Source organism: Malania oleifera, chromosome 7 (genome assembly GCF_029873635.1).
Source record: "Malania oleifera isolate guangnan ecotype guangnan chromosome 7, ASM2987363v1, whole genome shotgun sequence".
Taxonomy (NCBI): domain Eukaryota; kingdom Viridiplantae; phylum Streptophyta; class Magnoliopsida; order Santalales; family Ximeniaceae; genus Malania; species Malania oleifera.
Window position 1 is genome coordinate 62780310 of NC_080423.1, and position 288329 is coordinate 63068638.

At 36.3% G+C, this 288329-nt stretch overlaps 1 protein-coding gene and 1 non-coding gene across 4 annotated transcripts; one reads left to right on the plus strand and one right to left on the minus strand.

Annotated features, from left to right (window-relative positions):
- Window positions 1-19095: 19095 nt before the first annotated feature.
- On the minus strand, window positions 19096-19203 carry LOC131161147 (small nucleolar RNA R71). The gene has a single exon (XR_009138305.1). It is a non-coding gene; the product is annotated as a small nucleolar RNA R71 (small nucleolar RNA).
- A 57940-nt stretch (window positions 19204-77143) lies between these two features.
- LOC131160052 (187-kDa microtubule-associated protein AIR9) lies at window positions 77144-212340 on the plus strand. 3 transcript variants are annotated; one of them, XM_058115356.1, is made up of 38 exons: window positions 77144-77392; window positions 77484-78918; window positions 79939-80010; window positions 87988-88053; window positions 88231-88302; window positions 88404-88469; window positions 88565-88627; window positions 88720-88785; window positions 91970-92069; window positions 94829-94930; window positions 96218-96447; window positions 96552-96666; window positions 105663-105783; window positions 105993-106168; window positions 107576-107711; window positions 124191-124291; window positions 124416-124463; window positions 129351-129535; window positions 129639-129756; window positions 135707-135834; window positions 139920-140088; window positions 140281-140399; window positions 141039-141207; window positions 144430-144514; window positions 144611-144684; window positions 144769-144888; window positions 153682-153877; window positions 157360-157481; window positions 157865-158072; window positions 159795-159868; window positions 159976-160114; window positions 160910-161091; window positions 191133-191288; window positions 203473-203604; window positions 207558-207616; window positions 210294-210326; window positions 210481-210612; window positions 212000-212340. In XM_058115356.1, the coding sequence occupies exons 2-38, from the start codon at window positions 77956-77958 to the stop codon at window positions 212174-212176; spliced, it is 5274 nt and encodes a 1757-aa protein (XP_057971339.1). In that variant the 5' UTR covers window positions 77144-77392; window positions 77484-77955; the 3' UTR covers window positions 212177-212340. The 3 variants fall into 3 exon arrangements, with proteins under 3 accessions (XP_057971339.1, XP_057971342.1, XP_057971343.1); XM_058115359.1 differs by having other exon boundaries at window positions 77187-77392; window positions 77553-78918; XM_058115360.1 differs by having other exon boundaries at window positions 77187-77392; window positions 77955-78918.
- The last annotated feature ends 75989 nt before the right edge of the window (window positions 212341-288329 follow it).

The window sequence follows — 288329 nt, forward strand, 5'->3', positions numbered from 1 at the left end:
ACTCACACATTAATGATCTCATGGATAAAATAAATGAGATGTCCCAAGTCCTAGTAAAGTTGCAAGTAAATGGTGAAAGTAAGAAGGATTTAGAATTGAGTAAAGTTAAAAGTAAAATTGAGGATAAAGACAAAATCATCTGCAATTTCACAAAAGGAAAATAAAATTTTGAAAAGCTTATTAGAACACGAAGTCATTAGATAAAGAAAGAATTGGATACAATGGAACTAAAAGTAAGAAGAAAAAGAATGTCTATGTGGGATACTTTGTAAAAGAATCAAAATATTATGTCAGCACATCTTCCACAAATGCTTATGAATATACTACTTGCTTCTTGTGTAAGAAAAAGGGACATATATAGTTTGAATGTCCATTTAAAAGGAAAAATGTCAAAATCAAAAAAGTATGGAGAGTCAAAACTAGAAATAAACCTGAAATAAAGAGACCTAAGAAGGTTTTGGTACAAAAAGGTAACACTTTGAACCCTTCTTGTAGGTATGCTTTAGGACCACTCCATCAAAAGACAAATGGTACTTGGACAGTGAGTGTTCAAGATATATGACTAGAGACAAATCAAAATTTACTGCACTAATGCAAAAAGATGGTGGATATGTCACCTTCAACAACAATGCTAAAGGTAAAATTATCGGTATCGGAAAAGTAGGTAAAGATCCCTCATTAGCCATTGATGATGTTTTACTAGTAGATGGGTTAAAACACAATTTACTTAGTATTAGTCAATTAAGTGATAAAGCCCTTGATGTAATTTTTAAACAAGACAAATGCGTAGTTGAAAATAGAGAAAATCATGATATCTTATTCACAGCAAATAGAGTTCATAATGTGTATTGTATAAACTTTGAAAATCTAAAATCTCAAGAAATCAAATGCTTAACAGCCATAAATGAAGCTAACTGGTTGTGGCATAAAAGACTAGGACATGCTAATATGGACCTGTTATCTAAATTAACTGAAAAGAACTCCGTCAAAGGTTTACCTAGCACAAAGTTCGTAAAAGAAAAAATTTTCAACGCTTGCCAACTTGGAAAGCAAACTAAGGCTAGTTTCATAAAGAAGAAACACATCTCCACTATTAGGCCCTTAGAACTTATCCACTTAGAATTATTTGGCCCAACTAGAACACATAGTTTAGGATGAAAGCAATATGCTTTCGTCATCGTTGATGACTACTCTAGGTTTACCTGGGTACTCTTCTTAGCCTCCAAAGATGAAGCCTACAAGATGTTAATTAACTTGTTCAAAAGACTCCAAACTGAAAAGGGGTATTGAGTTCTAAATATCAGAAGTGATCAAGGATGAGAATTTAAAAATAAATAAGTTGATAAATTTTGAAATGAACATGGATTAAATCACAATTTTTTAGTACCTCGAACTCCGCAACAAAATGGAGTTGTTGAAATAAAAAATAGGTCTCTTCAAGAAATGGATAGGACCATGCTTAATGAGCATAAATTACCTAAGTATTTTTGGGCTAAAGCGGTAAATATCATATGTTATGTGATGAATAGAGTTTCCATAAGATCAAGCGTAGATAAGAATCCTTATGAACTACAGAAAGGAAGATGGCCTAACATATCTTACTTTCATGTATTTGGATGTAAGTGTTTTGTACTAAATGATAAAGTAGACTTAGGAAAATTTGATGCAAAATCAGACGAAGGAATTTTCCTAGATTGTGCATTAGATAGTAAAAGATTTAGAATCTACAACAAAAGAACTCTCATTATCATAGAATCAATACATGTAGCCTTTGATGAGGCAAGTCAATTCAATACAACAATTGATATTGAGCAAGTTGAAACAATACAAAAACTAGAAGACTTAGAAATTAAAGAAATAAAAATGAGAACAATAAATCAACCTCAGTTGATGGACCTACAGATAAATCTGAACTACCTAAAGAATGGAATTTTGTAAGAAATCACCCAACAAACCAAATCATTGGTGAACCTTCACGTGGTGTGTCCACTGGATCCTCATTGAAAAATCTGTGTAATCATTACGCGTTTCTATCTCAAGAGGAACTCAAGAATATAGAAGAATCTTTAAGTGATGATTCTTGGATAGTAGCTATGCAAGAAGAATTAAATCAGTTTGAAAGAAACAAAGTATGGAATTTAGTCCCTAAACCCACCGATCATTCAGTAATTGGAACCAAATGGGTATTTAGGAATAAAAAGGATGAAAACGGTATAGTAGTATGTAATAAAGGTAGACTTGTAGCTCAAGGATATAATCAATTAGAAGGAATAGACTATGATGAGACCTTTGCTCCCGTAGCTAGAATGGAAGCCATAAAAATGTTATTAGCCTATGCATCACACAAAGAATTTAAACTATATCAAATGGATGTGAAAAGTGCATTCTTAAATGGATTTATAAATGAAGAAGTCTATGCCTCACAATCTCTAGGTTTTGAGGATATTCATAATCCTGATCATGCGTTTAGATTAACAAAAGCACTATATGGACTAAAACAAGCTCCTAAAGCTTGGTATGAGAGGTTGAGTGGATTTCTATAGGATAAAGGATTTTCTAGAGGTAAATTGGACAGTGCACTGTTTATTAAATCTAACAATGAAGATATGCTTATTATTCAAATCTATATGGATGATATCATCTTTGGTGCTACAAAAAAAGATCTAGGTAAAGACTTTGCACAGTGTATGCAAGATGAATTTGAAATGGGTATGATGAGAGAATTAACTTACTTTCTAGGACTTCAAATTAAGCAAGCTAAAAATGGAACCTTCATAAATCAATCAAAACATATAAAGGATATGCTTAAGAAGTTTGACATGGAATGTAGCAAATCAATAAGAACCCTAATGAGTACGTCTATAAGTTTTGACAAGGATGAAAAAGGAAAACCAGTAGATATGAAGTATTACAGAGGCGTGACAGGAAGTCTACTATATTTAACAGCTAGTGGACCGGACATAATGTTTAGTGTATGCATGTGTGCTCGATTTCGGGCAACCCTTAAGGAATCTCACCAAATAGCCGTCAAAATAATCTTAAGATATTTAATAGGTACTATTGACTTGGGTCTATGGTATCCTAAAGACACGGACCTTGAAATGATTAGCTATTTGGATGCAAATTGTGCTGGATGTAAAATTGATAGAAAAAGTACAAGTGGTACTTGTCACTTTCTAGGATGATCTCTTGTGTCTTGGTTCTCCAAGAAACAAAATTCAGTAGCCTTGTCTACTGTTGAAGCTGAGTATGTGGTAGCAGGTAGCTGTTGTGCACAATCTCTCTACATGAAGCAACAATTAAAAGATTTTAAATTGAAATACTTAGCTATACCTATAAAGTGTGATAATACCAGCGCCATTCATATCTCTAAAAATCCCATATCATTTTCAAGAACCAAGCATATACACATAAAACATCATTTCTTAAGAGATCATGTGCAAAAAGAAGACATTATTTTGGAGTTTGTGAATACAAGTGACCAATGGGCAAATATTTTTACCAAACCTCTTCCATAAGATAGATTTATATCTATAAGAAGAGAACTAGGATTGTTAAATAGAAGAGAATTTGTTTAAAGAAGATATTAAATGAGTAGTAAAGTAGAATTTGAAAGGCAAGTGAGGTCAAGCGACTGAAACATAAGGCATAGTCGACTGAACCCTTTCTGACTTTGTTAGTGTTTCAGGATTAGTAAAGTCAGGCGACTAACCCTCTGAGCCTTAGTCGACTGACCTGCTATTGTCTGGGCAAATTTAAATGCACTAAAATTGTCAAGTGACTGACCCTCAATATCAGTCGACTGACTGGCGATGTTTTAAATACTTCAAGTGCGTGAAACCCTAAATTTTTAAAACCCCAGGCACGTGACCCTGTTTCTCTCTTATCCTCCACATGTTCTCCTTTGATCCCAAAAGCCTCTATCACACAAAATCCTCCGTTTAAACTTTGAAGAACATCTCTCTACATTATTCTCCCATAATCTCTTGGGGTTTCACCGTTTATTTTCTTCAAAATGCCAAGAACAAAACAAACGGCAAATAGTAGTTCTACTTTGGGAAAGGAAGACAACAATATCGAGCAATGGTGTCGCCCCGAACCCGGAAATGGGACCCGGGGGTGAGAATGTAACCTAACATGTCCCTGTATCAGATAAAACATCCAAAGATACAGTACATTGGATGAGGGTCCGACCCCGTGGGGTTCCCAGGCACCCTAAATGCATCCAATCACAATCATATACGCAGTGGAAAAAGATCATTCTATAACAACATATACAATACCATACCAGAGTCTATACAAGAGCAGAACATGGCTGTATCAAAACGTACAAACGGGTGCCCAAATACATCTCAAAATGGCAACCCACCAAAAATACAGTCCTAGCACTTACCCAAGCGCTAAACGCAGTACACCAGCCACTACGCCCCCAACACTAGGACGTTAGTTTCAGTTACTCAAAGGACCTGTAAAAATGTACGTACAGTAGGGGTGAGACACCTCTCAGTAAGGAAGAACACAGGTTATATCGGTGTGTGGCATTTGAGTGTTATCATGATACAATATGCACGCAGTTAAATGCATTCCAGTACTAATTTCCACAGTGCATACACGCACCCATACACATACACATGATCAGTAATCCAGGTTTCATCACACCCTTCGGCCTGAAGTCGGCCCGCGACATACGGCGTTGGCCCGTAGCCAACCCGCAAACACAGCGCCACCGGCACATGGCTAGTCCCCAACTCCCATGGCATCGTACTGGCGCATAACTGGTGGATCCACACCCTTCGGATATAGAGCCCTCAAATATAGAGCCAGACACTCTTGCCCACATAGCAGGCGGTAAAATACACGCCCTTGAATATAGAGCCGGACACTCTCAGTACCTAGAACAATTTCGGAACCGCGTTCCTACTAGCATTCCAACATATCACACACACATGCATGCTCATATAACCAAACAAACCACACCCATTTGGTAATCTAAATCATGGTTTTCCAAACAAATACGATTTAAAACAAGTCAAGGCACGGCCATCCCAATATCACAATATAAATCAACATATACCCTCAGTTTTTAACAAAACCAGGGATGCAGCCCGTCGCCCCCTTTTCCCAAAACTGTAATCAAGAAAAACCCATAGTTTTCCTTGTTAGATTCCCCCCAAATGAGTAGCCAAAACACACACAGGACCGTGAACCACAGTTTCACCAAGTCCAATTTCAAAAATAACCAATCTAAACATAGTTCCTCTTACCTTTTCCCCGAATAACAAATCTCGAACTCCAAGGCCCCTAAACAGTTAACCGAGTTCCAAAACCTACAAATCACTGTATAGAATATACTCACGACATTGTTACCTAAAAAACTACCGGATCAGAAATGAAAACTGAGCCTTACCTCGATTTTTTTCCAAAACCCAAAAATCTCTGAAACGAGATTCCAATCCATAGAAGTTATAGAGAATCCTTCCACGATCCACGTGGTAACTTCAAATTTCTGAATCCATCAATGATCAGTGAAGAAATCTAAAGAGAGAGAGAGTAGGGAGAGTTCTAGAGAGAGAGAGAGATATGATTGAAGTTTCTTAGCTTGGAAGTAAAGAATATTCTATTTATAGCCCTTTTGACCTGACCCAATTCGTTGACGAAATGATGTTCTCGTCGACAAATCTTCCACTGCTTTCGTCGACGAATCGGTGGCCTCGTCGACGAATCTGAGATCACCAATTTTTTTGAAACTCTTCGGCTTCTCCTCGTCGACAAGTCTTTGAATTTCATCGACAAGAAGAACAAAGGCTTCGTCGACGAAATCTGGCTTCATTGACGAAATATGCCAAATTCCTAATTTTCCCCTCTCTTATTTATTTAAACCCATTTATCACGGTTTGGGTTCTTACAAATGGCTTGTAACTCCTCATGCAAAGTTGCTATACAGAGAGCATATTCGTTCAACTAATCCTATTCTCAGCAAGGTTATGGACACAACGTTCTTTGACGAAGAATTTACCAACATTTTATCCATGTTTAAAAATGTAGGATGGAAGAAGTTTATTACTTATCAAGCCAAAGGACCCTATCCAAACTTAGTTAAGATTTTCTATGCTAATATAGTTAAAGGAGAAATGGCAATCACTACCCAAATCATGGGAAAATCTATTGCTCTCACTCAATAGACATTGGCAATGATTCTTAATATTCGATAAGGTGAATTTGAATGTCCAGCATTTGGACAATCTTGGATCATGGAACAAGGTTTCACCCCTGAAGAATTTTGGCCACTAATCATGACTAAGGAACCAATCTATTTTGATCATCCTCCACTGTATAAGCAACTAAACCTTCAGGCATAGATCCTACAGAAGCTAATCACATACAGCATCTTGCCTTAAGTTAGTTCTCACAACTACATGACATATTTGGATTGTTTTTTCATGTGGTGCTTACTTAAAGAAAAAAAGCTTGATTTACCAAGTTTGATTCTCAAATGAATGATCTCTCGCACAGATCCCGTCGAGTAATTCTTCCTTATGGAGGGATTATGAACCTCATATTTTCTCATCTCAATATAACCTCTTCATCTAACCTATTCATCAAGCATACGCATAATGATCTTTTCACCTCTACTACACTTAAGCAAATGGGTTATGAAAAACTGGATCAAGGTTGGTTTCCTAGTTTAATCGTAGATGCCTACACGCTCAGGAACAACACCAACCAGTTCCGAAACTAGAACAGCACCTTACTCCTACAACTGATGATGCACCATCTTGGTTTTTAACATACCATTAGCAATTCACCAATTTTAGTGGTGAAATGAGAGTTGGCTTTCGAACTCTTCAGGACAACTTTGCTGCTCTTTAGGTTAACTATTCTTCACTAGATCAACAATTGGGTCGTATTGAACAGCATATAGCTAGTTCTTCACAAGGAAAAGATCCTATGGAGATAAGTGAAGAAGACACTGAAGAAGAAGGAGATGATGAAGAAGAAGATGAAAATGATGAAGAAGAGGAAGAAGGAACTAAAGATGATGATACAGCTGCAGATGCTTAGATATTTTTTAAAATTTGTATTTTAGACATTTATTTTGTAATTCTTGTATGTTTCTCATGTTGCTTTTGGACTCCTTGATTATAACATGTTGCTTTTGTGATGATAACTGCTCTATGTTTTGCATAATATGTGTTTATTGTCACACCTCTCTTTTTGATAGTTGTTAAAACAGGGAGAATTTTTTTTAGCAAAACTGTGCATTAAATTTGAAAAAAAATCTGAAACATGGCATATAAATCTGACTATAACTTGATAAATACTGGCCCAACAATACATTGCAAAATCTGAGCATTGATCATGCTAACTGAGCATGATATTGACATTGATCTTTGACACATACACTGACTCAATATGTATTCATGATACATGAATATTGTTAAGTTGATGCTTATTGTAAAGGGGAACCTTTTAAGGCTTACTCATTTTTTGCTCCTTGTTTGTCATCATCAAAAAGGGGGAGATTGTTGGCCGTACAGGGCTTAGAATTTTGTTTTGATGATAACAAATCAAATGAACTTAACATATTTGGTTAAGTAAAGTTTCAGTTGACTCAAGTGTTTTTAAGATCAAGATCAAGTGACTCAAGTGATCAATATCAAGTGCTTGTCAAGTCTGTTAAAAGCTCGAACTTAATGCTGCAAGATCTTATAAAGCTAAAGACTGTTGAAGCTTGAAGACAAGCTAAACATGAAGAATGGAAGCTATACATGAAGACTTAGTGATTAGAAAGTCATAGTCCTTAAGAAGTCTTTTGTAAGTACTTCGCAAAATTCAATATAAAAGGTTGAAGCTCTTAGGAAACATTATTGACTTAGAGACCAGTTTCTGAAAACCCCAGAAAATGTTTTTAAATTAGTTTCATTTAAGTTTTTCAAAATCAAAGGGATAAAATGTTGAAATCAAAATTTTTGGAAACTCAAAATAGTTATAAGTTTAGGTGACTAATGGTGGTTGATCAGTTGATGGACTCAACACTGGAATTTTGAAATAAATCTGAACTATAAAAATCAGGCGACTGACCTTACAAGTTGACTAACTCAGTACTGACTTCTAAAATATACTGAACTATAAAAGCTTAGGCGACTGACCATTCAAGATCAGGCGACCGACACTACACTAACTTTCAAAATTTGTTGTTCTATAAATGATCAGGCGACTGAACTCGATAGTCTAAGTTGATTGGCCTTTGGTTTTTCAAATTTAAAACAGCAAGAGAAAGTTTCCAAAACTAATTACTTGGTCCTCAAATTTTGTAAAAACTTAGGAAACACTGCAAGAAACTAGGGGAATAAGAAAATTAATTTTTTTCTATCTATAAATACATGTTAAACCTGAAGATTAAAAACATCAACAAGCACCTATTGATCAAATTCCCATACTTTCAAAGAGTTCTTGCTAAATACTTTGCTGAAGGCTATTGCTAAGTACTTGCTGAATTAAAGCTTACGATTCTTGTACTCTAACTAAGTTTTACAATCTAAGAAAGAACCCTGGTGATACTTACTTCGAGCTTCATATTTCTATATTGATTTTGATTGAAGTATATTGTTTTTAAACTATACTAATCTACTCTTGTTGAGAGTTTTTCTGTACACAAGATTGTTTCTTGTTTTCTCTTGTTGTTTTTGACAATTCAGTGTTGTTGAATCGTTGGCTAACAAGAAGGGGTATTCTTGTTAGAGAGGGATCTCCACCTAATATGGAGAGGTTGTAACTTGGCCTTGAAGAAAGTTGGAATGGAAAATCCTCACAACAGTTGCTTGAGGCAAGGACGTAGGCTACTAACCGAACCTTGTAAAAATCCCGTGTCTTTCTCCACTTCCCTAAATCCCTTTAAATTCTGCAAAGATATTAAATGCGTGTATGATATTTATATTTTTCTAAACCTTTGGGAGTGCTGAAATCTTGATTACGAAGCATATTTAAATTTAGCATACATTAGCTAGTTGGTTGGTTTGATAAATTCATCAGAAATCTAATTTTGAATATTAAAACAGCTGCAAGGTATTTTTAAATTAAAATACCTCTTGGGAGTCCACCTTACTTTTTAGCCGTTAATTTTTCCTGAACAGTTTTTCCTGATATGGCTCCCTCTTGGATCGCCTTATGACCTATGCTCTTCATATGGGCATATCTCCCGACTTTATGAGCATTGTTCATTAAGTGGGCCACTTTGGTAAGCCATTTTGGTGAGTCGTGCTCGCTCCTGGGTTGCCTCATGAGTTGTTCTCATCAAGTGAGCATGTCTTCGGCAATGGTGTTCATCATATAGGCCAATTCTTCAGGCCTCCTGAGCTATGCCTATTAGTTAGGTCACTTTACTGAGCAATGTTTAAAATAGCCAAGCAACTATTCGGATAGAATAATCTGAACAACCCTTTTGTCAAAAACCTGAGCAATTCCTTGGTTGGATTTCTCAATCTGAGCAACTCGTAATCCGAGCAGCTCTTACACCCAGCACCTTCTTGGTTAGACTTCATAATCCAAGCAACTCTTAATCCGAGCGACTCCTTGTTGGATTTCTTAATTCGAACAGCTTTTTATCTAAATTGCTCTATGGTTGGATTTCTTAATCCGAGCAGCACAAGATCCAAGCAACTTCTTGGCTAGATTTCTTAATCCAAGCAGCTTTTAAAATGAGCAGCTTCTTCATTGGACATCTTAATTCGAGCAACCCTTTTAATCCAAGTAGCTCTTTAATTGGAGCAGCTCTTAATCTAAGCAGCTTCTTTGATGGATTTTTTTGTGACAATAATAATATAGATTTTATATATCTATCTAGATAGAACAAAAGAGTCACTATAAAATCTTTAGTCCAAATTAATGGATTGTTGAAAATAATGGATGACGTTTGAAAGTTGTTTTTTAACTTTTAGTTTACTAAATTATAACACAAATTATCTATACAGCAAAAAAAAAAATCCTAATCTGTTTTAAATCAACCCACTTTTTGATTGGGTTGTGAAAAAAAAAAAAAAAAGCCAAGATACTTTGTGATTTCTTACACTTTTATAAAACGGATCATGGATTATGTATCAATCCAATCTTACTTAATAATAATTTATTTTTTTTATTTTATAATATAATATTAAATAAATTTGTATATGTATACAAAACAAATATTTACTTTACAGAAAGGTCTTGAATGTTGTACTAAAATTGTAATCCATAAAAATTCTATATGATTTTGAGAAAGCCACTATGGTGAAATCGGTAGACATGCTGCTCTTAGGAGGCAGTGCTAGAGCATCTCAGTTCGAGTCCGAGTGGCAGCATAGCATCTTCTAAAATAAACGAGATACACTAGGTCCATTAATGAATTCTATTCTTGATTTCCATTTCAAACTCTTTATTGTTTTACTTAAAATTAATATTTTTCATGATATTTTCCACTTTAGAACATATATTAACTCATATCTCTTTTTCAATCATTTTAATTGTAATTACAATTCATTTGATAATTTTATTCGTCGATGAAAGTAGCCTCTTCGCTGGACTTCTTAATTCAAGCAGCTCTTTAATCTGAGTAGCTCTTAAATCGAGTAGCATCTTTGTTGGTTTTCTTAATCCAAGTAGCTCTTTGATCTGAGCAGCTTTTAATTCGAGCAGCTTCTTCGTTAGACTTCTTAATCCAAGCAGCTCTTTAATCCAAGCAACCTCTTCGTTGGACTTCTTAATATAAGCAGCTTTTTAATCAGAGCAGCTCTTAAACCGAGTAGCCTCTTGGTTGAATTTTTTAATTCGAGCAGCTCTTGGTTTGGATTTCATGATTCGAGCAGCTCTTTGGTTGGATTTCATAGGCCTCATGAGCTATGCTCATTAGTTAGGCTATTTCTTCAGGCCTCATGAGCAGTGCTCATCTGTTTGGGCTATAGGCCTTATGAGCTTTGCTCATCAATTAGATCGTTTCTTCATACCTTATGAGTTGTTCTCATCTGTTGGGTTGTTTCTTTATGTCGAATGAGCTTTGTTCGTCTATTGGGTTGGTTCTTCATCTCTCATGAGTTGTGCACATCTTTTCGGCTCTCTCTTTGGGCCTCATGAGTTTTGATCATCAGTTGGGCCATTTCTTCAGGCCTTATGACCTTTGCTCATCAATAGGGTCGTTTCTTCAGGCCTCATGAGCTTTGCTCACCAGTTGGATTGTTTCTTCTGGCCTTATGAGTTTTGCTTATCAATTTGATCATTTCTTTAGGCCTCATGAGTTTTTCTCATAAGTCGGGTCATTTCTTCTAGCCTCGTGAGTTTTTCTTATTAGTTGGGCAAGTATTTAGGCCTCGTGAGTTGTGCTCATCAATTGGGTCATTCTGCTGGGCACTCAATATTTGTTTTGCCTTATGAGTTGTGCTCATCAAATAAGTTGGTCTTTGAGCCTCATAAGCGGTGCTTATTTGTTGGGCCCTTTCTTTTCAGGTCGGTTCAGCTCCTTTTTGTGGTCATAACATCTTCTAGGTTAATATACTTTTGAACTCATGCCATTAGCACTCTCATATTGACTAGGGGTTTATTTCCTAGTGAATTCAATAAAACCCTTGGCTAGAGAGCCATTGTCAAGGCTATTACCGCTACTCCATGATCTAGGTTTTGAATCTCTAGGATTGCATTGACGAAACGGTGCACAAATTTATTTAATGTTTCTCTTTTTCCTTGAACAAGGCTTATCAAATGAGCCAAGGTCTTTGCTATCCTTCAGCTGTTGATGAAGTGTCTAGTGAACTGCTACTCCATTCCAAAAAAAATCAAATAGAACCGGGCTTCAAGGTATGATACCATGCCTTGGCATTTTTTTGACTTTAGTGTAAACCCAAAAGGGGGTGAATTGGATATTTAAAATTTTTCTACCGATGTCAACTATCTAGCAACAGTATTTCACGAACCTAGAGTCAATCTGGAGCATATATAAAATAAACCGGAGATGCAACTAAAATTAATTTACACCAGATAAATTAAACAAGCAAACATAATACAGTAGAGAAGATAAAGTAAAGATGACACCATATGTGTTATTGAGGTTCGGCAAATGTGCCTACGTCCCCCTCTCTAGCTCGCAAGCTCGAGGATTCCACTAAAACTCACTTGCGAGTGGAGCGACATCGAATACAACACCCTTTCCTTACTAGGGAAGGGAAACCTCAGGTCAAATTAACAGGGCTGACACCAACCTTTACAAACAATCCTTACGGGCTAGATCAACACCCCCTCAGGCCACGCTTGGAATATAATAGATAAGCAATACAAATTTTGTGTACAATATCAATGCTTCTCCAATAAACAAGTATGTACCAATACAATCAATGCACTTCAATATGATAGGATTTATAAGCTCAATGAAGTTTAATATAACTACTCTCAAGATAATTTCAATATATCTAGTAATATGTGAGAGTGTGTTATGGATGAACCTTTCAGTCAAGATATGTATGTATGTACCAATCACAAGTTGCAAACTCATAGATCTCAAAAGCACAAGCAAATATCTCAAAAATAATTTTTCAAATAAGTATGAGAGATATTTGGATATAGCTTGTTAAAAATGTTTTTCACAATATCACAATACAAGCCCTTGAATCTTGCAACAAGAATGCAAGACTCACGAGCCCTAAAGAGTTTTCCCAAAGAAGACTTATGAATAAAATCATAAGGGAAGACTCAAGCTTACTCTCAATAAAAATCAATCTCAATCAAAGAATATGAGAGTGTAAACTTATAGTAACTTTATAGATGATCTCAAGATACTCTCACCAAAGGAATTTTTCAAAAGGAATGTGTAAGAGTAGAGTTTTTAAGTTTGTACGGTAAAGAAAATGGCTCAAGAAATTTTAGAGAATTTTTTGTTAATCAAAGTCTTAATCTCATGCTAATTTTTCCAAATGAAATGGTATATACAGATTTTTACAAAAATATAACCATTGAGGACTCATTTGGTATTTTTGAAAAAGTTTAATTAAGTTTTAACCCCAATTACCGCGGTTATTTTTTGGCAACCTGAGAGGTTCAGTTGCCCAGCACCAAGGGTCAGTCACTTGAACACTCACATCAGCCCATAGCCATTTTTCCCATTCGGTTTACCGTGGCCAAAGGCCGGTCGGCTGAAGCCAAGTCAAAAAACCAAACCTTCGTAGGTTCGGTCTCCCAGTCTAGGATTCGGTCTATCATGCTTAAAAATTTAGTCACCCGGGGCGATTTTGAACTATAAGTTCGGGCGGCTGAGGCAGCAAAAAGTGTTAGTATTCAAGGTTGGTCGACTGTGGACAGTACGTTCAATTCTGAATCGGTCGCCCAAGCCTTAGTTAGCGTGTTGACTTTCTACTAGATTAGTCAACCAAGGCATTTTTAACACCCTATGTTCGGTCGGCCGAAGCCCTTTCAAAGCTCAATTTAGGTCCTAATTTTTTATTAGAATTAACCCCTATAAGCATAGTTATAACTTTTGAGTCAAAGGGGATTTTCCATGAAGTGCTTGTGGGGACCTAAAGTTAATCCATGGTCATTGAGCTAATCAAACCTATCATGCATATTATGCATTAACTATTACAGAGCATATTACAAACCCAAATAAATTAAACAACAAATACAAATGAAATTATTTGGTCTTCATTTCCTTCGCTTCTCCAAACGCCGCCATATGAAGTGAGCATTGATTTCTTTATGGCTTTGTCTAAATCTTTGCCATTTCCTACTAAGAATGGTTTGAGTTCTTTATGACCTTGTTTGAATCTTTGCCATTTTGTGCTAAGAATGGTCTTGCACACAAACTCAAGGCACAGGTAAGATACAAAGATATTTTTCATTGTCAAAACAGGATATGACCTATAAGGTCAACATTATCCCCCTTTTTGATGATGACAAATACTTTAAGAAAAAATGCGTATTACCATGAAAGGCTCCCCCTAAGAATATGCATAAAGGAATTTATAATAAAGCTCAAGCATATGAGGAAAGGAAGACACAAATAATTAATCATGCAATCAAATTCTTTACCCAACTTTGCCTACTTCCCCACCTTTTGGCATCAACAAAAGGGCTAAGGTAGAAGAGTTATAAGCTTATAAGCATGCAATGGATATTAGTCATTCAAATACAAGATATAGTTTTGGGAAGATTTTTAGAAATTTCGACAACATGTCGTTTGAAAGTAGAGCATTTCCCTAAAAAAAATATGTATATCAATGACCTAATTGATTTCAACAAATAATTTAAAATATTTGCATCAATCAACTCAAGCAGTCCAGTATGAATCAAAACAGTTTATATAATAAGTACATTACTTCCAACATCCAAAAGATAGTATAGTCATGAAGTGCAAAATGGATAATAAAATTGATCTCACAAAGTATAAAGTATATTTATAATTGAATTATTTATCATTTCAGAGTCGTAGTTTTCTAAGTTAAGTAGGTCCCCCTCATTATGCACTCAATCATACTTCTAGGTGGCACCTCTATTATGCGTTAGACCTAATTTACGCCTAATCTATATAAATCTATCCTCCTGAAGAGGTTTTGTGAATATGTCAGCCCACTGTTCATTAGTGCACACGAACTCAGGTGTCATATCCCCCTTTTGCACATGATCACGGATAAATTGATGTCTAATTTCAATGTGTTTGGTTCGTGAATGTGAGATGGGATTCTTTGAGATATTGATTGCACTAGGGTTATCACATTTGATTGAAATAGTGTCATAGTGCAAGCCAAAATCCAAAAGTTGTTACTTCATATAAAGCGTTTGAGCACAACAACTTCTAGCGGCAATATATTCAGCTTTGGTTGTGGATAAGGCAATTGAATTTTGTTTCTTGGAGAACCAAGAAACCAGAGATTGTCCTAGGTAATGACAAGTGCTGCTAGTGCTCTTTCAATCTACTTTACTATCGGTAAAGTCAGCATCCGTGTAACTAACAATCTCAAATGAAGTACGCTTAGAGTACCACAATCCTAATTCAATAATCCCAACAAGGTACCTAAGTATCCTTTTAACTGCTAACAAATGAGACTCCTTAGGTGCAGCCTGAAATGTAGCACACATACAAACACTAAACATAACATCAAGCCTTCTAGCTATAAGATACAAGAGACTACCAATCATGCCATGAAAAAGTTTGACATCAATAAGAACACCTTACTCATCTATGTCAAGTTTAGTGGAAGAGCTCAAAGGAGTTCCTAGAATTTTACCATCTTCCATATTAAATTTTTTCAGCAAGTTCCTAATATATTTTTATTGGCATATGAAAGTCCCATGTTTGGCTTGTTTAATCTGGAGTCCTAGGAAGAAGCTTAGTTCACCCATCATGCTCATTTCAAATTCGTTTTGCATGCATTTGGCAAACTCATTGCACAATTCATCATTTGTAGCTCCAAAGATAATATCATCAACATATATTTGTATAAGGAGCATGTGATCATTTTTAGATTTAATGAAAAGTGTAGTGTCAATTTTGTCTTTGGTAAATCCATTTTCTAGAAGAAAACCACTAAACCTCTCATACTAAGCTCTAGGAGTTTGTTTCAATCCATACAAGGCCTTAGACAATCGAAATACATGATTTGGATATTTATGGTTTTCAAATCCTGGTGGTTATTCTACATAGACCTCTTCATTTATATGGCCAATTAAGAAAGCGCTTTTAACATCCATCTAATATAATTTAAAATCCTTAAAAGTAGCATATGCAAGTAACATACGAATGGCTTCCATCCTAGCCACGGGAGCATAAGTTTCCTCGAAGTCTATTCCTTCCTCTTGATTATACCCCTGGGCTACTAACCTAGCTTTTTTTCTCGTTACTACACCATTTTCATCCTTTTTGTTTCTAAAAACCCATTTGGTTCCAATAATAGTGTGATCGTCAGGCCAAGGAACTAGGGTCTAGACTTTACTTCTTTCAAACGTATTTAGCTCTTCCTGCATAGATAGTACTCATGATTCATCCTCTATAGCTTCCTTAATATTTTTAGGTTCTTCTTGAGAAAAAAATGCAAATTGACTAACCAAGTTTCTTAAGGAAGAAAGTGCGGCAACACCACATGAGGGTTCACCTATCATTTGTTCTAAAGGATGGTCCCCAATAAATTTCCAGTCTCTAGGTAGTTCCTGAACCTCATTTTCAACTTTATTATCTTCAATTGATTTATCAATAATATCTGAATTCGTATCTATATTATTTTCAATGGAGAGCTTCTCTAATCCTGTTCTAATTTCAATATCATCTTCCTCAACCCTTTTAGAAAAAGGATTATACTCATCAAAGACTACACGGATGGACTCAATAACAGTCAATGTTCTTTTATTAAATACCTGTAAGTCGTGCTGTTAAGTGAATAACCTAGAAAAATTCCTTCATCTGATTTCGAGTCAAACTTTCCTAGGTGCTCGTTAGTTGATTAGGCGCTTAAACTGAGTAATTAGGCATCTTAATCCGGTCATTAGGACTTACATTTTTAATTAAATGTCTAATTACTCCCAATATTTTAAAAAAGTGCCCTATTTATAATTTTTGAGTTTTATTGAACAATTTATGAATTTTGGGCAATTTTTTCTCGTAGGAAAATTCCTAGGAGCCAAAACCAGCATCAGTTCGTAAATTGCACATAAGTTTCCCGTCCGAGCTCCGATCGAGACGATTCAAATTTTTGGAGAAAGATAAGAAGATTATCTACAACTTACATATTTTTATTTTTGAGATAAATAGGCTTTAAGAGAGTCAAAATGGACCATGTTTGAAGAGATAAAAATGAGAAGAAAAAAAAAAGAATATATATATATCTTACCTTATGTGACCCGGCCATGCAGGCTGGGTCGAGTCAACTTGCTGGACCTGGGATGCGGGTCATAGGGAAGCCCCCCCCCCCCCCCCCACCCTCCCCCTTCTATTTATTGTTTTTTTTCTCCCATGTTTATGTTGCACCCCAGTGCACCCTCTCTCCGTATCCTTCCCTGAACTCTGCCCTGCTCCTCTCTTCTCCCCTACCTTTCTCCTTTCTGTTTTCCTTTTTTCCCAGCCAACCGGTCGTGAGCCACCAGCCACCATGAAGCCTAGCCCGAGTTTCTACAACCACAAACGCACGACCGCAGCACCACCAGAGACCAGATAGCCACCACCCTAGAGGTTTCTTCTAGGCCAGACCAACGTCCAACAGCGGCCAAGCGAACCAACCATCTTCTGCAGACCATCCGAGCACCAACCATAGTCGGCCACACCAGTAACAACTCCTCTGCCTCTCAGCCATACCACCAGCAACAACTGCCAAGAGCAACCATACAGCCTCTTGTACATCACCCGAAGCCACCAGCTCCACTCCAATTGCGTAGCAGCTGCACACGGGCTATCTCTTCCTCTCTCTCTTGTTTAATTTTTTTCTTTTTATGGTTGTTTCAATGCATTATTTAGTTTAATATTAGATTGAGTATTTTTATTCACTTTATTATTTGAGTAGTTAATGTTGGGTTTACATATTAATTTTTACGTTGTTATTTCAGTGATTTATTAGGTTAATTTAATTTCTTATCTTTTAGTTTGTTATTTTAAATGCTTCAAGATTGAAATAATTAGTCGTTTTAATTTGTTGTCTTTCGTTTTATTGATGCAAGGAGCCACCGTGGAATTAATTTGACCTGAAAATTGTGGATTGTAAGCATGAGTGGCTAAGTTGGGTAACTCGGGTTGTGGGTCAATGTCGTTTGTTTTCCATGGTTTGTTAATTCTCTTATGATATTATTAATAAACTTTTTATTTGGTTAAAACCGAAAATTGAAGGCATCGTTGATAAATTGCTGGCTTTTATTTCTTGTTTTGTTGTTGACGTTGGGCACATCAAAACCTTGATTTAATCTAGGATTTCCATCAACTAATTTTTACATGAAATTCGATTGACGCTTAATGAGAGTTTTTATTTTCTTTCGTTCAAATGTGGCAAATTTAGTCGAGCTTTAGTAATAAAATTTCATCTTATTAATGTCTTGATTGGATTAACAAGAAGAGGAGTAAGGCCTAGGGAATTAGTAAACAGTGGAAGCAAACAGACGTTGAACCCGTAACCCGAGTGTTTGGTAAATTGTTTCAGTTAATCTGTTTAGTTTGGTTGTGTTAGTAGGTTTATATTTTAGGAAATTCGATAAAAGTTCAGTCACATTGTAGCATTTTTTCTCAAATACCTCCCATTTTATTTACTATTTTCAAAATCATAAAAGACTAAAAAGATTTTCAAACCATATTCTATAGCAACAGGATTTCACTAAAAATTCAGAAATACTTTGATACTCAGTGGTCCTTATGGAATACGATCCTAGACTTATCCTTGATACAAATTGACCCTTCTGCACTTGGAAGCACAACTCAGAACGAGTCAAGTTTTTGGTGCCGTTGTCGGGGACCAATTGGTGTCATCGAAGTGTTTCTCATATTTCAAAGAGGGTGTTTATAGACCTATGAACGTCTTCACATCCTGGGTGATATCTACTTCCTCTCTTTTGACCTGTTTGCTTTTCTTTTTATTTTATTGCGTTTATACTGAGTTTTTATGTCTGGCTGGGCTAGAAATAACACATTTAGACTGGTTAGGACAGACTCATCCATCTAATCATCGAGTGCTCCTATTTCACTTGAATCACTTGAATCATCATTTGACACTCATAGCATCATGGCTGAGAATGAACATCATGATAGGGAGAACCCTAATCGGACCATCAGAGAGTATTTGCAACATGTTAGGTCCAGCACCCCATCTACATTATTCTACCTTTGAATGCAAATGCTTTTAATTTTAAACCTAGGATGATTCCATTGTTACCTCTTTTTCATGGCATTGAATCTGAAAACCCATATTTGCATATCAAAGAGTTTGAAGAAGTGTGCTCCACATTCATGGATCGAACATGCACGGAAGAGATAATAAGACTGAAATTGTTTCCATTTTCTTTAAAAGGCGAGGCAAAAACTTGGTTGAATTCCTTAAGACCAAGATCCATTGGGACTTGGCAAGAAATGCAAACTGAGTTTTAAAATAACTTTTTTCCCATGCAAAGAACTAATGCTTTGAAAAGAAAAATCATGAATTTTTTCCAAAAGGATGTGGAAACATTTTATTAGTGTTGGGAATGTTTCAAAGACCTATTAAATGCATGTCCTCACCATGGGTATGATAATTGGAGGGTCATCAATTCTTTTTATGAGGGGTTGCAACCAAAGATGATGCAATTTGTAAAAACAATGTGCAATGGTGAGTTTTTTAATAAAGGGCTCGAAGAAGCTTTTGACTATATTTATTATTTGGCTGAAAACGCCCAATCTTGGGATGTCTCTTATGTGTATGATAGATCTGAAAAGTAAAAATGTATTAGTGGGTGTGGTAAGTATCAATTGAAAGAAGTTGATGATTTGAATGTTAGGCTTGCATTGATGTCCAAAAGGTTAGATTCCATTGAGCTTAAGAAGGTAAATGAAATGCATGTTTTACCATCATCTTCTAAAAAATGCAGTATATGTGAGGATCCAGGGCATGTGACTGATGCATGTCCAATTATTCCTGCTTTTAAGGAAGTTTTTCTTGATCAATCTAACCCTGTGTATATGTTTTCTGAGATTTCTTCTAAACCTTATTCTGATACTTACAATGTAGGTTCGAGAAGTCATCCAAATTTCAGCTGGAAAAATGACCAAGTGGGGCCATCTCCGTAGGGACAAAGTCAATACGTTCCTTATGCAGCAGCTAGCCAAGGCTCGGGACCCTCTTACTTTGCAAATCAGGCTCCTCCAATGCAAAGAAGGGAAATGGAAGATCTCATATAGTAGTTAACTGTTAGCTTGCAATAGTTCATGGCAAGCCAAAATGTGATCAACTCTCAAATTTCTCAATCCATCAATGAGATAGGCACTGATTTGACTACTCAAATGATTGCAATGCTGAAGCAAACGTCAATGATTGCAATGCTAAAGCAAATTTCAGCAGTAGTAAGGTGACTGGTGCACTAGATGAAGAAGTTGAGCAGAATGGTGAGAGTTTAACCTTCAAGGAACCAGGTACAAATTTTATTGTTGATTCTTCTGAAGAACCAAAGGTAACTGTTCTGAAAACTTTTCCTCAAAGACCGGTTCTTAAAGAAGTAAATTTCCTTGAAACTATACTGGATAAGGATCCTTTCTTATTAAAATAAGAAAGACAATTTGAAAATGTGTTGTCTAATATTGTGGAGAGTATTGATTTATTCAAAGATCACTTCTGTGTAGATAAAAAAACTAACTCATTGTGGCGACTCAAATTTAGAGACTCGCCAGTTCAATTTATAAATCTACACCCACCAGAAGAAATTCCTCCCGAGCCTCCTCCAGACACACTGTGATGTTTTTCTTACCTTTGTTTTCATTTTATTTCATTCTGTCTTATTTTTAGTTTATTGATAGGTACATTTTCCTTTAGTTTCAGTTTTTCTTTGTCTTACTTCTCCACCTAGGTACGCTTCTACTTCCCTCATTATCATCTTTTCCATCTCCTTTATGCTTTCACATTGAGGACAATATTGCATTTTAGTTCGGGGGGAGAGCATTTGCATGTGATATTGTGTGTCTTCATGTGAAAGAGTTTTAATGTGATATTTGCAACTGTTATGGAGCTCAAAGCGTGCTAAATTCCTCATTTGTGAATGTTACATGCCATTTTTTTTTTCTTTTTTTTTTTTTTTAGGATATGAAACATGTAGGATGTAGTGCAATCAAAAGTTCAAATCAAAAGAGATTTTTATCCAGTTCACTTAGTTTGATCGAAGGGAAGGAGGTTGAAAGTCTTGCTACACACACTACATAGGTTAGAAAACTTAGAACGACAACCTTAGACCATTTTTGGCCGATATACACTTCAATTGTTTGGGACTCTAATGAACCATATACTAATGGCTAAAAATAAGTTTGTAGCAAATGAAAATAAGAAACAAGCCAGGAATTGATTGCAAAAAATAAAAAATTAAAAAAAATCAAAAAAAAAAAGAAAAAAGAAAAGGAGGGAAGCAATTGTGTATTGGAAAGAGCTACCTATTACCGGGGTCCTAACTAAATAAGAAGCGGGTACCTTTTAAAGCGTAGTAGCGTGAAAGCCACCATTGTACATTTATGCACTAGAAACGGCTACCTACTACCGGGGTCCAAACTAATCAAGAAAGTGACTGTCTTTAAAGTGTAATAGTGTGAAAGCCGCCAATATAATGGTTTTGAATTAGAGTAAGACCATGCGGTTGTCTTAAACTAATTGTTGTGATTAAAACCGTTAATTTCTATTGGTAGTCAATCTTGGAATTCTGATCCTTTCTTGTACACATGAGCTATGTTACACTCCATTACCTTGGTTGAGTTACCAGATGGTGTATAAATTTTTTAGTTGACACTTAACTTGGGTTAATCTATGTCCTATGTTCCTAAACTCAGTAAACATATTTTCATGGCATGTAATTTTCATAAGTATTGTAATTTTAGTTGCCACTCCCTTGGCTTGAATGCATTCACGTTATTTACTAGAGACTAGCAAAACGTTAGTTGGGGGGTGCAATTACGCACTTAAACTACATAATTAAGCATCTTAATCTGGTCATTAGGGCTTATATTTTTAATTAAATGCCTAATTACTCCCAATATTTTAACAAAGTGCCCTATTTATAATTTTTGAGTTTTATGGAACAATTTATGAATTTTTGGCAATTTTGTATAGTAAGAAAATTCTTGGGAGCCAAAACTGGCATCAGTTCGTAAATTGCACATAACTTTCCCGCCCAAGCTCCGATCAAGATGATTTGAAATTATGGATAAAGATGAGAAGATTATCTACAACTTCTGTATTTTGAATTTTGAGAGAAACGGGCTCTAGGAGAGTCAAAACAGACCATGTTCGCAGAGATAAAAATGAGAAGAAAAAAAAAAACAATATATATATATATCTCACCCGATGTGACCCGGCCATGTAGGTCGGGTCGGGTCAACTTGCTGGACTTAGGATGTGGGTCATAAGGAAGCCCCCCTCCCCTTTCTATTTATTGTTTTTTTTCTCCCCTATTCGTGTTGTGCCCCAACACACCCTCTCTCCCTATCCTTCCCTAAACTCGGCCCTGCTCCTCTCTTCTCCCCTACCTTTCTCCTTTCTGTCTTCCTTTTTCCCAGCCAACTGGCCGTGAGCCACTAACCACCGTGAAGCCTAGCTAGAGTTGTTGCAACCACAGACACACGACCATAGCACCACCAGAGACCAGACAGCCACTACCCGAGAGGTTTCTTCCAGGCCAGACCAACTTCCAGCAGTGGCCAAGCGAACCAGCCATCTTCTGCAGACCATCCAAGCACCAGCCACAGCCAACCACACTAGCTGCATCACCTCTTCCTCTTGGCCATACCTCCAGCTTCCAAGAGCAACCAGACAGCCTCCTGCAGATCACCTGAATCCACCAACTCCACTCCAACTGCATAGCAACCGCAAACGGGCTCTCTCTTCCTTTCTCTCTTGTTTAATATTTTTTTTTTATGGTTGTTTCAATACATTATTTAGGTTAATATTAGATTGAGTGTTTTTCTTCACTTTATTATTTGAGTAGTTAATGGTGGGTTTAAATATTAATTTTTACGTTGTTATTTCAGTGATTTATTAGGTTAATTTAATTTCTTATCTTTCAGTTTGTTATCTTGAATGCTTCAATATTGAAATAATTAGTTGTTTTAATTGTTGTCTTTCGTTTTATTGATGCAATGAGCCACCGTGGAATTAAATTGACCCGAAAATTATGGATTGCAAGCATGAGTGGCTAAGTTCAGTAACTCGGGTTGTGGGTCAATGTCGTTTGTTTTCCATGGTTTGTTAATTCTCCTATGATATTATTGATAAAATTTTATTTGGTTAAAACCGAAAATTGAAGCATCGTTGATAAATCACTAGCTCTTATTTCTTATTTTGTTGTTGATGTTAGGCACCTCAAAACCTTGATTCAATTTAGGATTTTCATCAACTAATTTTTACATGAAATTCGGTTGACACTTAATGAGAGTTTTTATTTTCTCCCGTTCGGATGTTGCAAATTTACTCGAGATTTAGTAATAAAATTTCATCTCATTAATGCCTTGATTGGATTAACAAGAAGAGGAGTAAGGCCTAGGTAATTAGTAAACGGTGAAAGCAAACAGACGTTGAACTCGTAACCCAGGTGTTTGGTGAATTGTTTCAGTTAATCTGTTTAGTTTGGTTGCATTAGTAGGTTTATATTTTTGGAAATTCGATAAAGGTTTAGCCACATTTTAGCATTTTTCTCAAATACCTCCCATTTTGTTTACTGTTTTCAAAATCATAAAGGAGTAAAAATATTTTCAAACCACATTTTACAGCAACAGGATTTCACTAAATTTTCAGAAATACTTTGATACTCAGTGGTCCCTGTGGAATACGATCCTGGACTCATTCTTTATACAACTTGACACTTCTACACTTCGAGGACAACTCAAAACGAGTCATTATCCCTAAGCAAAAAGCATTTACAACCAAAGACATGAAAGTAAGAGATGTTTGGTCTATGGCCATTCCATAATTCATTGGGAGTTTTATTAAGAGAGGGTCTAATTAAGACTCCGTTCATTATGTAGCAAGCAGTGCACACTGCTTCGGCCCATAAATATTTGGTTAATTTATGTTCATTAAGCATTGTTCTACCTATTTCTTGCAAGGACTTATTCTCTCTTTCAACAACATTGTTTTGCTGTGGGGTCCTAGGTGCAGAGAAATTATGAGATATACCCTCTAGGTCACAATAATTCTCTATGCCTTCATTTTTAAATTTTGATCCCCTATCACTTCTAATGTGTGTTATTTTGTACCTCTGTTTCATTTTGTATTCTTCTACAAATTCTAATAAATTGCTCACATGATTCATCTTTATGTGTAAGAAATAGTACCCATGAAAACCTAGAATAGTCATCTACAATTACAAATGCATATAATTTTCCTCCTAGACTCTGAACTTGATTAGAACCAAATAAGTCTAAGTACAGCATTTCAAGTGGCCTAGTAGTAGATATGATTTTCTTTGTCCTAAAACTTGATCTCGTTTGCTTACCCATTTGACATGCATCACAAATTTTATTTTTCATAAAAGGTGTTTTTGGTAAGCCTTTAACAAGATCCTTTTTCACAACTTTTGATGGATCCATGCTAGCATGCCCTAGACACCTATGCCACAAACAACTTGCTTCATTTATAGCGGAAAAACATGTTACATGTTGTGAAGCTAAGTTATCAAAACTAGTGGTGTAAACATTTTCGTGACAATCAGCAATAAAATTTTGTTATCAAATTTATTTTCAACAATGCATTTGTCGTTTTCAAAGGACACTCTATAACCTTTATCACGCAATTGACTTATACTTAGTGAGCTATGTTTTAAACCATCAACTAATAAGACATTATCAATGACAAGGGATGGTTCCTTACCAACCTTACCTACTCTGATGATTCTGCCCTTTGCGTTGTCCCCAAAAGTCACGAACCCTCCTTCCTTGGGAGCAATGGACGCGAACTTGGCCTTGTCCCCAGTCATATGTCATAAACAGCCGCTATCTATGTACCACTTATCCTTAGATGAGGACAACCTTAAGCACACCTAAAAAAATATTTAAGTAACTGATGCTGGTCTCCAAATTTTGTTGGGTCCAAAGGGGTTAGTGCTTGACTCTCCATACTTTCTTAATTTCACATTTCTATTTCTAAATGGAAAATCAAATTGAATATGACCATTCTGTTTGCATTTAAAACATGTCATTTGCCTAAATGATTCTTTTGGTGGAATGTGGGTTTTTGATTTACGAGTAAAATGTCCCATATAAAGATAATTTCGTCTTACGTTTTCAATTCCATTAAAGTTGAGACCTTCTTTATCAAGCGAATTTATTTGGGCCCAAAGAAGTTTTTCAAAATTGTTTTGGCCCTTTATAAATTTATAAATAATTTTGGAGCTATCCTCCAATTTTCTTTCAAGCTCAACAATTTTCATATCCTTTTCTTTAAGAGATGCGGCATGGGACTTTCTTCCAATTTCAAAAAGTTTTAACCAATTTTCACATTTTTTTTTCAAAGCATCATTTTCCTTGGTCATCTTATTTAGCAATTTAGAGACACGAATATATTAATACCGCAGTTCTTTATATGTAGGCATGCTATCAGAATCGGAATCATCATCAAAATAGTAAGAGGATAAAGAACAAGATGATTGTACCTCGTCATTGTGTGCCATCAAGCACAAGTTAGCAACCTCAGAGTCACTAGAGTGTGTGTCTGAATCACTGTTATTATGTTTGTCCCATGATGTGCTAGCTTTCATTGCTTTCTTCTTTTTCCTTGATTCCTTTTTCCACAATGGGCAGTCTACTTTGATATGCCCGACTTTGTTACAGTTATAACATGTGGGAGAATTTGATTTTTATTTTCTTTTGATTGACTCTCCCTTTTCAGATGCTGAGCCCCGGAACCTTCTAGATGGTTTGCTATTTTTTCTAAAGAACCTATTAAATTTCTTGGTAAGCATAGCCATATCTTCTCCTAATTCTAGTTCACTACATTCACTAGAGGTGTTAGTAGATGCCTTTAATGCAATTACCTTCTTTACTCTATTTTGCTCATTCAATCTCTCATTAATAGTCATCTCGTATGTGATAAGTGGCCCTATTAATTCATCTAGAGTCATTGCCTTTAAGTCTCTACCCTCAGCTATAGCAGTAGCCTTTGCTTCCCAAACAGATGGCAATCCCCTAAGAATTTTCCTAATCATTTCATATGTGGGATATGTTTTGCCTAATGCATGTAATGAGCTAGTGATATGAGTGAAACGAGGGTACATTCTCTGTATGGATTCACTAGTGTTCATATTGAATGCCTCATACTCACTAGTCAACATGTCAATTCTACTATCCTTAACATCTCTAGTGCCCTTATAAGTTATCTCTAATTTATCCCATATTTTCCTAGCTGTTGTGTATGCCATAACCCTATTGAATTCATTTGCATCAAGTGCACAGTATAAATTATTCATAAGCTGTTGCATTTACATTTATTGCTTGTATGTCATCATCAGTGTATTCATCCTCAGCCTTAGGTACTCTAACCTCCTCTACAGTTTTCATGGGAATATAATTTCCTCTAAAGACCACTCTCCACAACTTCCAATCAATGTTTTGAAGGTAAATGTGCATCCTTTGTTTCCATAAAGTGTAGTTCACATCACTAAAAACAGGAGGACGTGTGTGTCCCTCAGCAAAAAGAGTTACACTAACATGAGCCATTATAATCTTTTTTGTAGAATAATGATTAAATCTAAGCAACCTGACTCTGATACCAATTTTCGACTTTAGTATAAACCCAAGAGGGGGGTGATTTAGATATTTAAAATTTTTCTACCTAGGTCAACTATCTAGCAACAGTATTTCACAAACCTAGAGTCAATCTCGAGCATATATAAAATAAACCAATAGATGCAACTGAAATTAATTTACACTAGACAAACTAAACAAGCAAGCACAATACAGTAGAGCATATAAAGTAAAGATGACACCAGATGTGTTATCGAGGTTCGACAAATATGCCTACATCCCCGTCTCTCGCTCGCAAGCTTGAAGATTCCACTAAAACTCACTTGCGGGTGGAGCGACACCGAATACAACACCCTTTCCTTACTAGGCAAGGGGAACCCCAAGTTAGATTAAAAGGGTTGACCCCAACCTTTACAAACAATCCTTACGAGCTAGATCAACACCCCCTCAGGCCACGCCAAGAAAACAATAGATAAGCAATACAAATTTTGTGTACAATATCAATGCTTCTCCAATAAGCAAGTATGTACCAATACAAGCAATGCACTTCAATATGATAGGATTTATAAGCTCAATGAAGTTTAATATAACTACTCTCAAGATAATGTCAATATATCTAGTAATATGTGAGAGTGTGTTATATGAATGAACCTTTGAGTCAAGATATGTATGTATATACCAATCACAAGTCACAAACTCAAAGATCTCAAAAGCACAAGCAAATATCTCAAAAATAATTTTTCAAATAAGTATGAGAGATATTTGGATTTAGCTTGTTAAAAATGTTTTTAACAATATCACAATACAAGCCCTTGAATATTGCAACAAGAATGGAAGACTCACAACCCCTAGAAAGTTTTCCCAAAGAAAACTTATGAATAAAATCACAAGGGAAGACTCAAGCTTACTCTCGATAAAAATCAATCTCATTCAAAGAATATGAGAGTGTAAGCTTATAGTAACAGTATGGATTATCTCAAGATACTCTCAACAAAGGAATTTTTCAATAGGAACATGTACGAATGGAGTTTTTAAGTTTGTATGGAAAAAAAAAAATGGCTTAAGAAATTTCAGAGAATTTTTTATTAATCAAAGTCTTAATCTCATGCAATTTTTTTCCAAATGAAAGGGTATATATAGCTTTTGACAAAAATATAACCATCGGGGACTCATTTGGTATTTTCAAAAATGTTTAATAGAGTTTTAACCCCAATTACTATAGTTATTTTTTGGCAACCCGAGAGGTTCGTTCACTCAGCCCCAAGGGTCGGTTGCTCGAACACTCCAATCAGCTCAGAGCCATTTTTTCCATTCGGTTTACCGTGGCCAAAGGTTGGTCGGCTAAAGCCAAGGCGAAAAACCAAACCTTCGTAGGTTCGGTTGCCCAGTCTAGGATTCCGTCTGTCATGCTTAACAATTTGGTCGCCCGGGGTAATTTTTAACTATAAGTTCGGGTGGGCGGGGCTGGTAAAAAGTGGTAGTATTCAGGTTCGGTCGACCGTGGACAGTACGTTCAATTCTGGACTGGTCACCCGAGCCTTAATTAGCGTGTTGACTTTCTACCAGATCAGTCGACGGAGGCACTTTTATCGCCCTATGTTTGGTTGGCCGAAGCCCTTTCAAAGCTTAATTTAGGTCCTAATTTTTTATTAGAATTCACCTGTAATGACCCGAAAAATAATGATATTTAAATATTAAAGAGAGAGGGAAATGGAAACAGAAACAGAAGGGGGCAGCAAGTTTCATCGACGACATTGCATTTTGGATGGAATAACCTAGAAATTTTACACAGGGCCTTGTCAATGAACACAAGGAGTTCGTCGACGAGCTCATAAGTAGGCCTCATCGACGAAGCCACGCCTCGTCAACAAGAAAATACCAAGAAGGGTTTTTGGGATAGTCTAAAATTCATCGACAAGGGAGGAAGTTCGTCGACAAAATTATTAAAGGACTCACCGACGAGGTGACGTGTCTCATCGACAAATTCGGCTCTATAAATAGTGAAAACCCGATTTTAGATGAAATTTAGCGCACAAAATCCTATTTTCTCTCTTTCTACATCCCTCTCTCCTTCTCTCTTTGATTTCAGGCCTTTTTCTCGCTGGATCAAAGATCTGAAGCCACCACGATGCTCCTGGCGAAGTTCTCTGCAACTTTGCGGGAGCTGATCGTTGGTGGAGTTGGCTTGGATTTCGTCTTAGTCTTAGGTAAGGCATTTTATTCAGTATTTGTCTTTCCCTTAGTTATAAGAAATACAATACACGAAGAAATACTAATGTTTTGTGCTGGGGGAATTGATTTTCAGGGTGTTAAGCGGAGAACTCTGCCGGTATAGGGCCAGAATTTAGTAGGGGCTTTTCAGAGTTAAGGTAAGGGAAATATGTTATGCTAGGGTTTTTAGAATATTAACAGAGTTTTCATAGATACATACATACCAGTTATTATGCAGTTTCTACAAGAACGAATGTTTTAATGTTGTGTGGCCTGAGTAGATATTTACCTGATGTAAAATTTATACAGTACTTCAGCATATCATGTTATATAGCATGTATATACAGTTATTCACAGATGATTAACAGACAGATTTATATAGATTTTATTTAGTTCAGTATATCATAGTTTTTACAGAATGCTATGTTTTCCTGAATAACATAACACAGTTTATAAAGATAGATTATACAGTTATAGCATCAAGATGCTACAGTTACTCAAATTTTACAGTACAAAATTATAGCGTTATGGTTATTTTGGAAACATAATGAAAATAGCAAAGGTATATATATAGATGTACTTATATAGTATCAGATCCCTGTGGAGTTATTACAGACAGATATCGTTTACAGAGCACGGTACTGTCTCTATATACAGATAGAGTGCAACCACATATCTCAGATAGTGTGTGGGTACCGTCTAACCGTGCTCGAAGAGGATGCAACTCCCCAGTACACTGGGTAGAGGGGGCCGATTAGACGAGGTAGCAACCAGTCCTGCGCTTAGGAGTGGATGCAGTTTGGCCGGGCTGAGGTAGTGTAAAGTATGATGACTTACCGGGAGGGCCGACTAGGTTAAGTCCCGCCTACGGGCCGCACAACCCTATCATGAGGGGTCAAATCATGACATACAGAGTCCTAGAGAAAGAACACAGTTATATATATGTATACAGTTTTATAGTTTTTATTGTATGTAGTATGTTATAGAAGTATGAATGATAGAAAGCTCAGATGATACAAATGTTTTAAGCTTTTAAACATGTGTTTTATAGATTTGGCAAATCATGCAGTTTTAAATATTGTTATTATAATTTTATGAATCGGTCGCCACACACTAGTAATAGCATATTTCCACTTACTGAGCGTCGACTCACCCCATTACTTTAACACTTTTCAGGTGAGCCAACTAGGCGAGCGGATCAGGCTCACGGATAGAGATCACTTGGTCACCTTAGTTATAGGGTAATTTTTGTGTAAGGTTTTGTATTTTGGGTAGTTGACACTGGAGAGAGAGAGAGAGAGAGAGAGAGAGAGAGAGAGAGAGAGAGAGAGAGAGAAAGATGTATTATGCAGCTATGGTTGAAATTACTGAATTCTGGTATTGTATATACATGTATATGTGGTTATGTGATTTATGTTTTTTCGCTGCATAGGGGTGTCCATTACATGCAGGTATTGGAGTAATTTATTATTATAAAAAAAATGGTTAAAATTTTGAGGATATTACATCACCCCTATTGGCATAGTTATAACTTTTGACTGAAAGGGGATTTTCCATGAAGTGCTTGTGGGGACCTTAAGTCAATCTATGGTTATTAAGCTTATTAAATCTATCATGCATGTGTTGCATTAATTATTACAGACCATATTATAGACTCAAATGAATTAAACAACAAATAAAAATGAAATTATTTGGTCTTCATTTCCTTCATTTCTCCAAATGCCACCATATGATGTGAGCATTGAGTTCTTTATGGCCTTGTTTGAATCTTTGCCATTTTGTGCTAAGAATGGTTTGAGTTCTTTATGTCCTTGTCTGAATCTTTGCCATTTCATGCTAAGAATGATCTGGCACACAAACTTAGGGCATAGGTAAGATAGAAAGATATTTTTCATTATCAAAATGGGATATGACCTATAAGGTCAACACGTTACTTTTTAAAGTGGCTGCAAAGGCTTGGCACATGATTGCATTTGGTGCGCCTTGTAGTTGCATTACACTTTAAAGCTGTCCAAACGATCAACAAAGTGGTACAAGCCATTGTATCCTCCCACAGTCGGCATTTTAAATTTGCTAGGCAAGGGAACGTTCATTACCTCTTTAGAGAAAGGTGGATATGAATCTTTGATTAAGGACTCCCCAAAGGATAGGTTACTGTGAGCTTCCCCCATCATCTTCTCCAACTAATCAATCCTTTTGAATTTTTCTTCTAGCTCGTGTGGTCGTTGTTCATTAATTCCCACGCTATTCGCACCTTCAACCTTCTTTGTTAGGTCAAAAGCCTCATCAACAACCTCCTATGGGATTACATCTTTTCTATGTGACTCAGGATCTACCTGGTTCAAGTGGGGAATAAGTTCCTTGTGATACTTTTTTTCTTGCAGGATCATAGTGAGCATGTCCTCCATCCTTTTCCGGAACGCAAGGAACTTACCTCTCGTCATGCCGGATTTTTTGCCTAGTGCGGAATGCATGGATTGGGGCAATTGTTCACCTATGACAAGTTTTGACTTTGAATTATTCAATGTAGCCATGATTAAGGATTGAAAAATAAAACCTCTCAAGAGTTCCCACAAATGGCGCCAGCTGTTGCTGCCTGAAAGTTGAACGATCTTCGAAAATGCTCCTTGATCACAACCACCAGAAAAAGAGAAAGTGAGGACAGCTTGGAGAACCCGGGGTGTACTCCGGGAGATTACTATGATGCCTAAGTAAGGGACTATTGAGAGGTTTGATTTGCAACAGTAGAAAGCGTGAGAATGAATGAGATGTCTTACCTCTTCTCCAAGTCCCCTTTTTATAGTGGTGGAGGACCTTCATTGATCCAGTATTAATGAGCGCATAATTGTACTTATAGGAGTTACACAAGCTTTATGGGCATTTATGTAGGGGTTTTGAATATGCTTTCATAACCATCCCTCTCATCAATGTGTGTAATTGAATTTATCCTTTGGTTATGGAAGGTGGTTTAATGGTGGAATCGAAACCATTCCTCTTTATAAATGAGGATATCTTAGGGTATATCAATATGCATGTTCAATAATAATTTTATTTTTGATAAAATATAATGAACAATGTTATTCATTTTCTTCTTCTTCTTCTTCTTCTTCTTCTTCTTCTTCTTCTTCTTCTTCTAAAGTTTATTGGAAGCCATCATGAACTACCAAAAAAAAAAATCTAACCCATCACCTATCATATACCCCTTCTCATCCCCTCTCAATATTTAAACTCAAAACTTCCAATTCAAAAAATAAATAAATAAATAAAAATATATTCATTGGGATGACCGATGTGTATATGAACTACCCTTTGCTATAATTATTATTTTTATTAAATAAGACAGGAAAAAAGAACATCAAATATTTTCTTAGCATAAATTCAACTTTCAACAAATTATTTTTGCTTGGTTATTTCAACAAATGGTTTTGTGTCAATAAATAATATTAAAACAAAAAAATGTACTACATCATTGGTTAGAGAGATCTCAAAGCAAGTGAAAAGGAAGTGGTGGTGGTTATGAGAGAGCTAGTTCACAAACTAGATGGGCAAGTTGTGATCTTGACACAAAATGCCTTGGTCTTGTTGACATAACAAATAGGTATCACCGGAAAGTTATGTTACCTTAAATGAGACAAGAATAAGATGAATGGGAGAAGTGGATCACAATCACTAAAACACCATCCTAGTGTCGATACCACTAAACTCACCTAAATGACAGCTAAGTTGGAGGTCTGAGAGTCTGTATAGTTTGAAGAAATCAAATGTGAAATCATGATGGTAACAACCATACAATTCAAGAAATGCATATAAGCTACTCTTCTTATATTGGCCTAACATGGCTTTCGAATCTCATTTTGATGATAACAAATGAAGGTTGATTTAACATGTTCTGTTAAGTGATGATGTTTCAACAATGCTTAATTGACAAAGTTTCAAAAGATCAAAACAATTGCAAGTTCAAGATCACCAAGGACCATAAATCCACACTTATCTTCAAAGTGATCCAAAGGAAGCTCAAGTGGACCAAAATGATTCAAAGCATTTGGAAACCTAAAGTTGACTCAAGCTCAAATTCTAAAAGGACTCAAAGTAAAAACTCATATGAAGATTTCAAAACTTAGAGTGTTTAAGGCTTTAGGATGAATTATGTAAGTACTTCATAATGAATATCATGTGGAAATGTTTTGAAACTCATTAGGGTTTGTCTTGGACTTAGAGACCTTGTTTTAAAACCCTGGAAAATGTTTTTATAAAGTAACAAAGCAAGAGAGCCAAGTTATTTTGCAAAAAAATCCTAAAAAACAAAAAAGTTGTCTGTTCAGGCAACTGAAGTGTAAGCTCAAGCACCTGAAGATTTTCCCTAGGCTACTGAAGAATAACTCCAGACGCCTAAAGAATTTCTTGATGAATTTCTGAAAAGGCAGTGTCCCCTCAAGTGACTAACCCTTGTCACCTCAAGCGCCTGACCCTGTTTTCAGTTAAAAATTTTCGATTTTAAAGAACTTCATGTTACTGACCCCGAGACATCAGGCACTTGAACACTGTTAACGACTATATTTTTTAAAAGTTATAAAATTCAAAATTAAGTTTTTTGTGCCCCAAATTTTGTAAAAACTTGGGAAATACTCCAAGTAAACTTAGGCAACAAGAATTAACCTTTTTGAGCCTATAGATACATGTTTCATGAATCAAACACATACCAAGCAATTGAAAAACTGCTTTCAAGCTAAAAGCTCTATTATTCTCTCAAAGCTCTCTCTTGCTCACTCTTGCAAACTGAGAATTACTAAAATTCTGAAGTGCTGATCATTCTTCTCTGAGCTCTACAATCTGAATTACTTATTTCCATCTAGAGAAGTATTCCGGTGAAATTATTCTTGAGCTTAAATACTATTTCTTTTGATATTTGTTATTGAAGTATATAGTGATTTCAATTATACTAACCAGCTCTATCTGAGAGCATTCTTTGTACAAAAGAAATTTGTTTCTTATTTCTTGTTTCTTGTTTCTTGATGGTTGAGGTGATTGGATCGTTGTAACCGAGCATGGAGTATTACTTAGAGAGGGGGCTCCATCCTAAAGGAGGGTTGTAATCGGTTTGTTCCACCCAGAAAGGAACGAGTTAGTGGAATCCTTAGGTGGTCTTGCCTAAGGCGAGGATGTAGGGTAGGGATAAGCCAAACCTCGTAAAAAATCTTGGTCTCACTCTCTCTACCCTTAAATTTCAGCATATACAAATCGTATTTCAAAGTGCAGGCTTGCTAAAAAACTAAGATTGAGAAAACAATTTAATTTCAGAAAGTATGTTTGGTTAATCTTTTGCAGAAACCTTAAAGGGAGTACGTTGATTAACCGCTTGTGGAAATCTTGATTAAATAGAGCGCTTAAAAATATATTCATACAAGGCTACAAACTGAAATTTTGTAAAACTATTGACCTAATTGGTCGCACCCAGTCTTGATCATGACAAATACTCTTGGTACTGATGGTTGTACTAAGGCTTGCATGCAGATTCACTGTGCACATGTATTTGGACTGAAAGACATACCATGATGGCATGCGGTGTTCATGCCAATCAATGAAGAAGTTCTATGTTGTACTTGTAATTATTTTTCACTTTCTTCATTCTGGGATGTAATATTATTATGGACTTTACACTCCTATAGCTTGTAATAATTTGCATCATGCATGATGTGTAGGTATGCTCAAATTGACCCTAGTTAGACTTTAGGTACCTACACAGACCATAGAAAGACCTTAGGAATTACCTTTCACTCGACCGACACCGAATTTTTTCTGTGTCCTAAAGAAGACCTAGACTGACCTTAGGACTCCCTATAATTTATAAAAATATGTCCTTTCTTCTTAAATATATATGCTCATATGAATAGGGTTAAGGTATAAGGGACTTAGAATCGAAGTGTATGTAAAATACATGTTTGGTAGACCGAACTTAAAAGCATAATTTCTCACGGTCGACCGAACCAGCCTGAGTCAACAATTTAACCATGGCTCGATCGACCAAACTAGACCAATTCAATTATGCTGCTTAACCAAACTTTCCATGGCCAACACTTTGACCTTTCGGTTGACTGACCAGGAAAGTACTTCAACGTCCTGGTTAACCGAAGGTCCTCAGGAGATGCCACAACGATCTGGTCGGCCGAATTTCTAAGTTCAAAGTGTCGCGGTCGACCGAACCACGCAAAAATGGAAAAATTTCCTTGGAACCCTTAGTTCGGTCGACCGAACTCTCAGTTCAAATTTCTCTCGGTCGACCAAACTTGGTCACCTAGTCAACCGAACCTCAAGTCCGATCGACCGATGCTCTTAGGTTGGAAAAATTTTTTACCGCAGTTAAATTTTTTAAATAGGGTTAATTATGCAAAAACATTTTAAAATTATATTAATAGTACCCTTGGTGTCCCCAACGGTCATAATTTTGCCTATGCCTACATATATCTCTTCATTTGCAAAATTAAGGCAAGATTAGCAAGACCATTAAGGCCAAAATTCTCTCAAATTTAAAAATCATTTTATAGCCTATACTACTCTCATACACTTCAAAACTTCATTTTCCTTGATCATTCAAGTGTTGTGAGTATTTCTAAAGTGCTTGTGTCTAATCTAGCTTGCTCATACTCTCATTTGCTACATTGTTTGATTGATTTTATTTGAGAGTATACCGTTAAGTTCTTCCACTAATTTTATTTGATAAATCTTGTGTGGGAAGACTTGGAAGGTTGTGATTCTTGCATTGTCATTACAAGACAACTAGACCTATATTTTTTGTGTGCAAAATCATTTTCAAAACTTGTATTCAAGCACTCCTTATGCTTGGATCATTGAGAATATCTTGTTATGTTTGTTTGAATCAACTATCTAGCATATTTGAAACCTTGATCGGATTTTGTGATATTCACATACTGTGTTTCAAATTTTGCTTTGGTATACACTCTAGATCTGGACTGATAATCTATACTTATTTGAGTGTTCACACATTAGAGCACTGAGCATATTTACATATCATACGTGCTTGCAATATTGCTTGAGCTATACTGGTGTACATATGTACTTGTGAAGAAGCATATTTCTATGTACAAAAATTTCACATCATTTGTTGTATTCCAAGTGTGGGTCTGAAGAGGGAGACTAGCCCTGTTGAATAGTCCTGGACAGGCTTAGACCCGGTTAGAAAAGTTAGGTGCGTCATCCTGGTAAGGCGTGTTGGTTGAGGTCAGCCCCTTGAATTGACCTGATTGTATTCGGTGCCGCTCCACCCGTTAAGTGAGCCATAGTGGAATCCTTGTGCTAGTGTAGTCAAGGCAGGGACGTAGGCAATTTGGCCGAACCTCGATAACATATTGCGCATATTGTTTACTTTTCTGCACTTTACTTTTACTGCATGTGTATGTTTATTTGTTGATTGCATAAACTGACCCTAGGTTATGTAATACTATTGTTAAACTGATTGACCTAGGCAATAATTTTTAAATTTCCAATTCACCCCCCTCTTAAGGTTGCACCAAAACTAACAAAAATTCTGAAATAAGAAAGTGTTGCAAGCTTTCAAATTTTGGTTGAGTATTGTGATTGGTTGATTGATCATTGTTTGGTTTGTGATTGGTATTTGGCTTGTGTTTAGATTGCTGTTGATTTAAAATTAAGTCATTCTTATGTGTTTGTTTAAGTTTCCAAAAGTTTAAAAATTTGTAATAACACTTAAAAGAATTTTTATAAACCCAATTCACCCCCCCTCTTGGGATAACACCTCGACTTTCAATTGGTATCAGAGCCAAGTTATAGAAAATCCTAATTAAAAGCTATATAAAGGTCTAAATAGCACACTTAGATGTTTCCCCTTTTGCTAAAGGCCAATCCTCTACTAGACCGCCTATCTTTTATGGTTTAAACTATACATTTTGGAAACAAAGAATGAGGATATATATTCAAACCATGGATTGGAAAGCATGGAAGGTTGTCACACATGGTGACTACATTCCTACTAAACTCATAGATGGTAAAGAAGTCCCTAAAGAAGAAAGAGACTCGACTGACAACGATTATAAAATGATGCAAGTAAACTCTAGTGCCATGAATGTACTATATTGTGCTTTAGACGTTAAAGAATTTAATAAGGTCATGGCATGTAAGTCAACCAAAGAAATTTGGGACAAGTTAGAAGTAACCTATGAAGAAACTATAGATGTTAGAGATAGTAGAATCGACATGCTCACAATCAAGTGTGAGGCTTTTAAGCTGAACTCAGATGAAACCATCACTAGTATGTATACTAGGTTCACTCACATAATAAACTCCCTTAATGCCTTAGGGAAAAATAACTCAACTTATGAAATGATCCGAAAAATCCTTAGAAGACTACCACCAATTTGGGAACCTAAGGTCACTGCCATTACGGAAGGAAGAAACTTGAAAAGCACCTCCCTAGATAAATTAATTGGTTCTCTACTCACATATGAGATGGCAATGAATGAAAGAAATTCAGGGAATAATAATAAAAACAAGAAATCAATAGCCCTTAAGGCTAATAAAGAAAGTTCTAGTGATGAGGATGAAGACAATGAATTAAATGATGAAGAATTAGCCTTTATCACTAAAAGACTTGGAAAATTTTTCAGGAAGAAAAAAAAATTCCCTTGAAAGTTTAAAGTATAAAAAACAAACAAAGAAGAAACAAACACAAAGCAAACTAAGACCAATCCACCGACATGTTTTGAGTGTAAGAAGGTTGGACATTTTAAACCCAATTGTCCACAGCTGAAGAAGGACAAGAAGAAGAAAAAGAAGGCAATGAAAGTTACGTGGGATGACACAAGCCCAAACGAATTGGAGGATGACTCAAGTGAACAAGAAGTTGTAAACACTTGCTTTATGGCACACAATGTTGAGGTAAATTCTTATTATAGTTCATCAGAAGAATCTAGTAGAGAATCTAGTAATAATTCATGTGAAAGTATGCCTTCTTACAAAGAAATCCAAGCTGAACTATTCAACTTACACTATAGGTTCATCAAAGTATCTAAAAGAAACATAGCCTTAAAAGAACAAAATGAAAATCTTAAGAATCAACTAGGAAGTTTTAAATCGGCTGAAAAAGTAAAGGATTCTCAAATTGATAATCTAATGAATAAAATTAACAATATGTCTCAAGAATTAGTAAAACTACAAGTAAATGATGAAAGCAAGAAAGACCTAGACATAAGTGATCTTAAAAGCAAAATTGAAGATAAAGATAAAATCATTTACAATTTTACTAGAAGAAAAGAAAATTTTGAAAAGATGGTTGGTCAACAAAGGATGATAAGTAATAAAGAATGAATAGGCTACAATGGAATAGAAAACAAAAAGAAGAAAAAATTATTTATGGGATATTTTGTAAAAGAAGCTCAATACTATGCAAGTTGTTGATTATGACAAAATCTTCCCTTGACAAACCTTGTTTCCAAAAGAGTGTTAGTGTGTGATCTAGATTAGCTACTCTTGCTCAAAACTCTCTTTGATATATATTGATTGTTTGATTTTATTGGAGAGTTTTAGCTAAAGTTTTCCCCGGTTTAACTAATATTCTTTGTGTGGGAAAACTTGTAGCTAGTGGGTCTTTGCATCCCCATTGCAAAACTCACTTGGCTTATGTTTTTTGATCGTGTAAATATTTTCACAAGCATTCTTTTCAAACATCTCTTAAGCTACATTTTGATAAAATCATTTAAGATATTTTTATACACCCTTGTTGCAACTCTTTGAAACACTTGCTGTGATTGATTAACATTAACTGTTAGTTTCAAAGATAGATTGTTTGCACACTCTTTGAGGTTATTGCACATTGACATTTGTAAGAGTGTAGTTGAACACATTGCATAGAGCTTATAGTTTCTATATTGTGTTGAAGTGCATTGATTTGTATTGGTACATATTCGCTTAATTAAGAAGCATTATAGTGTACCTAGTTTGTATTGTATTTCAAATCGGTTGTATTCTAGGCATGGGCCTGAGGAGGGAGATTAGCCCTAGTGAATAGTCTTATATTGGCTTAAACCCGGTTAAGAAAGGTAGGTGCACCATCCTGATAAGGTGTAGTTGTATGATGAGGTCAGCCCCGTTAATTGAACTGGTTGTAATCGGTGCCTAAATTTGAGATGAATGATAATGATAGGAACTTAATGCAAGTAAACTTTGATGCCATGAACACCTTACTGCATGCTTTAGATTATAAAGTTCTCTGTGAGGTTATGGTATGTAATAGTGCTAAGGAGATATGGGAGGAACTTGAAAGGAGATATGGAGCAACTACGTAGGAAAAGGTGATCACTCCTTGTGACTCAAGCTCTATAGATCTTGAAGGAGGTAAATGGTGCTTCATAACTCTAACCGATGATGAGGTAAACTCATCTCCTCCTATGTTATTATATAACCTTGGTAATGATTCATGTGATGATTTGAATGATGCATCTAATACTGCATCATGTGAGAGTTCTGATAGTGAAGCATGCCTACTTATGAAGAATTGCAAATTGAATATGTTAAGATTCATAACTCACTTGTTAAAGCTAACAAAAGATATATTGTATTGAAAAACAAGTATGAGGCATCATTGAAAGAATGTGAGTCAAAAGTTCTTGTTGAAAGGGAAAATAATTTGAAAATCAAACAGTTAGTAAACAAGAATGAAAAGTTGGAAACAAAATTAAATGTAGTAAGATCTCAAACTTCAAGTGATAATAATAAAGATCTTCTCATTACAGAACTTGAGTGTAAAGCAAACACAATGTCCAATGAATTCATAAAATTACAAGGTGTTAGCAAAGACTTGAAAGATTCAAAAACTCAAGCCTAGAAAGAAAATTTGAGGACCAAGTCAAAATCATTCATATATTCACTAGGGGCAAAGAAAACTTAGACAAGCTTCTAGGCTCACAAAAGATGACCTTAGACAAAGAAGGTATAGTTTATAATGGGATTGAAAATAAGAAAAAAAAAGACTTATACAAGGGGTACTTTGTAAGAGCATCAAAACACTATGCTAGTACCTCCTCCAACCCGTATACTCACACCATATGCGTCTTGTGTAAAAAGAAAGGGCACATAAAATTTGATTGCCCATTTAAAAGGAAAGGTGTAAAATGCAAATAGGTCTAGAGAGTCAAAGTACCACCTATTCCTAACCCATCAAGACTCAAAGATAGAAAATGGTATGTGTTGTAAAGAAAGGAAACTCATTAGAACTTAAGGAGGAACGAATTCCAATTGGAGTTACTTAAATGCTTTTCTTAGGTTGTAGGCTTTGAGGGAGTGATGTCTATTGGCCTACGAAGTGGTTTGTCCCTAAAATGTCAAATCTTAGCATATTCATTGCACTTTGGTATACTAAGATCATTTGAGAATCAAACCAATCTGCAAATCCAACTATATAACCAATCTGAACTTAATGCATATATTCATTTGTTAAAATATGAAATCATTGGCTATAGCTTAATTAAAATCCACTTCCAAATGGACTTGACATATTTTCCTAGTATTTAATTTTAAATGCTTAACTCATACTTAATTATGAAAAACTTAACGTTAAGCATACTCCGTCCATTGTGCAAGACTAAGCTTTAGGAAATGAATCATATGTTAAGCATCATCTAACCATTAACTCACCTTGGAGTCTTAAAAGCCTAATAAAATTTTAATGATCTCTCTAGCCTTAAGTACTATTGACCATAACTCCTTATTCATCAAGTGCTTATTAACAGACATCATTCTCGTAATCAAAATTAGAGTCATCGACTAAGGGATTCATGCTTTACTGTTCAATCAAAATAATCCCTTGTACTTTAAATATGAAATTCTCTAGTTTTGATTCATGCTAATGCCTTCTCTTCCATAGGACATCTCTACAAAACCATGATCATATCTAAGTAGAGATTCATCCTCTCAATGGTTCATATCCTTGTCATATCTAGAGGATACCCTCCATTCGTGGAAAATCTTAAATCACCCAAGAGCAGTATTCAAAGAAATTCATTTACTCCTTGATGCTCTTTCTCAAGCCTGGACAAGATCATTGTTAGGAAATTATCTTGAAAAATGTCCTGCATCACCGGAAAACTCTTTTGAACATAATAGAAATTTAATCTTTAAGAGTATTCATCATATACTTTTTTCACAAGCTCTCAAACCTCAAGACAAATCCTTTAGAGCTCCATATCTTAAGTGAAGATTGAATGGCTAAATTAATTACACTAGGTTTCAAATTTAAATTCCAAAACAAACCTGCGCACAGGTAGCTATATCTGAAAGCCATTTGAACTTGGGCCTCTATCACATATTGAAATTCATAAGAAAAGAGGCATCCTAGGCTCATAACCCCAAAGAGGTATTGCATGTGAATTTTTGGTCCTCTAAGCCAAAGCACTCTTGACCAAGTTTGAATCATTGGAAAATTTTTGTATACTTGGCTACAAATTTTTCTTTAAAGGAAAAAGGCATAAGACGATAAAAATTCATAACTCGGGGGGAGCATTTATCCTTCATGTCTATTAAATTGAAATGCTCTTGTAATCTTATATCATATTGTGCCTATATGTTCATATGTGTACAACACTACAACACACTATCCATATTACTTTAGATGATGATATATATATTTGTTGGATAGGTTTATTATATGTGGATTAATACTCTTGTCTACTGAAAGTATGCTTGTGTTGAATGCCTCCTGCATGGCGGATGCAATTGATGTGTATTGCATGTTGGTAGTAATTTTAGGTTCTCATGTGCTTTGAACTAAATTAAAAAAAAAATTTGCTTATTTGAACCTATCAGGTATAGGTTTTATGGGAAAAGTCCGATTTACAGACAGCATGCTGGCGAAATTTCGACAGGAATTTTTCCAAGTAAAACCTTGTACATAGATGATTATAATAAAATGAAATTTAAAATTTTTTTGAAAGGATGAGTGAAAATCAATTGAGCAAATTAAATTTCATCCTAGCATAATCATCGAATAGTTAGAGGAGCTCAGCTCCATCCCTAGAGAAAGAGCATAAAGAACTCATATGCATCATGCTTTAATTTTTGAATATTGAGGCTCTTCTAAGAACTCTGAACATCATATCCAGCTCTTAAAACTATATATTTAGACATGGATTGTTCTTAGTTGTGAGCATCATATCACGCCTTAATATCACTTTTCTGGTGCATGTGTGAATTACAGGGATAATTATACTGGGTGCAAGAATCAATCAATATCCAGTATAGTTATGATAAAATATTTAAGATGTATGCTTATACTACTAGGCTTAATGAAACAAATCTCTAACTAGTATAAGCAGTTTACTTCATCTAAGCTAGAATTCAAATTGATAGGGGGAGCATCTAAAATTAAAATGTCTATCTTATTATGCTCACAAACCTTTTCTTAGATCAGTTTTTGAATTCACTGTGGCATGTGCTTAAATGAAATGATCTTTGTGAAAATCTTAAGTTCATATATATTGATTTGCCACATGTTATTTGTGTTTGCCATGTAATCCTTGCTTTAAATTGTCTGACATTCTTAGGATCATTGTGGTTGTGTTTTTCTGGTTATATTCTAAGTATGTGCTTAATTGACAAACCAGAAAAATGTTACTTGCTTGCATTAAATTAAAGTTTCTTTTTCAGCAAGCACCCCCAGTACTTTTTGCAAATATCAAAGGGGGATATATATATTTATTATTATATACCTATATATCTATTTACAAAAATTTTTATTATTTGGCAAGAAATTCTTTCAAATCAAAAAATCTTTTTCTCTTGCCTTATTATTATTATTATTATTATTATTATTATTATTATTATTATTATTATTATTATTATTATTATTATTATATGTTTTTTTAAATTGCATCACTAGTTCGGTAACTTCACATAAAAATGCATGCGAACTAGTTAAACTATTTTATGCCCAAACCTTCTACCTGTTATCATACGTTGTATGTTTTTAAAATCAATTTTTTTACGGGTCTTATGATATGATTTAAATTGCTATGATTTGTGGATAATTCTGGTCTAATCATGCTTATTATGTCATTTTAATTTTTAATGACCAATTATACTGTTTGTGTGCTTAATTGCTATAGTTTTCAAAAACAGTTATATTTTTTTTACATACCCTTTTTGTTGTTGCCAAAATAGGGAGAAGTAGGCAAGTATTTGTCACCATAAAAAAGGGGGAGATTGTTGAGCCCATAGGTCATTCCCTATTTTGATTATGACAAATACTCCGGTATTTAATATCTGCCGAGTTATTGTGCAAGTTTGCAATGACCATATCATATGATGGCACTCAGAGACTCGGAGGAAAATGACGACCCTAGTTGATCTTTATTGTTCTAATTCTTATTCCTTTGGGTCTGTAATAATTATTTACTCAAAGGTCTATAATAATCAGTGCATGGCATGCATGTAGGAACCATAAGCTCTTAAACAACCTTAGAATGACCCTAGGTCCCAACACTTGTACCTAGGAAAGTCCCCACTATCACATATCTGGGGAATCATATGTTTTGAATTAGGACTTAAAATGCAAAATCATATGACTTCGGGCGACCAAACTTAGTAGTGTATCTTGCCCTGATCGACCGAACAGTGGACTAAGTCAATAAGTTGACTTGAGTTCTGGCGACCGAATTGAATTGTCTGTAGTGCCCTCAGTTGACCGAACATAAACTAAGACTTGGTTCAATAACTCGGGCGCTCGAATTCTTACGTTAAAAATACCCTCGGGCGACCGAATTGGCAAGTTTGGGTTACCAAACTTAAGAACAGGAGACCAAACCTCGAGCTTTTGAAAAATCTCCTAGTTTAACCACCCAAATATAAATTCGGGCACCCGAACATGAAAAACTTGCTTTTTCCATTGTGTCTATTCAGGAAACCAAACTTTGGGCTCGATCGACCGAAAGTCTCGGGTTGGCATATTTTTACCATGGGTTAAAAGGGGTAAATCAGGGGTTAAGTTTTTAATCCTCACTTAAAACATTTCTAATAATCCCCTGGGTGTCTCTAATGGTTATATTTTTGCTAATGCCTATATATACTAGTTCATTTGCACAATTAAAACAAGATTAGCACCTAGATTATCTTGAAAAAACCTCTGAAATTTGAGTGCTCATATTTCATATACCAAGCCAAATACATTGTTTCTTTGTGATTCCCTTGACAAACCTAGTTTCCAAAAGAGTGTTAGTGTGTGATCTAGACTAGCTACTCTTACTCAAAACTCTCTTTGATATATATTGATTGTTTGATTTTATTGGAGAGTTTTAGCTAAAGTTTTCCCCAGTTTAACTAATATTCTTTGCGTGGGAAAACTTGTAGCTAGTGGGTCTTTGCATCCCTATTGCAAGACTCACTTGGCTTGTGTTTTTTGATTGTGCGAATATTTTCACAAGCTTTCTTTTCAAACATCTCTTGAGCTACATTTTGAGAAAATCATTTAAGATATTTTTGTACACCCTTGTTGCAACTCTTTGAAACACTTGCTGTGATTGATTAACATTAATTGTTAGTTTCAAAGATATATTTTTTGCACACTCTTTGAGGTTATTGCACATTGACATTTGTAAGAGTGTAGTTGAACACATTGCACAGAGCTTATAGTTTCTATATTGTGTTGAAGTGCATTGATTTGTATTGATACATATTCGCTTGATTGAGAAGCATTACACTGTACCTGGTTCGTATTGCATTTCAATATCAGTTGTATTCTAGGCGTGGGCCTAAAGAGGGAGACTAGCCCTGGTGAATAGTCTCGAATTGACTTAGACCCAGTTAGGAAAGTTAGGTGCACCATCTTGGTAAGGTGCAGTTGTAGGTTAAGGTCAGTCCTGTTAATTGACCTGGTTGTAATCGATGCCGCTCCACCCGTGAAGTGAGCTTATAGTGGAATCCTTGTGTTTGTGAGCCAAGGCGAGGACGTAGGCACTTTGACCGAACCTTGATAACATATCGTGTGTGCAATTTACTTTTTTGCAATTTATTTGTTGCATGTGTATGTTTTATTGTGAATGAGTGGATTTAAAATTGCACAGACATACCCTAGGTTGCGTAATACTGTTGTTAGACTATTTGATCTAGGAAAGAATTTTTAAATATCCAATTCACCCCCCTCTTGGGATTGCACCAAAGTCAACACAAACACATCTTCTACAAATATATGTGAAAACACTACTTGCTACTTGTGTAGAAATAAGGGACACATAAAATTCAATTGTCTACTTAAAAAGAAATATGTCAAAATCAAGAATGAAAGGAAAGTAAACACTGAAACTAGGAATGACTTAAAAAGAATTAAAAAGGTTTGGGTTCCAAAAGTTACACCATGAATCCTTCCTGGTAGGTATGCTTTAGGACTACTCCATCAAAGGAAAAATGGTACTTGGACAGCAGGTGTTCAAGACATATGACAGGAGATAGAACAAAGTTCACGTCCCTAGTTCAAAAGTATGGAGGCTATGTGACCTTCGGTGACAAAGCCAAAGGTAAAATCATAGGTATAGGTAAAATTGGTAAAGAACCCTCAATTACTATTGATGATATTTTGTTAGTTGATGGAATAAAGCATAATCTTTTAAGTACAAGTCAACTTAGTGACAAAGGTCTTGACATAATCTTTAAACAAGATAAGTGTATAGTTCAAAATCCTAGAAAACATGAAATTCTATTCACAACCTATAAAGTAAATAATGTATATTGTATAAACCTTGAAAACTTAGTCTCTTAAGATGTAACATGTTTGGCTGTCGTAAATGAAGCTAGTTGGCTTTGGCATAGAAGGTTAGGACATGCAAGTATAGACCTATTATCAAACCTATCTAGAAAAAACTTAGTTAAAGGTTTACAAAATACAAAGTTCATAAAAGATAAAATTTGTGATGCTTGCCAATTTGGGAAACAAATCAAAACAAGTTTTAAAAAGAAGAAACAAATATCTACTAGTAGACCCTTAGAACTTATACATTTGGATTTGTTTGGTCCTACTAGAAGTCAAAGCATAGGAGGTAAGTAATATGCCTTTGTAATAGTTGATGACTATTCTAGGTTTACTTGGGTATTGTTTTTAGCCTCCAAGGATAAAGCTTGTAATATGTTGATATGTATTAAATGATAAAGATGATTTTTGCAAATTTGATGCAAAAGCTGATGAAGGGATATTCCTAAGATATTCATTAAAAAGCAAAGCCTATAGAATATACAATAAAAGAACTCTTACAATCTTGAAATCAATTTATGTAACATTTGATGAAGAAAGTCCATTCAATAAACCAATAAAAGTTGAAGAAGTTCAAACTACTCAAAAACCAGAAGACTTAGATATAGAAGAAGTAAAAGAAGAAGAAAATGAAGAAAAAGGAAATGCTGGTGAAAATACTGAACCACCAAAAGAATGGAAATATGTAAGAAATCATCCAAAAGATCAAATAATTGGAGAAACATTGAGAGGTATAACTACATGATCCTCTTTGAAAAATTTATGCAATCATTATGCTTTCTTATCTCAAGATGAAACAAAGATTGTTGAAGAAGCCTTAAATGATGACTCATGGATAATTGTCATGCAAGAAGAATTAAATCAATTTGAAAAAAGTAAAGTATGGAAATTAGTTCCCAAACTGAATAATCATTCAATTATAGGAACTAAATGGGTATTTATAAATAAAAAGGATAAAAATGGAATAGTGGTAAGAAATAAAGCTAGACTTGTAGCTAGAGGATATAACCAAGAATAAGGAATAGATTATGATGTAACATTTGCTCCTATAACTAGAATGGAAGCAATTAGGATGCTTTTAGCTTACGCATCTCATAAGGAATCTAAATTGTATCAAATGGATGCAAAGAGTGCATTTTTTAAATGGTTATATTAATGAAGAGGTTTATGTAGAACAACCACCGGGCTTTGAAGACATACAAAAACTTGATTATGTGTACAAACTAACTAAGGCATTATATGGTTTGAAACAAACCCCTAGGGCTTGGTATGAAAAACTTAGTGGATTCCAACTAGATAAAGGGTTTTCTAGAGGTAAGGTTGATAATACCTTGTTTATCAAATATAAGAAAGATGACATGCTCATAATCCAAATTTATGTAGATGATATTGTTTTTGGTGCAACAAATGATAATCTATGTAAAGAATTTGTTATATATATGCAAGAAGAATTTGATATGAGCATGACGAGAGAGTTGAACTACTTCCTAGGATTACAAATCGAACAAGCAAAGAATGGAACTTTTAAAAGTCAATCCAAATACATAAAAGATATGCTTAAGAAATTCGATATGGAAAGTAGGAAACCCATAAGTACCCCCATGAGCACTTCCATAAGCCTCGATAAAGATGAAAAAGGGAAGTCGATAGATATGAAATACCATAGAGGCGTGATAGGAAGTTTGCTATACTTAACAGCTAGTAGGCCTGATATAATGTTTAGTGTTTGCATGTGTGCACGTTTCCAATCAGCACCTAAAGAATCACACCAAATAGTCATTAAAAGAATCCTAAGGTACTTGATAGGTACAATCGATTTTGGACTTTGGTATCCTAAGGACACCGAATTCAAAATGATTAGCTATTCGGATGTCGATTATGCAGGGTGTAAGATAGATAAAAAAAAGTACAAGTGGGACTTGTCATTTTCTAGGATGATCTCTAGTGTCTTGGTTTTCCAAGAAACAAAACTCCATAGCCTTATCCACAACTGAAGTTGAGTATGTCAGCTAGGAGTTGTTGTGCACAAACTTTGTAAATGAAACAACATTTAAAGGACTACAATTTAGAATATTCCACCATTCCAATTAAGTGTGATAACACCAGTGCTATTAACATCTCTAAAAATCCTATATCACACTAAAGAACAAAACACATTGACATAAGACACCACTTTCTAAGAGATCATGTTCAAAAACAAGATATCCTACTTGAATTTATAAACACAAAAGACCAATGGGTGGATATATTTATAAAACCTCTCTCCGAAGAAAGATTTATATCCATTAGAAGAGAACTTGGGTTATTACATAGCAAGGGAGTGATTTAGGTAGGTTTCATATTGAGCAAAATGAGAAAACTAAGAAATTAGGGACTCCAGGCGACTGAGCCTGGAAGCTAGGCGACTGAGCACTGTAGACTGGAGGTTCAGGCGCCTGAGCTAGCAGACCTCAGGCGATTGAGGTGATACTGCCTATTGAGATTCCAATTGTATAAATCTTCAGGCAACTGAGCTTAATCTTTAGGTGCCTAAAGTCGCGAAATCTATATATTTAACATGTGAAAACCCTAACTTTAGGCTACTAACTCCTGCTCCATCACTCACCTGAAGCTCCAACCTTTGGTCTTCATTGCACCCTCACTCAAAATCCCTCGAATCACAACCCTAATCTTTTTCTCCTAAACTCTTTCTCCCAGATTCTAGGGTTCCATTATCCAAGAATACAATGATGCCTCGCACTAAGACCACAGCAAATCGAGGCTCTTCTTCCGGAAGGGACGATAAATCAAGCAATGGTTAGTCACTCCACAATCTAAGCTCCGATATCGTTCTACTCTTCGTTCTACGGACCCAATCTTTGGTAAGGTGATTGACACCACCTTTTTCAATTCTGAATTCCCTGAAATACTACCTATGTTTTGGAACATCGGTTGGAAAAATTTTGCTATTTTTTAAGCCAAAGGAATGTACCCCGGCCTTGTCAAAAATTTTTATGCCAATATGATTTCTGGAGTAAGTGTTCTCACTACTGAAGTTAGAGGCAAGAAATTTTGACTCCTCAAATCCTAGCTCCCATTTTGCATATCACTCCGGGAGAATTTGAATGTCCCGTTTACTTAATCTTGGATACTAGAGCAAGGCTTCATGCCTGAGGAGTTTCTGCCTCTAATTATGGTAAACGAACCTATATACTTTGCCCATCCACCTATGTATAAGTAATTGAACATCCAGGCCCAAATACTTCATAAAATCATCTCCAATAATATCCTACCTAAGGTCGGCTCCTACGATCATCTTTCCTATGTCGATTGCTTCGTTTTATGGTGTTTACTAAAAGGAAAGAAGCTTGATCTTTCTAGCCTCATTTTAAAATGGATGTAAGCAAATTGGAAGCCACTTGTGTCACTCGTCCTTATGGAGGTGTATTAAACCTTATTTTTGCTCAGCTTGACATTACTACACCTTCTGAGTTGTTCATAAAACGTACCCGCTATGACCTCTTCACCTCCACAACCCTAAAAAAAATGGGTTGATTCTTGAAAGGAGCTAGACCTCAAAGAGCACCAGCAATTGTTCCTCCTCCTCCTCCTCCGGCTCAAGACCAAGGTCGTCCAACTGATACGCCTTCTTGGTTCATTCCCTTTAATCATGAATTTTCCACCTTCGCAGGGACATGAGATCAGGACTTCAATCCCTTCGAGAGGATGTATCTTCACTTCACACTACCTATTCCTCACTTGATCAGCGCCTCACTCATATTGAGAAATATCAGGCTAGCTCATCTCGCGGTGTTGATCCTATGGACACTAGTTCTGCTCCTCAGAGTGAAGATGAAGAATCATAGGAAGGCATTGAGGAAGGTGATGAAGAAGATGCTAAAGAGGAAGATGATGATGCTGATAACCAATTTAGTTTGCCATTTTGTGATGTATTCAGCACTATCTTTGTATTAGCTATGTTTTTTTTTTTCGCCTTGTTTATTTTTATTTTCAGTTCGTCTTGTAACCTTTATTGCTTGTGATCTTTTGTAATATGACTATGCTTTTCATGTGCTAAAACCACTTTGTGTCTATGCCCCTCAAATTTTTTTGAATGATGTCAAAGGGGGAGAAATTTTGAGCAAACATGAATATAAAATAAGAATATGGCAAATATATATAAAGCATATAAAATCTTAGCATAAAGCAAGGGGGAGTAAATGCTAAAATTCTAAAATGAACATGAACTTAATAAAAGCATATATGATGACCACTTTTGATTGTGACTTTTTTTTTTGTAAACTATTTTTTGAACTTACTCATACTTGAATTCATCATTTTTCATATTTGTCAAAAAGGCATGCTTATTGAAAGGGGGGGCCTTTTTCAAAAGATCTCTCATCTTTGCTCCTTATTTGTCATCATCAAAAAGGAGGAGATTGTTGGCCTAACATGGCTTTCGAATCTCATTTTGATGTTAACAAATGAAGGTTGATTTAACATGTTTTGTTAAGTGACGATGTTTCAATGATGCTAAATTGAAAAAGTTCAAAAGATCAAAAGAATTGCAAGTTCAAGATCACCAAGGACCATAAAGTCACACTTATCTTCAAAGTGATCCAAAGGAAGCTCAAGTGGACCAAAGTGATTCAAAGCATTTGGAAACCTAAACTTGACTCAAGCTCAAAGTCTAAAAGGACTCAATGCAAAAACTCATATAAAGACTTCAAAGCTTAAAGTGTTTAAGGCTTTAGGATGAATTATGTAAGTACTTCTTATTGAATATCATGTGGAAATGTTTTGAAACTCATTAGGGTTTGTCTTGGACTTAGAGACCTTGTTTTAAAACCCTAAAAAATGTTTTTATAAAGTAACAAAGCAAGAGAGCCAAGTGATTTTGAAAAATAACCTAAAAAATAGAAAATTTGTATGTTTAAGCGACTGAAGTGTAAGCTCAGGCACCTGAAGATTTTCCCCAAGCGACTAAAAAATAAGTTCAAGCACCTAAAGAATTTCCTGATGAATTTCTGAAGAGGCAGTGTATCCTGAGGCGACTGACCCTTGTCACCTCAGGCGCCGGACCCTATTTTTAGTTCAAAATTTTCAGTTTTAAAGAACTTCAGGCGACTGAACTCGAGACTTCAAGCGCCTGAACACTGCTAACAGCTATATTTTTAAAAGTTATAAAATTCAAAACTAAGTTTCTTGTGCCCCAAATTTTGTAAAAACTTGGGAAATACTCCAAGTAAACTTGGGCAATATGAATTAACCTTTTTGAGCCTATGGATACATGTTTTCATGAATCAAACAGATACCAAGCAATTGAAAAACTGCTCTCAAACTGAAAGCTCTATTATTCTCCCAAAGCTCTCTCCTGCTCACTCTTGCAAATTGAGAATTGCTAAAATTCTGAAGTGCTGATCATTCTTCTTTGAACTCTACAATCTGAATTACTGATTTCCATCTAGAGAAGTATTTCAGTGAAATTATTCTTGAGCTTCAATACTATTTATTTTTATATTTGTTATTGAAGTATATAGTGATTTCAATTGTACTAACCAGCTCTATCTAAAAGCATTCTTTGTACAAAAGAAATTTGTTTCTTGTTTCTTGTTTCTTGATGGTTCAGGTGATTGGATTGTTGTAACCGAGCATGGGGTATCACTTGGAGAGGGGGCTCCACCCTAAAGGAGGGTTGTAATCGGTTTCTTCTGCCCGAAAAGGAACAAGTTAGTGGAATCCTTAGGTGATCTTACCTAAGGAGAGGACGTAGGCTGGGGATAAGTTGAACCTCATAAAAAATCTTGGTCTCACTCTCTCTACCCTTTTCTATTTAAATTTCAGCATATACAAATTGTATTTCAAAGTGTAGGGTTGCTGAAAAACTGAGATTGGGAAGACCTTTTAATTTAAGAAAGTATGTTTGGTTAATATTTTGCCGGTACCTTAAAGGAAGTACGCTGATTAACCGTTTGCGGAAATCTTGATTAAAATGAGCGCTTAAAATTTTATTCATACAGGGCTATAAACTGAAATTTGGCAAAACGCTGAAATAAGAAAGTGCTGCAAGCTTTCAAATTTTGGTTAAGTATTGCGATTGGTTGATTGATCATTGTTTGGTTTGTGATTGGTATTTGGCTTGTGTTTGGATTGCCGGTTGATTTAAAATTAAGTCATTCTTGTGTGTTTGTTTAATTTTACAAAAGGTTAAAAATTTGTAATAACACTTAAAAGATTTTTTATAAACCCAATTCACCCCCCTCTTGGGATAACACCTTGACTTTCAATGATAATAATAATGATGATGATGATAATAAGAGACTTATATTTCCTTCACCCAAGAACATATCTACGTGAGCCAATCGAAACCAAAAAATGACGCGGCCTAAACTTGACGCCACCTATCCCCCCATCACAACCCCCCTTAGCTACCCCTCTCCCTCTATGCCCATCCTCCTTATCTGGCCTTTTCATGAGCATCAACTCCTTGGAGTTGGAGCATCACAACTACATTGTACTAGTGTTATCTAAGTTAAGGCTTAGTTAAAAAATGATTTTTTTTTTTTTTGGGTAGGGGGGAATTTTTTTCGAAGGTTTGTTCTCAATTTGAGGAAAAAAAAAAGATGGAAAGAAAACAATTAACATAGAGGGAAAGAATGCCCAACTTTAGCAATGCAAATACTTCTATAAAAAAACTCTATATGTGCTACAGTATAGTACTTTGTCCATGCCTATCAAGAAGTGATGGCTTGATATTAAAGTTTATGTCCTTAAGGCCCCAATAAAAGTGTGGTATTTATGTCAATTTCTATTATTAAAAAGAATTACATACTTCATATAATTCAAATGTTCCGCTTAAATGCATTGCCTTCACCTTGAAACACCCTGATGTCTGCCTTCACCTTGAAAAACACTGATGTCGACCAATCAAATTTGCAAAAAATAGCCCAGACTTTATGTTGCCCCTCCCGCAGTATTGTTGGAATTGGTGTGATCCCAAAAGGGGGGTGAATTGGGTTTTAAAACATTTTGTCTAAATTAAATATGTACGCCGATTCACCATATATCATATTCCATTCAATATAATAACGTATATGAAAAATGATTAAGTTATAAGTGTGAACATACATGTGCAACATACCTCATTTAAATAAAAGTGTGCATGCAAATAATTATAATCATAAATGAACAAGCATACACATGCTGAATTTAAAGGGCATAAATTAAATGAGATAAGGAGAGAGTGACACACGATATTTGTTATCGAGGTACGGCCAAACCAGCTTACGTCTCCGCCTTGGGCATACCCCCCCCCAAGGATTCCACTGAACCTGCTCACTTAAACAGGTAGAGCAGAACTCGTTTACAATGTCCTTAAGAGACGGACATTCCCCAGCTCACTTAACGAGGGGAGCCAACACCATGCACACTTTCCCAGGAGGGTGCATCTCCTAGTTCTCTTAATCGGGCCTGAGTCAATCTGGTGCTCTCCTAACCGGGTCTGAGCAAGTCCAGGATTATTCACAGGGGTAGTCTCCCTCTTTCGATAACCCGTCGGGAATACAACATCAATAATAATAATTTTTTTTACAACAGAGAATGCTTCTCAAAAAGCAGATATGTACAAATTTAAAGTTCAAAACATGCACTCTCTAATGATATGAAATATGCTCAGTAGAGTAGAGGTGCTATCAAATAATTTGGAACAAATAGAATATATATGAAAAATGAGTATTATTGTTCTCCTATAAATATTTTTGCAAATAAAGAATAATTAGAGAATCTTGGATTTTAAGCTCAAGAAAATATTTGTGTTGTAAATAATTTTCTCCCCAAAAATATTCATCAAAGAAATAATTAGGAGAAAACCTAAGCAATACTCTCAAAAATAATTTTTGGGAAATAAATAACAAATGAGAGTATATGTAAATAAAATGCCCTAAATAAAATACTCTCCTCAAAAATCATTTTGAAATAACAGCATGAAAGAGAGTCGAAGAGATTTGTGTAAAATATTTTGCCCCAAAAGAATGATTTTAAAAATAAAAAATGTTTTGGGGGAACTTTGATTAACAAAGGACTAGAAAGAAAATTTGGGTTAATCAAAGTTGCTAATCTGAGTTATGGGGAGAGTATTTATAAATTTCCTGGAAATTTGACCGTTGAGAGACACACTCTATATTTTGGAAAAGTTTAATTAAAAAATTAATAACATTTTAGTCCTTAAAAAATTTCCAACCCTAGAGGTTCGGTCAACCATATTAAAGGTTTGGTCGACCATATCATTGAATTCGGTCGACTGCGAATAATTTGAACTGCAAGTTCGATCTACCATATCAAAGCAATTTTGAACCCCTTCGTGGGTTTGGTCGACCAAGACAAGGTCGATTGACCCTACCTTTAGGTTCGACCGACCGTGGCCAAAATGAATTGTGAGTTTGGTCGACCAAGTAGTTAAGGTGTCAGACATGTTGGTTCGGTCGACCGAGGAAGATACATTCAAAATAGAACGGTCGACCATCTAAAGTCAAAATATTGACTTTTGAATGGTTCGGTCGACCGTGGCAATTATAACGCCACAAGTTTGATTGATCAGGCAAGTCAAACTTTTGACTTCTGGGCAAATAGTGGTTCGGTCAACCAAGCTAGTTATGACTGGTTTGGTTCAGTCGACTGATGGCATTAACAATGAATATTTTGCCCAAAAAATCTAGCTTGGATCGACCGAAAGCTTTGTTTTTGCCTCGATTTTGACCCTAACGCTATTCCAAAAACTTTGTATAATTTTAGTATTTTTAGAAAAAGGTTTTTGCTGAAATGTTCTAGTCTCTAGGGTTTATCTACGGTTATTCTGAGCATTCATCCATATCATGCAAATGCATACATTATTACAAACCAAAATAATAAAAATTAAATGCAATACAAGTAGAATCAAAATGTCTTCCTCTTTTGCCCTTCACTCCATGGAATGCGCTAGTTGAAGTAAGCTTTAAGTCTTTTGGCTTCCATTTCCCTTTCGCCTTATGTGTGTGTTGAATAGTAAGCATGTTCAAGTACTTAAAAACACACATAAGAAACTAGTGCTTTGTTAGCATCAAAACAGGGATCAGACTCAAAAAGTCAACAAGTATGATCCTCCTTGGCCACCCCTCTCCCTCTACCTCCATCCTCCTCCTCCTCCTCCTCCTCCTCCGGCTCCTTCACGAGGGGAGGGGGATTAGGCTTGTACTCAATTTGTGCAAAAAATATTGAGGGAAAGAAAACAATTAACATAAAGGGAAAGAATGCCCAATTTTAGCGATGCATGTACTTATACAAAGGTGTTAGATTACCACTTTATCTATAAGCTTAAGTTGTTAGGTTATGGGCAAACAATGTATATCAAGCTTTAACACTCCCCCGCACGTGCAGCCCAACAACACGTGGAGAGATAAACACATGATAAATAGCACCCATAATTGGGAATAAATTTTTTTTTTAAATTGCGGGCAACAAGACTAGAACTCAGGACCTCCTGGTAACCAGTTCTGATACCATATTAGATTACCACTTTACCTAAAAGCTTAAGCTATTAGGTTGTGGGCCAATAATGTACATCAAGCTTTAACAAAAGGAACCATATATGTGTTACAGTATAGTCCCTTGATCCATACCTCTGAAAAAATGATGGCTTGATATTAAAGTTTCTATCCTCACGGATCAAATAAAAGTGTGATGTTTCTTTCAGTTACTACTATTAATAAAACTAGAATATTGCATATAACTCAAATGTTCTCCTTAAATGCATTTTAACTAGCAATGGTGCATTAATTTCTTGGTTTTTTTTAAATGGTACATACTCTAGAACACATCGACGTTAACTAATCAAAATTGCAAAATGACATGGCCTGGACTTGACATTGCCCCTCCCCCAGCACAACTCCACTTAGCCGCCTCTCTCCCTCTACCTCCATCCTCCTCCCCTAGCACCTTCATAAGCATCGTATTCTTGGAACTGGAGCAGCACAACTACAATGTGTTGTTGTTACCTATGATTAAAGAGCTAAGAGAGGATTTTTTATTTTTATTTTTTTTGGGAAGGGGACTTTTTCTAAAGGCTAGTTCTCATTTTTGTGCAAAAAAAAAAAAAAATTCAAGAAAAGAAAACAATTAACACAGAGGGAAAGAATGCCCAAATTTAACAATGCAGATACTTCTATGAATGAGCCATGTATGTGCTACAGTGTAGTCCCTTGATTCATGCCTATCAAGAAGTGATGGCTTGATATTAAAGTTATCGCCCTTAAGGACCAAATAAAAATGTGGTGTTTTTGTTAGTTACTATTATTAATAAAAATTGCATATTGCATATAATTCAAATATGCCACTCAAATGCATTTTAACTAGGGATGGTGCATTAATTTATTTATTTTTTAAAAAATTTATTCTGAGCCAAATGAGAAATGAGAAGCTAGCAAGGGACTGAATAACATCCTATGACCAACTTTTTCCCCTTTTGGAAATGTAAGCCCCCACTTTCTATTGCTGCTACATTTTGATGATCAAAATCAAAAGAATAAAATGGTTATAGTTCATAGTACCAAAATTTGATGAATAAACACATTTTGAATATTCTTTTGAATTCAATTATTCTCCTTAGCTTGTAAGTATCATATTCACTTGGTAGTTAAGCAACGGTTATTTGTGTAACGTTATTAGTAGAAGGTTGAGTCTTTAAAAAAAATCCCGAGGCAAGGTTCCTTGGGTTCCTTCTATTGCTCTAGACTAAGTCTTTATCAATGCAAAGTTTTTGCTTTTCAATCTTTTGGCTCCTTTTACCATCCATCAATTGAAAATTGGGAACAAGCCCTTTGATAAAAGCCCCAAAACAAAGAAAAAAAATTCCTCTTTCTCAGCTTAACCTTAATCTAGGATAATAATAGTAGAGATGCAATTGTGCCACTCGAGCTTCAAAAATTTAGTGCTCTTGGAGGCACCATAGGAGGAGGAGAAGGATAGGGGCAGAGGGAAAGGGGAAGCTAAGGTTGGGTCGCGTTAGCAGAAGGACAACATCAAGTCTAGCCCACATCATAAGCAGTTCCGATATTGATGTCTTCTTCTTCTTCTTCTTCTTCTTCTTCTTCTTCATGATTTCACATTTTATTTCTTCAATCTTCACATAATAAAGGTTTTCTAAGGTATGTTTTTAAATCTAGGGTGGGACCCTCATTTTCATACATGCTAGAAATAACCTTTAGCAAAACATACCTGATGGAGAGTTGCTTAAATTGGATGAAAAGAAGGATTCGCAACAAAATTGTAGTTAGGTGACCTTGGCGCACAAAATTAAAATTTATTGGTAATAAATTTTTTAGTTAAAAAGTTCAGCGACCACAAGTATATTTTATCTTATAAAAAGATAAGTCTCTAAGTAGATGTAGAAGAAAATTATCAACAAACTGAAAACCAAATCGAAATTGAACCATATTCCTTCTTGATTCAATTTTTCAGTTACAGTTTTCAATTTCAATTTTAAGATATTAGAAATCAATTTTCAATTTCAGTTTGCTTCACGATTCTTAAAAACCTAGTTAAATATCTAATTAAATATAAATTTCAAATTTTGTTTGGAAAGTTTTTGCTTTCATTAAAATTCAACACAATTTTGTATAACGTTTTATTAAAATCCACAATCTAAAGTGTAACCCAAACAATTTAATATTCTACATTTTAATTTCATATATTCCATTCATTTTTTGTCGAAAAACATAATCCCCTTCTTCATATTGTTTTTTTGTTGCAATTACTTTTAATGTATACTTATTAGATACAAGAAATGTATTATGTGGTTCTTGGCGAACTGCGGGTCAAGAATTCAGAGAAATAGGAATAAACCTTTGTTATCATTGTGGCCAATTTTTCTTCTATTTGAACCATTGTATGTTTAAATTGAAATAAGTTAAAAACCTTTTAATTTCCGACAAACACCCAAATTGGTATTTGTCTTTACTTTAGTTTTGGATAGATTAAAGTAGAAACAAGTTGTTCGTGCCAAAAGCTCTAAGGTGAGCCTAAATAGGGAAAACAATAAAATTAACCAAACTTACTGATCACCATCTGCACCACACTTTTATATATAGGTAAGATATGGAATTAGTTAAGCTTTCGATCATACATCAATATTATTATAAAGTTAACCCCCAATCCAAATTTTATTTTATTAATTATTATTTGTGTATTTCTTTCTGATTCTTGTTTAGGTTGCCCAATACAATTTTTTTAGAGTCTAATTAAATAATATTAATTTTTATCTCATTATAGCCCTACAAGTTTCATTATCACATATTCAAGGTTTCAAATCAACTAATTAAATTTTAAATACTTTATTTTAATTTCATTAGTCCCCAACAATTATTTTCTAACAATTAATTTTTAATTAACAAATGTCAGAGCTGTGTTAGTTTAATAATAATAAAATGATAATGCTAGAAATAAATATTTAAAAATTATTAGAAATGATATAATATGTGCACGGAAATATTATGTCGAATAACACTAAGAGCAAGATTTCTTGATGATTATGAACTCAAGATCAAAATTTTTAAGTTGATTAAAAATGCAATATAAAGAATGTCATTCAAGATAGAATGCAACAACTCTCTTTTCTCAACATCTTATTTCACTTTTTTAACATAATTGCTATGTGTCAACATCATGTTTTGAGGGCCATTTGGGTTGCCAAATGTGGTGGCCATTTTCAAATTAAACAAGTATAAATTACCAAACTATTAATGCATCTAACTTGTCTTTTTCTCTTTGAAAATAAAATCACCCCTTTATTTTAAGTTTTGAAAAGACAAAATGAAGGAAATTTTTTTTTTTTTAAAAGAGACTTAGGTTCAAGAGTACAATTGTCCATAAGAAAGGCAACACTTTAAATTCCCTTCATTGAGAATTCAAAGAGTTAGCACCCTAAAACACTAATTCTCATGAATCATTACTAGATTTATAACACTTTTAAAAAGGCTTTCATAGGACTTGTACAAAGGATAAATCCTCATGAAAGTATAAATACTTTAATGCTTAATCAAACAAACATTTATAACACATCTAATGCATAAACAATTAAAAAAATGAAGAAGAGATGAAAGAGGGATTTAGGTTTTTTGTTTGGCATGACTAGGATCTACAAAGTAGATTGCCTATATATCCTCAAAAGAACAATCAAGTTATCTGTAGTATCAAAAAAACAGTTTTAATTCAAGTTTAAAAACATTTTTGGGTTATTTATGAAAAAAACATTTAGAGTTTGCGTGATTTTTTGTTTTTTTGAAAGGAAAATCATAAAGCCTAACTTGAAATCCCTTGACTTATCTTCTAGAAAAAAGGTTTTTGAATCCATTTAATAGCCGCATCATGAATGAATCATTATAAAGTTAAATTTTCTAAAAAAATATTTTGGTTTACTTAAGGAGAAAACCACAAAAATCATTTTTTAAAACTATGGATTTTTTGGAAAGAAACCACAAACTTGACTGTCATAGAAAAGATTGGAGAACACCCATATGCCACTTCATGAATGTATGACCCCAGACAATTTGAAGACTTTGCAAAAACATTGATGTTTTTGAGAAAACTCATGCAAATTCATTTATTTTTTATAAAAATAAGGGAAACCATGAAAACTCTAAAGAAAATATCAGCTAATATTAATCAAAGGTACTCTACCATGTATAGAGACACTTGGAATCATTAAAGAAATCAAGAGACAATACAAAATGAGCACTCTCAGGAATTGGCGGTTGACCACGAGCAAGGGCTAGTCGATCGCCTATAGCCAATGACTAGATTTTCAAAAGAAGGAGAGGTCGATTGACCGCCTACACAGATCAATCGACCTCTTGAAGAAGAATCTCAATATACACATGTTATTTTGACATGTAAGTTTGATACAAAAGAGTAGAGAAATCATAAAAAACAAATCATAACATTCAAATAAACATATATATATGCTTCAATATGTCAAAATAAATCATATGCATGGAAATGAACTAAGTAAAGGGTTTAGAACTTACCTTTTTGAAGAAAAACCTTTTGTAAATCAAGTGAAAGACCCCTCACTTCAAATCATACTCTCAAAGTCCCTTTACAAAAGAAGAGAATTATGGAATCTCTTATTTCTCCTCTTCAATAAAAAATTATTTTAAAACCCACAAATTCGTCTTGAAACCCTCACTTTTACCCCACTTGGATGTACCCTGACGTCTCCCATAGGAAGTCCTTTGTATAGACCTTCAATGGAAGGGAGGGAAAAATATTTTCAAATTTGAATTTCAAAAATTTAAATTTGAAATAACTACTGATAACCACCAACCATCAATTGTCAATATAGAGTTTGACATGTGACATCAATGGGATACGTGGTTAGTCCAAAATCTCCTACTAATCACGTGAAAACAAGTCAAAAATTCAAATTTTAGGCAGGCCAATAGATCGCCATGAGGGGCTAGTCGACTGCCAACGAGATAGGTGCGACCACCCAGTGCAATTTTGATCTTTTTTCTTTATTTCATTTTATTTTTGCATCTTCACTTGGGTTGAATTTTGTTTAAATTGACTATCGACACTATGCTTCCCACGCTTCATTGTGCGTGCCCACTTGGAATTGCATGCTAGGTTTATAAATAGGAAGAACACTAGGGTTCACCACATTGTTCAAAAACCTTCAAACAACTCCTTAATTTTCTTGGAGCAATATTCCTTATCCTTTATTTAACAAAAACTCAACGAACATATCTCATAATTTAAGGGAATTTAACAGAAACTCAACAAATACATCTAGAGCTCGAATATTTAGCTACATATTTTGGCAACAAACATAGACAATTGTTTTTAGCAACTAATCCAAAGATTGAAGTTCAAAAATTGAATAAACATTAAGGCTATTGATGTTACAAAAATGATAACATATATTTTGAATTTAAACACTTAAAATCAATTTGTTAAGATTATTAAATCATATCTAGTGTATACATATCTTTAGTAATAACCTATAAATTAATTACAACAAGAATATTAAAAAATATTAAAGCAAAATAATCATAATAAAAATAATTGGTAGAATTTAAGTTTTTGTTTTCCATTACCCAACTCACAATTTGTTAGAAGTCTACGCATGTGCATAAAAGTGGCCAGAAGACCATTTATAATTCTACTAATATCAAACATGATCAACTCAAGATTTCCAATACTTGTAACATCCTATATTAAGAATATGTTAAGTCTCAACATGCTTAAAGTAATTGTCTAAGGAAAAAAATCACCAGATAAAAGTATTAGAGTTATTAAAACAATATGAAACACGTAAATTATACATAACTCAATATGATGATACTTCAAGAAAATTGTTGTAGCTGGAGCCTGAGTTAGAAACGCGGTTTGCATTTATCTTCATTTATCTTAATTTATCTCCATTTATCTTGATAAATGTAACTTCCCATTTGTAATTTATTGTATTAAATTGTAATTGAGCCCTATAAATAGAGAGTTGTGGAGAGTTGTGAAATGTATAAGAGAGGCACAGAGAGCAGAGAGAAGAAACAGAGGAAGAAGAGAGTGAGAGGAAGAAGTGAGTTGTATTTTTCCGGCGATTTTAGTGAATTTTTGGTGTGCTCCGTGGACGTAGGTTGATCTTGACCGAACCACGTAAATTTCTGGTCTTCATAATTTTCTAGTTGCTCACACGATCCTAACAAGTGGTATCAAAGCCCGATTGGAGCAAAAAGACCAGATCGCCAAAAACAGAGCTCTATTCAGTAGCTCGAAACTGAGTTTTGAGGCCATTATCATGTTCACCTCACCGAGACAAAGCCAACCATGCAATCTGGAGCTCGAAAGGAGCTCATATGAAGCTACACGCGCTTTGTAGGAGCAGGACGCTTTGCCATGCGCCGAACACGCGTCGGTGACCTGCTTCTCACACGCCACACGCGCGCCCATGCGTCTTCCTTGCTCGGACCACCTCAACCCGACTCGACCTAAAGAATCACTCAGATCGGACAAACCCGCACCGACCCATATCTATATCCGACTCGAATCGATCCGAACCCACGCACATCTGCAGCGCTACTGCGTCAGCACCACGTCATCTACCACGTTAGTTGGGCCCGACACTGCCACGTCAGCCTCCGTGTCAACAGTGGGCCCCACAGTGCCACGTCAGCTGGGTCCCACAATGACACTCTAGTAGTGGGACCCACAGTGCCACGTCAGCACTGCTATGTCAGCGTGCCATGTCAGCATAGTTGACTAGTTTGACCTTAACTTTGACTGAGCTTTTCGGAGTCGTTTTGGGTCCGTTTTTCGAACGACTTGAACCATTTCTAAGGTTTTCGACAATTATGGATCCAACCATATTGTCCATTTGAGCTAATTTCATCTCTAGATCAGCAAATTGAGATGTCAAACGAAAAGAGCTGAGAAATTGAAATGTTCAATGACAACAATTTAAGTTTCTGGAAGATGCAGATAGAAGATTATTTGTTTGGGATGGGAGTTGCTTGATCGAAAAGCTCTTGAAGCCATCAGACTGATGTTGTCAAAGTCTGTGGCATTCAATATCAAGCACATATCATCCACCAAGTCTCTGATGGATGCGCTCTCTAATATGTAGAAGCAGCCTTTAGCCGCAAACAGGGTACATCTCATTAAAATATTATTTACTATGAGCATATCTGCAGGTTAAATTTTAGCAGGCATTTGAATAATTTCAACGAGTTGTCGAATCAACTCGCCTCAGTCAGGATAACATTTGATAATGAGATTCGTGCCCTAATGATTCTCAGTCAGTTGCCCAAAAGTTGGAATGGTGTTGTTACTACAATCAATAGCTCTGCAGGAAAATCAAAGCTTGTATACAATGAGGTCGTCAGCATGATTTTGACGAAGAAAATCAGAATGCTGTCAAACCATAGCTCCACTTCAAGTTCAGCCTTAAATATGGAAAGTCGAGGCAGAGGAAACAGGCATGGACGATCAAACAACAGCGGCAGATCTTGGCCCAGGCAATCTAAATCCAGAAATCCCAGAGGTTCACAAGACACAGGTTCCCAGAGCACAAAAATTATTGAGTGCTGGAACTGTGGAAAAACTGGTCATTATAAAAACCAATGCAAAAGTCAGAAGAAAGAATAGAAGACGAGGGCAAAGACAGAAGCAAATGTTGCTTCAGAAAATGATGATTTGTTGATCTACTCTTTGGAGAGCAAAAAGGAGTCTTGGGTGTTAGACTTTGGAGCTTCATTCCATGTAACTTGCAGCGGAGATTGCCTAGAGGAGTATACATCTGGTAATTTCGGTAAAGTATATCTGGGCAATAATCAACCTTGTGACATTGCCGGTAAGGAGACAATGAAGATCAAAATGAATGGATCAATATGGAAACTGAGAGATGTCAGGTATATTCCATACCTGAGGAAGAATTTGATCTCAGTCGGTCAATTGGCAGATGAAGGACATAACACATCTTTTATTGGTGATGAATGGAAGATTTCGAGGGTGCATTGACAATTGCTCGAGGTAAGAAAAGTGGTACTCTTTATGTAACTTCTGATGCATGCATGTCTATTACAATTGCTACAATAAATGATGATAGCAACTTATGGCATCAATGACTCAGACACCTGAGTGAGAAAGGACTCAGGGTGATGCACTCAAAGGGTAAGTTAAGTGATTTACAATCGGTGAAGATTGACATATGTGAGGATTGCATATTTGGGAAATAGAAGAGAGTCAGTTTCCAGACAAACATTAGTACCCCAAAGAAAGAGATACTTGAGCTAGTCCATTCAGATGTATAGGGACCAACAACCATTTGGTCCACAGGTGGAAAGCATTACTTCATCACGTTTATCGATGATTATTCACGAAAGGTATGGGTTTACTTCCTGAAGTATAAATCTGATGTTTTTAATGCTTTTAAAATTTGGAAAGCAATGGTAGAAAACGAAACTGGTTTGAAAATCAAAAAGCTGAGAATAGATAACGGTGGTGAGTATGTTGACACCGAGTTCAAGAAATTCTGCTATGAGCATGGTATCAGAATGGAAAGAACTGTACCAGGTACGCCTCAACATAACGGCGTAGTTGAGCGGATGAACAGAACGTTGATAGAAAAAGTCAGAAGCATGCGTATGCAGTCAGGCTTGCCAAAGATGTTTTGGGTAGAAGCAGTCAACACAGTAGCTTATTTGATTAACAGATGTCCATCAGTACCATTGGACTATAGTTTACCAAAAGAAGTTTGGAGTAACAAAGAGGTAAGACTTTAACATTTGAAAGTTTTTGGTTATGTTGTATATGTACATATCAATGATCATGTCAGGAATAAGTTGGATCCAAAATCCTAGAAATGCACTTTCATCGGTTATGGTGGAGATGAATATGGATACCACATTTGGGGTGATGAAAATAAAAAGTTGATCAGAAGTAGAGATGTGATTTTTGATGAAAATGTGATGTACAAAGATAGACACACAATAGAATCTACAGAGTCTGAAATGACCTTTGTAGATGTGGATGATGTTGATGTTTTAGAAGGTGTAAAGAAACATCAGTAGAACACCGAGAATCCCGAGATTCCTCTGGCAGAGGAACATGTGGATCAGATTGTTGCACCACCACCTCCTACTTCACCACCAGAGTTTAGGAGATCTTCTCAGCAACATGTACCAAACAGGAGGTATGTGAACCATTTACTTCTTACAGATGAAGGAGAACCTGAATGCTATGTTGAAGCATGTCAGGCAAGAGATTTGAGCAAGTGGGAGCTTGCAATGAAAGATGAGATGAAGTCTCTTAACTCCAACAAAACATGAGAACTAGCTAAGTTGCCCAATGGTAAGAAAACTCTTCACAACAAATGGGTTTACAGGATCAAAGAAGAGCATGATGGATCCAAAAGGTATAAAGCTCGGTTAGTAGTCAAAGGTTTCGAACAGAAGGAAGGAATTGACAACATTGATATTTTTGCACCAGTTGTCAAGTTGACAACCATCAAATCTATTCTGAGTATTGTTGCCTCAGAGGGTTTACATTTTGAACAGTTGGACGTGAAGACGTCATTTCTTCACGGTGATTTTGATGAGGAAATTTATATGCAACATCCAGAAGGTTTCTCAGTAAAAGGTAAAGAGAATCTTGTATGCAAATTGAAAAAGAGTTTGTATGGTCTCAAACAAGCTCCTAGACAGTGGTATAAGAAATTCGACAACTGTATGCAGAGGAACAATTTTCAAAAGTGCAATGCCGACCACTGTTGCTACTTTAAAAGGTATCATGCTAGCTATATTATTCTACTGTTATATGTTAATGATATGCTAGTCGTAGGATCAGATATAGAAGAGATCGGAAAATTGAAGCAACAATTGTCAAAGGAATTTGATATGAAAGACTTGGGTACTGCAAAGCAGATTCTTGGGATGCGGATCTCTAGAGATAAGCAACAAGGCACGTTGCAGTTATCTCAGTCAGAGTACATCAGTCGTGTTTTACAGAGGTTCAATATGAGTAGCGCCAAGGCAGTAAATACACCATTGGCAGGTCATTACTGTCTCTCAAAAAATCAGTCTCCCCAAACAGATAAAGAGAAAGACTTCATGGCTAAGGTACCATACGCCTCAGCCGTTGGAAGTCTAATGTATGCTATGGTTGGTATTAGACCGGATATTGGCCAAGCAGTGGGAGCTGTCAGCAGGTATATGTCAAATCCAGGGAAGACACACTGGGAAGTAGTGAAGTGGATTTTGAGATATCTACGTGGCACTATTGATAAGTGCCTATGTTTTGGCAAAAGCGATTTGAAAATCCAAGGATTTGTAGATGCTGATTTTGCAGATGAAATTGATCATCGTAGAAGCACCACCGGATATATATTCACTGTTGGCACAACAACTGTTAGTTGGATGTCACAGATACAGAAGATTGTTGTTTTATCCTCTACAGAAACTAAGTATGTAGTAGTGACAAAAGCTAGTAAAGAGATGATTTGGCTTCAGGGTTTGTTAACGGAGCTTGGATTAAAATAGGAGAGGAATGTTTTGTACAGTGACAGTCAGAGTGCAATACATCTGGCAAAGAACTCCGCATTTCATTCCAGAACTAAACATATTGGATTACATTACCACTTCGTCAGATCTCAGATAGAGGACGGCGTGTTGATACTTGAAAAAATCCAAGGTAGCAGAAATCCGACAGATATGTTAACTAAGGTGGTGACTACAAAGAAGTTGAAGTTGTGTTTAACTTCAGTTGGTCTTCATGCCTAAAGACATATTTTGAGCACATTATTTATTCATGATACTGGTTGAGGAGGCGTCTCCGTCTCCAAGTGGGAGATTATTGTAGCTGGAGTCAAGAGACATAGCTGGAGCCTGATTTATTGTATTAAATTGTAATTGATTCCAAATCCTTATAAATAGAGAGCTGTGGAGAGTTGTGAAATGTACAAGACAGGCACAGAGAGCGGAGAGAAGAAAGAGAGGAGGAAGAGAGTGAGAGGAAGAAGAAAGTTGTATTTTTTCGGCGGTTTTAGTAAATTTGTGGTGTGCTCCGTGGACATAGGTCGATCTTGACCGAACCACGTAAATTTATGGTGTTCATAACTTTTTGGTTGCTCGCAGGGTCCTAACAAAATTTAACATAAGTATTACATTCACAATATTTGCATATATCTAAACATATACCTCTAGTTAATTGTTTTAGTAAATTTCTTGATGTCTTCTGTTCTTCTTTTTTATTACGAAATTATTATTATTTTGTTCTTACTATTATAACTTTACATCTTAGAAATGGCAATTAGGTCCTTCAATGAAAAAAGGAATTGAATAATTATACTTGAATAAATTTGTCACGCCCTGAACCCAGTAATGGGACCCGAGGGTGAATAAGGCACCTAATCATGTCCATGTATCATAAAAATCACCAATGACACAATACAATGAATGAGGGTCCATCCCCATGGGGTTCCCAGGCACCTTATACACATTCACATATACCGCGAAAACACAGCAGAAAATAAGTCTTTCTATACATGTACAGTACCATACTAGAGTCTATACAAAGGAGTCTAACTCCGCAAAATACAACACAAATCTAGGGGGTAGTCAAAACCCCCAAAAGACCACCCAACATAAGCTTAATACTTACCTAGGTACTTCCCGTAGTACACCAACACTACGCTTCTACACTAGGTAGCTAGCTCCGGTTACCTGAAGGACCTGAAAAATATGTACTTACAGTAGGGGTGAGACACCTCTTAGTAAGGCAAATACAAGTTATATCGGTGTGTGGCATTTAAGTGTCATCATGATAGCAAAACATACACAGTTAAATGCAATTTCAGTACTTTCACAAAACAGTTTCAAAACAGTGCATACACGCACACACACATGATCAAGTAACCCAATGTTGTCACACCTTTTGCCTTGAAGCCAGCCTGCAACACCCTGCGTCGGCCCGTAGCCGACCCGCGATACACAGCGTCCCTGACTCATGGCGAACCCCAGGCTTCCATGGCATCGTACTAGTACAAACTGGTGGATCCACACCCTTTGGTGATCAACCGGTAAGGCTCATGCCCTCGGATATAGAGTTGGACACTTTTTCCAAACATGGCAGACGATAAACACATGCCCTCGGATATAGAGCCGGACACTTTTTCAGTACCTAGAACAACTTGGAACCCAGTTCCTATTGCATTTCATCAAAACACAACCATGCATGCTCATATAACCAAACAAACCACACCCATTTGGTAATCTATAAATCATGATTTTCCAAGTGTATACAGTTTAATAAAGTCATGACACGATCATCCCTAACACAATACATAACACAGTATACCAAAGGTTTTTCAACAAAACTAGGGATTGTAGCCCAGTACCCTTTTTTTCCCAAGAACTGTTACATGAAAAACCCACAGTTTTACCTGTTAGACTTCCCCAAATGAGTAACCAAAACACACATAGGACTGTGAACCACAGTTCTACCGAGTCTGATTTAAAAAATAATCGACATAAACTGAATCCCCTTACCTTTTCCCGAATGACAAATCCCGAACTCTAAGGCCCCTAAACCGTGAACTGAGTTCCAAAACCTACAACCCACAGTACAAAACTCCCTCACAACTCTATTACCTACAAGACTACTGAATTAGAACTGAAAACCGAGTCTTACCTCTATTTTGGGCCAAAACTTGAGAATGCTCGAAACGAAAATCCAATACGTAGAACTTGTAGAGAATCCTTCCCTGATCCTCGTGGTAACGTCGGATCTACGATTCTCGCTACATACGATGAAGAAATCTAGAGAGATAGAGAGTAGGTTGAGTTTCTAGAGAGATAGAGAGAGAAATTGAGTTTTCTTAGTTGAGAAGTAATGAAAATATCTATTTATAACCCTTTGACCGGACCACTCCTTGTCAACGAGACTCTGCACTTCGTTGCCGAGAACTACAAAGACTTCATCGATGAACTTTGGCTTCGTCGATGAAGCTTGCTTAATTACCAATTTACCCCTCTCTTAATTAATTAATTCCCCATATCACGGTTCGGGTTCTTACAAAATTTAATTGAAATGATAAAATTGTATTAAGTCCATAATGCAAAGAATTTAAAAATATATGTGAAGTCAATGAAATATTGACTGAAAACTTGCTATAAATAAATTTGAAGAGGATTTGTTCTTCTATGTAAATAATCTTTGCCTAAGAAAAGAAATAAAGACTCTAATACTCTATGTTTATGATGGATTTTCTAAGTTGTTAATTTGGAGGCATGCAAAGCAATCTATAAAAACTCCAAAACAAGGAAGAAGTAAAGCCAAAGAAAATGATAGAAAGGGAGAGGGGCAAAAGTGTTATTTATGGCTCGTATACTTGGACAGCACAGCACAAACTCGTCGACGAAGCCCTGTGTTTGTCGACGAAGAGACGGCAGAGGCTCGTTGACGAAGGCTTTGAAGTTCGTCGACGAGTAATTACCGAGAGCAGGTGTTTTCATATTTATGGGTTCATCGACAAAGCCCTGTGTTCATCGACGAAGTGTCTTCTTGGTCTCGTCGACGAAGCCTTGTGTTCGTCGATGAGAGACGCTTGGGCTACGAGCAGTTTTTTAGAATTTTTGATTGTTGGGTGGTTGGGAAAACGGGGGGAAACCTCCGAGAAACTTTTATATATGTTATTATGGGCATATATGTGAGTGTGGTTGATCATTTTGAGAAGTGTATCGTGTACATCTTGATTTCTTAGTGAAAATCTGTGTGTCATTGCTTCCGTGGATGTAGGCTTTGCCAAACCACGTTAAATCTTTATGTTGTTGATTCTGGTTGTGTAGTTTTATTCACTTGTTGTTTTATTTCCATTGTGCATCTTCATTATCCAATCCGATCAACTAGTACAACAAATTGGTATTTGAGCCAGGTTGTCATGGCATCGAGATCGTCTTTTGCAAGGTTTGACATCGTTAAGTTTGATGGAACCGGAAACTTTGGTTTATGGCAGAGGAGAGAAAAGGACATTCTTGTGCAACAAGGGATGGCTAAGGCTCTACTTGATACTCAACCGGAAGGAATGGATGAGACAACATGGGTAAATTTGAAAGCAAAGGCAGCGTCTACAATACGCTTATGTTTGGCCGACGAAATTCTCTATCGGGTGATGGAGGAGGATTCTCCAGCAGCTATCTGGCGAAAGTTAGAAAGTCGGTACATGTCTAAATCCCTCAATAACAAACTTTTTCTTAAGCAGCGTTTATATTGGCTGAAGATGGTAGAAGGATCTAGTCTAGATCAACACATCAATGCGTTTAATCAAATCATAAGTGATCTTATGAGAGTTGATGTGAAGTTTGATGAGGATGATAAGACTTTGATGTTTTTAAATTCCTTGCCCTCAACTTATACCTATGAAAATCTTGTGACCACTCTTATGTGGGGAAAAGAAACTCTTGATTTAGAAGAGGTAACAAGTGCCTTGTTGAATTTTCATCAAAGATTAAAGATTTGTGATGAAGGAGAAGGACTTGTGATAAAAGGTAGTAATAAGTAAGACAAAGGAAAGTTTAAGAATGGGTCTAATCAGAAATCCCGAAATCAATCCAAGAAGAAAAAGGAAATCCGGTGTTATAAATGTGGTAAAAAGGGGCTTGTGAAACCGGAGTGTCCAGATTGGAAGAAGGGAAATGCTAATAAGCATGAAGGGATTTCAAAATCTGTGAATGTTGTTCAAGAAGAGGATTTAGTAGATGGTGATGTTCTATAAGTTTCATCAGAGTCGGATATTCTAATGAACTCTTGGATACTTGACTAGGCATGTTCTTATCATATGACTCCAAATAAGCAGTGGTTCAACACTTACAGGTTAGTAAATTTTAGATCAGTTCTTATGGGTAACGATGCTTCTTATAAGATCATTGGCATAGGAAGTGTAAAAATAAAAATGTTTGATGGTGCTGTAAGAACATTGTGTAATGTAAGACATATACCTGAGTTGAGAAAGAGTCTGGTATCTCTTGGTACTTTGGATTGTAATGGTTTCAATTACAAGTCTAAAGGTGGAATCTTAACTGTTTTTAAAGGTAATCTGATTGTAATGGGCAGAAACTGGATGGAAATATCTACACGATGTAGGGAACTACTGTTGTAGGTGGAATTGCAACGGTGGATGCTGAATCAGATGAGACTGTTTTATGGCATATCCTTCTTGGTCATATAGGAGAACATGACATGAAAAAACTACACAAAAGAAATTTGTTGAAAGGTTTGAAATCATGTGAGTTGGAATTTTGTAGATTTTGTGTTCTTGGAAAACAAAATATAGCAAAATTCAGTTCGGCTACTCACAAGACGAAAAGAATTCTTGATTATGTACATTCAGATGTTTGGGGCCTAGTAAGAATTGCATCAAAGGGTGGACATGTGTATTACGTGAGTTTCATTGACGATTACTCATGGAAGGTTTGGGTTTACTTCATGCGTCACAAATCTAGTACGTTTGCCAAGTTTAAGATTTGAAAGGCTGAAGTGGAAAACCTGACAGGGAGGAGAATCAAATACTTAAGGTCGGATAATGGAACAAAGTACGCTAATTCTCGGTTTATGGAATTTTGAGCGGAGCAGGGCATCAAGAGACATTTTACAGTTCGCCGAACACTTCAGTAAAATGGTGTGGCAAAACGAATGAACCAAACTCTTGCTGATAGGACTCAGTGTCTCAAATTGAATGCAGGGCTACTAAAGAATTTATGGGTCAAGGCAGTTAGTATGACTTGTTTTCTGGTAAATCGATCACCAAGGGCATCACTAGCAGGTAAAGTGGCGGAAGAGGTTTGGACAGGAAATGTAGTAGACTACTCCAGATTGAAGATATTCGGGTGTCCAGCCTATATCCATGTGTCTAGTGAGGAGAGGTCTAAGCTTGATCCGAAGTCTCATCGTTGCATCTTTTTGGGGTATTCAGAAGGTGTAAAGGGATATAAGCTGTGGGACCCAGTGGCAAACAAAGTGGTGATCAGTAGAGATGTAGTTTTTGATGAGAAGACTATGGTGAAGTGTACTCAAGAGTTTGATGATCAGAAATAGGGGCTAGAAAGCTGGGCAGTGATGAACATGTTGTGTAAGTGGAGTTGGAAGCTTAGGGCAACAGAAATGATCATGGTCCTGTGGTTGCAGGGAGCTCTAACTCGGAAAACTAGCAAGTCGACAATATTCCTATACGGAGATCCGGACGCACTATCAGGCCTCCATCAAGGTATGATTTTGATGAATTAATATCTTATGCTTTTCTTACTTGTTGCAACGATCCAACTACCTTTCAAGAGGCAGTGCACGACCAAGAGAAAGATAGGTGGATGGGAGTGATGATTGAGGAGATGAAATCTTTGCATAAGAACCAAACTTGGGACTTGGTGGAACTTCCAAATGGAAAGAGACCGATAGGATGCAAATGGGTGTATAGGAAGAAGGAAGCAATTTTAGAAAAAGAAGGAGAAAAATTCAAGGCATGATTGGTGGCAAAAGGAAACTCATAGAAGAAGGGAATAGATTATGATGAGATCTTTTCTCCAGTGGTACAACGTACTTCTATTAGAATTGTGTTGGGGTTGGTAGCTCATTACGATCTTCATTTGGAACAAATGGATGTGAAGACGGCGTTTCTTCATGATGACTTGGAGGAACAAATCTATATGGTATAGCCGAAGGGTTTTGTTGAATCAGGAAAAGAAAATTTTGTTTGCAGATTGAAGAAGTCTCTTTATGGGCTGAAACAGTCTCCAAGGCAATGGTATAAACGGTTTGATTCCTATATGATCAAGATTGGCTACAAAACGGTGTGAGAATGATTGCTGCGTTTATGTGAATAAACTTGAGGATGGTTCTCTTATTTTCTTGTTATTGTACGTCGATGACATGTTGATAGCTGCAAAGGATTTAACTGAGGTGAATCAGTTAAAGGATTTGTTGCATAAGGAATTTGACATGAAGGATCTTGGTTCAACCAAGAAAATACTTGGGATGGAGATTCGCCATAACAGGACTGCTGGGAGATTATGGTTATCTTAGGGTGGTTATATGCAGAAGGTGTTGGAAAGGTTTAGCATGATTGATGCAAGATCGGTGAGTACACCTTTAGCGAATCATTTTAAGTTGTCTACTGCAAATTGCCCAAGTTCGAATAAGGAAATTCGGGACATGTCAAAGGTCCCCTATGCTAGTGTTGTGGGGAGTTTAATGTATGCCATGGTATGTACAAGGCCAAATTTGGCGCATGCGGTAAGTGTGGTGAGCAAGTTTCTCTCTAATCCAGGAAGACAACATTGGGAAGCTGTTAAATGGATATTTAGATACTTGCAGGGTAAATCAGGATATGGAATCATGTTCGGCAAGCAATAGAGTTGTCCTATAGTTATGGGGTTTGTTGATGTAGATTATGCTGGAGATATGGATGACGGAAGGTCTACAACGGGATATGTGTTTACTCTTGTAGGAGGACCGGTATGTTGGAGATCCATGATACAGTCCTTGGTTGCATTATCTACGACTAAGGCGAAATACATAATAGTTACCGAAGCTGCAAAGAAAGCCTTATGGCTTACTGGTTTAGTCAGAGAGCTGGAAGTACAACTAAATGGTGTGGTGCTGCATTGTGATAGTCAGAGTGCTATTTATTTAGCGAAGAATCAAGTATATCATGCTAGAACCAAGCATATTAATGTGAGATTTCATAAGGTTTGGGAATTGATTTCTTCAGGTGAACTTGTGTTAGAGAAAGTTCATACATCTGATAATGCAATAGATATTCTAACCAAATCAGTTACTTCATAGAATTTCAAGCATTGCTTGGACTTGCTTCATGTCTCCAAGTGATTAAAGGGAGACAATCCCAAACTTAATGTTTTCAAGTTCAAGGTGGAGCTGTTCATATTTTTGGGGACTTTTCCAATTTTGGGGAATTTTTAAAGGGACATATAATCGCCAAGGTGGAGATTGTTATTTATGACTCTTATACTTGGACAACACAGCACAACAGCACAGACTCATCAACGAAGCCCTGTGTTCATTGACGAAGAGACGGGAGAGGCTTGTCGACGAAGGCTCTGAAGTTCGTCGACGAGTAATTACCAAAAGCAGGTGTTTTCAGATTTTTGGGTTCGTCGACGAAGCCCTATGTTCATCAACGAGAGACACCTGGGCTGCGAGCAGTTTTTCAGAATTTTGAATTTTTGAATGTTGGGTGGTTGGGAAAACGGGCGAAAACCTCCGAGAAACTTTTATATATGTTATTCTGGGCATATATGTGAGTGTGGTTGATCATTTTGAGAAGTGTATTATGTACATCTCTATTTCTTAGTGAAAATCTGTGTGCCATTGCTTCCGTGGATGTAGGCTTTGTCGAACCACGTTAAATCTTTGTATTGTTGATTCTGGTTGTGTAGTTTTATTCACTTGTTGTTTTATTTCCACTGTGCATCTTCATTATCCGATCCGATCAACTAGTACAACAAAAAGAATAAGCAAAGTCATATGGCAAGCCAGCATGCCTATTAGAGTTGTTATCTTGTCTTAGTCTTGCTTTCTTGTTCTAGGTAATACAAATATGAGCTCCTATGAACTCATTCATTCAATAGTCCTTTCATCATTAGTGGCTTGGGTTATCAATATTTCTACAATGATCAAGTGAAAAGTAACTATTATTTTCATTTTGTTTCTTAGAGTAGTTATTAGTCTTCAATGGAGTATAAGCTAATTAAAAAAACATGTTTAATTGATATTTAATTATATTAATAAAGTTAAAGGTAGCTCTTAAAATTCAGTATCCCTTTTAAGCATTCCTTTAAGAAAACCTACTCTTATAGGGTGGTTCAACTTCTATCTTAGTGCAATCTATTTACATATGTAACACGCTATTACTAGCTTGCACCGTTTTTGTGCACCCCCAAGGATATAAGGAATAGGCAGTGTGGTTGGCCACTTAATCCTGGTATACCATGAAAGACCAAGGACCAATAATAAGGACATAGTTAGTAAGTCTAGGCAATGGCTGTCCCATTAGTATACACTCGTTAATAGAAGCGACATGGAGGTCATATAATTGTCACAATGCAATACCAAGGAAAGATTTCCACTTATTAGTGTCCCCAATTAGCATTAAAAGAGGCCAACAACTCTATGTTCTTGACGTCATCAAGACAAGAGATCATCACCCAAGTCCCAAGGATCAACAAGATCGCAAAAGACTTGGCCTCAGGGTTCCTATAAGATTCTATAAAGAAATCTGGAGATCTTAGGGATGCAGAATTAATTAAACATATAGCCTTAAGAGATTTCATCAAATAATATTAATTAGGAAAATAATCATATAAAAATCCCTAATGGCGTTGATAATTCAAATTGGAATTGAGATAGGAGGTCAAATGAAATAATAGTAAAATTCATAAGACCTAACCATTTGAGCAAAGTAATTTGAAAACTATATTAGTTGGGCATGGGATATTGAATACCCAAATTTGAATTACACACAACAGGGTTTAGGGCAAGAGGAGAGAGACTTCGATTATCCTTACTTGCTCAATTATCCTCTCCCATTCTTCAATTAATTTCAATCCAAACAAAATTAGGTGCCTATAGATATAATAGAGATGCAAAGCATCTCTTTTCATCTAATGTTGCTTAATGACAAGCTTAAAGGTACACACTCAAATGATTTAGATGTGATCAATTTAACAAGGTTTCTTTAACTTAACACATGGCATATTATCCATTTGTCCCCTCCAAAATATTACGGTGACACGACATGCGCTAACCATTTTTACCATTTAATATTTTGCCCTTGGATGCTTTAGGTGAATTTTGGCTAGAGCAAATATAATATAAATTTAAACTTCTCTTTTGATAATGTCATTTGTCTTGTCACTTGATTGTGACTATTGCAATAGTTTGCAAGTTTGACTTGGTCTATAAGATTATTGGGGTGGGCCCCCTAGTGTGAGTTCGTAACTTAATGTGCATGGTCTAAGAGGTAATGACTTCATGTGCGTGAACCAAAAGGTATACAACTTTCCACCCCTACTTCAATTATAATTACGACTAGTCAGTGACCTAAATTGTCACCTTACCTTTGCTTTCACAAAAGATTTAGAGGACTTCAACTAAAATAAGAAAATAACCCAAGTCAATATGACTAATAACCAAGTCATACTTAGTTACCAAAATACTTGATATTTTCCCTTGTTTATTTTTCATCATTTTTTAGCTTCATTTTTTATGGAGAAACTTAAAAACACAAAGATACAATTATTTTATTGAAAATGAAACATTTTTTTAAAAGAATTGAGTAAAATATACGTTTATGGTATGTATGCCGGTAATATTAGGTTATAGTGTTTTGTAGTGCACACGTGATTGGCAGTGACAATTGTGACAATGATGGGGATGTTAGCAGTGACAATAACAAAGATAGTAAATAGTTGTGGTGACAATGAACAACAATGGCGATGACAACTAAGATAGGTGGGGATGGTGGTGGTAACAACCATGAAAGATGGTATTATTGGTAACAATCTAAACAATGATGACAATAACAATGGTAAGATTAATGATAGTAATAGATAGTGACAATAATGGTGGGTGGGGGCAACAAAGATGATGGTTGTGTTAGGTGTTGCAGTGAGAAAATGCAGGAGAGATTATGTGATGATATGCGACAATTGTGTCAATTGGTGCAAGTAGGAGTGAAGGCAATACTATAGTAGTAGAAGAAACTTGAGAACATAGTATATATATATATAAATCCCCATCTTTTAAAATAAGGCAAAAAAAAAAATAAAATAAATTCTATACTATATAAGCATAATAATGTAAATCAAGTTGTGAGCAAAAGTATCATGATATTTTAAAAGTGAGACTAAACATTTTCAAAAGATATTTTTATACCACATAGAAATGTAAACAATTTAATCATTTTGCCCATAAAAATATCCTTATTAATTGAAAATTAGACTAGATATTTTCACAATAAGTAAAATTTTATTTTATTAAGAAACTTGATCAAATTAGATAAAAGGAAAAAAAAAAACTTTCATTTGGTAAAAAAAAAAAACTAACAATATATATATATATATATATATATATATCTACACCATAAACTAATAAAAGTACAAATAAGATAAATCATTTTATGAGAAACATGCCCTTATATTTTAAAAGTAATATAAAATATTTTTTAAAAAAAGTAAATTTAAACTAAAGTTAGATAAAATTACATGCATAAAATATATTTATGTAAATTAAATGTTTGGATCTAAAAAGAATTTTATTTAACTAAAAAATAAAACACACTAGCAGCATCAATACTAAATTTTATTATATATAAAAGTATGAATAGCATATCGGCAAAAAATATTATTATATTTTGAAAGTGACAAAAACACTCTCTTAAAAAAATAGATACAAGAAAGATTAGATAAATTTGCATTTAAAAAATGATATTGTAAATAGAATATTTGAACATTAAAGAATATATTTATTGAAAAATAAAGTAAATATAAATAAAATATATTTATCAAAATAAAATACATAAATTTCTCTAATGTCTTCTAAAATTATTATAAAATATTTAACGTAATTTAGATAAATAATAATATAATTTTTAAAAAATAAAAATATAAAAAATAAAAGTATAGCTTTAGAAGTGCCCTATATTTTAAATTTATTTAAAAATTAAAGAACTCACTATTTGATTATTAAATAGGCGTAAATAAGTAGCTATATATATTTAAGAAGCAAATCACAATTTAAAAATTTATTAATATTTAAAAATAATAATATATATTTATAAAAAAAAATTGCTTATAATGATATATACATACTATATAATGTTTCAATTAATTTTGTTAGAATATTACTATCATATCTATCATATATTTTGAAGTTTTCATTTCTCTCTATAATAATAATAGTATCTAATGTTTATGTTTGTATATATTTTATAATTTTAATTAAAATATAATTTTTTATAAATAAATTTAAACATTTTTATATTAATATTTGTAAATTAATATTATTATATTTTATATCTAAATTTTATTTAGAATTACAAATTTTTTTATATAATATTATTCACCTGCATTTGTATGTGTCACGTTTATTAGTTAAATCTGAAAGGTGGACCGTGGACGCGAACTTTTATTTTAATATTAGATATTTTAAAAGAACTTTTTCTCGTGATATTCGTTCCGCCAAATCATTTTTGATTTCTAAAACAAAACCGGAAAACATTTTGAAAATTCTTTATAGAAGGGAGCTTGGCTGGAAAATTGTCTTGAGCTGGTTGTGGCGAGCTTACAAACAGTCCTCTCTCTCTCTCTCTCTCTTTCTCTCTCTCTCTCTCTCCTCTTTTTTTTGCTTTTCATTTCCTACGCCACGCATGTCTTTGCCGGCGAAGAAACCCTAGGAAATGCCGAACAGTCTCACCTTGTCACCTCACTGGATCTAGACCCAACGTCAGTACAGCCAATACCATTAATGTAAGAGCCTCTTTCTCTGTCTCTGCAATGTCCATTCTCTTTCTTCTCATCTTCTTCAAAATTTATTTCCTTTTTTTTTTTCCCCCTCTAGGCTTGTTTTCTTTCTGGCATCGATGCCAGGAGCTCGAATTTTGCCTCAGTAACCTGCATTTTCTCTCAGATCCAAGAGTCGTCTTTCTCATCCAAGAACAGATGTTACAGTTGCACAAGTCTTAGTTTTCTGCTGGATTTTTGCCTTATCAGCAGTAGTTCTATCTCTTTGTTTGATATTGTTTCAGCTGAATTGTCCTGTGTTTGGTCGTTGGAGAAACGGTGGAAACGAAAAGAAAATGTGGTTGTTAATATAGCGTAGTTTAGGTTGGATAGTTCGTTCTAGCCCCAGTTGAGTGGTGCTTGCGGTTTTCCCAGGATCTCAATTGGCCAATTCTTTTCGTCAAACTTTTTCTTCGCTACCGACAGAGCATTTAGTGAAAATGCACCTAGTTTTGTTGATTATCTTTTAAATGCGGTTGCATTCGAGCGAATGTCACTGATTCTCTGTGTACGGCCTGTTTGAGAGCAGAATGGAAAATACGGAAGTACAACCAGTGGAAGAGTCTGCAGAACAGTCTCAAATTTCAGAGAAACAGTCATTGGTTAGTTCGTCACAAAGTGTGAAAAGGCAGTCGTTGGTTAGTTCGTCGGAGGGTGTGAAGAGGGCATCAAAAACAGTAAAATCTAACGCTACTGGGGTTGCGAAGGTCTCGAGACCAGCGGCGCCTAGTCAAAAGACAGCGGAACAGAAGAGTGGCACGGACTCGAATTCAAGAGTGCTCAAATCGACTGGAAGTGTGTCTTCTCGTAGCTCAAAAGCCTCAAATCCTGTTGCTTCAACAAGAAGGAACAGCACCGGTGGTTTGCCTGAGAGAGGTTCGGCTACAGCTACAAGACGGAAAGATGGTGTTAGTTCAATTGCAACCAAAAAGGGCACTCCTTCGGTGACAGATCCACTGCGTCAATCTCTGCCTGAGCTTAGAAGGAGTTCGTTGCCTTCAGGTTCTGCAAAATCGGCGAGTATTTCAGAGACTAGAAAATCTGTTCCAATATCTCCTGTTGGCCGGAGTTTAAGAACGTCAACTTCTTCTGATGTAACTAAGGGAGATTCTATCAAGAAGTCATCTATTAAGCCGTCATTAGCAGTATCTTTATCTTCAAAGAGGATTGGTTCTTCATCGTTGGATAGTACTAGTAGCGGAGGAATTAGGAAGGTGGTTTCAAAGATTTCTTCTCCTTCAATTCGGTCACCTCCAGTTAGTAGTGGAACAAAAGCTGGTTCAACATGGTCACCATCAGTTAGTAGTGGAACAAAAGCTGGTTCAACCCGGTCACCTTCATTTAGTAGTGGATCCAAAGCTGGGACTCTATCATCATCATCGGTAAATAGGAGTTCTAGTCTATCGGGTCGCAGGAAAGCAGGAACACCAGAAAGTCGAGATTCTCGATTCATTATTCTTCCTCAGATTGAGATAAAGGCTGGGGATGATGTGGTAAGACACTAAGTCTTAACTATGCAATACATTTTATAAAGTGCATGCATATTAGTACACATTGACTCTAGTCAGACCTTTTACAGCTTGGATTGATGTGGTTGATTGCCTGAGCTATGATTAAACTGAAACTTAATTTGGTCTTCTGTATATGTATTGACAATGGGGACTCCTGCTTGTGCTTTTTTAGCTGCCACAATCATGTGTTTATGAATTTTGTAATTGCAAGAAATAAAAAATTCATAATGTGGAGTTGTGCATTTGCTTTTTGGAATAAAGGAGAGGGTCTTAAAGCATAATGTGGATTTTTCCTGTCCTTGAGGTGCGTTCAGTATTCTTTGTCAGGCTTCATTGCTTCTCTCAATCTTCCCAGCATCCTTCTTTCATAAATTCCTTGGACAGTTACTATAGTTGAATTTCTTTGAACAAAGGAACTTAATTCTATATTTGGGGAAGAAAAATAAGGGTACAGAAGTTACTACTCGTGTGTTAGAAGAGATGATAAATGCAAATCAAAATTACAAAAGCATTAGTCACGTGTATATCCGGAAACCCTTTTCCTTTGAAACACAAAGGGGTTTTCCTTCTTCTTGAAAGTAATCTTGAAATGACACTAAATCAGTTCAGGTTGGTTAAAAAATGCCTGCATGAATACTAATTGAACTTTTTGAACATGATTTAGGTAGTGGACCTGGAAAAAACTAATTGTAGGGAAGAAAATGAAGAATGAAGTGGTTGCAAATCTTAATAAGTCAAATTTGTAAATTTAACTCAAGTTTATCGAAACATGATCAATTCTCTATAAAATTGGCCCATCATGTTCCTGAAGGGTATGCACAACTCGCCATTTTAGGCACCACTGACTGTGTGCCTGTTTGCATTCAGGTGCACAGTAAAAAATATGAAGATTGCCAATTATTTTCTCTTGTTTCTTGTAAATTCACTTAGCTTTCCTTTTGTTTTATTCAGCATCTATGTCCTATTGATTACCACATTGTCCTTTTTATCTCATGTTTTCAGAGGTTGGATCTAAGGGGTCACAGAGTTCGTAGTCTTAGTGCCAGTGGATTGAACTTATCCTCAACTCTAGAGGTAAATTGGACAGAAGAAACTTATTGCCATTGATGTGATTGGAATGTTCTATGCTGTGTTAATTATTAAATTGCATTTTTTTTTTTATAAATATGATTGTGCAAACACCCTATTGAATATTTGAATGACTTGCCCCGTGAAAATTTGATCAATTATTAAGAGATTAAGTTGTTTCAGTCGGATGAATTATTACATAACTGACTATGCCTTGTAGTAGGCATTTATTATGTAAATGAGCCTATCAATTCTGTAGCCGATATTTTTCTTTTAGTTTGATAGGATATTTTTTGTAATGTTCTTCAAAATCAGTATTATTATATTTTTCTTTTTGGTTGGGGGACAAGAAACTGAATTTATTTAAAACTAAACTGCCACAGAGAAGAAGGATGATGGATCCTTCAAAAGCAAAGCAAAAACAAGGTTGTTAGATAGTTGTTGTATTTCAAAAAGACTCTTCTTGGCAAGTGGATCTAGAGGTATGTTGGGGGAAGGAGTTTTTTTGAAACCAGACCAGACCAGCTGGTTTGATTTATTGAACAGGAACCAGCCTCTTTTCTGTTTGGACCACACAACGGGAGGTAGCCTTTCTCCTTTCGCATACGCCTTCCTGTACCTCTCTCCTCCCTACAAGATTTGAATCTGATGCCTGTAAAATAGAAATTCAAAGCTTTAACCATTCGGATGTTCCTAGGGGACAAGTTTGGGTTGCCTTTCAGTTTTAACTATTGTAAAACACTATCAAACCTGGGTAGAGCGGGCAAAGTAGCCAACCTAGTGAGAATTGGAAAAAAGCAGGGGTTTTGATTTGTTCAATGTATTTGAAAAACATTACCAAATAGAAATTTGGATGATTGGGAACTCAACCAACTCACGGATTTGTACAGCTTCCCCTACAGCTTCCAACACCATAGTAGCACCGATCTTCCTATTTGGACCTTAGATGTGAAGGGGGGCCTTCACTGTTAGATCTTTGTACAAAAATCTCTTCCCTTTGGAGTCAAAAAGCTTTATTTTCCTTTGGACTCAAATTTGGAAGACATCAGCCCCCCCCACAAAAGATGCTTTCTTTGCTTGGGGGGCAACCCATGGTAAGATTTCGACCGTGGATAATTTGGAGAGAAGAGGTCTGTCAGTTGCCAATAGATGTCTCCTTTGCATGTTTGATGCAGAATTGGTTGAGCACATCGTCCTTCACTGAGCTTGGACAAGGAATCTCTGGAATACGGAGTTGACTTTGATCAAACAAAGGTGGGTTATCCTGACTTTGTGGGAGGGGAACTCTGGGCCTAGAAAAGGATTCGGTCCACATGGGCAAAGAGAAAGGTTATGCCCCTCATTCCCCTTGCAATTTTCTGGTGTGTTTTGAAAGAAAGGAATACGCAAGTGTTCAAAAATTCATCCTCAACAATCCAAATCGGAAAAGAGCACTAGTTTATTGTGGTCAATAGCTGGCATAGTAGGACTTTTATTAATGATTTTCCAGCGTTTATAAAATCATCACTAAAGTGTTAGCTAATAGGCTGAGTAAGGTGCTTGATTGGGTTATTCCTAAGGCTCAGAGTGCTTTTGTGGGGTGTAGGCAAATTATGGATGCCATTTTGGTTGCTAATGAGGTTGTGGAGGATATTTGGAGAAGGACGAAGAAGGGTATCATCTTTAAATTAGATTTTGGGAGAGCTTATGATAGAGTGAACTGTGAGTTCCTAGATAAGATCTTTGAGAGGAAGGGATTTGGACAGAGATGGCGGCATTGGATTTGAGCCTGTTTGCTTAATGTGAGCTACTCGGTATTAGTAAATGGTGAGTCTAAATCTTGGTTCAAGGCTACGAGAGGGATTAGGCAAGGGGACCCTCTTTCCCCATTTTTGTTTGTTTTAGTGCCTGATTCTTTTAGTAGGATGGTGGATTGGGCAGTGGATAGAGGTTTAGTGAAAGGCTTGGAAGTGGAGAGAGAGAGGATCAAGGTTTTACACCTTCAGTTTGCTGATGATACTATCTTTTTTCTAGAGGATCACAAACCATCCTTTAAGAATATTTTGGGTCTCCTTCACATTTTTGAGAAGGTTTCTGGGCTTAAGATTAATATGGATAAGAGCGGTATCATGACTATCAATATGGCTGCTGAGAATGTTAGGGAGCTTTCTGTGGAGGTGGGTTTGTAGTGTTCTGGATTGGTTGTTGTCTTGTCTTGGGGGTTCCTTTGGGGGGTAGCCCTAGATTTGCTAGTCTTTGGGATCCTGTCTTGGAAAGGGTTTCTAAGAGATTGGATGGGTGGAAAGGTGTTTTTTTTTTCCTCTTGGTGGTAGAGTTACTCTTATCCAAGCTTGTCTTTCTATTGTCCCTTTATATTTTCTCTTGATTTTTAAGATTCCGACAGGGGTTGCTAATAAGATTGAGAAGACTATGCGGGATTTTTCGTGGTTGGGGGTAGGGGACAGTGGGGATCATCTGGTTAGTTGGGGGGTCGTGGGTAGTTCTAAACAGGAGGGTGGTTTGGGTATAGGAAATTTGGTGTCTAAAAAAAAACAGAGCCCTTTTTGCTAAATGGCATTGGTGGTTTCGCTGGAGACTTCCTCTCTGTGGCATTTGGTTGTTAAAAGTATGTATGGATTAGATGTGAATGGGCGGGACACTAATTTGAGATTTAGATGTTCTTTGGAGAGTCCATGAAAGCTATCTCTTAGAGTTATTCCCTCTTCATTCCCCATATTAAATTCCTGGTGGGTGGAGGTAATAATATCCGGTTTTGGAAAGATCCTTGATTGGGGAATGTAGTTTGTCTATCTCTTCACCATGCCTTTTTTGCCTAAGCTCAGGGTAGGGTGAGTCCATTTCTTCTTTTGTTGTTGATTCTGGTAGTCCTTGGCCTTACCGGGATTTCCACTTCCACAGTTTGTTAAATGATAGGGAGATGGGAGAGTTATCCTTTTTGATGGTCTTGTTGAATAACTGTTGTTTTTCTTTAGAGGAGGATAGGTGGTCTTGGTCTCTGGATCCTTTGGGGGTTTATTAATGTAAATTTTTTTGTGATTTTTTGAATAGGTCGAAATTTTATTTTCCGCTCTATAGTTCCATTTGGAAGGCCACAGTCCCCTTCAAAATTTAAGGCTTTTATCTGGTTGATTGCGCTTGATAGAATTAATACCAATAACTTGCTCTAGGTTAGGGGACATTTGAAGGCTATATCTCCAGACATATGTGTTCTCTGCTTTAATGGTTCAGAATCATCATTGCATCTGTTCATTCATTGTGACCATCCTTGGAGTGTATGGAATAAGCTATTTGGTATTTTAGGCGAACGTTGGGTTAGTTCTAAGACATTGGAGGATATTTTTGCAGTGATTTTTCCTGGATTTAGTAGGAAAAGAAAAAGGCAGTGCTTTGGAAATTTGTTTTTTCGCAGTTTTTTAGGGATTGTGGATGGAGCATAGCACGCGCAATTTTTTAGGGAAGAAATCAGCTCAGGTGCTGGTTTGGGAAAAGATACATTATTTGGCTTCTCTTTGGTGTGTGGGACAAGGGATTTTTAAGGGGGTGAGCTTTTTTGATATTCAGTGCGATTGGTGTTATGTGTTGGAGTGCTAGTTCGTGATGGTTTTTTCTCTTTTGTTTGTTAGTCTGTAGGCTGTTCCTTTGTGTTTTTTTTTTTTTTTGGGATTTTCCGGACTTTGTTAAGGATATTTATTATTCTCCTAGATGTATATTCTTTATTCTATTAATGAATTATTCTTTTATTATAAAAAAAATGATTTTGATGTAATCTTTGATTTGTGTGACCCCCTTCAGGGTGCTTGATTTAGTGTACCATGGGCTGGCATCCCTTTGATGCCTCTTCAATAAAGTTTACTTATAAAAAAGAGTATACAATGTTAGTAAGTTGGACCAAATGATCCAAAACAGTTACGACTACTCCTGCTATTTGCCAAAATCGCAACCTCTATTTAATACCATTTTCTGAAATTAATCAAAACGTAGCTTTGTTTACCTATTCATATTTGTTAAATCTAGACAGACATTTTTGGCCCACAATCTAACAGCTTAAGCTTTCAGGTGAAGTGGTAATCTAACGACATTCATTGCACTGACAATGCTGAAGAATATTAAGTATCCCATTCAATACCTATATGACAAGTATCCCATTTAGTACCTATATGACTAGCTTAGGAATAATTCACGAGTCATCTTTTGCTCACACCCTCAACTAAATGGAGTTACTGCCTGTTAATGGTCAACCCAAAACCTGGTTCTCATTTTCATGGGGATTGCATCAAAGTGATCATTTGCCTCCCATTTGGTTTATTTTAGTCGTCAATGTCTTAAGTATGATTCTGTCTATGTGTGAGGTCTTATGTTATTTGGAATGAGCTTTGGGTTGATAAGGAGGAGGTTTATGTTTATTATTTTCAGTTCGCTGATGATACTAATTTTCTGTTCTCTTTATAAATGATAGTTTAGAGGGTTTTAAGTTTGCTTTTACTATTTTACAGATTTCTGTGGTTGTTTTGGGTCTCAGGATAAGTTTTCTAAGTCTAGTTTGGTCGGTTTGAGCTTTAACTTGCCAGGTGCTTCTTGTAATGCCTCCTTAGCTGTTGTATGACTCATATTGTTCAGGAGTGACATATGGTGTGTTTTCTTCTTCTTTTGACCTCGTGCTACTTCTATTTGGGATCTTGTTAGATAGGGTTGCTAAGAGGTTAGATGGGTGGAAGCGTATATAGTTTTCTTTAGGAGGTTGTGTTATTTCCATTAATGCGGTTGAGAGGATAAGGAAGTTGATTGGTGATTTTCTTTGGTTTGAGGTGTAGGTAGTAGGAAATATTGTTTATTTAGTTGGATGGTTGTTGGGAAGCTTGGATCTAGAAGAGGTTAAGGGATAGGGTGTCTAGTGTCCAAGAATATCTCTTTAAAGGGGAAGGGGTTGTGGCATTTGCCTTTGGAAGTTGAGTCCCTTTGGTGTAAGGTGATGAGGTGGTAGTATGGGCTCCGTAGCCAATCATGTCAGTCTCTAGAAAGTTCTCTCTCAAATTTATCCTAAATTTATTTCTTTAAGTTACAGGTTGGTGAGTGGTTCTTAAATTTTTTTTTGGGTGGATTTGTAGAAAGGGAATGCTTCCCTTTGTTATGTTTTTCCATGTTTATATCATCTTTCTGCCATTCATGATGTCCTATTCAAAATTGATATGGTTGGTAGGACTCTCTTTTTCAGTTCTTTCGCCATCCTAATGATAGAAAATTTGTTGAGTTCAGTTGTTCATGTTGGGCTCTTCTTTTGACAAGATTTTGGTGTCAAAATAGTTGTAAATCTTCCTTTTCTCATCTTGTCTGGACCCCGTGTGATAGTCAATTTCGCTTGGAAATGTTTATTTGGATGGTGTAGGTTCCTTTCAAATTTAAGGCTTTTGTTTGGTATGAGTAATGCTATTGATTGCTTACAAACTAGTAGGACAACTGCTTATTATTATTTTTCTCTTCCGCATTGTTTTTATGCTTGGTGATTGTGGAATTTCCTTCTTAGCATTGATAAGTAGTGTTGGCTGTGCCTAAATTCTGTGGAGGAGTTGTTTCTCTAAATTTTGGGGTTTTAGGAAAAAGAAAAATTGCTGGGTTTTGTGGGATTGTGCTTTATTTGCTATGATATGGTCATTTTGATTGGAGAAGAATTCGAGCATCTTCTTGAATATTTCTTTTCCTCTTGATTTGATTTGCTTCAGGATAGGGTCATTTTCATTGTCTCACTGTTGTCTTCAGCAGCTTATTATGCTTTTGCAAGAATTCCTTGGACTTGTACTTTATTCCGTGGGGTATCTTTGATCTATGAAGCTTTATTGGGTTTTTTTTTTTTTTTTTTAATGTTTTTGTTTGTTTGTTTGTTTGGTTTTTTTGGTTTTGATTTTTATGGGTGAATATCTTGTCTGCCCTCTTTTTTATTCTATATTTTTATCTTATTTTTTTTTGTTTTAAAATTGAAAAGATGAGTAGAAGAGTAGATGAGGAATAGAGAAAGAGGGAAGACTATTAGGAGAGAAAGAGAGAAGGGAGAGAAATCACACATGGGGGAGAAAGAGAGAAGCAGACGTGGGAGGAGGGAGGTGAGATTAGGGAAGAATTCTCAATAATTTGTCAAAACTGTGTGATTATATGTATAAGCCTATATTTATAGGCAAAGAAGAAACCCAAGAGACTAAATGATTGCAATTATAAAAGAACCCTACAATTTATTAAAAAAAATCCGCTTCAAAATTGCTTTAACATATAGCCCAGAATATGTAAAATTTCTAGAATAGTACAATATCCAAAGTTCCCTAATATTATGAATTTACACCCCTGACATTGCTTCTCATATTTCATCATAAAGAGAGGAATAGGGGAGCCTTGGAAGTGAAGAATTGCATGCATGGAGGATCAAGGATATTATTTTCCATACTTCAGTACTGGAGTTCTGGAAAGTTTGTACCAGACTTTGCCCTTGGTTAGATTTTTGTCTTATCACCCCTTATATTCTCCTTAATGCCCTTGTTTTGTTGTTTCCCTGTTTTGTTTTCCTCTTTGTATGCTGTTTCCACAAGTCTTAATATATTCTTATTGAATTCTTCTTAAAAAAAAAATTCTCTCTAATGAATTCCAGTCAATTTACTTATAAAATGTCCCATAAAATGCTGGGGGTTAGGTGCTCCTGTTTTAGTTGGAAAGCCACTTTTGCATTACCTACACTGAATTCTTACCTGTGTAATATATTAGGAAATTTGAAGAGCCAATATGACCCTCCCTAATCTAGTGATCAGGAACTTGAAACCTTGCCTATCTCACACCAGCACTTAAGACCTGCTCTTCATGCCTCATGCTGACTATTTGTCATGTGGGATCTATCTCTGATCCTGCTGGTAAGGGCTAATTGTGAGATATCCTAAAGCTTCTCTCTATGCACTAAGTCTCTCGCTTCACCTGCTCCCTCTCCAAACCCCAACATAGCATGTATTTTATTTTCAATGTGCATCTTCAATCAATAATTGAGAATGGAGCCATGGCAGAGGCTTTCTTGAGATCTTACAGGAACAATAGATATTCTTCCTTAATTAACAGACCCTCTTCCATTGTCTTTAATACAACTAAAACTTTTTATCTCTGTGGATTCCACAAAGTCCTAATTGCATTGGATTTCCCAAAAAAGATCCACCATAGTTAAATTTCATCTGAATGGTCAATTGACTTGATGCTGTATATTTTGACAAAATCACTACTTGTCAATCAAACAAATTGTGCCTGTAGTCCTTGGAAACTCCCCAAACATGCTTGATTGGCTAATTGTAGTATTGGAACAAGTGACTGCTTGGGATATTGTTGTGTTGCATCCCTGCAAAATAGGAAATTTTGAAGATGCGGAAATTTGTATTGAAAGAAGAAGCTAATCCTTTTCCCTAAAAACTTAATTGCTGGTTATATGTGGAGGATGGATGATCAGTTTCGTTCTTCACTTTTTGTTCACTTTGCGTATATGTAGCCTTTTTCTTCTTCTTGTTTTGTTTTGTTTGTCTGTTTGTTTTTTTTTTTTCCCCAAATAAACTTTTCTGTTCATATAAAATTTTAGATTTTCATATTTTTTTTCAAATGATTTTTGGTGTTGAAATATCTGTGGGTGATGTGCCAATTAATTTTCAATGGTTATCTTCCCTATCTGGTGGATATATAATTATTTCAGAGGCAGAGTTTGACATAGTAAATTTCTAAATTGAGCTGTTGGTTTAATTTTGAGGCTGCATTTGCAATGATAGTTTTTATTGTTTTCTCTGGACCTGTAACTATGGTCCTTATGATATGGGAAGGCTAATCTTATGAGCAATGCTATGCTGATGTGGGAAGGCTAATCTTATGAGCAATGCTATGCTGATGTATTATGGGTGCTTTTTATTTATTTCTCACCTATCCTGTATCATGTGGGGAAGTTGTAGCTTTTTGTTTGCTGACACTCCTTTCTGGCAGTTTGTTTATCTCAGAGACAATCTATTATCTACATTGGAAGGAGTTGAAATACTAAAGCGGGTGAAGGTTTGTTTTTTATGAGTTGCAGCCCGGGTTTCATTCTTTGGTTATTTTGTTCGCTTTTGTCCTAAAACTGGACATAATTCTTCATGTCTGTAATAACATGAAGAAACATCCTCAGTGCTTATTAAGATCTGATGTTCAATGGCTCTGTAGTTTATTGGCTGTACTATTTCCTTACAGGTTCTTGATTTGAGCTTTAATGATTTTAAAGGGCCTGGATTTGAGCCACTAGAGAACTGTAAAGCCCTCCAGGTTTGTGTTTCTCATGTATATACATCCATGGAAAATGAATTGTAGTGTGGAATGAACATTTTTCATGTAATGCGAGGATCCTAAATGTTTGTCATGTTTAGCAACTGTACCTTGCTGGAAATCAAATAACATCACTTGCAAGTCTTCCCGAGCTCCCTAATTTGGAAGTAAGCCTTAAGCATTGTCTGCAGTTTTCTGATCTGTGTTTATTGTTCTGCATTTGATTGGTACATTTTTTTGGGTTTGCTTTTTCCTTCTCCAGTTTCTCTCTGTTGCTCAAAATAAGTTGAAGTCTCTGTCGATGGCAAGTCAGCCTCGGCTACAGGTATTTCATTCCCGAAGTTATTTTCTTCTGGTTGCTTCCTCTTTAATTATTATTTAAATCATAAATTTTTGTTTCCTCATTTTCTTTTTTAGGTATTAGCTGCTAGCAAAAACAAAATATCGACCCTTAAGGGTTTCCCACATTTGCCTGTCCTTGAGGTTAGTTCTTCCACTGTGCTGTTTCTATTTCAAATTCATGCAAAATTGTTACTAAGTCTTCCATTTTTCTGTAAGAAAAACAAATGTTTAGGGTATATTTTTTGTCATGTGCTGTTCATATCAGAAGGATTTTTGGGGCCGCAGACTCAGGTTTATAGAAAATGTGGGCAATCTTCACTTGCCTATCCATTTTCCTCAAATATATTCAGCATGAATTTAAATATTATAACATTCTGCCTTATCTTTTGCCTTCAAAGCAACGAGTATTGCGTGTATCTAGAGTCTGGTATTCTTCAAGGTTTCAATTGGTTAAAATTTGGGACAGATATTACACAAGGTTTTTTTTGAGGATTATGAGTTTTTCAACTATTATGCTAATATTGTTCAGTGATCTTTCTATTTGCAAAGCTTGTACTTTTGTAATTGTTACAAGAGAAAATGTTATTTTAGTAATTAGGTTGTGTGAGTTGGGCTATTTTTGTCTTTTAAATCCTTTTATTATTATTATTATTATTATTATTATTATTATTACTGTTGTTACGTCCCTGTTTTTGGCGTGTGACCAGCCGTGACTCCATCTAAAATCCAATGGAGTCACTAGGCCTAGGCAAGAATTTGTTTTACAAATCGTCATCTGGAAACAAGTTAAAAGCCAATTAAGAGTGAACATTTGTTGAAAACACAAGCCATATTTCTTGAACCAGTAAAAACGTTTTTCATTTAGTGACAAGCTCTTTACATTGGGCTGTACTTTGCATACAGCGTTTTTAACTTTCTAGTCTACATACATAACCACCAAAAACTGAACGCATGCTTAGCATCCTTATTGTCTTATTGCCAACCTGTAATACATGTTAAAATGGTAGTATCTTGGAGAAGTTAACAAGTGGAGCTTTCCTTCAGACCTGAAATTATAAAGGAATAGGGTGAGCAACCACAAGCTTAGTAGACATTGTTAATTTCTCCTTATTCGAATAAGGATTCCAATACTTCATAACATATGATTTCTTACATCCATGGATAATCATAAGGTCCATGAATACACTCTTTATTTAAAGTAATATGCATGAACCCACTCTTTATTCAAAACAATCCGTTCATCTAAAGTTACCATTGCAAAACATCCAAATAGCATGCATTTACACATTTTTTCCCAACATATCTGTGCTGTCCTAATTAAGTGCACAGTTTATCTCAAACAAGTGCCAAATTCCAGCTTGGCCAACCACCACATAATGCGGAAATATCCTCTGGAGGTGTAGGGCCTTTCATCCAAGGGAGTCACAATCCCTACTTGCTCAATTCCACAATATCACAGCCACAACAACACATGGTGCCATCTATTTCACACAATAACAATTCAACATATGCATACTCAAGCTTTGACATAGCAAGTAAAACCATCATCCTTATGAGATGAACATTTATCACTTGAAAATTGCCCAACTAAACAAGATATGCAACGACTATAACCAAAGAAAACATATATGATTATGCAGCCATATCAAGTAATTAGAGGAAGGGGAGCTCAGGCGCAACGGTAAGGTTGTCGCCGTGTGATGTGGAGGTCACGGGTTCGAGGCGTGGAAACAGCCTCTTGCAAAAATGCAAGGTAAAGGTGTGTACTATAGATCCATTGTGGTCCGCCCCTTCCCCGGAACCCGCGTACGCGGGAGCTTTGTGCACCGAGCTGCCTTTTTTATTTTTTTTATTTTTAAAATCAAGTAATTAGAGGTAACAAGCTTAAATCTTCCTTATTAGGATTCAACTCTATGCAAGTTTCTACCCTTATTTCCTTGAATACCCAACATCCCTAGGTGAATAAATGAAAATTAAGAAGACCTACCTGATTTTCAGCTTCTTCTAACTCAGTTTAAGTCACCCTATGAATTTTGTATTTTCTCCTGATTTTCTCTGAATTTCCCTGATTTTTTACAGAGTTTCTCTCTCTCTCTCTCTCTCTCTCTCTAGAGCTAGTGTTTACAGCAAGAGTTTGCGGTATTCTTTTCTGTGTTCAGACTGCTCTGTAGGGCTGGAAAAGTCAAGATAGCAGCTGGACACATGGCAAGACTGTAGTAGCTGGTGGCAACAGGGGTCCTGCAGTGTTGACATCTGAGGCTCTAGGTGTCTGCTGCTGGTTTTTCAGAGCTGCCAGGTGCCTGCTGCTAGTTTGTGGTGCTGCCAGGTGTCACACCTGGTTTCAGCATGCCCCATCTTTTTTTTTCTGCCCCAACTCTTATGCTATTTGTGTTTTAGCATGACCCTCATAATTTTCTTTCAACTAAGCCCCTCCTACCACTAATAAGTCAAATGGAATTTCCAATATCAGTTAACACAACTCAAATAAATGAATAACATGGCTAGTATGAACTTGTTTATTGCAAAACAAAGCGAGTCATACTAATTTATCAAAGTAGTTTAAATTTACTGTGGCCTAAAGGGTATGGTTATCCCAAATATATAAGAGGGCAGGCCTGGAGCTGTATGCGGGCTCCAGGAAACTGCTGCCTAATATTTCATTTTCTCTCCTTTTCTCCTCCTCTCCTCCATCTCTAACTTTATGACATGATATCAAAGCCATGGTACCTGGAGGTCCTAGAACCAGTCTTGTTGCCTGCGTTTATTGCTTGTTTGTAAAACTTATCTTATTCCCTGTAACGGGAGTTATTTATCTTTTGTTCATCTTTGACATGCAATTGGGCTCAACATGCAAGGGAGTGTTAAGGCTTGAGATACATTGTTGGCCCACAACCTAACAGTTTAAGCTTTTAGGTATATTGGTAATCTAACAATAATTTTTATGGACTTCTAAATTCTAATTCTTGTTTGTCACATTTCTTTTTGTTATTGTAGTTAAATATCTGTTGTGTGGCCTCCCTTATAGGCTTCAATTATAATTGGCAAAGAATCTACTGAATCCTATATATATATATTTTTGATAATTCTTTCATGTATGTCATCAAACCATCGAGATTGGCAAGGTAAGAATTTTGAGACTTTGTCACATGTTTTATCTTGTTTTTTTTTGCAATATGCTTTATGCTTCATATTTTTATTTCTATTGGTACAAAAGTTGAAAGGAAAACATATGAATCCTAAATTTTCAAAGATAAATTATTTTCTTTGCAAAAAACACCTGCAAAAGTATTGATTCAGTAAAATTTTCAATTGCTGTGTGGTGCAGCATTTGCGAGTGGAGGAGAATCCTATACTTCAGATGGCTCATTTAGAAGCAGCTTCTATTTTGCTTGTTGGCCCTACGTTGAAGAAGTTCAATGACAGAGGTATATTATAGCAAACTGATATTTTTTTTTTTGCCTTTGGTCTCTCAAATTGTGCTTTTGCTTGTGCAGTGTTGAGGCATTTTTAGAAACTGTTGGCTCACAACCCAATAAACATTTTGGTCATGTGATCTAACATAGTATCAAAACTATGATTGCTAGGAGTTCCTGGTTTTGATCCTTCTTGTTTGTTTTATCTTCTGTACATTTTTTTAACCACCAAAGAAATTATATTACTAAAAAGAAAGGGAATTACAAACTAGGAGAGGATAAGAGATCTTCATAGCAGGGAAAAGCAAAAAAAAGTAAATAGAAACCATAAATTAATTAAAAACAGAGGAAGATAGAACTAGAAAACCCTAATTAAGAACAGCTCTCTTTAAACTCTTCCATTCATAATGAGCTCTCTGAGGCCTAGCTAATTCGGCTGACCTTCATTCACTTTTTTTTTAGCTCTATTAATTCAAACTTTGTTCTCTTAGGATCAGCCAACCACAAACCCGATCCATCCAAACGATTTTGAGCAGCAACATCCTGTTCACTCTTCTTTTCTGCAGGAGTAGGAAGAATCCATCCTTAGCTTTATTACTCACTGATTGGTTGGTGGTTGCTAATAAGATTGAGAAGATTATGAGGGAGTTTTTGTTTGTTGGGGGTAGGGGGTAGTAGGGATCATCTGATTAGTTGGGTAGTGGTGGGTAGGTCTAAACAAGAGGGTGGTTTGGGTATAGGAAATTTAGTGTCTGAAAACAGAGCTCTTTTGGCTAAATGGCTTTGGCGGTTTCTGCTAGAGAATTCCTCTCTGTGGCATATGGTTGTTAAAAGTAAGTATGGATTAGATGAGAATGGGTGGCATACTGATTTGAGATTTAGATGTTCTTTAGATGGTCTGTGAAAGCTATCTCTTAGAGTTATTCCCTCTTCATTCCAATATTAAATTCTTGGTGGGTAGAGGTAGTAATATCCGGTTTTGGAAAGATCCTTGGTTGGGGAATGTTGTTTTGTCCACCTCTTTAACACACCTTTTTCACCTAAGCTGAGGGCAGGATGAGTCTATTTCTTCTTTTGTTGTTGATTCAGGTGGTCCTTTGCCTTCTTGGGATTTCCACTTCCGCAGATCATTAAATGATATGGAGATGGGGGAGCTATCCTCATTGCTAGTTGTTAAAGGCTTGATATACATTGTTGGCCCACAACCTAATAGTGTAAGCTTTTAGGTAAAGTGATAATCTAACAAGGTATCAGAGCTAATTTACGGGAGGTCCTGGGTTCTAGTCTTGTTGCCTGAGTTTTATTGTATGACGTTTAAAATTATTGTACTCCCTGTTACGGGTGTTGTTTATCGTTTCTTTATCTCTCCACGTGCTGTCGGGATGCATTTGCAGGCGAGTGTTAAAGGCTTGATATACATTGTTGGCCCATAAAATAATAGCTTAAGCTTTTAGGTAAAGTGGTAATCAAACACTAGTCTTGTTGAATAATTGCCGTTTTTCTTTAGAGCAGGATAGGTGGTCTTGGTCTGTGGATCCTTCGGAGGTTTGTTTGTATAAATTTTTTTGTGATTTTTTGAATAGGTCGAAATTTTCTTTTCTGTTCTATAGTTCCATTTGGAATGACAAAGTCCCCTTTAAAATTAAGACTTTTATTTGGTTGGTTGCACTTTATAGAATTAATACCAATAACTTGCTGCAGGTTAGGAGACCTTTGAACGCTGTATCTCCAGACATGTGTGTTCTCTGCTTTAATTGTTCATAATCATCATCGCATCTGTTCATTTATTGTGATATGCTTGGAGTGTATGGAATAAGCCATTTGGTACTTTAGGTGAATGTTGGGTTAGTTCCAAGGCAGTGGAGGATTTTTTGGCAGTGAATATTTTTGGATTTGGCAGGAAAAAGGAAAGGGCAGAATTTTTTTTTTCCTTTTTTTTTGGTTTTGTTTTGTTTTGTTTTTTTTTTTGCTGTTTTTTGGGGGTTGTGGATGGAGTGTAATGTGCGAATTTTTATAGGGAAGAAGTCGGCTCAGGTGCTGGTTTGGGAAAATGTATATTATTTGGCTTCTCCTTGGTGTGTCGGACAAGGGAATTTTAAGGGAGTGAACTTTTCTGATATTCAGCGCAGTTGGCATTGTGTGTTGGAATTTTAGTTTGTGATGGTTTTTTTGTCTTTTGTTCTTTAGTCTGTAGGTTTTTCCTTTCTGTTTTTTATCTGGATTTTCCAGACTTTGTTGAGGAGATGTCTTATTCTCCTAGATTTATATTCTTATTCTATTAATGAATTCTTCTTTTATTATTTAAAAAAAAAAAAAAAAAAAAAAACTCACTGACCAGTTCTCACCCAAACATCCCTCCAAACAAATAGGTAGATCCTCTAATCCTTCAAGCGGAGAAGGCGGCACATGAGAAATATCCTCTAATGCATTAGAAAAAATGTCTGGTGCATAATCCAGACTCATCATTCATTCCTCCATGTGATTGAATTTCCTGCTCCGCCTGAGAGAATTCCCCTTTATGTCCTTGATTCAGTTCATCCATAAAGTTTCTCATTTTTTGTTTGGGGGGGATGGTGCGCGTGTTTCCATCTCATCCATTTTCCTTTTATTCCTTCTTCTTCTTCTTCTTTGATGAGTTTATGCTCGTCATTTCAAAAATTTTTCTCTTTAGATTATATTTGTTTTTATTAGTTTTACAATTCATGGCCATTATTATATATAAAATTGCTGTTAATTTTCTATTCTGCTTTTAATATTTAAGTTTTTGGCAGATCTTTCTAAGGAGGAGGTAGCAATTGCAAAGCGTTACCCAGCACACACGGCTTTGTGCATCAGAGATGGTTGGGATTTTTGCCGTCCAGAGCATGCTGCAGGTTACTTTTTGAAGGATTCATTCTGTGAATGTTGTTTTGAATGCTATGCCATTTCATTAGAACTTGGACTGATTCCAGCATCATTAATGCATGTTGAGTTTGTATCAGGTCTAGATGACACTAGCTGGTTGTGAACAAATGTAGGATATGTCCTTGTGGGATTTGTTTTTTAAAATGTTGATGCGTACAAATTAGTGTAATTGGTCCCATGAGGGTTTACTCTGGTTACACCAATAAATCATACAGTGGAGTTATACAAACATGCTATCAAATACATAGACATTTGCATTGTTATGCACAAATGTGTGTGTGTGTGTACAAATATGGTTTGGTGTTTGAAGGATTAGAGCTAGGGAATAGTTTTCAAAGTCGCAGAGTAGTGCTGGAAATGATATAATGTTCCTGTTAGGATAAGAAATATATCTTTTATGAAGTGAAGAGATAGAACAATCAATATAAAGGACAAAAAGTTTCCCCAATAAAAACAAAAATAAAAATAAAAAGTAAAATTTGCAAACAAAAAAAATAACCACATTAAAACTCACTAAATCAGAGCTTGTCAATCATTCTAGATATGAGTTGAAGGAACTCCTAAAGCACCAACCGTTGAAGCCCAATGCAAGGAAGAAAACTGCCCTATGCAAAAGCAAGTGAAGAGGAAGGATGGTAACCTAAATATTTTTGACTTCCTCTCTAACCAAATACGCCACACCATAGCAAGTAAAGCACAGTCCAATAAAATGTTGCAGTTTGTCTGCATCTGAAACCAAAAACGTTAGAGAAACAACTCCATGGTCTCTGGACACATCCGACACTCCTATTCAACACTGAAGAAGTTGAAGAACAAAGAGTGGGGAAGGAAGAAGGAGAAAAATATAAGTGCTAGAATCTTATTAGAACCTTAAGGAGTCAATGTGAAGAAAGTCAGTGTCCCACCATTAAAAGAGTGCAAACATCTGCCAAAGAATTCTTATTGATCAATTTTATGTAATTGTGCTTATAAGTTTAACCCATACAAAACCAAAATTCTTTGCTTTTAGTTATCCATTAAAGCAAAATAGACTCTATTTAGACAGAGAGATTTTGCTGAACTCCTACTATGGGAGGAAAACGCTCCTTAATAATCAAGCTAAGAATTGGTAGAACTTGTCCAGCATATGGTTGTAGTTTGGGATCTGGATTGTAACTTAATCTTGGATATGTGATGATAATATTATATGAAATTTATATGTATATATATTTAATATGTTAAAGTTGTAAATTTTTAACATGTTCTTTCTTGAACAGATTCAACTTTCCAGTTCTTAATTGAACAGTGGAAGGATGGTTTTCCTTCGGGCTATATGGTCAAGGGAGTCTCTATTGATCAACCATTTGAAGAAGATCCTTGTCGTTGCCACTTTATTTTTGTCCAAGATGGTACTTCGGCTAGTGATCCAAATTTGGTTTTAAAATATCAATGGTTTGTTGGAGAGAAAACGTCAAGTTTTACTGCTATTCCTGATGCCATTGGAGAGGTATAAATTTTTATGTATTAGTATTAATTAATACTAATATTATTATATGCTTCTCTGTGATGCTACTCACAATATTCATTCTAATAGCACTACATGATGGCTAGGTGTACTGGCCAAAGCATGAGGACATTAACAAGTTTCTGAAGGTGGAATGCACTCCCATACTGGGAGAGGCAGAGTACCCTTCTATTTTTTCTATATCTTCACCAGTTTCTCCGGGTATGTTTTCTTTAAGTTTCTTTTGAAAATAAGAAATTTGTTGTGGTTCTTTAAGCTTTAATTTAGTGAATATTCTCAGATGTATGATATTCATTATGTTGGAGCCAACTGAATATCTTGGAGCCAACTTGATGCAACTAAAGTAAGTCATGTGCTGGAACTAAGGAGCTACACTTCAGAAACCAATTGTTTTCAGAATAAGCAAGATAAGGAGTATATTGAATGTGGTTTTGATATAACTAGGAAATCAAATGAGGGAATCATAAATCACACTTTTCATTCTTTGGTTAGGGAGTGTTGGGAGTGAATGTTCAATGAGGGAGTGGGAAGGTTTTAGGATTATGAAGAACCTGAAGCATCTTAAAAAGGCTTGAAGTAGTGGAACTTTGAGTTTTTAAGGCCAGTTTTTGCATGAGATTGAGTCCTTGATAGGAGAGAGGAATATAGGGGTTGTCTGAGGTTGAGTTGAGAGGTGTCTTTCCCTTGGATGATTTGATTTGCGAGAGAGGATTTAATTGAGCATCATTGATTGTGGTTAAGGGATGTTTATCTAATGTATGGTTCTCAGTTGTTGTGAATGGGGAACCTAAGTCTTGGTTTAAGGCTTTAAGGGGCATTAGAGAAGGGGACTCACTCTCTTTACTGTTTGTCCTAGTAGCTGATGTGTTGAGTAGAATGGTGGCTGGGGCTGTGGATTTGGGGTTGGCAAAAGGTTTGGAAATGGAGAGAGATGGTGTGGTGGTTTCTCATCTTTAATTTGTAGATGATACTATTTTCTTTCTAGAGGATGATAGACCTTCTTTCAAATGTGTTTTGGGTATCCTCCATGTATTTGAGAGGGTGTTGGGGCTTAAAAAATAAATTTGGGGAGAAGTGGTTTAGCTAATATTAATGAGCCTCTAGAGCTTGCTAGGGAGCAGGCTTCTGAGCTGGGTTGTGGTCATTTAGGGTGGTCTTTGACTTACTTAGTGGTCCCTTTAGGAGGCAATCCTAGATCTCAAAGTCTCTTCCTAAAGTTTGATAAATAAATGTTAAATAAATTGTGAGATTGCGGGATACTCTGATGGAGATTTGGATGTAACTGTTGTCGATCGAAGGTCCTCTACTGGATATTGTACATTTGTAGGAGGTAATCTTGTTACTTGGTGTAGCAAGAAACAAAGTACCGTAGCAAGATTTAGGGTTGAAGCGGAATATCAAGCTATGGATTATACTGTGAGTGAAGTTATGTGGCTGAAGTCTCTTATATAGTTATATCAGATATGACCTTGTTAACGAAGCCAATAGATGTGTTTTGTGATAATTAATCTGCTATTTATATTGCTAGCAATCCAGTGTTTCATGAGAGGACAGAGGCACATATAAATTGACTATCCTTTTGTGAGGGATGCTGTGTCAAAGAAGGGCACGAGGACTCCATTTGTGAACTCTGTCGGTCAATTAGGTGATGTTCTTATGAAGCCTTTATTTAAGCCTGCCTTGTCTAATATCTGTTACAAGCTCTGGGGTTGGGTGATATTTATACACCTCCAGCTTGAGGGGGAGTGTTAGAAGAGAATATGTTATTTTAATAATTAGGTTGTGTTGATGGGGGTGTTTTGTCCTTTTAAGACTTTATTATTATTATTATTAATATATAATAGGGCAGACTTGGAGTCGTACGTAGACTCCAGGAAATTGTCTTTCAGTTTTTTCCTCTCTTTTTTCCTTCTCTCCCTCACTTCTTCTCTTCTTCTCCCCATCTCTAACTTCACAACAGAATATAAGGATTATTGGCCGGCAGTGTTTTGATACTGATCATAATATTTCACAATTCATGTTTCTCATTGGCAGTGTAATTGCTAGATTTTAGGCTCGTAGGTGAGTCAAAGAAATTTAGCTTAAGTTAGCAATTTTACGGGAGGACCATAATGTGACAAATGGCATCTGAGCTAATATAGGCCTGCAATAATGCTGTGGTATGGTTGTTTTTGGCCTTATGCTTGTTGTGTCACCTCCTCCAACCCATGGGCAGTGAGATTGGCACTCCAAACACAACCAACCCATTTTTTGGTCAGTCTAAACTGATTAATCTATGGTAGTTGCATACCATAAACCTTTTTAAATTAAAAAAAAATCCATTTCTTATTTCATCTAACAGGCATTAACACATAACCCGAATTCTCCCTCGTCCTCCCTTGTATGGGGACTAAGGTCGTTGCCATGATTCTTTCACATCTATTTGTTCTATCATTTTTCTTTCTTCCTCTTCCTCTCTTGTTCATGCTCTGTTTGTCTCTATCAATTACGTGAGTATTAGGGTATGAGGCAAGTGGATCCTTCCAAATCCCTTTAGATTGAAGGGAAGGCGTGATGCAGCATGCAATCAAGATGAATTATATTGGATCATGTACTTTAGATCTTAAGATACTTTTATTTAGATTTCCCAAAACATGCCCTTCCCCCTTTGCAACCTCTCTCCCCCTCTCCTTCTTGGTTTAGTGTGTTGCTATGAGGGCTGTAGGTCATGAAAGAAGAGATTCGCAGATGATGTGAAGGAAAAACCTTCGATCTGAGGCTGGATAGAGTGGGAAAGGGCGAGTTTCTCTTTGTGCTGGAGTAGAGTCTTGAAAACGTAATTGATGGATGAGATTATCTTCATCATCAGTGAAGTGGAGTGGTGCTTGGAGGGTTTGTTGTCGGTGTTTGGAAGTTTGGGTAGGGTTATTGGAGCATTCGAATTGGCAGTGTCATGTATTGGCTGGCGATTTGATTGACAATAGCGGAAGCTCTTGGAATTAGGGTTTGTTTGCAATGCCATAAAAGAGAAAAAGCTGGGGTTGGGCTGGAATGGTTAGCGTTTTTTCTTGGTTTTTGTCCCTGGTGGATCTATAAGGTATGGTTGGTGAGGATTTATATAGGAGTTTTGTGCAATGGATAAGGAATTTGATACGATCATTTTTGGTAATAATGATTGGTTACAAAAAAACTAATCACCCGTGGAGCAAGGTGGTGACGAAGGGAAGCAACAAGATCTTTGATCTATGTGGGGGTGTAATGCAGTTCGTGATGCCTAATTGTGCATTGGTGGCTATCAGTTCTGCCATGCATCTAGATATGGTTAGGGTTTCATAGAAGGATGGTTAGGTGAAGGATGGTGAGGAATGGGCTTGGTTGTGATAAGAATGGGGATGGGGCTTGCCAAGGGGAATGGTGTGGGTCTAGATGGGTGGAAGGGAGCTTTTTTCCCTTGGGAGGTAGGAGTACTCTAATTCAGGCTTGTCTTTCTAGTGTCTCGTTGTATTTTCTTTCTATTTTAAAAATTCGAGTGGGTGTTGCTAGTAAAGATCGAGAGGATTATGAGAGATCATTTGGTGAGTTGGGAGGTAGTTTATAGGTCTAAATAGGAGGGAGGTTTGAATCTTGGAAATTTGGTGTCTGAAAACACGAGTCTCTTGGCCAAATGCTTTGGTGGTTCCCTTTAGAGGATTCTTCTTTGTGGCATAAAGTTATTAAAAGCAAGTTCGGACTTCATGGGAATGGGTGGGATACCAATTTAGGTTCTAGAAGCTCTTCGGAAAGTTTGTGGAAAGCTGTTTCTTAGATTTACCCTCTTTATTCCCTATATTAAATTTGTGTTGGGTAAGGGGTGTAATATTCACTTTTGGAAAGACCTTTGGTTGGGGAATATTGTCTTGTCCACCTCTTTTCCTTGCCTATTCCAATTGAGCTCTAGAAAAAATGATTTCATTTCTTCTTTCCTCGTTGATCCAAATGGTCCTTTACCTTCATGGAATTTTCATTTTAGTAGATCTTTGAATGATAGGGAAACAAATGAGTCATCTTCATTGTTGGTCTTGTTGAATAATTGTCGGGATCTTTGGAAGCTGATAGCCGATCTTCGCTCTTGGACCCCTTCGGGGTCTATTCTTGCTAATCTTTTTTTGAATTCTTGATTAGCACTAACTTTTCCTGCCCTCTCTATAAAATAATTTGGAAGGCCAAATTCCCCCCTAAAATCAAAACTTTTATTTGGTTGGTTGTGTTTAATAGGATAAATACTAATAACTTGCTGCAGATTAGGAGGCCTTTAAAGGATCTGTCTCCAGATATTTGCAAGCTTTGTTTTAACTGCTCAGAATCTGTTTCACATATTTTCTTGCATTGCAATTTTGCATGGAAAGTTTGGAACAAGTTATTTAGTTATTTTGTAAAAAGTTGGTTTTGTCCAGGGACAGTGGAGAAGTTTTTGACAATGTCTTCTTTTGTTGGGTTTGGGAGGAAGAAGGAAGGACAAGTGCTATGGATTAGTACTTTATTTGCAGTATTTTGGGGTTTATGGAAGGAATGTAACTTGTGTATATTTTCAGGGAAGAAATTAACGTTTTTGTTGGTGTGGGAGAACATTTCATTTTCTGGCTTCTCAGGGGTGTGTGGACAATGGTAATTTCAAGGGTATTTGCTTTTCAGATATTAAGCTGGATTGGCTTGCTCTGTTGACTTCTTAGGATGTGCTGATTTCTTGGGTTGTTTTTAACATCTTTTGGTTTCCTTCTTTTGTTTTCCTTGGAGTTTCCCAGACTTTGTTAAGGAGTTTTCTCATCTGGCTGATTGTACATCCTTCTTCTATCTAATGATTTTCTTTTGCTATAAAAAAAATTCACTTCAACTGAGCCAGGTTTTGAGCAATCTTTTATCAGATCCAGCATATAAAAATAAGTTTCCAACTCAGGCCTGAAAGCCCAATCTGCAGCAGGTCCATTTATCTATGGCTCAGCAAGTTGGACCTTTTAGCAATCAGGCCCAAAGCTTAGGTAATCCCTTATATGGCAGCCCATGGATTCATCTCCTCCAAAGCAAGCCAAACCTCCTATCTTCAAGTCTGCATATGCACAAAGCACATGTTATCTCCTCTTCCTTGGAAGAATTTCCAGTCCAGCTAAGTTTTGAAGGACAATAGTGCGTGAAAGCCAGACTCATGTTGAAGGACTTTTGAGAAGAAGAATAACCATTCTTATTGAATTTCAAGAGGCACGATTACAAGATAAATAGTAAAGGAAGGCCACAAAATCAGCAAATCAAATCACCACAAAATCAGCAGATCTCTAGGCTAGAAAACAGGAAACAGAAACTATTAGAATCTGAAATAGTAATTTCAGATTTTATTCAAAAAATAGAATTTCCTAATTATTCCCTAGAAATCCGACACATGTCTTTAGTAATCAATTGTGGAGGAGAGAAATACAAGTGAGCCTTGAGTGCTGGCTGTTGATAAGGGTGGTTATTACAAAGGACCTAAAAGCTGGTGTTAACAAAGTTTAAGGGAAAAATGATTGGCAGTTCAGGTGGGTGTGGAAATGAGGGAAAGAATTGATAAGTGAGGGTATTCTCGTAGAATGATGTCGAAATTTTCAAGGAGAGATACAGAAGGAAAGTTATGTATTGTGGAAGATCAATGTAAAGGTAAGGAGAAGAAGAAATGGAGGGATATATTGGATAATGACAGTGCAGTTTTTAGTGAGTTTGATTGTGATGGGTGGTTGCTTTTGTATGAAACTCAGGAACAATATGGATATGATCCTGACCCTTATAATTTACTTGGGGACTTATCATATGCACCTGTGTCTCTGATGGAGAGTTTGGAGGGGATTCCTATTTTTAGGACAGTGGTTCGATATTAAGTAACAGTGTAAGGATGGAATTCTGTCTAACCTTGTGGAGAAGATTCCTGGAAGCAGTTAGAAGGACAACAACTGATGGGTAAGACGTGTTTATGATTGTCTAATCCTAGGGGAAAGGAAGTTTGTCTTGATGGTGTTAAAAGTAAGTGAAGAAGGACATGAGAGAACTAGCTAATTTAAAGTGATCAGTGAACTATGATGGAAACGGTTTAAAGAGTGGTTTTCTTGGTTAATTCTTGTTAGTTGTTTTTTGGACTTCCTGTTCTTGTTTAGGTTGTAATTTCTTGTTCCTCTTCCTAATAATCTTTTTTTTTTTTTAAATTAAAAAATATTTTCTTGCTTCCTTAAGTTGATAAAAGGCCCTTATGTTTTAATTTTATTTAGTGTTGAATTATATTTGATTTGCATTGGGCACTTGCTCAGTCAAGTGGTAGTGGAACAGATTTGATCTGGTGAGACGAATTGTATTGGCAGGGTTCCTCATTTCAACTTCAGTCACCATGGCTTTAGTGTTTGACTGGGTTTTCTACGAGTTTTAACTCAAATTTGTTGGGTTCATGATCTCAACATAAATTGCTTCGCAATCTTTTCCATGCTGCCTGACACCCTGTCTCTGCCATGGCCTACATCGCGGTGCATTCTCACTCCATGGATTCATTTATCAAGCAGAAATCTAGATAATTGGAACTAGGATGAATGCTACAAGTTTTTTGGCAGTGAGGCATACAATTGACTTGTGATTTGTGTCGGACAATTTTCTTCATTTTGCAAACCTTGAGGCCTCACATAAGGTTGCTTGTTAGTCTTAATGCGGCTTGAGGAAGCAAGCATTTTTCTCTTCTGGTTCCTGTCTCTTGTTCAAATGTTTTTATTTGGAAATTTGTTTTTGGGTAGGGTATAAATGGAGAGATAAAGGTTCTCTTGTGATGTTAGGGTTTGAATAAGAACTGGGTTTTGATGGCTTTCTTGAAGGGTGGATTTGGAGATTAGCCCTTTGACATTCTGTTTTTGATATTGAGAATTTAGGTATTTTTGTTGTGGGATTTAGCATGGGCTGGTTTGGAATGAAAGTGGTTATGGACAGGGTGTAATGTCGTGGCATTCGGTAATGGTAACAGGGTTCGTGGAAGAGGCTTTAATACCAAATTGATGTGGCACCAGTAGGCAAGAAGGAAAAGATGAGGAACAAGAGAAGAAAGTAAAACAACAGAGAGTAACATGTTTCAATTTTGGGAGGATGTTTGGGTGGGTGAGAATTCTTTGTAGCGGTTGGTGGTTCGTTTGTTTAAGCTTTCTTTTTGTATGAAGGGGGCTGTCTTTCATGGGTTTTCCATATTCTGAAGTGTCTCAATGAAAGAGAGGTTGATAAGCATACCGCCTTTTTCTGGGTGGATCGCTATGCTTCTTTGAATCCCTTGTCCCATTTTTCTTCCCTCGGAGCCACATCATTGGATGGCAAAGACTCCTTTGAAAGTTCAGACCTTCATCTAGACTGTCTCTAAATAGCACATGACTTGTTACAGACAACATGATCGCAAGTCCAGTGAAACAAATGCTCACCTTTCCTCCATTGTCAGGTGGCAACTTACCTTTAGAATGCTCTTTTCTCTTGTTTCAGAGAAGCTTGAGTGGTGCCTTGGAATGTGGCAGATTTCATGCTTGTGAGACAATTGAGAAGTTGTGTTTACAGCGTGGCACTGTCTTCACCACCTTATGGACCCTTTGGATTGAGATGAATGTGAGAACCTCAAGGGTTCGCACAATTTCTGCTTTTGTTATGGGATATGGTTGTATACTTGGCTTCCTTTTGGGCCTATTCGTTTTGATTTTTTGGGGGTTTTTTTGCTGTCCAACCTTCAAATGGATTGGAAGGCAGCTCTTTTGTAATCTCTTCAGTTGTTCTTTGTTTTTTGAAGGACACCTTGTTCTCCTATTATCGTACCTTGTTTTGGTCTCTAGTAAAATTTTCTCTTGTCTAAAACATTAAAGGAAGAAAATAAAATTTAAAAAACCCAAAGAAGAGGGCTCAATTATGGTTCCAATTCTTTTTAAATCATTCAAGGATGTGATAAATCCATAACCCTGTTTTTATAGAAGCAAATAAACTAAACAAAGAGCCTCAAAGATTAGACCTATAGGTTGGACATAAGCCCACAATTGCATCAAATTCGAGCTTTTGCTAATCCCGAGTAAATCTCCTAAGATAAAGAACTAAATAAAATTTTATATTGTTGCAACAACTCTTATTATCAAAATTGTTAATTCAATGAAAATGTATCCGGATAATCTTAATTGTTAAAATTCCTCTTCCTTGTTCTCCATGAACTAGCTCCTTCCTAACTTTTGCTTGGGGCCCATGGCATGGGCCTTGAGGCATTATTGTTGGTGGTGGCTCTTTGATGGTTAATTAGATGAATCATGGATGATAGCAGGTTATTTGGTTTCCTTGTGTCGTGAACATCTGAGGCAAGATGTTGCTTCCGAGATGTTTCACATTCTCTTGGACTGGAGTTCATTTATGCTGCTAGATGGTTGGTGAAGCATTCATTGTTTTTTATTTGGGGGCTGGGCTTGATGCATTATTTCTTGTTAGATTATTGTAATTGATTTTACTCTCTATGCTTTTTCCTTCTTATTTAATGAATTATTTGTCTGCTATAATTATGATAGATACTTGGTCAATATCTGTAGATTAATTTTACTTTTAAATGAAGGTTTTCTATCTGTCCTCTATGCTTTTTTTTTTCTTCTTATTTAATGAATTATTTGTCTGTTATAGAAATGATTGTTATTTGGTCAATATCTGTAGGTCATGTGCAACAAAGACCATACACTTCACTATCTGGTGGAGTGATTTGGCTTAGAATGGTTTTATGAAGGGAAGAGAAAGGGTGAAAAAAATGAGGGCCAAGCTTTTCCTAGAAACATGTTTTATGATCTGAATACAGTTATATCCCTTATTAAGCTGGGTGGCAAAAAGAAATCTGTGTTGCTCAGTTCTAGTATTCTACAATACTCTGTTTGACTTGCTCTGTTTTTCTTCTTCTTTCTCCATCCTTCTCAATTTTGATCAACTTAATATGTTTGTGATATTATTGCAATGGTATAATTTCGCTATGTTTTGTCCTTGACTGAAACATATTAAAGGAATGGAAGATGATATATAATGCTGCTGTCTATCTCTTCTACTCTGATTGTATTTAGTAATACCACTTTCTATTTTCTATTACCAGGAATTCCATAGTTTATTATGTCTAAATAGAATATTGATAGTTGTCTGCATTTCATTTGAAAAGCTTTCTCATGTCTGTTTGAATTCTTACTTGTCTTGTGAAGGTACTGGATGCCCAAAGGTTGTGAACCTTGATGTGCGTGGGGAACTAGTGGAGGGGAATATTATAAAGGGCTATGCTGAAATTGCTTGGTGTGGTGGGACTCCAGGGAAGGGTGTTGCTAGGTGAGATTGCTACTTAAAATTGTAGGATAACATGTCAATTACCATAAACTGTATGTGAAATAAACACTGCACTTCTGTTTAGGTGGGAAAGTTTGTTTAAATGCTTGGAGAATATTACCTACAACAAATATTTTAGTAAAACATGGTACACTTCTTTTGTCTGTATAAGGAAATCAAAATAATGGAACTTCAATGTTCATATTGTCTAGTTGGTTGAGGCGAAGATGGAACAGCAACCCTGTGGTTATAGCTGGAGCAGAAGATGAAGAGTATCAATTGACAATAGATGATGTTGATTCACGCTTGGTTTTCATGTATACACCGGTCACAGAAGAAGGTTCCAAAGGGGAACCCCATTACAAATATACAGACGTTGTAAAAGCAGGTGTGATATGGATAGAACTTCTATATATATATGAATATATTATTATTATATATTTGTTTTATCGATTGTTGAAGTATTTTCTATTTGATATGTCTCGCTTTTGTGTCTATTTATTTTTTGCATATATATGCAGTTTTTTTTGTTTTGTTTTGTTTTGTTTTTGCTTTTGTTTTTTAAATAAAGATGACAGCTGGCTTCCAGATGTAAATACTCTTTGAATACCGCTTTACCTAAAAGCTTAAGCTGTTAGCTTGTGCAGCCTAACAGCACATGGAGAGATAAACAAACACTAAATACCCATGACAGGGAATACAGTTATTTTTTACACCACATGGTCCATACAATAAACGTGAGCAACAAGACTAGAACCCGGCACCTCCAAGTAACCAGCTCTTACCATGTTAGAATAGGTTGTGTGCCAACAGTGTATGTCAAGCTTTAACATATAGCTTTTGAGAAACAACTCATGTTATTCATCACACGTTTCTTATGATATCTTGGAGATATAAACAACACAAGCTTGCCATAGAAAATTTTATCCTGTCTTAAGGCACTCCCACTGTCTTTACTTAATTATTCTCATCAAGTAAGGGAATGCATATTACCTTTTTACCTCAAATTTCTGGCCAACTGTTTTGATTGTGGTTGATTGTATTAGAACTTTGAAATTGACATGAGCACTGTCTGCTGTTTTGAGGTTCAGCGTAATGGTGTGACATGCATTCTTTGCTTTTGACATGGCAGGATTTGTATGTTTCTTGATTTGGAACTTTTTTTTGGATGCTGACGAGGAGTTTGTGAAGATATTGATTTCAAACTTTTTGTTGAACATTTGTTAGATCTGGCATTTACAGAAACGCTTATGTTCAAACTACCAAGTCCATAACATTACTGCAGCATGTATAATGATTTCTTGACAGTTCTTTACTTGTTTTCTCTCAATCAGTTCAAGACCAGTCAGAATCCTTGAACTAGAAAAGAGCCACAACTGGTTTTTTGAACCTCATCACCTCATGAATGTGATGGAGTTTTGGAGTTGTAGTTGTATCTCATGCGAAAGACGCCAGCCTTGTGTTGGGCAGAGCCCTTGGATTTGGATTTGTATGGATTTGGACAAAATGTAATGCAAAATTGTATTTAGTTTTGTCCAAATCCACACAAATCCAAATCTTAGACCCAAAATCCATGTTCCAGACACAGCTGAAGTGGCTGATTTTTCTGGTCATTAATTTATTTCCAATTTAGTCCTTTTGGTTTATAATGTTGCAGAGCTCTGTATTATTATGGTTTTGTTTTAATAATGCTGCTTATATTGCCTGTTTTGCTCTCCCCCCCGATCCCTTGTTCTTTTCATCAAAATTTGCTAAGTGGTTGTTAATGTGAATAATGATTGTTTTCTTGTTGCAGCTCCTCCATCAGTCCAGAATGTTAGAATTATTGGAGATTCTGTTGAAGGAAGTATCATCAAGGGAGTTGGGGAGTACTTTGGAGGAAGAGAAGGTCCCAGCAAGTTTGAGTGGCTGCGTGAGAATAAGAATACTGGGTTGGTATTCCTTTTTTCTGTCGTGCTTTAATGGAGCATCTTGCTGTTGTTTTTGGTATTATCTTTGAAAGTTGTTTTACTTCTTGTTCACATGGGAGTCTTTATTTGATTTTTTCCCTTTTTCCTATTAAATGTTGAAATTTAACTTGAAATCAACCATTGTTCAAGTGTCTTTTAATGTTCATTATAGTATAGTCTGTTATAGGTTGATTGACTTAACATTTGCAAGGCATTGCGAAGCCTCATGACTCCCGAGTCAAACTCATTTTTGGGTGGGTTGACCCACAACTTCATTCCTTCTTCAATTTTGAACACAATGAGTTGACTAGTTTCCTATTGAGTTGACTCATTTTATTACAATTTTTGGGTTTTAATAATTTAGGGATTGATAGTGAAGAGATAGCTTGCTCTCTATCTACCCTGAATAGTTTCTAGCGAGTCTTGCTTGCTTGAATTGAGTCAACCATGGGGTTTAAACATCATCTAAGGCAGATAGAGGGGTTTTTAATATTGATTGATTAGATAATGTTCCAATGTGCATATCTGAGTCTGTTGGGAGACAAAACAACTTTTCCTTTGCAGGTTGATAAAGAGTTTAATTGTCCTTTTCACTGAGAAACTTTTTTGGTCCGGACCTTGTGTGTGGTCTGGACCTTGTGTGGAGGGGAATAACCCTTGGATAGAATCCTTGTGGCTGAGGATCTGTTTTTACTATTGAGGTTGGTATTAAGAATTGGGGATGATAACTATGTTTGGAAAAAAATAGGGAGGCAGTGGTAGTAGATAGGAGAGAAGTTTATGGTTGGTGGGCTTTTCTTCAGGTTTTAATGGGGGTGGAGAATGGTGAGAAGAGGAAACAACAGGGAGGAGAGGATTTTTCCTTCCTGACCGTGTGTCAAGGCCGAGACCCTTACACCTTGTGAAGGGCCATGCACGACTAGTTATAGCACTCTTGTTTGACTAGCCAGCTGAAAGTATACCATGGTTTCACCACAAGGACAAATTCTCAACCATCAAATGCAAAGTTAAGCAGAAGTAGTAAACAAACATGAAAGCAGACAAGACTCATGTGATAAATTGTAAAGCAATGCAAATTCATTGTTCACACCTCCGTAGGCAACGCACATTTAGTGAGGGAGGCAAGTAGACTAAACATGTTCAGAAAAGCTAGTGAGTTTTGCAATGACTGATGACACTCACCCTCCCCAAAGAAATTTTATTCCAGTTCTGGCAATAGGAAACATTAAAATGACTGAGGAGCCATGCTCCCTTTCTACACTAAGGCATTATCCTTTTGAAAGAATAAAAATTACAATGCTATTTACATGATGGTTACTTGCCTCATGTACACAAGACAAGCGGTCATAGAGAAGCATAATGTCCTAGACAAGCTTGGCTTGTGGCATTGTGGGTTGTTGAATATCGCAAGATTAGATGGTTCTTCCATTGTCAAAAGGAAAAATGGAGGGAGGTTACTGTCTTCCTGAGTATATCCACTTCTGGTAATCAACAAAATAGTATGGTAATTTCCCTAATATTTTGAGGAGTTCTCCATTGATTCCATGAGATTTTCCTGCCAATCAGTGTTTCAAGATCAAGGGATATGCTTGCCATAGAGGAAAGTTGCCTCCTTTTGAGCTTAAACTCAGGTTTACGTCTCAGCAGAATAATAACCACAATCAAGTGTTACATTTTGAACACGCCAAGTCCAATAATTTTGGGACACTGGTGGTCACAACTTTTAGGCCTATTAGTAGTCAACACTCTTACTGAAAGTAAGTGGGTCAAAAAGAAGATGGATGACAGGCCTTCGAATCAGAAAACCTGACTGTCCAATTTGATCCAGCTTGAATTGTCGAGGCCTATGGGTCAGATTTAAGATAATATGAATGATCAGCACCCTGCTAGGCTTGTAAAGAATAAGTCTCTGTTGCAACGCTGCAACAAAGGTTGCAGAGGTGGTAGGCTCTAAAGGTGTGATTAGGGCTAGTGGGGGGTATTAGGTGTGACAAGCAATACCAGAATTTTGGAGCAACTTGAGATTGGCACTCCGAACAGCATTTGTTGGGGAAGTTCTTCGATTGAGACAGCTAGGTAAAAAGATTCTGATTTCCAGATTCATCGCTCTGGTAGTGCTGTTTTTACTATCCATATTCACAAGATATTTTTAAAATTTAGTTAGCGCTCTGAGGATCTTGAAAGCTAGAATATTGTTCTAGGGAAGAATTATGATGTTTCTGATCTGGAGGATTCTTCTTCTTTGTATGAACAGCTTGAAGAGATGGATGATGAGCATAAAAGCATGTGAGAGCATGGTTTTAAGTCGTGGTAGCAGGTTGCATAATGTAATGGTAATGGTTGTAGTGCGAAGTAGGAGTAGCAGGTGTTACATAATGGGAAGTGGGTGTGACAGTTGTGAATTTTTTTCAAGCACACACAACCTTATGCATAATAGTATATTTGCATGTTTTAACTTTAATGCTTCTTAGAAAGAGCTTTAGTGTATTTTGGATCCTTTAGTTCAACTAAGTTGTTTGGGAAGGGCAAGAAATTTACATTTGTTTTACACCCCAGTGGATAAATTACGTTTGTGTGTGTGTGTGTGTCTGTGTTTTTTTTTTTTTTTTTTTTTACTTTTTTCATTATTCTTGTGTGATAAATTAATTAATAAAACAAAATACATTGTACACTCCATTAATCACTAGTCCTTGGGTTATCAATTTTTCTACCATTGACCATATAACAAGTGCAACCGACTTCTTTTCTGACCTCCAATATCCTAAAGATTGACGTCAAGTTACCGTTGCTAATGGGTCCACTATTGCTATTAAGGGGGTAGGAATAGTAAATCCTATTCCTTCCATCTCTCTTTCTTATGCTTTATACATTCCTAAATCTCCTTTCAATCTCATGTCAGTTAGTAAGCTTACGAAGTCACTAAATTGTTCTGTCACATTCTTTCTTGATTTTGCGGTTATTCAGGATCTGAAGACGAGAAAGACAATTGGCATAGGACGTGAGGCTTGTGGACTTTATTGCTTTAAGCCGCCTTCTCCACTCATTGCCTGCATAGTCATAGCTACACCACTTCAAATCCATTGCCGCCTTAGTCATCTGTCCTTGGACAAGTTGAAACAGCCAGTTCCTTCACTGAATTCTCTGTTTAATCTTGAGTGTGAATCTTCTCGATTGGGCAAACATCATTGTGTTCCCTTTGCTTCCCAAGTCGACAAACGGGTGGTTGGTCCTTTCATGCTAGTCCATTCCAATATTGGGGGCAGAGTAGTTAGAGGCGCGAGGCGAGCCGAGGCGCAAAGGGTCTTTGAAGTCGAGGCGCGAGGCGAAGGCGTGCGCCTCATGAAGGTGAGGCACACAATTATTAAAATGGTGTAAAATGTCTATTTGGGGTAATTGATATATGAACATATAAATATCTAGTAATATTAGAATTTAAAATGCCAAAACATTCAATTACAAAATTGAAAATTTAATAAAATTGCCCGTACGAAGCCCAAAAGCATCAACAATTCAACATAGTTCAACATCAAAAGAAAAGAGTACAAATCAAAAAATAGTAGCTAAATTTCAATAAAAAGAATAAATTTTATGGATTAGTTATAATTTATAAACTCACATCAATTAAACTAAATATTACAAATTAAAAAATAGTAGCTAAATTTCAGTAAAAAAAGTAAATATTATGTATTAGTTATAATTTATAAACTTGCATTAATTAAACTAAATATTTAATTAGTAATTACATATAAAGAAGAAGAAAAAAAGTAACCAAATTTCAATAAAAAGAATAAATATTATGTATTAGTTATAATTTATAAACTTACATTAATTAAACTAAATATTACAAATTAAAAAACAGTAGCTAAATTTGAGTAAAATAAATAAATATTATGTATTAGTTATAATTTATAAGCTTGAAAATATTTAATTTATAAGCTTACATATAAAGAAGAAAAAGAGAAGCAGCAGGCAGCAGCACGCACAAGCAAGCAGCAGGAAGAAGAATAAGAAGAAGAAGAAGAAGAGAAGCAGCAGGCAGCAGGCAGCAGTCAGCAGCACGTAGCACGCAACAAGCAGGCAGCAGGAAGAAGAAGAAGAAGAAGAAGTAGAAGAAGAAGAAGAACTCGTGAGGGCTCCTGCTGGTTTGAAACGAAGTCACGAAGGGTCGTGCTTCTTCAAAATGTCGAAGACAAACTCACGATCCTGGTTCGAAGCTTGAAGATGAAGTCGCGAAGGCTTCTGGCTGGTTCGAAGGCTCGCAGACAAGCTCATGTTGTTGGTTCGAAGGATCGCGAAGGCTCCTGTTGGTTCGAATGAGCAAGATGAACTCACAAAGGGCTTCGAAGGGCCGAGAGGGGCTAGGGCTATGTTCGTTCGAGTTGAATGAGGGCTACGGGTTTGTGGCTATTTCTCTCCTTTAAATGACTAAAAATTCACAAGGCGCGACTCACTGCGCCTGTTGCCTCAGTGCTCCTCGTCTCGCCTAGCATCGCCTCTTGCAGGTTGCCTCGCCTCACCTGGTTTGAGGCGCAAGCCTCTTCCCTTCACTGCGCCTTGCGCGCGCTTTTAACTACTGTGATTGGGGGTCCTAGTTGTGTTACATCAAAGTTGGGGTTTCAATACTTTGCTACATTTGTTGATGAATACTCTAGGATGACTTGGGTTTATTTAGTGAAAGATTGTTCCGAATTGTTTTAATATCTTTTGTGCCTTTTGTTCTCAAATGAAGACTCAATTTGATATGCTCGTCAGGATCCTTCGTAGTGATAATGCCAAGGAGTACTTCAGTACCCACTTCAGTACCTATATGACTAATTCTTGTATGATACATCTATTACTTCACACTCCACAACAAAAACAGACATTCTTGAAGTCATTCGTAACCTATTGTATCAAATGAATGTCCTGAAAGTTTTTTGTAGTTATGCTAATGCAAGGTCTTAAATTTCGATTTTGACTCAAATTTCGAAGCTCCAAAAGTACAGAAATTTCGATTTCGATGTCGATTTCGATTTCGATTTGAAAAAATAACGGAAACTAGTAGTAAAGCATGGAATTCTTTGTGAAACTTGAGAAATGGTTAACAAACATAAAAATATAAGTTTTAAGACTAATGTATTACAAATTAAATACATCTATGTTTTGTATGAGGTGGAAAAGTTGTAAAATAGTATGTGTATCAAACATGTTTGTAAGATAATGTACATTAAACATATTCAGTTAATGCAAATGAAATTCATAAGTCATTTAAATATTATTTATTATACAAATATTGATAATTTAGACATGAATGGTTAAATAAAATATTACTATAAGTTTATTTTTTCATATAATTTCAAAAGCACTTGTGATAACCTTTTGTTTCAATAAAATAAATAAAATAAATTAAAAGAAAAATTTCACTTCACTCTTGAGGTTTCGATAAATTTCGGATGATTTGTTGAGATTTCGACGGAAATTATGCAAGACGGAAATCAACCGCCATTTCGATTTCGAGGTTGATAGAAATCAGAAATTTTGACAGTTTCGTGGAAATTTAAGACCATGATGCTATGCTCACAGCTTGCTCCCTCATCAATAAAATGCCATCCTCTGTCCTTGATGGTAAAATATCATATTCAATTATCTTCCCTAAGGCTTCTTTGTTCTCCCTTCCTCATATATTCGGATGTATCCTTTGTGCATCATTTAACTCCAGGTTTGGATAAATTGGATCCTCGTGCTATCAAATGTATTTTTTTGGGCTATTCCTATACTCAAAAGGGATATCGATGTTATAGTCCTACTTTATATAGATTCTTTGTCTCTATTGATGTCACCTTTTTTGAGTCTACACCATACTATGATTCCTTGAATTTTGTTGACCTTGATGAGTCCCTTCCTTTGCCTTGCCTTCTAGATCCAAACCTATTAACTCCCAATCCTCCTACATCTAGTTTGAGTCCTTCTCGTTGTTTGGATCATCCCAATTTGCAAGTATACACACATCGACTCAAGGGGGGAGTGCCTCCTCCAGCTTTTCCTACTATGCCTCTAGTTCTCATCGGATGATCTTATTTCCCATGATGCCAATCTTCCTATAGCTATTCGGAAAGGTAAATGCACTTGTACCCAACATCCGATGTCGAATTTTGTTTGTTATGATTTCTTGTCACCATGTTGTTATTGTTGTGTTAGTACTCTGTCTTTTTTTGCTCTTCCAAAATCTATTTCTGGAACTCTATCCTAGTTTGGGTGGAGGATGGAAATGGTTGAAGAGATGCGTGCACTACATGATAATGATACTTAGGATTTGGTATCTTTTTCTCTTGATAGGTCTGTGGTTGGTTGTTGCTGTGTGTACAGTGTGAAAGTCAATCTTGATGGTTTTGTGGCTCATTTGAAGGTCCGCCTTGTTGCTAAGGGGTAATACTTAGGTGTATGGTTTGGATTATTTAGACACATTCCCTCTGGTTGCGAAACTTGCCTCAGTATATTTGTTCATATTTTTAGCCACCACTTGTCATTGGCCTCGACATAAGTTAGATGTGAAGAATGCTTTCCCACATGGTGATATTCATGAGGAGGTATATATGGAGCAACCACCTGGATTTGTTGCTTGGGGGGAGTTAGGCTTAGTATGTCAGGTTAAGAAATCATTATATGGATTAAAACAATCTCCAAGAGCATGGTTTGACCATTTTAGTGCTGTAGTACTTGAGTTTGGCCTACGTCGGTGTGTAGTAGATCACTCTATATTTTATCGTCATACTACATTTGGTAGGATTTTGCTTATTGTGTATGTGGATGACATTGTGATCACTGGTAATGATGATCGAGGCATCCAGGACCTAAAGCTTTTCCTATAGAGTAAGTTTTAGACCAAGGACTTGGGACCATTAAAGTACTTCTTTGGTGTAGAAGTATATATCTCGTATGGGAACTATATTTCATGTCATGGAGAAAGTATGTTCTTGATCTTTTAGATGAGACAGGGTTGTTGGGATCCAAACCTATTGATACACCTGTGGATCCCAGTAGCAAGTTAGTGCTGTATATGGGTCATTTGTTGCCTAACCCAGATCGGTACCACCGTACCAGAGACTTGTTGGAAAGTTTAATTATCTCACATTCACTCGACCAGATATATCCTTCGCAACAAGTGTTGTGAGTTAGTTTCTCAATTCCCCGAGAACAAGTCACTAAGATACAATAATTTGCATTTTGAGATATCTCAAAGGTGCACTTGGGAGAGGTCTCTTATATCGAGATTGAGGGCACACTCATATTCAGAGATATACAGATGGAGATTTGGCCGAGTCACCTTTCGACTGAAGATCCACAATTGGGTATTGTTGGTGGTAATTTGGTGTCTTGGAAAGTTAAGAACCAAACTATGGTGGCTAGATTAAGTGCTAAGTTAGAGTATAGGGCTATGGCGCACACTACATGTGAACTTGTTTGGTTGAAAAACATGTTGAATGAACTAGATTTTCAAGAACGGTAAGGACCAGATTTCAGTCCTTAGTGCTCAGAAAATGAGCAAAGGAAGGAAGATGTTAAACTTCACGTTCAGAGTCCATCACTCCAAACTTCAAGTCAGGTTGATCAAACTCTGGTACATACACAGACTATTAATAGTTCAGAGCTAGAATTAGACTATGGCATTAAAAATGTAACAAGGCTGGAAGAGTGTTCAAAAAACAAGGAGGCAAGATGTAAAAATCTAGGAGCAATTATTGGGGATATTGATGACATCATGTGTCCGAATTTTGTTGGTTTTGAGGGTAGTAAAGTGTATGCTCATTGGAAGTTAGTTCGTATGGGCGTTAAGATGAGGAAGATGTTTGATAAGAAGAGAGAAAATTCTAGTGTTTGATGAGAATGTTAATATGGATGAGTGGTATAACGTTAAAGATGAATTAAGGAATGAACATATTCGTGATAAATGAGGCGTAACTCTTGCAGAAGATAACATGAGAGGGACGACTCATATGGTTTGGGCACTTGCAATGTAGGCCATATAGTGCACGAGTGAGGAAGAGTGGGCTAGTTACTGTGAGGAGCAGTAGAAGGGGTAGGGGTAGACCTAAAATAACTTAGAATGGGATAGTGAGTAAGGATTTAATAGCCTTGAATTTGTCAAAGGAAATTGTCCATGATTGGATTAATTGGCGGAAAAGGATTCATGTAGTTGGAGGGAGAGTATTTTTGAAAATGATGGTTTAGTCAACAATTCACAGCGTAGGGATATAATAATGCCTACTTATGTGGAAGAAATTCCCAAGGAGGATTTAGAAGCTCAAGATCTTTTGGTTAAGTGGATTTAAAGTTGAGTGATATTGGAGGAAATGAGATTTGATTGGATGATGGAAAAATTCATAAATTGAAGGGTCAAAGGGAATTAGCAAGTTTGAAGAGTTTGGTAAATTACAATGGAAGGGTTTGAAAAGGGTTTTTCTTGGTTAATTTATCTAGTTTCATGGTGTGATCTTCGGGTTTTTTTTTTTTATTATTTATTTTTTCTATTTTTTTGGTGAACTTTTTGTCCTCACACATTGTACCTTCCTTTTCCTTATCAAATATACTTTCTTTTATTATCCAAAAAAAAAAAAAAAAAAAAAAACTTTCCAAGACCCAAGTTGCCCTCCAATTTGGACTTGCACATCACATGCCAAGTTGCCAACTCACTAAATGATACTTATGACCTCTAACTCCAAACCCCAAGAAATCTCTTAAGATCTTCTCAATTGTTTTTGCAATCCCCATAGGAATCTTAAAAATTGACGAGTAATATAAGGGGATACTAAATAGACAATACTAAATAAGAGTGCTTGTACCCACAAGAAAGAAAAGAGTCCCCTTCCAACTATTTAAACGCCTCACCTCCCTTTCCACTATCGGATTTCAAAAAATACATAGATCTGGGATTACCCTCTCTAAAGGAACCCCTAAATAAGTTCAAGGTCAATCCAATGAACCACACCACATATTAGAAGACCGCTCCCTTGCATGCTCATCAAACACATTAATAGTTGCTAAACCACTGTTCTCCACATTAATCTTAAGCCCATACACCCTCTCAAAAAACATGGAGAGTACAACCGAAATACTCTTGAAAGAAGAGATATGATCATCTAAAAAGAAAATAGTGTCATCAACAAACTGAAGGTGAGAGACCAGGACTCCCTCTCTTGTGTTGCCAACCCTTTAACAGCTCCCTATCCACTATCTTGTACACCATCCTACACAAACATTAGCTACTAAGACAAAAAAAGAAGGGAGAAAGTGGGTCACCTTGTCTAATACCCCTCAAGGCAACCCTCTCTCCCATTGCCAACCCTTTGACAGCCCCCTATCCACTATCCTATCCACCATCCAACTCAAACATTAGCTACTAAGACAAAAAAAAGAAGGGGGAAAGTGGGTCACCTTGTCTAATACCCCTCAAGGCAACCCTCTCTCCCAGTGCCAATTCTTTAACAGGTCCCTATCCACTATCCTATCCACCATCCTACTCAAAAATTAGCTACTAAAACAAAAAAGAAGAAGGGGGAAAGTAGGTCACCTTGTCTAATTCCCCTCGAGGTACTAAACCAAGACTTGGTTTCACTATTCTCTATTATTGAGAAATACACATTAGACATACAACCCCTCATCCATCGATGCCATCTCCCACCAAAACCTTTTCTCATAAAGATTTTATACAAATAGCTCCAATTAACTATCATAGGCTTTCTTGAAATCCAATTTAAAAATAAAACCCCTCTTCTTTCTCCTTCGAATATTCTCAACCACCTCATCAGCCACAACAATAGCATCTACTATTTGTGTAGCCCCATGAACACACATTGAGCTCTAGAAATGGTCTTATTGAACACCGCACTCAGCCTATTAGCTAATACGTTAGCAATAATCTTGTACACACTAGAAACTAGATTAATAGGTTTAAAGTCCTCTATCCCGATAGGTCTACTCTTCTTAGGCTTTGAAGAAATGTGGAATTAATACTCTTGCTCAAAATCCCATTCCCATAAAATTCAGTAAAGTTTTTAACCAAATCTTCCTTAATCACATCCCAACAATCTTGAAAGAAAGCCATATTAAATCTGTCCAGTCTCGATGCCTTATCCTTCTCTGTGCCAAAAATGACACCTCTCACTTCCTAGTCATCAAAATGTCTCTCCAACCAACTCATTTGATCTTGAAAAATGGGATTCCACTCTGACCCTCAAACATTGGTCTATAAACATCCTCCTTACACTACATGTTAGAATATAAATCACTGATCTCAGAGGCAATCCAAAGGGTCAATAATAACCTTTCCTCTTCCCACTTCCAACTCCCTTATACAATTCTTTCTCATTTTCCCATTAGCCAGCCTATAAAAGAAACTAGAATTACAATCACCATCTTTGACCCATTTAAACTTGGTCTTCTGCCCCTAGCTCGTCATATCCTTTAAAAATCACATCATTCGGCTCATTCTTCAAAAGAAATCCTTTTCACCTCCTCACTTCTTGAGAGGGTTACCGTCCTCTTCCTTTCCATCTGAGGAATCCAACTCACCTATATCTAGAGGTGCTTGGATCTTCTATTGGAGAATCTGCCTTTATGAATTAACTATCTACCAACAGAAGAAGGTACAGCCAAGATGTCCAGTAGGATGGAATTATGCTCAGGGTCAAAAGGCGAATATCCCTAAAAAATTAAAGCTTTCCTAACCAAAAGTTTCAGTTTTTATTGTTTTTTTCTTTATTCCTTCCTTGAAACAACACATAGTTCTTTTTTTTTTTTCCCCTTACTTGTCATTTGCTTAGGGAAAGCATGCACATGGAATATTACATTTTTTATTGCCAAAACTGAAATGTAGTTTATTTTCTTGTTGTTCATATATCAATATATGCATGTCATTTAGACTTGATTTTGGAAATTTATTCTGAATGTAAGTCAAGATTTGATCTCATTTTTGATTCCCAAAATTGGAATTTCAATTCACAATTTGAAAATTGATTTGACAACTACGGTTAGATCCTTCTCAACCTAAACCCCTAGTTTTTCTTGCAAAATCCTCTCGTGTATCAAACTTTTCATCTTGAAGCTGAGTGTCATCTTTTTAATTTTGGCCCTCAATCTTTAAAAGCCTTTTTGAGCTTCTAACCCTTTTGAAATAGATGGGCCTGGATCATTGGCTCAATCTCCCAGATACTGCTTTTGTTTTATTTCATTTTTTTAGTAAAGAAAAACTAATTAAAGGGCACCGAGGGAATGCAATCCAAATACGAAGTGCGAGAGGACATCACCTATACTCTGTTAAAAAAATCTAGAATTAGTCAATAATAAATAACCCAGTTTGCCAGCTTGTTACAATAGCAATTCAATGGTCTTTACTAACATGTAAGGGCAGAGTTGATCCTTCAAAGTTCTCTTATTTCTTTCCTCTGCACAAACCAAAAGCTGGCAGGGGGAATGAGGGACAAAGCTTTCCTTCTTTCATTGCTAGATTGGCTACCTTCTAGGTCCATAACACTTTTTCACTTTTTGGGCAGTAAGCCAGTGAACCCATTGCTGCCTGGTCATAGAAGTAGCCAAGTTCCAAAAGTTACCGGTCCAGGAGCAGTGCAACAGGCTGTGATACACAGATTCAGCATTATACTAATACAAGAAGCTCTTACTAACAAAAGACAGCCTGTGTGATATCCATACCCTTCAGGCTGCAGTAAATTTAAATTACTAAAAAATTTATATGAGTGTATTTTTCATTGTTTTGCCTTAAACAAGTTCATACTAACCATTTTATTCATTAATTAAATTGTGTTAACTGATATTTGAAATTCTACTCCATTTATTTGTAGTAGGAGGGGCTTTGTTGAAATGAAATTATGAGGGACATGCTAAAACGTCAACAACATTGAGCATCCCCTCCCTGCAACAAATATTCTGGGAAAAGTGGATCAAATGACAAAGACATTGTTGAGAAAAAGATGGCTTTTCCTGGATGAAATGACCTTTTTCAATCCTTAATTTTATTTATATTGATTTTTTTTTTTGTATTTATGTCTAATGTAACTAATTATCCCTTTTTAATTGGGAGAAATATGACAGCCATGCACCACCTGTGCCTGCGTTCCCCATTAGATCTAAGTGTAATACTTAATGTATGGATTTTTTTTTTCAAAAATATCATCAGTAAAAAAAAAGGATGGGGTGGAATTTTCTGAAACATCCCATGTTCTGTTCTATAATGAAAAAAATAAATTTGATTGATAAAAGATGGATAGAAAAAATAGTGGGAAAAGAGAGGAAAAAAAAAAAGAAAAAAAACAAATGGGGGCATGCTGAAACCAGGTGTGACATCTGGTAGCACTACAAACGAGCAACAGCCACCTGGCAGCTTCACAGGCCAGCAGCCGACACCTAGCGCACAGATGGCAGCATTGCAAGACCTTTGTTGCCACCAGCTGCTGCAGTCCTGCCGTGTTTCTAGCCTAGAAGGAGAAACTTGGCAGGCAGCTTGCAGCAAGTAGCCATTCCAATCCTGGGAGCAGTCACAGCACATAAATATCACAAACTCTTGCTGTGAAACCCTAGTTAAAGAGATTGATTAAACTAAGTTTGAAGAAGCTGAAAATCAAGGTAGGTATTCTTAACTTTCAGTTATTCATCTAGGGATTAGCGGTGGTTGGCCAGGCTAGAATTTGGCACTTGTTTGAGATAAAATGCACACTTAGTTGGGACAGCACTGCTATGTTGAGATAAATGTGGAAATTCATGTAATTTGGATGTTTTGTGTTGATAACTTTATATCAAGAGATCACTTAGAATAAAAAATGTGTTCATGCATATTGCCTAGAATAAAGAGAGTGTTCATGCACCTTATGATCATGCATGCATATAAGAAATCATGTGTCAAGTACTGAAATCCTTATTTGAATGAGGGGGAATTAAGAATGTCTGCTGAGCTTGTGGTTGCTCACTCTATTCCTTAACAATTTTAAGTTTGAACTGAAGGAGAGTCCCACTTGTGAAGTTCTCCAAGAGACTGTCATTTTGACATGTATTACAAGTTGGCAGGAAGATGATATAGATACTAAGCATTTATTTGGATGGCAGTTGTTTATGTAGACTAGGAAGTGTGAAAAATGTTGTATGTAAAGTACAGCCCAATGTGAAGAGCTTGTCACTGAAAGTAAAACATTTTTAGTTGCTTTATGAAATATATATATATATATATATATATATGTATCTTGTGTTTTCAACAAATATTCACACTTAATTGGTCTGCAACTTGTTTTCAAATGATGTTTTTGTAAAACATATTCTTGCCTAGGTCTAGTGCCTCCATTGGATTTTAGATGGAGTCACGGCCCATCAAGGATTTAGATGGAGTCATGGCCAAACATAGGGACGAGACGGCAGCTCTTTCTCCTGGTTATGAAGGGTAAGAAATTAAGAATCTTCCCAAGAGTTGCCTCACATGCAGAGTCAATCTTTGGGCTGGCTGCTGATTCCCAGACGGGTTTAGGGGGAAGTTGCTTGTTGCAACCAAGGGAGTGAGGTTTTTGTGATAAGATCTAACTGTAAATATTCAATTTTTACCCAGGCTTCACTTGGGTTCTTTAGTAGTGTTCTGATATGGAAAATTTGTACAAGCTGCCGTAAAAATGTGTAAGATGGTCAATTTCCCAATTAGAGGAATTACTAACCAATTGAATGTTCCAAAAAATCCTCTGATCTATTTGAAGGTGCTTACTAATTAGAGCATCCTTATTGCAACCCAAACTGATTAAGGGTACTTTACTCAACGTGTTATTGAATTTTATTGAAATGAGATTTTGAGAAATAACATTAACTGCACCTTTTATCACTTTTGTGCCTAAGAAGAATATTTTTATCAAGATTGCAGATTATAGACTTATTTGTCTAATATCTAGTATGATTTAAGATTAGTGCTGAAGTGTTATATAATAGGCTGTGTGCAGTGCTTAATATGACTACTTCTGAGGCTTAAAGTTTGTTGGTTTTGGGGGGGAGGTGGTAGGGGGTAGATGGATTGTGAATGTCATTTTGATTGTCGGTAAGTTAGTGGAGGATACCTTGAGGAGAAAGGAAAAAGGGATCATTCTTAAATTGGATTTTGAAAAAGCTTATAATAGCGTTAGTTGGGATTTTCGGACAAGATTTTTTTTGAGAAGGGATTAGGGGAGAGGTGGCGTTTGTTGATGAGAGGTTTCATGTCCAACGTGTTAGTTTCTTGTAAATCTTTCTTCTTTTGGTGCTTTGAGGGGTATAGAGAAGGTGATCCACTCTCCCCGTCTTTGTTTGTGTTTGTGGTTGATGTGTTAATCAGAATGCCAACCTATAGTACATGTCAAAAGTGACAGTTTCTTGGAAAACTTAACAAGAGGGGCTTTCCTTCAGTCCGAACCTTGATCCCCTTCTAGGCTGGAGACATGGCAGGGCAGCAGCAAGGGCCGTGCGGTGCTGCAACCTGTTTAGATGGTGCCTCCCCTGCTTTCAGCATGCCCCTCATTCATTTTATTTTCTATTTCTGCCCCAACTCTGTTGAGATGTGTTTTCTTAGTTTCCTCTCATCTAAATCCCTTCTACCACTAATAATTTTGAATGCAATTCCCAATATAATTTAACATAACTTATTTAATGCTGAATATCATTAGTACCAACTCGTTCGATAAAAAAGCAATGCAAGGACCATGCAAATTTGTGAAAATAGTTTGAATTCACCATGGCTTGAAGGGTATGGTTGTCACAGGGTGGATGGGTGATTAGAGATTTTATGAGTTGAGAGGGAGGAGGTGGAGATAACGCATCTCTAGTTTGCCAATGATGCTGTTTTGTTTCTTGAGGACGATGTTGCAATACTCCAAAAGTTAGAATTTTTTGAAAAGATTTTGTGAGTGAAGATAAACTTGTCTAAGAGTGGAGTGACCGTCATTAATATGGGGTTATGGAGTTAGAGAGGTTCAAGGCTCTTTTTGAGTTGGTCACTTAAGATTGGCTGCTTCTCTATCTTGGTCTCCCCCTCGGAGGCAATCCTAATTTTGTGACCTTTTGGGAGCTTGTGCTTGAGGGGGTTCGCAGGAGGTTGGAGTGGTGGAAGATGGTGCATGTTGTCTCTTGGAGGTTGTGTCACTCTCATTAGCACCTTCCTCTCGACATGCTCATTTTATTATCTCTTTCTAGAGCTCCCAAGAGCCTCGTTTGTTTCTTGAGTGGGTGATGTGTGACCTTCTTTGGTTTGGTTGTGTGCAGAATAAGAGAGAGCACGTGGTTAGTTGAGAGACTATTAAGAGATAAATCAGAAGGGGATTTGGGCCTTGGCAATGTGTTTTCTAAAAACATATATCTAATTGGAAAATGGCTGTGGAGGTTCTTTTTGAAGTAATTTCCTGTGGCACAAAGGTGATAGAAAGTATGGGGTCCATCAGAATGGGTGGGACACTAGAGGAGCTTGCATTTTTTCTCATGCAAGCACTTGGATGTTTGTTTTCCAGGTTGATTGATTTTTTTTTTGCCTCTCACACCCATTTGGGAGTGGGTAGAGGCAAGAGGATTTTGTTTTGGGAGGAATTTTGGGTTGGTGAGAGTTTGCTGGTAGTTGATGGTATCTTGTCTTTTTAATGTTTGCACTCTTCACCATGCACCTATCATCTCAATCTTTCTTCGGATGGGGACTCTCTTTCATTTCAGTTTCTTTAGGAATCTCAATGAAATAGAGATTGATGAGGTCACCACCAAACGTAACATTCTAAGCCTTTTGTTCCCTCTTATGGGGGAGAGACTCTGGTAGGGGGATTCATCGGGTCTTTTTTCCACCAAAAACTCACCTCCTTAAAACTCTGTCTCCAATTTGTTTTCCTTGTCATTTTACCTCGTAGCCGCATCATTTGGAAACCTAAGGTCCCTTTTAAGATTAGAACATTCATTTGGACTGTGCTAATAGGCGTAATATGCATGGCCTACTTCAGTGCAGATGACCCTATAAGGCCCTGAGTCCCATATGTGCTCCATGTGTCATGAGTCCAATGAAACGGACACTTACCTCATTTGTCATTACCAGGTGGCTAACTATCTTTGGTGCACTCTCTTCTTGAGTTACGATGAGGGTGGCGCTGCGGGTTGTGGGGGATTTCCTGCAAGTGAGTTTTTCAGTTTTTAGCAAATCCAGTTTTCCTACTTTGTTGACCCTTCGGTTCAAGAGGAATTCAAGAATCTTCAAGGGCCGAACAGCTTCTACAAATTTTTTATGGGATGGAGTTGTATTTCCTGCCTTTTTTGGGTTCATTCTTTTGGGGTTTTCTAGGGGATATCTCTGCCCAACTGCAAAGGGATTGGAGGTTGCTCTTTTGTAACTGTTTATTTCTTTTATTTTGTTTGTTTGGAAGACATCTTGTTCTCCTCTCTTTCATCCTTGTTTGTTTGTTAATGTTGTTTCTCTTATCTATTTTTATGGCTTGGCAGAGATTTTGTAATAGTGTCAGGTGGTGCAGCTGAGTATACTTTGACCAAAGAAGATGTTGGCCAGCGCATGGCTTTTGTGTACATACCTATCAATTTTGAGGGTTTGTTCAGCATTTCTTTCTTTTTCTTTTAAATATTTCATCTGCTTTGGAATACATTATGTATTTTCTTACTGAGGCTTACTGTGTGATTATTCTTTGATATTATTGTTGTTTCGTTTTCCAGGACAGGAAGGAGAATCCGAGTCTATAGTGACCCCTGTTGTAAAGCAAGGTAGTTCTAAAAATTTTATTGCAATTGAGTATGGGCTGCACATTCTGATATATATATTTATGTGTGTGTGTGTGTGTATGTGTGTATAAATATAAAAGCTTTTCACCTGTTGCTTTTTTCTTAACCATTATGTAAATGCATGCCTTGACATGTAGTAAAATTAAATAAAAGGCTGCGTTAAGAATCATAGTATGTGTCCATATGTCTATGGAAATGAGCTAGAAATATTGTTTAGTGTTTCTTAATGCCCTGTTAACTTATGAGAATTGCATGGTCAACTTTTAGTGATTCTCATCTCTCATTGGTGTTTCTTATGACATGCTTATTTTTAGTTTAGTTGAAATTCCATCATTTCTGAAATGTGTTTAAATTGTTGAATTATATGTATAAAGCTAATACACACTATGCAGGATATGTGATTTAAATCTTCATTGTTTTGTGAAAATTTCAGCCGCTGGTAAAGTTTTATTTTTATGACCAAATCAATATACATGGGCTGTGAATAAACCAGCCATTATTTGGTGCAGCCTAGTTTTGTAGTTCAGTTATGTTTTCTACTCCTTCACTCTCTATCTCTTGCTCTTACTACATTTGGCTTTTTTTTTTTGTTTTGGGGGGGGGGGGGATTAAAGCCATCTACTCATTGCATCTCAAAGGATCATATTTTTTGAAGTAATTTTTGTTTTTAAACTGCCCCCTGATTGATTTAAACAGTAAGCAGGCTGATAATTTTCTTTATAATCATATGTATTAATGCCTTATTTGGTCCCACTTGTCTGATATTCCTAGAGTCACTTTTTGCTTTTCTGGAAAACTGCTAGTCATCATGCTTGCATCTCCTTCAATGTAAAATCCCTGTCTGCCAGTTTTTTGTTCCTAAGGCTTGTCAGCAGGCTTTATCCTGTCTGGGAGCTGAGGCGCTAGAGATAGTATTCAATATTTCTGTGCGATTTACTGCTCAAATTTCATCTGTTTCATGTTACGACCAAAGTATGCTTGGTAGAAAGGCTTCATTAGCCTGCGGTTGCTTCTGGTGGTCCATACTGTATGATTGGTAGGAATGCTTCATTAGCCTGTGCATGATTATGGTATCTATATTATTTTTTGATAAGCATGTACTAAAGGACCCCAAGGGCAGAGATGTTGCCAGGGACCTTTTTTTTTAAAAATTTGTTTCACGTTATGGACAAGTCTGATTGGTGGGAAGGCTTCATTAGCCTGTTGTTGATTTTGGTGTCTATAGTGTATGATTGGTAGGAATACTTAGTCTGTGCTTGATTTTGTGTCTATATTGTTGGGGCCATGGCCCTTTATTTTTCTGGTAAGCATATAGTAAAGGACTCCAAGAACAGTGATGTTGCCAGTAATGTCAGAAAGATCTTCAGAACTCTAGTGCTAGATAAGTTAGTTCCATTCCATTCTCTGTTGACGGAAACATACTAAAGATGCCCTTAAATATTTTGTATGGTCCTTGAATTATATGATTTTCGTCATATGTCTGGCTTTTGACTATATGCGTGAACTGCAGGCTGTAGCTTCTAGTTTAGGTGCTGCCAATCATCACCTGTTGGCCTTCTGCAGTAGGTCTTCCAAGTCTCCCGTTATGCCATTCTATATGCGTAATAATCATTTAGCTCGAAGAGTCATGACAATCAATTAACAAGACTTTTTTCTACTGTCTGCATCCACATTTTTGAATTCTTTAGGAGCTACAAAGGCCCCCTTTCATTACTATTTCTTTGAAAATTCTTTGGCAGGTTGATTTTTTTTTTTTTTTTCGATAGGAACTATTATGGCTCCCACTGTTCATTTGCTTTATTTGTACTCCCATGTGTCTCTATGTCTTAGTCCATGCCTGCTTTCTCTTTTAGCAGTTTTGGTTTTTTTTGCCTTCTGGATTATTAGTCCTGTATTAGTTTCTGTTTTTTTTTGTTTTTGTTTTTTTTTTAAATTGTGGTTTTGCAGTCAGACTATACTTCTAGTTCATTTTTTCTTTATTTTTTCTCCTAGATTTTCCCTCTTTTTGAACTATAAAAGTTTTCTCAGTGGAAAATATCTTTCTTAGACATAGTTTTCTATTCACGATGTATGATATTTTGTGAAAGACTACTTGGACCTCTTGTACATAAAAGATGCCTCTTTCTTCCTCCGTTTGATTGTAGGAAAAAAGATTCATTTAGCCAAAAATCAAATTGTGCTGGGATAAGGGCTTATTGTTTTTGCTATACTTAAAACTCGATGAGAATTTGTTGGGTTGGAAAAACTGGGATGCTCATCTTATGCTATTGCTCAGAAAATTTGAAAAACCTGACTTCTTTAAAAAATAAAAGTTAATAATCCATAAGGTTGTATCAAAAAAATTTTCAGCTGAAATTTTGTGAGGAATAATGAAATTCTGTGGATTTTGTAAATTGGAACCAATGATTGAAAATTTTAATTATAACTATTTTATCTAGCATGGTGTACTTCGTTTCTATATTTGCAAATTAACTTGGTATGCTGAGTTTGAGAAGGCATTAATGTTATTATCTTTCTTTAATGAATATGCAATTCCATGGTATCTTTTCAAAAAGGTGACATTAATTGATGGATGCAACTGCAGAATTGCGATAAGGAAATAGTGAAATTGTTTGTAATGGTTGTAGGATTCCCTCAGTACCCTCTTTTGGAAATTAAAGGGAAGGGTGTGGAATGTGTGACTCGTTCTGAGTTGTGCTTTCAAGTGCAGAAGTGTCAAGTTGTATCAAGGATGAGTCCAGGATTGTATTCCACAGGGACCACTGAGTATCAAAGTATTTATAAAAGTTTAGTGAAATCCTGTAGCTGAAAAATGGGTTTTGAAAATCTTTTTTTTCTTTTTACGATTTTGAAAATAGTAAACAAAGTGAGAGAAGCTTGAGCAAACTATCAAAATGAAACTGAAATTTTATCAATTTTCCAAAAATGTAAATCTAATAACACAACCAAAACTAAACAGATTAACTGAAACAATTTTACCAAACACTCGGGTTACGGGTTCAATGTCTGTTTGCTTCCACCGTTTACTAATTTCCTAGGCCTTACTCCTCTTCTTGTTAATCCAATCAAAGCATTAATAAGAAGAAATTTTATTACTAAAGATCGAGTAAATTGGCCACATCCAAACGGAAGAAAATAAAAACTCTCATTAAGCATCAACCGAATGTCATGTAAACTAGTTGATGAAAATCCTAGATTAAATCAAGGTTTTGATGTGCCTAACGTCAACAACAATTCAAGAAATAAGAGCTAGCGATTTATCAACGATTCTTAAATTTTCGGGTTCAACCAAATAAAAGTTTATCAATAATTTCTTAGGAGAACTAATAGACCATAGAAAACAAACGACATTGACCCACAACCCGAGTTACTGAACTTAGCCACTCATGCTTGCAATCCCAATTTTTCGAGTCAAATTAATTCCACGGTGGCTCACTGCATCAATAAAACGAAAAACTATAAGAAAAATACAAACTTTGATAAAACCGAACCTAATCTAAATTGAGTTTCAAAAGAAAAAAAAAAAAATTAAAACTTGGAAAACTTTAAAACTAAACAATATTTTTTTTTCTGTCTTTTTTTTTTTTCGAACCGAACTTAATTTAAAGGACTAATTAAAACCACCAATAACTAGTTTAATGAAAAAAAAATTCAACAAGAGTTAAATGCTTAACAATATTCAATCTTAAAAGAAATTTCAAATAAACTAAAAAAAAATCTGAACTTTATGCAATATTTATAGTCTTAACAAAAATAAATAAATAATTAAAAGAAAGAAGGGAAAAGAGAGAGCAGGGAAGGACGGCCATGGCAGGTCGTGAGAAACAGAGGAGAGGGCTGCTGTTGCTGCTGTGCTCTGCTGGCTGAGAGGGCTGTTGATGCTGGGCTGGCCGAGGATCAGAGAGGAGCAGCTCTTGAGTTGCTGGTGTTGCGGTTGAAGGCTGGCTGTGCAGAGGGCTGCCCGACTTCTGCTGTGGTGTGCTCGGTGGTCTGTCCAGAACAGCTGCAACGGAGGAACTTAGCTGGCAGGATGGTGGAGTGGAGTTGCTGTGGTCGGCTATGGTTCACGGTGGCTGCAGGTGGTGTCTCACAGGAGAGAAGACATAGGGAGAGGGAGAGGTTGCAGGGAAGCTGAGAGAGTAAAAGAGAATGAGAGGGGGAAAAACAGAGAGACGAAAAAAATTGAAGGAGCAAAGGAGAAGAGGGAGCAGAGATTGGTGTGCTGGAGACACCCCCCAAAAAAAAAAGGGAAGAGGAGAATTTAAAGGGGAATAAGAATACCTAGACCCGGCTAACCCAACCCTGGCCGGGTCACATCAAAACAAATATATATATATATATATATATTTATATATTTTCAGTTTTTGTTCTTCACGAACACGGTCTGTTTTGACCTTCCTGGAGCCCGTTTCTCACAAAACTCAAAAGATGAAAGTTGTAGATAATCCTTTCCTCTTTCTCCAGAAATTTGAATCGTCTCGATCGGAGCTCGGACGGAAAAGTTATGCACAAAATACGAACAGGTGTCGGTATTGGCTCCCGGGACTTTTCCTGCGACAAAAAAATTACTAAAAATTCATAAATTGTGCAATGAAACTCAAGAATACTAAATTCGACACTTTGTTAAAATATTAGACATAATTGGACATTTAATTAAAAATATAAGCCGTAAAGCCTGGGTTAAAGTGCCCAATTACGCAGTTTTGATGCGTAATCAATGTGGTTGATGTTTCCTTCAAAAAGTCCCACTGTTGTGTTATATCACACTCCCCCCATCCCACTCTAGAACAAAAAGAAGTTAAAAACTGTTCAGTATCCTTCTTTTGTAGTTTCCCTTTTTCTTATGATTTTTTCCGTGTTCAATTCCAGCACCCCCAAGAGTAACAAGTGTGAAAATAATTGGTGATCTGAGGGAGAACAGCAAGGTAACTGTAACTGGCGTAGTCACTGGTGGCAGTGAAGCATCTAGCAGGGTTCAATGGTTCAAAACTAGTTCTTCAAAATTGGATGGTGAGAATGGCCTTGAAACAGTTAGCACATCCAAGATTGCAAAGGTAGGAGATGTGTAATTCCTTTATCAACATAATGTATGAGAATTTATCTTTTTCTTTTGTATGTTTAGTGTTTGTTTGTTGCTAAGAAGTTATCTTTGTATAGGCGTTTCGTATACCTTTAGGTGCCGTTGGCTATTACATTGTTGCAAAATTCACCCCCATGACTCCAGATGGTGAATCTGGTGAACCAGCATATGTCATAACAGAGAGGGCCATTGAAAGTAAGTATTTCTATTTCGTTTTCCTTCCTGTTTTGCTGTACTTGGATTGCCGAAGGGAAAAACTTAGACAAAAAAGATATATCTATTTTTCATTGGTAAATGTGTGTCCACTATTTTAAAAGGACTCTCTTCTTTAATGAGTAATAAGGATTAATGATGAAAATTTCTGGCAGTTTATCATGTACATTGGAGATTGGATTCCCTTGATATGACAAGGGCATCAAGTCCCACACTATCATGGGTTGTAGTTTCTTTCATTTGCTAGTTGAAATGGTGTGTTGAATTTTCATCTGTATGTTCAATTGTCAGATGATATTTATTTTTGAAATGCATTTTAAAATTATTTTAATCATTGTTTTCATGGTTCCTGTGTATTGGATTCCATGCTTTGATTTGCAAATTGTTGAGCTTTTTTATTTATTGATCAGTAGAAGAGATTAATTCACTGGAAGGACACCAAGGGGGTGCCAAAAAAAGTACAAATAAACTAAAAAATAAAAAAAGACAGCCCAGTGCACAAAGCTCCCACGTATGCGGGGTCCGTGGAAGGGGCGAACCATAGTGGGTCTTTAAGTACGCAGTCTTACCTCGCATTTTTGCAAGAGGCTGTTTCCACACCTTGAACCCATGACCTCCTAGTCACACGGTGACAACCTTACCGTTGCACCTAAGCATCCCTTCACAAGTACAAATAAACTATGATTCAGAAAATCAACAAGATCTAGAATAGCATGCACGCCCATTTCACAGTTACCAGTATATCCGAACATTAAGCTTTGTAAGGATCTACCTCTTTGAGCCAAGGGAGGGGTTTCCTTTCCTTCAATTGATATTCTATTTCTTTTCATCCACAAATCCAAGAATTAGTGAGAGGGATCATCTGAACAGTTTATTTATTTAAAAAACTCTAAGCCCTGAGCAAGCCAATAATTCCTCAGAAAGTGAGCCTGTTCCCACCTAAGAAAGGCTCAAAATAGAAATGGATGTTTCCTGGAGTTCCTTAGTCCAAGAACAGTGGTAGAGCTGGTGGCAGACAGATTCTCCATCCTCTTTGCACAAGAAGCACCTGCTAACCTGGATGTTTTCCCCTTTTTTGCAGACTGTCAATGGTAAGGATCTTTTCCCAGGCCGCCTCCTAAGTCCTAAGTAAAGAAAGTTCTGTTTTCTGGACTTCCCATTTTTCATTTTTCTTTCCTTGGAAAACTGTCTTAGCAGGACCTGTTGCCCTGCTTGTAGAAGGATTCCTCAATGAATTTGCCTCCCTCTTGTCAGTTTCCAGTTATACCTGTTGTCTCTGCATTTTTCTATCTTTTTAGATGATTAAAAAAAAATCATAAAAAAAAGTGTTTAAATTCCCAACCTTGGAGACTGCCTTTGGAAGTTTATGTTCCAAGTCACATTGTCATTTACCCAACTGTTACAATTTGCTGTGGGGATATTCCTCCCATTTGCAAGCTAGAAGACCAATGGAATTGAAGAGATCGCACTCCACATCAAGTAACATCTAGGGGATAAAGTTTCCACTTCCAACAAGAGCCACAATTCATGGTTGCCAAATCTAGATGTGAATCATGAATTGAAATCTAATTTTTGAGTGTTGAGAATCGAGAATCGAATTGTAAGATTTTGTAAACGTTCCAAAAATCAAAGTCCAAATGACATGCATGCATACAATTAACATAATACACTGAAAAATGAAAAAAATTAACTAATATGGATTTATGTTAAAAGATTAAGAGATAAAAGGTGGCCTCCCTTCTCTTTAGTTCCCTCCTTTCTTGTGTTGGTGAAGCTTGGGTGTCTCCTTGGGTGGTGGCTGATTTCTTGTTCATGAGATATTTGGTTATTGGCAAGAGTAGGGAGGGAGGAGTATTATGGTGCAGCACAGTTTTTGCAATTTGGTGGACCTTCTGGATTGACGGGAATGCAGTGATTTTCAAGGCATTGCCTCTCCTTGTTTGTGGTGGGATAGAGCACTGCACTTGGCCTCTTTCTGCACGCACTAGTTTCGGTGTTTTTGGGGTGTGCCTCTTTCTGTACCAACTCTGTTAGTGTTTTTTTTCCTGAATGTTCCCCTGCCTGATCTGGTTATGTATTGGATGGCACTATTATTGTAATTCTCTGATTGTTCTCTTTTGGTTGGCTGCTTGGCTGTTAGTACATTTTTTTTTTTCCCATTCAAAAAAAGATATAATAAAAAATGGGAAAGAATCAGGAAAAATTACTATAACTGAATCTTATGTTGTTTAAAAATTATATTTTATGTGTATGTGTGCTTTTTTCAAGATCTGAAAAGTAAGAATAACTAGTATTAATACCCTAGACAAAAACAGTAAAAATTCAAAAAATGAAGAAAAACTAACTTCTAAAATTTTAGAATCTCTCAAACTGCAAAAAGGTTCATGCTAATCAATACTATAACAGAACATCCTTCTCAATGACAGTAGTTCTGCTCCAAGATTGGATAGACAAAGCCCAAAATTCAAGTTTGTTCAAAGTATTTGAAGAGAAGGCCAAACATTGTGGTTTTATTTTTTCTTTCAAGACAAAAACAGTCATAGAAATCATGGTTTAAAAAAATGGAAACAGTTTTTCACTACCAAACATGCCTGTACTTATTCTTAAAATTTTCAGCAACAATTTCTCACTTTTTTCTTTTAAGTTTATCGGAAGAGGCAACCCAACTTGACCATAGGAAGTGATCCTCGATTGCATCCCAAAATGTTTAGCAAGCAACCTTCTGTCAGCCCTTTCTCCCAAGGGTGTTACTGACTTTTGTTTATGTTGACCTTAAGCCTAGAAATTGTTTTGAGGCAGAGAAGAATGCTTCTTAAGTTGGGGATCCGCTCATTGGTACCCCACAAAAAAAATCATGGTATGGTAAAGAGGTGAGAGATATTCACTATACTCTTTGTCGAACAACAAATCCATTAATAAGGTCGGCTTCAGAGGCATGGGCCAACATTCTAAGAATCTCCATGATTAAGATAGTGAAGACGATTGAGAGAGGAATAGAGGATCTCCCTGCCTAAGACCTCTGGTAGGTTTAAAGAAACCTGTTACAATTTCAAGTTTGCGCTGCCACTGACCAAAACCAATTCTACCACAACGTACTGGTCGAAGGTCCAACAAACTTGGTTTGAGGCATTCTCCCATATCTAACTTGCAAATGGCCTCAACTCTCCTGCTTTTTCTACAGTCGTCAAGCACCTTATTTGGAAGCAAAGGAGCATCCATAATTTGTCGCCTTTCTGCGAAAGCACATTGATATGGCCCAACAACTTCCTATAGTAGCCTTTTTCAGTCAAGAAGCACAAACTCCTGAAATGAGCTTGTAGACTCTAATAGGATGAAATCTTTGATATGGATGGTGTTACTTATTTTATTTGTGTGTGTGTGTGTGTTGAACCCCTTTCTTTTTTTTTTTTTTGCGAGTGTGGGTGTAGGGGAGTGGCTGTTATTGCAATGCTACAAAATTTCTCAACTGAAAGGAATGTCATCTGTGATTGGTTTGATGGGGTAACAAGTGGCATTCCTTTGGATAAAATGTCCAGCCCACTCTCTCTTGTGAGGGTGACTATCTTGTGTTGGCCATCAAATGGAAGACCTTTGTTTTGGAACTTGAAGGGGAAAAGGACGATGTGATGCATGTTACAAAGATCAAAAGAATTAAAGGATATACATTGTCGTGGACACAAAGGAACTAAAATGGTTCTCCAGATCTTCTTTGCAAAGCCAAAGAAGTGATACCAAACGTTCCTTTTTCGTTTTGAAAGCAAGTACTCGTGGTAGATTATCATAAACTATCGGTGCAGGTCTGCAATTGAGAATCTTTCTAGAGAGGGTGTTTGAAATGTTCGAACCCACTGCCATGATATTATCTGTTTTGGGGGTGAAATCCTCATGGTTTTAAAATGTGCCATGATAGGTGGAGGTCCTGAACCCGCACATGTAGCTGAGACCCTTCTCATCCGCAAGTGATGTGGGACTCCTCCCCACTTCAAGATAACACTCCTGGGGCTCTCATTCGACTTAGAGGTCTATTGACATTGTGGATACCAGCCACCTACGAGACTTGCTGTCCTTAGAAAGTTCCGTCATCATACTTTCCATGGTTTCATATTTGATATCATACTGTAACACTCGGACCACCTATCACAATGTTCACTTTGGGGAAAACCCCTTACGGTTTTAAAATGTGTTGTGACCGCTAAAGGTCCTAAGCCCACATATATAGCTGATGCCTTTTTCCTCCTTGACTAATGTGGCACTACTCCCTACCCCAAGAACCTTAGTTCTGGGCTATCTCTTGCCCTTGCTGTGGCCTCGCCCTCAGGTTCTTAGATGTTATTGACTTTTTGATTAGTTTATCTTCTGCCATATACTAACTTTTGGTTCGGTTAAATTCGGTTAACCGAATTGAAGAAAAATTCGGTTTGGTTGGGTAATGGTCGGTTAACAAGACTAATTCGGTCGATTCAGTTATGGAAAATTCTTAATTGAAAAAATTTAGTTAATTCAATTAATTGACTGAATTGCCCGAACCAGTTGAATGCTCACCTCTACTGGCAATGATGATCGAGGCATCCAAGACCTAAAGCTTTTCCTACAGAGTAAGTTTTAGACCAAGGACTTGGGACCATTGAAGTACTTCTTGGGCATAGAAGTATCGAGATCTCGTATAGGAACCGTGTTGTCACAGATAAAGTATGTTCTTGATCTTTTAGATGAGACATGGCTGTTGGGATCCAAACTTGTTGATACACCCATGATCCCAATAGTAAGTTAGTGCCATATATGAGCGATTTGTTGCCTAACCTAGGTCGGTATAGGAGACTTGTAGGAAAGTTGAATTGTATCATAGTCACCTGACCAAATATATCCTTCGCAACAAGTTTTGTGAGTCGGTTTTTTGATTTCTTGAGAAAAGTCACCGGATTCAATATTCGCATTTTGAGATATTTCAAAGGTGCACTAGGGAGAGGTCTCTTATATTAGGATTTGTGTCACACTCATATTCAGGGATGTACTGATGCAGATTGGGGCAGGTCACCTTCTGACCGAAGATCCACAACAGGGTATTGTATCTTTGTCGGTGGTAATTTGGTGTCTTGAAAAAGTAAGAAACAAACTATAGTGGCCAGGTCAAGTGTTGAATCAGAATATAAGGGTATGACACACACTACATGTAAACTTGTTTGGTTGAAGAACATGTTGGAGGGACTAGGTTGTCCACATTCTTAGCCTATGGAGTTGGTGTGTGATAATCAATCTGCTATTCATATTGCCGTGAACCCTATCTTCCATGAGCGGACAAAGCACATTGACGTTGATTGCCATTTATTCTAGAGAAACTAGTACAAAAGCTCATCACACAACCACTCATGTGAAGTCTGAGTTTCAGCTTGCTGATTTGTTCAAAAGCCTTGGGAGGTGCTCATGTGAACTTCATTTGTAACAAGTTAGGAGCATATGATATATATGCTCCTGCTTGAGGGGGAGTGTTAATGGTTATTCAGTCATTTAGCATTATTATTAATTGTTAGAGTTTGGTTTGTAATAAGTGTAAGTTAGTAAGGTTATTGTGGTCATTCCTATTGTACTTGACATATACTATAAATAGAGGGAGAGGCCTATTGTTGAGTTTAGGCCTTCCATTTTACCCACAATTATTCAACAATTTATAAAGGGTACTTCTATTTTAATTCTAAAAAATTGCTGGTGAGTTAAAATAACATTTTTTTTTTTCTAGTTAATACTGAGGGCTATTGGTTGAGTCCATATTGGATTGAAACTGTTAAGGTTGGCCTTTAGTTGTTTTATTTTGATTGCTGTAATGTTCGCGAAGATAATTTCCTTTTAATATTTCTATTTGACATGTCATTCTATCCTCCCCCTGCAGTTAGTCATAACTATATGTGCTTTTAATATGTATTCAACATCATTGCAGCGCTTCCCCCAAGCTTAAATTTCTTGTCTATTACGGGCGATTACATTGAGGGTGCAATATTGACAGCATCATATGGGTACATTGGTGGTCATGAAGGAAAAAGTATTTGCAATTGGTATCTTCACGAGGTATGCACTTTTAGTTAATTTATGAGGTTAGGGTCATAGGCAGGATGCATGCTCTGAGTTCATTCTCTATCTTGAGAAAATGATAAATATGCATATATGTTGCTCGTGGTGGCGACTAGCTTCCTTAATGATATTGTGTTCATGTTTTCATGTCCTGCCGAAAGGGACTTCATCTGTATGTTTTATTTCCAATTGCTAATTATTAATGAAGTTTGACGGGAGGGCCAATTGTGTTAAAAGAAGTAATCTATCTAACCTTAAATATCCTGGTAAAATGTTTAGAAGGCATAGTTTGTTTGACCTTGATAATTGTGTTCTTACTTAATGCTGTCTTGGGCTCTGTGATATTCACTTACGTATTGTTGTTGGTTATTTGATATTATTACCTATGTTAGTAACTAAGAATTAGTGAGGGTATTATGGTCATTATGTTGTACTTGGATATATTATAAAGAGGGGGAGACCTTTTGCTGTCACTAGGTGTTTAAATTTACACAATATTGCTAACTTGGTATGAGAGAATGATACTGAGACTTGAATCCTAAGTTCCCCAGCTACATTAAATGAGCTCTAAAACCATAAATCACCTACATGTCTATCACTGCAGGATAATTTCTAGCTCAATCATAGAACTGAAAATGAGCCAGTAGCTGTACACACAGCAGTCGCCAGAAATTTCCAGAATGTCACTGCCAGTTTAGGAACACCAAAACCCCCCTTGAGATCTTGCAAAACCAACACCATAGCCACCCTCAAGCACTGCTGATCTGCTAACCCCTAAAATCCCATTGCCAGAGCTGTCCTTGCATGCTGCTTGAAGACTAGTAGTGTCGATTCCATGCATTGTAAGATTTGGATTATTCTGATGCATTCTTCCCACCACCTTGTCATTGGCCTTTGCATTAGTTGAATAGGAAGAATGCTTTCCCACATGGAGATCTTCAAGAGGAGGTCTATATGGAGCAACCATGTGAGTTTGTTGCTTAGCCGTTGTCAATGTTAGAGTCTCATCTAAAGAAATCCTTACATGGTCTGAAGCAATCTCCAAAGCATGTTGGGTAGTTTCACTACGTTGTGCTTGAGTTTTTCCTTTAGCAATGTGCAGTGGATAATTCATATTGTTGCTGGCTGGATTTTGCTGATTGTGTACATTTGATGATATTATAATTACCAGTAATGATCATCAAGGTATCTAGATTTTGTAGCAATTTTTCTAGAAAAATTTAGATTTGGTTAACGATATCTTTCAACATTCTTGAGACCATGGAGTTTCATTTCCATGTTTATTTGAGCATTAAATTTGACATAACATGAATCTTAACATTTCTAGAACGAAGGATTCCCATGAGACATGGGCATCCCGTTCCCACCCTCCTCCATGCGTAAGTGTCATGGAGATCGCATTCCTGTGGGAATCTCGCTTTTTGAACAGAATTTTCATCACTATTTTGGATGGTTAGATGAATGCCCTGTAATATAGTACTATTACATGGATACAGGCTATCATAACAAAAATGAAATAATAATATTATTATGTTATAATATATAATATAATATTAAAATTTGGAGGGTAAATTGGGTTATTTTGGTTAATTGAATTATTTATTTAAGGCATGGATTTATTAGGTACAAATGTTGTCAAAATGAGTTCAAATCATAAATCAAAATTCCAATTTCATGAATTGAGAATTAGATCAAATTGTAAGATTTGATATAAAATTTGAAAAATTGATTCCAAATGACTTGCATGCATGTGCAACAAGTAAAATCGTAAAATCCATTGAAATTTTAGTATGTAATGACAATTTTGATAATTGCAATGGTGCTTCCCTTTGAAGCAAGTTTTGTAGGTTTAAATCCTACCATGATCTATGTAACTCAAACATATATTGATATAAGTGGAAGATTGGCCATATAAACACGATATGTACCATGATCGTACCATTCCAACTCTATCAAGTATCAAGTTAAGCTAGTTTCTACGAAATTATGGAACACGTGTTATGTGACTCAAAACTGAAGTACCAAGTCTAAGATAAGGACTCATTTTTTTTTTTAAAAGTAAAATTAGAATTTATGGTTGTGGTCTAAGTTTACATGTTTAACAGTAAAAGGTTCATGTGTATGTTTTATTTAAAAAAAAAGTAGTGGAATTAAGAAAATATTTATGATAAATTGAACTGTATGGTTTTAAAGGGAATGAATCAATGAAAAACAGTAAAAATTTGAACTTTATGGTGTTTAATAAGAAAAGTAGTCAGTTTTAATGCATGGGTTTTCTGTATCAACTAAAACAAGAAGAAAAAAAGTTAATAAACATAAACAAAACTTATTAAAATATAAAAACTAATAAAAATAGACCTTTAAATCTGCTGGGTGGAGAGTGGAGAAACAACCTTCCAACCAAAAGCTCACCCACCCAATCAACTTTGCTTTTCTTTTCAAGATGGTTTCCTTCTCTAACTCTGGTTTTCTTCTGATTTTATATCCAACGGAAAAAAAGAAAAGTGCAAAATAAGAAGGCCAATAGACTTATTTCTTCTCTATTGGTGGGCAAAACTTACATAAATGGCAAAAGAAGGCCATTGTGCAAAAAATAAATGTCTAAAAGTTTTTAAGTTGGGTTTTGGGGGGGACCTATCCAAATCTTACGTTCCTATGATTTGTTTCATCTATTCAATAGCCTTCTATGATATTCATATACATTTGAACTGATTTATACCTTTCTATGAATCTATGATTTGAGTCAGGAATCATACGATTCTAAGAGCTATGATTATACATATTGTTAGTATATTTTTGTGCTGATTGTGTAATTATTCTTCATATATTATTAATACACATATCAAAGGTATAATGATCATGCATGCTTGGAATCCTATGTTGAACTAAACACTGACATGTGCATCTTGTGTACATTTTTTGAAATCTTGAACAAAACAAAAATATTCTCATGAGGCAGGCATCCCATTTTTATTTGCCATGAACCAAGCGCTTTTGAAAGGTGCACTGGGAAGGGGCCTCTTGTACTAGGATTGGGGTCATACTCGTATTCGGGGTTTTTCAAATGTAGATTGGGTTGGATTGCACAAGGAGATCCACAACCAGGGATTGTATCATTGTTGGTGTTAACCTAGCATCCTAGAAGAGTAAGAAACAAATTCTGGTGGCTTGATTGAGTGCTGAGGTTGGATATAGGGCCATAGCACACACGACATGTGAATTGTTTTGGCTAAAGAACATGTTGGAAGTACTTGGGTTTCCATAGTATCAGCCCATGGAGTTGATGTGTGATAATGAGGCTGGTATTCACATTGCCTCCAATCTAATTTTCCATGAGAAAATGAGGCTCATTAAAGTTGAATGTCATTTTTTCACAGAGAAATTTGTGCATAAGATCATTGAAATCAGTCCTTCCAATCACCAACCAGCTGGTGTGTCGCAAAAACTCTTTAGGTGGTGGGTTAAATTGATTTTGACAAGCTATGAGCATATGATTATGTGTGCTCCAGCGTAAGGGGGAGCATTATTGGTTGTTTATTATTTGGTATTATTACCTATGTTAGTAACTAAGAGCTAGTGGGGATGTCATGATCATTATGATGTACTAGGCTGTATTATAAATAGGGAGGGAGACCTATTGCTGTAATTATGTCTTCCAGTTTACACAATACTTTTAACATGTTGAATTCACTGGGTGAAATAATATGAAAAAATTCACATACCTTGAACTAAACTAGGAAAAAGAACATGTGATTGAATGCCATTGTATGGGTTTTACTATTTTAGTGAGTAGTTGGTGAATGGTGCACATTTAAGTAATATGCCTTAATTCCAGAACTATACATCTTTTTTATTGAGTTTTCATTGTTATTTTAACATAAAAGTTTCTTCTTGCTTTATTGTTTTGTCATTAACTTTAGCCATTTATTCACCTTAATAAACAATGTGCAATCGTGTGTAACTTATGCTTCTATTACATTACAAAACGTCCGTTATGTATTAAAGAAATTTCATAACCAACAAATCTGTTATATATAAAAGCTTAATTCTCTACTGAGTTGTACTATCCTGTATATTTTTAGGTTGAAACAGACTCAGGTACCCTGATTCCTGAGGTTTCAGGACTTCTTCAATATCGTATCACCAAAGAAGCAATTGGTAAATTCATTTCCTTTAAATGTACCCCAATGCGCGACGATGGGATAATGGGTGAGCCAAGAATTTGCATGGGACAAGAGCATGTTCGTCCTGGTAATTACTTGTTCTCAAAATTTAGGAATTATCCTTACAAATGGCACATTTAATTTTTTGTTGACCATCTGTTTGTATATTTGTAGTTCATTAGTTCGTATATTTTAAACTTCTAGTACTGCAATACTCTTTTTCTGTGAAGGTGTTTAGTTCTAGTTTTGCTATTTATGCTGAGAGCTGCTTCATGATCAGGGAGCCCGAGATTGCTTTCTTTACAGATAGCTGGAACTGCAGTTGAGGGAACCACACTATGTGTTGACAAAAAATACTGGGGAGGCGAAGAGGGAGATTCAATTTTTCGCTGGTTTCAGGTATTTTAATTAATCTTGTTGTATCTTTAGTATTCTCTTGTCCTAATTTTGAGAACTGTGTTTTTAAATGACTTGAATTCAAATGTTATATTCTCTTGTTCTTGATGAGGATTACACTCAGCAGGATCTTTGTGTTTTACCCTAGGTGGCATTATTTAGGATTTTGTTTGTTGGATTTTATACTATAATTTTCAGTTATTAGACTTTTGTTATTGGTTTCTAATTTTGCTCCCTTATTTAGTTTTTAGAAGAGAAGGGTGTATAAAAGCTCCATCTTCTAATGTTTAGGATAGCTTGCATGATTTAGAATTAAAAACCCTAAATCCCGATTTGGGTTTTTGCCTTTCCATTTATTTCCTCCTTTCCCTTTAAAATTCTTTTATTTTCTGTTTACTTCCTCTTTTTTTTTCTTTGCTTTCTGTTATTTTCCTGTTGTTCTTCTCTTGTGCAATACATAAATTCTTGTCTGGAACTATAGCTGTTTTGGAATTTAGTATTTCAATGCATGGAAAAGTAATGCTTTTTTTCTAACTTTTGCCTCGAAAATAAATTAATATTTCATTTATTTTATTCTTTTGCTGGCACTACTGTCATTACTTGTACCTACTTTCTTGAAATAAGAAAAAATTGTATATGCAGACTAGCTTTGATGGTACACAGAGTGAAGTTAAAGGTGCCACTGCTGCATCATACAAGCTTTCGGTTGATGACATTGGTTTCTTTATTTCGGTTTCATGCGAGCCTGTTAGAAGTGACTGGGCCCGTGGTCCAACTGTTATTTCTGAACAGTTTGGACCAATAATACCAGGTACAGAGTTTATTTTTCTGTATTTGATTTAAGGAATTTATGTTGATTGAATTTTAGGTTTTTGATGCAGGACAACCAGGGGAATTTGGGTATACAACCTAGGGTTGGGGTTTGTAAGAGAAATTTAGAACAGGTGAAAGTACTATAAGAAAATTAGGTCTTAAGTTATAGTTTTGAACCAATTAACTAGAATGGCAAGGACAATAAAGAATTTGTATTAGCCTCACAGTAATTATTTCTAGTAATCATACCTAGACATAGTTGTCAAAATTCTATTATTCTCAATTCAAATCATATGAAATGAATTTGATTCCTATCTTACCAACTTCCATTTAGTTGGTGAATCAAAGCAAGCAATAATTGATTATGAAACTCATGATTCTCATTTTGAATCTTATAATTTGTCATTCAATGAGAAGCCACCTCCAACCAAGATCCACGAGACATGGGCTTTTGAATCTATATAAATAAAACCTGTCATCTTTTATCTCGCTTTTGCTTTGTTTTTGTTTTTTTGTTTTTTATTTTTTGTTTTATTTTTTGTTTTTTTCGTCGCTTTTGCTTTGTTATTGTTTTTTTATTTTTTTAATTTTATGCTCCCTGGACTTGTTATAAAAAGTGAGGATGATATTGTCTTGGTTAAGGACGAAGATATTAAAGAAAGATAGCGAAGGTGTTGTTTAACGAAAACCAAATAGAAGGCTTAAACTTAGAATTGTCAAATGAGGAAAAGACTAAAAATATAAGATTTATTCGCAAAATTAGAGTTAACGAAGTTAAGTTTGCACTAAAAAATATGAAAAATGTGAAAGCTATGGGACCAGATAACAATCTAATTGAAGTTTGGAAATGCTTGGGTGATAATGGAATTGTATGGTTAACTAATTTATTTAATACAATTGTAAAAACTAAGAAAATGCCAGATGAATGGAGGAAAAACACTTGAATACCTATATACAAAAATAAAGGAGATATTCAAAATTGTAATAACTATCGTGGAGTTACACTTATGAGTCATACGATGAAACTATGGTATAGAGTAGTTGAATAAAGATTAAGGTTAGAAACGAAGATCTTAGAAAATCAATTTGGTTTTATACCTAGGAGATCTACCATAAAAGTTATTTATCTTTTAAGAAGATTAATGGAAAAGTTTAGGGAAATGAAGAGGGACTTACATATGATAGGATACCTAGGGAAGTTTTATGGTGGGTTTTAGAAAAAAAAGGTGTATGTTGTAGGTATACCGATGTCATTAAGGATATGTACGATGGAGTAATAACTAGTGTAAGGACTATAGATGGAGAAACTAGAGAATTTCCTATTACCATAGGTGTACATCAAGGATCTGCTTTGAGTCCTTATCTTTTTGCTTTAGTGATGGACCAATTGACTAAGAGTATTCAAAAGGAGATTCCATGGTGTATGTTGTTTGCACATGATATTGTATTAATTGACGAAACTAGGGATGGAGCAGAGGCTGAGTTAGAATTATGGAGAGAAGCTTTGGAATCTAAAGACTTTAAGATAAGTAGAAATAAAACAGAATATATGAAATGTAATTTTAGTAATGATAGGAGGAATATTGGAGACAAAGTTAAACTTGATGATGAAGAAATAAATAGCACTTGTAGATTTTGATACCTTGGATCTATTATGCAAACTGAAGGAGAAATTGAAGATGATGTAATGCATATAGTTAAAGCAGGTTGGGTAAAATGGAGAAGTGCTTCAAGTGTGCTATGTGATCGTAGAATACCCTTAAAATTGAAAGGGAAGTTTTATAAGACAGCTATAAGACCTGCTATGCTATATGGATCGGAATATTGGGCGACGAAGAAACATAATATCCAAAAAGTAAAAGTTGCCGAGATGAGGATGCTTAGATGGATGAGTGGTATAACATTGAAAGATAAATTAAGGAATGAACATATTCGTGGTAAGTTAGGTGTAGCTCCTATAGAATATAAGATAAGGGAGGGACGACTCATATGGTATGGACACTTACAATGTAGGCCTTATAGTGCACCTGTGAGGAAGAGTGACTTAGTTACTGTGGGGGGCAGTAGAAGGGGTAGGGGTAGACCTAAAATAACTTGGGAGGAGATAGTGAGTAAGGATTTAATATCCTTGAATCTATCAAAAGAAATGGTCCATGATCGCATAAATTGGCGGAAAATGATTCATATAGCCGACCCCACTTAGTGGGAATAAGGCTTGGTTTTGTTGTTGTTGTTGTTGTTGACTTGTTCTAAAGAACTTGATAATCCCATAAAGTCTTCATCTGTTTGATTCTCTTCAAGAATGGTTAACTTGGAAGCTACAAGCAGTTAAGTGTAAAAGTGAACTAGTTCTACGTTCTCATCTTTCTAATAAATAGTGCAATTTTTAGTCATGCATAAATGTGTATTTTTCCATATTTGGGAAAATGATCAGTTGATATTCGTCAATATATTTCATTTTTTAGTGTATTTTGTTTTCTTTAGATAAAAACATGTCGTACAACTATTTCTTTTAATTTGTGCTGAATTTTAGTACTCAATTCGATTTCAGTTCTCGGTTCACAAAATTAAGATTTCAATTCATGATTCAAATTTAATGTGAACAGTATACTCCTTTGCCGAAGAAAGCCTCACACCTTTTTAGGGTTTGAAGGTAATGAATTTCTAGCAGAGAGGTCACAATGTGTTGCAATTTGCAGAGAAGGGCAATACATAGCTGATATAGATCCTTGCTTTCTTTTACCCTAACAATATGCAAACTTGCATTTGAAATAACTGAATAAATAATAAAAGACAAGCGCACAAATAATTCAAAATAATAACTGAATTCCCCCTAAATAGAACTTACAGAAAAATTAAAATGACCCAAAAATCGCCCATGAATTTTGCTGTTACTGCACTGTGAAAAATACCCATAATCATGCTACTGCAATCTGAACTGTACTTGAACTCAAAATTCAATGCAACTGCAAGGTGAAACCTCCTTTACTATCATCCGTCAGTTCAAAGTTGTGGTTGATAATTTTTTGTTTCCTTTTCCATGTTTCAGTTATCTTCCTTTTTTTTTTTAATCATATTAGCATCTGGTTTAGTTAGCAGTATTGTCATTTAATATATTTAATTGCTTGGAATTGCTAAAAGTTTCAGCTTATATTTTGTACCCACTAGAAATGTGTAATGTGTAATATCACAATTCCTAGAAAATGTTTTCTTGATGCAGGGCCTCCAACTTGTCAATCTCTTGAATTTCACGGATCAATGATAGAGGGACAACGCTTGAGTTTTATAGTATCTTACAGTGGGGGGTGAGGCTGTTGTTGAAACTGTATTTGAATCTGGTTTGCTCTCCTGTCTTGTTTTGACCGTTATTTGTGAAATTGAAGTTATTGTTTGTGATTCAGGGAGAGAGGGAATTGTTTCCATGAATGGTTTAGAGTAAAAAGTAACGGTGTGAAGGAGAAACTGAGCAGTGACGGTATGGGGTACTGAATTAGTAGATGAAGTCTTTCTGTTTATCCAGTTAAATTTAGAATTGAATTACTAATCTGTTTTTGGGCAGAGTTTCTGGATTTGACACTTGAGGATGTAGGAGGATGTATTGAACTCATTTACACACCCATTCGAAAAGATGGAATGAAAGGAAGTTGTAGGAGTGTGGTATCTGACATGATTGTTGCAGGTAATTAGTTCTTTCATTGTAAAGAATCTAACACACGAAGTAGTCAACAACTGGGCAGTGGGCGTGTTGGTATTTTTTATCTTTCTAAAAATAATTAAATGTACATATTATTCTATGAGGACAACTTGTATAATCTTGTATCTGTTTTGTTCCATTTTGTTTTGAGCCATGTCTAGTGCATAGAGTGCTCAGCAAATAGCCGCATATCTGGAAAAATGCAAGTACTTGAGCTGATTTCTTCTTCTTCTTTCAAATGATGTGTTATTAGTCGAAGGTGCTACATGCCTGTTGAGAATTTTACTTGAGACTAAGAAAGCAGAATCACCATTGACAAGATTGGTCCCATATATATATATATATTTACAAAAAAATAATATACACACACACAAGCTCAAGGTCCCACCACTCTAGGTCGGACACAAATGTCTATGAACGATGAACTGGAAAGGTAATTTTTTTGTAATCATAATTTGTTTGCTCTTCTCCTCCTCCTTCTTCTTCCTCCTCCTCCTCCTCCTCCTTCTTCTTCTTCCTTGGCAGTGGGGAATTAGTCATGTAGCTAGTCATGTGTAGCATTGATGAATATGTGTGCTGCTTTGGAATGATGTGTTACTAGTTGAAGGTGCTTCATGCCCGTTAAGAATGTTACTTGAGACTAAGAAAGCACAATTACCATTGACAAGATTGGTCCCTTATATATTTAATAATAATATAATATAAACACACAAGCTCAATGTCCTGCCACTCTAGGTCAGACACAAATGTCTATGAGGGATGGACTGGAAAGTAAACTTTTTTGTTAGCATAATTTGTTTGCATGGAGCTAGCCTCCACATAAAAGTTTTGGTTTGAAAAAGAGAATACAAGAAGGGTATGGAACTAGTAAAAAGCATGATCTTAAATTTCCCCGAAATTGTCGAAATTTCTGATTTCTGTCACCCTCGAAATTGAAATGGCAGTCGAATTCCATCTTGCATAATTCCTGTCAAAACCTCAACGAATCATCCAAAATTTATTGAAATCTCGAAATTTTAGCAAAACTTGTTGAAATTTTAACCATACAATGAAATTTCGTTGGAATTCAAATGAGAGATTTCAGAGTGAAGTGAAATTTCTTTCTTAATTTATTTTATCGAAACAAAAGATTATTACAAGTGCTTTTGAAATTATATGAAAAAATAAACTTACTGTTACATTTTATTTAACCATTAATGTTTAAATTATCATTATTTGTATAATAAATAATAATTAAATGATTTATGAATTTTATTTATAACTGAATATTATCTTACAAATATGTTTGGTACACATAATATTTTACAACTTTTCCATCTCATACAAAACATGGATGTATTTAATTTGTAATATATTAGTCCTAAAACTTATTAGGTTTGTTAACCATTTCTAAAGTTCCACAAAGAATTCCATGCTTTACTACTAATTCATGTTATTTTTACGAATCTAATTCGAAATTTCCATACTTTTGGAGCTTCAAAAGTTGAGTCAAATCGAAATTTAAGGCCTTGGTTTCAAGTATGTGAAGCTTAACTTTGGTTAATAAATTTGAGTATTTGACCTTATTATAATCATCTTTCGTCACAACTAACCTGGTACTTAGGGAGAAGGGGAGCCCTAGGGTTTCGAATGTAGCCGGCACTGCTTCGATGCTGGCCTAGCAGTGCTCTGAAGTTGATGCTATTTTGTGATGGCTTTCTCTGACATAGAAAAATCTTCTTATCTCTCATATCGATATTGTGTTCTGTCATGGTGCTGGTAGGTTTCAATGATGGGGGTTTGTTCAGTCCAGATTGAAGGGACCTTCGATCTGAGATTGGATAAAGTGGTTAAGGTGGTAGCTCTTTTCATTCTTGAGAAGAATTGGTTACGCAATCGATGGGTAAGACTTTCATTGGTTGCTGCAACATGGTTCTTGCAGGGTTTTTTGTCTCTTGATGGAAGGTCAAGCAAGGGTATGAAGATCTTGGGTTGGTTTCGCTGAGCACTGGATGGTGCTACATGCGACGATGGCAGGTAAGTTATTGGAATTAGGGCATGGCTGGAGAGGCAAGAGATACTCTATATTTGTTCCTTAAGGGTCCAAAGGTGATGGATGACTTTGTTTTGGGGAAGAAGTCAGTGTTCTGGTAAACTCTCTTCATCCTGTCACTAATGGTGTCAGGAGTAATAATAATCTTTCATGGACTCAGGTATTTTCAGGTAATAGAGTTGATGTTGTTGCTTGTTCGAATTCTAAGGGTAAGCCGGAGGTGGTTTGTGTACACTGTGGGGGGAAGATGCAAGAGGGGCTGAGTACAGTGGTGGCTGAGGGGCTGAGTACTCCGAGAAGGATTCCGACTGAGGGGCTGTGTCCAGAGGCAGCTAGGGCTTCCTGCTTGGATGAAGGAGTAATGAAGATTGGATGGGTTGGGCCTGGGTCTTTGATTATAATGCTAGACCTGGGCCGGCTGTTTGACAGCAACATAGACCTTTTAAATTAGAGGATAGGCCTTTCAGTTAAGGAGGCCCCCCAAAATCAGAATTTTGATCCTTCTATAAGCTTGTTTAATGAGAAAGTAAGCAATCTGGTTAAGCCTCAGTTGGACCAACTAAATGGGGCTGGCTCAGAGGCTTATTCCTAATGGCGTTAATAGTCCAGATGAAAGTCAGGTTGCCAATCTGAATGCAATGCATAGTTCTTTTAAATCCTTTGAGGCGGAAGGACTTCAGCTTCTTCCGGAGCAGAAGCAAGCTGCGGCCGCATCAGTGAATTGGCCAACATCAAATCAGACCCATGGTGATCAAGAGGAGAGGAGTAATTGTTCCGATAACAGAAAAGAGAAGGAGATGGGAATTGAAAGGTTGGTCTCTAAAGATTCAATTAATGTTATTGATGGTAATTATTTTCCTGTTCAGAAGAAGTATGCTTGTGGGCAGGGTTCTGAGAATGTAATTGGGGGAGATTCATCTGAGAATTTTAATTATTGTGAGAATGAAATTCAAGATTTTATAGTGGGCTCTGAAGGAATGTCAGATGGCAGGACAGCTAATTCAGATAATCAGATAGATCAAAATGTTTAGGTTCGGCATAATGAAGTGCAGAAGGGTTTTGAATTGAGGAAACATCTTGAAGAAATTCGAGAATCATCTAGTAAAACCACAAAAAAAGTTCTTAAGGGAGATTCAAAAGGTGAGTTAAGTATAGTGGAGGGGCCAATTGGTGAGAGGGCTAGAACCAGCAATGATAGTAAGAGATTGGGGGATTTTTCGGGTGGCAATAGTGCAGACAGTGGTGATCTTGATTGCACCTGGGCTTACTTTCGGATCAAATTCAGGATCAACATTGTTATTCTTTGGATTCTTCTACTGATCACTTTGGGGACTTATTTTACGTGCCACATCTTCCTTTAGAAGGCTTAGATGGAATTAATATTTTTGAAGATGAGGGTCCAAAAGAAGAACATAAGGTGAAGGTTGGAATTTTGCATATTCCAGTTCAAGAAATTTCTGAGGACCTTGAAACTCGAGTTTGTTGGATGACTTGGACCTCATGTTGTCTGGTCAAAGAGGAAAGTAAGTTAGGCTTGATGGTGGAAAATTTAAGGTGAAGAAGAGTCGACGGGAATTAGTTAATTTGAAATGTTCGGTGAACTGTGGTGGAAAGGGATTAAAGAGGGGTTTTCTTGGCTGATTGAAGCAGTTATTATTTTTTATTTTTATTTTTTATTTTATTTTTCTCTTTTTTTATGTTTTTGCTTTTGTTTTTTCCTTTTCTTTTTGGGGATTTAGTATCCTCATTCCTCCCTATGATTGTACATTCTCTTTCTTAATATATCTTCTTTTATTATCAAAAAAATAATGCACACGCAAAATAAAGCTGGATAAGCAGTTTGCTAAGTGATACACTAACCTCAGTGAGTCCAACCTTGGAAACAACTTTTTATAGGTGTTCACAAAGATCTCAGAATAAAGTTAGGGACAAAAAATTATTGGAGTTTCAGTGTTATAGCTTTGCAACATGTTGTTCCAGTGTTCCAGAGTAAGATCAGGAATAAACCTTCAGGTTCTAAAGATGGATGGAGTTTCCAGGATGTGATGGTGGGAGGTTCAATGCCAAAAATCTATTGGGTGTGAACCTTTGTGTCACTTGGGAAGGTGTGCTGGGATCTTTGGAAGATGTGGCACTGGCAGAGAGCTTCAAGGTTGCTAGTGTGTGTGAAATGAAGAGCTTTGGGGCCTGGGAATCCAAGGGGACAGGTATGGGCACTTGGGGCAGATTCTGGGCAAGGTACTGCTAGATTTGGTTAATCTTAATGGCAGTCTGTTTTTTTAGTCTGGTCATTGCCTCGAAATCTGACCCAATATACATTTCAGACCTTGCTCACTTTTTCTGTTGGCAATCAGGCCTAAAACACAAATAAATCACTAATTTGAGGTGCTGGGCCAAAAAATAGTTGGCTTGCATCATTGTTGGAGAAAGAGAAGTGGGCTGCATCCACATCGCTGGTGAGAGATAATGTTCTAGTGGGTCTTGAAGGGTAGGATATAGCAAAAACAAGCTCAGCAGGCATTTCTGGGAATTTGGCAGATGTTTATGTGTATTTGGAGGGAGAGGATTGTTGTAGTGATGAGAGACTAGCCAATAAGCATCCATTGGTAGCTTTCGATTGGGCTGGTGGTTTTATTAGGGACTAGGAAGTTTATGTAGATGATATTCAAGGTATAATTGATGGTGTAGGGCAACAATATGCTGGTATGAATAATAACTTTGTTAAGGTTAGGGATAAAAAGTTTATGGTCATATAATGGATTGAAGTTGAAGAAGCACCATGCCTCTTGCTCTTGCTCTCTTGCTCATATTTTTATTTTCTTTTCTTTTCCATTGATATTATCAAAGTTAGATATGGAGGAGAACTCTATCAAGTCCATAGGGATTGAAATTAAGACTCTCAATCTGGGTTTGCAAAATATTGGTGAAGGGAGTTTTGGTCAATTAGAGGAAAAATCTCAAAATAGGAGCAGGTGGATTAGGATCACGGTATTGGCTGCACGATGGGTGTGCATATGCTTTTCCGTGGTCTTCTAAAGATTCTAGCGGTTCATTCGATATTAGAAGTTTGGTAAAATCCTGTATTGTATGGCAATTAAGTTGAGTCATAAAGTTAGTTTCTTGGAACTGATGTTGCATTCAAATGGCAAGGGTAATTCCATTTTTATACTCAGGGGCTGGAACGGGGAGAGTTGGCAAAGATATATTGAGGTTTTGGTGTCGGAGGCAGATGCAAAGAAGGTTAGCAATTTTTAGAACTAATGATTGCTAGGCTTTGAAGGATGTGATTGTGGAAAGTTCAAAGCCAGAGGCTAGGAGGTAGTGCAGTATCTGTGGAATTGTATTCTTTTTTTTTTTTTGGGTACATCCGGGTATCCGCCTACCGTCAACGACGTCCGTTTTACGGTCCGTCGCACCGGCCAGTGACTAATCCCACGCCCCGTGGATCCGGCCCCACATCACCACGAGGAGGGTAAACCAGGAGCCCAGGGGCTGAATCGAACGCGGGAGGCTCATTGCTGACCTCGTGAGAGGCACACCCGTAGTTCGCTCAACCACCTGAGCTACGCCCTGGGGGCCTGTGGAATTGTATTCTTTCCTTTAGAAGAAGTGGTGGTGGATGATAATCGAGCAAACTCCAGAGCAGCTAGAGTTTGTGAGACAGCAAGGGTTGAGGCTTGTGAGTCCAAATGAAATGGTGTGGGCTTGGAGTAGATTAGGCCGGTTATTATTAAATATTAATATTTCTTTGCATCTGGTCTAGTTGTTGGGTAATATCGGGTTAGATTCAGTAAAGATTAATGGGAAGACTGATGCTTTAACTAGACTATCACTTTTTAATCTGGCTTTATGTCCAAAGTAGACAAAGCACATCGCCTATGTCAGTAATTCGGCCAATAAGCCAAATAAACCTTTGCTTTAAGGCTTTGGGCCTGAATTTGGTTCCTCCAAGTTAAAGGAGGGTACAATTTATGTGTTGGGGGTTCATGGTAGCATAGCTGTCTGGTTTCGTAAAGAGTGGAAATGGCCATACTTACATCTACGCTCAAAGAGAAGTGGAAATTCATGTAACCCTGCTAGACTTGTTCTGCAATTGGAAAAGGAGAGGTCAGTAGCAGCCTCTTGACATGCAACTGGTAATGCTCCTGTAAATTACATAATTGATTTGGGAAAATATGGGCATTTGGTTGATGTTTCACGTCCTCAGTAGGTGAGGAATACCGGCATGATGAGATTTTTCCCAGCAAGCATCCTTCTTGACTCATATTAAGGAGGAGACTAGCTAAGAATCAAGGAGTTTGTGGGTATGATGTGCAGTGTGACTTAGGTTGGGGAACCAAGGTGTGGTGGGAAGGAAATTTGTTCTGATAAGGCTAGGTGCAACAAGGTTTATTCTCATAATGGAGATTAAGCAGAGTGGGGGAAAGAAAAATTTGAAGAAAGATGGTATAATCCTGGGATGATGACAAAATCTTTAAGAATTGTTGAGGGGAGTTTGTGTATTGTGGAGTCTCTGATTGTTCAGAAGGGTAAATATAGGCAAAAAGGTTAACAAGGGTAAGGAGAAAAAGCAATGGGGGATGTATAGGATGATGAAAGAGATGCTGCCAACGAGTTTATTTGTGATAACCGTTATTGGATGATTTCGGGAACAAGATGAATCTTTTAATCTACTTGGGGATATATCACATGTGCTACCTGTGCGCTGCTTGAAGCTCTAGGTTAGGGTTCGAAGTTTCATTTTCATCGAGACGATATCTCTTTCACTGACATTGTTAAGGCTCCTCGTACAATGGGAGAATTGAGGGTTTTCACATTGCTTTGCTCTTGGTGGCTTCTCTCTCCTTGCCCCTTCTGCTGTTCCCACTGATTGCTGATTGACATTGCCGGTAGCCCTGTGGTTGTCAGAAAACTTCTGCAAGCGTCCTCTTACTTTTGCCTCCTTCTTGAGCAGTTTGCGGCTTTTGCAGCCACCCACGGATGCTGTGCGATCCTGGGCCTGGTCCAGAAGCTTGGGCTAGCTACAGTGGCTCTGCTGTGACTGTTTTTCCCTTCTGTTCTCTCTCTTTCTGTTGAACCAGTCCAAGGGGAAGAGCAAGGAACTTTCATGTTCTGGGAAGCTCCTGCTGCCTGGCCTGTCTCCCTTCCCTTTCTACGCATAATATCCCCAAACACAACCCGAAGTATCCATAGCTTCCTTGCCTAGCTAAGGAGACGATTACCATCTTGCCAACTTCAACCAGCACCATGGAGGTTTCCGGCCAACCCAATCAAATCTGATGAAATCCACTCCCCCCTTTCTCTTTCCTATTCTTCTCTTACCTTCTTCCTCCCTCTCTCTCTTTCTCCTCACTTTTCTTTCTCTCTCTTTTCTCTCCAAGTTTACTCTCTCTCTCTCTCTCTCGGATTCTCCTTGTGTGGACAGTGCAGCCACCATGCAGGTGCTGCTGTGGTAGCTATGGCTGCTGTAGTATGTGGCAGCACCTGGGTCCTCTGGCCACCGTTACTTCTGGTTGATCTCTTCCCTTCTCCCTCACTTCTTTCTCCTTCTTTCTCTTACTTCTCTAAAATTACGATTCCTGGGTTCTACTTCTTTAAAAAAGCATAGGTGATCTAATGTGAAATCAACAAGAAAAACAAGGAGTAAGAAACCTCAACCCGAAATGTTTCAATGAAAAATCATGATTTTTGATGAGAAGGACTATGAACTAGGGTGGTTGATTCAAAAGTACTTTTAATGCAGTAAGAAAAAAACACATGAAACCATATCCATGAATCATCAAAGCGAGCATCAAATAGTACATCAGTGAAACACAAGTCAAAGAGTGGAAGAAGGAACATGAAAATATCTTGCAATATGTATATGCGAGAAGCAAAACCTCCTAAGCTTTTTCTTTACACTAGCTTCCTTCTCCTAGACCTTTTTTCTCTCTTCCAATTTTTTTGTGCCTAAAATGTTGGTCCTCTCCCTTCTCCTTTTCAAGTGCAACCCTCAGCCATTTTTTAGAGAACTAAGGATAGAGTTTTGCCCTAGTGCTTCTATTTCTTAGCATACCCTTACAAAACAAGGTGGCTTCCCAGTTTGTCCTAAAGGGTTGCTTGGATACAAGCTTACCCTATTCTAAGTGAGGAAAACTTAGAATAGGCCATGATACCCTACTATTCTCACAAAAGGGACCCAAAACTGCTAAAACAGGGAATTGGAGCCCGAAATTAGCAAGATTAGGCTTATGCTGCACCATAAGTGAGAAAGTTTAGGCTATTCTTCTAAATCTTAGGAAATTGCAAGCATGAAAAATATGTCCAGTCAAAATCTCTATCGACATGTAGACATAAAAAAGAGTTGAGATAATGGCACTGAAATTCTATTAAGTTTCTTAAACATTGGTTTAATTTATTATAGAAATCGATATGTTCGATCAGAGTGCACTCTTTTTCACAAGCGTCATGAACTTTTGTGTAGGTTAATTTATGGAACTTTTCCCTCTGAAGTTGTTACGTTGGAAAGCAATAAAAGCTTCAAAATAATAAACCAAATGATTGTATCTGCATGAAAAAAATCCTATGCGCATGAGACTTGCAATTGAAAGATGATTCTGTTTGGGACATTTATGTTGATTCCTGATTAGGCATTTTTGTTTTGTGTTCCTCATGCAGAATATGATGAATATCATGAAAACTGTTGTTTTTATTCTTGTTTTTCTTAAGTAATGTCCTTAAATATCTATATAACTTTCTTGGAGCAGCGGATCCTATTGGGGTAGAACTTCTTATTCCGGATTGCTGTGAGGACAAGGAGGTGGTTCCTACGAAAACTTACTTTGGTGGTCAGGAAGGTGCTGGGGTATATATTTGGTACAGAACAAAGAATAAGCTACATGGCTCTTCTTTGATGGATATATCAGATGTTTCTGAAGACGTTGTTATTTGCGGAAAAACATTGTAAGTGTCAATTAAGGCTTTTTATATAGATTTTGAAGGCTGCAACGATGGCTAGGACCAGAAAAATATAATGCTATTGGATTTTTGCTCAGTCATTATTTTTATCAGTGATTTATATTTTTATTGTTTTATTAGTTTGATAGTTTATGGTTTTTTTTTGGCCAATAATACAATTATCATGTACCTTGTATTTCTGTTTTTTAATTTAATTTTGAAGAATATTTTGACAATTGAATATTTATAAATTCGTATAAATGAACTAGTTTTACTGGTATTAATTGTTTAAATTTGAATGTAGTTACATTTATGGAATAAATAAAAAACTTAAACGGCATCAAAACTAGATTAATAAAAAATATAAAAAAGTATTAGTAGTATCATGTGATTAGAGCATGCCACGAGTTTATATTTAACGTAAAAAATGAAGAGGAGAAGAAGTAGAGGAGGGAAGAAGAAAAAGAGAAGGAGAAAGCGAGGGAACAGCTCTAGGGGCTTTTGGGTTGTTAACAACAAAATTATAAGATGGACATTATACCCTCATATGGTGGACATTAATACCCTCATAAGTTCCAACTAGTTACCAAAATCATATATTCCTTTCTAAATTTCTAGTACTCCCATACACACGACCCTTTGTGAAGACATCATCTCCTAACTGATCTACATGTCTTATAAATGGAGTCCTCATGATATTCTTCAACGCAGCATCCGTCATAAAATGACAATCAACTTCAATGTGCTTTGCTCTTTCATGAAACATTAGTTGATGTGGTGGCTTGATTATCACAAAACATGCCTATGGGGCTTCATTGTAAAGAAAGCCATCTTTGGTAAGGGACTTCCAACCACACAAGCCCATGACAGTATGACTTATAGCTCGGTATTGTGCTTGAGCAGCATTGGGACTTGGTGTGGTATGCCCTTTTTACTACACCAAGTAATGAGAGCACCATTCCCAAATGTTTAAAATTGAGTAGTAGACCTTTGATTCTCAGCATAGTTTCGATTAAATTTATTTATTTGATAACAAAAGAAGAAGATGATTTCATTAGATAAGGAAGAATATACAAACACTAAAATTACAAATCCCCCTAAAAAATATGTAATTAAAAAAAAATGAGAGAAAGAAAAAGGAAAAAAAAAAAAAATGAACAAAAGAAAGCCAATCCCGTTGGATGACAGAGACACTCCATTAAAGCAATGAGGACCAGCACACCTAAACGATGCTACATAATGAATCTTGTCCCATAACAAAGATTTGTTCTACTTTTTCCCCAGAAAATATACACACATTATGTTCCAGCCGTAATTCCGATAGTATTGCTAGTCACACATCTCCATAATGCAACTGCATGTTTGTTTTTACCAAAACGGAAAAAAATGGCCAACAAATCTGCCACCTTTACCGGACAAACCCAACTTTCTCCAAATAAACCAAAAAGCATATTCCACGTCTTCCATGTAAAATCATACTACAAAAACAGATGAGAAGGCTGCGATGAACTGAAGGCTGAAAGGAAGCAACGCAGAGTTTTGAGGAGGTAGCCACTACCACAGAATGGCAGTTAACAGAAAAGGAGTCATAAACAACATCCATTATCACAAAGCAGCAATTTCAGCACTCTGGGAGTAATTGCACACATGAATAAGGGTGCCCAAGTCTTTCAGAACACAGCAATGACTTCGACAAAACAGGGGCATATCCCAACCAGCAATCGTAGGGTCTATGATGAAAAAAGAGGGACCCTTTCACATTGTGAATAGAAAACAACCAAGCATCCAATAAATTATGAACATGACTGTGCAACAGAAATAAAGGGTTGAACGACCCTTAAACCAAATGATCCCTCATTCGGGAAGGATCAGAAGGGGGTAACCAACAACTACATCTCTAAATTCGAATGTGTTTGCTGCTCTGATACCATGTCACAAATCAGAAATAAGCTGAATACTTGATAAAGAAATATACAGAACATAGGGTTAGAGGAGGAGAAGAGGGAGAGCTGGAGAAACAAAGAAAAATGAAGAGGAAAGGGAGAAGATTTTGACAATCCTGGAGTTAGTTGCTGCTCCAGATCAGCCATTTTAATATATTAAGAATGAAAAGATACAAGGGATGTAAATACGCCATGCACACCACTTAAACGGCTTCATCTTAAAGAGATGCAGAAACAAAGGAGGTAGGTAGGTACTAGTGTGCCACTCAAGTTTTTTGGGATGGTCTGAAAACTAAATCTGATATTTTGAAATCTTAGATCATAGGACTAGAGGAGTCTAAATTCTTTCATCTGTGCATTTTACTCCCATGTACCTAGTTCATTTTTGAGACATAGTTCGTCTTAAGATGATTTGTGGCATACTCACAAATGTAGCATGGATAAGTTTGCCCTAGTGCTACATTAATCACATAGATATCATCAATCTGTTGGTGGTAGAGGCTTTCATCGTGGACTTGGTAATATTGGTGGCGGACGGGGCGGGTGTTAGAGGTCCAACCTGCAAGTACACTCACTTTGTGTTAGGGAAGTATACTCATTATGGGTGCTTTAATTTGCTTGGTAGGCAATAGCAGGTTGCTATTGTTTTGATATTTGAACCCTTTGGATGCATCTTATCTGCTCGACTGCTCCTAAATGCTGTGATATTTGACCCCTCTGGTTCAACATGCACCTCATGCAAAATTTACATTCTTTCGCCCTATTAATGAGAGCTGGGCCAACCCACCTGGTTCAACGAGTCCAACCTTTTTGGTTTGTCACCCGGTTTCCGGTCAAAAGATGTCATTTTATATTTTATATTTCCTTATATTTATGATTTCTTAGTTTAAACTTTGCTTATAATCAGTAAAGTAGTGTGAAGGAGCAAATCAATGCTTCTTCTCGCCTATAGGAACTTGCAACCAAGATGACCCTGAATACTTGTAGTATAAGTTATATTGAAATTGAATAAAATTTGCTAAAAATCATTTAAAGCATTAGTAGGATTCTGAAATCAAAACATGCGAATCTATATATTCTTAACAAAGTTTGCTACTTCAAGAAATGAATTCATGGATGTGATGTCTGTTACATATTACATAACATCTACAATGGCTATGATCGTTGCACTGTGACCGTTATCATTATGCGGGCCATTATGTTATTATAAACCATGTTCATACTGTGGCAGATATCATTGTTATTTTCATTGACAAATGAATATTAGGATTGTTATAGCTTTTAAAGTTATGATTTCTTGTGTAAGATGATCATTATAGTTTTGTTATTATTGCGAACCTATCATAAATACATTGGCCAATATTTGGGGAATTATTTTATAATAATGATAATTGTTCATTGAGCTGTTATTTATGATGTGAAATAATGATTTGTCTAGGCATGATTGAAAACCATGGTTCTGCTATATTGTAATAGATTCCAAAGTTTTTTGTCGATGCTTCTTTCCTATATATAAACTCCAAGTAATGATGTGCTACTGTGCAGGACATATACACCATCCCTCGAAGATGTTGGTGCTTACTTGGCCCTGTATTGGTTGCCGATTCGTGTAGATGGCGAATGTGGAAGTCCATTAGTCTCAATTTGCAATAATCCAGTGACCCCAGGTACAATATTTGTTCTTGAGGCCTCTTTCAGTAAGGAAAATTCAAATATTTGTGCACCATGGATTGTTTAAATGATAATTTGCCATTTAGGGTTGTCATTCAGGGTGATCCATTGAATTTATTATGTAGATTTCATTTATTGTATGCATAAGTTCCCATATTTTTAAATTTGTCGTAAGGTAGACTAATTATTATTTTTCATTTTTTTTTTCTGTTTTAAGAATTACCCCCTTGATGGAGCTGTTTCTTGGTCGACTTTTTAAATGCACGAGCTTCTATGCTATTTTTGTTGTCTATGTTTTGCCAAAGGAATACAAGGACTTCTTTATTCATTTGTTCTATGTTTAGTTCATTAACATGCTAAAACAAAAGTATTTTGGCAGCTCTTCCAGTAGTTTCCAATGTTTGTGTGAAGGAGTTGTCTTCTGGTGTGTATTCTGGAGAAGGAATATATTTTGGTGGACGTGAAGGTTCTAGCCTCTTCAGCTGGTATAGAGAAATGAATGGGGGTACCATGATTCTTATTGATGAGGCAAACATGAGAACATATGCCGTTACAGATTCAGATTACAATTGTCGTTTGTTGTTTGGGTAACTATTCCTATTCTTTTGCCTGCTTGTTTTTACCCTTTTCAGTGTCGTCGTTGAATAGAGAAAAGTGCTAACTCACCTGCAAGGTAATGACGACTTGCTAAACTTTTGTCCTTAAATAATACCAATATTACTGAGATGGCAAAATATTCAAACATTTTACTTCATATTTAGGATGCTTGTGTACTATGTAGCTTATTTATTGTAGTAGTACCCTGGAATGTTGTAAGAAGGGACACCTTGGTGCAACTGTAAAATTGTTTCAGTGTGACCTAGATGTCATGGCTTCAAGGTGTGGAAACAAGCTCTTGCAAAAATGAAAGGTAAGACTGCAGACTATAGATGTATTGTGGTCCGCTAGGGGTGGGCATGGTTCAATTAGATGAACTATACCCCCAGAACCGTTAACCGAACAGAAGTTTCGATTGGCTAGGAAATGCAAATTGAAATTGAACTGTTTAAAATGGTTAACCAAAATTCAGTTACATTTTTTAGACCAATATCTAATGGTTAATTGAACCGAACCATTAAGTATTATTTAAAATTTTAAAGTCACTACAAATAATGTTTTTTATTTCATAATAATCAATTTATAAATTTAAAATATTTATCATTAAAATTTAAGCATCAATCTTAGTGCAATCGGTTTGGTTCGGTTAATTTTGGTTATTGAATGGGATGAGTTGAAACCGAAAAAATTAAAAATCCCGAACTGGGACCAAACTGAAAAAATGGTTTAACAATTTTTAGTTTGTTTTTACGGTTTGGTTTGGTTTTTTTTGCCCACCCCTATGGCCTGCCCCTTCCTTGGACCTTCATACATGGGTGCTTTTTTGCATTGAACTGCATTTTATTTTTTTAAAATTACCATAGAATATCATCAAAATATTGAAAGAATTATAGTGCATTTGCGTGCATGAGCCCAATAACTGCTTATGAGGTTCATGCTGGTAGTTGTCACCCTGCTCAACGAGGCACATGCTTCCTGGCATGCTCCATTCTTGTGAGAAAATGTCAATTGGGGGGGGGGGGGGGGGGGGATGTTAGGGGGTCGGTGGTGGCTGGGTTATCTTTCTGAGTTGTAACACCCACCGAAGGAAACTACTTCCATCTGCCGCGTTAACTCTTTGTGGAGTAAGTGGGAAGTGATAAATGAATCTGTTAGGCTGCCTGTCATAATGGTCTGCTTTCTCTTGTGTTTGCAAGCTGTCATTGGGGTACTATTTTCATGGGGTGCTTACATGGGCTATGTGTTAATCTTGGTGGCATTGTAAAGTTTTGAATCATCTTTGAGGATAGTGATGGCTGTACAGGAGAAATTAATGGGAGACAGTTACTTGGAAGATCCCCAGTCAGCTGGAGGAGAATAAATTGAACTTCACTCGGTGTTTTGTTTTCATTTTGAGTTCTAATGAATGTATCTTGTTTTGGGTTTTCTAACCAGAATTATACCTTGAAATGGTTCCAAATGTTGCAGATCAAATTTCTTTAACACTATATTGTAATGCGCTGGAAAACTGTATGTTATTTCACATATCTATATGTTGGGGCAATTGAATATTGACTTAAATAAAATATTCAGTTCCTGCATTGGCCACAACATATCTGTGTTGTATTCCTTCTGCACTTGTGATTTTTATTTTTGTAGATTTTAGTTTCCGTCAATCAATTTTGTTGTTGTATCTGTATGTGTTTTATCAACTTGCTAAGTACATCTGACAGATACACGCCAGTTCGATCAGATTTGATGGTAGGAGAAATGAGATTATCTGAGCCAACTAATGTTATTTTCCCGGGTAACTATTCCAATTTGGGTCTACAGTGTGGGGCAAGTTTTATAGAGTATAGCTGGTGTAGTTTATTTACTTGATGCTTTACTTTTTGAAATTGCATGGCCCGCCAGAGCTTCCCAAAATTGAGATGCTTGCACTAACTGGAAAGGCGGTAGAAGGAGATGTACTCACAGCTGTTGAAGTGATCCCAACGTCCGAGGCCCAACAACATGTTTGGGGCACATACAAAAGAAATGTCAAATACCAATGGTATAGTTCTACATGAAGTTTTCAGCGTGATTTGATTCCAATTCTTCTTTTGCAACTATTATTTCTAATTGGTTGAATATTTTAGGTCACTGTTAGATTCCCACTTTAGGTTGTGGGCTGAAAATGTATGTCAAGCCTTAACAGTCACTGTTTTAGTATATTGGTTCTTCGTAAAGGTAAGAATGTCCAGATATGGCATTTTTATCAAGCAAAGACTGCCTTACCCTTGTCCTCATTAGTTATTGATTTAAATAACAATGTGTCCTAATTAGATGCACTATGATCTCTTTCTTCGATTGGTCTGTTTTGGGCATACACTACAATGCAAATGCTATATCGTTTTTGCCCTCATCAAGCTGGTTCTACTGAAAAAATTATCTCCGAACACTTCCCAATTTGATGATGCACACTGATCAAGGAATCGTAAAATAAAAATTTGACTTGCTTTTGTTGTTCTATTTATGTAACTTTATTTTATTTTTTTTGTAAAATTTTGGTTATAATATCTCAATGATTGAGTTTAATGTTGAGGTGCTGGTTTCATGATTTGAAATGTCTTAGTTTGAAATGGATAGAGTACTTGGGAGATGACAGTAAGGCCTTTATTTGCTTTATGCATACATGATATTTTGAAATGTCTCATGTGCGATGTCCATATAGGCCTTTAATGTTGTTAAATTCTGACAAAATCAGAAAACTATTCCACCTTTACAGAATCTTGAATAATTTATGTTATGAAGTTTCTTTGTGAGTCTTCACTTTGCTTTTACTTATATCATGTGAGGTATGGTGCAGGTTCTGTTCGTCAGAAATTGGCGATAAAATGTCTTTTGAGCCATTACCTTCACAGCAGTCTTGCTCTTATAGGGTGCGATCAGAGGACATTGGTCGTTGCCTAAAATGTGAATGCATAGTGACTGATGTCTTTGGAAGGTCAAGTGAGCCCGCATATGCGGAGACTTCTCCTGTTTTGCCAGGTCCTTTTCCTTTCATGTTCAATTACTTGATCTATAACTTCTGTCTTGCTCATTTTTTTGAATGTGTTTACCTACCTTTTATTTTGTTGCCTTTTTACTTCAATAAGTAATGCAACAACTTGTCAGCTTGTGGAAATGTTCAGGCATACTTCTTCATGATAAGAGAGCTTAACTATTGTCTGCAGTGATTATATCATTCCTTGGATTTTGTGTCCCTGATGTAACTCATGCTGCGCCAATGGTTGGTGATAACGAGCATTATCATTTGCAATTTATCAGTCTTTCTCCCTTGCTTTCATGCGAACATCAACTTAAATCAGACCATAATCCCAACTCGCTGGAAATTGTCTTACAAGAGAATGTGGGGATGAAAATAGTAGTATTAGAGTTACTCATGAAAGCCCATGGAAATTTATTTCTTAGATCTCATCCTTTTTCTTTCCTTTATCTAAGTAAAGAGTGGGAAATGGTTTTTGGGTTTGGATTTGGGAGGATTTATGGTTAGGGGGAAGCACTGCTTTTCTATTTCTTTTCCTTATCTTTTAACTTCTCTTCACGATGTGTCTATATCCACTTTATTGATTCTTGATGGGGATTGTATTTCTTGAGATTTTCATTTCTGCAGGAACCTTAATGATAGAGAGGCTGGTAAACTTACTTTTATAATTCTGAAATAAAGTGAAGATTCAATTGAAAAAATACAACACTTAGGTTTAGACTTACGGAATAGAAGAAGAGAAGAATGAGAGAAAGTCCAGTCAGCAGTTTTCCTGGGCATATGTACGGCTCCAGGACTGCCCTTGTATATATTAATATAGAAAAGACATGAAGGAAAAAAAAAACACCTCACTGTCAAAATTTAGTTACTAAAATAACATATTCCCTCCTAACACTCTCCTTCTTGGAAGCATCAATAATGACATGGATGTGAAATGATACTGACACGGGGATGCAACAATGTCAAAAAAAGGAGGATGCGGCATGGCAAGGATACATTAATTAATATAAAATATATATATTTAGGCATTTTTTGCTTTTAGATATGACAAATATTTGGCAGTTTTGAGTTTAAATGAAATATAAGCACCATTCATGCAAAATTATCAAATATGCATTTTACAAACTACAGTTGTACAATCAAGTAGATTCATACTATATAATATTGATCGAACAGAAAAAAAGAAAAAACAATTCAAGAGCATGGCTGATGGTGGGCAATGGGCGTCACTCATGAAGAAATATTTAAATAATAAAAAACCAAACATATTGAGAAAGAGTGGCGAAATTGCATGACCTTATATAAAAGGAATTTTGGGGGCTGGGAGGTCCAATGGTGTTCTTCAAGGTTGGTGTAGTGGTGCTAGGGCTCCAAAGTCCAACCACACAAGAACTTGGCTACTAATCTGTTGACCCATACATTTTTTTTTATAAAAATTTTGGGACTTTCGTGATGGAGGACAGATGTTAGAATATATATATAAAATAGATAGATGGATAGATAGATAGATAGAATTGTGAGAATTAGAAGAAGAAGAGGGAGAAGAAGGAGAAGGAAAGCAGGAAAGAAGGAAAAGAAGAGAAGCAGCAGCAGTAGTGGGAAGAACAGAACTGAATAGAGGTGAGAAACAGAATCAGAAGAGAGAAGAGAAGGAGGAAGGAGAAAAGAGGAGGAAGAAGAAGAGGAAGAAGAAGAGGAAGAGGAAGAAAAAGAAGAACATTTGATTCAAAACCAGAAAAGGGTCTAATAAATGAGAAATTAGAAAATAACCCTGAAGTACTTAAGTACACAAAATAAACCTAAATTGACTAAACTTCTAAAATAATATGAGTTTCCCAAACCTTGAGTTTTGTAATGGCATAATAGCTTTTGCTCCATGTGTGGGAACAAAGTCAAACATGCAGGCAAGTCAAAAGGAGGTGCGATCTGCATTGCATCATCAATCACCATTGGAGAATATGTAGTAGATTGTCTAACTGCAAGTAGCATAGAAGGCTGCAATGTCCTCTAATAAAATAACAAGTCCTCCATACAAGAAATCAATTTAATATCAAAATCTATTGGCAGCTCAAGCAAACATGCATTCAGACCATACTCAAAGATGATGGACAATGTTTCACTAGATTTGGTTAAGGAAAATTTAAAGGGAGAGAATGAAAGGGATGGAGGTGCAAGTTCACTGGATTGAGGAGAAATAATCTCAAGAGGATTTTCAACAATTGGTTCCATGATTGAAGAATTTTCAACAAACTCTCCAGCAGCCAATTGTTCCTCGCTCTTTGGGTTAGAAATAGAAAATTGAGGTTGAAGAGCAAGGTCATTGATAGGTATATCTGTCCTAGTAGTTGGCAACTCATCTTACAGTTCATTGCGAGTTTCAACAATTAAGTGTGATGACAAATCAAGGTCCATCTTTGGCCTAGAGGCTCCAACACTGTTTAGGGTCACTAAAGACAAGTCTACGACTTCATTTTGGGAAGATTCATGACTCACATCAACAGAAAAAATAAAAAAAATCTTGCACTAGTTATATGCATGCCATTTATGTAGTCATGATATTTTATTATTCAACAATTTGGGCGGGCAATTTTGATATCCTCAACAAGTTAAATTTTCTCTTGAACATCTTCGATGGGCCTAGGACTACCTTCTGACCATTGAGAAGATTCATGAGTCATGTCCACTGAAGAATCAAAAAATTGTGCACTAGTAATATGCAAATCATTTATGTAGTCGTGATACTCGATTACACAAGAATTTGCATTGGAATTTTTGGTCTTTGATTGTTAATCCTCAACAATTTGAGTTTTCTATTGAACATCTTGTGAGGATCTAGGAATACTACATGACCATGGAAAAATTGATCTAGAATGATGAAATTCTTCAAGATAGGAAGTGATGTTATAGGTTGGTGGCTGGAGAAATCTCTAAGCTTCCAAAGCCATGTGGTAAGCCTTGAAGAGAGTAGTAGGATATTTTTGAATTCGCATAATCATAAATCTTTTGATTTCATCCTTGAATCCTTTCTTAAACAAACTTACCATTCTAGATTCCTTACTAAGAGCACACTGATAAATCAAGTGTCTAAATTTAAGGTAATAGTCGATGACAATAGAAGAAAGTTGTCTAAGACTACATAGTTGGTCCAGTAATTGTTGAGAATTGCCAACTATGTAGCAACTGCATATATGCAATTTACTCATTTGTCATTTAAAAAATTTTTTTTTTTTCAACCAAAGAGTAAATATGGACCGATGCGAACTCGAACAAGTACCAAATAGATAAGCCACGTTAAATCAATTTCTATGGAGTCCAAGTAGTGTAAGTCTATATATTGTTGCCAAAATCTCCTTGCCCTGACTTTGTAGTTTTGAGATTTCAAATATTTCACTTCAACTTCTCACAGATGCTTCAAGAGCTATGATAGATCACTGATTTTTCCCTCCAAAATAATGTACTAAGCTAGCAATCCAAGATTAATTTCTTCAAATCAACATCAAAATCTCACGGGTGATAACCAATTTGTCACCGTAAAATCTCAAAACAGACTGGCAGACCTTCAAAACTCTGAAATTTGCTCAGCAGCCCAAGAGTAGGCTGTGTTCCACCTTAAGAATACAAAGAAAGCTTGATATTTCAATATTCACTCAGAAAGCTTAAAAATATCAGGTAAAATCCAAATTCTCAAAGCTTGAAGCAATTTCTCATGAGTCTGAGCAAAAGAGGGAAAGTCCGGCAACTTCCCCATGCGCATGGCTGGCGCATGTAGCGTGTGGGCAGCCAGTGGGACCAGATCAGAGGGTGGGTATTCCAGTGAGGGTGGCTGTGCAGGAAGAAAGTTGCAGGAAATGGGGGATTTAGTGGGTTGTCTGGTGGAAAGTTTTCAGGTGGCACGTGGGGGCCACTGCCTTGTCGGATGGAGATGATATTGTAGGAGAAGAGGTTTCAGGGGTGTCTGTCTGCAATGGTGAAGGAGGTGCTGTACAATGCTGCCTGGAATTTAGGGTTTTGAAACCAGCGGCATGACTGTAAATTCCTGGAAAAGTTGCAGGCTGATGCATGCTTCTATTTTCTGGGATTTTCCTGTGACTTCTGACTTGTTATTGCATCAATGAAGCCGGTTAGAGTAGAATGAAGTCATGTGGTGGATATGGTTTGATCTTCTAAATGAACTGTGGTGGAGATTGTTATAGGAGCTACAAATCTGATGGAAGAGCAGCCATAGTAGTTAAAAGCGCGCCTAGGTGCAAGGCATAGTGAGGCGAAGAGGCTTGCGCCTCATACAAGGTGGGGTGAGGCGACCCTAGCCGAGGCGCAGTGCGGCGCCATGCGCAGTGAGGCGCGCGTTGTGAATTTTTAGTCATTTAAAGGAGAGAAATAGCCCAAGCCAGACCCGTATCCCTCATTCGACTCAAGAGAACAGAGCCCTATCCCCTTTCGACCCTTTGAAGCCCTTCGTGAGTTCGTTTGCGAGCCTTTGAACCAGCCGGAAGCCTTCGCGACTTCGTCTTCAAGCTTTGAACCAGGATTCTGAGTTCATCTTCGACATTTTGAAGAAGCACGACCCTGCGCGACTTTGTTTCAAACCAGTCGGAGCCCTCGCGAGTTCGTCTGCCTGCCTTTGAAGCAGCCGTGAGTTGGTCTGACTGCCTTCGAACACGACGTGTGTTCGTCACGTCGTCTTCAACATTTCGAACCAGCTGCGAGATCGTCTTTAAGCCTTCGAACCTTTGTAAGTCTTCTTCTTCTTCTTCTTCTTCTTCTTCTGCTTGCTTCCTGCTGCCTGCTGCTTCTCTTCTTCTTCTTCTTCTTCTTCTGCTGCTGCTGCTTGGGTCCTGCTGCCTTCTTCTTCTTCTTCTTCTTCCTGCTGCCTGCTTGCTGCGTGCTGCTGACTGCTGCCTGCTCTTTTTCTTCTTCTTCTTCTTCTTCTTCTTTATATGTAAGCTTATAAATTAAATATTTGGTTAATTAATGTAAGCTTATAAATTATAACTAATACATAATTTTATTCCTTTTACAGAAATTTAGCTACTGTTTTTTAATTTGTAATATTTAGTTTAATTAATGTAAGTTTATAAATTATAACTAATATATAATATTTATTCTTTTTATTGAAATTTAGCTACTGTTTTTTAATTTGTTTGGAAATGCATTATATAAGACTTAAATTTTAAATGAGTTATTGCCTAATTTGCCTGAAATATATGATGCATTGTTTTTTCAGTTAGGATACGGGATACCAAGTCTAAAATCTTAAATGGATTCTAGTTCTGGATGTGAGGCCTCGGCAAAGAAAGATCCCTCATGGAAGTATGCACATTTGGAGGATCAAAAAAATAGAAATAATTTGACTTGCAATTTTTGTGGTAAAGTCACAAGAGGAGGAATATTTCGGGCAAAACAACACATTGTTGGAGGATTTCAAAATGTGAAAGAATGCTCTAAGTGCCCCGCTCATGTACGTGAGGAGATTAAAGAGTATATGTTGAAGAAAGATATGGAAAAGAAGGAAAATGAGTTATTGCCCGACTTTGATGATATAGATTATTACAGTGACGATGAAGTTCAAGAAATTGACATTCGTGGCAAGAGAGTGCTTACTGGTGATGGAAGTAAAAGATCATACCAATCCAACTTGAAGAAACCAAAACAAAAGGGGCCTATAGACTTGTTTTTTACTCCTGATCCAAAGAAAGCGGTTCAAGCTAGGAAAGAAGGGATGATGAAGCAAACATCAATAAATGAGGCGTGCAAGAAAGAACTAAGAAAAAAGGCAATGGGAGATTTTGCTAGGTGGATGTATGATGCTGAAATACCATTTAATGTTGTACGTCTGAGCAGCTTTGCAGTGACACTTGAATCGATTGGACAATATGGTCCTAGAATAAAGCCACTTAGCTATCATGAAGTGAGAGTTCCTTACCTAAAGGAGGAAGTTAGTCAAATGAAAGAGTTGTTGAAGGTTCATAAGGAGTAATGGACAAAATATGGCTGCTCAATTATGTCTGATGGTTGGAGAGATTCGGTTGCTAACAAGGACATAATAAACTTCTTAGTGAACTCTCCAAGGGGATCAGTATTCATCAAGACTATTGATGCTTCTAATCTTGTCAAGAATGCAGATAGAATGTACAAATTACTTGATGAGATGGTAGAGGAAATTGGAGAATCAAATGTGATTCAAGTGGTAACTGACAATGCGTCAAACTATGTTGCAGCAGGTAAGAACTTATTTCTAGAACTACTTTCTATATTGTTTATTTTAATATTTTAATGGCTCCATTCCTTGATTTTTGAACAGGGAGTTTGTTAGAAGCAAAGAGGCCACATTTATATTGGACACCGTGTGCTGCTCATTGCATTGATTTAATTTTGGAGGATATTGGGAAGATGCCTTCAATTCATGCAACTTTGAAAAGGGCAATTTTTTTGAATGGCTATATCTATAACCGTGTTGGCGTTGTGAACTTGATGAGACAGTTCACTGGAGGAAAGGAGTTACTAAGACCTGCAGTTACATGATTTGCAACTGACTTCATCACCCTTTGTTCAGTCCACCTTCAAAAGAACAATTTGAGGAAGATGTTTACTTCTGAAGATTGGAATACTACTAAATGGGCAAAGGAGGCAGCTGGCAAAAGAGCAGCTACTATTGTTTTGATGCCTACTTTTTGGAGTACCATCGTCTATGCTCTTAAGTTAACAGGTCCACTTGTTCGTGAACTCCTTTTGGTTGATGGGGAAAAGAAACCTGCAATGGGATACATTTATGAAGCAATGGATAGGGCTAAGGAAGCCATAGCTAAGGCTTTTGGTGAGAGAGAGGATAAATTCAAGGAGGGATTTGAAATTATTGATACGAGGTGGGGATGCAAACTCCATCAACTGTTGCATGCAACTGCACACTACTTGAATCCGAAATTTTTCTATTCAAACCCCAACATTTTGCAAGATGAAGAAATTATGACGGGTTTGTACAAATGTATTGCAAGGTTACTGCCAACTATTGAAATGCAAGATAAACTTTCAAATGAGTTGGAAAAACACAATGCCGCTAGTGGCGTCTTTGGAATTAGTTTGGCAGTGAGACAAAGGAAGACAAAAGCACCAGGTAAAGTGGCATTTGTACTACCTCTTTCTTTTTGAAAATTATTTTTGCTATTTACCTTGTAGGTATTCATTTAAAATTTATTTTATAACAGCGCAATGGTGGATGGCATATGGATCAACAACTCCAAACTTGCAAAAGTTTGCTGTGAAAATTCTTAGCCTCACGTGTAGTGCTACCGGCTGCGAAAGAAATTGGAGCATATTCCAACATGTAAGTCATTAGTATATCATGGATTAATTATTAAAGAACAAGAACTACCAATCTACTGCTTTTTAGAATCATTATTAACCATATTACTTTAAACTTTTTGCAACTTCATAGCAAAAGGAGAAATAGGCTATCCCAGCAATGCTTGAATGATTTGGTATATGTGAAATATAATCGAACTCTGAGGCGTCGATACGACAAACGTGACACCATTGATCCCATCCTCCTAAAGGACATTGATGATAGTAATGAGTGGTTGATTGGTAGGATGGATGGCGATTCTGATGAGGATGATGAACTTGTGTTTGAAGATGATAATTTGACTTGGGATTCTGTTGCTAGAGCTGCTGGACTAAATAACCCCCCGCATCACACTAGATCAAGAATAAGTACAAATATGCCATCATCGTCTAGAGGAAGAGGAAGAGCTTCATCTAGTAGTGCAACCAGTGCTAGGGGTCGGACCACAATGTTGGAACTTGTAGATGAGGATGAAATCCAAGTGGATAGTGCAAAGGAGACGAAAGAGGAAAAAGATGTTGGAGTAAACAGTTTTGATGATGAAGAGGAAGATGATATCTTCACTGACTTAGTTGATGATGAGTGATGAGTGATGATTAAGGAGGATTTTTAGATTTTATACTTTGAAATCTTTTATTGTACACTTTTCTTTTAATGTTGAACTATGTTGAATTGTTGATGCTTTTGGGCTTCGTCTTGGCAATTTTATTAAATTTCCAATTTTGTTATTGAATGTTTTGGCATTTTAAATTCTAATATTACTAGATATTCATATATTCATATATAAATTACCCCAAATAGACATTTTACACCATTTTAATAATTGTGCACCACACCTTTATGAGGCACGCGCCTTCGCCTCGCGCCTCTAACTACTGTGAGAGCAGCAACAGGAAAGTCTGGAACTGAATCGATTAGGCTCTAATACCAATTTGATGCAGGGCAGATGGTAGAATTTATATATAAAGATACAATGTAAAAAAAAAGGGCAGTTTGGTGCACAAAGCTCCCACATATGCAGGGTCTGGGGAAGGGATGGACCATAATGGGTCTATAGTACGCAGCCTTACCTTGCATTTTAGCATGAGGCTGTTTTCACGCCTCAAACCCGTGACCTCCAAGTCACACGTCGTCAACCTTATTGTTGCGCCTAAGCTCCCCTTCATATAAAGATACAATGTGAACATTTAAAATCCTCAATCGGTTGTTCTCCATCATTATGTTAACAGAATTAAAGGGGCAACAAAAACACAGTGTTCAGTGCAAGATGTGCCCTAGAGGTGTCCTTGCTATGTCAAGAAGTGTCTTGACCATGTCCAAAAATAAAAATAAAGTAATTAATTTTTGATACATGTTGGATTCATGTCAGGGAATCTGGGGCAGGTTATGGTATCCAACACGTCTGAAAATGGACATTTCAAGCTTCTAGAAGTTTTTGTGTTTCCTAGCTCTCCTTCAAGATGGAGTTGTATCAATATCACTTAATCCCATTGTCAACATGTGCAGACGGGGATTCGACGCGTCGACGAGGATGCTATCCAAAGAATGTGTTAAATGTCCTTTATCTTGCACTTTTAAGGTTCACGAAGTCGTCACTAACACAATTTTTTTTTTTTTTTTTATCTAGGTGTGGTTACGTTCACCTAATTAATACCGATTGATTGGTCTCTAGCTAATCCTAGTTTCCAAGTAACTGATAGTCTGTAGTCTACGTTCTAGAGCCAAATCTGGGAGTACATATATGTGAGAGGATGGTATTAGCCTGTTCTACGAATGGTACCTAATGAACCTATCAAGACTCAATCTTTGAATTCAACCCATCAAGACTCAAAATTTTTTTTTTTTTCACTAACCTTTAGTATATTGGATAAATCTGCACAAGACTACGTTTATCCTCACCTCAAGATCCTCAAAGGTATGCACAAGACATCACCTCAAGGTTTGTCGTTGGTTGATTTAATATGTGAATATGCTTCGTTGTATATTTACCTCTTATCATACATTGGGTTCACCCCACACAAGGCGACAATTACCCTCACCTCAAGATCCTCTAAAGCATGCACAAGACACCACCTTGAGATCCATCGTTGGATTTCTTAAAGTATTTTATGGTTTTCAAACATTCAATCTATACTTATGCAAGATAAGAATCCAAACACAATTCCACAACTAGTAAAATCATTTCATAACATAGCAACCATGCATACATTCTAAAGCAACAAAAGCTTCAAAGTGATCATTCAAGAATATCCTACCCACTGCGTTTTGGCATAAATCTCCATCATCTCGTATGAACATATAAACAATAGCATGTAAAACAAGGGACCGAGGGGGGGGGGGGATGCCAGGGCTTAGTTTTCATACATTCCTTAAGCTTCTTACTCAAAGTAGATGCAGAGGGATTAAGAACACTCTTAAAATCTCAAAGACAGAATAAGGAGCTCTTTGTAAATTTTTGGTATTTTATGGGATTTTTTTTTTTTACAATTTTGATGTTTTTTATTATTTTATATATATATATATATATATATATATATACACAATTTTTAAGAGTTAAACATATGAGAAAATGCTAGGAAAAATAATAAGCAATATTTAAAAAGAATAAAAAAATCGACTAAAAATTCCCTAATGCTGCAAAGGGGCTCCTTAAAATTACCAAACAAATTTTAAAGAAAAACCTACAAGAAAATATTTTTTTAGATTAGGAACATCCCAATTAAAATAAAAAATAAAAATAAATAGCCAATAAATAAAATAAATTAAGAAAATATTTTAAAAAGTATAATGTTTTTTTAGGCTATCCCCAATTTTTTCATAATTTTCAAGGATCAATTTTTCTTTTATTATTGATTTTCTAAAATTTAAAAATAATATTAAATAAATAAATAAAAATAAATAAAAACAGATGAGTCGGTAGGCTGGTTGGGAGTAGTGTGGACGAGAGTAATGGATGTTGTTGGAAACACTATTTTGCTGTGGCCAGTGAGTCACTAGTGACGGCACTGGAACCCTAAAAATTCAAACAACTTTATCTTTTTTGTTTGAACTCCAAATTGAGCGCCTTTTTCTTTGTTCAACTCATTCCAACTCTAGGAATTTTTTGTAAGCAAAAACTACCAAAATTGCACAAAAAATAGTTTATAATAAACTTGGCCGGTCGTTGTTGGCGACCATGGTGATGGCCGTATTTTGGGCATTTGTTTCTGCTTCTCCACTTTTTGACACCCCATGCATGTAAAAATCACTCCTTTTCCAACTCTCCCCTCCCCTCTCTTTGTCTAGTTGGCAAAACTCCGGCGAGCCTCTTCTATGGTGTTTTCTCTTTAGTTTGCAATTTCAAGCTATTTTCAGTCTTTTCCAGATTTTAAACACAAATGTGACCCAAAAATCTAAGCTTTACCTTTGATTTTAATGCCAAACATAGGTAAACTTATATTAAATCACAAATACCCTCAAGCATGCTTCAATAATCGAACATGTGCAATCAAATCCTAAAAAATATACCTTTAATCTAGTATTTTGCCAAAAAATTAAAGCTTAAATTCTTGCATCAAGGAACACATAAAAGTCCTATCTTGATCTTCTTGAGGTTTTTTTTCTTTCCATCTTTAATTGATCCCTATTTTCTCCTAACTTGAATCTTCAAGCTCCAAGTTCAAAGCTTTTTCTTCTTTTCCTTGCTTTTCTCTTCCTTCTTCCTTTTGCTCCTCTTTATCTTGCTCTCTCTCTCTCTCTCTTGGGGAGTGAATGTACACTCCTTCCTCTTGCTCCTGTGTGTCTGAAGCCCCTTTAAATAGAGTAAAGTTGGGATATGTTTCCTTTCCCTCTTCCAAAGATGCCCTTTATCTCAAAAGGAGCTTACCTTTCACATCCAAAGGGGATGTTTGAGGCCCTCTTTTTACCTTGTCCTTGTCCAATTTCCAATTAAAATGAGGATAAGCCTCTTTTCTTCATTAAATGGACGTCCAATCACAAAAATAAGGCCACAAGTTACCCTATATGCAAGACTTGCCCATTGAAATATATGGGAAATGAACTGAATTTCAATTAACTGCTGTTGAGCTTTCATTGACTCGTAAATTGCTCTTCAAACCCTCAATTAGTCCTTAATTATAGTTAAATTGATTTCGGACAAAATAGGGTGTCAACACCCTCCTTGTTACAACCATTGGAAAAGGCTGGCTTGAATAAGGGTGTTAACATCCACCTTGTTACAACCAAGGTCTTAAATTTCGATTTCAACTCAATTTTCGAAGTTCCAAAAGAACAGAAATTTCAACACTAATTTCGATTTCGATTTGAAAAAATAATGGAAATTAGTAGTAAAGCATGGAATTCTTTGTGAAACTTTAGAAATGGTTGACAGACAAAATAATATAAGTTTTAGGACTAATATATAACAAATTAAATACATCTATGTGTTGTATGAGGTAGAGAAGTTGTAAAATATTATATTTATCAAACATATTTGTGAGATAATGTTCATTAAACGTATTCAGTTAATACAAATGAAATTCATAAATCATTTAAATATTGTTTATTATACAAATAATGATAATTTAGACGTGAATGGTTAAATAAATGTTATTGTAAGTTTATTTTTTCATATAATTTCAAAAGCACTTGTAATAATCTTTTGTTTCGATAAAATAAATAAAATAAATTTAAAGAGAAATTTCACTTCACTCCTAAATCTCTCATTTGAATTTTGACGAAATTTCATTGTATAGTTAAAACTTCGACAAGTGTCGCTAAAATTTCTAGATTTCAACAAATTTCAGATGATTTGTTGCGATTTCGACACAAATTATGCAAGACAAAAATCGACTGCCATTTCGATTTCAAGGGTGACGGAATTCGGAAATTTTGACAATTTCATGGAAATTTAAGACCATGGTTGTAACCATTGGAAAAGGCTGGCTTGAATAAAGCCTTAACCATTGAAAAAGGCTGGCATGAATAAAGCCTTTGTGAAAACATAGCCTAACTCATCTATTGATTTCATAAGTGGAGCCCTCTCAACCTTCTTCAACACTGCATCCCTCACAAAATGATGTGCTTTGTCCTTTCATGAAACATTTGGCTTTAGCAATATAAATGGCAACTTTATTATTGTAAAGCATATCTGTAGGTTTCGTTACCAAGAATCGTGTTTCTGACATAAGAGACTTTAACTAGCTCACTCATAGCATGAGCCATAGTTTGGACTTCTGCTTTAGTACTAGATCTTGCTGTAATAGTTTGTTAGAGGGAAACTGCCGCCTCCTCCTTTCTCTCTCTCTTCTTTTCGCCTCCATCTCCAACTTTACCACACGGTGTCGGGGCATTGATCTCCTCCAAATCTGATGTGTCAGATATATATATATATATATTTTTTTGGGGCGACACTCCGTTTTTCGTTTCATAGTTATCTTCCCCGAATCAGCTCTTAAATCTGATTTTCTGGTTGCTTTGAGAGTTGTTTAAGGTCATTTTTCATCTTGGTTTCACTATGTTGCATCCTTGGCAGAATGCTGTGTCTGTTCATGGTGATTTGCTGATGTCAACTTATGCCTTTGTTTCTGGTACTCTGCTGTTTGCTGGTTGGCTGTGGCATGATGATGCGGTGTCTGTGATTGGTTGCTGCAATCTTTTATCAGTTGCTGGTATTTTTATTGGTGTTCAAAGACTTCATTTCCTGGTCTTCCCGACACTCAGTTCTAGTTGCTGCCAACTGTCTCATACCTGTAGCTGCTGTGCTGCCAGGTTGTTTATCGAGTGCCTGCGATGCTTGTTACGGCTGCCTACATCCGCATAGCAAGTAATTCTTGTAGGATATTGTAACTTATGTTCCATGGTCAGAGCAGCCCTTGTGAAGTTCTGAAGTTCTGCTCTGTGCTTGTGTGTGCTGCCTGATTTCACATTGTTTCTGTGTTGTTCATTCCCAGTACTGGTATGCACTTATTGTAGCATATTGGGGGTTGGTTTTGATGGCCTCTACAGAGAGAGCTTCGATTGTTGTTAACGTACATATCACAATCATCAAATTGGTTGGATCCTCCAACTACTTGTTACGGTCTCAGGCAATACGTGTGTCTATTAAGGTGAAAGGAAAGTCCAAATATTTGCTGCATTATTCTCCATCTCTAGATTCCAAGTATTATGAAGATTGAATGAAATAGAATGACATATTGCTTTGAGATTCTGAAATACCATGGAGCCACGAATTGTTGTGAGCGTGATGTTTCATAGAATAGTGAAGGGCATGTGGGATGATCTCTGTGAAAGCATCTCACAAGATAAGAATCAAACTCATGTTTTTGACCTATATGAGAAGTTCTTCAAATATGACCAAGAAGGTAAACCTGTTAGTGAATTTTACAACCATTTGAAGGGTATTTGGGAGGAACTCAACATTCATCAACCATTTAGTTTCGCCATTGAGAATCTGAGATGATTAAAAGGCGAAGGGCAGAGTTCATGGCTGCCAAGGTTTTGGCTAGGTTGAGTCTAGAGCTCCAACAAATCTGTGTTCAAAATCTTCTTGGTAAATCCATTCCATCTATAAATCAAGCATATGCTAGAATTCAAAAGATCACCAAAGATGGCTCTCAGTCTTCTTCTTAGGCTTCTTCACATGATAGTATACTTATGGTTAGCAATACATTTGACCATGGTCAAGGAGGTATTTAAAGGACAAGGACGAGGTTTAGATGGCAGTTGTGGCAAAAGTAGTGTATCCACAAGGAGTTTGTCATGGAAATTCTTGCATTTGCACACATTTTGGCAAGGAAAATCATACCATTGATCGATGTTGGGACCTCCATGAGAGACCTACTTGGGTCAATAAGTCCATTAGTGAGGGGGTTCTACAATCTAGTGCACCTAGCGACTCCACTAGGGAGTTGAGTACATCATCTACCAAGTCCCAAAAGGATTATAACAATCTTTTTATTATTGTTCAACAACTTCAAACCCAGTCTTCTACATATAGTGCTACTATGGCTTATTTAGGTATAGGCTTCTTGCCTCTCCATCTTCCTCACCATGGGTTATTGCCTTTGGTGCCTCCTCCCATATGATAGGTAGTCATAGTTTATTTTAGTCCATAAAAGCCACTACTTTACCCACCAACCCCAAACCACCCCCCCCCCCCCCAAAGGTTACTCTTGCCTATGGTTTTTGATTACACCAGTCTCTAGTTGTGGCAAAATTCTTTCATTTCTTTCTATTCCTCTCTTTTGTGTTATATGTGCCTAATTTCCCATGTACCTGTTATCGATTAGTCAATTAAAATCATATAATAATTGTTTTGTGGCCTTTTCTTCTTGTTGTGTTTTATTCTGGATCTCTAGACAAGGAAGAGGATTGATGGAGGGCTTGAGAAGGATGGCTTGTACTATTTTGAAGGTGGTGGTGGTAGATCCAGTTCTTCTCAATGATGCAGAGGCAGCATCAAGGTTCTGCAGCCAGGGGAGAATTTAGAAAAAATAGAAGAGAGGAAGGAAAGGAACAGAGGATAGAGGAGACACCAAGGGGGAACTCACGTTCAATTCAACAATTCAAATTCATCATCTCTTACATCATGGTTTCTCACACTATTTATAAGAAAGCCTATAAACTCATTAAATTACACATAAACTCCTAAAACTACATTACATTACAAACGTACCCCTACATAATGCAAATATTACAAACAACCCCTAAATACACATGATCCTATACTAATTAATACTAAAAACACATAATAAACTACTAACTTCACCCAACAATTATCAATCTAATTCTTCTCGAGTAGTCTCCAACTTGGATCTTCCCAAGTTCTTGCTTCTTGTCCGACATCAATCTTCCCTAGTTAGAAAAATTTCAGCCTCAAATTTTGAAATGTTGGAGGATCAAAAGGGAGAAGCAAACTTGGATTCCTTGAAATCCAGCGCTTGAGTGATATAAGAAACCGCGATCCTTTGGCAACATCATAGACTTGAATTGAGAGTTGGCATCAATAAGCACATCGGGAATTACAAACTAAACAATTTAAATGTCTGAAGGACTTTGGATGTCTTCTTACACATTCATTTCCTTGTATTGTCTTCAAGCTGAGTAATTATAACTGATTCTTTGTCTTGGTTCATTGGTAGAGCGGACTTCTAAATGGTTTTCTTTCCATTATAGTGAAAGAAATATGTGTTCTCATGTCCTTGAATCACATCTAAATCATCAAAACAAGGAGAACCAAGGAGTAGAGGTGAGCATAATTTGGTTAAAACTGAATTAACCAAGTAAATTCAGTCAGTTTGGCTCGGTTAAAAATTCATTTGGTTCGGTTTGATTTTCATTTTTGTTGAATTTCGGTTTTTGGTTTTCGGTTCGGTTTTTGGGTTCATATTATTCGGTTGACCGAATAGTATAAATTAATAATAAATAGTTATATATATTTTAAAATATTGTATATATTATATATTTACTAAATTTTATTTATTTATTATATATTATATATATATTAAAAAAGAAATATATTTTATATATATATATATATTAAAATATTAAATCAGTTAACCGATTTAACCGAAATTCGATTTGGTCGGTTTTGAGTTCGGTTAAATATGAAATTTTGATTAGTTCAGTTAATGATATTTTTAACCAAAATTTTTCGGTTAATTCACTGAAATAACCGAATTAACCCAACCGACCAACTGCTCACGCCTACCAAGGAGTACATGGGCCAGTCTTCATAGGTAGGATATCACCAAACATTAGCTAAATATTCACCCATTTGGATCTGGATGAAGCTGCATTCGAGTGAACTCCATTTATGGAAACCACATTTATTGGTCATTTTTCCATCAATGATGATTTTGCAAACCTTTTCTTCACACTTGAGAAAGGTGTTGAAAAGCTTGAAATTGTGCTCAAAGTTTGGCAAATGGCATTCCTTTTTCCTATTATTTGTCACGATGTTGCTGAATTTATGCATATACATGCTGCAGCTATATATCACAAACCTTTAACACAATTTCTTACTCCCAATTTCTCAAAAGCTATCTTCAGTTCACCTTTGATATTGATTGTCTTGCTGAAATGAAACAGATTCATGAAGAAAACTCACAAATTACAGAAACAAAACCTGATTTTTGATGCTGGCAGTGACAATTTCTAGGGTTTCATGCCAAATTATTGCACTTGCTTACAATATATTGTGTCTGTGATCAAAATGTCAAGCTGCAGAACAAATTATCGTGGAGAAACTCAAAATATCGTGGCTGCCGGCAATTTCACATAAGATTCTAGGAGACTTTCTCACACGCTTCATCGGCGCGTGGGGCGTGTGAGTTTCCGGAAGCGAGATTCTGGCGATGAAGCTTCAGGAGACTGCAGATCAGTGGGTGGGGAGCACAGTGGTGGTGGTGGTGTGATGAGAAAAACATAAGACACCAAGGAATCTTGAAGGCAAGGCTGGAGAATCTTTGGATGGCGCGTGGGAGTCCCTCTAGTGGTTGGACGGCGATGAAATTTTGAGGGGAAGGGATTTGGGGGGTTCTGTTTTTGGTGGTGTGGGTAATGTTGCAGGATGGTTGCTGGTGTTCGAGATTTGGGGACACAACTGGAATTTCTGAGTAGTTTAGAAACTGCAGAACTGCTTGTCAGTTTTTCTTCTAAAACTGAAATTCAGAGAGAGAGAGAGAGAGAGAGATGGGAGGTTGGTGGAGTTGCTGAACAGAAACTGCGAGAGACAGCCACATAATTCGGAAATGAGAAAGAGAGTTGAGAGAGTTATGGGAGAGAATTAAAGATAAGAAGAAGAAGGGAACCAGAGAAGAAGGAAGAGGGCAGAAAGGTGCTGGGCAGCAGAGGATTAGGGACAGAACAAGAAGTCTGTACAGAGGAAAGAAAGAAGAAGAAAAGAAAAGGAAGAAGAGAAGAAATCAGAAATAGAGAGAATCGAGAGAATTAGGAGAGAAAATTAGAGGAAGAGAAGAAGAGAGGGGGAGAAGAAAAGGGCAAAAGAGGAGAGAAGGGAATGATGGGGGGATTGAAATGTAAGGATGGAGATTGAAGTTGGGGCTCTGTTACCAAATGATGCCGGGGCAGCATCAAGGTTCTGCAGCCATGGGAGAACTTAGAAAAAGATAGAAGAGAGGAAGGAAAAGGGAAGAAAAGAGAGAAGAGATTCCAGGGGGAAAGTCAGCTTCAATTCAACAATTCAAATTCATCAACAATTCTCCTCGTGCTGTTAAATGTGTCTTCGGCTGCTACTCAAGAAATTGGAGAGGCTATAGATATATGATCCCTACACTCGCAAAAGATATGTTAGTGTAAATGTTAACATTGCTTTAGGGAACACCTTATTTCTCTAGTGCTGGGTCCTTATTGGGTGAACACATTTTGAGTCCATCAAAGACTTTTGCCCTTGTCTCCCTTCGTGCATTGACCCTCCAATCCCTACCCTTATCCCTCTAGAGGAAGCTTTTGATTTTCCTCCGGATCCATTAGTTATTGACCTCGAACAATTGAGATTTATGAATGACGGAAAGTAGGCACATGCATTGCTACCACTATGCAACCGCCTCTTCTACCTTTCACTGTTTTGACTTCTAGTTATGGCGATCCATAATAGTGTGATTTGGATTTATTGATTGCACACTAGAAAGTACTCAAACATGTACTCATTAGTTATTAGTTTCTTTTCCTATTGCTCATTTTGTTTCAATTCAACAGATTCCTCATCTTCTGTGTAAGTTTGCCTCGTCAATAACCTCTGTCCCTATCCTTTCTTCATATATTGAAGCACTTGCTAACCCTAGGTGGAAGCATACGATAGATGTAGAAGTGGATGCCTTGATCACTCAAGGGACATTGGATTTGGTGGATATTCCTCTTGGTAAGGATTTGGTTAGGTGTCGTTGGGTCCATAGTACATTGTCAAATGTCTTGCATATGGCTTTATTGAATGGCTTAAGGGTCGATTGGCTACCAAGGGGCACACTAAACATTTGGTATTGATAGTCCTTCTCTCTTGTTGTTGGACTAAGTGTTGTTTGTGTATTGATCTCGTTGACAATTAATTTAAGTTGGCCCCCTCATACCAATTGGATGTGAAGAATACCTTCTTGTATGGATATTTTTAGGAAGAGGTATACATTGGAAACCTCCTAGGTATGTTGCTTAGGGGGAGGATGGTAATGAATATAGGTTGCATAAGGCCATTTATGGTCTTAAGTAGTCCTCAAATCCTGGTTTGACAGATTTAGTGAGGTAGTCTATGTTGATGACATATTCATCACTGGCAATAACCAAAGTGGGATTGCGGATGTCAAGTAGTTGCTTTAAGAAAAAAATTCAAATGAAGGACTTAGTACTTTGTGTTACTCTCTTGCAATTGATATTGTACATTGTAACTAAGGATTGAATCTATCTTAGTGAAGACCTTGGACTTGCTAAGTGAGACTAGTATGTTGGTAGCTAAACTGATTGATACTCCTATGAATCCCATTATGAAGCTGTCTAGGGATGTTGGGTCGAACTTTGAAGATAAAAGTTGATATAGGTAGTTGGTTGGCAAATTGATCTATATAGCTTTCACTAGACCTGACATTTCCTTTGGTGTGGGGGAGGTGAGTTAGTTTTATGAATAATCCTAAACAATGACACCAGGGTGCTGTTTGTAGGATTCTAAGGTATCTCAACGGCTTTCCTGGTAAAGATTTGACATATAAATGTAATATAAATTGTGATACCATGGGACACTTAGATGCTGATTCGGCTAGCACAGTTGATGATCGAAGGTCTACTTCTAGATACTATACATTTGTGGGAGGTAATCTCGTTACCTGGAGTAGCAAGAAACAAACTACTGTAGCTAGATCAAGTGCTGAAGCATAAGTCCAAACTATGGTTCATATAGTGAGTGAAATTACGTGGTTGGAAACTGTTATGTAGGATTTACATATGATAGGTCCTTGAGAGCATCATAGGAATGCAAAACATATCCATATTGTTCCCGAATCTCATCCAAATGGTTTTAAATAATGGCCACGACTGTTTTTGGGTTACCGATACTGTTACACACCGTGGAATCGGTGGGAAGAAAAATCACAACTATAATGGCTGTTATGGGCCACGACCGTGACTTAAAGGCAACATAACCGCTACAGGACTGTTACGCCAAAAAAATTATTTTATTTTTACGTTTTCTTTTCATGTTTTCCCTCTCTTTCATAAGTCATTCTCAATATACCATGTGGCAAGAGGGGGAAAAGATTATAATGAGGATAAAAATGATACAAAATTTACTATTTCTTTAAATACTCACAAGAGATGCATTAATTAACAATTTGAAAATACTAACTTGTTAGGAAAATATTTTATTTTGATAATATTAGTAATGTGATATTTATGTTCTATATTTTTCAAGTTCAACCTTCTTTCTTTTCTAGCTATTATATTTTTGTGTTATTTGTATGTCTTATGCGTCTAATAGATTAATGGATTGTATAATCTATTTTGTTTTTTATTAATTAATTTAGCACACATAAGAATTTACCACAGATAAGTACAATGAGAAGTATAAATACGCACACACATAATTTTTCTATCAATGATAGTTTATAACAATGTAAACTTGTTGGCCTTGCCAAATAACTTAGTTACTTGAACAAAAGGACCCGAAATACACTTAAACTCTTTCTAAGAAGGGCTTAAATTTTAAAACATGCAAGTACGCTAATATGCACAAGGTTGTACGTGCTTCAAAAATATTCACAGCCGTTACACCTGCTTCCCGTTATGTAACATCCACTACTCCCACTTCTTGTTACACCCGTTACCATTATGTTACACTCCACTAGTGCGATTTAAAACCATGCTCATCCAACAACAAACCACCATCACAGTCAAACTTGCTAATGTCGTCACTATCGTTATTTGAAAAATCTCCTCATTTCTTAACCTCCTTTGCTTTGCTAACTCCATCACTTGTTATATCTTTCATCTTAGGAAGTGTATCTTCCACAATGCCTAACTCTCCTTCAAAATTTTTCCTTATAATTTTTGGCCTTATCTCATTGGGATGTTGTCTTCGCTTCATGTAATATTCTCATTTTTGCACCCATTATAACAACCTTCCAACGAGAGTTCACCTTAGGGCCCTTAGATTTTTTCAGAATTAAATCCTGAGACACTAGATTTCCTACCCAATCAAGCGTCTTCCTTTTTATTAATCCTTGCAACACCGGTCTATAATCCTTCTACAAAACCAGAATCAACAACCAATATGACACTTATATTATTATCATCATTTTCACCACAAATTTTTTTCAAAATCAAATTAAAATCGTCCTAATTATGCTTTGAGGGTTGATTCATTCTATGCTTATTTCAGAGAGATGGAGAGAGATTTTGTATTCGTTAACTTCTTGCTGCATGCCCACCTCTCTCCTGTAGAAGGGTTTGATCACCCATATCCTTGCACTAGGCCTCTTTAGATACAAGATCAAAGCCCTTGTTTGCAAGAGCCTTATTTTGAGTCTAGAGACAGGCCCATCGCATTCTTGTTAAGACATTGGGCCTGTTCTATTAAGTGGCCAAACTTTGTTAAAGAACAAGCACCGTGTCACGGACCCCCGAAATGGGACTCAAGTAAGGGTCGTGTGGCACTCGTTGAGAGCTCTCCCTCGACAAGTCAGCCAACTCTCACACGTTCAGGCCTGCAAGCACGAGCACCAGGTGAGTCTCAATACTCAAGGAAAACAAGGAACATTAGGATTTCACATGAGCAATATATTCTTATACACCGAATAAGACTATAACAATCAGAGACATCATAATCCAAGGCAACAGAACACCACAATGAAAAGAACTACTTGTATTATTCATTTACAAGAGAATCACCATACAAGCGATAACACAGATATTCATATATTCATTCTAAATCCCTGAAGAATACAATTATAGCAGTATCTCACTCCCCCTTTTCCCCATTACATTGTCACACCCTAACATCCTCCCCCACTCAATTTATCGACGTCCTCGTCGATGTGTTGTAGACGGCCTTCTCACTCTTCTGATGTCGATGTAGATGTCGTTGACTACGAATTTCTGAAATCTTCAATCTTCTGTATGGCATGCTGAAGGTTGTCTGCTGTTTCCCAACTATTCTCTTCTTCCCCCAGTCTTAACCACTGAACCAGAAATTGTTGTTGACGACCTTCTAGATTGACGACTCTGTCTGCAATGATCTCTTGGACTTCTTTGGTGACAGGATACCTTCTGGAAATTGTTGATCTCCTTAATTTTTGTCGGTGCGGATCTGCTTCATCTGTGTGGAATGGCTTTAAATTGCTTACATGAAACACGGGATGGACTGGACGTCTGTGGCTTTTCATCCACTCAGGTTGCTCAAGCCGATAAGATGCATGTCCCACCTTTTCGATTACTTTGATTGGACCTTCGTAACGACGTAACAGCCTTTTATCCTTGCCACGAAGAAAGCAAAATGTCTCCGGCGGCACTTTTACAAGAACCAGATCTCCAGCTTCAATATGTTGTGGTCATCTCCCTTTGTCAGCCCATTTCTTCATGCGCTTTGATGCTTTTTCTAACTGAGTTCGGGTGACTTCGATGTTTTGCAACCAATTTTTCGTGAATTGGTAGGCTTTTGGGCAATTTCCTTTGTACGGACCATCCAGAGTGTGTGGGAGAGTCGGTTGTTGACCTGTCACAATCTCAAAAGGGCTTTTATTAGTTGCAGAAGATTTCATAGAGTTAAAACAAAATTGTGCCGTGTCCAGTAAAGTAACCCAATTCTTCCGATTGGAGTGAACAAAATGTCGTAAGTATTCTTCCAGCATCCCATTAAAACGTTCAGTTTGACCATCTGTCGGTGGGTGATAGCTCGTGGAAAGATTAAGGTTTGAACCCATCAAGCGAAAGAGTTCACCCCAAAATCCCCTCGTGAATCTAACATCCCTATCACTAATTAAGCTTTCTGGAACACCCCAATATTTCACCACATGCTTGAAGAATAGCTGAGCTGTCTTCTCTGCTGAACACGGCTTCGAGACTGGTACGAAAGTTGCATACTTTGAGAACCGGTCAATCACCAACAAAATTGTGTCAAACTCCTCTACTTTTGGCAACGAGGAAATGAAATCCAAAGAGACACTCTCCCATGGCCTAGCAGGAACTAGCAATGGCTCCAATAAACCTGAAGTCTTCTTTCTTTCTACCTTGTCTTGTTGACAGATCAAGCATGTTTTAGTTTAACTCATCACATCATCTTGCATATTCGGCCAATAGTACCCCTGTGTAATCAAAGCATGAGTTCTTCGCCATCCCGGATGACCAGCCCACAACGTATCATGACACTCTTTCAGTAAGGTTTTCCTCAAGTTTCCAGCTTTAGGTACATAGACTCTCCTACCTTTAGTCATTATCAGTCCATCTTCTACCCAGAATTGTCGTGTCTTCCCTTCGTCTATTAGTTTGCTTAGTGACTGCACCTGCTGGTCTGTACTTAAATGTTCCTTGATAAGATTCTTCAAAGGTAGCGCCACCCTACTAGTTGACAAATGATTGATGATTTTTAATGCTGTCAATTCAGTTTTTCTACTTAAAGCGTCGGCCACTTCATTCGTCTTCCCCACTTTATATTCAAAAGTAAAATCAAATTCAGCTAGCTTCTCCTGCCAACGGGCTTGTTTTGACGTTAGTCCAGGTTGTGACAAAAAATGAGTAACTGCTACATTATCGGTTTTTACCACAAATTTGGACCCCAAGAGATAGTGCCTCCACACCCGAAGACAGTGTACCACTGCGAGAAGCTCCTTCTTTTGTGCTGTATAGTTCCGTTCGGCACCCGACAATTTTCTACTTTCAAAAGCAACTGGATGCCCTTCCTGCAAGAGAACTCCCCCTAATGCAAAGTCTGAGGCATCTACTTGCACTTCAAACGGTTTTGTCACATCAGGAAAGATTAGCACAGGATCTCCTACAATCTTTTCCTTTAATTCAACAAATGCTGATTGGCACTCTTCTGACCACCCCCATGGTACCCCCTTTCTCAGTAAATTCGTTAACAATACAACTCTTCTAGAGTACCCCTCTATAAACTTTCGGTAGTAGTTGGCTAGACCCAAGAAAGATCGCAGTTCTCTAACGGATGTAGGTGCTCGCCACTCCTTGATAGTTTTTACTTTAGCTGAATCCATCCGAATCTGACCCTCCTCAATGATATGTCCCAAGAATTTGATACACTTTTGAGCGAAAGCACACTTCTCCCCTTTTACATATAACTGATTTTCTTTGAGTTTTTGAAAAACCTTTCGAAGATGATCTTTATGTTCTTCTAAGGATGCGCTGAAAACCAGTATGTCATCAAGGTAAACAACCACAAACTGATCAAGGTAGTCCCGAAAAACCTGATTCATTAGAGAACAAAAGGTAGCAGGTGCATTTGTTAGCCCAAAAGGCACGACAAGGAATTCAAATGCTCCATACCGTGTGACACAATTGGTCTTTGGTTCATCTCCCTCAACAATGCGCACTTGATGATATCCCGACCTTAAGTCCAGTTTCGTGAAATATCTAGCTGTACTTAACTGGTCAAAAATATCAGCAATCAGTGGAATGGGATACTTGTTGCGCACGGTCACCTTATTAAGAGCCCGATAATCTATACACAAGCGCAAACTATCATCTTGTTTCTTCTGAAATAACACTGGGGCCCCAAAAGGTGCTTTTGAAGGCCGGATGAACCCTGCTGCAATAAGATCATTCAGTTGCCTTCTAAGTTCAGCTAACTCAGGCGGCGCCATTCGATAAGGGGCACGTGCTGGCGGCTTTACTCTTGGCAAAAGTTCAATTTCGTGGTCAATCTGTCGTCGAGGTGGTAAAACCCTCGGTAGCTGTTTCGGGATCACCTCCTTGAACTCTTCTAAAACTTCCTTAATCTCAAGTGGATATTTCCCTCCTTTTGCATCTTTTGAGACTATTGGTAGAACCACGAAAGAAGATTCTCCCCTTTTTACTCCCCTTTTGAATTGGAGGGCTGAAAGCAACTTCCTCTCATCGAAATTGTTGTAGGCTGCGGGGACCGCACAAGGTGCACTTCCCATTATCACAAGACAATTCGCAGCTGGGATCGGCATTGAGCGTGTCACTTTAAGAAAATCTATCCCCAATACCACATCAAAGTCATCAAGGGGTGCCACAGTGAAATCAACTGTTCCAGACCATGATCCCATTTGGCATGCCACTTTAGGTACCACCCCCACCGTGGTTAATGCTGGAGAATTCACTGCTTTTATCTTGCTCACATCTTTATCTACTTGCAATTCTAACCGTTGAGCTTCAGAATCAGCAATGAAATTATGGGTGGCCCCTGTATCAATCATGGCCATGATTTTCTTTCCATTCAAAAGTAGATCCACATACATTAGTCCCTTCTCCTGAGACTTGTTGTTAATTACTTGACGCTCTAATGCCCCCAAAAATCTCAAGGCTCCCACCATATTCGGCTGTTCTTCTGGAATTGCTGTCGAGGTTTCGGTTTCCCCTCGAAGGGCCTTTATAGCATTCAAAGCCTTACGATCGGGGCACTCCGCCACTTGATGTGGTCCCATGCAAAGAAAACAAGAGATCGGTCGACGCTCTCCACCCCCCGTTCGTCCACCCCTCCACTCCCTATTCATGGGCGCTCTTTTATCTTTCCAAGAACTATTTGTCTCCCTATCCCTTCCCCCATTTGTGGGCTTATATACTTTGTTGGGACGGGAATCATTATTGGCGGATGTAGGGAAATTTCGCTTCCCAGAATTATCTGAAAAATCATCCAACTGTTCAGCAGCAGCGAGGGCAGAAGAGAGATCACCAGCACCTTGCCGACGTATTTCATTTCTTGGCCATGTCTTCAAACCCTGAAGAAAATGAATCAGTTTATCCGATTCAGTCATGTCTACAATGTCCAATATCAAGGCTTGGTATTCCCTTACATAACTCCTTAATGAGCCCGTCTGTTGCAATTCCATTATTTTGCACTTTGCTATGTACTCCACATTTTCTGGATAGAATTAGGCCTTCATCGCCTGTTTCAACCCCTCCCATGTGATAATGACACATCTATTGTGCTGAATATCATTCCATTTAGTTCTCCACCACAATTTTGCATCCCCAACCAGGTATACCGTTGCCATATTGACCCGGTCCACTTCTAAATCCACTTGGGAGCACGTGAAGTAGTGTTCCATATCAAAGAAGAAATTGTCTAGCTCCTTTGCATCTCGTGTACCCCCAAAACTTTTAGGTTCTGATACCTTCCATAGAGAACTCTCATTTGGATGTGCAATTGGCCATCAGGCTAACTGTGCCACTGCATTCACTTTCGCAGTGATCTCTTGTAAATCTCTCTGGACTTGGACCACTGCACTTTGGACATTGCCCATCTCCTTCAAATCTTCCTTCAAAGCAGTAATGGACACTTTAACATCTTCTGTAAGAAAATCAAGATTATCCGTTAGCTCCCGTAAGGAGGCCTCAAGCTCTATTGGCTCTCCCCGTTGGAACGAAAGAGCTGGCAATATGCCCTCAATATGTTGTAGCCTGCTCTCAAAGGCTTCCAACTGCTCGTTACTCTTCTGGAAGGTCTCAAGCTCTCTTGGCCGTTTCTCCAGGGATTTCACACTTGGAATGAATTTTTCAAGTTCCTCAAGTTTCTCTACGACTTTTGATACCCTATAGAGATTTTCTCTAGGGTTTTCTTCGGCGGCCTCAAGCTCTGTTGACATGCCTTTCTCTTTTATCAATGTTGCCACCAACCCTTGGAGGTCACCGCACGTTGTCTCCAGGGTTGCAAGTTTTGTCTCAAGTGCCTCAATGCGCTTCACTCTTCCTGACTTATTTCTCATAATCCCACGCAAGGTGCTCGCACACACTGTGCTCTGATACCAACTGTCACGGACCCCCGAAATGGGACTCAAGTAAGGGCCGTGTGGCACTCGTTGAGAGCTCTCCCTCGACAAGTCAGCCAACTCTCACACGTTCAAGCTTGCAAGCACGAGCACCAGGTGAGTCTCAATACTCAAGGAAAACAAGGAACAATAGGATTTCACATGAGCAATATATTCTTATACACCGAATAAGACTATAACAATCAGAGACATCATAATCCAAGGCAACAGAACACCACAATGAAAAGAACTACTTGTATTATTCATCTACAGGAGAATCACCATACAAGCGATAACACAGATATTCATATATTCATTCTAAATCCCTGAAGAATACAATTATAGCAGTATCTCACTCCCCCTTTTCCCCATTACATTGTCACACCCTAACACACTGCCTTTCAACTTGGCCCAAATCTAAGATGAGTACTAGACAACTAGGCCCAGACTTCATAGTCTTGTCATCCCATATTGCAACCCCAGCTGTCTCTTCCAGCCTAGTTTTTTGCACTTTATTTGTGTCTGATCGAGCGGCGCTGTAATCTGGTAATGGCACCCCCGCTTCCTTCAATCGCAGATTAGCCATGCACCTAAGACACAAATTTTTTAATTGTGGACTACTTAGGCATCCTTCGCTTATGTTTCCTTCCATCACCACCTTACTCCATGATCTAGGAGCTGAAGTGCTTGTAACTCATGCTTCTTCAACATATTAATGAGTTTCCTTCTAGAATTCGCATAACTCATTTGAAAAGCTTCACCATCCAATTCCTTTTACGCCCCTAGGAATGAACGCCTGCAAAGCTTACCTTTCCCCCTTTACCATAATTTTTCTAATTGTGGGCTACTTAAGCATCCTTTCCCTATGTTTCCTTCCATCAGCACCTTACTCCATGATCTAGGAGCTAAAGTGCTGGTAACTCATGCTCCTTCAACATCTTGATAAATTTCCTTCAAGAATTCTCATAACTCATTTGCAAAGCTTCACCATCCAATTCCTTTTATGCCTCCAGGAACGAACACCTATAATCTGGTAATGGCACCCCCGCTTCCTTCAATCGCAGATTAGCCATGCACCTAAGACACAAATTTTCTAATTGTGGACTACTTAAACATCCTTTGCCTATGTTTCCTTCCATCACCACCTTACTCCATGATCTAGGAGCTGAAGTGCTTGTAACTCATGCTTCTTCAACATATTGATGAGTTTCCTTCTAGAATTCGCATAACTCATTTGAAAAGCTTCACCATCCAATTCCTTTTACGCCCCTAGGAATGAACGCCTGCAAAGCTTACCTTTCCCCCTTCACCATAATTTTTCTAATTGAAAGCTACTTAAGCATCCTTTGCCTATGTTTCCTTCCATCCCCACCTCCAGGAACGAACACCTGCAAAGCTTACCTTTCCCCCTTTGCCCTAATTCCAAAAACTTCTGCAACCTTGTCCACTTAATTGCTATGCAGCAATAGAGGTTTCCCTTGAGAACACTTCTGGAGCCCCTTTCCGACCAAATGAAAGTTGATAAAACCATCAACAAGCCAGGAAACTGCCTCCTTTGTGAATTTAACCCACCTATTTTGAGAAGTGTTATTCTTGAGCATGCACAGAAAAGGGGTCTCCCTTGCTTTCTAATCTTAGATTGAAAAATTTTCCTTCGATCTGCATCGTATGCTTTAACATTGCCTTCTGCTAACACAGCCATGGTTGTGTTTGTGCAAGGGTCTGAGAGTTGTAACATGAGAGAAAGAGAGACCCATCCTTAGCTTTTTAACCATATCTGAAGTCTGGATCTATCAAAGAGAAGAAGAAGAAGCTTTGGAGTTCGAACTTGCTAGAACTTCGAATAAGCCTTTGAAGAACAACTTTTGAGACTTCGAAGAAGATGACCTTCGATTCAAAGAAGAAGAATTGAAGAACAAGTTGAAGCTTCGAAGTTGAAACTTTGAATAGTCGAACTTGCTAGGGGTTGTGAGATGGAGCTTCAAGAACAAGCAGGGAACAATTGAAGCTACTAGGGCTTATGAGATGAACCATTTATATTGCTTGCTACTCAGTGTTTCATGAGAGGACCAAGCACATTGAAGTTGATTATCATTTTGATGTTGTGTTGAAGAAGGTTGTAAAGACTCCATTTGTGAAATTTGTGGATTAGCTAGGCGATGTTTTCATGATGACTTTATTTAAGCTTGCCTCTTCTAGTGGTTGTAACAAGTTGGATTAGGTGATATTTATATACCCCCAGCTTGAGGGGGAGTGTTAGAAGAGACATGCTTTTTTCAGTAATTATGTGGTGTAAGTAGGGATATTTTTTAATATGTAGAAGGGCAGATCTGGAGCTGAATGTAACTCTCCAGGAAACCATGGCCTCCTTTTTTCTTTTTCTTTCTTCTTCACTTCTTCTCTTCTTCTATACTTTTCGTCTTCTTGCTTCTGTCTCTTACTTTAGAACATAGTTTATTTCTTGTTACGCTGGGCAACAAGTTACGATCACAAATGTACAATATTTAGTAGTAGACCTTAGATCATTTGATTAGATGCTTGTGCTTTTATGTGATTTAGCTTTCAAATGTAAAATATATAAATGTTTCATTCTTCCATCATCTATGCTTTTTATTTTATGATTTTCAAGTTTAGAATATATTTGTACTCAACAAAATAGTGAAACAGCTGGAAGCCTTTTTCCCTTTAACAACCAAAAAAGCCATAATAATTTTTAACATATTTAGTTTTTGTCATGCATGGTTTTAAAAATTGATGGTTATGCATGGCTTTAGAATGCAGCAGAAGAAGGAATATGTTATGCATGGTTTTAAATATAAGTTCCTTCCAAAATCATTATGGACAATATCTTGTAAGTTTCTTGGTTCACATCTGTGTTGCCTGATATGATCTGCTATGGCAGCCATCAAGGTCCATTACATGCTATTATTGTCTACTACAGTCCACAGGCTGTTATGACGCCAAATTAGCTTTGAATTGCCCAACAATTTTTTAATACAAATTTTGTACTTAAAAATAGTTCAAGCTTTTAAAACTTCAAACAAAACTTACAAACTATATTAATTGTATATACTATCAAATAGTTACGAACTCATATTAATTGAGGATAAACAATCTGTCTGTCATGCGGGAGTGCCAAATCATCTTTTAAATTTTCTTTTTTCTGGTGGTTAGAAAATATGTTTGTAACATACATGTACATCATTTAATTGCTAAAATAAATTGGATTAAAACTAAAATTTGAAGGTAGACAGTCTTTAATATTTGCTTCATACTGCTCATCCTTTGGGTGGATGTTTATGCTTTTATGTCATTATGCTAGGGAATATAAAATATGGTTATGTTCCATCATTTATGTTTCATTATTTGATGATTTCTGAATTTAGATTAGATTTATAACTTTCACATCCTTCTGGGAAACTGCAAAAATTTGGTTCGCTAGGGCTGGAACTGCACAATAGCTTAACCTTCTGCATAGGCAACTGGTATGCAGTTTGTCTTGCTAAATTGGGCCTTATGATACAGGCAGATTAGCAACTCTTTCTGAAAGAAAATTGAGAGGAAAAGAAAACTAGGTTGAAGAATTCTTGTGGATGGCTCAGTGATCTACTTCAAGTGTTTGGTTAAAAGTATACTGTCCTTAGAAATCTCCAACCAAAACATTTTTTTTTCCTAGATTGACCTATGATATTTGTTTCAGAGACTCTGCTTATTACGGTTTTCTCTTTAATTATACTCTCCTGCAATAATTTATTCATATTAAAATTTTACTTGTTTTTAGGTTTCCCTAGAATAGATAAGCTGGAAATTGAGGGGAGGGGTTTTCATACCAACCTATATGCTGTCCGTGGGATTTACAGTGGTGGAAAGGAAGGCAAAAGTAGAATCCAGTGGCTTAGGTCCATGGTTGGAAGCCCTGATCTTATCACCATACCAGGTACGCTAAATAATTTTGTAACAAGAATATAATATCTGAAAATGGGCTTGTGTCATATTTTTTGTTCACTTTTTTCTCCTTTTGTTGACTATATATTAATAGAATGGATTTTTATGGTAGTTAAAACTGATGGGTATGAATGGGTAGAATATTTGCATGTAGTTGGTATCTTATATAGTGGTCCTTGTGTGAGTTATTTAATTGTGGTTTTTAAGAGCTTATTTCTTCAATTTATTCTCTAGGTTGTAAAGCAGTTTATTCCTTTTGCTAGATATGCCGTTTTGAAGCTGTATTGGAAATCATGGTGCTGAGAAGTATATCTGGTTGAGTAAAATTAGAGGATAAAATGATGCAGATCACAATTTTATAAGCTCAAAAAGATATCTCAATGAATGTAGAGAGTGAATTATGGTCTACACTCTATGCAGCACATACTTTGGATTTTTATTGTCTGGCCTACTTCTTATTTACAGTTGAAGATTTTTTATGTTAGCAACTTTGTAAATTTATTGTGAAGTAGGGCTTATAATCTTGCAGTTAAATATCCCTGGAATTTTTTCCCCAGGTTGGGTTTTCCCTGTGCCCCCCCCCCCCCCTCTTCTAGTTATTAAGCTTGTGTCAATCAGTAAGTCTGGTTTCCTTAAGAAATCCTAGGCATGTTTACTTGTATTCATGTTAACTTTGCCTGTAAAATTTTATCACCATGATTACGAACTAAGTGTAATGATATCATAGAATTAATAAATAAATAGAATATTTAAACTTTATTTTCTTTCCTAGAGATTGTGATTGGGTTGTCTTGTCTCCCAGATGGGATTTCTGAGGAAACCTTCAATCAATGTGATTGCCTAGATCTCTCATCCTTTCCTTGTCGTTGGTGCCTTCTTATTAAGCAATATCCTGCTATATATATAATCTCTGTAATATTCTACTGGATACTGCTTGTCCAGTTGTATCACGTGGGTCTTCATTTCAAATTGCTACACTTACGGGTGTAACAACTCAATATTAAATGTAAGACCCAGAATGGAAGATACTCTGAAGGTTTGCCATGATTTAAAAATAAAATAAAATTTTAGGCAAACTAGAAGAATGGTTGTGGTAGGACATGAAACTGTAGCGTGGATGGATCAATGTTATCCTGTTTGGAGGCTGATTTCAAGCATGGTATTAAATTTCCATCACCCTTGAAATCAAAATGGCTGTCAAAATCTGTTTTAGAAAATTTCATAGAAATCTCGACGAATCATACTAAATTTATCAAAATTTTAAAATTTGTCAAAATGCTAACCTATAAAATGAATTTTTCTTGGAATTCAATTTTGAGGTTCCAAACACAAATTGAAATTTTTCTCAATTTGTGTTTTCATTTTATTGACACTAAAATTACTACAAGAAGGATATGAAATTATGAATAGCTTTTTGTCTTTTGAAAATATATGAAAAATTAAGCTCTTGTATTAGCCAACTCATTTTATTTGACGATTATGTCTAAATGATCTGCATTTGAGTAAATAACATTTAAGAGTCTAGAATTTCATTTATATCAATTGAATAAGTTTAATATGATTATTATATTATAGTTATTGCACCTTATACACCACATACCCATTCTTGATGTTTTCTTTAAATTTTTTTTTGTATAAATCCTTTTATTATTGTGTCTTTTAGTAGTTTCTAAAGTTTCTCCATGCTTTCCTGCATATCATTCATGGGAATTGAAATCGAAATTTGCATTGATATTTTTGAAGCCTTGAAATTAGTGGAATTCAAAATTAAGACCTTGATTCCAAGGACGAATGTCGAAGGGTCAAGGGGTACGTGATAAATTCATTAATTAGGGTTCATTTTTACATGTGAGTTTTTTTTTTTTTTCTTTTTTTAAATAATTGGCATTGGGGATTTTAATCTAATTAGCATAGGGAAATTTTCTAAGTACAAATTCTTTTCTCAATAAATTTTTTCTCTTTCAGTTAAGTAGGCTTTAGTCACTACAATTGAATGAATTGTATTTGTATCTCTTGGATCTCTTCCTCCTTTTTCATATTTTGCTCGTTTTGATGTGGATGCATCTGAATAAGGACAAACTCGATAGTCGAAAGAGGAAGAAACAGACTAGGAAAATGCAGAGCTTTGATTGGTGTGGAATGAAATTGATGTAGGAATAAAATCATGGTAGGAATGCAATGGAATGTGGAATCCTTTGTAGAGTTTGGTTTTGATTCATGGAATCAAGAACATTCCAATGTTATGTAACAAAATTAGTTTTAAATTTACCGTAATGTCCTTTGTACTGGAAATAATTATAAATTTTACATTAATTTCGTTTTCCTATTTGCAAACTTAAATTAAATGTCATTAAAATTTGTTAATGAACCAAATTATATGTATGCAAGGACAAATTGAGATTATTAATTTTCGGGCAACATGTCAGCAATTTTAAAGAACTAGTTTAATCTGCTCCCAGTAGCTAATTGGACTCAAGGCTAAAAAGATTGTGCACTTTGGTTGGTATAATTCAAAGTAAAGGTCCTAATCAGAGAGTCATTGTGTCTGGCTGTTGGCTGACTGCGATGTTACAGAAAACATATTTGATGCATGCCTTGATTGAATTCTGCAATTATGACAGAATAGCACATCTCTAAACCTCATTACTATTTCATTTTTATATATAAAAAAAATTCAACCAATTTAATTTGAAGTTTAAAAATTAGAATGAAGAAAAAAATTTGAAAAAATATTGAAACAAGACTGATATGAATGCAAAGCTCATGCATTCTTAGAGAAGGAATTGGATTGGGTCCTTAAATTTTATGAATATTAAAAGAAATTGGATGATTGTTTGCTGTAGTATGTCTCTTTTCTTTTACTTAGTGACCAAACAACAGCTTTAAAGAAGAAAAAGGCATTTCTATGTGCATACAAACAAACAAACAAACAAAACCAAGCCTTAGTCCCACTAAGTGGGGTCGGCTATATGAATCCTTTTCCGCCAATTTATGTGATCATGGACCATTTCTTTTAATAGATTCAAAGATATTAAATCCTTACTCACTATCTCCTTCCAAGTTATTTTAGGTCTACCCCTACCCCTTCTACTGCCCCCACAGTAACTAAGTCACTCTTCCTCACAGGTGCACTATAAGGCCTACGTTGCAAGTGTCCATACCATCTGAGTCGTCCTTCCCTTATCTTATCTTCTATAGGAGCTACACCTAACTTACCATGAATATGTTCATTCCTTAATTTATCTTTCAATGTTATACCACTCATCCATCTAAGTATCCTCATCTCGGCAACTTTTACTTTTTGGATATTATGTTTTTTCGTCGCCCAACATTCTGATCCATAGCTGGTCTTATAGCTGTCCTATAAAACTTCCCTTTCAATTTTAAGGGTATACGATCACATAGAACACTTGAAGAACTTCTCCATTTTACCCAACCTGCTTTAACTCTATGCATTACATCATCTTCAATTTCTCCTTCAACTTGCATAATAGATCCAAGGTATCGAAATCTACAAGTGCTATTTATTTCTTCATCATCAAGTTTAACTTTGTCTCCAATATTCCTCCTATCATTACTAAAATTACATTTCATATATTCTGTTTTGTTTCTACTTATCTTAAAGCCTCTAGATTCCAAAACTTCTCTCCATAATTCTAACTCAGCCTCTATTCCATCCCTAGTTTCGTCAATTAATACAATATCATCTGCAAACAACATACACCATGGAACCTCCTTTTGAATACTCTTAGTCAATTGGTCCATCACTAAAGCAAAAAGATAAGGACTCAAAGCAGATCCTTGATGTACACCTATGGTAATAGGAAATTCTCTAGTTTCTCCATCTATAGTCTTTACACTAGTCATTACACCATCGTACATATCCTTAATGACATCGGTATACCTACAATATACACCCTTTTTTACTAAAACCCACCATAGAACTTCCCTAGGTATCCTATCATATGCTTTCTCAAGGTCAATAAATATCATATGCAAGTCCCTCTTCTTTTCCCTAAACTTTTCTATTAATCTTCTTAAAAGATAAATAGCTTCTGTGGTAGATCTCTTAGGCATAAAACCAAATTGATTTTCTGAGATCTTCGTTTCTAACCTTAATCTTTGTTCAACTACTCTTTCCCATAGTTTCATCGTATGACTCATAAGTTTAATTCCACGATAGTTATTACAATTTTGAATATCTCCTTTATTTTTGTATATAGGTATTAAAGTGCTTTTCCTCCATTCATCTGGCATTTTCTTAGTTTTTACAATTGTATTAAATAAATTAGTTAACCATACAATTCTATGTGCATACAAAGGTCATAAATGCAAGCAATAGTCTTAATCATAATCCAAGATTAATATGCGTAATAATTCGTAAAACTATTAATCCAAGTATAATTCCCTGAAGCCCATAGTCAAAACAATGACAAAAACCTATTAACTAGTATTAATTAGTCTTAAAACAATAGTATTAAGATGCATCTGCAAAAACTAGTGGTCTGAATCCATTTTCAGCATTGCACATTCCAGCATCATGAACCTTTGGCTTGGTCTCTATTAACTTCACTTGCTTTCTTGTGGGCCAACTTCTTTTATTTTTTCCTGGACCTACATCTTGAATGGACTGCATCTTAAGAGTAAATATGTTCATAAGCTCATTTGTTCAAAATGAAGATTGTGGTATGTAACTTGGGCCTTGTGCATAAATATAGAATTTTTAAAATTGAAAAGATAAAAATTAAATAATAAACTCGTATGCTTCCATTCAAAAACATCATATCATCTAAAATAAGGCATATATTATGTTCACATGCATAATAATATTTACTTGAAAATGGTCTCTAAATACACATAGGGGGAAGCAAACTACAAATATGTGTAGTTCTGGAAGGTTATCTACTTGCTTTTGAATCATTATACATTTGTTGGGAAAAACTATCTATAAAATTGCTATATTCATTTGAGATATGATGTTTGAAAACATTGTTATGAATTGACTTGTGCACATGCTTCTTTTTAGGTCCCTTAGCATGTACAAAGGCATTTATTGCCTAATAAAATTGTGCAACAAGCAATATGTGTTAGTAGGATAGACAACAAACTTACCATAAATTGTTCTACATTTATTTAGGAAACAATCTGTCAAACCTACCATAAATTAGGAGATATTGTAATTAAGGGATATATTGTAATTAGGGAAAATGACTTCTACATAAGAAAAGGACCACTCAATTGAGGGTCATTCATTGAGCAAATCTGACATGGTATCAGAGCCATGGTTCAACATTCTCCTTGAGATGCTGGGTACGTGGTGCTGCCAATTTGGAGCTCGATGTGTGAGGGGGAGATTGTTGGGTTATCCCACATCGGTTATGGAAGGGGCTGGTGGTCAGTTATTAAGTGTGAGAGAATGTCTCACCACATGAGCTAGCTTTTAGGGTTGAGAAGGTCCTTGACCGGCCAACATTGGTATCAGAGCCACTCTCTGAATCAACCTTGTTTTTGGTCCAATTTTTTTCGTTCTAGGCTCTGGTTTTTTGGTTTCTTGGGTGCGGGCTCTGGTTTGCAGTTTTTTGGTGAATTTCGAGAGATTCTAGTTATGGCTAACTCCTCCAACTCAGAAGTCTTTCAAACTTGGTTTACAGGGAAGAATTATGCTGCCTGGGAGTTTTAGTTTCAACTTTTTGTCATTGGAAAGGAGTTGTGGGGTCATGTTGATGGGAGTGATCCAGCACCTACCGATCCTACGAAGTTGGTTCAATAGAAGGTAAAAGATGCTCGCGTGATGATTTGGATTCTTGGATCTGTTGATCCACTGATTATACTCAATTTGAGGCCTCACAAGACAGCTAAATCGATGTGGGAGTACTTGAAAAAGGTCTATCATCAAGATCATTCTGCCCGGCGATTTGAGTTGGAAACTGATCTTGCTGCCTATTCCCAAGGTACACTCTGTTCAGGAATACTTCTGTGGTTTTCAGAATCTTTGGGCTGAGTTTTCCCACAGTGTATGCCAACATGTCGGCTGAGTCTCTCTCTGCTGTTCAAGCTGTCCATGAAGCTAGCAAAAGAGACCAGTTTTTAATCAAACTAAGGCCAGAATTCGAGTCCATTCTCTCCAACCTGATGCACAGGGATCCTTCACCATCTCTTGGCATGAGTTTTGGAGCACTTCTTTGAAAGGAACAACGTCTTCTTACTCAATCTTTGCTTCCGCAAGAGAATGCTGTCGTATATGTTGCTCAAGCCAAGGGGAGGGGTTGAGACATGCGTACCGTTCAGTGCTACAGTTGTAAAGATTATGGACATATTGCTGCCCATTGTGCTAAAAAATTCTGCAGCTACTGTAAACAGAAGGGGCACATAATCAAAGAATGCCCAACACGTCCTCAAAACCAACCTGTGAATGGTTATCATGCTACTGCTATTGGCCACACTTCGGATGGGGTAACCAGCACTCAAAATCTCGCTCCAGTGTCACCTTCTGCTGCTGCTACACCTACCCTTACACCCTAAATGGTGGAGAAAATAATTGTATCGGCATTTTACGCTTTAGGGCTGCAAAGAAAGGGTACTATACCCTCTCAATCTTGGCTTGTTGATTCCCCTGCACCCAATCACATGACCAGTTCTCCTGATACGCTTAGCAATGTTCGTAAGTACACTGGTTCTTCTAGTTGCTAATGGCGATCTTTTACTGATTACTGGGGTTGGTGATATCGCACCATCACTTACTAATATTTTTGTATCACCTGGGCTTTCTACGAATCTTATCTCGGTTGGAAAATTAGTGGATGATAATTATAATGTTCAGTTTTCTCGTGATAGTTGTCATGTGCAGGATCCGGTGTTAGAGAGGACAATAGCGGATGGGCCTAGAGTTGTGAGACTCTTTCCATTATACTTTTCCATTCCTAGTATCATTTCTTTGGCTTGTACTACTGTTTCCAATAATTGCGTAGTATGGCACAAACTTTTAGGCCATCCAAACAATGTTGTTTTATCTCATTTGCTGAATTCTGGTTTGTTGGGAAAAAAATATTCTTCTTTGTCTCATGCTTTGTATTTTGATTGTTCTATGTGTAAAATCGGAAAAAGTAAGATTCTTCCTTTCCCTTCTTCCGGGAGTAGGCAAAGAATTGCTTTGACCTTGTTCATAGTGATGTATGGGGCATTACTCCTGTCATTTCTCATGTTCATTATAAATATTTTGTGACATTCATAGATGACTATAGTCGGTACACTTGGGTATATTTTCTGCGCTATAAGTCTGAAGTCTTTGCTGTTTTCAAGTCGTTTCTAACATATGTTGAGGATCAATCTACCACTAGCATCAAGACTTTATGATCTGATTCTGGTGGAGAATGTATGTCTCATGAATTTCTTGAGTTTCTTCGTGACAAAGGAATTGTTTCTCACCGCTCGTGTCCTTATACGCCTCAACAAAATGGCGTGGCTGAGCACAAAAATTGACATTTGTTAGATGTTGCTAGGACCTGGTTACTTGCATCTTCTGTTCCTCCTAAATTTTGGGTTGAAGCTTTAGCTACAGCAGTATATTTGATTAATAGGTTGCCTTCTAAAGTGCTAAATTTCGACTCTCCATACTATTGTATGCATAAACAGAACCCTAGCTTTCTTGACTTACACACTTTTGGCTGTGTCTGTTTTGTGCATCTACCTCCGCATCAACGTCACAAACCCTCTGTGCAATTTGTGAAATGTGCCTTTATAGGATATAACTTAACTAAAAAAGGATTTGTGTGCTATGATGCTTCTTCCAATAAATTTCATATATCTCGTAATGTCGTTTTCTTTGAGCATCAATGTTTCTTTCCTAGTTCTCTTACATCATCTCCAACAGTTTCTATTCTTCCTCACTTTGATGATTTGATATGCTCTTTCGAATGCTTCAAGCTTGGTTTTGTGTATAAATGCCATTGGTCAACTCTACCTCTTCCTGAGTCTGATCTGCCACCTAATCCTGATCCTGTTTTGGATCCTCCTCAACTATCTGGCTGTGCTTCTCATCCACTGGATAGGTATGGTTTCCCTCATACCTCCTTCATGGCTACCTTATCAACTATGTCGATTCCTAATTTCTACTCACAAGTTGATAAACATGAGTGTTGGAGAAACGCTATGCCGGAAGAACTTCAAGCTCTTCAATAAAATCAGACTTGGGACATGGTCCCTTGTCCTTCTCATATCAAACTAATTGGATGTAAGTGGGTTTTTTCTGTGAAACTTTGGCCTGACGGGTTTGTGGACCGTTATAAGGCTCGTTTGGTTGACCTTGGTAACCACTAGGAGTATGGGGTTGACTATGAGGTGACCTTTGCTCCTGTCGCTATAATGGCTATTGTGCGTACTATTATTGCCATTGCAGCCTCTCAGGGATGGTCCCTTTGCCAGATGGATGTGAAGAACGCAATTCTTCACGGTGATTTACAAGAAGATGTTTACATGGCACCTCCTCTTGGCCTCTGCTCGTCGTCGACATCGAATGTAAGCTAAAGCGCTCTTTATATGGTTTGAAACAGGCTCCCCGGGTTTGGTTTGATAAGTTTCGGGCTACCCTACTTCGGTTTTCTTTCATCCCAAACCAGTATGATTCCTCATTGTTTCTTTTTACTTTTGTTGGTATCGTTCTTCTTCTGGTTTATGTCGATGACATTGTCATCACTGGGACTAATTCTGCTCTCATTGATCAACTGAAGCAGCATCTTCATGATTCCTTCCATATATAAGGATCTTGGTCCTCTCCGGTATTTCCTCGGTTCAGAAGTTCAGTCCAATTCATTTGGGGTTTTCTTGCATCAGCATAAATACCCGAAGGACTTGATTTCCTTGTCTGGTTTGCTGGACTCCTCTTCAGTGGATACCCCTTTGGAGTTGAATGTCAAGTATCGACATGAGGAGGGGGATCTCCTTCCTGATCCTACGGTGTTTCGACAGTTAGTTGGTAGTTTCAATTATCTCACTATTACACGGCTTGACATCTCCTTTGTTGTCTAGCAAGTTAGTCAATTTATGCAGTCTCCTCGCCACTTTCATCTTGCAGCGGTCCGCTGAATTATTCGATATCTCTGGGGTTCCTCTCATCGTGGCTTGTTCTTCTCTACTGGTACTCCTCTTCACCTTGTGGGTTTTAGTGATGTTGATTGGGCAAGATGTCCTGATATTCTCTGGTCTGTCACCAGGTGGTGTATGTTTCTTGGTGATTCCCTTATCTCTTGGAAGAGTAAGAAACATGATCGTGTTTCCAAATCTTCGACCGAGTTAGAGTACCGTGCCATGTTTGCTGCCTGCTAGGAGATTGTGTGGCTCCGTGGCTTACTTGCTGAAATAGGTTTTCCTCAGTCTACTCCGATTCCTCTTCATGCTGATAATACCAGTGTTATTTAGATCGCTACAAATCCTGTCTATCAAGAGCGTACCAAACATATCGAGGTAGACTGCCATTCTATTCGGGAAGCTGTCGATACTCAAGTTATCTCTCTTCCACATGTCTCAAGCGACCTTCAGATAGTGGACGTCTTCACCAAAGCTATGACACAATTACGTCATCAATTTCTTGTTGGCAAATTGATGCTTCTTGATCGACCAACATCAGTTTGAGGGGGGATTTTAGTAGGAATGTAGGATAGACAACAAACTTGCCATAAATTGTTCTACATTTTATTTAGGAAATAAATCTATCAAACCTACCATAATTTGTTGTATAGTTATTCAAAAAACAGATCTGTAAATATCTTTCCTGAATTAGGGGTCAATGCGTAATGTTAGGAGATGCTGTAATTAGGAGATATTGTAATTAAGGGATATATTGTAATTAGGGAAAAAGACTTCTATATAAGAAAGGGACCACTTGATTGAGGGTCATTCATTGAGCTTCAGCAAATCTGACAATATGTAGCAAAAATACAACATTTTGTCTTCATGAGAAAACATGAAGGTTTTCTTGGAATTGCCCACCACAGCTTCAACAATCCAAAATTCTTTGTGTTAAGGAATGCTTGGGGAGTATAGTTGATGCCCATCTGTCCACTCACTAAGTGGTATCGTTGCTTGCGAAAAGGAGCCAAAAATCCTAACAATCTGTAGACCAATATTGATGACATAATAATAACCTATATGATGCAAAAAATTGCTTAGTTGCATGAGTTATTTGGAAGAAAGGCTTTGGGATCGGGCATCTTCAATAATTCTAGATAACATTTTAGCCATTATGATAATGTCTACTAATAATCACTGTGATCTAGTTAAAATTGAATTAAATTTGGTAATATAATTGTTTTCATGATGCATGATGGTGTATAGTAATATAGTCATTGGCTAATCCATTAGCACATGGTTTTGGCCTCGAACCACCTCTTGTTTAAAGTACCATACACAAGTTGATGATGTTGTCTATTCATCCTAACTCATATTATGCAAGTGTTGACAGACTCATAAGTCATCTAATAACTTCTTTCTATTTGTATAGAAATTGAGGATATGTTTTTGCATTTTTGCAGGATAATTTTAGGTATCCCAAGTTAATACTATTCTAAGTACTCAAGTAAAACCGCCCCATGCAAAAAAATTGATAGTCAATTCCCTTTTTACATCTCTATTCTTATTAAACCTAGACAAACCATTATCGCATTTAAAAAAAATCACCATAACCTCAATGAAGTAAATAAAATGTAAATGTAATAACTAAGGCACAAAGCTCACACACCACTGGGATTTGGGGACGGATTGATATAGCCATTCTTGCTCATGGTTTTAAATAGCGGCCGCGATTGTTAATTAACATCATTAAATAACAGTTTTTTGGGTCTGCAATATTGTTATGCACTGCCTAATCGGTAGGCAAAAAAATCATAGCTGTAGTGGATGTTACGGACCGCTGCAATTATGTAATGGCCAGCACGATTGTTACGCAGCTGCCTAGGAATGTTGCAGGAACAATTTTTTTTTTTTCATTTTTCAACTTTTCTTCTCATTTTTCTGTTATTTTTTCCTTTTTATAAATTATTCTCAATAGGCTATGTGAAGGGGAAGAGAGGAGATTACAATTAGGATGATAATGATACAAAAATTATTATTATTTTTTCAATTTTCACAAGAGATGCATTAATTAATAATTTGATATAAACACTATTTTGTTACAAAGAAATTATTTTGATAATATTAGTAATTTGAATTTTCTTTTCTATATTTTTCAACTTCAACCTTCTTTACCATTTCTAGTTTTGTTTTTTTTTTTTTTTCAAGTTAGTACTTTATTTATATAAAGATAAATTTGTGGTTGAAGTCTCTTGTACCAGATATGGGATTATTGCTCACTAAAATCATAGGTAGGTTTTGTTATAATCAAGCTGTAATTTTTATTGCTAGCAACCCAGTGTTCCATGAAGGCTCAGTCATTGAAGTTTACTGTCATTTTTTATGCTGTGTTGAAGAAGGTTGTGAGGATGTCATTTGTGAAATGTGTGGATTAGTTAGGCAATGTTCTCATGAAGGCTTTAAGCCTGCTTTGTCCAATTGTCGTAACAAGCTGGGGTTAAGTTAAATTTATGCATCTTGAGCTTAAGGGGGGAGTGTTAGAAGAACATGTGCTATTTTAGTATGTTGTTTGATTGCAGACATTTTGTCTTTCATAAGGGACAGAGCTGGAGCTGTACATATGGTTCTGGAAACTGCCGCCTCTATTTTTATCTTCTTTAATTATTCTATTCTTCTCTCCTTCATTTCTATCTTTATGACAGCTTTTAAGTTTTAACCATTTTAATGATGCAACTGATAAAAAGTGATTACTAATGATTCTGTCCCTATAGTGGTTTTTTGAGTGTGTTGATAAGTTTAATGATTATTGACATGTAAAAAAATATGATTTTGTGTCCAATGCTTTTTGAAACTACTAGGAAACACCACAAGACCTCTTTTGAGTGTTTGAATTTCAACTACACTAGGAAAGATATCTTCCGAGTAAAAAATCGACTAAACATTTAATTTTCCATGTTTTAGTTTTTGAGGCATTTTTTTTTTCGCACACTATTACTATCTACAGCTTTATTTCATTCCGTCAAATTGTAAACTTTTTTTATGTTACCGGTGGCATCAACTATTATTTTGAGTCACTTACAGAGTATGATTATCAAAATAATCTCATGTTGCAGGGGAGATAGGGAGGATGTATGAAGCTAATGTTGATGATGTGGGCTACAGGGTAGTGGTGATTTATACTCCTGTTCGAGAGGATGGTGTTGAAGGGCAACCTGTTTCTGCATCAACAGAGCCAATTGCAGTTGGTAATTTCTTTTTCTCATTAACAAAATTGTACATCTCATTTGTATATTGTTTCCCACCTTTTCTTTTTTTTTTCCATAAACATTTTTGTAAAATGTTGTCTCTAAAATACTTTTATTATAATTCTTCTTCTCATCTTCTATCCTTCTCTTATTTCTTCTTACTTCTTCCCTCTCCTTGTTTCTCTCCCTTAATTCTCCCTTGTTGCTCTTTGTTTCTAAATTCCAGTTTCTATCCTATATCATCATTAGTTTATTTCCTTGTGAAATTAGTTTTGTTTTTACCTCTTACTAGTGCACACATCCATCAATAGGATTTTTTTTTTTGAAATGAAACATGCGAAAAATAAATTGCATAATCAAATTAGATAGTTGACTGGACGATAGTTATTTCAAGAGAGTGATTTTCAATAGCATTTCAAATTGAGTTGCTTATAGAGTGATTTCAAAACATGAAAATGTATTCAGGACAATTGCAGGATGTATCTTTCTTAGAATGAATGCAGTGAAAAGTCCTTTTTTGTTTCAATGACCACTCAAATGTGATATATAAATTCATATTATGATAGTCTATGTCCAATCTAGAATAGAGGAATGCTTTTAAAAACTTATCTTAAAAAATGGGGAAAAAAAGGTCTTTAAGATGAATTATGCGTATGATCGCCTCAACTGACTATAGATCCTACATTCAACAATGCTCTATTGCAGGCTTGCCTTCCTTTTATTTTATTTGTTATTTTACAGTTTATTCAGAGTTAGAACTAGTTGAAATGGAAGTAGACTTAATGGTCAAAGAAGTGCTTTTGAACTGATCCTGAGTTTCCTATTTCCATTATTTTGTTTACTCAAACAAGTATGATCCTTATTGATGTTTCCAAAGAGCTTGCAGAAAACAACCATTGTCCAATGATATTGGTAGGTACTGTGGTTGTTAGAAATTCAAATATTATTTTTTCATCTCTTTCAGAATAGGTTGTGAGCCATAAAGGAATTCTTGTGTGCTACACGTCTTTCTTTGCTTGTATATCCATATGGCTATACTCAAGTTGCATAATGCTGAAAAGTTAATGGACATGTAACTTTGAATGCTGTAATAGATTATTTGATTAGACCAAAATGGTGATGCCAGCTTGTCTTGTTTTCCTGATCCTTGCTAGGCCCTGTCCTTAATGGGGCGATGTAAGGAATTTTAAGCATGATAGAGGTGGGATAGAGAAAAATTCTCAAAGAACAAATTATGAAGTGGTGACAATGTAGTCAATATGATCTATTTTTATTAAATAGGTTGGTAATTTTGATGTCCATTATCTTCTTTGTGAAGGGCCAAAAGGAAGGATCAATCAACATCACTTTATTAATAATGTACAAGTAAACAATATAAACTTTTTATAATAAAAGATATTTTAGATAGAAAAAAGCAAAATTGCAGCCTAGGCAAGGACAGGAAATCTCCAAAAATTAAAAAATCAAAATAAAAAGACAGAAAAATACAAGTGAAAAGACCAACAAGAGTTAACCAAGAAACCCCCTCTTTAATCCCTTTCAATCGTTGTTCACTGAACACTTATAGTTAGCTAGTTCCCCCTTGCCCATATTTGCCTTTTACCACCATCAAGACAAACTTCATTTTCTACAAGATCAAGCGGCCGTAAACCCATCATGTCCATCGATTGTTGAGCTTCTAAATCCTTCGGAAAACTCTCCACAGGGGTTGGTAGACTTCCATCCTTACACTGTTGCTTATTATCCAATCCATCATTCTTGAAAATTGAAATCCCCACCAATCCTTTCCATAAGGGATGACGGCACATATGATAAATTCTTAAGTAAATTAGATGAGCCCGAACCTGAATCGCATCCGAACAATCAAATTTACAAAGGACTTCACTGTCATTATCTGAGAGATCCCTTCCTTTCTTTTTCTCCTTACCTTTGCTACCCCTTGCTAGTTGCTACATTCTGAACATTTGGATTTTCCACAATACATAACTTTCATTCTGTATTTCTCCTTAAAAACTTCAGCACCATCCACCAGAATGCCGTCACTTCTCTTCAAATCTTTTCCTCCTTTCGATACCCATCTGAATTGCCTTCCAGAACACCTTTTCTGGCTCCTAAACTTGTCAGATTTGATTTCTGTAACAAAAGATTTCCCCTGAACCATCTTCTGAATCTTTGTCTGCACCAGTGTCTAGATCCTTTGTAATACCCACTTTTCAACAGCCATATCTGTGGAATCACTTTAACTTCTTCCTTCTGCACAGGTTTCCTGTCCTGCTTAAGGCGCAGCTACACCTACTGTACTGCTAGAGTTAATTGAGTTTGAGTGTAGCTTTAACCAACTCCTGGAGTCTTGTCCTTCAAGCCTTGTTGTGTTGAAGTATATTTCTGATGAAGAGGTGGTAGCCACCTACTCTTTCTCCTACTGCAAAAACAGAAGGGGGAATCAGACCTGCTTCCATAGGCTACCCATTTATACCCATTTAAAATATAACTTGAACTTTGGGCCTGATTGCTGCCGGGTCCAACTTGCCGGGCTTGAGAAGTAAAATGGACCTGCTGCAGACAGCCATTCCTAAAATAGGGCGAGTAGCTTGACAGGGGATAGATATTTGGGGCTGAATTGGAGGCCCATGCAACTCTATCTCATCTTGAATACAGCGGCGTTGTTAACTTCCAACTTAGCTCATGCTTGATCCCAGTCCAGGCCCAAGCCTGAAGAAACCAGATCACCCAACCAGTGGCCCAGGTCTAACACAATAGTGAGGGAACCATGCCCCGACCTTCTCATCTTCAAACCCTGAATAGCCTCTTGCAAAATCTCATTGCTATTGCTCAAACAAGCATGAGGCGTATGCTTGCATATTGGCCCAATGGTCAACAAATCAGATCTGTAATTAATGGAATAATAGTTGGGAGACTCAAATGATGGATATGCAAACATGACAACTGATATGATGTTTTATATCTCCTTGAGTCTAGCAATGTTTGCTTGCACTATCATTTGCTCTGTGTACCAGAACTGATAAAATTCGAGATCATGCAGGATTGCACCCAAATATCCTTTTTTGGCTATCTCTTTAGTCTGATGTCTTTTAACCCTAGTCACCTTTGTTGAAGACTGGATGCCAACCTCTTCTGCTTGATGTTCTGCTTGTCGAACATCAGCTTTGTTTATTTTCTGCTGCAGATCTCACCACACTTTGCTTAAAGATGTTCTTTCTATGGCCATACGACTTATTTCCAAGACTGAGGTGCTTGTTGCCCTGCACCAGAAGTTCTTTCGCTGTACAACCATCTTCATCACCTGAATTCACTAATGGGTTGAGGTCTCTTGCAAAACTCGACCAACTTTCATCATGGCACCACCTGGGAAGAAAATGGAGAGTTTTTTTCAATTCCATCCCAACCTTAATTCCAAGAATTTTCCACTTGTCAACCTAATCACCATCGAATAATCCACCTTCCCATATCTTATTTTACAAGAGAAGCTCCCTCCAGCCCAAACACTGAAGAAATTTTAAGTATATAAATTTAAGTTCATGGGAGTGTGGCCCATGGGTACTTCGCTGTCCTAATGGGATGAGAACAGTGTGAATGTTCATTCCTTTCTAGAAAATGGGGTGGGGGGAGATTGTTTTTTTTCTCGTCGAGGGGAGGGCTGCAGTGCTGCAAAACCAGTCCTGCTCTTCTGTTGCTATTACTGGAGTAAAAGGTAAGACCGATCTCTGATAAAATTTGTATCTCTGACAACATTAGAATCTGTTTAGTTTGTTGCAGAAACTGGTCATAATACAAGTATGACGTTTGGTATTTCCTCCATTTCTTTATTGGCTTCTACACTTGATCTATGGAAATTGTTGCTGGAAGTTATGAAAATTTATAAATTTTAGAAGTTCCTATGCAAATTTATAATGTGTTTCTTTTATTTATTTTTGGCATGTTGGCTTGTGCAGAGCCAGATGTTCTGAAAGAAGTGAAGCAGAAGCTTGACATTGGATCTGTGAAATTTGAGGTATGATAATATCAACTTCCATTTTTGAATTGTGTTCAATTAAATAAAATTTTTTGAATGATTTTAGCTGCCATTCAAATATTTTTGGGTCCAATATTTTTTCTGTTTTTCTATATCTTTGGTTAAAGCTTGATATATATTGTTGGCCGACAACCTAACAGGTTAATGTTTTAGTTAAAGTGGTAATCTAACACAGTATTAGAACTATGGTTGCCAGGAAGTACTAGGTTCTAGTCCTATTGTTTGTGTGGTTAAAATTTATCCCATTCACTGTGTGGGTTTTATTTATCATTTGTTTGTCTCAACATGCAATCAGGCTGCACATGCTGGGCTATGAATGAGTTTGGGGAAATTGATGATGTTATGCGTGGTGCTAAAAGAGGTTGATTAAAATGGAGAGCTTTGTTTTCTGTGTCCACATTTGTTGTTATTTTATTTATTTATTTTTGGTGGGGGAGGAGGGGGGGGGGGAATTAAAAGAGAAAAAGACCGTGGTGGCATAAGACACTATACAATGTTTATGTAGTTTAGATGGCTTACAACTTCAATTTTTTCCGAAGATGGATGATTGAGCCAATGCTGCTAGAAAGATGTATAGCTAGCTGTACCTCCAAAATAACTAAGTAATACAAAGCCCTAGATTCATGCCTTTGCCAATTAGCTTCTTCAACTTGGGGTCCTGAATAGCAGAGGAAGTATAAAACTCAAATTGTGGACCTTGTCAGCATCAAACTACATCAAAATCATTAGTTTTTCATTTGGTTGTGTTGCACTACAGAAGAAATAGGTTAAAACATCTTCCACTTCTCCAGAAATATGGCACGCACTTGAGTAGTATTCTTCTAAACTTTTGTCATCTCACCACACTGTGAAATAGGATTGTGATGCTTGATGAATTTGAATGATATTATTTGTGCCCAAATATAATTTCCATGGAAAAAATATAGACATAAACAAGTGTGGCAGACCTCATCAACATCGCACAGCAACTATTTTGTATCCCCCTATCAAGTTGAGCTTTCTGTTGTTGCTGTTCGATATCTCATTTCGATTTCATGTTTGGTGGATAATCACCCACATCATAAAAGAAACTTCAATAGATTCAGCACAATGGTCTTCTCATTTTGAACTTTAAAATTAATGGAAATTGGATGAAATTGACTAGGGAGGAGGGGCATAACTGACAGAACAGGTTTAGTCCTAGTCACTGGATTCACTCGATGAACTTATTATCATCCATCACCACACAAAGTGAACCAAGTACATGACACATCACAGAAACCAAAATCCAACTCTAAAGAGTAATGTTTGCTGCTCAGACAGTTGCAACAAACTACCACATTGTTTACACAGCACAGGCTGCAGCCACCAACTCAGGCTGCAGAACTTGTTTCACAAAATTTCCACACGATAAATAGAGTGCAATGGCCTTCTCATCATAAACTTTTGATAACTTAATCAAACACGTTCAGAAGTTTTTAGATTACAATGAGCAGCTAACAAACACTGCAAACAGTTTTTCCCACCAGAACAGCCTGTCCACGACCAAAATGTATGTTTATATGCATGGTTTTGTAAAAATTTTCCTAACAAGAGAATTTTCAGTTGTTCTAATTTGATTGCTTATGTTTTAGAAGGCTGCCATTTTATTTAGAATATACTTGTACCAAAGGTCCTTATGTCCTAACAGCTTTAGATTCAGATGTTTAAATTTGATTGCTCATGTTTTAGAAGGCTGCCATTTTATTTACAATATACTTACCCCTTTGGCATTACGTATATTTGGTTACATCATTGCTATTGTGCCTCTATCACCGTATTTTGTTCTTCTATTCTTCTCCTTGTAACTACTGCTTCATTCTGAGGAAAATCATGCTTTATAGTTGGTATCTGGCACTACTGTTAATACTAAATAGCTTAGCCATTTCATTACTAGTATTTGCTCTTCTGCCAAAGTTTTGCATAAATGCGTCATTGTTTTTGTCCCTTACACCTCGACCATCTTGACTTTTGCATGCCAGTTATGCTTTATTCATCCCTTTGTTTATGGTTGAGGGAGACCTAGAAAGAGCGTTGTGAGAAAAAACTATTAAATGAGTCATTAATTCTGGATGCATTGGCATGCACGTGTTGGTACAACTATATATAAAAACAAAATGTATTAATTTTGTATTTGAGTATATGTACTTATAATTCTCATAGTCGACAGGCTATAAGCAATTGTGTTGTGTATTATGAAAAACAAATGTTGAAGGGGGATTTTGAAGAAAAAATCGTGTTCTGTTATTTCTCAAATTTATAATGAAAGGTTCTCATAATGGTCCTTTAGTTCATCCTTAACCATTTATTTCTCATCACTTTGAGCACAAGACCAGGTGCACATTAGTTCATGCTGTGACACTGTCCTAAATTTCAACCCATTCATTTCTTATAAATAATTCCCTTAGTTAGAATCGTATGTTGAAGACCATCCTTTTGTTGTAGGTTTGAGGTTCATAACTTTAAATTCTAAAAAATTAAAATTTTGAGGTATAAATTAATTTATGCTTCTGTGGCACGAAACTTGTCTGGTTTTTTGACATTTACAGAAAAGAGATTGGCACCTTGGCTAGATTGAATCTATATAGGTTGAATGTGTTCATCTAATATGAATTCACCCCTTCTGTTTTTGGAGCAGGCTTTATGTGACAAGGACCGATCTCCGAAAAAGGTAGTTCTATTCTTTTCCATGTTCTCTCTAGAATTTCGAATTTTATACTTGGACCTATGAAAAATTGCTGAAAGTGGTTTTTTAATTGTTTTTTAATCGTACAAAGACTGGCAAAGAATGCCTTTTAATTATTTCAGCATTACTAATATTACAGTTGCCTGGATTGGGAGGTCTTGAAAGAAGAATTCTAGAAGTGAATAGAAAAAGAATCAAGGTTGTGAAACCAGGTTCTAAGACATCTTTTCCTACTACTGAAATTCGCGGAAGTTATGCTCCTCCATTTCATGTAAGCTGCTTTTTGATCTCCTAAGCGTTCCCTGTTTTCATTCCTTCTCTTTGGTTGATTTTATAATTAATGATGAAAGCTATTCATGTTTCATGTGATGTATACAATTTTTTGTCAGTAGTATAATCATTTGAGAAAATCCCCAGTTTTAGTTTATTTTGCGAATTTATCTTTGATTTCTTTTTGAGAAGGATTATGGAGGGTTGATTTGCATTGTTTTGCTTCATTTGGGTTTGTACAATCCCTAATTTTCTTTGTCGCTCTATAGAGAATTGAGGAAATCTGAAACCAAAATAATAATAATAATAATAATAATAATAATAATAATAATAATAATAAGAAGAAGAAGAAGAAGAAGAACAACAACAACAACAACAACAAACATTTACTAGTCATATGCCATCAATGATTGGTAGGAAGGTCATATACTTTAAACATTGGAGGTCTAAACATATGGTTGCATTTTCTGCTTGTTTGCTTTAATTTGTATTATGCTGGTTGTTTCTCATAGTTAACTTAATTGAACTGCTTGAATGATTGATTAATTTTTCGTTCTGAATTCAATACCGTGTTTTATCAAAAGAAGAAGGGATCTAATTGGCTAGTATGCTGGGTTAGCCTCATTTTTTTCTGAAGAATTATAAAATGGGTACATTTTGTCTTGCTGAAATCCATAGTGCATGTGAGAAGTTCTAACACAAGCTCATGTGGGGTAGGAAGGGATTGAGATTCTGAATTCACAGATTGTTCTGATACCATTAATGAAAGTGTGTCTATTGATGTCCTTCGGTATTTGCAATCTTTAAGGATTTTATGGTGCATTAGAGCAATAAACTAATGCTATGTAGGGTATATTGCGTGAATCTGATCTCTCAAGGAACTCAGAGCAATAAACTAATGCTATCAGTTATTTTTTTTTCCCCTTTATTCTCAAAGATTCTATTTTTTGTTTTGCATTTTCTGAAAAAATCTTTAAAATTTCATTATTTACATTGAAACTAGTTCATTTACATCAAGCATGATTACAGGTATTCAGTTGTAATGACTAGTGGAGCATTAACTTATGTGGGAAATGACAAAAGGCCATAAATTCTATGCTTGCTCTAGTAAAGCCAGGGCATTCTGCATTTGTTTGTGTTACTATTCTTGTTGAATCAACTTGTCACACCCTAGTCTTGAATGTGGGCACCCCTGTAAGGGCGGTAGGACTACTATACACAATGCAAGACACCCTACATGAGCATTGTCAAAACACTGCAATTTATGACGTGTTTGAGACTTGGTATTGGTGTTTGGGAGAATATATAGTTGTAAAGCATTCGTTGTATGAGATTTGTTATGTGATGGCATTTCATAGTTCGAATGTCTCCATCAAACAATTGTGCAGGTGGAGCTATTTCGAAATGACCAACATCGATTAAGGATTGTAGTAGACAGTGAGAATGAAGTAGATTTGATGGTGCAGACACGGCACCTTCGAGATGTCATCGTTCTTGTGATAAGAGGCCTTGCTCAGCGATTCAATAGCACTTCGCTCAATTCCCTCCTAAAAAGTGAGGCATAGCTTCTATTGAAGGAATGTAAAGCAAGTCTATAGCAAATTATATACATACATGATCTTTCCCATGTCTTTTTCCATATTTCATTATAATATTAATGTGTTTATTGTTGTTGGTTATGTATATTATTAATTCAATGATAATATTATTTGAAACAGTGATTTCTAAAGTTATTGATTGTTTTATCTTGTATATATAGCACCCCCCCGCCCCGCCAAAATGCTGCAGGTGCCCCATTCTCAAGCTTTTATATTTTGCTTCAACCATACTATTTTTCTGCCATTGTTAGCATATGATCTTGCGAACTGATTGCAAAGCTATTAGAACAAACACAGTATGAAAAAATGAATGATTGCTCCGTACACATGCGGGCACAAAGATATATAGCCAAAAAATTTTAGCTGCACATTCACAAAGTTTTGTACTGAGCATGGACTTGGTGGGTAATAGTGTTTGGAATAGCTAGCAACTGCTTATGTTGATATAGTACTGCTGCAAGTGCATGATTTTAAGTGGCGAGTCCTGTTTATTGGTGCTCAAACTCTGAAAATGTGAAGGAGATGGAGCCTAGCTTAACCCCAAGGGTGGAAGCCCTGGGCCTTCTAGTTTCATGTAATCCAACGGGACTATATTTTGCTTGAAGCCTATAGCTGCAGCAGATAAACACCCTAATGAGCACCCGAATGATACAACCCAAATACTCCTCTATAAGCTTCCAAGGATCGTGGAGGGTGGAGGGAGACGAGCAATTTTTGTCTCTCTACCGCTACAAGCTACAATAACTTTTTACTTTATGAAGGTTTATTTGGAGGCAACTACAGGCCTTTAAATATGTTTTCAATTTTTTCTCCTATTTTTTGACGCTCGTTTGAAATTAATTTTGATGCGTGATGAAACTAGTGACAATCAAGAAGTGCGTTATCAATCGTCATTTACGAAAAATTTAAATAAATAAAATCTTGAGGTGCATTCCCAACAAGGATTATGAAAAAAAACGTAAGATGCACTCATAAGCACTTCAAAATGCATGCATGAGAATTGCCATAAAAGGCATCAACCAAAAACACCATGAGAAGTGTCATAAGAAGCATTTGTAAGAAGCATCATGAGATGCACACATATGAAGTGATAAGATGCATCTATAAGAAGTACCATAATGCACGTTCATAGGAATTATCATAAGACGCGTCTGGAACTGGAAGAAGCTCTACAAGATGCTCCTACGAGAAACATTATTAGACGTGTTTTATTTATGACTTGTTAATATCATTCGAGTTGAATAGACATATTCTCATTGTTCTTCAAGAGAATATCATAGATGATTGACAAATGATTATTGGATTAAGTAAAACTGGTCACCATATTATCTTATCCAATATATATTGCAGTTTTTATATGATGTTGAGTATGTGTTTACAACTATTCATTGAACTTTTTTGACTTATTAGTGATGAATTTCATCTTGGAAACAAATTTCCTTAAAAACCAAAAACCAAGCTTCAGTGGTTCCTATTTTGACTGTTTCTTTGAATTCTTGTCCATCAAGCATTTATTGTTTTAGGAAACTCCTCAAACGAGTGCAGCTTCCATTTTATATAAAATGGGCTCGTTTTGCATGGATGAATATCAAAGAATATTTACACGAGCTAAAAAGAATTCTGAGCTAACTAATCTTGAAGATTTTTTCATGTAAAAATTTTTGGTGCTTGTAGGGCTAAAAAGATTTCTAAGCTAACTAATCTTGAAGATTTTGTTAATGTAAATGCTTTTGGTACTTGTATTTATGATACTGCGCTCATTTTAATATCTAATTCCTCAATAAGTTGAGACTACAATAGTCTCTTTAGTATCGCCAATTTCTTATTAAAAGGAATTTGAAAATATATTTTTTTTAATTATATATATATATATATATACTGAAAGGGTAGGTAAGCCAAACAGGGGCAAATCGTCTTGATTTTAGTGAAAAATCTTCAACAAATTGTTTGTTTACATTCTATATTTAACTCCGTCACATTTTTGTTCTTTGATTGTGTGATTATTAAAAAGGGGGTTCTAATAATTTTAAGGAATTAATTTCATTTGGACAAACAATTGGTATTAGAGTAGAGTACAATGGCAATCCTAACCATGCTAGAGGACAGTCAAGTAATGGAACCTCCTTTGTTGTCAAATATATTGGAAGGCTCACATGAAAAATTTATATTTAATGTTTGGAGAAACATTCTAAATGGACCATTTATTCCTTGTAATATTGTTAACGGTAGGCCTATTCCTAAATTTGAGAATGAATGACCCCAAAGTGATGATAAACATGTTTAGCAAAATTGCTAACGCTATAAATGCATTCTATTGTATTTAGATGCGAATAAATTCAATACAATATCTAGTTGTAAGTTTATTCAGGGAATTTGAAATAGACTAGAATGAATATATGAAGGAACAAATCAAGTTAAAGAATTGTAGATAAAGTTGTTGATAACTGAATTTGAAATGTTTCAAATGAAAGATGGGTTTTTTAGTAACACGTATTCTCATTTTATAAATATTATCACTCCAATGAAAGGACAAAGCTTTTGTAATAGTGATTTGGTGAAGAAAATATTAAGATCATTATCTAAGAAATGGGACAGCTAAGATTGTTGCCATTATCAAGGCTAAAAATCTAAATATCATCAATGGAGGAGTTAATAGGATCTTTTATCACTCATGAGATGACTATCAATACTACTTTTCAATCTCTTAAAGCTGAAGAAAGTAACCACAAGGAGAGTTTATAATATGAAGATGATGATGAATCATAAGTTTTTTTTTTAAAAAAAGAAAAGAAAAAGAAAAAGGGTTTTACGAAAGGAATATATTTTAGAAATTTTCCAAAGAAAGATTATTTCAAAAATGAAATTAGAAAATAACCTGCTTTGAATGCAAAAAACATGGACATTGGTGAACTGATTTTCCACTATAAAAAAAAAAAGAAAGAGAAAAAAGGCTAGAACATGAAGTAACTTAGAATCCTTAAAAGAAGATAGAAGTAAATGAACAAGGAATTAGTAATATGTGCTTAGTGGCTGACCTTAATGATAATTTTGAGGTAATGTCTTTTCCTACCTTTTCAATTACTAATATACTTGATGGTATTGAGATTATGTAAGGGAGTGTATTCGAGTCGAGTCGAGTTAACATAACAAAATACTTGAACTCGACTCAACTCGAAAATGTTAAGCTCAAAACTCAATTCAAACTGGATCAATTTCATAATTATTAAACTTGAATTCAACTCGATTCAACTACAAGTTCATAAAACTTAAACTTAACTAAATTATAAATTAAATATTAAATGCATATATGTTGACTTTTTGAGTCTAATCTTAGCATGTATGCATGTCCATAATTGAGATCACACATAAGGGACAGGGAGAATAGAGACCAAGATGGATAATACACATACACCTGGATTACTCCATAGAGTGAAGAGTATGAAGACTGAAGACATTTGTTTCTTATTGTAACTGCATTTAGTTTTCGGGTCTGTAATAATGGACTGTAATATTTGCATTTCATGCATGATGGGATGTATATGCTCAAAAGACCTTAAAATGACCATGGGACTCATCACCCACATTACCCAAAATGCCTTATGCTTAGTCACATTGGGTTGATGAAGCACAAAGACCAAAATAGGACTTAAATGCATATTTTTAGTGGTCTCGGTTGACTGAACTGAAGTCAACACTTTGACTTTGTTCGTTCGACCATCACAAAATGAACGTGACACTTACGGTTGACCGAATTCCCACGTGCCTAACACCTCGTACACTCGGTCGACCGAACTTGTTAGTTCATTTGACTACGATCGACCGAACCTATGAAGATGGTCAACCGAACCTGTCTCGGTCAACCGAACCTCGAAGGGTTCAAAATCGCCTTGAGACAATCGACCAAATACTCAATTCAAATGTGCCACGGTCGACTGAACTCAACAATACGGTCAACCGAAACCTCTCAGGTTGGCAAATTTTTATCGCAATAAATTAGGGTTAATTTTCATTAAACTCAATTAAACTTTTTCAAAAATACCCAGCATGTCCCCAACGGTTATATTTTTGCCCAACTCTATATATACCTCTTCATTTGTTTTAATTAACACAAGATGAGGGTTTTAGATTAGCCGATTTTCTCTGAAAATTTTATTGGGCTAAATTATTCATACTCCCATAATTTTCAAACATATTGCCAAAATCTCTTCCATACACCCATCTAGCCATTTGTTTTGAGAGAGATTAGTTTTTCATATTCATCTTACAAGCTTAAACTTTTCAACACTTGCATTTGATTGTGTATTGATTTTTGGAGAGTAGCTTAAAGTTTTTCCCATTATATTTTGTTGACTTTTTGAGTATGATCTCTATTTTGATGCTGACAAAGCACTAGTATCTTATGTGTGCGTTTAGTGTTTGAACAAGTTGTCATTTCAGCATGAACATAAGATATCGCAAAATGGAAGCTAGCAGGGACATAAAGCTCACACACTCCTGGTGTATTCCATTGAAGATGAAGAGCAAGAAGAAGAGACTTTGATTTTAATTTGTATTGCATTTAGTTTTATTATTTGGTTTGTAATAATGCATACATTTTGCATGATATGTTTTAAATGCTCAGATGACCGTAAAATGATCTTAGGGAAGGTCGACCGACGCCAGGTTTTTGGCCTTAGAAAAACCTTAGGTTCCCGCACTTAAGTGAACAAGGCCCTAACATAGTTCTCATATTATTAGGGAAATTTTAGTACAAAGAAAATGACCTTAGGTAAAAATCAGTTGGCTTTCGGGCGACCGAACTACTATCTGGTCAAAAGTTTGACTTGGCTCGGGCGACCGAACCAATTTGAAGGGAGTGTCCTTAGGTGACCGAATTCATGTCAGATACCTTTTCACCAACTTGGGCGCCTGAACCCCACATTCAAATATGCCTCGGGCGACCGAACCTAACACCGGGCACCTGAACCACGGACATAAAGTTTTTGCCTTTGTTTTAGCCAACTGAGCCTAGGCTTGGGCGATCGAACTATTTAAAAATTCCTTTTTGACTGAGCCTATTCAAGCGGCCAAACCTCGGTTCAGCCACCCGAATCTCGCGGGTTAAATTATTTTTTACCGGGATTAAATTTAATTAAAACTGGGTTAATTCACTAAACTCATTTAAAATCTTTTTAATAATTCCCAGCGTGTCCCCAACTGTCAAAAATTTCCAAAGTTTATATATACCCCTTCATAAGTCAAGATTAGTAACTTTGATTAGCCAAATTTTCTCTCTAATTTTCTCCTAATCAAAGTTCCCCCAAAATATGTTGAGTGCAAAAATCTTTTATGGGATAAATCTTATACTTCCAAACTCTCTCTATTATTCTTTGAAATATTTTTAAAGAGAGTATTTTAATTGGGAATTTGTTTTTAAGTGTGTTTTCATTGCAAAAATATTTTGAGCCGAAAACCCTAGTTTTCCATGCACTTAATTTTAACATCTTTACTTAGAAAAACATCTTGAGGGTTTAGAGATCTTTGAAAAATACTTATTGCATATTTCATTTTTGAAATCAAAGATCATATAAATCTTTGATGTGCTTTTCATATAAATCATTTTCAAAATTGCAAACTTTATTAGAAAAACACCCTTACTCTACTGAGCTCATTTCATATCATTAGAGAGTGCATTTGTATTGAGATTTATTGCATACATTCCTGCTTGTATTTAGAAGCATTGTATCATGTACCAAATGTTTTATTGTAACGGTTAGGTTCAACCCATTAATTGAACTGAGGAGTCTTAGCCCCGTAAAAGAGACCGGTTTGGTTCAGCTCGGAATTGAACTAGTGAGTCTCAGCCCCGTAAGTAAGACTAGTCTGGCTCAGCCTAGCAATTGAGCTAAGGTTTTCTCGCCCCGTAAGGAGAGGATGTTAAAGGCTTTTGCTCTGCCCGGTTCAGTGAGCATATTTAATGGAATCTTTAGGGGGTATGCCTAAGGCGGGGACGTAGGCTGGTTTTGGCTGAACCTCGATAACAAATCTTGTGTCTCTCTCTCCCTATCTCATTTAAATTACTACACTTTAAATTCAATATGTGTATGCCCATTTACTTACTTAGTTGCATGCACTCAGTTACATTGAATGAGATACACATGTATGCATGAACCAATAGCTTAATCATTTTACATACACAAGTTTTATATTGAATGGGATATGATATGTGGTGAATCGACGTAATTGTTTAAATTAGAGAAAAATGATTTAAAACCTAATTCACCCCCCTCTTGGGATCACACCAATTCCAACATATTTCACTTATAAATATTGGATTGGGAAAAACTCTTATTTGGCTTAAGATCTTGCATCCTTATTGTAAGGCTCATAAGCTTGCTTTGTGCTTTGACAAAATTTTTTTTAGTAAGTTTAAACCCTAATATCTATTGTGTCTTACTTTTGAAAAATATTATTGTCATTGTTGGCCTAGTTAGACTTACAACTCTCGATTTTGATGATAACAAAGTAAGGTTATCTAATTTGTTTCCAAGTGATACTATTTCAGGAAAAGATGATTTTAGTGATAAAAATGAAATTTCTGAAAGCTCAAACTTCAAATGCCATATCTTGAAAGCTCACAAGGATCAAGTAACAAAGAAAGTCTTATATAAATACAAGTGATCCATAATGAAAGTTCAGAGAAGTTTGAAAGATCCAAGATCAGCGACAAAAAGAACTCAAAGCAAAGAAGTGTCAAAATTGTTTGTAGAACAAGCTTTGTAAGTACTTCAAGTTGATTCAAGTATGAATATTCGTTTTGAAGCTTATTAGGCAAAGAGACTAAGAGACCTTAGTTTTTAAGACTTGGAACTTATTTTTCAAGGAAAACTTAATTGAGATTCTAAGTCAAAATAAACAAAGGAGAGAGAAATAAAAAATGTCTTAAAATGAGAAACAACTACTTGGCAGATGACTGTTTGTCTATGGATAGACGATTGGCATATAAAAGGAACTTAAACAAGTAGGTAGAAACATGAAAAACGTGTCAGTGACAAGTGAGATGACTGCATAGGTTTTGCCAACCGACTGCCACTCTTCTGTATGTTGTTAAAAACTTGGTTGTTCAGTGATAGACGACTACCACCCTGACGATAGGCAACTGCCACCCTACTGTTTATGAAATATATACTTGAAATGCATGAACAGAAAACTGCCAGTGACCACACATTCGTCTGGATCGTAGGAGATTTTAAAATACTCAATGGATATATTTTTGAAATTTCAATTACTTGAGGGCCAAATTAATAAAAAACTTGCACTCTGCTCTAAGTAAACTTGGGGAACAAGTTAGAAACCTTTCTACATCTATAAATACCCTCAAGTTACATTGATTTGAACAACAAGAAATCAATTCAGTAATCAAACTCTCTCTCAAGCATTCTGAAATTTTGAAAGTTTTTTGTTGCTCACAACATCCACGAAGTTCTCTAAAGTCTTCCTGGTTTTCTCACTGATACTGCGCTACTATTGTTAATTCTTTCATCTATTGAAAGATTCCTACAGTGATAAGTCTCTAGAGCTTTAATCTGAATTTCGTATTGTAAATTTTATTGAAGTACATAGTTTTTGATCTGTACTAATCAACTCTTTGAGGAGCAATTCTTGTATGTCTTATTTCAAATCTTTGTAGCACATTGATAGATAGTTCATGTGTTGAATCGTTGAATCAAATAAGGGAATATTGTTTGGAGAAGGCGGGCTCTAGCCTTAACCAAGGAGTGTAGTAATCGGTATTGTTCCGCCTAGTAAAGGAACGGTGATAGTGAATCCTTTGGTGGTTTTGCCAAGAGTGAGGACATAAGCTGTGTTGAAGCCGAACCTCGTAAAACCTTGTGTTCTTCTCTCTCTTCCCTACTTTTTACTTTTCAACAAAGTTTATAAATTGCGTGGATGCTTTTTAAAACTTTGAATTCTAAGTGTTTGGTTGTTAAATGGAACAGAAGATAATTTGTTTTGGTTTGATCAGCATTACTTGCGGAAACCGAAAGGGACTATGTTGGTTGATCATCCTTAACTTATTAAACTGTAAGTTTATTTAAAAGCTGGACATTGGGAAGAAAGTTATTTGTGGAATTTAACAACATGGCTTATACAAATTCAGCAAGCTTTACACATTACTACAGGGCTATTATTAAGTGGTTGATTATTTTGTTTTGGTTGTGATTACTCTGAATAAATTTTGTGATTGTGTTTGAGCATTGATTATTATTATAACACAAAAGCATTACAAAAGGAGGATTAAACTTTTTTAAAACCAATTCATCCCCCTCTAGGGAAAGCTATTCCAATTTCTATTGGGATCAAAGCCTAGTTATAGTAATTCCTAACAAGAAACTATAAAAAGATGAAATGACAAATATAGGAGTAGCACCCTTCGGTGAGGGCCAATCCTCAACCCATCCACCAATCTTTCGTGGACATAACTATATCTTTTGGAAAAAAAGAATGCAAATATATCTCTAACACATAGATTGGAAAGCTTGGGAAGTAGTTATGGATGGAGACCTAATCCCTACTAAGATAGTAGATGGAAAACAAATTCCCAAAGAGAAAAAAGATATGACCGATATAGACTATAAGATGCTCCAAATAAATTCAAGTGCTATAAATGCCTTATACTGTGCTTTAGATGCTAATGAGTTCAATAGGGTCATGACCTACAAAATAGCTAAAGAAATAAAAGACCAATTAGAAGTAACATATGAAGGAACAGTAGATGTTAGGGACAATAGGATAGATATGTTAACGTGTGAGTATGAAGCATTCAAAATGAATTCAGATGAAACAATCTCTAGTATTTATACCAAATTTACCCACATAATCAATTCCTTAAGTGCCTTAGGAAAGACTTATACTTAGAAAAATTTTAAGAGGCCTTCCCTTCATATGGGAACCAAAGGCTATTGCTATCACGGAAGGTATAAACCTTAAGATCACCTCTTTAGATGAACTCATAGGTTCACTACTTACCTATGAAATGACTTTAAAGGAAAGAAATCATGAACCCAAGCATAAAAGGTCCACAGCATTAAAAGCTTCTAGTAACAGCTCAAGTGAAGAAGAAAGTGAATCATGCGACTTAGATCAGGATGAATTAACATTCATCACTAAAAGATTAGGAAAGTTCTATAGGAAAAATAAAAGGCTTCCTAGAAAGTTTAATAAAAAAAAAACCTTGAAAAAGGAGAGACAAGGAGAAAAGAAAAGAAAAGTAAAAATGAACCTCCTATATGCTATCATTGCAAGAAACCAGGGCACATCATGCTGGACTGCCCGTTACTCAAGAAAGACAAGAAGAAAAAGGAGGAAGCTATGAATGCCACTTTGGATGATTCAAGCTCCAGCGAGACGGAAAACGAGTCAAGTGGACAAGAGATGGCAAATATATGCTTCATTGTGAATGACGAAGAGGTAAATTCCTAGTACTCCTTAACAGAATCTTACAATGAGTCTTGTGATGAGTCTTACGATAGCATGCCCTCCTATAAGGAATTACAAGCTGAGTTGTTTTCTTTACATAAAAGATTCATAAAAATTTCCAAAAGAAAAGAAACATAACTTTGAAAGATCAAAATAAAGAATTAATGAAGCAACTTGAAACATCTAAAACCAGTGAAAAGGAGAAAGATGCTTGTATTGAAAAATTAGAAGATGAAATAAAAGAAATTACTCAAGAGATAGGAAAAATTAAAGAAGATGATTTAAATAAAAAAGAGTTAGAGATAATCGAACTTAAAAAATCAGTAGAGGATAAAGAGAAAATTATATATAATTTTACCAAAGGAAAAGAAAATTTTGAAAAAATGACTGGACAACAAAGACTACATGGAAATAAAGAAGGGATAGGTTATAATGGAAAAACAAATAAAAGGAGTAAAAAATTATACATGAGATATTTTGTCAAAGAAGCCAAGCACTATGCTAGTACTTCTTCAAACAACAAACATGAACACACTACTTGCTACATGTGCAAGACTAAAGGTCATGTAATGTTCAATTGCCCACTAAAAATAAAATATGTTAAAGTTCAAGGAGAATGGAAAGTAAATAATGGAACTAAAAACAATTCAAAGAAAGTTAAGAGAATTTGGGTTCCAAAGACTAACACAATGAATCCCTCATTGTAGGTGTGCTTTAGGACAACACCATCAACGGATAAATGGTACTTGGACAGTGGGTGTTCAAGGCACATGACCGGTGATAGGACGAAGTTCACCATATTAAAACAAAAGGATGGGGGATACGTCACCTTCGGCGACAATGCCAAAAGTAAAATTGTTGGCATTGGAAAAATAGGTAAAGAGCCTTCTCTTACTATTGATAATATACTATTGGTAGAAGGATTAAAACACAATCTTTTAAGAATTAGCCAATTAAGTGACAAAGGGTTTGAAATAATCTTTAAGAAAGAAAAATGTATTATTCAAAACCCTAAGAACAATGAAACCTTGTTCATAGCTCATAGGATAAATAATGTATATTGTATAAACCTTAAGAACTTAGTAATTCAAAACGTAACTTGTTTGACTGCAATGAATGACATAAGTTGACTATGACATAGGAAACTAGGACATGCTAGCATGGACCTTTTATCTAAATTATCTAAGAAAAATCTTGTAAAAGGACTACCAAATACAAAATTCATAAAAGACAAGATGTGTGATGCATGCTAAAAAGGAAAGCAAGTCAAAACAAGTTTCAAAAAGAAAAAATACATATCAACTAAAAGACCTTTAGAACTCTTGCACCTAGACCTATTTGGTCCCACTAGAACCCTAAGCCTAGGAGGCAAACAATATGCTTTTGTAATTGTAGATGACTATTCAAGATTTACTTGGGTATCATTCTTAGCAAACAAAGATGAAGCTTGTAACTTGCTAATCACCTTATGCAAGAAATTACAAAATAAAAAAGGCTATAATATAACTAATTTTAGAAGTGATCAAGGTAGGGAATTTTAAAACAAAGATGTTGATAAATTTTGTAATGAACATGGAATAAACTACAATTTTTTAGCACCTAGGACTCCACAACAAAATGGAGTTGTAGAAAGAAAAAATAGAACTCTCTAAGAAATGGTAAGAACCATGATAAACGAAAATAATCTACGTAAACACTTTTGGGTAGAAGCTGTAAATACAGCTTGTTATATTATAGATAGGGTATCCACTAGGTCAAGCTTAGATAAAACACCGTATGAACTACGGAAAGGTAGAAAACCTAACATTTCCTACTTTCATGTATTTGGGTGCAAATGCTTTATTCTTAATACTAAAGATGATTTAGGAAAGGTCGATGTAAAATCCAATGAAGATATCTTCTTAGGTTATTCTACAAATAGTAAAGCTTATAGGGTTTATAATAAAAGGACTCTTACTATTATTGAATCAATACACATAACGTTTGATGAATCAAATAATTATAAAGTTAAGATTGATGAAAAAGAAGATATCTCACAAAAAGAAGAAGATCTTGAGATGAAAGAAGAAAACAATAATGAAGCTTCAAATGAAAACATCATAAAAAATCTAGAACTACCTAAAGAATGGAGATATGCCAAAAGTCACCCAAAAGATCAAATTCTTGGTGAACCATCAAAAGGAATAACCACTAGAGCCTCATTAAAAAATATTTGCAACCATTATGACTTTTTGTCTCAAGATGAACCCAAGAATATTGAAGAAGCCTTAAAAGATGATTCTTGGATTATAGATATACAGAAGGAACTAAATCAATTTGAAAGGAGTCAAGTATGGGAATTTATACCTAAACCCGAAGATAAATCAATCATAGGAACCAAATGAGTGTTTAGAAATAAAAAGGATGAAAATGGGGTAGTTGTAAGAAATAAAGTTAGGCTCGTAGCACAAGGCTATAATCAAGAAGAAGGTATCAATTACGAAGAAACCTTTGCCCTCGTAGTAAGAATGGAAGCTATAAGGATGCTACTTGCCTATACAGCCAATGAAGACTTTAAATTATACCAAATGGATGTAAAAAGTGCGTTCCTAAATGGTTATATAAATGAAGAAATTTATGTTAAACAACCTCCAGGTTTTGAAGACTCTAAAAACCCAAATCATGTATTCAAGTTAACTAAAGCCTTATATGGATTGAAACTAGCTCCTAGAGTCCTAGAGCTTGGTATGAAAGACTAAGCAAGTTCCCACACCAAAACAATTTTTCAAGAGGAAAGATAGATAACACTTCATTTATAAAAACCAAAAATAATGATATGCTTATAGTACAAATTTATGTTGACGATATCATATTTGGAGAAATGCATGAAGATTTGTGTAAAGAATTTGCTACAACTATGCAAAGAGAATTTGAAATGAGCATGATGGGAGAGTTAAATTACTTCCTAGGGTTACAAATTAAACAAGCAAAAAATGGAACATTCATAAATCAAACTAAACATATTAAAGACATGCTAAAAAAGTTTGATATGGAAAAAAGCAAACCCATAGGAACTCCCATGAGCAACTCAACGAGTCTTGACAAAGGTGAAAAAGGAAAACAAGTAGATACCAAACATTACCGAGGAATGATAGGAAGCTTACTTTATTTAACAACAAGTAGACCGAATATCATGTTTAGTGTATGTATGTGCTCTAGGTTTCAATCTACTCCTAAGGAATCACATCAAATTGCAGTTAAACGAATACTTAGATATTTTCTAGGCACACTCGATCTAGGTTTATGGCATCCAAAGGGAACTGATTTTGAAATGATAAGTTATTCAAATGCGGATTATGCAGGATGCAAAATAGATAAAAAGAGCACTAGTGAGACTTGTCACTTTCTAGGACAATCACTAGTTTCTTGGTTTTCAAAAAAACAAAATTTCGTAGCATTATCTACAGCTGAAGCAGAATACATAGCAGCTAGGAGTTGTTGTGCTCAAACGTTATATATGAAACAACAATTAAGGGACTTCAAAATTCAATATCAAACAATTCCCATAAAGTGTGACAATACAAGTACTATAAATATTCCAAAAAATCTAGTATCACACTCAAGAACCAAACATATTGATATACGTCATCACTTCTTAAGAGATAATGTAGATAACAAAGAAATAGTTCTTGAATTTGTTAACACACACTATCAATTAGTTGATATATTTACAAAACCACTAGCAGAAGATCAATTTGTAGTTATCCGACGGGAATTGGGAATGTTACATATACGAGAAGTAAACTAAAAGAGAAAATAATTTTCCTATAGGGCAGACGACTGCCAAATATTAGGCAGGAGCCTGATAGGTTACTGTCTATCTAGATAGACAGTTGACAGCCGACTGTCACCTTGATGATAGACACCTGTCTCGCGGCGGTTCAAGTTTACTTAACATGAAAAACACTCTTTTTAAAGCCCCAGACGCCTATCCATTCATCTTACTAAACCAACTCCTCTTTATTTCTCCTCTAAGATTCTTCTCTCCAAACCTCTACCCAACTCCACCTCATCAAACCCTAAATCCTTCACACCTAGGGTTTCTCGAATTTCTGCTACATCAATATGCCAAGAACCAAAACAGTCGGGAAAAAGGACAAAGCATCCTCTTCTTCAAGGCCTGTTAGCAACAACGAAATTGAAAAATGGTTGGTCTCATCTCACGAAAAAACCTTGTACCAAAATCACATCTCCACTATCGATCCAATATTTGGTAAGGTACTCGATGTTCCTTTCTTTGAAGAAAATTTCCCTGAGATTCTTGAGTTATTCAAAAATATAGGTTGGGACAAGTTTGTTCTTCACCAAGTTAAAGGATATCACCTTGATCAGATCAAACTTTTTAACTCAAACTTGGTAAAGAAAGATGTTGGAATTTCCACCAAAGTATTTGGCCAAAAGATCACACTTACTCCACACTCACTAAGGAAAATACTTCGTATAAAGCATGGTGATTTTGAGTGCAATCCAATAGAAAAACAATGGACAATGGAGCAGGGTTTTTTCCTACAAGAATTTCTGCGTCTGGTAATGAACGATCAACCTGTTTATTTTGAAAATATTCCACAATACAAACAACTCAATTTGCAAGCACAAATTCTTCACAAAATTGTTGCTTATAATATAATTCCTAGAGTAGGATCCTTTGATCACATTTCCTTCTTTAATTGCTTCGTTATGTGATGCATACTAAAAGGAAAGAAATTGGATTTAGCTAGCCTCATACTCAAATGGAAGATCATGAAACTCGAATCTCCTAGAATTGGATTTCCATATGGTGGTATTCTTTCCTTAGTTTTTGCTCACTTCCAAGAAGAAGAAGAAGAAGAAGAAGAAGCAATTGCTGCAGAGAGTGATACAACTTCGGATGCTTGACTAAAGACTTATTATGATGCTTGAACTTTTTGCTATTTTGTATGCTACACATGCTCAGTTTATGGATGTATTATGCCTTTTTGTTGATGTCAAAAGGGGGAGTATGTGTGTATGCAAAGTCTATGAGTATATGTTTCTAGTTTGATGAACTATGAGTTCTATGTATTTGTTTCTATGTTCAATTATGTATATGCTTCTATATTAAATCTGAAATTGAACCTTCTAAGCTTATGCTTATTGACAGGGGGAGTATTATTTTTGTATCTTTGTTCATTCTTTGTCATTATCAAAAAGGGGGATATTGTTGGCCTAGCTAGGCTTGCAACTCTTGATTTTGATGATAACAAAGTAAGGTTATCTAATTTATTTCAAAGTGATACTATTTCAGGCAAAGATGATTTTAGTGATAAAAAGGAAATTTCCGAAAGCTCAAACTTCAAATGCCATATTTGAAAGCTCACAAGGTTCAAGGAACAAGGAAAGTGTTACATAAATACAAGTGATCCATAATGAAATTTTAGAAAAGTCTGAAAGATCCAAGATCAACGAAAAAAAGAACTCAAAGCAAAGAAGTGTCAAAATTGTTTTTAGAGCAAGCTTTTTACGTACTTCAAGTTGATTCAAGTATGAATATTCGTTTTGAAGCTCATTAGGCAAAGAGTCTAAGAGACCTTAGTTTTTTAAACTTGGAACTTATTTTTCAAGGAAAACCAAATTGAGATTCTAAGTCAAAATAAACAAAGGAGAGAGAAACAAAAAAATGTCTTAAAATGAGAAACAACTACTTGGCATACGACTGTCTATCTATGGATAGGCGACTGACATATTAAAGAAACTTAAACAAGAAGGCAGAAACATGACAGACAACTGTTAGGTACTTGACAGACGACTGTCAATGACAAGTGAGATGACTGCGTAGGTTTTACCAGCCGACTGCCACTCTTCTGTATGTTGTTAAAAACTTGGTTGTTTAGTGACAGACGACTACCACCCTAATGACAGGCGACTGCCACCCTACTGTTTATGAAATATATACTTGAAATGCATGAACAGACGACTACCAGTGACCACATAGTCATCTGGCTCACGGGAGATTTTAAAATACTCAACATATATATTTTTGAAATTTGAATTACCTGAGGCCTAAATTAATATAAAACTTGGACTCTACTCCAAGTAAACTTGGGGAATAAGTTAGAAACCTTTCTACATCTATAAATACCCTCAAGTTACATTGATTTGAACACAAAGAAATCAATTCAGCAATCAAACTCTCTCTTAAGCATTCTAAAATTCTGAAAGTTTTTTGTTGCTCACAACATCCACAAAATTCTCTAAAATCTTGCTGGTTTTCTCACAGATATTGCACTACAATTGTTAATTCTTTCATCTATTGAAAGATTCTTATGGTGATAAGTTTCTAGAGCTTCAATCTGAATTTCGTATTATGAATTTTATTGAAGTACATAGTTTTTTATTTGTACTAATCAACTCTTTGAGGAGCAATTCTTGTACGTCTTATTTCAAATCTTTGTAGCATATTGATAGATGGTTCGAGTGTTGAATCATTGGACCAAATAAGGGAATATTGTTTGGAGAGGGCGGGCTCTAGCCTTAACCAAGGAGTGTTGTAATCGGTATTGTTCCGCCTGATAAAGGAACGGTGATAGTGAATCCTTTGGTGGTTTTGCCAAGGGTGAGGATGTAGGCTGTGTTGAAGCCGAACCTCGTAAAACCTTGTCTTCTTCTCTCTCTTCCCCACTTTTTACTTTTCAGCAAAGTTTATAAATTGCGTGGATACTTTATAAAACTCTGAATTCTAAGTGTTTGGTTGTTAAATAAATTAGAAGATAATTTGTTTTGGTTTGATCAGCATTGATTGCGGAAGCCGAAAGAGACTAAGTTGGTTGATCATCCTTAACTTATTAAACTGAAAGTTTATTTAAAAGTTGAACATTGGGAAGAAGGTTGTTTGTGGAATTTAACAACATGGCTTATATAAATTCAGCAAGCTTTACACATTACTACAGGGCTATTATTAAGTGGTTGATTATTTTGTTTTGGTTGTGATTACTCTGAATAAATTTTGTGATTGTGTTTGAGCATTGATTATTGTTATAACACAAAAGCATTAAAAAAGGAGGAATAAAATTTTTAAAACCCAATTTACCCCCCTCTTGGGAAAGTTGTTCCAATTTGAGTGATATATTTTAGGGTTGTAAAGACTTTTTGACTATTCACATAACAAGCATATTATCTTGAAATCAAAAGTCTCACTCTCACATATACACATTGACATACATATTGTTGAGAGTTAACACATCGGTTAATAAAATCTCACTTGAACTTAATATCCTATCATTTTTGAGTGCATTAATTTCATTGTACATACTGGTACATATCAACTTGTATTAGAAGCATTTATTTGTATGTAAATTTTCCATATCTGTTCTATTCTTGACGTATGATCAAAAGAGAGAGACTAGCCCTGTGAATAGTCCTGGACTGGTTCAGACCCGATTAGGAGACCTAGGTGCACCATCCTGTAAGGTGTTGTATTAGGTGCCGCTCCAGTTGCAAGTGAGCAATCATAATGGAATCCTCTTGCTTGTAAGCTTGAGGCGAGGACATAGGCACAGTTGGCCGAACCCCAATAATATTTCTTGTGTCTGCTTTCAATTTTTGCATTTTAAATTCCAGTACTTGAATGTTTATGTTTTACTCTTGAGATTGATTGGGCTTATGAATATATAGAAAGACCCTAGGCTTGTGTAATATTGGTTGTGGAATTTGGACCAAACTTAGGAGGATTTTTAGATACTGAATTTACCCCTCTCTTGAGAATACACCAATTCTAACAATATAAAAACATATATAATGTGCATATAATGTTAAAAATAGTTATAAAATATACATTATGTGATATATATATATATACATAATATAAAAATAATAAAATTAAAAATCTCGATTAGGCTCGAAACTCGACTTGAGTACTACTACTGAGCTCAAACTCGACTCATTAAAATGCTTAAGTAACTCATACTCGAGTAGAATCAAGTCGAGTCAAGTGAGGGGACGAGTCAAGTCCAAATAACTTGCGAGTAAGTTTGATTCACTCACAGCTCTAATTATATCCGAGGTTTCTTAAATTGAAACAAAGAGTTACTGATTTGGAATCGGAAGATCTTGAGCTAGAGAAGGATTATGAAGAATAGTTAGAGGATTTTGAAAATCAAAAGATAAAATTGAAAATTTGAAAATTGAGAGTTTAAAAATAGTTAAAAGTTTTTAAGAAACAAAAAGAAAATTTTGAGCATAAAACCGCAATGCTTTTGAATCAAAATAGGAGTTCTTAAGAAAGATTTTGAATGTCAAATAGTAAAATTTGAAAATGAGAGAGAAACCTTGAAAAGAAAAGTAAAAATTATTGATTAATCAAATGTTATACTTAATTAAAACTTTTGAAAAGTTCTCCACCAGACAAGAAAATTTGAAAACATTTTTGGAAATCAAAAACTTTATTTTGATGAAAGAGGAATTGGATATGTATCTTCTTCAAAAAATAGTAAAAATAAAATATTAATGAAAAACCAATTTGAATTGCTTCATCTTCTGTCCAATGCAATTTCCACAATAAAATGGTACTCCTTAAGAAAAATTATCTTAAAAAACAAAAGAGAAAAGTTTCAAAAGGAAAACAAAAGTGGATTCCTAAGAAGGGTTAAAAGAACTGATATATATATGGACCTAACTACCTTTGAATACCAAAATCAAAGAAAAATAAGCTCTTTTGCATGTAAATAAAAGAAATAGGAGAAATGGTACCTTGACAATGCATGCTCGACACAAACGATTGAAGACAAATCCAAGTTTATAATTATTCAAGCAAAAGACTTTAGATTTATAACCTTTGAGAAAGGTACAATATTTGGAGAAGGTACTGATAAGAAAATAGGTACAATAATTGAAAATATTTTATTAGTTGAAGGATTAAAGTATGATCTTTTTAAAGTGCTATCTAGTTGTGTTATATAGCTAAAACAATTGAAATTATGAAAACTGGCTTCGTTGTGAAAAATGTTGATGGAAGTATAATGTTTGATGCACCTAGAGAAAGAAATATTGGGAATGCATCATGCAAATATATATATATATATATAAATGTCCAGTTTCTGTTCATAATGATCTATATTATTATGAATGCTTCCAAGTATAGACTAGTTAAGGGATTACCTTATTTTGATTCAAGTTAATGAATTAGTGATGGTAGGAAAACTATAGAATTCTCTTGGCACAGGTTAAAAGAGGACAAGCCAACATGCATGAGAATCCAGGTTTCTTCTCTAATTAGCAAGAACTAGTAAGTTTCTTGATTGGTTTCTAGTTACTAGTTATTGAAATTTAGTCCGTAAAGGTTGGAGTAGATTTTTTAGGTGATAATCTTGGAATTCTTTTGGCAAAATTGAAATTCCCTAGTGTTTTTTCGACTAAAATTGGAATATAGTGATTTTTATTGAGAATGGTTAAGATGAATCTATTAACATTTGCAAGTAATAATGAAGCAACCTTAAGCAAATCTTCATCAAAAGAATAAATAAGTATCACTAGAATTGATTTTGAGAACTGTTGGGAGTCCCAGCCCGGAGTATATAGTCTAGAGGGGGGGTGAATAGACTCTTTTTGCGGAATACGTATTTTTTTACAAAATAAAACTCTTGGCAAGATACAAGAAATTATATCGCAATTTAAATATAAATCATGTACAAGATATAAAATAAAGAGTGTAAGGGGGAGAAAGAACAACACCGGTATTTTTACGTGGTTCGGCACCAAGCCTACATCCACACCTTAGCACCAAGCCAAGGATTCTACAATCCACTAAAGATACTCCTTCACCGGCAGAGAAGCCTTACAACTCGAGAACAAATCCTTACACTTGGGAACGAATCCCTACCGCACTCACCAAGAGCCTTCGCTTCGGTTCACAAAGAACCTTACAACAATGGTTCACAAAGAACCTTACAAGAGATTGGAAATACAATTTAATACTCCTTAAATGAGCCAATATGAAACATAACCAAATCCTCACTCTATTCTCTCAAGGAATGAATCTTACAAGATAAGTAAGCAAGAGAGGATTGAGCACTTGTGAAGAATAACTAAAATGCAAAGTGCAAAGTGTTTAGGTTTTGGATAAAATGATATTCTTCACAAATATGATCAACAATGCTCAAAACCATGTTAATACAAGTCTAAAATTTTGTATTTATAGCCCAAGAACCTTAGGAGCCGTTAACTAGCCGTTGGGGGGAAGAAAAAATACTTTATTTGGCAAACTAGCCGTTTTCCGACCGTTGGGGCGCTTCTGCCCAGAATTCGTCGACGAAATTCAGATTTCGTTAACGAGGTCCCTGAATCAGAAAAAGTCACCAAAATGAAACTTGTGGAATTTTTCTTAGCTTTCCAGGGACACCAAGATCGTCCCATTTAGACTTTTCTAGAAAAAGTTATTCTAAAAATACCGTAAGGTGTTCAGGACTCAAGACTGCACTACAACAGTGACGGTTACTTTGTTTTTCCTTATCAAAAGGTGTTTTAATGACTCAAATCATTCTTGGACAAAATTATATGAAATATGTTAAGTCTAATGAAGATTAAAACTTGTCCAAATGAGTTTCCTTTTGAATATAAGATATTTTAATTAATAGAACACGTTTGAAAACCCATTTTGATATCTTATATGCTTAGTATGTCCTTTTGTAAATATACTCGACTTTCTTTGAACCTTTAAGACGTTAAACTTGTTTTAACACAATCGGGATTAAGTATAAAAATATTTTTAAAACTAGGATGTTAAAAACTTGTCCCTTTGAAAACATATTTGAGTTTTAGGATTCATTTGACAGACTCTTGTTTTAGCTTAGAAAGTTATGAAATGTGAGTTTGTGTTTATGTCTTTAGTGCAATCCTATAAACTCATGTGTCCTAGTATGCTTATGCAATGGCTCAACTCTTACTCAGAAATCATGCAAGATACACATCGCAAGAGTTATAATACGCACTCACTCACACAACCCTTATTACAACTAATTTATACACTTAAGCTTTCTTTGGTTGTGCTTGGGTCGTTCTGAGTACGTGTCCATTTGATCTTTCCTTCTTGACGTCTACTCAGTCTGATCTTTGCCTTCGATCCCATAATTCGTGTACAAGTACCTGTACTAAACATGATCTGCAAAGATAGGAAAACACTAGGAACAACATGTAGGTTAATATCATCAAAACACATTAAACAATGATGGTGTAGCCACTAAGGCTAACAAGAACCTTCTAAATTTTTCAAATAATGAGGAAGATGTTCAAGGAAAACATAGATTCTGGAAAACTTATTCAAAGAATTAGTGATACGTGAGCTTGATTTACAATTTTATAAACCTTCTAAAGTTGATGGACGGATAGTTGCTGATCCTCTTAAGAAACTTTTTTATATAGGCTCAATAAATGGTATTGAAATTTATTGATGTTGGCCTAACCAGACTTAATCTCATTTTGATAATGACAAACCAAGACATCTAATTGTACCATTAAGTGTGTATACATGTATTATAGTATAAAGGCACAATGAAAGATGCAAATTGGAAAGTTATGAAACACACATGTAAATGAAAGATGATTGTTGAAGAAAAGCTTGGATGAAAACCAAACTTAAGGATATGAAGACCTAGATAGGTTGTTATGTGTATTGTTGTACAATAGGAATTCATGTAAGTACATCTCATGTTGGTTTTTGTTACGAAGCTCTTAGGCCATTTATTTGGACCCTAGATACCTTTTAAAGTTTTGGAAAATATTTTTTACAAAGTCCAAATGTTACTTCAAAAGATTAAAATCATTTTTGGAATATAAAATATAAAGGACTTTGAATTTTAGGATGTTCGAGCGCCTGAGGCATCATGCTCAGTCGATTGAATGCAGAAGTCTGAAAAGCTGGTCTGGCGTCAAGGAGTTCAGGCGACTGAACCTCAGGTTCAGTCCATTGAATGGCTACTACCATTGTAAAGTTCCAGACACAATTGGTTCGGGCGACCCAACTTAGAGTTCAATTGACCGAATGACTACTGCCAGTTTTGAAATTCCTAATTTAATTGATTTGGGCGACCGAACATTCATTTTAGTCGACTGAAGCGCTGCGATAAGTTTCACAAACGGTAGAAAATCTTTTCGATTCTAAAATATTATGTTACCAAAACACACACAATGGCTATAATTTAAACCTACATATAAATAGTTAATCCTAAATGTGTTTTGGATATGAATATACATTATCTACACTGATCAATTCATAGAATCATCGTTCTTGCTGAAAACCTTTTCTAAGTTGTTCTTTCAAGCGCACTTTTCAAAACTAGAATACCTTAGCCTAACTCTTTGAACTTCTTAACAAACATATTCAGAGAGTGTATTAGAGTGCTTATTGTGTACGAATCCATTTTCTATCATTGTACAAATCAATTCTTGATTTTTTGTGTAAATTGACGACTCTAAGATTGAGTTGTTGATAAGCAAAAAGGTGTTTTCACTTGAGAGGCTTCTTTGCCTACTAAGGGAGAGAGGTGACTCCACTTATTGAAGGAGGGATTAGTTAATCCTCATAGCGGGTTGCTTGAGGTAAGGACATAGGCACGGTTGCTGAACTTTGTAAAAAATTTGGCGTCACTCTCTTCCTTGACTTTTTATCTTTCCAAGCATATTTACTTTGATTTGTATCTGTTGTGAATAGTTTTATTGATTGAAATATGTAGTAGTTACCAATATCATATTGATTTAATTTGTTGAGAATTTTATTGCGTTGGCTTATCACTTATTCAAGTTTTAGCCTAAACGATCTTCTGGCTAAGCATATTTTTGTTAATATTGATCTACTGTGAGTGTTGTTAATATTGTGTAGTTTGGTTTCATATTGAAATCTTAGCTTAGAATCTTTATAATTTAATGAGATATAAATTGATAAAATTAATTACCTGTTGAGAATACTGTTGTTGTTATGAAGTTAGAGTACTTGTAAAATCAGATTAGAAATTGATTAACCTTCAGCATAAATTTTTTAAAATACCGAATTCACCCCCTCTTGGGATCACACATCAACTTTCAATTGGTATCAGAGCCTAGTTTCAATAAAACCTAATCATTAGTTGCATAAAGATCTAATGGCAAACCTAGGTGTGTCCCCGTTTGGTGAAGGTCAATCCTCCACAAGGCCTCTGATATTTTGTAGTGTTAACTACACCTTTTGGAAACAAAGGATGGGAATTTTTATACAAACCATGGATTGGAGAGCTTGGAGAGTCATTGTCCAAGGAAATTATGTGCCAACAAAAGTAATAGATAATAAATAGGTTTCTAAGGTTGAAAGTGAAATGAACGAAGCTGATATGAAACTAATGCAAATGAACTCTAGCGCCATGAATGCCCTTTCTTGTGCCTTAGACACAAATGAGTTGAATAGGATAATGGCTGCAATAGTGCTAAAGAAATTCGGGATAAACTTGAAATTACATATGGAGGAACAGTAGACGTAATGATAGTCGTATAGACATGCTCACCACTGAGTATGAAGCCTTTAAGATGAACCTTGATGAATCTATATCCAGTATGTACACTAGGTTCACTCATATCATAAATATCCTCAACGCACTAGGAAAGACGTAACCCGCATACGAGATGATTAGGAAAATATTTAGAGGACTCCAATCCATATGGGAACCTAAGGCTACAATAATGGTTAAGGGTAGAAATTTAAAGGTGATGACCCTAGACGAGCTCATTGGGTCACTTCTCACATACGAGATGACCATAAATGAACGAGCAAACGAAAATAGTAAAGCTAAGAAATCCATCACACTCAGCTTCCAAGGAAAGCTCAAGTGATGAGGAAGATGAAGAGATGGATGAAGAAGATATAGCCCTAATCACCAAACGACTCGGTAGGTTCTTTAAGAAGAATAAGAAATTCACTAGAAAATTCTGAGGCTTTAGGATGGATAGAGGAGAATTAAGTAGAAACGAAAAAAAAGCATAACCTTCTACTTGTTACAACTACAAGAAGGTGGGTCATATTAAACCTGATTGTCCACAACTTAAAAAGGATTCTAAGGAGAAGAAGAAGAAGAAGAAGAAGGCTATGAAGGCCACAACTTGCGACGATTTCAACTCAAACAATTTATAAAGTGACTCGAGTGATCAAGAGGTGGCAAACTTCTGCCTTATGGCACTAAACATTGAGGTATAAAACTCTTATTGAAACTCATTTATTGAATCTAGCGATGAATCATGTAATGAATCCTGTGAAAGCATGCCCTCATATACTGAATTGCAAATTGAACTGTTTAAATTACACTAAAGTTTTGTTAGGGTGTCTAAACGAAACATCGCACTGAAAAATGAAAATGAAGCATTAGTAAAGGAATTAGAATCAAGCCATATTGTTGAAAAGGAAAGGAACTTGTATATCACTACATTAAAAAATAAGACCAAAAAATTGACAAAAGAGCTAGAAGACCTAAAATCCAAAGCTAATATTGAAAGTGAGAAGAATTAAAAATTACTAGCTTAGAAAGTAAAGTAGAAGATTATTCAAAAATATTCTATAACTTTACAAATTGGAAAGATGACTTTGGATAAAGAAGGCATCAACTTTAATGGAAAAGAAAATAAGAAAAAAAAAAAAGAATCTCTACATGGGATATTTTGTAAAAGAATCTAAACATTATGTCAGCACTTCCTCAAATAATGTGTACATTCACACCACATGTTTCTTATGCAAAAAGAAGAGCCATATCAAATTTGATTGCCCATTTAAAATAAAGAAAGTGAAAACTAAAAAGGTGTGGAAAATTAAAGAAATGTCAAAAGCTAACCTAAAAGGACCAAAGAAAGTGTGGGTACTTAAGAAAGTTACTTAAATCCTTTTGTAGGTATGCTTTAGGTCCACCCCTTTAGTAACTCAACCAAGGTAATGGAGTGTAACACTACTCATGTGTACAAGAAATGGTCAGAATTCCAAGATTGACTACCAATAGACATTAACGATTTCAATCACAATAATTAGTCTAACACAACCGCACGGTCTTACTCTAATTCAAAACCATTGTATTGACGGCTTTCACACTATTACACTTTAAAAGGCCCCCACTTTCTTGATTAGTTAGGACCCCGGTAGTAGGTAGCTGTTTCCAATGCATAAATGTACAACTGTGGCTTTCACACTACTATGCTTCAAAAGGTACCCACTTTTTTTGTTTAGTTAGGACCTCGGTAATAGGTAGCCCTTTCCAATACATAATTGCTTCCCTCTTTTCTTTTCTTTTCTTTTTTTTATTTTTTATTTTTTTTCAATCAATCCTTGGCTTGTTTCTTATTTTCATTTGCTTCAAACCCTTTTTTTTAAGCCATTAGGATATGGTTCATTAGGGTCCCAAACAATTGAAGTGTATATCGACCAAAAATGGCCTAAGGAAGTCGTGCTAAGTTTTCTAACTTGTGTAGTGTGTGCAATAAGACTTTCAACCTCCTTCCCTTCGATGAAACTAAGTGAAATGGATAAAAATCTCTTTTGATTTAAACCTTTTGATTGCACTACATCCTACATGTTCCATATCCTCAAGGAAAAAAAAAAAAAAATTTGGCATGTAACGTTCACAAATGAGGAATTTAGCATGCTTTAAGCTTCATAACAGTATTTTCCCAAGGTAATCCAATATATGTTTAAAGCATGCAGACCACAGGGTAATTTCTCTTCCACCCCCCAACTAAAATGGAACATTGTCCTCAATGTGAAAGTATAGGGGAAATAGAAAAACTGTGCACGGGAAAAGTAGGGCGTACCTGGGTGGAGAAATAATGAAAAAGGAAAACTGAACTAAAGGAAAATGTACCCATCAATAAACTGAAAATAAGATAGAATGAAACAAAATGAAAAAAAAGGAAAGCAAAACATTATAGTGTGTCTAGAGGAGGATCAGGAGGAATTTTGTCTAGTGGGTGCAGATTTATAAATTGAACTGGTGAGACTCCAAATTTGAGCTGCCACAATGGGTCAGTTTTTTTATCTGCACAGAAGTGATCTCTGAATAAATCAATGCTCTCCACAATATTAGACAACACATTTTTTAAATTGTCTTTCTTCTTTTAACAAGAAAGGATCCTTATCCAGTATAGTTTCCAGGAAATATACTTCTTTAAGAACCGGTTTTTGAGGAAAAGTTTTCGGAATAGTTACCTTTGGTTCTTCAGAAGCATCAACATTAAAATTTGTACCTGGTTCCTTGAAGGTTAAACGCTCACCATTATGCTCAACTTCTTCATCTGATGCACCAGTCACCTTACCACTGCTGAGATTTGCTTCGGCATTGCAATCATTGGCATTTGCTTTAATAGAGGATAACGGTTCCATGATTGCAATCTGCACTTGAGTATCTAGTTGGGCTTGAAATTTGGATTCATCTATCTCCAAAGCATTCAATAATGTGTTCAGCCTAGTCAAATCGGTGCTTATCTCGTTGATGGCTTGAGAAGTTTAAGAGTTGATCACATTTTGGCTTGCCATGAACTGTTGCAGGCTAATAGTTAGCTGTTGTATGGGATCTTCCATTTCCCTTCAATGCATTGGAGGAGGCTGATTTGCAAAGTAAGGGGGTCCCGAGTCTTGGCCAGATACTGCATAAGGAATGTATTGACTTTGTTCCTGTGGAGATAGCCCCACTTGGTCATTTTCCCAGCTGAAATTTGGATGACTCCTTCAACCTGCATAGTAAGTATCAGAATAAGGTTCAGAAGAAATTTCAGAAACCATATACACCGGATTAGATTGATCAAGCAAAACTTCCTTAAGAGCATGAATAGTTGGACATGCATCAGTCACATGCCCTAGATCCTCACATATGCTGCATTTTTTACAAGATGATGGTAAAAAGTGCACTTCATTTACCTCCTTAAGCTCAATGGAATCTAACCTTTTGGACATCAATGCAAGCCTAGCATTCAAATCATCAACTTCTTCCAATTGATACTTACCACCCCCACTAATACATTTTTGCTTTTCAGATCTATCATACACATCAGAGACATCCCAAGATTGAGCGTTTTCAGCCAAATAATCAAAATAGTCAAAAGCTTCTTCAGGCCCTTTATTGAAAAACTCACCATTGCACATTGTTTTTACAAATTGCCTCATCTTTGGTTGCAACGCCTCATAGAAAAAACTAATGACCCTCCAATTCTCATACCCATGGTGAGGACATGCATTTAAGAGGTCTTTGAAACGTTCCCAACATTGATATGGCAAAAATTCATGATTTGTCTTTTCAAAGCATTAGTTCTTTGCATAGGAAAAAATTTCTTTAAAAACTCAGTTTGCATTTCTTGCCAAGTCCCAATGGATCTTGGCCTTAAGGAATAAAACCAGGTTTTTGCCTTGTCTTTTAAAGAAAAGGGAAACAATTTCAGTCTTATTACCTCTTCAGTGCATGTTCTATCCTTGGATGTGGAACATACTTCTTCAAACTCTTTAATATGCAAATATAGGTTTTCAAATTCAATGCCATGAAAATGAGGTAACAATGGAATCATCCCAGATTTAAGATTAAAAGCATTTGCATTCAAAGGTAGAATAGTGTAGGATGGGGTATTGGTCCTAATGGGTTGCAAATATTCTCTGAGTGTCCTATTAGGGTTCTCCATATTATGAGGTTCATTCTCAGTCATGATGCTACGTGTGTTAGATGGTGATATAAGTGATTCAAGTGAAACAGGTTCACTCAATGATGAGATGGATGAGTTTGTCCTGACTAGTCTAAATGTGTTATCTTTAACCCAACCAGTCATACAAACTCAGTATAAACGCAATAAAAGCAAACAAATCAAAGGAGAGGAAGTAGATATCACTGAGGCTGTGAAGACGTTCACAGCTGTATAAGTACCCTCTCTGAAATCTGAGAAACACTTCGATGACACCAATTGGTCCCCGGCAACGGCGTCAAAAACTTGACTCGTTCTGAGTTATGCTTCAAAGTGCAGAAGTGTCAAGTTGTATCAATGATGAGTCCAGGATCGTATTCCACAGGGACCACTGAGTATCAAAGTATTTGTAAAAGTTTAGTAAAATCCTGTTGTTGTAAAATGTAGGTTGAAAATATTTTTGATCTTTTATGATTTTGAAAATAGTAAACAAAGAGGAAGATGTTTGAGTAAACTATCAAAATGAAACTGAAATTTTATCAATTTTCCAAAAATGTAAATCTAATAACCCAACCAAAACTAAACAGATTAACTAAAACAATTTTACTAAACACTCGGATTACGGGTTCAATGTCTGTTTGCTTCCACCGTTTACTAATTTCCTAGGTCTTACTCCTCTTCTTATTAATCCAATCAAGGCATTAATAAGATGAAATTTTATTACTAAAGCTCGAGTAAATTGGATAATTTTGTCATCATTCCATTGTTCTCGAATGGGTCTATTCAATGGTGTAAAATATCACAATGTGGTAAAAGAATCAATTAAAAAGGATTTCCTAATTGAAATTAGGAATTCGTTGTGCCCCTTAGGGATAGCCCTTCAAAATGCATTTTTATTCATTTTACCATTTAATAACTCATAATCAAACTCTGGTAATTAACTATTTTAAACTTGACAATTTAAAACAGACTTCTCAAGTATTTAAATATTTTTTAATGGATGAAAATGGGAGAATTTATAATCCTGATCCGTGTTGTAACATCATTATGGAAGAAAATAAAAACTCTCATTAAGCATCAACCGATTGTCATGTAAAAATTAGTTGATGAAAATCCTAGATTAAATCAAGGTTTTGATGTGCCTAACGTCAACAACAAAATAAGAAAAAAGAGCCAACGATGCCTTTAATTTTCAGTTTTAACCAAATAAAAGTTGATCAATAATATCATAGGAGAACTAACAAACCATGGAAAGTAAACGACGTTGACCCACAACCCGAGTTACCGAACTTAGCCACTCATACTTGCAATCCCAATTTTTCGAGTCAAATTAATTCCACAATAAACCATTGCAATAATAAAATAAAATAAAAATGAATTAAAAGAACAATATTCTGGTTGTATACTAAAACTAAAGAACTAACTAATCTAACCTAAAATCATTCCAAACATTAGCTTCAATGTATACTAAATTAAACAACTTAAAGTAGTTTTGAATCATTCAAAATAATAAACTAAAAAGAACAAGAATTTAATTAATCCATAAACTACTCAAATAATAAAGTGAAGAAAAATATTCAATCTAATATTAAACTAGACAAATAAAGTATTGAAACAACCACAAAAAAAAAATATATCTAAACAAGAGAGAAAGAGAGAGAGTGAAGGTTGCCGTGAGAAGCTCTCCAACACAGCAGCTGCTGCTACTGTGATCTTCCTTGTGCAGCAATCCGCCGCCTGCAGCAGCCCCCCACGCGGCTCCCTTGAAGACTTCCCCAAAAGAAAACCTAAAAACTAGTTCCTTTCTTTTTTTCCTTTCTAGCCCCTTTCTTCGACTTTTCAAAAAAAATAAAAAACAACACAAACTCACCCACACACCTAGCGCCCAGCACTCAAAAGAATGACCCGGTTGCATGGCCAGGTCAAATCAACTCATTTATTTATTTTTTCTTTCTTCTTTCTTCTTTTTGCTAACACCTAATCCATTCTAAACTTTCAAAGCAAATTTTAACCTAGTAAACGTCAGTATCTCTCAAAGGTCGAAACACGAAAGTTGTATATAATGATTTCTTATTTCTCCAGAAATTTGAATTGTTTTGATCAGAACTCGAATGTAAAAGTTATGCACGAAATACGAACAGGTGTCGGTTTTAGTTTCCAGGACTTTTCCTACGATAACAAATTATCAAAAATTTGTAAATTGCACAATAAAGCCCAAATATTATAAATAGATCACATTATTAAAATATTTAGAGTAAGTAGGCATTTAATTGAAAATATAAGTCGTAATGCATGAATTAAAACACCTAATTACGCAATTTAAGTGCGTAATCACCCTTTTAAAGAAAAGTGGTACTTGGAAAGTGTGAAATTAGGAATAGCTTCCCAAGAGAGTGGGGGGGTGAATTGGATTCTAAATTTTTTTTTTAATTCCCTTTAAGATACCTTAAACTTCTTTTATTTCTTTTAACCAATTCTTGACTTGTTTGTTTAATTCTTTAATCAATCAAGAACTTAGTTCTTTTATCCAATCAATAACACAATTAAACAACCAATCAATTAAACACAATCTTCAAGCCAAACAATCAATTTATTTTTCAAGTACAAGTTAAACAACAAACAACCAAACCAAGATATAAAGTATTCAGCACTTTGGCAATATAAGATCTTGAGATAGTTTTTTTGTTTATATAAGCCCTATGATTATGAATTTGAAAACCTTGTGAAGAATGTAATTTAATATTCAACAATCCTTTCACAAGATATGGTTTCCGCAATCAAGCCCTGTATATATGGATTTGCTTAATATGATGTTCAATACAACATTCAATCACTCTTTCCAAATATTCAAAACTCAAATAAACTTTCAATTAATTTATCTTTGAGTGTTTAACCAAGAAATGTACTCCCGTATGATTTCCGCAAGATATGGTTTAACCAACGTACTTCCTTTCGGTTTCCGCAACCCAAATCAAAATTAAACTTTAAGTTTACTTGATTTCCAAATATGCATAGTATATTTGATTTTCAATTTAAACCATCCATGCAATTTAAATATGTACTGAAAATAAAGAGTAGGGAAAGAAAGAGTGAGACGGAGATTTTTACGAGGTTCGACTTATACCCAGCTTACGTCCTTGCCTTTGGCGAACCACCAAAGGATTATTAAACCTTTTCCTTTAACGGGCGGAGCAAACCTTTACAACACTTATTGGGTAAGGCTAGAGCCCGCCTTCTCTAAACGATATCCCCTCGTTCGGTCACTCCTTAACTAGGCTAGAGTCTGCATCTCTAAGCAGTATCCCCTTGCTTAGCCAATGATCCAAACAACCCTTGGAATCATTAATCCACAAGATACAAATCAAATAGATGCATACAAAGAACTTGCTCCTCAAAGAGCTGGTTAGTACAACAATTACAACACAACTAATATACTTTAAAGTAAATCACAATATGACATATAACTTGAAGCTCAATGAAGTATATCACTGATTAATTCTTTCAATGATTGAAAGATTTAGAATTTGTAGCACAATTTCAGTGGAATAAGATCAACAAAATCTTAGTTAAATTTGTGCACAATATGTGAACTTGAGAGCAAGAGAGAGCCTTGAGAATTTGAGAGCAATTTGAGAGAGACTTTGAATTTTTTCAGAATTTGAATTCTTGGTTGTGTTGATTCAATGATCTTTGAGGCTTATTTATAGACTTTAAAACAACTTGATTCCCAAGAGGCTTGAAGTATTCCCCAAGTTTCCATAAGTTTTGAGCCCCAAACAACCCCATTTAAAAAATTTGACCGTTATGAAAAATTCAAAACAATCGCGTGACAAATGACTATCCATTTTGGGCAGTCGTCTATCCAATTAAAACAAAGGGGAAGAAAGGTGGCAGTATTCTGTCCAAACACGAGCAGACACCTCATTTTACACTGGCAGTCAACTGCCCAATTCTTGACAGTCATCTGTCAAGCTATTAGCTTCGAGTATCTTTCAGTAATTTGGTCATAACTTTTTTGTATAACTCCAACGTTGACGTTCTTGGTGTCAAATGAAAGCTAAGAGAAAATACTAAAACGTTCATGTTGAACATATTTTAAAATAAATACGTCTTGATGGATAAAAATGCATATAAATGCAGATATAGAAAAATTAATAGCATTTGAGAAATCCTCTTTTTGGTGCTTTTCATTCCAAAACTGATTCTAACCTTTTTAAAACAATTTTTGACCTTATAAAAATATTTTCCAAGTATGTTCAAAGATATCTAGGTCCAAGACATTAACCTAAGAGTTTCATGCATCCATATTGAAATTCTTTGAAGTACTTACATGAAATTTCCTAGACTCTTTCAATTCTTGAATTCCTTGAGGCCTTTATACTTACTTCATCTTTCTTTGAGCTTTCCATGGTGATCACTTGGGCTTTCATTCTTTGAAGCTATTTCTTTAATATCAATGCTCTTATGATCTTCAGGCTTTAAACTTTAAATCCATGCTTCAAGCTTGATATAATCATCCTTATCTGAGGTACAAGCTCTCATGAACTCTTTAACCTTGCATTCTTCATTTAGTCCTGAAAATAGATCACTTAACATAGCATGTTAAGATCCACTTGTTTGTTAGCATCAAAATAAGATGTTAAGCCTTATAAGGCCAACAATCTCTCCCTTTTTGATGATGACAAATAAGAAACAAAAATTGGAGTGAGGTTTAAAAAGACTCCCCTTTTCAATAAGCACCATCATAATAATATTTGCAATATCAATATCAATTTCAAAACCTCTTTTACAATCATGCTCATCACTATCAAATACTTCTCCTTTTGATATATATTATGTTCATGTTCAGTTTTAGAAATTTGCAATACTATGCTCAATTTTTGCTTAAACATTTCTCCCCCTTTTGACATCAATCAAAAAGAGAAAAAAAATAATTAAGTTCAAGTAAAATCACATTTTGAGCATATCATCAAATATGCGTATCAAACATATGAACACACTCAATTTATAATTTTTCAATATAACATGTGTAGTGTGTTTTAATAGTCATATCTTTACTTACAACTTTAAAATTGAATTCATGATATCTATTTAAAATTCATGATACCAATTGACAATTGATACCAATTGAAAATTTAATTCATGACACCAATTGAAAATTCTCTGAATTGATTAATAGGGAAACAATCATAATATAAGCAATATGACATAACACTCCCCCTGAATTTAACACATTCAGTGTTGTTATCAATTTTGCTTTCATCATCTCATGTTTCAAAACAATGATTCACATTATGTATCAAATATCAATATTATGCTCATATCATCAATGTTATACCATGCTCATAGATATAATCATACTTGTCATGCTTAAAAGACCGACTAATCATTTAGATTGTGATATCAAGTGAGCTTTGTAAAATTGTGATACCAATTAAAATTCTTAAAATGTGATACCAAAAATATTCGTGGATACCAAAGACTTTAAAGATACCAAAGTCATTATCACATTATACACAGCTCATGGATACCAATATAACCATTATATCTGTCATAACTCATGAATATCAATATAACCATTATATCTCTCATAACTCATGGACATCAATATAAAAAGCAGTAAGTCTATCCATGTAATTCATCAATAGCATGCATGATCAAGAATTAATCTCATATCAAAATTCATGCTTATACTCAATAATCTCATGCTCAAATTTTCAACATAGTGAGTCATAAATTTTCAATATAAGTAAAGCATATCATGTAGCATAGGCATGTAAGGATGTAGCATATAGCATATCATATAGGCATGTAAGCATGGAGCATATAGCATTTCATTCTCAAATATCTTTTTAGAAAAAAAATTATGCAGTTGCCTGCTTAACACAGTGGATGCTTGAGGCATATGACGGGAGATAAGTCCAAGTTCACATCCTTAACATTAAAGAAAGGTGGACATGTTACCTTTGAAGACAATGCCAAAGGTAAGATTATTGGCATCAGCAAAGTTGGTAAGGAACCTTATTTAATTATTGAGAATGTTTAATTATTAGAAGGTTTAAAACATAACTTGCTAAGTATTAGTCAACTATATGATAAAGACTTTGACATTACCTTTAAAAAAGGACAAGTGTATTGTTGAGAATTTAGAAAAACACGAAACATTTTTTATTGCAAATCGTTCTGAAAATGTGTATTGCATCAACTTTGAAAACTTAGTGTCTCAAAACGAAAATTATTTTACGGCCTTGAATGAATCTAGCTGGTTATGGCATAGGAGACTAGGACATGCTAGCATGGATCTCTTATCTAAATTAGTTAAGAAGGATTTAGTTCAAGGTTGACCCAAAACTAAATTCATAAAAGACAAAATTTGTGATGCTTGCCAACTTGGAAAGCAAGCAATACAAACTTCAAAAAGAAGCATTTAATATCCACCGGTAGGCCATTGAAACTAATTCATCTAGATTTATTTGGCCCTACAAAAACACAAAATTTAGGAGGAAAATAATATGCATTGGTCATAGTAGATGATTACACCAGGTCCACTTCACTACAAGAAAATTGGTTTTTAGTGACGGAGGTATTAGTGAAGGATGAAATTTTGTCAGTAAAAGTTCAGTATTAGTGACGATTTTCTAAAACCATCACTAATAGTTTGGGTATTAGTGACAAAATTCCATCCTTCACTAATATTGAACTTTTAGTGACGAAATTCCATCCTTTACTAATACTTCCGTCACTGAAAACCAGTTTTTCCCGCTCAAACAAGTGCGGGAAACCATTTTTTGCGTGAAAACTATCCTGGAAAAATATTAGCACTACAAAAAATAAGGTTATTAGTGAAGGATCAAAACTGTCACTAATAATCACAAAACCGTCACTAATAGTATTAGTGACGATTTTATAAGTATTAGTGACGGTTTTAAATTATTTGCTACATATATCTACTGTTACTACTAATTATTAGTGAGGAATTTTGAAACCGTCACTAAAACCCTAACATCGTCATTTTAAATTTTATATTGCCTCAACACCAAATCGTCACTAATAGTACGGTATTAGTGGCAAATTTCAAAACCGTCACTAACAGTGTAACAACCCGAACCCAAAAATTAAAAGAAAATAAATATGGAAGAAAGAAAAAAGGGAAATAAAAAGAAAATTGGAAAAATTGGATTTTAGCTAGTTTAGGAGAAAATCAGCGACAATTTTCAGAATTTACTGCGAGGCAATAATTGAGTAAACGATAAATCTGAGGTGGTTAAAGATAAAATCGGTGACGATTTTCTGGAGGCCTGGGGAAACTGGCGGCGGTTTTCTATGAAGAGAGGGTTATAAGAATGATCATGCAAGGGTTTTAATGAAATAAAAATTTTCTTCTCTTTTCTTCTCCGAAACCCTACGTCTCGCCTCTCTATTTTCTTTGATTTCCACTTCCTTAAGGCTTATTTTTGACGATCCAGAACCACTACGAGGTTCGTGGGATCATTCTCTGCAAAGCTACCGAAGCAGATTGCTAATTTGGGATTTTGGGGCACCATCCCAAAATCAGGGTAAGTGAGATATTTTAAAGTTTTATTATTAGATTGAAGTATATGGAACATAGGAAGTGTTAAATGAGTATTGTTTTGAGATTTGTGTAAGTTGAGATTTTTGGAATACAGGGTCTCGTTTTTCGTTCGGCTTAGGTAGAAATTTGAGGAGCAGGTAAGGGGAAAATGTTATAGTAACTTTTAATTAATTTTAAATTGGTTAAATTCAAGTATATAAAATTATATATATAGGTATGTTTATCTGAATGGGTAGACTTTTGGATCAAAAATGATTTTAATTAAATATATGGTATTTGGGGAAAAATCGTGTGGCATGGATATAACTTTCATAATTGAATGGTTGCGAGTACTGCTTGATAATGTTTTACTGTTCTCTTGTGGCTACTGTTTGGATTTTAATTCTACTTGGTTGTGATTGTTGTATGATTTTAATACTGTGGTAAATGTGATGATGTGTCTGGATGATTGGTTGTGCATAGGATGTGTAATGTGGTTCATGTAAATTACGATATAGCATTGGCTGTGGTATGAGGAGGTCGTTATATCGTACCTGATATAAATCGTCATATAACATTGGCAGTGGTATGAGGAGGTTATTATATCATACCTGATATAAATCGCCATATAACATTGGCAGTGGTATGAGGAGGTCGTTATATAGGCATTTATATTAAGGGGGTAAAACATTGGCAGTGGAATGAGGAGTTTTTTTAACTGATTTACTATGAACTGGGTTGTGTGTGTGGACTTGTAACATGTGTAGTTGTGGTGCTTGTGTGAGCCATGTTATATTATTTTGTGGTGTTAGTATTATATGGACCATGTATTCTGTGAAGGTGTTAGTCCTGTGTGAACTAGTCCTGTGTGGACCACGTACTTTGTGAAGGTGTCAGTCCTGTGTGGATGAGGGTCCTGTGTGGATTGTATCACTTGTGTGGGTGTGCATGAAATATGGGTGTATTTTGTGTGGATTGGTTGTGGTATGTGTACAGACGTGGATCTCTGTGAAATGATGGTATTGAATGTGTGTAACTATAATTACATAAGTATTTATGGTAAAGTAGAATCTTTCACCTGAGGGCTTGCTGAGGAAGGTGAGTGCTCTGGTAATTTTCTGTTGGTACCAGAGCAAAGGGAAGCTACTTGTATGGGTGGGTAAGCTTCCCTATTCTCAGAAACTTTACTTGGATACATAACTAGAGAACTTATTGAGTAAGGTGAGTACCCTTGTATTATCACTAGAGTAAAGGGAAGTTACTTGTATGGGCGGGTAATCTTTCTTATTCTCAGGAATTATCAGTAAAAGTAACTATGATTATGTGTATAATATCGATCAGATGATAGTGTGGTTATTAGTGATGTGACTTCTCAGCTTTTATGTTATTGATTATCAGATAATTATCAAGTGTGTTTTAATTTGAATAATGTATTCGTATATGAATTTGAATTTTGAATTTTGAATTTTGAATTTTTTTTTGTTATCTGAACATATGGAATTTTTGTATTCTAATTGAATTTCAATAATGTATTTGTAATTGAATTTCAAATTTGAATTAGAATTTTTAATCATTTATGATTCTTTTTTTTGTAATTATGGTTTAATGTTATGTATGTGAAAATATAATTACAGATTTTTACAAGAATTAATGATTAAAAAAATAATTTTAAATTATTAGTAACGGTTTCAAAATCGTGACTAATAAATGCCATTTTTAAGTATTGGTGACGAATTTCAAAACCGCCACTACTATCAGGGTAGTAGTGACGAATTTTAAAATCGTCACTGAAAACTAAGGTGTAGTCCCAAGAGGGGAGGGGGTGAATTGGATTTAAAAATTTCTTTTACTTCTTTTTATTGTATTCTTGAATTCTTGTTGGTTTACCAAATACACAACCAATACTTAAAATAATATCCAATCCACAACCATATACCAATAAAGTATTTAAACAATTAAGTAATCAATCAATCAACCAAACCAATCAATTTTTCCAATCAACCACAATATCCAATCAAGAGGGTTATTTTGTTTGCTACCCTCAATATACGAATTTGTAAGTCCTGTAGAAAATGTAATTTGTTTCTCAATTTAATATTCAACAAAACATTCACACTCTTCCTAAAAATTTAGAATTCAAATAAACTCTTAGTAAATTTATCTTTGGGTGTTAACTAAGTAACGTACTCCTTTATGGTTTCCACAAAGTATGGTTTAACCAATGTACTCCCTTTCGCTTTCCGTAATCCCAAATCAAAATTAAACTTTAAGTTTACTTGGTTCCCAAATCTACGTAGTATATATGATTTAGGAATTTAAATCATCCACGCAATTTATATGTGCTGAAAAATAAAGAGTAAGGGAAAGAGATACGGAGACCGAGATTTTTATGAGGTTCGGCTTATACCCAGCCTATGTCCTTGCCTTTGGAAAACCACCAAAGAATTCACTAAACTTGTTCCTTTACCAGGCAGAACAACACCTTTACACACTCCTTCAGTAGGCTAGAGCCCGCCTCTCCAAACGATGTACCCTCGTTCGGTTACTCCTTCAATTAGGCTAGAGCCCGCCTCTAGGCGATATCCCTCACCTAGCCAATGATCCAAATAACCTTGAATCATCAATATCTATAAGATACAGATCAAATAGATGTGTACAAAGAATGCTTACACAAAGAGCTGATTAGTACAAGTTAAATCTATATACTTCAATCAAATTCACAATATGGAAATATGAAGCTCAAGAAGATATCCTTGTAAGCCTTCTTTCTAAGTTGAAAGGATTAAGAGTAGACTCAGAATTTTCTTGACAAATTCACAGCAAATCTCAGTAGTGAAACTCAAAAATTGATTGCACAAGAGAGCTTTGAGAGAATTGGGAGATTTGAGAGCAAGAAAGCTTGTTTGCTGTATTTTCTTGGTGTAATTAATCCTTAGCCTTGGGGGGTTATTTATAGATGAGAAATCAAGTCTGTTTCGTGTTCACCAAGTGACTTGGAGTGTTTTACAAGTTTATAGAAAGTTTGGAGCACAATAAATATAAGTTTGAATTTAAAAACTTTTAAAAAATATGTTCGTTAATAGTGTTCATACGTTTGAACTTTCAGGTTCAATCGTCTGAGGTGGTTCTACCTCTTTAGAAAACCTTTAGCAAAATATTTAGAAGACTGAACTTAATCTTCAATCTACTGAAGATATTCTTCATACGTCTAAAGATACACTTCAGTCGTTTGAAGTGGCTCTGTCTGCTGTTCAGTCATCTGAAGTTCCGCTGTGAACAGTGTTCTGTTTGCTAACAGCTTTGACCCCATTTCAGTATTTTTCTAGTAACTTTTTCTATACGACTCCAAATTAGGTGTTCTTGGTTTCAAAATAAATTTAAGAGAAAATTTTACAAATTTCATGTTGAACACATTTTAAAATAATGATTTTTTGATAGAGAAAAATGTACCTCATTGCGGATGTAGAAAAAATGACAACATTTGGAAAAACCGCTTTTTGGGGCTTTTCATTCCAAAAAATAATTTTAACCTTTTTGAAATATCTTTTGACCTTATAAAAATATTTTCCAAGTATTTTAAAAGGAATCTAGGTCCAATAAGTTAACCTAAGAGTTTCGTATATCCATATTGAAATTATTTAAAGTACTTACATAAAACTTCCTTAAGATTCCTTCAACTCTTGAAGTCTTCATGTATGCCCTTGCTTTGAGTCCATATTTTCTTCAAGCTTTCAATGTACTTTAGGCTTTTAGCAAGTTCAATTTAATATGCATGCTCTCATAATCTTCAAAATTTATTTACATCATCTTTAAATCCATGCTTTGGCTCTTTTAAGCTTCATTTGATCCTTGTGAGCACTTTGACCTTACTTTCTCATATATGAGCCCTGAAATCATTACTCACACAAATATGTTAAGTTCTACTTGTTTGTTAGCATCAAAATAAGATTTTAAACTTTGTAAGGCCAACAATCTCCCCCTTTTTGATGATGACAAATAAGGAGCAAAAATTTGAGTAAGCCTTAAAAAGGCTCTCCCTTTCAATAAGCACCATATTGACAAACTTAACAATGTCATGATAAATTTCAAAAACTCTTTTACTATCATGCTCATCACATTATTCAATATCAATATCAAGTACTTCTCCTCCTTTTGATATATCATTTCAATAAGCTTCCAATTTTTAATATCATGCTCAATTTTTGCCCAAAACTTCTCCCCCTTTTGACATTAATAAAAAAGAGTAAGACTTTAAGTACTAAGGCTATGAGCAACCATAAGAAGTATAGTACTTTAAACTTCAGCGTGCATAATAATTCATGATACCAATTATTTATTCCATGATTCCAATTTAATAATTAAGGAAGAAACATAATACAAGCAATAAGTCATAATACTCCCCCTGAATTTAATATATTTAGATTTGATACCAATTATGCTTTTAAGTTTATTATCCATACTTCATATATTGATTCATAGCCTATATGTTCTCATGAACACAATCATCAAATAACAATATCATGTTAACATCATCAATATCATAACATGCTCATGAGTTCAATTATGCTTATCATTCTTAAATATCAATTTGTGATACCAATTGAGCCTTTCAAATTGTGATACCAATTAAAATTTTTAAAATCTGATACCAAAAATACTTTATAGATACCAAAGCTAATATCACATTATGCATAGTTCATGGATATCAAAAATATCATTCATAGCTCATGGATACCAATATAAAGAGCAGCACAAGAAAAATTTATCCACTTGATTCATTATTAGCATGCATAGTCAGAAATTAATTTTATATCAAGATTTATGCTCATGCTCAATAATTTCATGCACAAACTCTATACTTCTTCTGTAACGACCCAACCCTTCATACAAACCAGCACCGTTAACCCAAATACAATATACCTGTACCTGTGCAAGATACGTAGACAACCTGCCCTAAACAGGGACGTATGAGTGTAAACCATACATAATTACAATGTAAATATTGCAGAAAAACATAAACATTCATTGGGATTTTTTCTAGATTTATACCAGAGCTTACTATTACATCCTCAAGTACATAAATCCAGACGTAGAATATAACTTGTTATTACAACCCTCCAAAACGGAACTTTATCTAAGTTTAATACATGATTTGAACACTTACGTAAGCTAAACCAAAAACAATCTCCCCAGTCCCTTTGGCTACTAGGATCGATGTACTAATGGACCTGAAAACAAAGGTTGTATAATAGAGTGAGACATTTCTCAGTAAGGAAGAAGGTGTTACAACAGTGTGTGACTGCATATATGCATATCTTCTTAAAAAAAAACTCATACATATGGAATATTTCTTTATAATACTTTAACATATAGGATTTTTCTGCACATTCAAGTATTTAAATCATGCATATGAATATTAGAACAACTACCAACTTGGTATGACAATTTGCCTGTTTACCCTTGTGGCACGGGTTGTGCACTGATACCTCTGACAATGTCCTGTTCGTACAGACAATGCCTAGCATCTTCTATAGTCTGACCGCGCCCTGGTTTATTTTTACCAGCAGTGTACTAACTCCTCGTAGGTCAACTATCTTAAGTACCCACACTGATCCCTCATGTATGGTTGCACTGTAATGCTAGCATCGGAACTGTGCTTATAATAGTTTAGAGTATTTTTCAACCACATCACTGAAGTTTTTTTCAATTTATTTTGGTAGCAAGTTGTGGTTCCAGTATCATTTATACAATTTATAGCAAAATATAGTAACCTGTGCAATTCCAGTGTTTTCACAAATTTAGATAATCACATCGGGTATAAACCGGCACACATCCTCTCGGTTTACCCTTTTCACATCTACAGTTCGGTGTATAACCAACCTTTATTTTCCACATTTTCAGTATAACAAATTGGAACTCTGTTCCCATAATCCATATCAAAACTTTTTAGCTAATTTAAACAATTCTCCAGTTCACCATAGGATCATATCCCATTCAACATGTATACGTGTATGTAAAGCGAGTTTAACAATAAAAGCAAACATACACGTGTGCAGTATCTTATTTAAATCAAATGTGTGCATGAGAATGATTTCGACATTAAATAAACATTCATACACATGCTAAAATTAAAGTGCAGGAATTTAAATAAGATAGAAAGAGTGACACTAGATTTGTTATTGAGGTTTGGTCAAACTAGCCTACATCCCTACCTTGGGCTTACCCCTAAGGATTTCACTATACTTGCTCACTTGACCGGGGCGGAGCAAAAACCTTTTACATCCTCTCCTTACGGGGCAAGGAAAACCCCAACTCAATTACTAGGCTGAGCCAAACTAGTTTCACTTGCGAGGCTGAGACTCCCCAATTCAATTAACGGGTTGAACCGAACCGTTACATGAAAACCATTTTTGTACATAAAAATGCTTCTGAAATACAAGCAAAAATGTACACACTAAGCTCATACAAATACACACTCCAATGATGTGAAATAATGCTCAGGGGAGTAAGGGTGCTTGACTATATTTAAACCCTAATAAAAAGTTTTCTCCAAAAAGGTATTTCAATAATAATATAGGAGAACCTAGGGTTTTGCTCTTTTAATGATTTTGCACAAATGCAATGTGTATGAAAAATATGTATTATGTTCTCCTACAAAGATTTATGCAAGTTAGAAATATTTGGAGAATCTAGGAGTTAAGCTCAATAAAATGTTTGTGCAATAAATAACTTCTCTCGAAATATATTTATCAAGAAAATAATCTGGGAGAACACCTAAGCAATATTCTCAGAAATGTTTTTCAAATATTTGATGCCTAGTGAGAATATGTGCAAATGAAATGCCCTAAATAAAATACTCTCCTCAGAGAAGATTTTGAAATAAATACATGAAAGAGAGTTGGAGAGATTTGAATAAAAAATATTTGACCCCAAAAGAGTGATTTAAACTATAAAAAACATTTTGGGGGGACTTTGATTAACCAAGGAATAGAGAGAAATTTAGAGTTAATCAAAGTTGCTAATTTGGAGTAATGGAGGGGTATTTATAGAGTTCGAGAGAAATATGACCGTTGGGGACACGGAGGTCATTTAAAAAAAAAGATAAATGACATTTAATTAAAATTAACCTTGTTTTAAAAAGTTAATCACGGTAAAAATTCGGACCAACAATAGAGCACTGGTTGAGCAGAAGACTTTCGGTCGACCGAAGTTCATATGGTTCGGTTGACCAGGCCAATTTTGAACTTCAGGGTCAGTCGACTAGGAAGGGCAATTTTTCCAAATTAGCGTGATTCGGTCGACTGGGGTGAAAATGAACTAACTGGTCGGTCGATCGGAAGAAGCGATTTTTCAAAACAGCGAGGATCGATCGACCGGAACATTTTGAACTGAGAAGTTTAGTCGACCAGGTAGTTGGGACGTTTTCCAAGGAACCTCGGTCGACCAGAGCGTTGGAGTACATTTTGGGTTGGGTCGACCAGGTGGTCAATATGTTGACTCCTAGGAGGTTCGGTCGACCGGGACATTTTGTACATGGTAGTTCAGTCAACTGAGTGTGCACATTTTGTGCTTTTTGGTCCTGTTTATGCCAGCAATCACATTATTCAAATGACCAAGTATGGGTATGCAGGAGTGAGTATCCTAAGGTCATTTCTAGGTCCTTTTTGAAGATACCAAAAAATCCGGTGTCGGTCAACCTTCGGTTGACCAAAGTTTCTGTAAACTTCGATTTAGCCCTGATTTTGACCCTATAGCTATTCCAAAAACTCTGTATGATTTTAATCTTTTTAGAAAAAAGGTTTTTGGTGAGATGTGCTGGTCCTTAGGGTCTATCTACGATCGTTTTGAGCATTCAAACACATCATGTAGATGCATGCAATATTACAGACCAAAGATAAAAGATAAATGCATATACAAATTTAAAAAAAATGTCTTCGTCTTTTTGCTCTTCCGACTTCATGGAATGCGCTTGATCATATAGTCTTTAAGTCCTGCAAGCTTCCATCGCCGTTGCATTATATGTGTGTTAAATTAATGGACCTATTCACATGCTAAGTACACACATAAGAAACATGTTCTTTGTCAGCATCAAAACAGGGATCAGACTCAAAAAGTCAACATGTTCACAAGTTCATTTTCTTCCATACATCACACTAATTTAAACAAAAATCCCCTATATAGTATATAATGTAATAAACACCATTTAAATAAAAATAAGGGATTCAGAAATCTCCTACATACATAATAAAACAAATAAAGAAGTTTTGAAACATTGGGAGACCATACGCCAAAATCCATACTTTTACCAAAAACCAAAAAATCGTAAAAACCGGCATTTCTACTCAGTAGAATTTAGCAAATAAATAGTTAAATCATACATATAAGCATAACCTAAATTTTTAGAAGTTTAGTTTTCCAAAAATGTTGTTGTAATCAAATTCCCCTTACTTTAAACTCAAAACGAAACTACGTACGGAAAAGATCCAAACCGACAACCCGGGATCCTCAAAACCTAAAAACCACAGAACATAACATTACTATAATTTCGACTACTATTCAAATACTCAATCGGAATTGAGATCAGATCCTTACCTCGATTTTTGAGAAAACCCAAAAATCTTCAAAACAATGATCTGATTCGCTAAAGTTCTAGAACTTCCTCCTCTGATCCACGCAGGAACCTCCGTTTTTAGAAACAGACGTCGAACGGCAAAGAATCTTAAAGAGAGAGAGAGAGAGAGAGAGAGAGAGAATTTTTGCTAGTTTATAAAGAGAGAGAGAGAGAGAGAGAGAGAGAGAGAGAGAGAGAGAGAGAGAGCTTTGGGAGAAAATTAGTTTCTAAGCAACCAAAATAAATATTTATAGGGCCTTTGACTGAGTCAAACTCGTCGACGAGGCGGCGTCTTCGTCGATGAATCCACCACACAGCTCGTCGACGAAGCCATTCCTTTGTCGCCGAGCCCAATTTCAGATATTTCTCTGACCAGCTCGGTATTTGCTCTTCGACGAGGCTCTGAAGGACTTCGTCGACAAACGTGACTCTTTCGTCAACTAATCTAGCTTATTATGGGTTTGGGACTCTACAGTCTCCCCTCCTTATAAGAATTTCGTTCTCGAAATTTACTAACTGTTGCTATACATAATCTTTTCTTATAATTCCATTCTACAAAAGAGTCGATTGTCACCTACGAAGCGATTTCGGCCCAAATTCATTACATGCCCTCACATATGGTGGAGGAATACCATGGTTACAAAAAGATACATCAAAAGATTACATACACATACAAAACTCTCCCGAAGATCATACCATTTAATCTATACCATCTACACTACTATATACCTATGTACTTTCAAATAACTGCAAGAATTTATGGCGTATTTTAGACTCTAATTCCCATGAAGCTTCTTTCACTGCATGATTACGCCATAATACCTTCACGAGAGGTATTTCCTTAGCCCGTAACTGCTGCACCTTCCGATCCAATACCTACACTGGTACTTCCTTATATGATAAGGCATCACTGATCTCTAGAGGTTCGTAACTCAATACGTGTGATGGATCTAGTGCATACTTCCTCAGCACAGACATGTGAAACACATCATGGACTCCGGATAGTGCTGGAGGTAGAGCCACTCGATAAGCAACCGAACCTATCCTTTCAAGGATCTCAAAAGGCCCAATATACCGAGGACTTAGCTTCCCTTTCTTCCTGAACCTCATCACCCCTTTCATCAAAGCGATTCTAAGGAATACCATATCTCCTACCTCAAATTCCAATTCTCGTCAACGAGTATCAGCATAACTCTTCTGTCGACTCTGAGCTGTCTTGATTCTTTCCCTGATCAACTCGACCTTGGCAGAGGTCTACTGAATAAGTTCTGTACCCAATATCTGCCGCTCACCTACCTGATCCCACTATAACGGAGATCGACACCGACGACCATACAAAGCCTCATAAGGTGCCATCTCTATGCTAGTATGGTAACTGTTGTTATATGTAAACTCAACAAGCGGTAAATATCGTATCCAACTATCACTGAAATCCAGTATACAAGCCTGCAACATATCCTCTAACGTCTAAATAGTCCTCTTCGACTACCCATCCATCTGTGGGTGAAAAGATGTACTGAATGTCAATCATGATCCCAAGGCATCTTGTAAACTCTTCCAGAAATGAGATGTAAAATGTGGATCCTGATCTAAAACAATAGAAATAGGGACACCATGGAGTCGTACCACATCCTGCACATAAAGTTCTACCAGCCTATTTAGAGAGTAACTGACTCTGATTGGAATGAAATGTGCAGTCTTCGTCAGCTGATCCACTATAACCCATATAGCATTCTACCCATGCACTATCACAGGTAAACCCATCACAAAATCCATCGAAACGTGCTCCCACTTCCACTCAGGGATGCCAAGTGGTTGAGGTGGTTCTGTTGGCCTCTGATGTTTTGCTTTAATCCGCTGACATGTTAGACACTGCTCCACAAAACGGGCAATCTCTCTTTTCATGTTGGACCACCAAAAAGATTCCCTCAAATCTTGGTACATTTTCGTACTACCAGGATGTACAGTGTAGAGTGAACGGTGTGCCTCCTCCAAAATAACCCGTTTAAACATAGCATCATTCGGTACACAAACCCTTCCATGAAATCTCAATATCCCATCGCCAGAGACACTGAAATCTAGCTTCAACCCCTTCTGAACTCCTTCTATAACCTCAACCAACTCTGGATCCCCCTTCTATGCCACATGGATCCTCTCTTGCATAGTTGGTTGTACCACCAAGCTAGCAAGAATAGTCTGATGGTTTCCTTCCACTACCTCCAAACTTAACCTTTCAAGGTCCATACATATCTGATGCTGCACTTCCACTGCCAAAACAGACGCATCCACAGACTTCCGACTCAGAGCATCGACTACCACATTTGCCTTTCTTGGGTGATAGCTAATAACACAGTCGTAGTCTTTAATCAACTCAAGCCATCTACGCTATCTCACGTTAAGCACCTTCTGGGTGAAAAAGTATTTAAGAATTTTATGGTCGGTAAAAATCTCACACCTTTCACCTTACAAGTAGTGCCTCCAAATTTTTAGTGCAAACACTACCGCTGCTAATTCCATACCATGCGTTAAGTAGTTCTTCTTGTATTCTTTGAGTTGACGAGAAGCGTAGGCAACTACTTTGCCCTGCTGCATTAAAATACAACCAAGACCCTTCTTCAAAGTGTCACTGTAAATAAAAAAGCCACCATCACTATATGGAAGAGTCAGAATTGGAGAAGTGACCAGTCGCCGTTTTAGCTCCTGGAAACTCAACTTGCACTCATCTGTCTAATCATACCTCATGTTCTTCTGCGTGAGTCTCGTTAAAGGACCTGCTAAACTGGAGAACCCTTCCATAAATCGACGGTAGCAACCTGCAAGACCCATAAAACTTCTGACCTCATGAACATTCTTCGGTCTCGCCCAGTCCACTACTGCCTCAATCTTACACGGGTCCACCGATACACCTTCTTTAGACACTACGTGCCCCATAAATGCAATCTGTTCCAGCCAGGACTCACACTTCTTTAGTTTAGCATATAACCTTTTATTCCTAAGCAATTGCAATACCAGTCTCAAATGAACTTCATGCTCTACAGCATTCCTAGAATACACTAGGATATCATCGATAAATACCACAACGAATTGGTTTAGATATTCGTGGAAGACCCTGCTCATCAAATCCATATATGCTGCAGGTGCATTAGTTAAACCAAAAGGCATAACCATAAATTCAAAATGGCCATATCGGGTTCGAAATGATGTTTTCGAGATGTCCTCTGCTTTCACCTTCAGCTGGTGATACCCAGACCGTAGGTTAATCTTGGAAAAGCTTTGCCTGCCCTGAAGCTAATTAAACAAATCATTGATCCTGGGTAGTGGATAATTATTCTTTATCATCACCTTATTCAGTTCTCAGTAGTCGATGCACATCCTCATCGAACCATCCTTCTTCTTCACAAATAATACTGGTGCTCCCCAAGGAGAAACATTGGGTCGAATGTACCCCTTGTCCAGCAGCTTTTAAAGTTGTTCTTTCAACTCTCTTAATTCGGCTGGAGCCATACGATACGGAGCTTTCGATATCGGCGCCGTACCTGGAGCTAATTCTATGGAAAATTCCACTTCACGATCTGGAGGTAAACCTAGCAAGTCCTTTGGAAATACGTCAGGGAACTCACGCACTACAACAATCATCTCTAGTTTATTTTCTTCTATTGGCATGTCTTAAAAAATGGCAGATACCCTTGGCACCCCCTAAGGAGTAGCCTCCTAGTTTGCATAGCATAAAGGATCCGTGGCGCAGAATGCGCACACGACCCTAAAAACTGAAATTCCAGTTCTCCTGGCGGTTTGAACAACACCTCCCTCCTGTGGCAGTCAATACTAGCATAACTGGATGACAAACAGTCCATCCCAAATATGCTATCAAAGCCAAACATGTCATACACCACAAGGTCGACTGGTAGCATTCTCCCATGTATTTCAACCAGGAAGTCACGAACTACACTACTACACCCGATCGTAGACTCGAATGATGTAGCTGCTACCAGTTCATAATCTAGCAATCGCACCTCTAATCCACATAGTTTAACAAATTCACAGGAAATAAAAGAATGCATTGCCCTATAATCAAATAATGCTACAACTTTATGAGAAAGCATATAAATGATACATGTGACAACATCGCCGGTGTTCTCAGCATCGGCTGGAGTTAGATAATACACCCTAGCCTGGGCCATATCCCTTTGCTAACCACCAAATTGTGCCTGAGTATTTCCCCTGTATGGTTGCTACGAGGTTCCACTGTTTCTTTACACACGACAGTCTCTCATCTGATGCTCTTGACTACCACACCGTATACAAGCCCCCGTAGACAACCAACACTGCCCATGGTGTTTCTTACCACACAAAGAGCAATGTTGAACACATGTGGTGTTCTGGGACATACCACCACTGTGCTTCTTCCAATTACCCTATCCTGCCCCAGAAGAAGAATTAGAAGGCGTTGGCCTCTTCTTCATGACCTGAACCTCTGCGTCCTCTAGCAAACACTCTTCTGCTACCGTGGCTTTGTCAACCAACATAACAAAGTCTTGTAACTGAAGATTGCCATCTGCTTACGGATCTCCTTCTTCGAACCCCTCTGAAATTTTTCAGGCCTTCTTCGACTCATATGGTATCACGAATAGAGAAAATTGGGATAACTCCTAGAATTTGGCAGCATATTGCTGCACTGACAATGACTCTTGCGTCAGGTTCATGAATTCCTCCATCTTCGCATTCCTAACCGTGGCCAAAAAATAATGTTCAAAGAAGAGCTCTTTGAATCGGGCCCATGTCAACACTATTGGTATCAGTCAGTGCTCCTCTATCTTCTTTACAGACACCCACCATCTCTCAGCCTCCCATGCCAACTTGAACGTGGCGAAGGTGACTTTCTGCCTCTCCATGCAGTTCAAAACATCCAGGATCTTCTTGATCTCCTGTATCCAATTCTCAGAAGGAACTGGATCTGCATTGCCTAGAAAAATCGAGGGGTTCAACCTAGTGAACTGCTCAATAGAGCAACCAAAATCAGTCGTAGGACGATCTTACCCCCTATTCATTTGCACTACCTCAGCCATAAGCTACTGTGCAAAGTCACGCAACACACTAGTGGAGTCATTACTAGCCTTAGGGCCGGCACCCTCACTACTACTGCATCCTATGTTGGCAGTAATATCCCTAGATTCCATCCTGAAAAACAATTACGAGAACCCATTAGTAAGGTGATAGCCTAAGCATCGACTAGTACTATCATAATATAACTTAATCCCTTAAATTTATATCCCCAAATATTGACATACTCCATTAATTTGACATTATCATTCTCACTCGAATTCCGCCCTTCTACTAGGAAACAAAACTGTCAATGGATTGTCGTGATTTTTTGAACCTTTCGACTGATCTAGAAAAACACAGAAGTCTATCAATGAATTTTCGTCTCCAGATATACAAAGCAAAATCCAAGGTCTTATCCTTGTCCTATACTCTAGTATATTCTAAACTACAAAACTAGCAACTCCTTAGTCCTAAGCACATCCCTAACCAGAAAGCATGCATCAAGACACACCTCTGACTGGTTAGGGACTCTAATACCAACTATAATGACCTAGCCCTTCATATGGGCCGACATCGTTAACCCAAATACAATATACCTGTACTTGTGCAAGATACGTAGAAAACCCACCCTAAACAGGGAGATACGGGTGTAATCCATGCATAATTACAATGTAAATGTTGTGGAAAAACATAAACATTCATTGGTATTTTTGCTAGACTTATACCAGAGCTTACTATTACATCCTCAAGTACATAAATCCAGACGTAGAATATAACCTGTTATTACAACCCTCCAAAATGAAACTTCATCTAAGTTTAATACATGATTTGAACGCTTACGTAAGCTAAACCAAAAACAATCTCCCTAGTTCCTTTAGTTACTAGGACCGACGTACTGATGGATCTGAAAACAAAGGTTGTATAATAGGGTGAGACACTTTTCAATAAGGAAGAAGGTGTTACAACAGTGTGTGACTGCATATATGCATATCTTCTTAAAAAAAACTCATACGTATGGAACATTTCTTTATAATAATGTAACATATAAGATTTTTCTGCGCATTCAAGTATTTAAATCATGCATATGAATATTAGAACAATTACCAGCTTGGTATGACAATTTTCTTATTTACCCCCGTGGCACGGGTTGTGCACTGATACCTCTAACAATGCCCTGTTCATACAGACAATGCCTAGCATCTTCAATAGTTCGACCGCCCCTGGTTTATTTTTACCAGCAGTTTACTAACTCCTAACAGGTTGACTATCTTAAGTACCCACACTGATCCCTTATGTGTGGTTCCACTGTATTGCCAGCATCAGAACCGTGCTTATAATAGTTTAGAGTATTTTTCAACCCCATCACTAAAGTTTTTTTCAACTTCTTTTGGTAGCAAGCTGTGGTTCCAGTATCATATATACAATTTATAACAAAATATAGTAACCTATGCAATTCCAGTGTTTTCACAAATTCAGATAATCACAACGGGTATAAACCGACACACATCCTCTCAGTTTACCCTTTTCACATCTACAACTCGGCGAATAACCAACCTCTGTTTTCCACATTTTCAGTATAACAAGTTGGAACTCCATTCCCATAATCTATATCAAAATATTAAATGTTCACAAGTTCATTTTTGTCCATACGTCACACCAATTTAAACAAAAATCCGTTATATAGTATATAATGTAATAAACACCATTTAAATAAAAATAAGGGATTTAGGCATCTCCTACATACATAATAATACAAATAAAGAAGTTTTGAAACATTTGGAGACCATACGCCAAAATCCATATTTTCACCAAAAATTGAAAAATCGTACAAACCAGCATTTATACTTGCTAAAATTTAAAAAAAAAATAGTTAAATCATACATATAAACATAACCCAACTTTTTAGCAGCTTAGTTATCCAAAAATATTGTAATCAAATTCCCCTTAGCTTAAACTCAAAAACGAACCTTTGTATGGAAACGATCCAAACCGACATCCCGGGATCCTCAAAACCTAAAAACCACAGAACATAACCTTACTATAATTTTGACTACTATCCAAATATTCAATCAAAATTGAAATCAGATCCTTACCTCGATTTTTGGGAAAACTCAAAAATCTTCAAAACAACGATCCGATCCGCTAAAGTTGTAAAACTTCCTCCTCTTATCTATGCAGGAACCTCCATTTTTAGAAACGGACATCGAATGGCGAAGAATCTTAGAGAGAGAGAGAGAGATAATTTTTGCTAGTTTAGAAAGAGAGAGAGATAGCTTTGGGAGAAACTTAGCTTCTAAGCAATCAAAATGGATATTTATAGGGCCTTTGACCGAGGCAAACTTGTCGATGAGGCGGCATCTTCGTCGACGAATCTGCCGCACAGCTCGTCGATGAAGCCATTCCTTCGTCGTCGAGCCCAATTCCGGATATTTCTCTGACCCGCTCGGTATTTGCTCGTCGATGAGGCTCCGAATTTCGTCGACGAGGCTCTGAAGGACTTCATCGACGAACGTGACTCCTTTATCACAAACCCATTTTATTACAGGTTTGGGTCTCTATATCTTATATCAAGATTTAGCTTCATAATCATGCTTAAGTTTGCAATATAATAAGTCAAACATTATTAATATGAGTCAAGTCGTGTATATATAGCAAATTAGCACAACATGTATTTCATTTTCATTTGCTTTGTCATATTGCTCAAGTTGTCTTCAAGTATCTCTCATTCTTAAAATGTTTCTTATCAAAACATTCATGTAATATGCTTGATTTTTGCTTTCATATGAATTTTCTTTCCAAATTTTATAACTCTCTATTTTAAGTTTGTATGAATCATCCTACAATTTTGGCCAACAATATTATTTATTTGTCTCACACAAGGTTTTTTATTTAGGTATCCATATCTTTTTGGGTCCGGTAGGTTTCATAAGTGATGTTTCTTTTATTCCCCATACTTGTTTAATTCTTACATCCTTTCTCTATAATAGACATTCAAACTTTATATGCCCCTTTTTCTTGCATTGATAGCATATGGTGTTAGTGTAAGTAGAAGATGTGCTAGCATTGTAACAACCCAAAGAATAATGGTATTTAAATAATCAAAATAAAGGAAAATGGAAACAGGAATGAAAGGAGGTAGCTGACTTCGTTGATGAACGCTTCGCATTCGTCAACGACGTTGCATTTTGGATGGGATAATCCCAAGAAATTTTTCAGACCTCGTCGATGAACACAGGGGCTTCGTCGACGAGAGTTCTTCAGGATCTCATCAATAAAGTTCTGTGTCGTTGATGAGAAGATACCGAGAGAGGATTTTTGGAAGCCTGAAATTCGTCGACAAGGGTTGAAGTTTGTAGATGAACTTTTTATAGGACACGTCGACAAGGTGATGTGGCTCATCGACGAATCCCGCAGTATAAATAGGTTAAACATGATTTTTCAGTTCATTTTATGTGCAGAACCTCTCTCTCTCATCCTTTGGTTCCCTACCCTTCTCTCTAAGATCTCGGGCCAATTTTTTGTTGGTTCAATGATCTGAAGCCACCACGATGCTCCTGGGAAAGTTCTATGCAAGTCTTTTAGAGCGGATCGTCGGTGGGGCTGAGTTGGAAACCATCCCAAATCCAAGGTAAGACTTTCTACTCAGTATTTGGTTATTTGACAGTTGTAGAAAGTGCAGTATGCGTAGAAATACTGAACTTTAGCATTGGGGAATGTTATTTTCAGGGTGTTGAGTGAGGAACCTTGCGGTGCAGGAGTATTTCCCTTAGAGGCCTTTCAGGACACATGTAAGGGGATAAACTCAGCTAGTATTTTATGAAAAGTATGTATAATATTATAGCATTTGATTTCAGGGAAATAAATATATTTATATATGATTTATATTTGGGAAAATACTGTTGAAAATGATGGTATGTTAAATATACGAAAAACCTATTTAGTGTGGCATGAGTAGAAATTGTTATGAAATACATTTTTCTGGGAATGTGTTAATGATATGGATTTTTATAATGAAAAATCGACGTATGGGCTGACATTTTTATATATGTTTGCCAGCGTACGGGCTGAGCTATGTGTATGATTTGCCGACGTACGGGCCGAGCTATGGAAATGATTTGCTAGCGTATGAGTTGTGCTATAGATATGATTTGCCAGTGTACGGGCTGAGCTATGGAAATGATTTGCCAGTGTACGGGCTGTGCTATGGATATGATTTGTCAGTATACGGGCTGAGCTATGGTAAAATGTAAATACTGGCGTACGGGCCGATGATTTTCATGATATACATATAGATGCAAAATGATATGATTGATTTTATGATTAATGATATGAAATATCCATGTATCACAGTTTCAGTATATGTTATATGATATTAGAACCTTATTGGCTTGGTCTAGGCTAATACTTGCACGGTATCGTTGCTATGTGTTCATGGTCATCATGACCATAATATTTGTGTTAACGCCGCTGTACGAAGTGGTGTGTGATTGGATGGTCGATATGGTTTTTAAGAAGTGTGTGAGCGCCTCTAGTGTACGGACCAAGTTTGGCAGACCTATCAGACTTACAGACTATACTTTTGACTTGCCAGTGGATGGCCAACCATTGTTAGGTCCCACCTTCGGGCCACACAACCCAGTCATGTGGGGGTAATACATGATAATAGCCAACTAACCTATCGGGATTGTTTTTGTATTATTATTTATATGAGATGAATTATGCTATGGAAACCATTATGTTTTTCCATATTGATTATGCATGTTTTCCCAAAAATGATGCGTATACAGTTTTATTGGTTATGTTTATGATTATATGTATATCACAGTAATGCTCATGTTGTCACACACTAGTGTTAGTTTATTTCCCTTGCTGAGAGGTGTCTCACCCCAAATTTCATAAACATTTCAGGAGCCCCTGATAGGAGAGCGGGTAAAGTCCCACTGATTTAGTATGGTTGATCTACCTTTCTAGAAGGGTAAGTGTTTTGATAGGGTCAGATGTATTTTGTGGGATGGCCCTAATATATCTTTTGGGTTGTGTACTGTGTGTATATAAATAGAGTGGTTGTAGTAACTCTAGTATTGTGATGTATGGTATAATAAGATGTATATGATTGTATGTTTCCTACTACTTAGGCTTCCGTTATATGTTCTGATGTATCCCTGGTACCCACGGGTCCAGGTGGATTATGATCTGCTGGGTTTTGTGATATTGATTTTATTATATTATGGAAAAAAATGTGGAAAATAAGCAAGTAGTCACAGTTTGGTATCAGAGCCTAGGTTGCTAGGTTCCATAAACTTTAGAATGCAGCGAAAACAATACCAGAGTATAGGAAATGATTTAAGGTTGTTCTACAGTCTAGAGGTAGGACTTCCATAGTAGTTTCTGTGTTTTTCTTGGGGTGACGATTTTAGGAAAACCATAGTAAGCTATTGTCGAGTTGTGATCCTAGAATGTAGGACTGGGGTTAGGAATAAGTTAGGAATGCTAAGATAAGTGATGAGGTTATGCGGGTAAATTACAAGGATAGAATTTCTAAGTTGCCTTTGTTGTTTTCGGGATGGATCCAGGAGGAATTAGTGCCCATGCGAGTGGCAGTGATGAAGCAGGGCCATCAGGTGCAGTTAGGATCGACTCTAACGCGGTATTACATAGCATGGCTCAGCTGGTTATGGCTGAGATCGCTAGGAGCTTGAGGGAGTAGGGTGGTCCATCTGTAGGCCATGGGTGCACCAAAGAGAATTTTACAAAGATGAATCATCCGATATTCTCAGGTGGAGTTGATTCTGCAGCCATTGAGAGCTGGATGCAGGAGACCGAGAAAGTCTTGCCTGTATTGCAATGTACTGAGGAACAGAGGGTCCTTTTCGCACCTATAAACTGATAAGAGAGGCCGAGAGGTGGTGGACTACGGTGAGACTACTGGAGCAGCAAAGGGTGACTCTGATAGCCATGACATGGGACTGGTTTAAAGAATTTTTTTTTATAGATATTTTCCAGCTACTGTTAGAGAGGCTAAAGTAGAAGAGTTCTTAAGTCTGAAGCTGGGACAGCTATCTGTCCAGTAGTATGCGGCTCGTTTCATCGAGATCTCTCATTTTGCCCCATACATTGTCCCTGATAAGGTGAAGAAAGTGAGGCAGTTTGAGAAAGGCTTGAGGCAGAGTATATCTACGGATCTAGGACTTTGCTGAGTTAGTCAACAAAGCGGCCTTGGTAGAGATTGGTGAGCGTCTCGATACAAAGGAGCAGGGACAGAGGAAGAGATCTGCATCTATGAGCTACCAGCAGGGTCCTAGATAGAATCAATGTAGGAGAGGTAATCATGGCAGAGGGTGGAGGCAGGATACGGGAGGATGTGAGGTGTAGGCAGGGCAGGGTCCTCCAGTCTGTCAGACTTGTGGTAGGAGACACTAGGGAGAGTGTCAAGCAGGTGGAGTTGTTTGCTACCACTGCGATAGACCGAGGCACATGGTGCGAGACTTCCTTACACCACCAGATGCAGTTCCAGCTCCCAGACCATACCAGGGAGGTTATCAGGCACCACGTGGGGGCCAGTAGAGGAATACAGCTCTAGCCAGGGTGTTTACTCTGACACCGGGTGAGGCTGAGACAGTAGGTGACGTGGTGATAGGTATGGTTATTATGTTTTCTTTTAAAGTTATTACATTGTTTGATTCAGGAGCTACGCACTCATTCATGTCTTTGGGGTGTGTTAAATTATGTAGGGCAGAAACAGAGTTGTTGAATACTGAACTGTTAGTACCTACACCAACTGGATCTGTAGTAAGATGTAGTAAAATACCCAGGGGTTATCCAGTTGATATCCAACAGAAGACTTTGTCTTCTGATTTGATAGTGCTAGACATGGACGGGTTTGATGTTATATTTGGCATGGATTGGAAAGCAACTAATTTTTCCAGCATAGATTGCCGAGCATGGGAAGTAATATTTAGACCTCCGGGGAAAGCAAAATTTAGGTTTGTAGGATCGTAGGTGCAATCCTCGCCTCAGCTAGTTTCAGCTATCCAGGCCAGGAGACTGCTGCTGAGTGGTTGTTAGGGGTTTGTGGCAGTTGTGAAGGAGATGTCAGAGAATGAATTGAAACTTGCTAGCACACTTGTAGTAAAGGAATTTTAAGATGTTTTCCTAGATGAGTTACCAGGCTTGCCACCTGATCGTAAGGTAGATTTTCCTATTGATCTTCTTCTAGGTATAACACCAATTTCTAAAGTACCTTACCGGATGGCTCCAGCGGAGTTAGAAAAATTGAAGAATTAGTTGTAAGATCTACTTGATAAAGGCTTTATACGACCTAATGTATCTCCGTGGGGAGTTCCAATTCTATTTGTGAAGAAGAAGGATGGGTCCATGAGGATGTGTATAGATTATAGGGAGATTAATAAAGTGACAATCAAGAACAAATATCCTTTACCCCGTATCGACAATTTGTTTGACCAACTCTAGGGTACACGGGTGTATTTGAAGATTGACCTCAAATTCGACTATCATCAAGTGAAAGTGAAAGTAGAAGATGTCTCGAAGACGACCTTCAGGACCAGGTACGGGCATTACGAGTTTCTTGTTATGCCGTTTGATTTGACGAATGCTCCTGCAGTATTTATGGACTTGATGAACAGAGTCTTCCATCAATACCTAGACTAGTTCGTTATTGTTTTTATTGATGATGTACTGGTCTATTAAAGGAGCCATGAGGAGCATGAGACGCACTTAAGGCAGGTTCTGCAGATGCTGTGAGAAAAGAAGTTGTATGCCAAGTTCAGTAAATGTGAGTTCTGGCTTGAGAAGGTCATGTTCTTGGGGCATGTTGTATCTGGAGACGGTATTTCTGTGGTTCCTAGTAAGGTTGAGGCCGTAGTGAATTGATCTAGACCAAGGAATGTCTAGGAGATTAGGAGTTTCTTAGGGCTAGCTGGGTATTACTGTCGTTTCGTTAAGGGATTCTCAAATTTGTCAGGGCTTTTGACACAACTGACTAGGAAGAATGTCATATTTGAATGGGATGACAACTGTGAGCAGAGTTTTCAGAAATTGAAGCAGAAGCTAGTCACAGCGCTAGTACTAATCATCCCATTAAGGGGTGAGGGTTATACTACCTATAGTGATGCATCCTTGAAGGAATTGGCTGTGTATTGATGCAGCATGGTAGGGTGGTGGCATATACGTCCAGATAGTTGAAAAAATATGAAAAGAACTACCCTACACATGATCTTGAATTGGCCGCAGTAGTACACGCCTTGAAGATTTGGAGGCATTATCTGTACGGCGAGCGGTGTGAGATCTTCTCCAACCATAAAACTTTGAAGTACTTTTCCACTCAAAAGGAACTGAATATGAGGCAGAGAAGGTGGTTGGAGCTAATTAAGGATTTTATTGTACCATCAATTATCACTCAGGGAAAGCAAATGTGGTAGCTGATGCATTGAACAGGAAGTCCAAGGAATCAACATTGGTGACTATGGAGATCTAGTATCCGATCATAATGGATCTGGAGAGACTCGGCATCGAATTAGTTGAAAGTGGTTCTCAAGTTCACATTACCAGTTTAGTGGTGCAGCCTATTCTGCAAGAGAGGATTAAAGCCAGGAGAGGATTAAAGCCGCCTAGAAGGAAGACCCAGAGTTAGCAGAGGTGATAAACAGAGTCTAGAGTGGTCAGGGGGAGGAATTCAGTATTGCAAATGACGGGGCTTTGTGGTTCCATTCTAGATTATGCGTTCCTATTGATACTAAGATCAGAAAGACTATTTTAGAAGAGGCTCACAGATCTTTGTATACAGTTCATTCCGGTAGTATGAAGATCTACAGGGATCTGTGAGAGTCGTACTCATGGAGTGGTATGAAGAGAGAGATCGCTGAGTATGTAGCCTAGTGTCCGACGTGCCAGCAGGTAAAATCTGAGCACCAGAGGCCAACAGGGCAGTTGCAGCCGCTATTTATCCCAGAGTGGAAGTGGGATCATATATTTATGGACTTCGTGTCAGGACTTCCTACGGTGTTACATGGCCAAAATGCCATCTAGGTGATTGTTGATCGTGTGACTAAGACCACCCACTTTTTACCTATCAAGATCAACTATTCCCTTAACCGTTTGGCAGAGATTTACATTCAGGAGATAGTTCATTCTCATGGGGTGCCAGTATCGATTGTATTAGATCGAGACCCGTGTTTTACGTCACATTTTTGGAGGAGTTTGTAGAAAGCACTAGGGTCTCAGTTATCATTTAACATGACATTCCATCCTTAGTCAGATGAGCAGACTGAGAGGACGATATAGATATTGGAGGATATGCTCCGAGTATACGTACTGGATTTTGGGCATAGTTGGACTTAATTCATAATGCTGGTGGAATTTGCGTATAATAATAGTTATCAGAACAGTATTGGCATGACACCGTTTGAGGCTTTATATGGTAGGAGATGTCATTCTCCTTTATTTTAGAATGAAGTGGGTGAGCGGCGAGTAGTGGGGCAAGAACTTGTTCAGCAAGCGCGTGATAAGGTTCGGCTTATCAGAGACGGAATCAATGCAGCTCAGAATCAACAGAAAAGTTATGCTGATAATCGCCACAGATCTGGAATTTGATGTGGGTAATGATGTGTTTTTGAAGATAGCTCCGTTGAAAGGGGTTATGAGGTTCGGCAAGAAGGGTAAACTTAGTCCTAGGTTTATCGGTCTATTTGAGAATCTAGATAAAGTGAGACCGGTAGCCTACAGACTAACTTTGCCACCTGTGTTACCCAGGATCCACGATGTATTCCATGTTCCTATGTTGAGAAAATTCGTCCCAGATCCTTCTCATATTATCAGTTATGGCGAATTATAACTCAATGATTCACTGGTGTATGAGGAGGTACCAGTACAAATTTTGGATAGGAAAGTACAGGAGCTACGTAACAAGAAGATTCTTTAGGTAAAATTTTTATGGCGGAATCATGCGGTAGAAGAGGCTTCTTGGGAGTCCGAGGAGCAGATGAAGCAGAAGTACCCACAACTATTTCAAGAAGCTTAAGTAGTTAGGTAATATTTCTTTTGCAGGTACATGTAATGGTTTAATTAGTGTAGTATTTTAGTTTTGGGAGAATTTTTATTTTGTATATGTAATCTCTCAGGACTTGGAATGTAACCATGGTATTCCTCTACCATAAGTGAGGGTAAGTAATAAAATAAGTAGACCCTTTTTCCTGTTAAGGGATGATGAGTTACATGAGCAGTAAATTTCGAGGACGAAATTTTATAAGGAGGGAAGAATGTAACGACCCAAAGAATAATGGTATTTAAAAAATAAAAATAAAGGAAAATGGAAACAGGAACGGGAGGAAGAAGCGTTCATTGACAACGTTGCATTTTGGATGGGATAATCCCAAGAAATTTTTCAGGCCTAGTCAACGAACACAGGGGCTTCGTCGACGAGGGTTCTTTAGGATCTCGTCAACAAAGTTTCATCTCGTCGACAAGAAGATACTGAGAGAGGATTTTTGGAAGCTTGAAATTCATCAACAAGGGTTGAAGTTTGTCGACAAACTTTCTACAAGACTCGTTGACGAGGTGACGTGGCTCGTCGACGAATCCTGCATTATAAATAGGGTTAAACGTAATTTTTCAATTCATTTCTTCCCAGAACCTCTCTCTCTCTCACATCCTACGCTTCCCTACCCTTCTCTCTAAGATATCAGATCGATTTTCTGCCTGTTTGACGATCTGAAGCCACCATGACGCTCTTGGGAAAGTTCTCTGCAAGTCTGTCGGAGCAGATCGTCAGTGGAGCTGAGTTGGAAACCATCCCAAATCTAGGGTAAGGCTTTCTACTCAATATTTGGTTATTTGATAGTGTTAGAAAGTGTAGTATGCATAGAAATACTGAACTTTAGTTCTGGGGAATATTTTTTTCAGGGTGTTGAGAGGGAAACCCTACGGGTGCAGGAGTATTTCTCTTAGGGGCTTTTCAGGACACAGGTAAGGGGATAAACTAAGCTAGTATTTTATGAAAAGTATGTATAATATTATAGCATTTGATTTCAGGGAAATAAATATATTTATAAATGATTTATATTTAGAAAAATACTGTTGAAAATGATGGTATGTTAAATATACAAAAAACCTGTTTAGTGTGGCATGAGTAGAAATTGTTATGAAATACTGTTTTCTGGGAATGTGTTTGTTGGCCCGGTTGAGCATCTAGAGGGGGGGTGAATAGAATTTCTTCGCGGATGTGCTAACTTTCTACAAACACATAAATCTTACCAAGAGCAATATATAAAATCACAGTGTAAAGATGCAGGAAATCACAATAATAGTATAAAGAGATATGAGAGAAGAAAAGCTTAACACAAAGATATTTACGTAGTTGGGCATCCTGCCTACGTCCACGCCTTGAGACCAACTCAAGGATTTCCAAAATCCACTATAATCCTCCTTCGGGCGGAGAAGCCAATACACGGTTGCTCACAAAAAGCTTCAACAAGGTGCTCACTTAGAGACACCCAACAATAGCTCTCAAAGAGCCTTTCTTTACAATACGTAGATGAGAAATAAATGTAAACTTGAATGCTCCCTTTAAGCTGAGTATTACAATAAAATCTTTACTCAATGTCCTCTTGTCAATAGAGTAGAAGCAAAACTAAGAGCAGCAAGAAGAGGGCAAGTGAGTGTATGAGCAAACCCTAGAAATGAAAGCACCAATAAATAATCTTTGAACAATATTATCTTTCTTGGTGAGGAATAAATGCAATTACTCCTATTAAAACACCAAATGGGCGAGGGGAATGCTGGAGAACCATTGAGCATTTATTAATGTAAGATAAGGGTCAAACTAGTCATTTTGCAACATTTAATGTTCGCTACTGCCCGACGTTTGTCGACGAAATTGGAAATTCGTCGACGAGCTCTTCAGTCAATTCATCGATGAAGCCCTGTGTTTGTCAACGAGTTGCTGGTTTTGAATTCGAGTACCTCTCAGTATATTTTCATCGACGAGAACCCTGTGTTCGTCGACAAGTTATGGTTCTGAATTAAGATGCCTCTCGGTTTCTTTTCGTCGATGAAAACCCTGTGTTGGTCGACAGAGGTAGTGTTGCACTCGTCGACGAAGCCCTGTGTTCATCGACGAGTCCCTTCTTTTTAAGATTTGTTCTTTTAAGTTCTAAGAAGGTCCTTATCCATTTGGGGGTTTCTTTACACACTTTTAAATACCATGACTTGTTTCTTGTTGTGTATGTGTGATATGCCCATTTCTCGCTCTAAGTTTTGAGTTTACTCTATATACAAGGAATTTACAAAAAAGTCTCTCTCTCTCTCTCTCTCTCTCTCTCTCATTCTCACACTCATTCTTTAGATCACTTTGTGTATTTGTGTAGTATCTATGAATGCATTGAGAGGCTGTTGCTTTTGGTCATGGTACAAGTTGCTTCAACTAATTTGAGACTTTGTTGGTTCTGGTGCCGTTCTGTATAGCTGAACATAACTTAGATAGAAAAGTTAGTAGCCTTAGGAACTGCTAATGGGTTGTTGTCATCAAAACATAGTAGGAATGAAAGACCCTTAATTACTTGGTGTAACATTCTCCCACTTTTTGATGATGACAATCCATTAGTGTTCTCTTTTAAAGATAAATGCTCCCCCTTACTAAATGGATTGGTTTTGAGTTTAAATAAAATTCTCCCCCTTAATGTTTGCATTGTATGAAGGAATATTTTGTTTAAATTTTTGGCAGCATGCTGTTTATAAGTAAGACTTTTTCCATTTAGTCCTGCATAAACCATGACAATCTAGTATATCAATCATTCAAGTACACTGATAGAGCATTTATATTCAAAAGATGCAATGCTTACTAAGTTTCATTACTAAATTTGTGCAGTAATTACAAGCAGTCATTACAAGGCTGTTATCAACTAGAAATATATTTTAAATACATTTGAATGCAACTGAATAGAGATCTAAAACTATTTCTCCCCCTTTGACATAATCAAAATTGGGGGATAGCCAACAGAAAGTGCTACTCGCGTGGACAACCCAAACGGTCAAAGAGTGCAGCAAAAGAGGCGTCGAGGGAGTCAAAGCGAGCGCGATTAGTGTTTTCCTGCCTGGCAAGAGACGCTTCTAAGGAATCAAAATGATGGCGATGATGAGTTTCGGATTGTGTCATGACATGCTGAAGCCCATCCAGGCGCTCCAGGATGTGGCCATACACAGTGTCCTCATGCTCGCCTTCCTCTTCTTCGGCCTCCGAGGCGGCCTCAACCTCATCAAATGGAATATTGCCCTACTCATGGGCTTTGACCCATGTGTTGGTCTCTTCGTCCTTTTCAAAGTGCATGCGATGAAGAGTCGCCTCAGTGTAAACATCTTCCGGTGCAGGACGAATGCAAGGCAGGCCAGCGCGAATGAGGTCATAGTGATCAAAGAAGGTCGTGAGGAGACGACCATATGGGAGAAAACCGCGCTACCTTTTGAGGCCTTCTTCCATGTTCTGAACAATAATAGAGGGAAGATATAAACCACGGCCAATCTATAGGCAATACATGCTGAATATGTCTTCGAGGGTGACCTAATCTCTGCCACCAGTGCGAGGGCACAAGTTATATGTTATCATATGGTGGAGGACTCGAAATTCTACAGTGAGGTCCTTGGATTTTGGGCGAGCCATCATGAGAATGCGAGGATTACCGGTACTTAGCTTGAGGGTGGTGTGTGAGTCGAACCAGTCGAAACGTGTCGGCCAAGAGGACTTGGGTAGGCCTCGAAGGGGATAAGAGGTGCAACCAAGCATGGCAGAGAATGTATCCTCAGAGAGCCAAATAACGGTGCCACAAAAGGTGGACTAAGCGGCAATGCCGTGATGCGAGGGAATAAAGTTTGTGTAGAACTCGCGAAATAAGTCTTCATAGACGAATTCATCAAGATCAAAGAGGGCATCCCACCTGAGGGCTTTCATCTTGGAGAGAAGAGTGGGGAAGTGGAGCTGTAGGAAATCAGAGGGCACAATTTTTCCATAGACTATATGCCGCTTGAGAATGTCATTTTGATAATGGTAGGTGGCTTCAGGGGAGATGAATCAAGAGTCGGGATAGGCTGGAGCAGGCGTAGAAGGACTAGAGGCAGGACGAGATGAGCTTTTGCCGGCTTCGGTTTGAAGATTTCGGCATTTTGGACGAGGAGCCATGGAGGGATGAAGGGATGGAGAGAGCTGGTATAGCCCAGAGGAGGGAGCTTTGAGGAAATGGGAGAGGCGAGGGAGGGAAAGATGATCGTGCGTGGTGGCGAGAGAGGTAGGAGGTGTCGCAAGGTGGCTGGAGAAGGCACACAGAGCTTGAGAAAAAGGAGAGCTGCAGAAGGGGCTAGGGTTTGTCTGCTTTAATATGGAAGAAATAAGTAGTCCGACAATTTTTGTCGATGAGGCCTTGTGTTCGTCGATGAAATTAAGGCAAATTCGATGACGAGACCCGTGTGCTCGTCGATGAATTTAATGAACTTCTTAGCGATGAATACCCTGTGTTTATCGACGAGATCAGGAAGAATGGGAAAAATTAAGTTTACGAGTATAATAAGCAAAACCAGGGAGTAGGAGCTGACATGAGAATCCTATAGTATGTCTGAAGGAGTGCACATCCCTAGGGCATGTGGAATTTTGTGGAATCTTTCTTCATTGAGAGGCTTAGTTAGAATGTCGGCAAGTTGGTTTTCAGTGGGAACGTAAACCAACTCAACGTCTCCTTTTTGGACATGATCTCGAATGAAGTGGTGCCTGATTTCAATATGCTTAGTTCTAGAATGGAGACACATATTCTTTGATATGTTGATAGTACTAGTATTGTCACAATGAATTGGAGTACCCTTAACTAAGATTCGAAATCCTCAAGTTGTTGTTTCTGTATAATGCTTGAGCACAACAGCTGCCGACTGCGATATACTCAGCCTCAGTGGTGGAAAGAGCTACGGAGGTTTGTTTTTTGCAAAACCAGGACATAAGAGAGTGTCCAAGGAAATGACATGTTCCACTAGTGCTTTTTCTATCGGTTTTACAACTACCGTAGTCAGCATCAGAGTAGCACGTGAGGTCAAAGGGAGAACTTTTAGGATAGAAAATTCCTAAGTCATGAGTGCCTGCTAAGTATCTAAAGATTTGTTTGACCGCATGAAGATGAGATTCTTTGGGACAAGCTTGAAATCTAGCGCATAGACAAACACTAAACATTATATCAAGCCTGCTGGAAGTGAGATACAATAAGCTACCTATCATGCTAAGGTAAAGTTTTTGGTCAATGTTTTTCCCTTTTTCATCAGCGTCAAGCTTTGTTGTGATGCTCTTAGGAGTTACTTTAGATTTTCCCATTTCAAGATTGAATTTCTTTAACATGTCCCTAACGTATTTGGCCTGATTTATGAAAATTCCATGCTTCATTTGTTTAATTTGTAGACCTAGGAAGAAAAATTAGCTCACCCATCATACTCATTTCAAATGTTTCTTGCATAGTTTGAGCAAAATCTTGACACAAGGTTTCATTTGTGGCATCGAAAATAATATTATCCACATAAATTTGTATAACAAGCATATCATTTCCTTTATGTTTTAAGAAGAGAGTAGTATCGAAATTTCCTCTTGTGAACCCATTTTCTAGAAGAAATTTTCTTAAGCGCTCATACCATGCTCTTGGTGATTGCTTAAGTCCGTAAAAAGCTTTTGAGAGTTTGAATACGTGATCAGGATGAGTGTGGCTCTCAAAACCAAGAGGTTTCTTGACAAATACTTCTTCACTTATGTATCCATTCAAAAATGTGCTTTTAACATCCATTTGAAATAATTTGAAGTTTTTGTAACAGGCAAAGGCAAGGAGCATTCTAATGGCTTCTAGTTTGGCTACAGGGGCATAAGTTTCATCGTAGTCAATACCCTCTTGTTAGAAATACCCTTGGGCTACTGGTCTAGCTTTATTTCTAACAATGTTTCCATCTTCATCTTTCTTATTCCAAAATACCCATTTAGTGCCAATTATTGTAGTATTTTTGGGCTTAGGAACTAAGTGCCATGCTTTGTTTCTTTCAAATTGATCTAATTCTTCTTGCATGGCATTTATCCAATTTTCATCATTTTCAGCTTCTTCAAAGTTTTTGGGTTCTAGGTGAGATACGAAAGCAATGTGATTACATCCACTTCTAAGGTGAGATCGGGTGCTGACTCCTTGAGATGGACTACCTATGATGAGATTTGTTGGATGATTTTTTACAAACTTCCAAGCTTTAGGTAGTTCTTGGTTTTCGTTTTCTTCTGGTTGGTTAGACTCTTGAGGAGAAGATCCTAGATGATCAGTATTTGTATCTTGACAATTTGTGTCTTGATCATCATTTAACTTGAGTTGTTCTAATTCTCTTTCAATTCTAAGGGTAGTGACTTGGTTTTCTTCATCTATCTCAACAGGTGTTTTGGATGCGTGAGGATTTGTTTCATCAAATACAACATGGGTTGATTCTTGAACAGTTTGAATTCTTTTGTTGAATACCCTATATGCTTTTCTATTCATGGCATAACCTATGAAAATCCCCTTATTGGAATTTGAATCAAACTTAGCTAAATGATCCCTATCATTTAATATAAAACACTTACATCCAAAAACCTTAAAATTCGAGATGTTAGGTTTTCTACCCTTCCATATTTCATATGGGGTTTTTCCTATCTTGGATCTAATGATGACTCGGTTACTAACATAGCATGCTGTGCTAACGGCCTCTGCCCAGAAGTATTTTGGCAAGTTATGTTCGTTGAGCATTGTTCTAGCCATTTCTTGGAGTGTTCGATTTTTTCTTTCAACTACTCTATTTTGTTGTGGAGTTTTTGGTGCGGAGAAGTTGTGTGAATATCCATTTTCGTTGCAAAAATCCTCAAATTCTTTATTTCTAAACTCTCCTCCTCTATCACTCCTAATGTGTATAATTGACATTCCCTTCTCATTTTGGATTTTTCCACAAAAATGAATAAATGCATTACAGGTATCACTTTTGTTAGCAAGAAAAATTACCCATGAAAATCTAAAGAAGTCATCAAGTATAACAAATGCTTATAGCTTTCCACTAATGCTAGCTATGTCATTGGGTCCAAATAGATCAAGATGGATTAACTCTAAGGGTCTTGATGTAGAGATTACTTTCTTAGTTTTGAAGGAGGTCTTAACTTGTTTTCCATATTGACATGCATGACATATTTTTCCTTTCACATAATTGTCTTTTGGTAGGCCATTTACTAGTTCATTGGATGAAAGTTTATGAAGAAGATCTATGCTTGCATGACCTAGTCTCCTATGCCATAGCCAACAATTTTTATTAGTGACCGCTAAACACTTAATGTTACAATTTGTGATATCATCAAACTCAATTGTATATATGTTGAATTCACGCTTTCCTATAAGGATGGTATTTCCTTTTAAATAATTTATTAAGCATTTTGTGGATTAGAAAGTAATGTTTAACCCCTTATCACATCGTTGACTAATACTTAACAAATTATGTTTGAGAGTATCAACTAGAGCAACATTTTCAATAGCCAAGGATGAATTACCTATTTTACCTTTACCGATGATTCTCCCCTTGGTGTTATCTCCAAATGTGACTAGCCCTTCCTTTTTGTAGGTGAGGGAGAGGAATTTGCTTGCGTCTCCCGTCATGTGCCTTGAGCATCCACTGTCGAGAAACCATTTGTTCTTTATAGAGTTGCTCTTCAAACATACATGCACACAACATCAGGTGACTTGTTTTGGTACCCATATTTTCTTGGGTCCTATTGGGTTAGTGTTCTTAATCACCCATTTGTAGTTCATATTCTTTCCTCTATTTCCCCTGAAGGGGCAAGTAAATCGCACATGACTTTTTTTCTCATAATATAGGCAGACTTTATTTGTGTGTGAGGGGTTTAGTTTAGGTGCATGACTTTTCTTTGATGTAGAGCTCCTTTTAGCATAGAGGTTTGCAAATCCTATCGATTCTGAAGATGATAGGCCATATCCTAAACCTTCTTTGAAAATTCCAAATCTTTGAGCTCCAAGTAATCTATCGAAATTTTCCTTATCATTTGTAAATTAATATATAGTATTGCTTTGATCTTCCACCTTCTTTTTCAATGAAGAGTTTTCTTAAAGAAATTCAATTAATTGACTTTTCAAGCTTTCAATTTCTTTTTGAGAGGACTCTTTGTAGTTTGAGTATTCCTTAGAAAGCTTTTCTTTTTCAAGATGAAAAGATGCATTTTCAGTTTTCAAGGCGTCACACGAGCAAATCTATTTTTGTTTGCATTTTGAATAATTTTCTTCTAAAAGTTTGAGTTTCTTTTTAGATGCTCTTAGTTCAACACAAAGTTTTCTGCAATTTTCCTCTAATTCTTCATATGAAGGGAGATATTCATCATCATAACTTACCTTTGTTCATCCGACATAAGGTAGAAATGAGCGACTTCTTCTTCGACTTCTTCGTCGGTTGAGGTTCCATCTAGTTTATCCCATTCAGTTGCGTTCATTGCTTTGAACCTCTTCTTGTCTCCTTGTTGATTGTTGCTTTTGCTCTTGAAGAGAGGGCAATCGGCCATACGGTGCCCGATCTTTTTTGCCGTTGTAGCATCTGATGCTCGATTCTCCTTTCTCGTTTTGTTTTCCATTTCATTTGTTCATCAGAAAATTTTTGAATCTTCTCATAAGTAGGGCAACTTCATCATCATCATCATTCTCCTCTTCTTTTATGATCTCTTTTTGCTTCCCGGCTTTCAGAGCAATTCCGGTAGCCTTCTTGGGTGCTTCAGGTTCAGTAGCGACCATTTTCTTTTTGATCTCGTAGGTCATGAGAGATCCAATTAGTTCGTCAAGTGTGACCTTTAAGAGGTCTTTTGCTTCCTCAATTGTTGTGGACTTTGCGTGCCAAGATGTCGGTAGTGAATGAAGGACTTTCTGCACATTATCTTCCATAGAGTACTCTCTACCAAGAGCTTTTAGTCCATTAGTGATGTGTGTGAACCGTGTGAACATAGCTGTAATTGTTTCACCTTCTTCCATTTTGAACATTTCATATTCTTTTATAAGCATATAAATTTTTGATCTTTTTACCTCGGTAGTGCCTTCATATGTTACCTGAAGTTTTCCACATTTCCTTAGTGGTGTTGCAACCGTATATCCGGTTGTACTCTTCATCACTTACGGCGCAATATAGGAAGTTCTTGGTTTTAAAGTTGAGTTGTGCCAGCCTTGCATCGGCCTTGAGAAGTTTTCCAATGGGTATGTCATCGTTGTCTTCATTTTTGAAGGTGTAGTCTCCTTCAGTGATGACATTCCACATATGGTAGTCATAGGCCTGGATGAAGATAGACATTCGATCCTTCCATGCTGGGTAGTTAGTTCCAAAAAACTTGGGAGGGCGGTCCACGGATTGACCTTGGGCAAACATATCTGCCATGTTGATCTTTTCGCCTGGATGTTACTCCGAATTTCAACGACTAGCGCTCTGATACCACTTGTTGGCCCGGTTGCACGTCTAGAGGGGGGGTGAATAGACTTTCTTCGCGGATGTGCTAACTTTCTACAAACACATAAATCTTACCAAGAGAAGGTGCATAAAATCGCAATGTAAAGATGCAGGAAATCACAATAATAGTATAAAAGAGATATGAGAGAAGAAAAGCTTAACACAAAGATATTTACGTGGTTCGGCACCCCGCCTACGTCAACGCCTTGAGACCAACTCAAGGATTTCCAAAATCCACTATAATCCTCCTTCGGGCAGAGAAGCCAATACACGGTTGCTCACAAAGAGCTTTAACAAGGTGCTCACTTAGAAACACCCAACAATAGCTCACAAAGAGCCTTTCTTTACAATACGTAGATGAGAAATAAATGTAAACTTGAATGCTCCCTTTGAGCTGAGTATTACAATAAAATCCTTACTCAATGTCCTCTTGTCAATAGAGTAGAAGCAAAACTAAGAACAGCAAGAAGAGGGCAAGTGAGTGTATGAGCAAACCCTAGAAATGAAAGCACTAATAAATGATCTTTGTACAATATTATCTTTCTTGGTGAGGAATAAATGCAATTACTCCTATTTAAACACCAAATGGACAAGGGGAATGCTGGAGAGCCATTGGGCATTTATTAATGTAGACAAGGGTCAATAGAGCTGTTCTATAGCATTTAATGTTCGCTGCTGCCCGACGTTCGTCGACGAAATTGGAAATTCATCGATGAGCTCTTTAGTCAATTCGTCGATGAAGCCCTGTGTTTGTCGACGAGTTGCTGGTTTTGAATTCAGGTACCTCTCGGTATATTTTCGTCGATGAGAACCCTGTGTTCGTCAACGAGTTCTTCATAACATTCGTCGATGACGCCCTGTGTTCGTCGACGAGTTATGGTTCTGAATTAAGATGCCTCTCGGTTTCTTTTTGTCGACGAAAACCTTGTGTTCATCGACGAAGGTAGTGTTGCACTCGTCGAAGAGGCCCTGTGTTCGTCGATGAGTCCCTTCTTTTTAAGATTTGTTCTTTTAAGTTCTAAGAAGGTCCTTGTCTGTTTGGGGGTTTCTTTACGCACTTTTAAATACCATGACTTGTTTCTTGTTGTGTGTGTGTGATATGCCCATTTCTCGCTCTTTGTTTTGAGTTTACTCTATATACAAGGAATTTACAAAAAATTCTCTTTCTCTCTCATTCTCACACTCATTCTTTAGATCACTTTGTGTATTTGTGTAGTATCCATGAATGCATTGAGAAGCTGTTGCTTTTGGTCATGGTACGAGTTGCTTCAACTGATTTGAGACTTTGTTGGTTCTGGTGCCGTTCTATATAGCTGAACATAACTTAGATAGAAAAGTTAGTAGCCTTAAGAACTGCTAATAGGTTGTTGTCATCAAAACACATTAGGAACGAAAAACCCTTAATTACTTGGTCTAACAGTGTTAATGATACGGATTTTTATAATAAAAAACTAGCGTACAAGCCGAGATTTTTATATATGTTTGCCGGCGTACGGGCCGAACTATGTGTATGATTTTTCGGCATACGGGCCGAGCTATGGAAATGATTTGCCAACATACGGGCTGTGCTATGGATATGATTTACCGGCGTATGGGTCGAGCTATGGTAAAATGTGAAATTTTGGCATATGGGCCGATGATTTTCATGATATACGAATAAATGCAAAATGATATAATTGATTAGATAATTACTGATATGAAATATCCATGTATCATAGTTTCAGTATATATTATATGATATCAGAACCTGGTTGGCTTGGTCTAGGCTAGCACTTGCACCGTACCGTTGCTATGTGTCCATGGTCATCATGATCATAATATTTGTGTTAACGCCGTTGTACGGAGTGGTGTGAGATTGGATGGTTGATGTGGTTTTTAAGATGCGTGTGAGCGCCTCTGGTGTACGGACCAAGTTTGGCAGACCTATCAGACTTACAGACTCTACTTTTGACTTGGCAGTGGTTGGCCAACCATTGTCAATTCCCGCCTTTAGGCCACACAACCCAATCATGTGGGGGTAATACATGACAATAGCCAGCTAACCTACCGGGATTGTTTTGTATTATTATTTATATGAGATGAATTATGCTATGGAAACCATTATGTTCTGCCATGTTGATTATGCATGTTTTCCCAAAAATAATGTATATACAACTTTACTGGTTATGTTTATGATTATATGTATATCACAGTAATGCTCATGTTGCCACACACTAGTGTTAGTTTATTTCCCTTACTGAGAGGTGTCCCACCCCGAATTTTATAAACATTTTAGGAGCCCCTGATAGGAGAGTAGGTAAAGTCCAATTGATCTAGTATGGTTGATCTGCCTTTCTAGAAGGGTAAGTGTTTTGATAGGGTCGGATGTATTTTGTGGGATGGCCCTAATATATCTTTTGGGTTGTGTACTGTGTGTATATAAATAGAGCGGTTGTAGTAACTTTGGTATTGTGATGTATGGTATAATGAGATGTATATGATTGTATGTTTCCTGCTGTTTAGGGTTCCGTTATATGTTCTTATGTATCCCTGGTACCCACGGGTCTAGGTGGATTATGGTGTGTTGGGTTTTGTGATATTGATTTTATTATATTATGGAAAAAATGTGAAAATTAAGTAGGTTGTCACAAGCATAATCTTTGGACGCTTTCGAAAAATAACCCATGTAAAGATTCTTTTTCTTTTTATTTCCAATCCCATTAAATCTTATGCCTTCTTTGTTTAAGGTCATCCTCTGTGAGCCTATCATTTTGTCAAAGTTTTCCTTTCTTTTTGTGAAGTTGAAAATAATCTTTTCTTTATATCTAATTTGATTTTTGAGATCATTTATCTCAATATCTTTCTTGTCATTAACTTCTTTCGTGATTTCTCTAATTCTTGAGATAATTTTCTGATTTTATACTCTAATTCAGAAATATTTATATATATATATATATATATCTTTCTCATATTCCATAGAGGATAGGGATCGAAGGTCTTCTATCATCTCTTCATTCTTACTTTCTAATTTCTTAATTTTCAAGTCTTTTTCTTTTTTAGCAAGATTTTTAGCTTCTAATTCTTTTATTGCAACTTCATACTTATTTTCTATTTTCTTGAGTTTTGAATCTTTTTCATTTTCAGTAATCTTACTTGATTCTAGTTCTTTCATCATTCCATTGATTTTGTTTTTCAATGATGTGTTTTGTTTAGTTACTTTGATTAGCATCTTATGTACTTTGAATAAATCATTTTGCAATTCATCATAAGATGACATACACTCATCATTTGATTCATTTGAAGAATCACTACAAGAATAAGCTAGGGATTTGGATGAGGAGCCTTCCTCATCGTCCCATGCCATAAAGCAAGTATAAGCAACCTCTAGGTCACTTGATTCATATTCCGAACTACTTGTACTCATGTTGTCCCAAGTAGTGGCTTTCATTGCCTTTTTGTTTTTCTTCTTAGACTCTTTCTTTAGTAGTGGACATTCCGATTTTATATATCCAGCTTTGTTGCAATTATAACATGTGGCGGTTTTATTTTTAGATTTCTTTTTGCTGATTTCTTCTTCTTCTGATTCGGAGTCTTGGTTTCTTCTTTTGAAATTGTTTTTCCTTCTAAGGATTTTTGCAAGTTTCTTAAATATGAAGGCTAGTTCATCTTCATCCATTTCTTTTTCACTACTAGAGTTTTCTTTTAAGGCTTTAAAGGCTATTGATTCTTGGGCTTTGATTTTTTCACTCCTTTCATTCATTGCCATTTCGTATGTGAGGAGAGAACCTATTAGCTCGTCTAAGGAGGTGTTTTTCAAATTTCTTCCTTTCGTTATGGCAGTGGTTTTTGATTCCCATATAGGTGGTAGCCCTCTAAGAATTTTCCTTATCATCTCATAAGTAGTGTAGATTTTTCCTAGTGCATTTAAAGAATTTATTATGTGAGTGAACCTAGTGAATATATTAGCTATGCATTCATCCGGGTTCATTTTAAAAGTTTCATATTCACTTGTAAGCATATCAATCCTATTATCCCTAACATCTATAGTGCCTTCGTAAGTGACTTCTAACTTGTCCCATATTTCCTTAGCCGTTTTGTAAGCCATTACTCTATTAAATTCGTTAGCATCTAATGCAAAATTAATACAAAACATTCATAGCACTAGAATTAACTTGCAGCATCTTATGATCTAAGTCTATCAAATCATTTTTCTCCTTAGGAACTTGTTTTCCATCTACTAGTTTAAGGGGAATCAGGTCACCATCTGTGACAACCTACCAAGCTTTCCAATTCATAGTTTGAAGATAGATTTGCATTCATTTTTTCCAAAAAAGTGTAGTTATGTCTACAAAAGATAGGAGGTCTAGTTGAAGATTGTCCCTCTTCAAAGGGAGCTATGCCTAAGTGAGCCATTAGGATCTTTTTATAGCTACTAATTAAGATTTGTTATAACCCCTCTCTGATACCAATTGAAAACTAAGGTGTAGTCCCAAGAGGGTGGGGTGAATTGGATTTAAAAAATTTTTTACTTCTTTTTACTGTATTCTTGACTTCTTGTTGGTTTACCAAATACACAACCAATACTTAAAATAATATCCAATCCACAACCATATACCAATAAAGTATTTAAACAATTATGTAATCAATCAATCAACCAAACCAATCAATTTTTCCAATCAACCACAATATCCAATCAAGATGGTTATTTTGTTTGCAACCCCGCGTATACGAATTTGTAAGCCCTATAAAGAATGTAATTTGTTTCTCAATTTAATATTCAAAAAAACATTCACATTATTCCCAAAAATTCAGAATTCAAATAAACTTTTAGTAAATTTATCTTTGGGTATTAACCAAGTAACGTACTCCCTTATGATTTCCGCAAAGTATGGTTTAACCAAAGTACTCCCTTTCGGTTTCCAAAATCCCAAATCAAAATTAAACTTTAAGTTTAGTTGATTTCCAAATCTACGTAGTATATATGATTTAGGAATTTAAATCGTCCATGCAACTTATATGTGCTAAAAAATAAAGAGTAAGGGAAAGAGAGAGTGAGACCGAGATTTTTATGAGGTTCGGCTTATACCTAGTCTATGTCCTTGTCTTTGGCAAACCCCCAAAGGATTCACTAAACTTGTTCCTTTATCGGGCGGAACAACACCTTTAAACACTCTTTCAATAGGCTAGAGCCCGCCTCTCCAAACGATGTACCCTCGTTCGGTCACTCCTTCAATTAGGTTAGAGCCCGCCTCTTCAAACGATGTACCCTCGTTCGGTCACTCCTTCAACTAAGCTAGAGCCCACCTCTCTAAGCGAGATCCCCTCGCTTAGCCAACGACCCAAATAACCTTGAATCGTCAATATCTATAAGATACAAATAAAATAGATGTGTACAAAGAATGCACACACAAAGAGTTGATTAGTACAAGTTAAATCAATATACTTCAATCAAATTCACAATATAAAAATATGAATCTCAAGAAGATATCACTGTAAGCCTTCTTTCTAGGTTGAAAGAATTAAGAGTAGACTCAGAATTTTCTTGATAAATTCATAGAAAATCTCAATAGTGAAACTCAAAAATTGATTGCACAAGAGATCTTTAAGAGAATTGGGAGATTTGAGAGTAAGAAAGCTTGTTTGCTGTATTTTCTTGGTGTAATTAATCCTTAGCCTTGAGGGGTTATTCATAGATTAGAAATCAAGTTTATTTTGTGTTCTCCAAGTGACTTGGTGTGTTTCCAAAGTTTATATAAATTTTGGAGCACAAGAAATGTAAGTTTGAATTTAAAAACTTTTAAAAAATATGTCCATTAACAGTGTTCAGACGTCTGAACTTTCGGGTTCAGTCGTCTGAGGTGGTTCTGCCTCTTTAGAAAACCTTCAGTAAAATCTTTAGAAGACTGAACTTAATCTTCAGTCGACTAAAGATATTCTTTAGACATCTAAAGTTGTACTTCAGTCATCTGAAGTGGCTCTGTCTACTGTTCAGTCATCTGAAGTTCCGCCATGAATAGTGTTTAATTTGCTGATAGATTTGACCCCGCTTCAATATTTTGCTTATAACTTTTTTTATAAAACTCCAAATTAGGTGTTCTTGGTGTTAAAAGAAAGGTAAGAGAAAATTCTACACCTTTCATGATGAACACGTTTTAAAATAAGGAGTTTTGGATAGATAAAAATGCACCTCAATTTGGATGTAGAAAAAATGACAGCATTTGGAAAAACCTCTTTTTGGTGTTTTTCATTCCAAAAATAATTTTAACCTTTTTGAAATATCTTTTGACCGTATAAAAATAATTTTCAAGTATTTTAAAAGGTATATAGGTCTAAGAAGTTAACCTAAGAGTTTCATGTATCCATATTGAAATTATTTGAAGTACTTACATAAAACTTCCTTAAGATTTTTTCAACTCTTGAAGTCTTCATATATGTCCTTACTTTGAGTCCATCTTTTCTTCAAGTTTTCAATATATTTTAGGCTTTTAGCAAGTTCACTTTAATATGCACTCTCTCATAATCTTCAAGTTTTATTTAAATCATCTTTAAATCCATGCTTTGACTGTTTTAAGTTTCATTTGATCATTGTGAGCACATTGACATTGCTTTCTCATATATGAGCCCTGAAATCATTACTCACACAAATATGTTAAGTTTCACTTGCTTGTTAGCATCAAAACAAGATTTTAAGTTTTGTAAGGCCAATAGTCACTAATAATAGAATAGTAGTGACAAATTTCAAAATAGTCACTAATATTAAACTAGTAGTGACGAAGTCCAAACCGTCACTAATAGCATATTAGTAGTGATGAAGTCTATATTCGTCACTATTACTCTAGTATTAGTGACATTTTAAAATTCGTCACTACAAGTCTACTATTAGTGACAATTTTTAGCGGAGTCAACATAGAATTTATAGTGACGATATAAGTGTTTTAGTGATGGTTATAATTCGTCACTAATACTCTATTAGTAGTGACGAATTTTAAAATTCGTCACTAATAATTATTAGTAATGACATTTATGACAAATATTTCAAAATCATCACTAATACTTAAGAAACCATCACTAATACTATTCGTGACGGTTTTGTGATTATTAGTGACAGTTTTGATCCTTTACTAATAACCTTATCTTTTGTAGTGAATATATAATTTTGTCCCATTTGGAAACAAAATATGAACTCTTCCAGAGCCCTCTATTACATTTGCAGAGTCATATATTGTATTAGCATTACTTTTAGCTAATGTTAATTGTAAGAAATATTTTTTAACATGAAGAATTGTGTATGTCGTGCCACTATCCACCAAACACATGTCATCTTTTATTTTATCAAGTTTATTTTGTATGATCTAGTAAATGAAAAGTAAAATTTAAGAATTAGGAAAGATAACAAAATATTACTAAGCATATTATATGTAAAACTTTTAATAAAAAAATTACATAAGTTAATTTTTCAAAATAACATATACATGAAGATAATTTAATAGTAGACATTTCCATCCCTAATCAAATGATCAATTTTGCCACTACGATCCTAAAAAAATCAGAAACATCAAAATCAATATCCAAAGGAGACTCATACTTAACATCAATGAGTTTAGAAAAATTCACTTAAGCATTTTTCCGTTTTCTATTTAACGATGCCTTGCAAAGATCAACTAGGTGTTTAGGAGTGTGACATATTCGAGACCAATGACCTTTTGCTCCACACCTATAGCAAATATTGTCATTATTTTACACTTATTTGTTATTTTGTTCAGAGCTTTCTTTATTCTTTACTCATTTCCTTTGAGTCTTTTCAACACCTTTGTTTTCAAACTTTGAAGGATGATCATCACGGGTCCAATAATTTTTCCTACCATGACCCCTTTTACCACCACGACCTCGTCCACGACCTTGATAAAAAGCCACATTTACTTCAGAGAATGGTGTTAAGCCAGTTGGACGAGATTGATAATTTTTCAACAAAAACTCATTATTTTATTCAGCTACAAGTAAATGAAAAATTAGCTCAGAATATTTTGTAAATCTATACTCTCGATATTGATGCCGCAAGAGCACATTCGAGGCATGAAAAGTCGAATATATTTTTTCTAACATATCATCATCGGTAATTTTTCCTCCACATAACTTCAATTGAGAGCTAATTTTGAACAAGACTGAATTATATTCACTTATAGTTTTAAAATCTTGCAGTCATAAGTGTATCCAATCATATCGAGCTTTTGGAAGAATTATCGTTTTTTGGTATTCATATCTCTTTTTTAAGTTGTTCCATAGGACTAATGGATCTTTAATAGTAA

Excerpts from the sequence above, each read along its gene's own strand:
- LOC131160052 (XM_058115356.1), top strand. The coding sequence starts at position 77,956 with ATGGAAAATACGGAAGTACAACCAGTGGAAGAGTCTGCAGAACAGTCT. Across the intron at positions 94,931-96,217 it reads CCGTCCAGAGCATGCTGCAG|ATTCAACTTTCCAGTTCTTA; the intron begins GTTACTTTTTGA and ends TTTCTTGAACAG. Across the intron at positions 160,115-160,909 it reads AGAAATGTCAAATACCAATG|GTTCTGTTCGTCAGAAATTG; the intron begins GTATAGTTCTAC and ends GGTATGGTGCAG.